This window comes from Ursus americanus, chromosome 12 (assembly GCF_024610735.1).
Source record: "Ursus americanus isolate L20-20 chromosome 12, mUrsAme1.1.p, whole genome shotgun sequence".
NCBI lineage: Eukaryota > Metazoa > Chordata > Mammalia > Carnivora > Ursidae > Ursus > Ursus americanus.
In genome coordinates, this window is record NC_142138.1 from 46072308 (window position 1) to 46305122 (window position 232815).

The window sequence follows — 232815 nt, forward strand, 5'->3', positions numbered from 1 at the left end:
GCGGACAATTGTTGGCAAGTAGCTTCCCAGTCAAGGACCACACTTCCCAGTCCCACCATCAGTTTCGATGCAGTCATGTGGCTAGTTCCCAGCAGGGGACAGTGAGTGGAAATGATGTGTGTCTCATATGGCCGAAGAGATTGAGAAGCAGATGTGCCTCTCTACTCTCACTTTCCTTTCTGCTGGCTAGACAGAGAGGGCTTGGAGGGTCTGGAGGATAGTGGCTTATAGGTGGAAGAAGCCTGGGTCCCTGAATCACCACAGGGTGAAAAACCAGCCCCTGACACGGGAGCCTGGCATTGGGCTGCTCCTTGAGAAAGGCATTAATTTTGTGTGCAGCCACTGAAATGGGCAGGATTATTTGTTATAGCAGTGTATGAGTTAGGGATCTCCAGGAAAAAACAGAATCAATAGGATATGCCTATCTATCTATCTATCATCTATCTATCTATCTATCTATCTATCTATCTATCTATCTATCTAACTAATCTATCTAATCTATCAAGAGATTTGTTTTAAGAAATTGACTCATGTGGGGGCGTCTGGGTGGCACAGCGGTTAAGCGTCTGCCTTCGGCTCAGGGCGTGATCCCGGCGTTATGGGATCGAGCCCCACATCAGGCTCTTCCACTATGAGCCTGCTTCTTCCTCTCCCACTCCCCCTGCTTGTGTTCCCTCTCTCGCTGGCTGTCTCTATCTCTGTCAAATAAATAAATAAATAAAATCTTAAAAAAAAAAAAAAAGAAATTGACTCATGTGATTATGGTAGATGGAAAGTACAAAATCTGTAGGGTGGGCCAGCAGACTAGAGACCCAGGAAGAGCTGAGGCTGCAGTTCAAGTTCAAAAGCCATCTGCTGGCAGAATTCCCTCTTGCTCAGAGAAGGTCAGATTTTTACTCTATTCAGGTCTTCAGCTGATTGGATGAGACCCGTCCACATTATGGATGGCCATGTGCTTTACATAAAATCAACCAATTTAAGTGTTAATCTCATCCAAAATACCATTGCAGAAACATCCAGAATACTGTTTAACCACACATCTGGGTACCACGGCCCAACCAGTTTGACCCATAAAATGAACCATCACAGGCAACTAGTATTTCCTAAGGTACACCAAGCTATGCTGAGAACAGCCACCAATGCTGGCAGAAATGGCATATTTCTCAGCGTCTGTTCCTGCTTTGGTAAAGGAAGACATGCTATTTTCAAAATACGCTGAACACATGAAACATTCTACAAAGACACAGTATTTGAAAAAGCACTGGAGAATACACTATAATCATTGCATCATGATTCATCATGTTCGCGTGAGAAAAGATCTGGTCACCTGAGTTTTAATAAACGATTGATCTCCCTGCCTAGAATCAGGCACAGGGAAGCTTGGCCTGTGTGTCCATCTTCAACAGAACCAAGCGATGGGTGTTTCTGGCCAAGAGAGGCTCTTAGAGTAAGATCCCCTGAACCCTGCTGTTTACCAGTAGGGCTTCTGTGTCTTGGTTCTTTTTAAGAAGTGTGCAAGCAGAGCAGAAAAACAGGACTGGAAACAGGACAGCTATACATCTGGTCCTCGGGAAACAACATATTTACCTTCAGCAGCAAAAAGATCCATCAAAACTTAAGTGGCCTCCCCTCCCTCCCACCATATTATATAAGATAGAAGCAGAAGGGACTTGGTATTGGTTTTTTAATATTGGTTGACTACTACAGGCTGTGTCATTCTGACGATAACACTGAAAAATTTACTATAACCCCCATTCTGGTCAATGTCCCAAAATGATCTAGGTAACTTACTCCCTCTCCATGAAGCTCACTCTCAACCACCCAGGGCTCAACAGGTATAGATTCATTTATTCAACACATATCAGTCAAGTATCTACTATGGATATAACACGGTATCGGGTAGTTGTAAAAAATTCAGCCAAGTACAAGTTGTAGTCTCATAAATCTCAGTAAACTCTCTACGTGTACTGTGTGTGCGTGTGTGTGCGTGTGCACACATGCTTCAAGGACAATGTTCTCCTACTGGAGCCCTGTGCTCCCTCTGTACTTTCCTTGTCTGAAGTATCTCAACACTCCATTGCCTTGGGACCAGGACAAGGGGGCCAGTTTTCTGGGTTTCTCCCCTGAAAGCCACTCTGTCTCTCTGACTTTGCATTGTAATGGCATTACACACTCACTCCAAGGACAAAAGGGACACGGAGATCTTCTAATATGTGGGGTCAAGATGGTCGTGCCCAGTAGCCTTATCTACTTCCCGAAGGTCTCACCCCAATTCTAGAAGATCATCACCAGTGTGGTATGAGGAGGAAGTCAGTTCACTTGTTGACCTGCCAAAGGTCTTAGCAAAGGGCAGAGTCATGCACCGCCAGGCCACAGGGAAGCTCACCCCACAGACATGGCTTGGTTGGCACCCATATAACCAGATCTGCCGGAGACCACTTCTGGAGCAAGAAACACACCTGTCCGTTGCCTCCTTCCCCCTTCCTCATTTTTTCTTCCCTTGTCCCTGGTTCTTGAAGCTCAGTGGGGGTTGGAACCATGAATCTGGAGCAAATCTCCCTGCTTGGCCATGTTGGGGGGATATCTAGGCTTTCAGCCCACAGGCCTGTCAGCCCCTCAGGCGCCTCTCTTGCCTCAGAGAGGAAGGGGGCGGTCAGGAGGAGACTTCCTACCTCACCATATGGTGCAGCTCTTGGTTTATTTATCAGACTGAAAAGTTTACACTGAAGTTTAGGTATTTTTGTTGAACTGAAGCTTTAATTATTCCTCTGGCTAGCCTACAATTCCAACATCCCAGTTTTCCAGCTCTTGCTCCCGAATTTCACTGCTGCTTTCTTTTTCCCTGGCTGAGCCTCAGAAGGGCAGCCTGGAGAGGCTGGAGGAGGGTGGGATTTCCCCTCCTCTTGTCACATAAACAAGGAAGTGAAGGAGGCCTCTGTACTCTCAGAACTCCAAGCATGAAATGCTGCGAGTCTAAGCATTTATGTCACTTGGCTGGGACTAGGCATGGAAAGCGTTCTTTTTTCATACCAATTAATCGTGAGCCCCTCTGATGCATTTTGGGACCTGCGGTTACTGTTGGGATTATACTTGGATTCCCGTACTGCATGTTCCCCAAAGCTTTAATAAACAACGACGACAGCAGGTACCATTATATCCACGCGCCAGGCACTATCCCAGGCACTTCAATGCCGAACCCTTAACATTTGCAATTTTCCTCATTTCACCGTGGAAAGGACACAGACCCAGAGAGGTAAAACAAACAAACGAAAGCCTGGACACACAATAGATCAGAGGTAGAAGTCGAATTCGAACCCAGGGCTGTTGTTTGACCAAAGTGCTTTTCGTCTACTCTACTATTTCAAAGGATAAATGAAGAACATCAAATTCTACTTTAAACCTACAGAGCTTTGCTATGTATCAGGATGCGGTGACTCCTTCCATCAAATAAATAATAAGTCTGTGGGTAAATCCAGCTGGATACAGGTATAGATATAGATTTCTATTTATGTATTTTGTGTGTGTCCCATATAACTTTGGGCACATTTAAGGTGACCTACAATGTTTGGTCTTCTTATTTGGGCAAGCAAAGATGTTTAAGAGAATATTATAGAGGCCTTTGTTCGTTCCTCTGCAGATATTTATCGAGCGTTCCTCTGTGGAAACACAAAGATGAGAAAAGCAGATGATCCCTGTCCTCCTAGAGTGTATGGTTTTTGGCTTCTTGGAATGTGCCACTCCTTACTAGTGGGCTGCTTAGAAATAGAATGTCCACTTTCTTTGTGGTAATAAGTCAATAGTTTATTTTTTTTTAAGATTTATCTATTTGAGAGAGAGAGAGAGAGAACAGGGGGAAGGGTAGAGGGAAAGAATCTCAAGCAGACTCCCCGCTGAGCATGGAGCCCAACACCGGGCTGGGTCCCATGATCCCGAGACTATGACTTGAGCCGAAAACAAAAGCTGGATGCTCAGTTGACTGAGCCACCCAGGCACCCCTAGTCAATAGTTTGAAAAACTTGCTTTTCTGGTTACCACAGGAATGTCTCTCATTGTAAAAAATTTCAAAAAGCAACATTATAAGAATATATAATATAAAAAGTTACTTTCCAGTATGGCCAGCCCCAAAGAAACAACCAAAATTAGAGAAGAAAATTTTAATATCTAAATCTCTTCCTCCAAAGGGGGAACAGAGTAGATGGAACGGCAAGTCCCTTCACCCGGCTCCAGCAGCCCCGACGGACTTGGGGAGACTTCTTTCCTCGGTGGCTCGTAAGCTCGGGGCAAGCAGAAACACAGCTGAACGTAAATATGAAGCAGAACTCTAGCCAGAAGTTCTGACGAAGCCTTTTCTCCCCCTGCCCTGCTAATTTATTTCCATGAGAAGAGGCCAAAGACATTTAAAATGAGGATTGTTCTGGAAAATCCAGGCTAGATGGACACCAGATGTATATAGGGAATCGGGGCACACCACAGTAAACACTCAGTAGTTGTCTGCTCAGTGAAGCAACGAACACTCTGTACTGACCTTTAGAAAATCAAACCAAAACAGTCCTGTACAACATGCCCGCCTTCACAGGTTTTCAATTTATCTTTTTTTTTTTTTTTTTAAATACACAGCAAAGGGAAAAGTCGCCAAGCGTTTCTTGGCTGAATTCTTCTATTTTGCTTTCAGTTTGTGCCATTGCAGTTCCTGTTATCATGGCTGGAGGTGCACTGAAGGGCAGCAAACCCCGGGGGTATCTGAGGCCGCGCTGAAAAACTCAGCCCAGGCAGCAGAAGATATTAATAATGGGATGTCAACACAGCGCACACGCAGGAAACTCCAGGAAAAGAGCACAAACATAACCCTGGAGCGAAGCACTTTTTGGAAAGGCTTTACTCTAAGAGGATGGCAAGGGTTTTACAAGGGCTGGGAAGAAACGTATTTAAGTTAACAAAGCTCTTTATTGAGTGTTTACTGTGTTTTACAACGTGCTTTACATCTATTAACTTGCTTCATCTTCAGAACAACCCTATAAAGAAGTCACAACTAGAATCCCCACCTTACCAATGAAACAACTGAGGCACAGAGAAGCTCGGTAAGTTGCCCGGACGGCAGAGACGGAAGTGAGGCCCGGGGCATGGGCTGCGCCGCCGAAGGGAATGGAGAGGGTACAGACTTGCAGGGACAAAAAGCGCGGCACAGGGAATCCACCAACAGTACTGCGATAACCTTGTGCGGTGACAACACTTAGTGTGATGAGCATTTTGTCGTGTGTCCATGTCAAATCACTGTGGGGTACACCTGAAACTCCTATAATACTATATGTCACTGTATTTCAATTGAAAAAAAAAAAGAGGCTAAACCCAGGCGGCCTGGGCCCAGAGCCCTGGCGTTCTGGCGTTAAACCCCTCCGCTCGGCTGCCTGTCAGAGAACAGGGAAACTTCATGAATGTCTGGGTTGCTGACTTTTAGGTTGTGTAGGTTGATCCCCGCCCCTGCCCCCCAGATAGGAGGTGAACAAAACATATCAGAAATGTTGACAATATGACAATAACATGTTAACAAGTCCTTACGCTTTCTTCTCACTAAAACATGAATCACTGATTCATTCGTTCGTTCTCAAAAGCACTGACCGAGTTCCTGCTCTGGCACAACAAGTGCCAACCCCTGTCGGCTCTTCAAAGTGCACAAAGCACCGTCCTACCCAACAGGGTGTCCCGTGACTTTGGGGATCACATGTCTTGAATCTCAGTCCCGCCACCTACCAGCTGCAGGACTTGAGGCAAATTTTTTCACCTCTTCGAGTTGTTTCCTTCCAGAGAAAAGAGGTATGGTGCTCACAGGAGAAGGAAAACACAATATCCACTTGAAATTATTTTTCTTTTGCTGCCTGCAAGCCCGATTAGCTTATTTGTGCCTCGACAAACCGCTGCTCCTATGGTTCTGTCTTTGGTTTCAACCCCAAAATGGTTTATTTTATCTCTCAAACTTATATTCAAATGATCACATTTGATTTATTTTGCATGTCAGTCTAACCACTAAGCATATGTCATCACATCACTTAATTTATAACAGAACATAAATTTGCTGTGTCGGCTCTGCTGGCGAAAATAGAGTCTATACAGCACAGTCATCCACCAAAGAATTTACAGTAACAATAATAATAATAGTCAAGAAACTCAGGAGAGAATTTAAAAAATTAAAAAATTCAAGGCAGGGTTCTGTAAAAAGAAAGAAAGAAAGAAAGAAAGAAAGAAAGAAAGAAAGAAAGAAAGAAAGAAAGAAAGAAAGAAAGAAAGAAAAAGAAAGAAAGAAAGATAGATTTCTACCACTATCTAAAAATTTTTTTCTATCTTTTTTCTTGCCTCCTGCTGTCCTAAGAGAAGGCTTTACAGATGCAACTCCCCCCCCCCCCGCCCCCCACACACATACCATTCGTTTGGGGAAGTGAGGGGTGACTGAACAGGCATAGAAGGAAAGGAGATAAGGTTGTTTGTTTTTTCATTAAATCTCAAGCCTCAGATTGAAAAAAATATATTGTAAAATAAACTTTAAGTGTACATTTTGTATCGTTTTTGGGGGGTGGGGAAAGGGTTGCAGAGATTCTAATGAAAGTTATGGACTATCTTTCCAGAAAAGGCATAGATAAATCCTTCAAATTTCAAACCTATCCATGACCCCAGTTCAAGAATCCTTGGCCTAGTCATTGGGGAGAAAATATTTAAAAATATTATATGTAAGATTTCCAGGTACTTTATGTAGGTAATAGTTGCAAGTCAGACCCTTAGTTTTCTAAACCATTTAATACATAATTTGTGTATGGTATAGATTAATTCCCATTTACACCCCAGTAAATTTATGAAAAGTGAACAGGTTTGGTTAAACAAATCTGAGTTTTAGACCGTTGTACCCCCTCTGGAACGGCAGAGGAAAAGTAAGGAAACCCTTCCATTGTGTAACTGATCATTTCCTTTCATAACTGGACTATGCCTTTTAACACACGCTGCCTTAAATGTATACATTCAGCACCTTTGTAAGCCAGGACTCACATGGTAGCCCTTGGACACCTTAATTATGTGGACATTCACCTCTAAAAAGCTTTTAGACAATAGAAGAAACAATAGAAGACAATAGAAGAATAAATCCATAAAATCCCTGACACTAAATCAGAACTGTCTTTATCGATATCAAGTTAGACGTGCCGGATCAGGGGCGCCTGGGTGGCTCAGTCGGTTAAGTGTCTGACTTCGGCTCAGGTCAGGAACTTGGGGTCCTGGGATCGAGCCCCCTGTTGGACTGTGCACTCAGCAAGGAGTCTGCTTGTCTCTCTCTTCCTCTTCCTGTGCCCCACCCCCCACTCATGTACTCTCTCCCAAATAAATAAATAAAATTAAAAAAAAAAAAAAAGGAATAAAGAAGCACCAGAGCACTCTAGCCAATGCTGGTATGAAGAATGTGCTGGCGGCTCACCAAAGACATATGGCCACTTACCCCGCTGTTTTTAGGATAGAAATAAAAACCTATCCTGGCTCTTTATGAATCCCTCAGGAGTTCTCCCTCATCTACAGAGAAAGGCAGTGTTCTAAGAAAACTGTTTTTAAAAAATTGTCACAAATGGCAGATTGTAGAAATAATTTGAAACATAGGTGTACATAAAGAGAAAGCCAGAAAGAAAGAGAAAAGAGATTCCACATGAGGGGTCTGGAGTGGCTTCATTAAGCCCATGACTTCAAAACACGTTGAGAGGAAGACAAGTCACTTCTCTAAACAGCATCATGAATGGAGCTTTTTCCGGCAAAAAAAAAGCCTTTGGGAGATGATGAGGTCATGACGGTGGAGCCGTCATGAATGGGGTTAGTGCTCTTATAAAAGAGACCCCAGAGAGCTTTCTTGCCCCTTCCTCCATGAGAGGCAATGGCAAAAATATGGCCATCTATGAACCAGAAAGTAGTTCACACCAGATACTGAATTGGCCAGTGCCTTGATGTTGGACTCTCCAGACTCCAGAAGTGTGAGAAAAGGATTTCTGTTGTTGATCAGCCACCCATTGGATGGTATTTCTGTCATAGTAACTTGGACAGACTAAGAAAGAAGATATGGCCCAAATAGAACAGGAACATAGATTCTAATACCATGTCAGTGGCCCCGGAGATAGCACACTTTGGGGAAGGGAAGACCAGGAGTGGGGCGATGGTGCGGTCAGCACAGAGGTGAAAAGCAGAGCATCTAGAGTCCGGCATGTCTGGGTCTGAATCCTGAAGCCACTGCCCAGCGGCTGTCTGACTTTAGGCAAGTCACCTCAGTATCTTCACTGAGGAAAGGAGTGGAATAACAGTACCTACAGTTCACTGGATTTTGGAAGTTTAATGTAAGGTAATTAGTGCTGAGGGGCACTGTGAGTCCCCAGAAAAGCCTTGCTATAATGATCAATGACTGTGAAGGAGACACTACTGATGAGATTCAGGGCAGGCCACCCCAGGGTGTGTCACTCTGGCATGTTGAGTATTTTGAGTTAAAATTACTTGGGAAACAGCAAGTGCAAGAGGGGCACTCTGACCCTCCCCTGTCCCCCTGAAAGCAAGAAATAATGTCCCTATGTGAAGGGTACCCTCCTAGCACCTGGAGGGTAGAGATGTCCATTGTCCTGTCAGTTCTTTATAAATGTATTTTTGTCTGAAAGGTATAAAAGCTGCCTGCTTTGGTCCCTACTTTGGGTGTCATAACTTTGGGGCCCATGTACATACTAAATTAAATTTGTTGGTTTTTTTTCCCATTAATCTTTGATTATGGGGTGTGTCTGAGCCAAGAACCTAGAAGGGTAGAGGGAAATTTATTTTTCCCCCTACAGTGTTGGCGAGCAAGCCAGGAGATTTCACTAGCTGGGCACGGCTTGCCCCAGGGCTGCTGCTGCTAAGAGATCTTGGGAATTCCGACAAGCACTGGCAGAAGCTAGCAGTTCTTACCATGTTAGTCTCCTGGACTTCGGCCTCTGGGATCTGTTGGAAGTGAGAGTGGTAAGAGTCCTTTTTAAAAATTTAGACTGGCAGGAGAAAATACCTGTGGAACTATTTCCTTGTGTGTAGTGACTCTGGTGAAGATTCGTTAGCAAGTTCTCTCGTTTTCTATCGATCCTCTTTCTCCCAGAGATGGTCATTGTTTTCTTTTGTCTCTGTCTTTTGTATTGTTTGTCATAAAGGGAAAAACTATGGGTGTGATGAGTTTTTCCTTTGTCTTCTTTTGGCTTTATGACCCCTGACAGTTTGGCTTTATGACCCCTAAGAATATTCCCTCTGGCCTGGGCCATCTGGAAAGTGTACATACTGGTGTGCACCTGGTGTCCAGTTGAATAGACTGGAATTCCGAGACACAAAGTCACAAGCAGCCTTCTCTTTGTAGACTGTGCCAGCTTTCAGGGGAGTGCTAAGCGGTCCCGATCCATAAGGGGCCTCTGTCACCTCAACCTTCATCATCTTGTTAGTTCTGGAAAAGTCCCATTCTAGCAGCACTTGCCCTGTATCACAGATTAGTTTTTCTGTGAGAGACCTGGAGACACTGTTTTCACAATACAATTCTTACTACCTGTGACAGCAAAGGTCTTTGCTTTCTTAGGCTTACCCTGGGAGTGACCTTTCTGGATCCTGTGTGGACTGCATCTTTGGCACTCTCCTTCGGGGATACCTCTTGCATCCTAGTGAAGCCAAAAACAGGTTTATTGGTTTTAGTGGCTATTGGGATGAATAGATCCTACTGGTCAATGGCCAGTCAGTGGACCTTTTGAATTTGAAGAACTTCTGTATTTGAAAAAAAATTTTATTTTATTTTATTTTTTTAAAGATTTTATTTATTTATTTGACAGAGATAGAGACAGCCAGCGAGAGAGGGAACAAAAGCAGGGGGAGTGGGAGAGGAAGAAGCAGGCTCATAGCGGAAGAGCCTGATGTGGGGCTCGATCCCATAACACCGGGATCACGCCCTGAGCCAAAGGCAGATGCTTAACCGCTGTGCCACCCAGGCGCCCCTGAAAAAAAATTTTAAAGAGCATTGATCCTAAACAATTGTTTCATTAGTACCCATGGAAAGACCAAATTAAAAAGTGGGTACTAAGCAGCAGAATGGCTAGCCCTGGGGACTCCTTTAACTAGATGAAAGAGCAGAAATTAAACTTACAACAAAATTAAAGTCCACCTTCCATGTAAATTCCCCTTCTTAAAATCTGGCTCTCTCTCTTCTCAGCAAGGAGGCTAACTGCCCAAACTCCTCCACCTTCCCCAGAAAATCCCTTAAACACCAAGCTGCTTATTTTAACTTCCCTTTCCCTACTACATATACAGAGAGCACTCAGCCTAATCTCTGCCCAGGGTCTACAGGTTACTCATGTAAATGCTGGAAGCCAGAAAATAAATTCAGTAGAAGTGCCTGGGCTGGACAATAAGGCTCATTTTGCTGGGTTCTATAATCAGGCTTTGCAAGCTTCAGGCCCTTCTATGCAATATCCTTTGTGGGTATATTCAAGGCCCCCACCCAAAGAATTCAAGTCCCCTAGACAGCAGAACATTGAAATCTTTTGATTTCTATCTTAGTTGGAAATTTTCTCCCTGGTATAAAAAGGCAAATTCAAAACAGTACGGTTGAGTGAGCAAATTAACCTCTAAGTGTTTTAATGAAAAACGTTATGCAATTCTTTGAACATAGTTTGCAGGAATGCACATTTAAAAAAGGTTTCAAAATCAATAATTCTTGGGGTACCTGACCGGCACAGTCAGTGGAGAGTGTGACGTTCGATCTCGGGGTCATGAGTTTGAGCCCCACAATGGGTGTAGAGATTACCGAAAAATAAAATTTTAAAAATTAAATTAAAAAAAAGAATTATTGATTTTTAATATGTATGTATGTAATCTCTACACCCAACATGGGGCTCAAACTCATGACCCCGAGATTGAGAGTCACATGCTCCACTGACTGAGCCAGCCAGGCGCCCCAAGAACTATTGATTTACAACTTAACTCTTTAGAAAAACAAAAGCATAACTCTGAAAGCAACTCATAAATCTATTTAGATCCTTTCCTATTAGCCTTCAGACATCTGTAGATACTACAAAAATCAGGACCTCTGAAGTACAGTTGTGCTACACTTAAGAAGAAAAAAATTTAGATAGCAATTACCCTAGAATTCGGATAATGGAGAAATATATCTAAATTCCTAGAAGAAAACTTGCATTCTTTCTCTGTGCCTTGAAGATGTAAATCTTACATGACTTTGAAATGTAAACACCCCAGGAGGTAACTAAAACTCACTGGAGACTGGGGGGGAGGGGAAAGAGACCTTTTAAAAATATAGATGGCTGGAAAGGCTCTCTTGCCCAAACTTTATAGACTATAGCCTTCTTGAGATTACTTCTCAAGGACGAATACAAATCTTAAGAGTCTTCTTCACAAAGAGTAAAAAGCTTCAGTCATCTGAATGGATAAACTTAACTTATTCCAACTGTTATTTATAAACTAGTGAGTTTTGTACTGTTATACCTGATTCATAGCTAAAATTTTAAAATGTAAGATAGCTGTGTTTGTATGTATGTCTATGTGTGTGCCTTCAAGATACGGTAACTTTTCTACCTCCAAATGGTATTGCCAAATTATTTTGTAAAAGAGCTCTGTTTAATAGGCTTAAAAATAAGCACTTTTGAATTAAGAATTCTAAATCTCAGAAATATAATAGAAACTAACCCAAATGTTTTTCAAGTTCACATTATCTAGGATAATTTTTAGTAAATAAAAAGTAGTTTAAGTTTGTTGGTTTAATTGATACAGACATGTATTGTACTTTTAGAGTTATCAGCATTAAGCAGAATAATTTAATTTTATCTAGGTTTTCTAAAAGTCAAAGAAGCTCATGTTATCTCCGTTACAAGAATTTGTCAGCAAGAAGAACAACTTAAGATGATGGCTAACTAATGTCTCAGGAAATCTTGAGGAGTAATCTAAGCATAATTGTTAAGAACAAATGAACTGAATACATGTAAATGAGTCTTTAGGTGCACGTTTTTGCAATGATTATTTTATGGTATGTTTGCTTAAACAGTTTTCCAGTCTCTTTGGTAACTTCCACCATCTTAGTTAAATTAGATGATGGGAATTCACTGAACGTCTGGAGCATTTCCAAAAACAATAAAATATGGAAACACTAATTGCTAAACAAGTCCACATTTACCTACTTTTGACCTCTTATTACAAAGGAACTAAGGATATTTGGGTTATTAGTAAACATGTCTTGTGCCACATTAAAAAACTCTGCTATAAGGAAATGTAGGTTTCTAGAAATTATGAAACATATTCATAAATTTGCCAATCTAAAGAATGCTGGCCTAACAGTTCACAATTGCTTACTTCTTAGTTTTCACTAGAAATTAAGGCTTTTTAGGGTTAAGAATTCTAATTAATATATGGAATTAAAGTTACTTGAAATACTAAGGGAAACAACTCTGAATGCAAGGAATGTAGGATATATGGTTTTTTGGTGAGAAAAGGTATGGGGAATGGAGATGCAATTTTTTGTTAAGGGAAAAGAAAGCAGTTGTCCTAAAGTAAAGCTTATTATTTCCGAGTGGGAGAGATGACAGGGGACAAATTAAAATGGACAAAGAAAGTTGTAGGAGGTTTGTGAAAAAAAAAAAAAAAAAAAAGGATCTTGGGAAAGGAATTTAATGTGTGATCAAAATGAATGAAACTGAATGGATTTGTTATAAGGGTTTTAAAAGAAAGCTTTACTATCAATAGTGTACTTATGTGACAGTAGAACTTAGTTTTCCTTCAGGTGTTAAAAGGACAAAATTTGCTTGGACTTTCAATTTGCCCCTGATAAGGGAGTGTAAAAGGTTTCTCCTTACCTTTTAAGTAATCTGCCTAGAAAGCAAATATTTTGTGTTTTAATGTTCCAGTCTCTGATTACTTACAACAACAACAACAACAACAACAACAACAACAACAACAACAACGGAGTCTTCTCTATTAAAAGAGCTCAGTTTTACTTAAAACTATTTAACTTTTGGTATTTGCCTGAGAAGTCTTTGTCACCATGGTGAAATGGATAACTAAGCATTGTTTCACAGTGACCTATGATCCTATCTGACCAAATGTTTTAAAACCTCTTTGATATTTTTAACAAAATTTCCCCCAGATTCTAGACGAAGTCTATTTGACCTCAAACAAACTTTGGGAATTTCCAGAAGGTTCCTGGGACAAGTCAAAGGATTTGTTCTCTCTCCTAATAAAGACAGAGATGTTACACTAATTAGCCTTATTTGTTATCTTAAATTACATGGGAAGCATTGCCAAATCAGTGGTGATAAACCTTCCTAGGTTATGTTATATGGGTGAATGTTTTAATATAAGTGTTCAGAAATTATATAAAATTCCTAAAATTCTGATATGTCCTAGTATAATATTATCAGTCATGAGTCTACTTATTATCTTAAAATGGTCCACGGCATAAACATAACCAAATTTCCTCATCAATTGCATTGTTATGAACTCTCATCAGATCTTTAACTAGGGACATTTTTAAGTCTTTTGTCATGTATAGATGGTTACTGTTTTACTCTGATACTTCTGCAAATATATTTCATCTTCAGAGAGGTTCATGGAAAAGACTCGGACAAGTACTCTAGAATCCAGGTTTCTGATGACTTTAAGGTCATCAAACTGAACTGGGTAAGAATTTCTAGAACTAACAGAAAAACTGGATTTAAGCTACAGGAATTAATTAAGTGGGACTGAATGAATTGAGGAGAATAATCATAATTTTTTATGACATTGTTTGAAACATTGCTGATTTTTAAAAATGTTTTGTCCTTCCAGATTTAAAGAAAACGTTTCCTCTTTTCTTGTAAGCTAACTATGCCTTGGAGCAGCAATTTGGTAAAATACACCTTTGTGAACAAATATGACACATGTATCTTTTTTCCCCCACTTCATCCCCCTAGAATTTGGAAACTCTCAGTGAGTATTCTTATATTTTCATGCAATACAGTTATTTATATGGGTTTGATAAGAATTTGTTCTCCTTGTAACAGGACACTGGAAGCATTGGTTATACTGCCAAAACATTGACTGGAATGTCATGTCTGAGAGAGACATGTATGACTCAGATATGATCAGACAGCTTTAAGGAACTAAGGTTGGCTCTATGGAGTCAATAAAGTCTCGGGAAAATTGGCCTGGTACCTTGCTTACAGTGTTCCCGGCAGTCTTACCAGGGGAGTAAGGAAGGTAAGATGAATTTACTTTCATGGAATCATAGAATCATTAAGAAAAAAATAGAGCCAGAAAGTTCTTTAAGAACAATAAGTACTCACCTCTTGTTTATATGTAACACTAAAAAAGAAGATTAGTAATTAAAATCCTCCCTACCCCCCCCCCCCCACCCCCCAGGCTGTCTTTGGCTAGATGCAAACAGAAGAAGCAGCTGAGACCAGGTGGGATTACTCTGTGCAGGAAAGGATGGAATGGAAAGTCCACTGCTGTATCCTCCAGCACCAGGAACAGTCCTGGGAGGCAGCAGGCATGTAATAAATATTTGTTAAATGAAAATAGACTTGGAATAGCGAGAAATCTTGAAGAGTGTGGCTCAGAAAAAGAAGGGGTGAAAAGATTTTTTGTTTTGTTTTTGTTTTAAGGGGAGAAAGAAACAGAAAAAGAGAATTGGGGCAGCTGGTAAGGGAAGAGGGAATTTGGGGGGAAAAGGAAGTGTTTAAAGGAAATGGTAAGAATGTTTTGCTGGCGATATGTGATGCAACCCTGCTCCCCCTCATGTTCAGTAGAAACGAACACTGCCATTCAAAGCTTTTGGAAGAGTATTAGGGGGTTTTGGCATGTGACAATGCAGGCAGCTGACCTCCAGGACAGGCGCTGAGCCTCAGAAGCTCAATTACATTTGTGTTGGATCGAGATGAACAGAGAGGTCAAAGGATTTGCCCATGGACCTAATTAATGGCAGATCCAAGACTAGAACTCGGATCTCCAGATTCCTATTTCACTGGCCTTCCCATAAATTGGCATGGGGCTTAGTCGGCTGCCATACTTATTCAATTTCATGTCAAATAAGTCAGAATGTGGTCAGGACAACACATTTCTGGCTGCCCACACACTGGGCCTGTGTTCACAGATGCACTAGGGCTGAATGTCCCCAGATTCTAGCCCTGCCTTGACTGTGTTACCATCTGTGCAGCCTTGGGAAAGCCACGGCCTCTCAGAGCTTTATTTTCATCATCTGAAAAATGGGAGCTAAGCCTCCTCTCTCTCAGGGCCTTTGCAGGATCAAGTGAAATATTATGAAAGCTGCATGTACAACAGGATGTCTGAGACACATGCTTAGTAAGTAGTTATTTCTATTATTATCTGTTACACTTGCCAGCATGGGATTTCTGTGGACATATCATGGTTTCCTTTTTGCTATTCCCTGAGCCAACGGTTCACAAGAATTCAGTAGTTTTTGGGGCGCCTGGGTAGCGCAGTCGTTAAGCGTCTGCCTTCGGCTCAGGGCGTGATCCCGGCATTCCGGGATCGAGTCCCACATCGGGCTCCTCCGCTGGGAGCCTGCTTCTTCCTCTCCCACTCCCCCTGCTTGTGTTCCCTCTCTCTCTGGCTGTCTCTCTGTCACATAAAAAAAAAAAAAAAAAAAAAAAAAAATCTTAAAAAAAAAAAAAAAGAATTCAGTAGTTTTTAAAAATCTTCTTTTCTTTCGTTATGTTATTCATAATCAAAATAGAACTTTTAAAACCATGCAATTAACTTTATACATAACTCCTTAACTCAGAGATATCCATTTTAAACCTTTTATATATTTGTAGCCCTTTTAAAACTTTGCATCTATTTACATAGAGTTTCAAACTGTGCTCATAATATACACTTGTTTGCATTATTTCAAAAAACTTAATATAACATTTTAAGCATTTTTCTATGCCATTAAATATTCCTCAACAATATGATTTTTTAGTGACTGCACACTAGACCACTGTCTGGACATATAATTTATTCATTTTAGATGGTGTCTGATTTTTTTTTCCCATTATACATGGTACTTTGATAAAGCCCTTTGCGTGTATACTCTTAGTTCTCTGTTCCTCGTCTGTAAAGAAGCCATACTCCAAACTACTTCACGTGGCTATCGTGAAGGTCAGGCGAGGGAGTCCACGTAGAAGATGAAGAATCATGCCTGGCACATAATAAGCACTCGACACTGTTAGCTACTACTATTACTATTGACAGGAGATATTTGTGGTTAGTACCCAAACAGAACTAAATCGAGTGCTTGGTATTAAGTACATCAAATTATGCACTCTAAAAATACTCTAAGAATATTTTTATAGCTTTGTTGAGAAATTTGCTTTTTCAAATTACCTAGAATTTGCTGGATGCTTCATTATGAATAGTAATTGAAAGGATGTTTGTTTAGATTTTATTTCTGTGCCTCAGGATGTCCTTGAAGGGAAGGTGGGGGTCTTCACGCATTAGAAGTGATTTCCTGGTTTTAGAATTGAAAGGAAGTCAACAAAGACCGACTTAGTTGATTGGCCACACGCTTGCTCGACAGGGTTAACATCTAGTTGGGTTACCTTCTTGATAGTCCGTGGCTGCCCCAGCAGCTGTGGGTCAGAAGTTCAGAACAAAAAGTGAAATCCTAGGATTAACTGTCATACTCTTGTATCAACTATTTTTCTGTTGACTCAACTTCCCATGGTAATTGTTTTGGGACGAGGCTTTGCCACCACTGCCGTCGGCTACACTCTCGGTTGGCGCTGGTTTGGTAGTAGGAAGCGGAAGAGCCACTCCACTGGTGGCCCGTGGCTTTTCAGGACCATCTCTGTGTCTCCCGAGAGCCCCGGGGCTGGCGGATTCTGCGGTTTTGCTGGGTGGCAGCATGAAAGGGAAGAGCGTGGAATCGCAAGGACAGCAACCGGAGCCCCGGCTTGGTCACTAACCAGCTGTGCAACTGTGGGCAAATTACTCAAGCTTCTATGCCTCGGTTTTAGTCTCGGTAAAATAGACATGATAATAACAGTAATATAATAATAATAATAATAATAATAATAATAATACATACCTCATCAGGCCCACCCCGAACATTTATAGGACCTCAGCCGAGTATAAACGAACACAGCCCACATCTCCCTTTCGACTTGGCCCCCACTCACACTGTGAGGAGCTTTGTGCAGGGTGTCCACACCCCAACCTGCAGGTCCTCAGCCCTCTGCATGCCCGCCCCCCACTGGCCAGTAAACCAGCCTTGGGAAGGTGTACCAGGGAAGAGGCCCAGGCAAGCCCCAGAAGGAGGCTTGGGCCACTGAGGCAGGTGAGGCTGCGGCCCCAGGCAGCCAGAGCTTGGTCTAGAAAGGGAGTGTGGGTCCGGGGGGTCGCATCATCCTGGCCCCACAAGGAGGGAAGTGGCAAGCGGAAGGGTGTCTGAGCATGGGGCCTCTGTTGCCTGGATCTGAGGACTAATTGGGTCGGTGCCTGTCCCGTGCTTAGCGCAGCACCTGGCATGCTGCTGGCGCTCAGTAAATGAAGCTACAATTGTGGTGGCAGGACTGTCACCAGAAGAGAACTCAAGCATGATCTCGTCCAAGTCCTTTACGTTATGTGGCGAGGAAACTCAGAAATATTAACATTAACCACTGTTGAGCACATATAGAACCTGGACCTGGGGCTCTTACCACCCAGCTGCCTTTCCTCTCTCTGCTCTGCAATGCATTCTCTTCAGCAACGTGCACATGTGGGGTCAGAACCACCTTTAATATTCAAGGTCCACAGAGGCGACTCGTGCTTTTCTGAAAAGGGGCAGGGAGTGTGTCCTTGGAGAAAGGGGCACCTTCGGTGGGAGTCAACGCTCCCAGGCCTCCTGTGTATGGCTCGCCGTGTTGGTGTTGGAACACCTCAAATATTTACTGAACAACGAGAAGCGTACGGATAAAGAAGAAGGTGACATTCTGTACTTGATAACAGTGTATTGAAAGGCCTCAGAGTGAATATTTTAAGTCAGAAAAACCTATTCTGATTCAGGAATCAGATTTACAGGCTGACTGAATTTCTTTTCATGAGTTAAATACCAAAGAAAAGTAATTTTGAAATTTCCTTTCTTGTTCTCATTGTAAAACCTAGTTTGTTCAATTTCATCCACAATAATATATTCTTTGACCTTTTAGCACTTGAAGATTTCTCACTCACTAAAAAAATGATTTCTATTTTGAAAACCTTTTTTTTAAGGTTTATTTATTTAAGTAATCTTGACACCCAACATTGGGCTCGAACACATAACCCTGAGATCAATGGTCTCAAGCTCTTCTGACTGAGCCAGCCAGGTGCCCCAAAACTTTTAATTATGGAAATGGTCAAACATATAGGAAAGTGAGGCAACGACAGGATGAGTCTGGTGTATGAGGCCCCCTGCACCCATGGGCCCCAGCTTCCGCTGGGTTATGTATGACCAGTCCTGTTTCATCCATAAGTTCCCCGGCCTTCCCCACTCTGGCAACGGGTTTGGAGTCAAACCTCACACCTTCTATCATTTCGTTCATAAAGAACTTGTTTTCTCTACGATTTTGGTGCACATTTAAAGCTCACTATCTGGCCACTTCAGATTCAGCTTGTCTGGCTGGGGGAGTCAATGGACCAAGGCTTGGGCCCTTTTAGATGCCTTGCATGGTTCCATGTCCAGAGAATTCAGGGCAAATCAGCTTGAAAATGCAGCCAGCCTCAGGCAGGAACTGAATCAGGGAACATTTTGGATACTTTTTATTCCTTGCCGAATTTCTGCCAACTCTGTATATGGTATTGCCATAAAGGTCTTCTTGTCTCCCCCCCCCCCTTTTTTAAGAATGAAACTTCTTTCCCATTCTGTGAGAGAGAAGACTGTCATTCCAGATGCCTTCATCCTCTCTGCGGCTGTTCAGCTTTCCTGCCATTTTGCTCCTGCGCGAGTCTCGGTTTGCATATTCTGGGCTTTGGCAATTCCCCGGGGAACCCAGGGATGGGGAGGGTGGCCCTGCTCAATGTCACTGAAAGATTATTGCACTTCAATCGGTGGAGTTCAACTGAGACCTTAAACAAGTTCTCTGAGTAGTCACTGAATTTTAAATCATGATCCTAAAAAGACTGAGAGTGAAAAAAAAAAAACAAAAAGAGAATTCCAGTTAGAAAAAAAAAGATTTCACATTTCCCTGCCAGAAATACTGTTCTGATTTTCGGTTGAATGGCTTGGCTATTAATTAAGTTTTTGTGCTCAGCAGCTATCTCGTTTTCTACATTCTTGCTGTTAATCGTCATATATGTGACACATGACTTCTGTTTAAATGCTAAAGTTTATTAGAGTGGAAAAAAAAAGTTATTCAGGAAAGGAAAAGAGATTAGGAACCAAGTCCAACCATTTGCTTATTCATCTGCATATGGTTAAGAGATTTAAAAGAATCCATTGGTTTCTGTTTCACTGCTACATGCAGGCCAAGGAGCAAGGAGAAAAAAAGCCTTTTCCTATCCATGGTGTAGAAATACGTTTTCTTCCTTTTGCCTTGGGGGCGAGAAATCGTTTCCTCTTCTAATATTAAGCCAAAGTAACCAAACTTTGGAGAGACTGGCTCCCTCTGAAAGGTTATTGTTCTGATTACTTTTGCTTTGTAACAAATTCCCCCAGAATTTAGTGGCAGAAAACAGCAGCCATTTCATCTTGTTCATGGACTCTGTGGGTCAGAAATGCACACGGCACAGCGTCTGAGCCTCAGCCGGGAGGACTAGAAAGGCAGGGAGTAAAGAGAATGGCAGGGCTGGAATCGTCTGGAGGCTTCTCTCCTCGTACATCTAGCACCCTGGATCGAGATGACTCAAAGTCTATACTCGGCTGCGACTGGGAACCAGAACACCCATACGTGGCCTCTGCGTGTGGCTTGGGCTTCTCGAAGCCTGGTGGCTGGGTACTGAGAGGCCATCCCAAGGCGGAGCGTCCAGAGGGCAAGCATTTCAAGAGACCACGTCGGACGTGGTCTTGCTGCATTCTAGCATCCGACGAGCCCCTCAGGCCGGTTCAGTTAGGTTCAAAGGGAGCCACCGGACTCTACCTCTCGACGAAGTCAAGGTCCTATGGCAGAAGGCACGTGGAGCGCCGACCGTGGACAATACAACTGCCCCGGTTGTCTTGGCTCTCGGCCGGCGTGAGGCGGTGTCATGAGGCGTCTCCAGTGAGGAGGTCGGGGAAGGAGGTGTTTCGTGCTGAGACCATCTTCTTCCCCCGGGCCCCCTCACGAGGCTATTGCATCCAGTTCTTCTCAGCTGCTCCCCAGAGCCATGCTTTGTCCCCGACACCATCCGTCTGTGTCCCGTCCCTGGCCGTGGCAGAGGTGGCGTCACGATAAACAAGCACGTCCCCTGTAGCAGCTTCCTGGCGGCTGCGCGTCGTTTTCTGTCTCGTCTTTCCCGGCTGCACACACCCACAAATACATATGGACAGATTCCTTTCCCGCCGGTGGTGGAGAAATCAGGGCTTTTTTTGAGAAATAATTCACATACCATAAAATCCGTCCATCTAAAGTGTACGTACAATTCAGTCGTTTCTGGTATACAGTTGTACAACCACAACCACTGTCTAATCCCAGAACATTTTCATCGCCCCGGAAGGGAAATCCCATCCCCGCTAGAAGTCGCCTCCATTGCCCCTTCCACAGCCTCTGGCAAGAGTCAACTCTCCCTTCTGCCTACGGATTTGTCTGTTCTGGACATTTCATATAAAGGGAGTCATACGATATGTGGTCTTTTGTGACTGGCTTCTTTCACTGAGCACGCTTCCAAGGCTCCTTTGTCCACGTTGTAGCATGTCATGTACCAGTAGTTCATTCCTTCTGTGACCAAGTCATGTTCCCGTGTAGGCATATAGCACATTTCGTTAATCCACTCATTGCTCAGCGGACCTTTGGGTTGTTTCTGCTTTTTGTCTATTACGTAATGCCAGTATGAACATCTGTGTACAAGTTTTTCTGTGCACGTGTGTTTTCAATTCTCTGGCCTATATATACCTAGGACCGGAATGGCTGGGCCACACAGAAACTTTATGTTTAACTTTTTAAAGAACTGCATGACTGTTGATCACAGCTGCTGAACCATCCTATGTCCCCACCAGCAAGGTATGAGGGTTTCAATTTCTCCACATCCTTGGCAACCCTTGTTATTTTCTGCTTTTAAGACAACTTTTTATGATAGCTACCCTATGGTTGCTGCACTTAGTTTAAGGACACCTTCCTTCAGGCCACTTACATACCATGGGAGTCACGTTGGTTACCTGGAGACACAGAGTTACTCAGCACTTATTATTTGCCAGGCTTTGTGCTAAAGGGACCATCTTAGTTTGGTGCACACAACTCTGTAAGGAGGGACCATCACTATGCCTAATCGACAGGTAAACAAAACAAGCACAGAAGAACTTGCTGGAAAAGTGAGGCAGTTTGGAAATCATGCATTACCTGTATTTAAAAAAATTACAAAACTTGGACACTAAGGTAGGAGTTTGTAGTCCAAGTGAAAGTTTTGGAAAACATTTTCCCCTCTCCCCCAAAACAAAACACCTCTGGCCGATCGTGGTTGGCAGAATTCTCGATGGCCACCAATATTCCACCCCATAGCATCCACACCTTTATAATCCCCAAGTATGGGTGCAGCCTGTGACTATCACCGGCTATCACTCCCCTGATTATGTTACATGAATACCACAAAGAGGACTCTGCAGATGTAATTATAGACACCAAGGGGACTTTGCAGATGTAAATATATAATTATATATATATATATGCAGTTGATTTTGAGTTATTTTTTTTTAAAGATTTTATTTATTTATTTGACAGAGAGAGAAACAGTGAGAGAGGGAACACAAGCAGGGGGAGTGGGAGAGGAAGAAGCAGGTTTCCCACTGAGCAAGGAGCCCGATGCGGGGCTCAATCCCAGGACCCTGGGATCATGACCCGAGCTGAAGGCAGACACTTAATGACTGAGCCACCCAGATGTCCCTGATTTTGAGCTAATCAAAAGGGAGATTATCCTACATGTTCCTGACCCAGTCACATGAATCCTTTAAAGAGACAAACAGCAGTAGAGACTCCCTGGCCTTTAAGGAACAGGTCACCACGAGTCCTACAACTGCAAGGAACTGAACTCTGCCGACGACGACCTGAACAAGCTTGGAAGAAGGTCCAGAGGTCCAGATCCGAACCCAGCCATGGCTGTCTCCCTGATTAAAGCCTTGTGAGACCCCGAGCAGAGAAGCAGTTATGCCCTACCTGGATTTCTAACCTATAGAGCAGTGAGAGACTCGTGTTGTCTGAAGCCACTGAATTTGTGGCCATTTGTTACACAGCAATGAAAACGAGTACATAGATCATGGACTGACTAAAGGCTGATCGAGAGGAAGTTACTGATGTGCCATTACGTAGAGCAGCAGCTCTCCAAATGGAGCCCAGGGAACCCTGGGGGTCCTCAAGGCCTTCCAGGGGTCCGTGAGGTCAAAGCTATTTCCATAATAATGCAAAGATGTCATTTTCCTTTCTCCTGCTCATTCTCTCATGAGCTTGCAGTTTTCTGGATGCTTCATGTGTGAGGATATCATTGCTCTGATAGCTAATGATATGTAGTCCTGTGTATTCTTGTGTTTAAAACGTTTCCCTAATTTCTAATGTGGTAAATAGTGACCAATATAGCCACCATAAACAAAAGTTTGTGGGGTCTTCGATAATTTTCAAGACCGTAATGAGGTCCTGAGACCAAGAAGTTTGAGAACGTTGGTCTAGATGAGCTGTAACTAAGTAGGCACAGACAAAATCCGAAGGTACTAGAATTCATATGTTTCGTCAATGCCTACATTTGGTCCAGAACTGTGGCAGGTGTGACCAACAGTGCAGCAAGGACACGAAGGTATGAGGTACAGTCCCTGATGTATGCTGAACATAAAGAATTATCAGAAGCATTCACTTCTTCCCTCTACAGGTGTTTCTAAGCACAAGGTACTGCAATATGACGGTCTGTAGCTCAGTGCTAACCTTAGGCATGGGTGGCTATGTCACCGAGGTGTTTAGAGAAGACGACGCTGAAACAAGGCCATGGGAGACGGGGAAGAGTTTGTGGGGGAGGTGAAATGTAAGGTGGGAGGGGAAGTAGAAGGGGGACAAATATTCCAGGCTTATCCTTCAGATTTCAGCTAAAACATCCTTCTTAGAGAGGCCTTTCCTGATATCCCTTTCTAGAGCACCCAGAATCCTCTTCTCCGTCTCAGTGCCCCATTCATCTCCTTCCTGGCACTTTTTTTTCTTTCTTTTTTTAAACCTAACCTAGCTGTTAAGGTAAGTCTGGCTGGAGCTAGAGTGCCTTGGTTCAAATCCCAGCTCTGCCACTTTCTAGTTATAAAATCTTGGGTAAGATACTTAATCTCTCTATGCCTCAGTTCCTCAACAAATGTGCTAATAAAACAAGGAATTTATGTTGAAGAGTTAGCTTAGGTTGTCACCATGGGACTGAAGAGGAAAGGGTGGGTGTGAACTAGTTCAAAGGCAGAATCAGTAGGTGAATTCAGATGACAAGGAGAGAAGAGGATGGAAAGACGAGGGAAAATTCTGGGGGTATTAAAAAAAGGGAGGAGAGAAATCAATTATATTTGGCTCAAGGAAAGTGAGTACAAAACAACAATTATTCCAAAGTTTGTTGCTTTAGACAATGACAGAGGCTAGCCAATGACAGAGGCTAGCATCAGTTAACTACTCTGGAAAGGTAAGGGGGAGCTTTGTCAAATCCATGTTTAAAGTGAGTCAACAGCAAGAACATGAGTGTCGACAATTTGTTTTTAGAGCACAAGAGTTGGGGGCTGAACAGAAGAAAGTTCAGGGCAGACAAGAAACTCTGGGTGTCTGCTCATTGCTGGACAGAGCTGAAATCATGGGGAAGAAACTCCACATGGCCCCACTGTATGGAGTGAGCTGTGTGGAGAAGGACAATCTTCTTTAACACTCACGATGATGTTCTTCCTGTGGATAAAAGAGGCTTAAGACATTGCTGTCAAGTTCCTTTTGGTGAGATGGGGCTTTTCTTCTGCAAAGACGAAATAAAGCACTGACTCAATCTAAGGAACTGCACGGTAAGGGGGTAGTACATTTCTCAGTTTGAATCTCACTTTGTAAGTCCAAATAAACACCTTTCAAGTTGTTTTTATATGGGAAAGCTAGGGTCATCTCCTTTCTAGCAAGGACTTCTTGCTATTCAGTCTAATGTACAACATTCCTCTGTTGACTCGGTTTCATAGCACTCTAAGTTTCTGGCTAAAGCTTCCTGTGATGACTTTTGGATGTCCTATTTGAAACAGTTAGACTTTCAGCCTGGCAAGCTGCTGAAACCCTTTAGGACAACTGAACTGTAGATAAAAATCTTCCAGGGAAGTAGGTGTGGGCAGGATGTGTGGTTTCCTTGTCTCTCATTTAAAGACTGATACAATTAATTTTTTGTGAACAGTCTCTTCCAGTAAGAGGTGCATTCCAGAGTGTTTCAAGAGCAATCAGAGAGGGCCAGCTTGCTACTGATCTTCAGTTTGAGTTGAGACTAGAGCGCGATGTTTTTCAAGCTGTGCCCCTTTGCTAATGTGACCTTGAGGACCTGAATTAGCCATAACACCACCACACAGCAGAGCAGGAGCTTGTTTGTCAAATAACCTGGAACCAAGCAAAGCTCGCTCTGAATGTGTGCACAGCAGTCGGAATCCAGGAAGATAGTCCTAATTTTTAGTGATAACGCACACACGAGATTTTTTTCTTTGGCATTCCAGGCTAACCACTGTCTACGTTAAGGCTCTGCAAAACATCTGGGACATACATTTCTGGAAAAAATTATGGCATCTTTTCTAACAGCTCTCCATGGCCTAAGCATTGCGTACTCTGGCCTGACAGGACCCCCTGCAGCAGCATTACCCGTGGGGGCCGGGGAAGCTGCGCGGACGCACAGACAGGCGTTAACTGAACTGAACGCAGTCCAATTTCATGCACCAACTATTTACTAGTGCCACTGAGGAACAAAGTGCAGAGCAGAGCAAAATTTAAAGGTGAAAAATGTATCTGCTATTACCCCTAAAAAAAAAATCACTTTCTCTCTAGAAAAGTAGAGGCTTATTTCATCTGACATTCCAGGCCTTTCCATCAGTGGAAGCAGGGGCAGGACCAGACGTTGGACGATTAAAGTCAAAGCACACGACGAACCACCTCCTGGCTACCGCATGGCTACCGAACCAGAGAGCAAAACAGTTTCCCTATTCGGACGGTCTTCTCAGCCAAACATCTAGGAAAACGTCCTGGTGACAGATGTGCCTACTTTATCCAGAGATTTGCCCAAAGAGCAAGACAAGCTAGATCAGCCTCAGCACTTTCATTGTACAGCCTCTCAGGTATTCATGCATTTTCACAGACACTCCATGTCTTCATTAATTTCCCACAGTTTCTTTATTAGATGTACATCATACTTATAAAACAGATTTAAGAGGAGAAAAGAAAAACCTCAAAACACTGCGAGAGGTCTTCTCACTGTTAGAAGAGAGGGCTTAGAGGAAGGGGACAGAATTCCTGTTTGTTGAGGACCGCCCGCCCGGCCCCGCACTCGGGGTTGTACTTCTGTTGGTAGTCGACAGGGCAGCTCACATTCTCAAGCAGCACCAACAAAATAATTTGTGGGGATCAGTGCAAAATAAACACAGGTCCCTTGTTCCACATCTATTAAGAAATCTGTGATAGCAGGGTACAGAAGCAAGTGCAGGGCCCTCCTGAGTGCGGGTCCCTGTGTGAGGCTCAGGCCACACGCCCGTGAAACAGGCTTCACTCTCCAGCCAGGCTGCCGGGGCTGGAATCTCGACTTTGCCATTTACTGGTCATGTGATCTTAGACAAGTCACCTATAAAAGGGGGACAGTAACAGTCCCTACCTCACCGAGTTGTTAGTAGGATTCTATGAGTTAGTATTTGAAAGGTGATTAGAATACCTGGCGTACAGCAAGACCTCACATAAACGTTCAGTAAAAATATGCCTTACGGAGCCTGAACATCTCAAAATGCCAGGGATGACGACAGCCACGACGTTGTGAATTTACTAAAACATTTTTAAAAAATGGTTTGAGAGTTTGGATTCCTGAAAAACAAACTCATGTTTTTAGTACCATGACAGTGGTCACCTTTTAACGATTTTAACGATTAAACAAGAGATTTCAAAAAATCTTCTAGGTTGAGGGCAACGATTCACAAAGCAAAACTGAAGAACAAAAAAAAGATACCGGTTTCTGCTCACGGTTCTGGAGGCCTGTGGAGTGCAACTTGTCATGAATCCCATGTAATATGACTGCTTCCTTTATGCTGAAAGGATTCACTAGGGACTTCACTGCGTCCATACAGGAAACAGAGCCTGCTATATCTGAACAAAACTAAGAAATATCCTTCTTTTCTTTTTACAATGCAGAATATTGTAAAAAAAAAAAAAAAGCTGCAGAACAGGAAATGTTACTAATCATACTAATTCTATATTTAGCTGTAGGAAAAATATTACTAAAACAAGTTAGAAGATAACTTGCAGGTAGTGATACAAAAGAAAAGAAATTTGGTGCACAGAGGCATAAACCACTTAATGGTTTATTAATGTTTGTTTTATTTTTATTTTTAATTCAATTTTTTAAAAAGATTTTCTTTATTTAAGGGAGAGAGCACACATGTGGGGGGAGGGACAGAGGGGGAGAAAGAGAGAATCTCAAGCCGACTGAGCGGGAGCCTGACACGGAGCCCGATCTCATGACCCTGAGATCATGACCTGAGTCTGACGCTTAACCAACTGAGCCACCCAGGTGCCCCTTAATGTTTGTTTTGTAAGAGCACCTTCTGTTTTCTTACTGGATTATTTACACATTTTTTACTCTTCACCACCAATAATTCTCAGGACCTTCAGAACCCTTTACAATAAACATGCAGCTTTTTCTACTCCAATTATAATAAATTCGATTGACTGCAAAATTCTAGAGAAATAAGTTGTCATTTGTCAAACAATTCGCCCGAGGTATACAGACTTGGGATATTTCTCCTTAAGAGCTGGCCACTGAACAATGAAGTAATCGGAGAGGTGAAACAGAATCTTTCCAGACAGGGATAGATGTTCTACTCGGCAGATGCTTTCAACATAGACAATGATCACTTTCTTTATCCCCAGTATCCCAAGGAGAAGGGCAGATATGCAGATAGGAACACATGTTCCTGGTCCATTACACAACACCTTAAAAAAAAAAAAACATGAAGGTCAAATTAATATAACACTAATCTAAATGAGGCATTTAAAATGAAAAACAGTCACATCTTAGAGGAGATTTTGTATTATTCTTTTTTTTTTTTTTGTATTATTCTAACCCTTGAATTATTCCTTCTCAGGATCTAGTATGCAGCAAACCCATGCACTCAGGAGCCAGGCAGGGCTGGGCTGCTGACTCTCCTGCTTATCAACTGTGTGGCAAACAGCTTAACTTCTCTGGGCCTGGGTAGCGTGCCTTGTGCTACCACAGGTGTCTAGCACAGTGCCTGGTACTCAGCCAGCGTCCACTGGACGCATGTGTACTGCTCTTCTCCAGATATTTTGTGGATCTTGAATGTCACACAAAAACACAGAAGACAGATAAAGTCAGCTGTGAGTCATTGTTTTCTCATGTATCAACTTGTTCTCGTTGATTTTTAAAAATAATCTTTATAACAGTGGGAGCACTGACATGTAAGATGTAGGAGAAAACGTCTTTAAATGACGATGTAGAGTATCCTTGTGGGCTACAGATTCATTTAGGAGTTCAGTTCAACATACGGGATATATGTGAGAAGCCTACTAAATGAATGAGATTTTTTTCTCCAGAAAATTTAATCTGCGCTTATGGTCCAGACAGTTTAACACTTTTGAATTTTCTGCTAATTTTTATAGAAAAATTAACTACAATTTTATAAAAAACTAAAAACAACTTAGTTGGCAAAAATAACGAGAGAAATAAAAATTCAACTCCTAGAGCAACTGCAAAGGATTTTTAGAAGTCTTTTAAGAAAATGAGAGGAAATCTATTTCACAGAATCGTTGGTAAGGTAATTTATTATTACTTTCAGAGAAAAAAGTATTTGCACAAACATCTTAATCATATGCTCAGATTGATCGACTTAATTAGTAAAACCTAACAAAGCATTTTTTTTTTAAGTAGTCTCCACGCCTAGTGTGGAACCAACCTGGGGCTTGAACTCACGACCCTGAGATCAAGACCTGAGCTGAGATCAAGAGTTGGACGCCTAACCAACTGCGCTACGCAGGTGTCCCTAATAAAGCATTTTTTTATTCCATATATGATAAAACAGGAGATTTGTGGTTGTCTATGTATGCCTGTTGGGTATTATCTACAATGTCACATGATCTTTCTAGCACAAAGTCCACAAAACTTATCAGACATCAGAGAATTTTAGAGTCGAAAGGGTCCCCGGATGATACACTGCCGACAATCCTGGCATTTCAGATTCTCCCCGATGGACAGACATCCTGTCAGGGCTGTAAGGCAGGGCCAGGACTCCAGGGGTTTGATAAAGGTTATCTGATCTAGGTTCCGCCCTTCCTGGAGGCATGACCACCTGGCACACCATTCACAGAACTTCGGGAAGAGAGAAGGTAGCTTGTTTCAGGTGGGAACCAATCTTTTTCGTGCCTTCTTTAAAGTGTCTACCTACAATTTAATGAGAGTCACCACCACTCTTTTTTTTTTTTTAAGATTTTATTTATTTATTTGACAGAGAGAGAGAGACAGCCAGCGCGAGAGGGAACACAAGCAGGGGTTGTGGGAGAGGAAGAAGCAGGCTCCCAGCAGAGGAGCCTAATGTGGGGCTCGATCCCAGAACGCTGGGATCACGCCCTGAGCTGAAGGCAGACGCTTAACGACTGCGCCACCCAGGTGCCCCTCACCACCACTCTTTATCAACAACTCACTGCGGCCAGGAACAGTATTATACATTTCACATGCATTATTTCAATTACTCCTCACAGCAATCATTTGAGGCAAGTTTTATTGTCCCTTTTTGCAGAATAGGAAACTGAGGCACAGAGAGATTTGGGCAAGTTGCCTTATCACATGTTCAGGAGTGGAGGAGTTCTTTTTTTTATTATTTTTTGAAGATTTATTTATCTGAGAGAGAGAGTGCACGCACACGCAGTGGGGACGGGCACAGGGGGAGGGAGAGAGAGAGAGAGAGGGAGAGAGAGAGAGAGAGAAGGAGAGAGAATCTGGAGCAGACTCCCTGCTGAGCATGGAGCCTGATGCGGTGCTGGATCTTATGACCCTAAGATCATGACCTGAGCAGAAATCATAAGTCGGATGCTTAACTGACTGAGCCACCCAGGCTCCCCAGGAATGGAGGAGTTCTATTGCTTCAGTCACTTTGTCTCCTGTGACTCAGTTACCATATACAAAGAAAGACTGGACTAAATGACTTTCCCTGTCAGCTCCACGATTCTTCTGATTGTACGGCTTTAATTTGCCTCTAGTGTTGTCTTCTGCCTAAATTACAAGATTGTTCTGAATCCTTTCAGGGTTTAGAATTCTAAAAATCTTATTAATGCAAGGTTTCTCAACAGTGGCATTACTGACATTTTGGACAGGATTATTTTTCATTGTGGTGGCCTGTCCTGCACATTGTAGGATGTCTAATAGCATCCCTGGCCTCTACCCACAAGATTCCAGTAGTCAAGACAATTAAGAATGTCTCTAGGCATTGCCAAATATCTCCAGTGGAGAACCACTGCATTAATGTATTTCCTAAATCCTGGGTTATATGTTGCTTTTCTCAACCTTTTTTTCCACTGTACAGAATAAAATAAAACCCACAGCTAAAAAATAACGTACAGATTACTTGTTGGGTCTTCAATGTTACAAAAATATTTTCATGTTTGTTGCCTTTAAAAACTGTACATATCCACATGTGTTCATCTCACTATCTGTATACACAAACTGTGACTACTCTGATAGAAATGTCTGTATACAGGCAGGGAAATGACTGGGCGTTGGTAGGAGATGTGTTAGCAACCTGCTATAGAGCAGAAGCAGAGACGGTTAAGATAAAAGTAAAAGTTAAAGGTATTCATTTGTTTATCTCTGTCATATCTCTATTTTAAAGCACCTTACTATAAAAGTCCTAGGTATGATAAAACCACAAAACCATAAATCGAGTACCTTAAAAAAGGGCAAATTAATCTCAAGAAAACTTAGGCTAAGGAAAGCTATTTTTAATTAAGCACAGGTTTTAACTCTGAGTTTTACAGAAGCCTAGGCAAAAAAAATTAAAAAACTGTGGATTATGGAGTTTCCGCTATTTAATGAAGCAGATCAAAAAGACTTATTCCAAGCATTGAACAAAACAGAAGTAAAAAAGATGTTAAACAATACAATGATTGATGTTGTCTTTTTAACTTTATAAAAAACCACAGAAATACTCTTCATATTTTTATTTCTTAAAATGGACATTCTCAATCAATGTGGGGGCCTTGCTTTTATCCTCTCTCCTCCTCACTACCTTGTAAGCTCCTTATGGGCAGGGTCAACGTCTAGGATAATCTCTATTCTGTACCTGCAACAAAAAAGGCAATCACTAAATTTTGCTCAAAGGAAGGAGTGAAGGGTAAAGGAGGAGGGAGTCCTTTGCCTATTGTATATGGAGTCAAATGCTCTATTTGCTACACTCAACTCTGTTTATAACTCTATCATATGCACTTATCATAAACACAATGGCTGTAACTGAGAGCTTTTAAAAAACCATTCCCCCCCAAAAGCCCTAAAACCAACAAAACCCTAACCATGCCACATCCACTTGCCTTTTCTCCAGAGGAACCACTCTCACTCTGTCTCTCTCCCTCAACTTAAGCGCTGGGGCAGATGCCATACTCAACTATAAGGAGAGGACCTATGACTCCAGTCTGACCAGTCAGGGCATCGAATTTCTCTAACAAAAGTCACTTGTTCAGGGAAGAGCACCTAATTCAGTGAGAAATCACAAGATATAGTGGGACATTTGTTGGGGCTGCTGAGAGAGCAGTGTCTTTTCTGCTATACTGGGACCTAGGAGGATGTAGGCCTGGCACCGTTAACATTTACTCGCTGCCATAAGAATGAAGCCATCACAAAGTAGAACAGAGCGGAGCTGAGAGATGAAGACAGGCCAGGTCCCCAAGGCAGCATTTACAATCCATGAATCCGGCTGTGCCTGAAGGAAACCAGATCTATCCCTAAACTTGCCAGGTATGTGAGGGAATACATTCCATTTTTGCTTAAGCAGTATGAATCGGGACTTCTGTCACTAGTAATAAAAAGTATACTAAGTGACATAGCCCTTAATTTTGTCTAACTCCCTGACCAGCCTCCATCTGCAGTGCCAACTGGTAGGTGTTCAGTACGTGCCTGCAAGATGAGTTAACAGATCAATAAATAAACTTCTCTGAGAGCAGAAAATCCAAGAGATGTGCTAGGAATAATACAACTTACAGGTCTAGAGAACAGAAAGAGGTCAGGGCTAATACAAATATGAATCATGAGGGTGGATGAGCCGGATCAAGGATCAATAGTTACAAGAGGATTGTTGTTCTGTAGATTTGGGTCGCCACAGGCCAAGTCCTGTTGGCTGAAACACAACATCACCGTGTAAGAAGAGATGTGGTTAACCTGGGTAGTCTGAACTCAACTCCCAGCCTAGTAGGAACCCCATACACAGACTATGGGCCAGGACCTTCCGGGTCCTGGATTGGTTTGAAGGCAAGAGACCACGAAGTTGAGAGTGAGCCAATAGGGAGTGTGTGAAGGAGAGACTGAAAGCCGGATGGAGAGTCCGACTAGGGCTGAAACTGCAGGGAATGGACAGAGAGGCAGAGTCCAACTCTTAAGGTAACGGCCTGAAAGCTAGACTTTCAAACAGCCTCTTGCTGGTGGAGGTAGAGGCTGGAGAGAGCTCATGAACCACAGAAAAAGAGCTGCAGGGAAGGTTCTGCGGAGCTTCTAGGGCCATGGATAAAGCTGGGGACCGGAGCCCACTGTCAAAGCTGAGCAGGCTCAGACAGGTAGTCTCCGTGGAGGTCACAGGTTTCAGAATCAACACTTCTGTTTATAGGATATTGGCTCCACTTTCTAGACAGGTGAATGGGGAGATGCGATGGGAGCAAACACTGAGGTGTAGAGCGTAAAGAAAAAGAGTAATCCTTCAATCACATCAATCTGTTAACATTCTCTTTCAAAGAATGTCTTTATATAAACATTTATATATTTTATTATAAAATAGGATCACATGTGCACACACATAATTGTTAGAGCTTGTATAGTAAAGTTCTGTTTAGCTATAGTTTTTTGTGTTATAAAAAGTTTTTTTGAAAATCCATGATTTTTAATGACCGCATATACTTAATTCTTTGGATATCTCATAATTCAATTAATTCTTCCCTTATTAGTGGTAGAAATTTAGACTGACTGCTTTTTTTTTCTCTTCTAAATCATGCTGTTTGAACATCTTTGTATATAAATCTGTGACCCCTGAGGTTTCAGTTTTGCACTGAACTATGTTCCAGAGTTCTTGCTGAGTGAGAGGTTAGAAGAAACAGCTTCAAGGACTTAAGGAAGTTGTAGAACGTTTAATAAAACAACTGTCATGAATTGGGAATGGGCCATGTGGTGTTTTAGTTCTGCTCCTGCCTAGAATCTGCTTGAGCGATTTCTCACTGAACTGTGGCCGCCGGCAGAACCCACCTCTCATAGCACAAGTGAGACTCCTTTCTAGGTCCACTTTGCAGCTGGTGGATGGGCCAATGACCCGGCCAGATGTTTCTACCTAGATCTGACCAGGGGCAAGCGGTATAGAAAAGCAACTCTGGAGGAGAAACTGTTGTGGCAAGGGTGCCATTGGAAGAGTCTCCCGTCCAATACTAGTAGTGACAGCTGCCGTGTTCACTGTCTAGCAGTGGCCGGCTCTATGGCCATGGAATTTTGGCCACAGTCCTAGCTGCTCAGCTCCTACCTTGTCCCTCCATGTTTTCTAAACCTACTGTATTAGCTTTCTCAAGAATCCTAAAAGCTCTTCTTTTAAGGTTCCCACACCCAATTCCAAAGTGTTTGTATGTGTGTGGAGGGGCGGGTTCCCTATACACAACATCAAGCAGTTCTCGGATACTAGCAATCTGAGAATTCAACTCAATCTTGACATTATCTATCCAGAGATAGTACCAGACTCCACAGGTTAAAGGTTCAGACCTACAAGACTGTCTTTCACCCCCCACTCCAGACACCAGTCACAAGTTGTGCTTCTGACTGACAGGCTACAGACCGGAAGTTAGAACGGCCTCCTCCTTACATTCCTTTAATTCGCCAGAGCAGCTTGCAGGACTCAGGGCAACAATTATACTCAGCAGTTTATTAAAGGATATGATAAAGGATATGAATAAACAGCCAGATGAAAAGATTCATAGGGTGAGGTATGGCACGCCACTCTCCCCAATCTCGAAAGTGTTCACCAACTCAGAAGTTCTCTAAACCCAGTCCTTTGGGTTTTGATGGAGGCTTCATTACATGGTCATGACTGACTAAATCACAGGCCACTGGCTGATTTAACCTCCAGTGCCCTCTTCCCTCCTCTGAGATTGGGGGAGGGACTTGAAAATTCCAACCCTCTAATCACAGGGTTGGTGCTCCTGGCAACCAGGACCCAAAAGTCACCTTCATTAATATAACAAAAGACTCATTCATTGCCCTATCACAGGAAATTCCATGGTTTTAGGAGCCTTGAGCCAGGAACCTTGGACTAAGACCAAATGCATATGAGAAATATATATTTGGTCATCCAGATGACCATATATATTTCTCATAGATCACAAAATTGTAGCTCTCAATAGCCTTTCACTAAATTCTTTTCCTGTTTCAATCAGCCAGAGTGGATTCTTACGGTTCGTTACCAAGAACCCAGACTAGTATGGGAAGAACAAAGGCTTTCAGAGTAGCAATGCAGAGTTCGAGGAGGAGTGGATCATGTCAGAACAGGCGTAGGATATGCTCAGGCAGGGCAGGGAGTGCTAAACCGTGAGCACAGGAAGCAGACACAGTGAAACGCGGACGAGGCCTCAAGAAGGGCCAGGTGAGCAAGCACTCCAGTACCCGAAGGATAGGTGCGAGGCCTCATTCAGAGAGGAGGAGGGCAAGATCAGTGAGAGAACAGCTCAGAAAAGTGGAGAGAGAAGCATCTGCGACTAATCAAGGGAGTGAGGAAGAAAATAGTTGGAGAGCAGGTGGTCCCTAACACACAGAGGTTGCCGTCAGAGCACCAGAAGGCTGGGGTGAAGCCTGAGGAAAGGCAGCGCCGAGGGTCCGCGAGCAGTGGAGGTGGACAGCAGGAAGGAAAAGGATGTGTAGCAGATGGGATGACGTATTCCTTGGCTCACAATACGGTACACTGTATTTCTTTTTATGTATATTTAATCATCTGAGTATTAACAGTTAAACAGAAACATCTAAATATCAAAAACGACGTGAAATAACCAAATAAAATCCTAAACACTAGAATCACCATCTATTTATGAACCTCAAGGTCTCTGACAATTCTATTGCTAACACAGACTTTTCAGAGTTGTCAGCATTGTGTATATAGCTTTTTGAGGTCACTTTTCCAATTCTGTCGCTACTTTCCTTCCATGTTCTACACAGGCTTTCGATGCTTCGCTGCATGAACATGCCACGATCCACCGGGATACTTGCCTGCTTCTCTGGAACCAGGTAGAGCTTTCAGCTTTTTGTAAACTGTATCAAAAAGGTAAGTAAATGATATATTGGTTTTCTGTAGGCTCGTGTGCTCATGTTATAAGGACACTGATTTTATTGCTGGCTCCTCAAATTATCAGTTACTTGCATTTTACTCAGTGACAACTCAAAAAAACTGTTTCTAATGTAAATTAGGTTCCTGGACCCAGTTCCAGTGTGTGTGTGTGTGTACTCTTCCCCACATCAGCAATGATCTAGACACCAGCTGGGTGTCCTACAATTTAACTCCATTCTGACACTACTCAGAGAGAGAATCAGATTCCACGGGTAAAAGGCTCAGTCCCACAAAACCACCCTCCACTTCAGATACCAGTCACAAGCCCAGGATGTGACTTCTGCTTCTGACTGACTGACAGGCTACAAACTGGAGGCTCCAACCACCTGCTTGAACTCAGGATACCAACTGTAACTCCATGTTGTTACCAGTACTTCTGACTGAATGGCTATAAATCAGAGGTTCCCATGATCCCCTCCTTGGGCTCAATTAATTTACTAGAATGGCTCATGGAACCCAGAAAAATCCATTTACTTGCTAGATTACTGATTCATTACAAAGGATGTTAAGGGATATGAATCAACAGCCAGATGAGGAGATCCACTGGGAAGGTATGGGGAAAGGGCATGCCGGGCTTCCAGGCCCTCTGAGAGCTTGCCATTCTCCTCAAATCTCCATGTGTTCACTAACCCAGAAGCTCTGTGAGCCCCATCTTCTTGGGTTTTTATGGAGGTTTCATTACACAGCTAAGATTGATTAAATCATTGGCCACTGGCGACTGGTCAAACCTCCAGGTCCTCCCTGGAGGTTGAGACTGAAAATGCAAACCCTTCAGTCATATGGTTGGCTACACTGGCAACCAGCCTGCGTCTTAGGGGCTTTCCAAACAACAACAACAAACAAACAAACAAACAAACAAAAAAACCTTCACTGTTCCCATCACTTAGGAAATTCCAAGGTTTACAGAGGAGCTTTGAGTCAGGAACTGTGGATAAAGACCAAATATAAATGAGAAGGTGACCAAAATCACCAAATACACACTTTTCTTCTACATCACAACATCACACAATATAATCAAAAAAAGAGCAGTGAACTTTGGTCCTGTAGGATCATGCCCAATTGATTAAGTTCCCCAAACTGAGACCTCAACACTGATTACTCCAGCTCAGCCAGAATATTCTTGCTCATACTGCATTCACATGATCCATCAAGAGGTTGGACAACATGATGCTTTTGGGTCAGGGATTTGCAATCACACAGACCTGGGCTGACTGTTTCACAGCACTGTGACCAACGACACACTGCTCATCCATTCCACAGCTCAGTGTCTTCATTTATGTACTACTTCATTCAAGAAATATTTATTGAGCAAAGATGATATGCCGGGCACCGTTCTGGGTATTAGAGATGTACAGTGAACAGAAGTCTGTGCCCTCACAAAACGTACATCCCAGTGGGCAGACAGAAAATAACAGATGCACGTATGAATATATAACACAAAGCAGGAGAAGGAAACAGGAGATATGGAGGTCAAGGAAGATGTGGGAGGGGGGGACTTGTGAGCAAATATCTGATGAAGTGGTATGGTCTTCCGAGTGAATCAGACATCAGTCAGAGCTAGAGGCAGGAAAGATGAGGCAGATTATGTGGACTGACTGTAAATTACTGAGGGCCAATGAAAAGGTTTGGGGGGTTGGGGAGGGGTGGGTGCTTGAGACAGATTATATTTTAACAGAGCTGTTAAACTCTGTCTTGGGGGTTTGACTTCTTGTGGTACCTATTGGAAACAAAGACATGCAGGGCCAGATGACCCTCATCCAATGTCCTTGTGGGGAGAAAATAATAAGCTCTAATGTATTCTCCTTCTTGGGAGTTTATGGTGGTGAGGCGGAGAATGTTAGGGGTGGGGAAGAGTAATTAACGAGGAAAACAGCATCTCTGTAATAGTATTACTGTGAAGATTAAATAAGACAATACACATAAAGCATCTAACATGGTGCTTGGCCCATGGTGAAAAATCCAGTAAATGACAGATTATTATAATCCATCCAAAGGTCAAGTAGTGTAATTGTGGCATTTTTCAAACTCTTAAGAGTGCTCATAAGGTTCTTCCCTCACTCCGTCAGGCACAGCACTGACCCGGCATGATTTATCCTACCCTTCAGAGGATACCTTGTAAGAGTAACCCAACCATCCATTTTGGTCTCTTTATCATCCAGTCATATTTTTTGCCCTGCCTGCTCCACTCCAAGTGACGCCTGGGTAAGAAAGTGATGGAAGGAGCCTGATGACCAGCAGTGGTATTTTCTGGATTTGCACAGATGGTAGATGACTGAAGGATTTTGGAGTATCCCTGCTCTGGGCCTGCAGAGCCCCAGTAGTGTACCTCTCAGCCTGTGGCCAAATGGCTGTGAAAGCTGATGGCTGCAACAAGGTCAACAAGCCTGATAACATGATGAATAAGCCTGCTCTCGTTCACTTCAAAACAGGAGCTGCTAGTTTCCCATTGTATGGGAAACTAGGCTTCCCAACCTTCTGCTGACCTTCCTGATTTGTTGGGTTTGGGTTCAGCAACAGGGATGCTAGCTAAACAGGTGGCAGAGACACACCGATATCAGGCTCCAGTGTCCCTTCCACAACTCAGGGACACTCAACTGTAGTTTCAGTGCATGTTAGTGAGGTCCTACAGACCAAGGCTCCACACAGTTTGGCACTCTGTACATGCTGACAGCCAACCCTCCCACTCCAAGTGCAGAGTAGGTGAAAGAACTCAGCGGTCGTCAGGGGACACACTGGGTTGGCATTTCATTGCCTTGTCCTGATCTTCTCTCATAAAAAACGTAAATACAGGGGCGCCTGGGTGGCTCAGTTGGTTAAGCGTCTGCCTTCAGTTCAGGTCATGATCCCAGGGTCCTGGGATTGAGCCCCGCGTCAGGCTTCCCTGCTCTGCGGGGAGTCTGCTTGTCCCTCTCCTGCTCCCCATGCTTGTGTACTCACTCTCTCTCTCTCAAATAAATAAATAAAATCTTGAAAGAAAAAAGTAAACACATACATAAAATTTAAACTTGAAAAAATTTTTCTGTTTTTGGTCTGGTTAAGCCATGCCTGCTTCACATCGTTATTAAAGATCATTGTCAGGCTAACCAAACATTGTTTTCCTAACCCTTCCTGGAAGCAGTTGAGGAAATTGAATCTTTTAGTTTTCCTGTTCTCAGGACCAAATGGTCAAAGTGACGTTTCCTGCCTTCTTGGTATTTTTTTTGTTTTGTTTTCATTGTATTTTTGACGGTCTGAAATAATTTCACAGAGATCTCTGAATCGTATGAATTCAGTACTTTTTCCTTTTGCTTTCCCCACGCCCTATACTGACCTGCTCTCCCAGAAGCACAGACTGCTAGCACTAGATGCAGCCTCCGGGAGCCATTTAGTTCAATCCTCTCCCTGTCACCTGAAGAAGAAGGGCAAGACCTTGACCTTTACAGGCACCTACTATTGCCAGGCACAGAGCCTGTGTGGCATTTTGCGTCATCACCTCACTTAAACCTTATAATCGCCCTCTGAGGTGGATGCTGTTATCCTCGTGTTTTGGACAAGAAAACTAAGGCACAGAGAAATCAAATAACTTCTATAGGATCACACAGCTGAGACTCAAACCCAACTTTTCAAAGACAAGCTTGGGGTCCTCCTGTCACCATCTTGGTCCGGCACTGTCCTGCACCTGTCAACCAGATCTGGCGTTAGCTGGAAGTGGGCTAAAGGCAAAGGCAGATATGACTCAGGGAGTTTAACTGAAGGTGAAATTCTGGCAATTGTTACTAATATTTTAAAGCTTTAATAGAGAAATTAGTGGCAGACTGTAACATGCCATTGGACTAGGATGGACTAGGAAAGCTTTTCAGCGGATTAAACAGGAAAAATGGTAAACATTTTTATATGAGAAGGGAGTATCCTTTCTAAACAGGAAGAACTGGCTTGATCAGAGCAATTATATAAAGGCCCCCTCTTAACTAGGTAAGTGCTATTTTTTTCATGATCCTTCTCTAATTTTTTTCCATGTAGCTATGTATAAAATTTCTATCTTGCTGAACTGAAAACTAGTCAGCAGTTTTCCTTAGATAATTTATGCCCAGATTATTTTGGCAGTACAGGCATATCTTGTTTTATTGCACTTTGCTTTATTGTGTTCTGCAGATACTGTGGTTTTTGTTATTGCTTTTGATTTCAACAAATTGAAGGTTTGTAGCAACCCTGCATGGAGCAAGTCTATCAATGCTGGTTTTCCAATGGTACTTGCTCACTTCATGTCTCTGTGTCACATTTTGGTAATTCTTGCAATGTTCTAAACTTTTTCATTATTATTGTTATATTTGTTATGGTGATCTGTGATCAACGATCTTGATGTTACTATTGTCATTGTTTTGGGGAGCCACGAACTGCACCCATATAAAATGGCAAACTTAATTGATAAATTTGTGTGTTCTGACTGTTCTACCAACCGGCCATTCCCCTTGTCTCTCTCCCTTTCCTCAGGCCTCCCTGTTCCCTGAGACACTCTGATATTGAAATTAAGCCAATTAATAACCCTACCAGAGCCTCTCAGTATTCAAGTGAAAGAAAGAGTGTCACATCTCTCACTTTAAATCAAAAGCTACAAATGATTAAGCTTAGTGAGGAAGGCATGTCGAAAGCCAAGACAGGCCAAAAGTTGCTGAACAGTTAGCCAAGTTGTGAATGCCAAGGAAAAGGTCTTGAAGAAAATTAAAGGTGCTACTCTAGTGAACACACAAACGATAAGAAAGCAAAACAGCCTTACTGCTGTTATGGGGAAAGTTGTAGTGGTCTGGATAGAAGATCCAACCAGCCCCAACATTCCCTTAAGCCGAAGCCTACACTAATGACTCCTTCCTATCATACACTCAAAAGACAGGAACACTGGTAGGAACTGAGAGAAACAATTCAATCCTAGCAGAAGTTGTTTCACGAGATTAAGGGAAGTCATTTCTATAACATAAAAGCACAAGGTGAAGCACCAAGGGCTGATATAGAAGCTGCAGCAAGTGATCCAGAAGATTCAGCGAAGGTCAGTCACGGAGGCGGCTACACTAAACACGATTTTCAATGTAGACAAAGCAGCCTTCTATTGGAAGAAGATGTCCTCTAGGATTTTCACTGCTAGAGAGACGTCAACGCCTGGCTCCAAGGCTTCAAAGGACAGGCTAACTTTCTTGTTAGGTGTTAAGGTAGCTGGTGACTTGAAGTACCATTCTGAAAATCCTAGGGCCCTAAGAATTATGCGAAACTTACTCTTCTGCGCTCTAGAACTGGAACAACAAAGCCGGGATGACAGCGCATCTGTTTACAACATGGTGCACTGAGTATTTTAAGCCCACTGTTGAGAGCTCCTGCTCAGAAAAAAGATTCTTTTCAAAATATGACTGCTCACTGACAATGCACCTGGTCACCCAAGAGCCCTGATGGAGATGTATAAGATGACTGTTGTTTTCATGCTAACAGAGCATTCATTCTATAGCCTATGGATCAAGGAGTAATTTCGACTTGAAGTCTTACTATGTAAGAAATACATTTCATAAGGGTATAGTTGCCATAGATAGTGGTTCCTCTGATGGATCTGGGGGCAAAGTCCATCGAAAACCTTCTGGGAAGGATTCACCATTCTAGATGCTATTAAGAACATTCGTGATTCATGGGAAGAGGTCCCAATATCAACATGAACAGGAGTTTGGAAGAAGTGGGTCCCAGCCCTCATGGATGACGTGGAGGGTTCCGGACTCCAGTGGAGGCAGTAACTGCAGATGTGGTAGGAACAGCGAGAGGACTAGAAGCAGCCGTGGAGCCCGAATATGGGACTGAACGGCTGTGATCTCAGGATTGAACTTTCACGGCTGAGGGGCTGCTTCTCATGGAAGAGCAAAGACAGTGGTTCCCTGAGCTGGAATCTACTGGTGGTGAAGATGCTGTGAAGATTGTTGAGATGACAACAGAGGATTTAGACCATGACATACACTCAGTTGATAAAGCAGCAGCAGGGCTTGAAAGGACCGACTACAAGGGTGAAAGAAGTTCTGCTGTGGGTAAAATGCTTCAAACAGCGTCACACGCTACAGAGAAATCATTCACGAAAGGACGCATCAACCAATGTGGGAAACTTTGTTGTCTTATTTTAAGAAACTGTCAAAGGGCACTTGGGTGGCTTAGTCGGTTAAGTGTCTGACTCTTGATTTCAGCACAGGTCATGATCTCAGGGTTGTCAGATCGTGCCCTGCATCGGGCTCCATGTTCAGCATGGAGTCTGCTTATCCCTCTCCCTCTGCTACTCCCCCTGCTCACGCATGCTCTCTCTCTCAAATAATTAAAAAAAAAAATTGTCACACTGACCCCAACCTCCAGCAGCCACTACCCTGATCAGTCAGCAGCCATCAATATCGAGGCAAAACCCTCCACCAAGAAAAAGATTACAACTCCTAAAAGCTCTGATGATGGTTAGCATCTTTGAGCAATAAAGTATATTTAAATGAAGGTATAGGCAGTTTTTTAGATACAATGCTATTGCACACTTAGTAGACAATAGTATAACTTTTATATGCCCTGGGAAACCAAGAGAATTCATTTGACTTGCTTTATTGTGATATTTGCTTTATTGCTGTGGCCTGGAACCAAATCCATATCTTTAAGTTATGCCTATATAAGGAAATGTTTATGAATTTTTGCCTGATTCCTTAATTCTAAGTCAAAAGGACATATAGAAGCACTTCTTTATGAGATTCTGGTTGTGTGTGTGTGTAAAAGAGAGACACTCAGACAATACAACAAAGGCAAAGGATACTATTCAACAAATTGAGATGCATTAAGTAGTTGTAGTACCCTGTGGTTAAACATGGTACTCTGCAGCCAAGCTTGGATTCCACACCGTGAGTAAGCTGTCAAGGTTCTCCAAAGAACATGTGCTTCACTCTGCGCATTCAGGCATTCATAAGTTATTTCCCTGCAGGGGTCCACCACACACTGATCAAAATTCTAGCAACAGTGCACCTGACTCCATCAGTAACATGCAGAAGCAGAATGACACTGTTTGTCAAAATCAGGGTGTTCTTTGAAGTTTTTATTGACTTCAACCTTTAGCTGAGTTAAGTACGTTTGATTGCACTAATGACTCCCTCCTATTAGAGACTCAGAAGACAGCTACCTTGGTAGGAACTGAGGGAAGCAATGAGTTTATCCCAGTTCCATTCAGAGAGGACCACTTTAAACCAGCAAGGAGAGAAGTGACTTTATGCTAGTATTTCTCAGCCTTCCACATCACATTCACCCAGAGGCACTTGCCCCAAATGTATTCTTTCCAAAGCAGAATCTCTGGGTCCAGAGTCCAGGACTATGCATTTTAAACAAGCTCCCACATTCTGGTGGAAACTACAGCTTGTAAACCCGTTTTATACTTCAGGAAGAGGGCTGGCACCCCATCTGCATTTATTTATTCCTGCAAAGGGGGTCTGTGTGTGCTAAGGAAGAAGGAGATGTGACTACTGGTGATCCATCAGAGGCCATACCCTCTCTCACCCTGCAAGACCACTTTGGGGGCAGGAACCCAGGTGAACTCATCTGGAGGAGCTTTTCGGTGAACCTGAGGTTCCTACTAGCAGAGAGAGCTGACAGAACTCTTTTGGCTAGACTCTTAGAAATCAAGTAGCTGGGGAGGAGACCTATCTTAAAGGACTAGAACTTAGCTCCTTAATTACTGGTTAATGCTTTAAAAAGGATTAGTTGATAGCATTCTGAGAATAAGGACAGGATACAGAGAAGGCACTTGAGGTGTGAGAGGACAGAAAGGGACATTAATTAATAGGGAGGTAGCAGGTGGCAAAGCAGCACATCCTGTGCCACTCAAAGTCATCGTAGCTACCAAGGTGCCCCATCTCACTCACGCCAAAGAAGCATCTCTGCAGACGTGGGGGAATGGTCTGCTGCATGCTTTTTGGCATGACAACCTGGGTCTTAGGGAAGGAGAGGGCTGGACAAGCAGGGCCTCAGTGGTGGGGCTCTGCCAGAGTCGTCTTAAGGGCAGGAGTAATAATAGATTTTAATGTAGCAGGTAATCTGAGAAACACACTATATGACCAAAAGCCAAATTTTGTTAAAGAAGAGATTCTTAACCACTCTGGAGAGAATACCAAACCTCCAGGTTTTCTAATTCAAATATGGAACCCCTGTTTTTTTGCAACAATAGCTTCTGTCTAATCGTGAACAAGATGGACTATTTGAGCAACTGACAGTTCAGGGAAAGGGCATGACTCCAGGTGAGAGCACGGACTCTAGAGCCAGACTGTCTGGGAGTGAATCCTGGCTCTGCCACTTCCTATCTGTTGAATTGTCCTAATTATTTCACCTCTCTGTGCCTCAATTGCACCATCTGTAAAACGGGAACTGAAGTAGTGCTTTCCACGTAAGGTTATGGTAAGGAATAAAGTAAGTTTTGCAAAGCACTTAGAATTCGGCAGGTCCCTTAAGCATATTTGCTATTATTTTTCTTAGTCTCTCTGCCTAGGGTTGCCTCACAACAAATACCAAAACATGAGTCTTGAGCCAAAAGAGAAAAGAATCCTCGTGTCATCTGTATGGCTGATGTTCTTTCAAGATCAACAGTGGCTCTTTTGACTTAAGTACAGTCTTTCCTCCTCCCCCAAGCCCTGCTGAGGGCACTGCTGGGCCCCAGTCCAGGCATCTTCTGCTGGGGCAGCAGGTTCTCAGGTCCTCTACTAAGAACCTTTTAAGGGAAAGGAGGTGGGCTGGCAGAAGAATAAACCCCTATTTTGTGCAGTCCAGCAAAGAGGGCAAGTAACGTACACCAAATTGTTTACTGGTAAAGCTTCCCAGGGCAAGACTGAAAATAAAATTCTGTTAGAGATCCACTCTAGGGTATAAAATGGAATTATCTTCGCCAGGATTAAATCACACTTCCTGAGCCTGACAGAGGGTTTCCAGGGAGAGTAAGCGCCGTGCAGCCTTTGTTCCTGACTCCTGCCCCCACTGATTGTCCAGCCCATTCGGCCTCCCTTGCCAGCTCACTGTGGCTTGAGTCTTTCAAACAGAGAGCTGGGTCCAAAAACAAAACCGGGGTAATTTCTGGTTGGGGAAGATGTTGGCAAGGGGAATTCTAGAAAACTGGAGCAAGGCACTCACGCACGAGACAGATGCTAACTTTAAATTCGATGTTAATTATAACCGAGTATGTCAAAATCCCTGTTGCAGATCTAATAGCTACCACTAGCCCTTCACTCTGGGCTCTCTCACCTGTACGTCTTTATTAGGAAATTTTTTTCACAAATTCAACAGTAATGTCCTGAGCAGAGCGGGTAGCACAGTATAATGATTACAGTGTGGATGCTGCAGTTTCAAACTATTTGGGTTTGAATCCTATCTCTGCCACTCAGTAGCCATCAAACTTTGGGCAAGTCAATTTTTTTCCTTATGCCCCAGTTTTCTTAGCCACAAAATGAGGCTAGAAAATGTCAGGTAACTAAATCATAGGGTTGTTGTAAGGATTAAGTGAGTTAACATGTATAAGGAATTATAATGACGGCTGGCATTTTTCTTGGCACGGGGTGGGGGGAGGCTGGGAAGATAAGCGAACCATCGGGGAGCCTACAATCTACAAACGCGGTACTGCATTCAGCTCCTTTCATGTACTTTGCATAAAATGGGTGCACAAAAAAAGTCTTAGGGGGAGCTGGCAGAGACTGCTGATTCACTATGGGTCTCCAGTGGTGGTGGGTCGTTGTTAACATCACAAAATGCCTCAAAACCCCCCCCCCCCAAACCAATGGCTTTGTACATTGCTTCTACAGAGAAAAACAAACATTTTTTATAACATATCATTAGTCAAAAACTATCCACTCCAATACTGAGAGCCTTTAAAAACTCTGAAATGAACAGAAAAGTTTTAGTCTTTAAACAGAGGAAATACTTTTTCATTGCCTTATGTAATTGCTTATAAACTTAGAAGTTTGTGTTCACCACTGATATGCCCAATAATGCTCTACTATGAGGGGCACGGAGTGCTATTATGTGCAATCAGTAAAAACCTTTAGACAATATACAGATTTAAAAGGCTGAGAGAAGAACATCATGGACTGTTCTAAAGCTAGAAAATCGTTCCCTTCTCCCTCCCCTTCCACTTTTCAAGAGTATTCACTGATCTTTTCTTACTCAGTTTTTAGATCTTTGTTTTAAAATCCAAAAGTTCTTGTAGCATCCGATAAAAACAGACTATAAGGAGAGAGCCTATTCCAGAGTCTGAATTCTTTCTAACCCAGGCAATTTAAGGCAAAAGAAGAAGCAATTTAAAAAACCCACAAAATAAAGATATAGTTCACAATACAAATAACATCTAGCTAAGTATCTGATTAAGTACTTTTGTTAGACCTGTTTTTTGAAAAAGTTGGTTATATATAATTGTGTATGAGGCAGGAGAGTCTATAACATCCGCACATTCTAGAAAGTATGTGGCCCCAAAATGTCCCTAACACAGTGACTTACTTCTTTTTCTGTCTTCCTTTTTCCTTTTCTTCCTCTCTGATGTCAGTGGATGGCAAATCCCTGTGTTATACCATACCCTGCAGCTTTGACTGCCAGGGGGTTTCCTCTGAAGCTCCCTCCTGGGGAAGTGGTCCACCCCCTCTTACTGGCCAACTCCATCTCTCTTTTGGCTCCAACCGTCTTCCCAGGCTGGACTTCCCATGTTAACTCTCTAATCCTGCTGGGGAAGGGCCTGTGGCAGCACTACCAATTGAAATCTTTTTATTTTAACTTTATATATATATGTAACATTTATATATATAAAAATATATATATATATTTTAAGATTTTATTTATTTGAAAAAGAAAAAGTGAGCATGAGCAGTGGGGAGGGGCAGAGGAAGAAGCAGACTCCCGGCTGAGCAGGACCCTGGGATCATGACCTGAGCCACAGGCAGACCATTAACAGACTGAGCCACCCAGGCGCTCCCTTTTTATTTTAACTTTAAAATATTTCTGATATATTTCTCTGTTCCCCTTCTCACCCAAACCCTGCCAATTCTATTTCTAAAGCCACTTCAGTCTGGCCCTGCCCTTGATCTCCACTACCTGGGGTGAGCCTCTCACCTGGCTCTCAGACCCCCTACCTGCTTTTCCAGGCTTGCCCCTCCTCTGCTCCACTCTCCACAGTGCTGCCACGAGACTTTTTCCTCAAATACAAACCTGATCACATTAGCACTTATCGTCAATGGCTTCCTGCTGCCCCCAACATAAAGTCCAAACACCCTGAAAGCTCTTTCCTAAAACTCCCTATCTGTGTTGTATTCCTTCCTCACTGTGGTTTTAAGGCTCACCTGGATTATTTTCTACAGTAACAGAGAAAGTGATGAGCATCGCTCAAGTTAATATAACAGCAATAAACAGAAGGAATCAAGGCACATTTTTCCCATGTAATAATACCTGTTTGTAGCCACACATTGTCCTTTAGTGACCCTTCAGGTACAGCCGGTTTTGTAGTTCTAAAGTAGACTTAATTGTTCCAAATGCGTTCTTTGTCCAAATTAATGAGTTTTTTTAAACACATAAGCCAGGATTAGAAAAGATTTGGCCAGTGTGCTTACTGGAAATTAAAAGCTTGAGGAACAGTATTCCCATTTACTTTTTTAAAACAGGAATGAGGAGGGGAAAAAATGACCAAATTAGGGCTCAGAAAGAGAACAGAGAGGGGGCAACAAAGACAAATCAGACCCTGAGTGACGAATTCTACTTCAGGCTGGTCCTGACCAAAGAATGACGGTTAACGGGTCCTCATATTCTTTGTAAATACTAACTTATTTCGTTTTAGTCTCCACAGCCACAATAAGAGATAGGTATGATTATCTGTATTTTATAGGTGAAAAAACAGACCAGCAAGATTTATTTTGCTTACTATGGTAATCACTGATGAAGTGTAATGCTCACAGCTAAGGGGGAAAACGCGCCCCTCCTGTTTCCCTGGAGGGAAGAGCAAAGTGTCTTCTTCTGTCTTCTCACCCAACCTTTCCCCCACAGAGGAGGAGTGGCTTGCCTGGGTGGTGAATTTAGAACAGACTCAGGATGCTTGGCCCTGGCAGGCCCATGGGCTTTTTTACTCATTCTTCTGGCCTGTCCATCTTCCATATCTATCCTTTACCCTGGCTTGTGTGCTGAGTAGAAAAGAGAGGCAAGCCCACAGTCTCATTCGGGGGAAAAGATTTAGTAAACCCATAGTGGCCACATATAAAAGTCACATCCCCCAATCTGGCTTTTATCACTGGATAAAGCTAGTATTTTCCTTCCTATGTCATATTTCTCAAATGGTTGTGAACATAAAAGGGGAAGACAGAGGGCTATTAACTGGCTCCCTAAAAGCTAAACACAAGGCACAAAATAGGCACTCAATAAATATTTGTGAAATAATGAATGAATTTGTCCAAGGCCACAAAGCTAATAAGCAAAAGAATAGAAACTTGAATCTATGTCTGATAGAAAAGCCCATGGTTTCCTAAAATTCCACTTGAGTGCTTCTTGTAGAATGTTCTATTTTCAGGTTTCAATTCATGCTTCCGTACGGCTGCCAGAAAACTGGAAGCACTGGCATCAACCACCGTAAAAACTCATGTATGCCTAAGAATTTAGCTGATAATCTATCTGTGTACAACAGTGGTTAGGGATGAGTTCAGCATGTCTGCTTGCTCCTGGCTATAAGCACAGGCTGCTACGGATTGAGCCCTGTAGGTACACAAAGAAGAGGGACCTGGAAGATACGGAGGAGAAGTGAAGGTGGCACTGGCAGGGCATGTAACAGATCGGGAGGGGAAAGGCGGGCAGCGGAGCAGGAAGCTGCAAGCGCAGAAAAGGGGCAGGGCAAGGCACTGGGGACGGAGAGAAGATGAAGGCCCAACAGGGATTTGGGGGGCTGGGGAGGAGGCAGGCGAAGGAAGAATGGCCACAGAGATCCCAGCAGAACAAAAGACTGCAGACACGGGAAATAAAAATATGTCCAAACGAAGAACATAAAGGGGAGACAGATAAAAGAACAGGAGTAAATCACTGGCTATGAAAATAGCCACAAACTGATTTTCCATTTCATGTCAAGATGATGAAAAGTGGGAGCTGATATGTGTGCCAGTAACCTTCAGGAACTAAGAAATAAAACACCCAGGTTGAAAATAGTTTGGGGAGCCAGAAGATGACAAGATTCCTCCTGCAGGCAAAAGGGAAATTAAAGTAATGACAACACCTCCTACCCTTTTCCCCCTGCCCTCCCATCCCCCTCCAGTCACAAAAGAGTGGGGAGCTGTCTGGCTGGCAACCGTGTATCAGCTCAGCGGGGACCCTGTTCAGACTGAGCTAATATAGTTGCTTTTTAAGAGTATCTGGTAGAAGTCAGGATTGTGTGTTCACAAACACCATATAAAAACAGGGTCGTCTTTGCCTTCCAAGCAGTTTTTTTCACTCTGTTTAAAGGCTGGGCAGTCTTTTTTTCCCCTTGCTAGAGTGGCACACAAAGAATTCTCTGACACACTGCCCCCACTGCAGATGAAAGGCTTAAGTGTGAGTGAAAGCAACAATGTTTAGTGACATTTACTAGCTGCAAACAGTGAAATCAGAGAGCTTCAGTTCACGCAGATTAAATGTCAGGCTTTAAACATTTAGCAGAGTATTAGCTATGGAAGTTTTTAAAATTTAGGATTTAGTTTTATATTGCAAGCAGCACTTGAGACATATAAAAGAAAGGCTTTTTAAAGCAAGGAAACAATTGAGCCACAAGCTGAATAAGACTATATATTTTTAACTGAAGGTGAGTTACTGAGCTCAGCTCACCAAACCAGTGGCGCTCCCTCTTCTTCGCCATCCCAGGTTAATAAGAGGAAGCCGACATTCCCTGCACTTCACATTTTGGAAGACAGAAGTCAAAATCCCAAACACAAGAGTATCTAGGCACATAGTTGACAAGTCCAGGAGTCTGTACATTACCGTTTCAGAATGAATACTTTTTTAAGCACCTAAAAAAGTTAGAGAGGAAAACAGATCACTTTCAAAAAAAATATTTTCCAAGGTTAAATTTATTCTTGACAAAATTGGCTATAACTGCCAAAGAGAACATCCGCTTTTGTGACTAAATAATAAAATCTAGAAATTGACAATAGCAATAGCTCTTCTTTTCTTCATTCAAAACAGCTGGTAAGCATCTTCTCTATTATGCTTACTTGGGGGTGCCGGACAGATACAAAGCCAATGATAATGGTTATTAGCATTTCAAGCTTTATCTTAAATACGTTATAAGCACTACATTATCCCCCTTTTACAGATAAGAAAACTGGGGCTTCAAGAGATCAAGGGTTTTGCTCAGGACCACTAACTGCTGAATCATGTGGCATTCAAACTCTAGCCATTGTCTCCAAAGCCTAAGCAATTAACTTAAGGAACTTACTAACTCAAGGAACTCAGTCTGGCAGAGACCATGGGCATGTGGACAAATAAAGTTTAATGCAAGAAATGCCACGACAAAGATATGAACAGAGACGCAGACTGAGTAATCCTGTCTCAGGTATCAGGAGGAGACATTTAAGCCAGGTCTTGATGCATAAGGTGGAGTTTTCTAGATGAAAAAGGTAACACTGCTCTAGGCATAGGAAGCCATATTACCAAAGCATGAAGGCTGGCATGTGTGTGGAGCGCCCAGAGTTCACTGTGTATCTGAAGGGGGGAGAGCTGGAGGGTGGGAAACAAGGCTATTACAATAGCCTGGGTAAAGACATAAAGGGAGGCTGGAGCAGGGGAGATAGAGGCCAGTTAGGAAATGCAGAGGCAAAATGATCTGGTGACTGGCTGGATGTGTGCCGTGAGGGAGGGGGGTCCATAGTTGCTGGTGTTTTGGGTTGTTGTAAAGACTGACAATGATGGAGCTAAGACAGACTGGGAGTGGGGGTGGAGAAGAGGAAGATGACACCTTAGTTCAGTTTTAGAAAAGCTGAGTTAGAGACACTTGAAGGATATCTGGGTATCCTCTCCACGGCATTCTCAACTTCAACAAACACTGAGTGCCTTTTGTAGCAGGTACTAAGGAGGTTGTAAGAGAACAAAACTGGTGCTTGCCTTCCTGGAGTTTATGCACTGTGTAGTCTGTTTCTTAATGGTGACAATGTATCGGGGAACTAACAGGATCATTCTGGTTGTGACAGTGACGGGGCGGGGGGGATGCTATTTCGCTTAGTGGACAAGCGCCATGGATAGACATTCTGTAATATTTGGGACTGTTTAATATAGCAAAGCACTATCCTGTGTCCCACTGGACATCCATATAGGTGATATTCCATTTATAATTACTTGAGTTTAGAACCTAATTCTCTTTCACATAGACAAAAAATATTTTTTTGCATGTTTCATATATACATTGAATGTTCCCAAATAGAACTACCATGGGAATTGAGCAAAGACTACACTCTGTTTTGTTTGGACCTGAACCAAGAGCTGGCTGTTCACTATTTAGGAAAATTACATCACGAATAGGGGGAGTTAAAAAAGTTCTGGAGATGGGGAGTGGTGACAGTTGTACAACAATGTGAATGCACTTAATGACACAGAATTGTCTACTTAAAAATGGTTAAAATGGTCAGTTTTATGTTTTATTTATATATATATTTAAAGATTTTATTTATTTGAGAGAGAGACAGAACACAAGCAGGGGGAGGGGCAGAGGGAGAGAGAGAGGGAGAAGCAGAGTCCCCACTGAGTGGGGAGCCTGACTCGGGGCTCAATCCCAGGACCCTGAGATCATGACCTGAGCTAAAGTCAGATGCTTAAACGACTGAGCCACCCAGGTTCCCGTTATAGATATTTTAAAATAAAAGTTATAAATTAAAAAAAAAAAAAAGAAAAAAGATAATTACATGAGAGGCAGCAAAGCCACTCATCATTTTTGAGTTACCAATACAATGCACCTGCATCAGTCTGCATTATATGGCTGTCCTAGTCATGGTGGCTCCACATTCTAATCTATCTACTTGACTGTGTCTCCTGGTGTGGTCAGGCCTGGAGATACTGTAAAACATGTAATGTGATTGCTAATTACTTTCTTTGTATTTCTCCTTTGTATTACAACTAGGGCATTATATTGCATCTTTGGAATTCTGTGATGCAGAGGAGGGTTATATTAACTATGAGTTTCAGTTCAGGAAAGGGAAGGGCATGTTGTAAAATATTCATAATATAAAGGATACATTATTTTGGAAGGGTTGAGAATCACTAGTGAAAGATAGACATATATAAATGGAACTAAAATACAAGGCAAATCATGGAAGCACCTCAGAGAGGTAAAACTACAAAGGGAGAACAAGGGAAAGAGATGTTATTGGCTGTGTGGGATCCGGAAAGACCCACGGAGGAAGTATAATGTGAGCAGGCACTGACTGACATCCTCTGTTAGAATAACTCCAGAGATGTGGGGCTTGGGATCTGCCTCCAGTGATGTCCATTCCTTTGGGCATGGCCCTTGGTTTTATCAAGTTCTTTTTGATGTTCTTCCTATATCTTCTCCACAGTGGCCCTTGTTCTGGGAGGCTCCAGTAGGTAGAGAATGATAAATCCCTAGCCTATGTAGTGTCTTTTCCAGAATCTAAAAACTGTGGTCTCTGTAATACTCTGGTTTAATCTTCTCTTCTTCAAGCTAAAATCTCCCTATTTCCTCCAACTGTTTCTCATGTAGCTTGGTTTCATATTCCCTCACCATCTGGGTTATTTTCCTCTGAACATGTTCCAATTTGTCAGTGACCTTTTACAAGTGTGGTGCCTAGAACTAAATGTGATTTCCAGAAACAATAACTATATCTCCTAATATCCCCAAAACAGAAAGTGTTATCACTCCACACAGTGAGATCAGGATGGAGAAGGGAGCAGGGGACGATCTGTCTTAATCATCACTGTACTGTCAATATTGAAATTTTTTGTTTGTTTAAGCAAGTTAAATATGTTTTAATACTTGCACTACAGTTCTGATCTCAGTGCCTTTTTCCCCCTAGTTTGTTTTTGTTGTGAGGATTAAAGGAAAATGTGGGTCTGGTTAATAGACACTAACAATTATTTTTGTTTGCTAATAGTGTGTGCTTACTGACATCCTACAGTCATTTCTTGTCTGAAGACATTTTTCTCTTAACAGACTGGGCCCTGCCCATGGCCCAAGTGAATCTAACCAAGAATGGCAGGTATACCACCCTTTCTAGGGGCCTGGCCCGTAAGCTGGAGTTAGTATTTCTGCCTTAAGCATGGATCTGATGTGTGTGTGGAAAGCCCCTGTATTCCTGTGTACCCAGTGAACCTCAGCTTGAGCCCCACCATATGGATAATTCCACCTAGGCTCCAGATTTTTCATCCCATTTTGGTCCAAGACTGAAACCCTGCAATAACTTGACTGGCTCTTGCCAACAGGCTGTGTCCTGGGGCTGAAACAGTGCCAGTTCATCTCCCCATTCTAGATGCTAGAGACTCTTGAACCACAGTGACACTGTCCACTGGTCTGAAACTTTGGAAGCCACAGCAGAACTCTACAAAGACATCACTAGGTCATAAATACTAGCTTGCTATCCACCATCAATGCAATGGCCTCAAGTGACTGACCAAGAAAGACAGGACAGATTAGCTTCAAAGGTCTAAGCACTTTATGTCACTTCTACTGGCTGTTCAACTTTCAACATGATTTTGCAGCTGGCCAGACCACCTTGAAGGTAAACTACGAGAGCAGGGACATCTGTCTGTTATTTGATGTATCCTAAACCCTTAGAACAGTGCTCAGCACGTAACAGATGCTCAACAAATATTTGTTTAATGAATTAATGAACTGACCTAATATGGTAGACATCTATCTTTGTTTTGCCCAGCATTCCCTTCTTTTGAAAATTACTTCTTCCCTCTTCCATGTTATTCTTTTTTTTTTTTTTTTTAAGATTTTATTTATTTATTTGACAGAGAGAGAGACAGCCAGCGAGAGAGGGAACACAAGCAGGGGGAGTGGGAGAGGAAGAAGTAGGCTCCCAGCGGAGGAGCCTGATGTGGGGCTCGATCCCAGAATGCCAGGATCATGCCCTGAGCCGAAGGCAGATGCTTAACGAGTGAGCCACCCCGGCGCCCCTCTTCCATGTTATTCTGATGGGGCTCCCAATCATGACATTCAACAAGCTAGCAAACTGTGTGACAAATCTGAAGCTCATTAATCTGCATGTCCCTAGTCCCTGCAGTTAAGCACATATCTGCAGTCTTTACTTCTGGCGAATCTGAGGCATATGTCATGAGGTTGATGAACAGAGATGGTACATTCTGCAGGTAGATCATTCAGAAGCTAAACTTTATATGAATGTTCATCATGAAACCCAAGCCAATAAGTAAACTGAACTTCTGGTCAGAATAAGCTTATGTTTCTAATATTATTGATCTTCATCTAATTAATCACCAGTACCAGAATTTATCTTACTCACATTCAAATAAATCAGAGATAAAACTTTTTCAAATTTCTAATGATAGATGAAATACAATTTTATGTCAGCTTTACTATATTAATGATATTTAAGGTTGCTCAGAAAAAAATCTAATCTGTGAAATATGAAAAAATATATATTGGATTAAAATACTCCAACAAATGGGGGGCAGGAAAGTTATGGTTATTTAAGGCTTTTTAAAAATTGTTGTAAAATATATATAACATAAAATTTACTCTTTTAACCATTTTTAAGTGTACAATTCAGTGGCATTAAGTACATTTACCGTGTTGTGCAACCATCACTACTAACCATTTCCAGAATTTTTTTTATCATACCAAAACAAACAAACAAAGAAACAAACAAAAAAACCACCAAAAACCCTCTGTACTCATGAAACAATAACTCCCCTTTCTCCCTCCTCCAGCCCCAGGTAGGCGCTATTCTACTTTCTGTCTCTATGAATTTGCCTATTAGAACTACATAACTGAATTATATTGGAATTATAACTGTAATTATACAATATTTTCCTTTTGTCTGGCTTATGTCATTTAGCACAACGTTTTCAAGGTTTATAGATATTGTAGTATATATTAGAAATTCATTCCCCTTTATGGCTGAATAATAGTCTATTAATGTACCTACCACATTTTGTTATCCATTTACTTGTTGACAGACACTTGGGTTGTTTTCAGCTTTTGGCTACTGTGCTATGAACACTGGTGTACAAGTATCTGCTTGAGTCCGTGCTTTAAATTATTTTGGGTATACCAGGAGTGAAATTGGGTGGATCATATAGTAATTCTATGTCTGACATTTTGAGGAACCTGTATAAGGCTTTCAAAATGACCTATAAAGTAAAAATGTATTAACTTAGGAACTATATAGACAATAAATTATTCCTCACCTAATCCTTCACGTATCATTACTGGAGACAGAGAGACTGCTGTAGTAAATAGGACAGAAGATACATCATTTCCTTGTAGTAAAGGAGGGAACAGGAATTTCCAAATAACTACAGATTCCTGTGAAAGTAAGACATCACAATAATTGCAGCTGTATGTAAATATCAGGATCTTCACAAACATGAAATAGTCTTTAGAAAACCTAAAATTTTCAATCCTAAATAGTGTAAGAATGAATCCCAGAATGTGATCATACAACTGTAGCCTTTTTTGTGCACAAAACTGATTAGTACCTTTCTAAAGAGTAAAGGTTATGAAAGACAAGGAAAGACTGAAGAAATGTCACAAAGTAGAGGACTAAGGAGCTCTGATAACTAACTGCAATGTAGGATCCTGGGTTGGATCTGGAACAGAAAAAGGACAATGGTGAAAAAAGTGGTAAAATCCAAATAAAGACTGTAATTTAGTTAATAGTAGTGTATTGGTGTTAAAGCTTGGTTGTGATAACTGTACTATGGTTACATAAGGTGCTAACACTAGTGGAAGCTGGATGAATGATATATAGGAATCTTTACTATTTTTGCAACTTTTGTGTAAATTTTAAATGATTCCAAAATAAAAAGCTATAAACATAGTTTCTGGACTTTAATGGGCATCTGAAATTATTAAGCCAGATAATCAGAAATAGTAATAATAAACTTGAAGTTGTAAGTCTTAACTTCGAATGAGCCTTCAATGTTCATGAAGAAGAAAAAAGACAGTAATTTTGTAGTTGGGGCCTCTAATAACCAATTCTCTCTTGCACCTTCACTGCCATCCTGGCTTTACATTTCTTCCTCCTAGATCCAACCTCCCAATGCTTTTTAACTCTATCTTCTGGAACAGACTTTACATAGGAAGGCTGCTCCAACATTTATATCTTCTTAGATAACCATTCCCTTCAACTGTTGCCAAATTAATGTTTTAATCCAGATTGTTCTCTGAGTTTTAACAGCATGGCCACTGGCATGCTGGATGTCCCCACTTCCAAAAGCAGCTGAAATTCAGCATGTATCTAAAGCTAAACCTTCGTTTCACTCATTTACCCAAGTCAGAAACATAGGACTCAGCCTAGACTTGTCCTCAATCATCCCCATTCCTGCTCCTAAGCAGTGTCTTGGTCTCTGTTGTAGTACATATCTTCCATTCACTAAAGTATGAAGTTGAAATCCAGCCATCTTTATCATTGATACACACAGTGAAGTTGTATCCAAAAAAGCCAAAAGAGATTGTGGAAAGTAGTACTGGGAAATTCAGAGCATTTTCAATGTTGAAAATGTGTTTTTTTTCCTTAAAAGAGAAAGTGCTCGCTTTAACAGCACCTATGCCAGAACTGGAATGATACAGAGATTAGTATAGCCCCTGTGCAAGGATGACATGGAAATTCATGAAGTATACCATATTTTTAAGAAATTATACCAATTCTCTGCAATCTTTCAGAGGACAGAAGTAGAAGGACTACTTCCTTTTTTTTTTTTTAAAGATTTTATTTATTTATTTGACAGAGATAGAGACAGCCAGCGAAAGAGGGAACACAAGCAGGGGGAGTGGGAGAGGAAGAAGCAGGCTCATAGCAGAGGAGCTTGATGTGGGGCTCGATCCCATAATGCCGGGATCACGCCCGGAGCCGAAGGCAGACGCTTAACCGCTGTGCCACCCAGGCGCCCCAGAAGGACTACTTCCTAACTCATTCTATGATACCAGAATTACCCTAATACTAAAACCAAAGACATAACAAGAAAAGAAAACTACAGACCAATATCTCTCATGAAGATAGATGCAAAAGTCCTCAATGAAATATTAGCAAATCAAATCTAACAACGTTGAAAAATGACAATACACCATAATTGAGTGGGATATATCCCATGCATGCAAAGCTGTCTAACATTCGAAAACCAAATGATGTAATGTATCATATTAACAGGCTAAAGAAGAAATATCACATGATCATATCAATAGATGGAGAAAAAGCATTTGACAAAATCCAACACCCATTCGTGATAAAAGCTCTTGGTAAAGTAGGGATAAGAACTTCCTCAATTTGGTAAAAAATATCTACAGAAAACCTACAGTTAGCATACTTAATGGTGAGAAACTAGAAGTCTTCCCACTAAAATCAGGAACAAGGCAAGGTTGTCCCCTTTCATTACTCCATTTCAGCACTGTACTAGAAGTCCTAGCCAATGTAATAAGATAAGGAAGTAAAAGGTGTACTGATTAAGAGAGAAGAAATAAAACTGTCTTTGCAGATGGCATGATCATCTATGTATAATATCTGAAAAGAACTGACCAAAAAAATTCCTAGAATAAGTGATCATAGCAAGGTTACAGAATATAAGGTAAATATACAAAAGTCAATCACTTTCCTATTGAACTGACATTTGAAATTAAAAACACATTACCATTTATATCAGCACCCAAACAATGAAATTCTTAGGTATAAATCTAACAAAATATGTACAGAACTGTCTATATGAAGAAAACTACAAAACTCTGATGAACAAAGTCAAAGGAGAACTAAATAAATGGAGAGATATTCCATGTTCATGGATAGGAAAACTTGATATGGTCAAGATGTCAATTCTTCCCAATCTGATCTACAGATTCAAAGAAATCCCAGTCAAAATCCCAGAAAATTATTTTATGGATATCAACAAATCAATTTTAAAGTTTAAATATAGAAGCAAAAGATACAGAATAGCCATCACAATCTTGAAGAAGAACAAAGCTGGAAGCCTAACACTACCCAACTTCAAGATTTACTATAAAACTATAGTAATCAAGACAGTGTGGTATTGGTGAAAGAAGAGACACATAGATTAAAAGAACAGATCAGAGAGCCAGAAATATAGCCACATAAATAGGGTCAACTGATATCTGACAAAAGAGCAAAGGCAACACAATGGAGCAAAGACAGTCTTTTCAACAACTGGATATCCACATACAAAAAAAAAGAATCTTGATACAGATCTTACACCCTTCATAATAACTAACTCAAAATGTATTATAGACCTAAATGTAAAATGCAAAACTATGAAATTCCTAGAAGATAACATAGGAGAAAATCTAGGTGACCTTGGGTTTGTTGGTGACTTTTTAGAGAGAACAACAAAGGTATGATCTATGAAAGAAAAAACTGATAAGCAGGACTTCAATAAAATAAAAAATTTCTGTTCTTCAAAAGACATTGTCAAGAGAATGAAAAGAGAAGCCAGAGACTGGGAAAAAATATTTACAAAAAACGTATCTGGTAAAAAACTGGGGGCCAAAAATATACAAAAAACTTTTAAAACTCAACAATACGAAAATGAACAAACCAATGAAGAAATGGACCAGTGGTGCCTGAGTGGTGCAGTTGGTTAAGCATCTGACTCTTGGTTTCAGCTCAGGTCATGATCTCGGGGTCCTGGGATCAAGCCCCACTTCAGGCTCCATGCTCAGTAGAGTCTGCTTGAGATTCTCTCTCCCTCTTTCTCTGCCCCTCCTGCTAGTGCTGTCCACCTTCCCATAAATAAATATTTTTTTTTAAAGAAGAAATGGACCAAAGATCTTAACAGACACTTCATCAAAGAAGACAGATAGATGGCAAATAAGCATATGAAAAGATGCTCCACATCATATGTCATTTGGGAAATGCAAATAAGACAACCCATAAAAATGGGTACATACGGACTAAGTATAAATAAGCAGAGCACAGCATATGTTTAAGGCAGTGAAACTATCCTGTATGACATTAAAATGCTGGATACGTGTCATTATACATTTGTCAAAACCTACAGAATGTACAACACCACGAGTGAAAGATAATGTAAACTCTGGACTGTGGGTGATAATGATGTATCAGTGTAGGTTCATCAGTTGTAACAAACGTACCATTCTGGTGGGGGACACTGATAATGAGAGAAGCTATGCCTGTGCGGGGGCAGAGGGTACAAAGGAAATTTCTGGGGCTTCCTGCTGAATTTTGCTATAAACCTAAAACTGCTCTAAAAAATGAAGTCTATTAAAAACATGAGAGAAAGAAACAAGCTAGTATACTGGTATTTCTATTAGCTATCTATTAGCTAAGGTAGCCACTAGCCACTCATTTGTATATTATGGATTTGGAAAATAAAACGAGGATGAGTTAGTTCTCTTTGCTATTCTAAGTTCTACAAAGAAAAGGAAGTTCTTGCTGACTGGAAGCAAAAAAAATATCAGAATATCATTCCATATTTAGTGAAAAGTTGTACAAATTTGGAAGATAGAACTCAAATTCCAACAGGGCCTAGCAGAAATAAAAACAAAGTTCTTCATTAAATAAACAAAGTAACTGAATAAAGTCAGAGGAATTGTTTTGATCATATATTTAGAATACTGTGTGCTGATCTGGCCACACTATGATCAGAAAACCCACTCAGAAAAGAATGAGGGATGGTGCGGGCATCTAAATTAGCCTAGAAACTTACAGATCCCAATTACTTCCATATAAAACAGGATTAAGATTCTCTATCATTCCTTATCATTGAAATTCAAAAACTAAATCTGATTGTTTCAGTCTTCACTTTCAAAGAATAAAAGTGATAAAAAGTAAAAATAATGAAAACATTTAACCCAACTTATTTTAATTATTGTTTCATCATATGAACTTTCATGTAAACATGATTTGGATCTTTTGGTGAATGTCACAGTAATCCCAAATCTCTAGTTTAGGGAAATACCATCAAACTCAATCAGAAGTGGAGTTGGAACTAAACTTTTATGAACTATTTTATAGTCATTTTCTCTTATTAGAGTAAGCTACCATGTTAGTGTAGGAGAGAGCTCAGTAAGATTTTGTTGCTCATTAAGTAATAATTAGTTCTCCATATTTGTTACTAAGACATACAAATGCCAGATTTGGTGGTCCCCGAGGGTGTGTTGGCAGTGTTAGGGGAAGTTCTGCGGTATCTCTAGTCAGGCAATATTCTATAAGTTAGTCACATACTGTATCATCATATACTGGGTTCCCCTCCTGAGAACATCTATGTTCCAGGGCCAACTAGGCCTGTTCCAAGCTGCGCTGCTTTGATGGAATTTCCTAGTACATCACTTTAGAACCAAGAATCAAAGACTCTTGGGACACCTGGGTGGCTCAGTTGGTTAAGCGTCTGCCTTTGGCTCAGATCATGATCCCAGGGTTCTGGGATCGAGCCCCGCATCAGGATCTCTGCTTAGCGGGGAGCCTGTTTCTCCCTCTCCCGCTCCCCTTGCTTGTGCTCACTCTCTCTCTTTCTCTCCGTCAAATAAATACATAAAACCTTAAAAAAAAAAAAAAAGAAAGAAAAAGAATCAAAGACTCCTAAAGCTGGAAGGAAACTTAAAGATCAAAAATGATATCACAGGGGGGCGCCTGGGTGGCACAGCGGTTAAGCGTCTGCCTTCGGCTCAGGGCGTGATCCCGGCGTTACGGGATCGAGCCCCACATCAGGCTCCTCCGCTAGGAGCCTGCTTCTTCCTCTCCCCCTCCCCCTGCTTGTGTTCCCTCTCTCGCTGGCTGTCTCTCTCTGTCTAATAAATAAATAAAATCTTTAAAAAAAAAAAAATGATATCACAGGAAAAGTATCATCTGGTAAGATATTGTTCAACCCTTTCTTGTGTCTGCACTGTTGATTAAACAACAAAACAAATTTAAGCAAACAATCCAGAAGAATCTTTCCCTTTCATTACAAGTATTAGGGTTGCTATACGTGTACTATAGAATTGTCTCACTTTTCCAGTGTAGGATAAATAGCAGGCCGTATTTGAACTTGACCCCAACTCTTGTTTACTTACAATTTATTCTAACCCTTCATTTCTTTTGATGAAAGTAATTTTCCTGTGCTTTATAATAAAAACACAGAAACCAGAACCTGGATGTTTACAGTGTTTTGCCAACAAATAAAGCAAACAATCCCCCAAATCTGAACTGGCTATGCAGACAAAAGAAATCAAATAATGACTTCAGAGTTCCAAAACTAATTTAGTGCTCTAATGAGGGCTAGACTCCAACTTGGATACTTAACTTTTTTCAGATCCCTAGTGAGATAAATGTTTTACCATATATTTTTAGCCAGGAGTTATTTTTATTTTAATAGCATTGCTTTTAAATAACTTTTCCTTAAAAAAACAAAACAAAACAAAAAAACAAAAATACCCTCCAGCACTTTTAACTTTATGAATCTCTGAATTATGTGATTCAATTATGAACCCATGGTTAGTTTACTTTACCCAACTTTTATCATTTTGTGTTTAGAATCATTCTCAGAAATCCAAATTAGCTAATTACTGAACAAGTTCTAATTACTCCCCAGAGACTGTGGGAGCCTGGACTTTGCGGATTGTTCACTGTTTGGCTGCGAAACAGGCTTCCACTTGTGGTGCCCGATCCGCTATTGATTTAAAAACTGACCTAAAGGGCTATTTGTTCTGGGTTTTTGAAGCACATTTGCTGCTCCTGCCTCTGAAATCATTCTGACAGACATCCTGAACCTCATGCCATAGTCTTCACTATGTAGTCTGTGCAGCTGGGAATAATGGAATAACGGCTCATTAACCTGCTCTCACCTCCAAAAGATGGCCTGGGATTTAAAACACCTCTAAATAATCACACTGGTGTTTCTGGCTTGAACCTTGAGGCAAATCAGTTCAGTTCCCAGTCCACATGATTCCTCCTTCGTAGCCTTGGACTTGGGGCCATGCCTGTCTCCTAAATTCTTTTTTCTTTTTTTTTAAAGATTTATTTATTTGTTTATTTGAGAGAGAGAGCACGCGCAAGCGAGCAGGGAGAGGGCAGAGGGAGAGGGAGATGTGGGAAGCAGACACCCCACTGAGTAGGGAGCCCAAAGCGGAGCTCAATCCCACGACCCATGAGATCATGATCTGAGCAGAATCCAAGAGTTGGATGTTTAACCAACTTAGCCACCCAGGTGCCCCCATCTCCTAGATTCTATACTCCTCTTTACATAAATGCCATCCATGTTTCATAGTCATCTCCACCATCCACGGTGCCCAGCTCACAGCAGTTATTCAATGAAACATAGTAACAAATTTGTGAATAATTTATTTACAAATAATTATAACCATCTGTAAATAATAACAACTTTATAAAATAAGTAACGAATTCAGAAATAAATGATTTCAAAGGATAGACATTCAGATTATAATCAGTAGAATCCTGGATATCTAGGTCTTGTCATCTAAGGAAATGGCAACAGAAAGCAATTCGACGTTGATGGCTGCAGATTCTCTTAAAGAATAAAAAATGATTCAGTGAATAACATTTTCCTTAGGAATCAAGTGGGCATTTTGGCAGAATGGCAGTGAAGGAAGACCTGAGTTCCTAAGGCTTGGTTATGTTTCCTAATCCTTTTCAATCTGAAGGGAGCTGAGCACAGTTTTAAACTTGCCATGGCACTCTTAGAGGAGGGGAGGTCCAAGTTCCTGTGCTCTCTGACAAGGAGGAGGACATGGCACACCTGGCTAGTAGGGAAGGAGGGAGTCCCAGTAATAAAGATGAACCAGGAAGCAGTTCAAGGGGTCCCTGAACTCCATTCACCTACAGTGGGATCAAGAGGGACAAGAGGGTGGTAGTTAAGGAGGAGATACTTAGCTGACCAAGGAGGAAGATAATGCAGTGTTCTGGTGGGAGCTGGGATCAGGAGCTGCCAATTTCCGTCATGGTGTGTTCCAGTTCCCTACAAGGCAGTTACTAATCAGAAACCTCGCTAAGCTCCTGACACATTGCTAAACTCCGTACTGGATAACGGTAAAGCCAGAAGACTTAGTTTTTCGACCTTAAAGTGCTCATAATCTCATCTGGGGAAGGAGAAAAGTAATGGAGCTAAGATGACTAGAGAAAAATTAAACGTTAACTTAGAAGCTGAAGAGGAGTTCACAGAAGGGAAAGATCTAGATGGAGTGATAGTGCAAAGCAAAGCTCAGAAGAAGCTTCTAGAAAATGAGGAAATGAGTTACGTAACTGAGAATCAGGCCCATGCCGATGAGCTCTTCCTTGAGGGGGGCAGATTCAGAGGGATGCCCTTGAACAGTGACCGCAGGAGAAAGCTGAGATTCATTGGTAAATCCTGACAGGCTGCTTTTGGAAGGGCTGGAGACTGTGATGAAAATACAACAAGAGAGCCAAAAAAGAAAGAACAGAGGAGCAAATAATCCTTGGTTGTTTTCATGCCTGAAGGGGCTCACCGTGGCATGAAAATCAACATGAAAACAGTTAGGCATACCACATCATCCAAGCTGGGCACTGTGCAGACATTCCTTGGCTTAAATTTAAAAACATTAACTCTTTGTTAGCTTCTCAATTTTGGGAAGAGAATACTTAACCTAGTGACAAAGGGGACAGAGGAAGACCTAGGAACCTACCACGGAGGCCCCTTGTGGGCATCCTTAGTTTTGTTCACATAGACCATCAAGTAGATACTATGGTCCCTGTTCTACGGATGAAGAAAAGCAAGTTTATGGAGATTAAACAGCTCACTTAAGTTTGCCCAAATATCAGAATGGCAGACCTAGATTCTGAACCCCAGTATGTGTGTTGCCCAAGCCCATTTCCTCTGTTCTAGGTTAAGAGTATATACTTGGTTACCCTTAGAGGGAAGAGAAATCTGTTTCATTTGTAGTGTGACACAGAGCTGAGCCTGGAGCTGGGAGTCAGAACTGGTTTTTTTGTTCATGCTTTGCTATTAGTCCTAGGACTCTGGATAATGCATCCCCCCTCTTGACTCTATTATCTAAGTTTTCTTTTTCTTTTTTTTTTAATAAGATTTTATTTATTTATTCGACAGAGATAGAGACAGCCAGCGAGAGAGGGAACACAAGCAGGGGGAGTGGGAGAGGAAGAAGCAGGCTCACAGTGGAGGAGCCTGATGTGGGGCTCGATCCCATAACGCCGGGATCACGCCCTGAGCCGAAGGCAGACGCTTAACCGCTGTGCCACCCAGGCGCCCCCTATTATCTAAGTTTTAAAAAGAAGTGGGGGGGGCACCTGGGTGGCGGGGGGCACCTGGGTGGCTCAGCTGGTTGAGCGTCCAACTGTTGATTTTGGCTCAGGTCATGATCTCGGGGTCAGAAGATCAAGTCCCGTATCAGGCTCCCTGCTGAGTGTGGAGCCTGCTTGGGGTTCTCTCTCTCCCTCTTGCTCCACCCTCCTGCCCCCATTCTCTCTCTCTCTAAAAAATATTTAAAAATTAAAAACAAAGTGTGTGAGATTAAATTATTGCTAAGGTATTATCTGTTTATGGTTCAAAGTGTACAAGTGGATTCCCCACCAGGGGATGACTTACTGGACTGAGGAAGGAGAATATGAGGATCTACATTCATCTTTGTATCTAGAGATCCACAGAGATAATAATAAGTAATCTAGTAAATATTAACCATCCTGCCACATCAGCAGTGGCGGCTCTAGGACTTGAAACAGGAAGGGCTCAGGGATAGCAGGTCTGCCCTGCTACTGTGCACAATAAGCCTACTGTCTTCACTTACATGGACCGCATCTAGTCCTCCATGATGCGTATGAGACCGACAAGGCCCCCCTTCCCACTGCTACCACCCATTAAGGTCCTCAGGAAAAAGTGCGAAGGCTGGACACAAACGTGGTCCCCTCATGGAACCCACCTCAGTGAATCGGAGGTAAGACCAGAGAGAGCATGTATCCTGGATGGGGACGTCACTACTCAGCTCTGGCTAATATCCTCCCCTCCAATTTTTCCAAAAGAGCCAGAAATGTGGTTTTTTTGTGAAATACACTGATCAACTAAGTGGTTCAAATACTGACCAACTAACTATATGAATAAGACGACACATGTTTGTATCCACATGTGGCCCAAGGAACATCAGTCTGCTTCAGAATTAGCTGATTAAAAAAGAAAAGTTAGGAGGCTTAAGGAGTGCTTGTCTTAGAAATAAAAAAAAGAGCTCACTGAAATAGACAAAGAAAAGGCACCAGAAAGAACTTATCCAATTTATATTTGAATGAAGTCCACCAATAATCCATAAACTCTTACACATCTAACTCCCATAATGCTTATAAATTAAAAAAAAAATTTTTTAAAGTAACCTCTACCTCCAACATGGGCCTTGAACTCATGAACCCGAGACTGAGAGTCATATGCTCTACCGCCTGAGCCAGCCAGGCGCCGCCCCCCTCAATAATGCTTATATTTTTTGTCAACACCTATCTGCTTCCTATAGCCAACAGCAAGAAAGCCCTTACAACAAAGGTGAGTGTGCTGGGTCCAGGGACAGAAAAAATGGAGAGAATTGTCAAAAATTAAAACTGAGTTCTATTTCTCAAGAGACCCGAGGGAAAAGAATAGTTCCTGCAGTAGAAGCTGATCAAAGCAGCTGCCCAAGAGTAGAGGTTAAGAGGCCAAACCCCAGGGTCTTCGTAAAGAAAGCGAAGTGGGAGAGGATATCAAGGGGAAGATGAGAACTGTGGCTTCACCGTGATCCCAACGGGAGGTCGGGAGTGTGAATGAGGGAAAGGAAGAAAGACAGAACGGTCAAAGTATGAAAAGAGACAGAAAAGAGAAGGCTATTTGGTAGGGCAGGAGGGAGGCGCGCAACCGAGCTTTTGGACGCATGTATGTGCTAAGAGGTGTTCCTTAAGTGAACCACAAGGAACCCCAGACAAACCCTAAGAGCTAAGTCACCACCCTAATTTTAAGGGCTTCCACTCCATCTATGACCCTCTGAGGTGCCAGTGGTGCAAGGAACGTTAAGTCATTCTGGCAGGAGGCGAGCAGGAGTTAGTGGTTTTGAATGGTAGGGAAATCACCTTCCTGGCAGAGAGAGGGGCCTGTTTAAAAGCAAGCAGACCTGACATCTGTGCTCCTTCTACTGTTCTTTTTATCATTCCCATCTGATAGGGAGGAGAAGCTAGGCTCAGAGGACTAACTGATTAGCTTCAAGTCACACACCTAATTATTCACAAAGCTGAGAGTAAACCAAACCTCCCGATTCCCAGTACAGTGCTTTTTTCTCCCATACCACAACTAAGGTATGACAAATGGATGCAGACCAGAGAAAACAATAATATGGAAATTTAAAGAAAAAATGTAACACAAATAGGGGGAGTTCTTGATGAAACCTATTTAAAAAAAAATGGGGAACTCTTCTTGTGTGACCTGAAGATTGGCAGCTGGCCACATAGAGGCCCTGCCCAGTTCCCATAGAGGGGAGGGAACGCCACACCTCCACGGACTCTCAGTGCCCATCCCACCCCAATTCCGCCAATTCCGTCTTCCTTCGACAGGGAGCAGTGAGGACTTTTTTCTTTCCATGTGACTTCACAGAGGTGAATCATGGCTTCTTGAAAAGCTGAAACAGGGAAGTTGGCTTAGGAATAGTAAAACAGCACCAGATCCAGTCCCCTGAGCTCTGGGCGCTGCCTCCACTAACAAGACTTATCTACAAAATCCCATATTGTGTAAGCAAATCTTTTGAAAAAGAGCATCTGGAGCTTTGAAGATGTGGACACAATTAACCTGAGCATGTGACACCTGTCTTCTCAGAAACAAAATTATTTGGTCCATAAAAGCAAACCTGTTTTCACCGTCAGCTATAAACATTTTTTAAAAATTGCATTGTCAAAGATTTGTATAAATGGCTTAAACGTGAAATCAGGAAGACCAAGAACGCAAAATGGTATTCCGCTAACAAACGGAATTTGCTGCAAACAATTCTACAGCTGATCCCGCTGCAGACTTCATTCTTTATGACAGAATATGGAAATCTTGACATCATAAACATATGAAACTTATAAATCTGGTATTCCCATTTCTTAAAAGGAATGATCAGTCACAACATGTTCTTTCTGTAATTCGAAGGTCTCATCAGCAGGGAACTTCTTGCTATTTTTAAGCGTGTGTGATATCAGTGCAAGCTCTCTAACCTGTTTGGAAGCCAACCCTTTTTCCACCCCTCTAAACAATAACGCTAAAATATCTTTTTCTGTAAGCCACAACAATGTTTGAAATTTGTAAGGTGTTTACTCATTCCCCTCAGTAAACCTAGGATAATCATAGTTTCCTCAACCCTGATTAGAAGGTCCTTTTGAAGACTATTTTTATAATTATTTGCCACCATGCCTTAGAGAAAACCAGAGTTTGTTCTGACCCTGTGAGAAAGGCTCCACGGAAAGCGAGAAACACGTGGCTTACATCTCCTATAAAATGCTGTCCTGGTGTAAGCAGAATCTTAAATCTCATGCTCTATATAGAGAAGTAATCAGTTTCCTACAGCTGATTTAACTTCATACATGTCTAACACTAGAAAAGAAATCCAGGGGCACCTGGGTGTCTCAGTTAGTTAAGCATTCAACCCTTGATTCTGGCTCTGGCCATGATCTCAGGGTTGTGGGATGGAGCCCAGAGTCAGGCTCTGCACTCAGCAGGATGTCTGCTTGAGATTCTCTCTCTCCCTCTCCCTCTGCCCCTCCCTGACCACCCCCACAACCATGCTCGCTCACTCTCTCTCAAATAAATGAATCTTAAAAAAAAAAAAAAAAAAAAGGAAAAGAAATCCATGACCAGGTGGCCTCACTGTATTCATGCTACAAAAAATAAGGATTATACCAGGAGGTCAGGAGAAAAAGAAATCGCCAAAGAGCAACTGCCAAAGAGGAAATGCTAGCCTGAAAAGGTAGTTTTACCCACTGATTTGTGGGGAGGGAAATGAGAAATCCAAAAGACAGACTATGAAGAGGATGGCATTTAGTGTCCAGAGGCTGTTACAAAACATTGCCTAGGTATGTATACATGTATGTGTGTGTGTGTGTCTCTCTCTGTCTCTTGCTTATAAAGAAAAAAGCCTTAAGTGGTTCCAAGACACTCGGGCAATAAAGTAAAGCAACTGTTTGTGAAAATGTTTTGGAACCTAATACAGGCGATGGCTGCACAACACTGTGAATGTACTCAGTGCCACTGACTTGTACACTTGAAAATGGTTAATTTTATGTTGTGTGAATTTCACCTCAATAAAAAAAATAGAGTAACAGTAAACTTACTGTTTTTAAAGTAACAGTATTCTGCTTAAGATGAATGAGAAACTGGCCATTTCCTTTTGCTTTCTTTGACAAAGGCAACATTTAACACTTCAGAAGCACACTATCAAAAAATCCTTAGATGAATTCCAGGGATTAATTCAGTGGGTACAGAAGTTAACCAAGGAGCAGTTCTGCAATGCTTTTTTTTTTTCCATTTTATTTTTTCTATCCTACTTAAGTAAGCTCTAAGCAGTCATCACTAAGTTTTAATAGTTTCTCTGCCTCTTTCCTTCCTACATCCCTCCTCCCCAACTTCTCTTTACTAGGTGCTGGGATTGCCAAGATGAGTAACACACCTTACTCTTCCTCAAGGAGTTCATGGTCTGTGTTCATTTCCAAAAGTTCTCCAAGCTGTTTCCACACCGGCTCTGGTTCTAGTCATCTCCAAATCTGTAACGCACGCACTTGACTTGCCACAGCCTTCCTAACTAAGCACTCCCATCCCCTACTCAGTTATTTGTGTTCTCTGTGTTTCCTTCTTTTCCTTTTCCCTCAGACCAAAGGGAGATTTTTAAAATGCTAACCAAAAACGGCACTTTATTGATTTTCAGATGCTATAAAAATAGAGCTATCCGGATTCATTTGAAACTTTAAAGTAGGCCCTTGAGAGGCTGTGAAACTGGGACTGGCTCTAGGAATCACATATTTAATTGAAAATCATTTCAAAGATTTCCTTTCTCTTTATCCCACCCCTCTGTTCTCACTTGGCCCCCAGCGCCTCCCACCACCCTCTCCCACAAGGCCGGGGCTCTCCAAGTTCACTGCCTCTGACCACACATGAGTCCTTTCTTTGGAAACAGCTTTGTTTTCATCACGCTTCCTTTTCTCATCCTCTCACAACTGAATTCCTTTTCCTTCAACGTTCATTTTTGTTTTCACTGTAGTCACATTGTTATCCTTAGGAAAACATGCTAGCCTTCACCCTGAAAGGAAGAGGCCCCACCAGGCCCGGAGCTCCCATGTGCCTGTGATGGGCTGGAACAGGGACAACTCAGACAGTGACGCAGGCAAAGTGAAACAAGAGAGAAGACCAGTAGGCAAAGCCACGCTGGCTTCTGCAGACAGGAAAAACGTAACGTTTGCCAAGTGGAAAAAGGATCAATTTAGAAAGGAAAGAAAAATCATTTTCAAGCTTTGGAGAGTCCCCCAAAGTGGAGAAAAATAAAAACAACTCAAAGTAATCTCTGATTATATACAGCCTAACTCTGACCCAGATTTTGTTCTGAGGTCACTCAAAATGTGAAACAGAAGTCTTAACATTTAAATTAAATACCTCATTTGTGGATGGAAGCAGCTACGGGTTGTCACCCGGCCAATGTGTCAGTGGCACAGCTGGTAATTTCACCATGCAGCTGGGAAAGGCAGCCTGTCAGTCATAAGAAACCAGATATGTGGGAGGATTTTCACATGGAACCACTTCTCACAGTGGACTCTGGCCATCATCAGACTTGCTAAATGCACGTACGATATACAGTTGGTTCTTCTCTGTCTTTATGAATGCTGCTAAGTTTACAATGCATGTACCGAGAAGAAATATAAGCTGGGTAAAAGGAACACTGACATTATTTTAATGTGTTACAGAGGACTGGTTAACAGAGGTACAGGACCTGGACAAATTTAAACAAATGTCTCCCAAGTATGATTTCATTAATCTTGGAAAACATGAAGCAGTAGACAATTGTGGTCTAATCATTTCTTATTTGATTTGGCTGGAAAAACCTTATTCTCACTTAACTCCATTTATAGATAGGCATCTTGAGTCAGCTGACTTTCTCTTTGTACAGCTAGGTTTCCTTTGAACATGTTAGAAAGGTTTTTGATCACCAAAAAATATAATACCAGATGAAGGTCGTTATATAAAGAGAACCAAACAGCAATTCAGGGGAAAAAGAAAGTTCCTGTAAGAATTCTGGCATATCAACAAGAAGTTAATTGACTCTTCTTAATGATCCAAACACATGTCAATCAATAGGCCAATAAAAATTTTATATACTATGCAAACAGTGGTAATCCCAGTGCCACCCAGTTTGTGGCTCACCACAGAAAATATCTAATGAAAAAAAATCACAGTATCCCATTTATGGACAATAACCCACTCTCTATGTCATCAATTTGCTACTGAACTTAGACTATTTCACAGCTCAAACTGGGTATGGAACATGGGAAAAAATGACTAAGTAAAATAATGGCCTTCTTTCATACAAAGCATGAGTATACATGTAATAAATACATCTGAATTTGTCATGGTGAATTAAACGAGCTTCAGCTTCAGGCAAAAAGGCAGAGTATCAGGCTGAAATGGTCCATTTCTTTCCAATTTGTTATATATGTAGAATCTGAAATTTGTTTTTTACTTGATTAAAAATTAAATTAGGTTTCATTTTCGTATGCAGAGCTCTTTCCTTGAGTATTTAACAACAGTCAGGTTGGCATGAAGCCAGTAATCAAACACTGCGGACTCGGGAAACCCTTCTGGTTTTTCAGACTCTCAATAAAGCCTGAGAAGAGTACCAGTTTAGGGAGTGGGTGTCTTTGTTTTTGTGATGACTCACATCATCCAGTATTCATTCATTTATTTTTAAGTCATTCCACAAATATGTGGAAGGCACTCTTCTAGGAAGGGACCATGGGAAACACAAAAATACACAGCCCTCGAGAACTGTACAGATCTTTTTCCCCCAAAATAAGCAGTCCTCTTACTGTAGCTTAATGATTAGCAATCTCTCAAATTCAACTTTCTCTTCTTCTCCTTAAAACAAACTAATTTCTTATCAGGAGTACATTTTCAAGAGAGCACGAGATCAGTCTACTCACTCAAAGACTGACTCAAAGACTCCTACCTTTAGAAGAAACTATAGAAGACACAACAGTGAAGAAATCTTTGGATTTCAAGATGCGAACAGTGAACTACAAAGAGTTCATATTCCTGAGAGATCAACATGTCTATCACAGTAGGGGGAAAAGGGCATAAAACAGATTATGAAGGGCCAAGATCAACAGGACTACTTAGCCATAGTTTTAGAAGGGCCAACAAAGTGTTCCATGTCTCCAGTGGCTATCAGTAGATGTATTAAACAGAAAATCAACAAAGATATAGAAGAACTCAATCACACTGCCCACCAACAGCATGTAACAAACAATTCTAAACACTCCACACAACAACAGAATACACATACTATTCAAGTGCCCATGGAATGCTCACCAAGATAGATTGCATCCTGGATCATGAAACAAACCTCGATATATTTAAAAACAGAGCATGTTTCCTGACCACAATGGGATCCAACTAGAAATCAATAACAGAAAGATAATAGGGGAAAAAATCTCCAATACTTAGAAATTAAGCAAAGCACTCTAAATCTGTGGGTCAAAGAAGTCTCAAAGGATGTAAAAAAAAATACTTGGAATCAAATAAAATGAAAATGCAACATATCCACATTTGTAAGATGAAGGTAAAACAGTGCTGAAAGAGAAATTAGTAGCACTATACGCTTATATTAGAAAAGAGGAAAGGTCTTAAATCAATAGTCTAAGCCCCTACCTTAAGAAACCAAAAGAAGAACAAAATGAACTCAAAGCAACCAGAAGAAAGGAAATAATAAAGAGCAGAGAAAATAAATGTAAAAAGAGCTGATTCTTTCTTTCTTTCTTTTTTTAAAGATTTTATTTATTTATTTGAGAGAGAGAGTGAGCGAGAGAGAGCATGAGTGGGCAGGGGGAAAGGGTAAGGGAGAAGCAGGCTCCTCACTGAGCAGGGAGCCTAATGAGGGGCTCGATCCCAGGACCCTGGGATCATGACCTGAGCTAAAGGCAGAAGCTAACCAACTGAGCCACCAAGGTGCCCCAGAGCTGTTTCTTTAAAAAGATCAACAAAATTGATAAATCTTTAGCAAGAATGACAAATGTAAAAAGAGAAAGAAGACAGACTGTGCCAATATCAAGAAAGAAACAGAGGCTATAACTATAGATCCTAAAGCTGTTAAAGAAAAAAGAAAAGACAATAAGGGACGACAATAAGGGAATACCACAAACAATTCTATGTACATAATAATTTAGATGAAATGGAACAATTCCTTGAAAATCACAAACTACCAAAATTCACCTAATATGAGACAGATAGTCTGAATAATCTTATGACTATTAAAGAAATATAATTCACAACTAAAAAGCTCCTGAAAAAGAAATCTTCAGGACCAGGTGGCTTAATGGGGAATTTTACATCATGGGGGATTAACAATGGGGAATTAACATCAATTCTAAACAATCTTCTGAAAACAAAGAGGGTGAAGCACTTCTCAATCATTTTATAAGCCTAGTATTATCTCAAGACCAAAATGGGACAAAGAGAGTCCGATATAGAAAACTAAAGACGAATACCCCTCATGACTATCATTATAAAAATTCTCAACAAATTACTAGCAAGTCAAATCCAGGTATATAGTAAAAGAATTATACATCATGATCAGGTGAGATTTATTCCAGGAATTCAAGTGTGTTTCAATATTTGAAAATCAATCAATATAATGCACAATATTAATAGGCTAAAGAAAAATCACACGATATCATGTATTAATTGATGCAAAAAGACCTGACAAAATTCATTCTGTCATTAATGACATTAATTTTTTCATTTTTGGCAAATTAGGAACAGAGGTTGATGGTTAATACTACGTGTCAAGTTGACTGGGCAATGAGGGGTCCAGACGTTTGGTCAAACATCATTCTGGGTATGTCTGTGTGAGTATTTTGGGGTGAAATTAATATCTGAATGGGCAGACTAAGTAAAGCAGATTGCTCTCCCTACCAATGTGGATGGTCCTCATTCAATCAATTGAAGACCTGAACAGAACAAAAAGGCTGAGTAAAATCCTGTACCATTGGCTCTGGTTCAGTTTTTCTGGAGATCCCGGACTAATACAGAAGGGAAGCTTTCTCAACCTGACAAAGAACATCTACAAAAAACCCACAGTTGACGTCTTCCTTAGTGGTAAAAGAGTGAATGCATTTCTCCTAAAACCTGGAACAAGACAAAGATGCCTGTTCTCACCACTCTTATTCAATATGATACTAGAAATCCTAGCCAGTGCAATAAGGCAAGAAAAGGAAACAAATGATATACTGGTTGGAAAGAAAAAACTTTCCCTATTTGCAGAATACATGATTGTCTAGAAAGTCCCAGGAAATCTATTTTTAAAATTCCTAGAATTTAATAAGCAAGATCACAGGATATGAGATAAAAAACAAAGATCAGTTGTATTTCTATATTAGCAACAAACATGTAGAAACGAAAATTAAAAACATAATACCATTTATAATTTACAATCATTTCAAAAGAGTGAAATACCAAGGTATCAATTAAAAAAATATGCATGTGTTTATATACGGAAAATCACACGATGATGGTGAAAGAAATAAAAGAAGACCTAAATTAAATGGAGAGACATACCATGGCTATGGACTGGTGATTCAATATAGTAGAGATGCCAATTTCCCCAAAACTAATTCATACATATGATGTAATTCCTGTCAAAATCCCAGCAAAATTTTGTTGTACATATAGACAAGTTTATTCCAAGATTTACATAAAAAGGCAAAGGAACTAGAATAGCTAAAGCAATTTTTAAAAAGAAGAATAAAATGGGAAAAATCATTTGACTTGAAGTTAAGATGTACTACATACAGCTTTTTCATTCATAACAATGTGGTACTGGCAGAGGGACAGACACAGAGATCAATGAAACAGAGATTCCAGGAACAGATAAACATAAACACACCAAACTGTTTTTTTTTTTTTTAATTCCCAACTGATTTTTGACTAAGAGGCAAAAGCAATTCCATGGAGGAAGGAATTTTTTTTTTTTTTAAACAGACCATGCTGGACATCTATTGGAAAATGAGCCTTCATCTAGACCTTATATTTTATACAAAAATTGATTCAAAATGATCTATGGTATTCAAAAGTAAAACATAAAACTATAAAACTTTTGGGAAAAAAATGAGGAAATCTTTGGAATCTAAGGCTAGGTGGAATCTAGAACTCTTCACCTGAGTTCTTAGACGTGACGACCAAAATAAAAAATTGATAAATGAGACTTCATCAAAATAAAAACTTCTGCTCTGTGAAACTCCCTGTTAGGAAGATGAAAAGAGAAGCTATGACCTGGAAGAAAATATTTGTAAACCACAATATTGCACAAAAGCCTTATATCTAGAATATAGACAAGAACTCTCGAAACTCAAAAGTAAAACAATTCAGTTAGAAAATGGGCAAAAAGACATGAACAGACCTCTCGGTGAAGAAGGAATATTAATGACAAGCACATGAAAAGATATTCGACATTCTGGCAACTAGGAAAATACAAATTAAAACCACAATGGCATATCACTACACACTTATGAAATAGTGATAATATCAAAACCTGGAGAGAATGCAGAGAAACTGGATTTCTCATACACTGCTAGTAAGACGCAAAATGGTAATAGCCACTACAGAAAACAGTTCGGCAGTTTCTTACAAAATTTAACTTGAACCTTCTATCAGACCCAGCAATCTCATTTGTGGGCATTTGCCTACAGAAATGAGAACTTAATACTTACACAAAAACCTGCACATAAATGTTCATAGGAACTTTATTTATAGCAGGAGAAAACTGAAAACAATTCAAATGTCCTTCAATGCATGAATGGCTAAGCATACTGTGGTACATCTGTACAATGGAATTCTATTCAGCAATAGAAAGGAATTACCGATACATGCAAAAAAATGAATAAATCTCAAGACCACTACGCTTAGCAAAAAAGGTCAATTTCAAAAAGTTTCACAGTATTTGATTTTATTTCTAGAACATTTTTGAAATGACAAACTGTACAGATGGAAAACAGATCAGTGGCTGCCAGGAGACAGGGATGGGGTAAGCACCGGGGAGTTCTTTTGCAGTGACAACAGTTTTGAATCTTGATTTTGGTGGTGATTACACAAATAACTACACGAATAAAGTAGCAGAGAACTATACATACACACTCATACAACCACACATGAATGTATACAAAAAAACAGTGAAAAGAGAGTAAGGTCTGTAGTCTGGTTAACAGTATTGTACTAATATATACTTTCTGGCTTTGACACTGTACTGCAGTTATATATGATGTCACCACCAGGGGAAGCTGGGTAAAGAGTACATGAACCTCCATGTATTATTTCCGCAACTCCCTGGGATCTGTAATTATTTCAAAATGTTAAAAAAAGCTAAAAAAAAAAAGATGTGTTCAAATGTTTTTTTAAAAGAATCTCCAGTAGCAGAACAAGCTGCAGCTGCACAGATGAAAGAACAATTTCTGATCTAAATAGTTTTTTCCCAGGAGAATTACTCTCTAGTTCATGTCTACCTGTTGTTTCTTTATTTTTCTTGAAGCTAACCAAGGTCATTGGCTATATTGCATTAATCCCCTTCAGTGCCTACTGCGATACAGATGTTAAAAAAAAAAAGACCAGTTAAGTTCTGAATTGAGCAAGTTAGCTACTTCTGGCAGATACCAATACATTTCTAAAGAGAACCGGAGTTAAGCTGCACTGACTAGTTCTGTGACCTTGGTTACTTAGACCTCTCTGGACTTTGGGCTCCTCATCTATGGAATGAATATAAAGAGTACTGTGTCAGAAGACTGTTAGGAAAATTAAATGAGTTAACGTATGTAAAGTACTTAGGAGAGTGCCAGACATATTGGAATAGCTCAATAATTTTTTTTTTCAATGTGGGGCTTGAACTCACGACCTTGTGATTGAGACCTGAGCTGAGATCAAGAGTCAGATGCTTAACTGACTGAGCCACCCAGGCACCCCTCAATAAATGTTATTTTTCTAAAAGATTTTAAAAATATGACTCTTAGGTGGATTCATTCTCATGAATCAATGTCAGAATCAATAAAATGGTTAAGTGGTTATTTCCATTAACCACTGGGATTTCAACGAGAAAAGTCCGTTTGTGGCGATTATAAAGAAAAAAGCCCAATATGCCATCTTTTTTTTTTTTTTTTTTAAAGATTTTATTTATTTATTCGACAGAGATAGAGACAGCCAGTGAGAGAGGGAACACAAGCAGGGGGAGTGGGAGAGGAAGAAGCAGGCTCATAGCAGAAGAGCCTGATGTGGGGCTCGATCCCAGATCACTGGGATCACGCCCTGAGCCGAAGGCAGACGCTTAACTGCTGTGCCACCCAGGCGCCCCCCAATATGCCATCTTAACAGTACCTATGATATCTAGTTTTGTAAAAATGACTACTTATTATTTCCACTGAATTCTTCCCAGGTCCTATTAATTTCTAATAACAATAAAATATTAGATGTAAAATGCCAATTAATAAAGGTGTAGTCTAAAGACTTCAACTTTATGCTGAAATCTTGTGATTCATCTTACATCATGTGATTCTCTCAGCTGACTTATTGATCTTTCACTCTTCTTAAAATGACTTTTTTTAATTTTCTCTTATCCACCTTTGTTTAAATGTCATCTCTACTCTGAAGCCTTACCCCACTCCCCAGAGAGGATTGATCACACTATAACCATCCAGCTATAGGCAAGACTGCTGTCTACTGTGCTTACTTTTATACCTCTCACACACAGTATAAATCCTGGCACAGAGTAGACCCTCAACAAATATTTGGGAATGAACCCCTGACATCCCCTCTTCTGGTACTCCTATGGCAATTTTCACTTGCTATCACTAAGGAACTTGGCATATTGAATTACAATTACTTTCCCATTTGTTTCCTCCACCAGAGTATAAGCTCTCTGAGGACCCGGCCCATGTCTCACTTATGTTTGCACCCTGAGTAACTAGCACTGTGACTGGACCGTTTATTCAGGAGATGTGCTGAGAGGTCACCATGGGCCGGGCACCAGCTTCCCAAAAGTGAACAAGGCAGGCACGGTTTCTTATGGAATAAGAAGACAACAAATACATTAAAAAGAGAACTTTTATTGGGATTAGTACTATGAAGAAAATAAAGCAGGACAATGTGACAGAGGGATGAGGACATTAGCTGGAGAAGTGCTACAAAGGCTCAGGCCTTTGTAAGGAGATAACATTTGAACTCAAAGAACAAAAAGGATCTGGTTATGTTTAGATCAGGAGTAAAGAGTCCCAAGCACAGAATAACAAGGACAAAGGCTCTGAGATATGAATCAGCTGGCTTTTTTTGTTTGTTTGTTTTTGGTTTTTAAAAGGCAGCAGGTGTGGCTGGCACATGTAAACTAAGGGAAGAGAGGAGGAGAAGAGGTCAAAGAAGCAGGTCAGGGCTGGAGCACACAGGCTACACTGTTTGGACTCTACCAGCATAGAAAACCACTGGAGGATTTTTAAGTGTGAAGTAACAGAATTTAAATCACATTAAAAAATTTACACTGATTGTTAAGTGGTAAAGAAGTTGCAGGTGGTCATGAACTTCCTTCCACATTCAGACAGGTTAGGAGAGCATGCCATGTGGGGGCTGGACGGCACAGCGGGAGTGAAGATGGACAGAAATAAACAGACAGGTGATAAATTTCAAAGACATGGCTGGCAGGACTTGCTATTGAACACAGGAAGTAAGGTGTGGGAAAGAGGAATCAAAGATGTCTCCTGGGGATTTCACTCCAGCAAATTTGCTAAAATGGGGAAAGAGTAGGAAATATCTCCTATTTTGGACTACGAAAGTTTCAGATGTCTATTAGATATCCAACTGGAAAAGTAGCACAGCAGGCACTTGCTGTATCCTCTTAAGAGCACTTGATGTATCCTTTTAAAAACTACCACTTTGAGGATAGACTCGTCTACAAATCAAACATAATACGGCATTTCAAATTTGACTAACTGTACTTGCTGCTTCCAAGGTAACAGAGAAAAACGGAAGTTCATTTGATGAAATGTCATTTTTGCTACTGATGCTCCTTGACCCATATTTTTAATACAAAGGTGCTGCATTTTAGGTCAGAAATTTTAGACAAATGCTGTCAACTCAATTCAAGTATTTGCTCCACTTCTCTAGGCCTTATAAACACTGGGGTGATTAGTGTCAAGAGCGGTAAGCAATGACTCACCAAATCGCTTTCACTCAAAGATAGTGAAATGCCATATATAAGACTACTGGAAGCCAAAGGTGCCGCTTTTGGCGATGATAGACATTTTAATCCATAGTAAAACTTATCCTTTTTAGCGTACGGGTCTGAGTTTTGACAAACACATACAATCAACTAACTACAATCAAGATACAGGGCAGTTTTTCACCCAGAAAAAGTTCCTTTAAGTCCTTTCGTAGTCAGTCCCTGCGCCACCCCCAGATGCTGGCAACTACTGATCTGTTTTCGGTTCCATTATCTTTTCAAACTCAACAGTAGTCTTATGAATTTATGGCATTTATTCAAAGATGCCTATTTCTTAAAAAATATGATGTGTGAAATATTAGAACCACCTAAAAAGCATTTGATGATGTTGTAAAAGAAGAAACTATCCTTTCCAATTATTGACAGAGGTTAGACTGAGGGCTCCAAACAGAATTGATAAACTTCTCTCTAAGACAAGCTCCTCATTTAATAATTGGCTTGGATGAAACAAGCATGAATTTTAATATACACTCAATAAACAGACTCATATACTTTTTCCTTTAAATAACCTAAGGTTTTAGATTACTGTTCTCATCCAAAAGGTCAATTAAGACATGAAACAGTCCATATCCTCACAATGGTTTTATCTATACATATTTCTGTAACAGGAAACTGGTAAATATGAATTTGTTTTATTTTCCAAGTCAATCTAATTTGTAGAATTTTGTAATTATACTTCTTTAATAGTATTATTTCCTATTTTTATTATCCGTTTTGTTTAAAAAATATTTTGACAGATATACATGACATTTAATTTTGAAATATATGCTGTTATTACTCAATTGCAACAGTGTTAAATCTGCTATGAAAGCAGGTACTTAAGTGGAGTTGCTGGGATTTATTTTCATTTTATACTAGTATTTAGGGGGAGTGATATTTCATGTAATTTATTTGAAAAAGTAATGTATCAACTGATTCTTAATTGGTCTGAATGAATGAACACAGCGTCCATGGTGTGAACCAGAAATGGTGGCATGTGGTTCAGGGGTTAACACTTCGGGCTTTGGAATCAGTAAGGCCTGGCTTCTAGTCCTAGCTCCACTATTTTTCGGTTGTGCGAACTCTGGGCAAGTAACCTCCTGCGTCAGCGCCTCAGTTTCCTCATCCACTAAATGTGAACAACAGCACTACCAACTCATACGGCAGGGATGCGAGCACCCGGTACCACATCTGGCACATGTAGTGCTCAATAAACAGTACCTGTTATATACCAGATGGAATTTCCATTTGGAAAACATGAAAATGTTCTATTATTCAGCACTCATTCTAGAACAATAAGTACCTGTGTTTATATCTTACGGTGGCAAAGTGAGGTACAGAGATAGCTGAGTGGTGCAGACGACTCAGGTGCACACATTTTAAAGCCGAGCAGAAAGGCACCTGGCCGTTCAGATAACTCTAGTGATTTAAGGTCTGATGCTGCCATCCCTTCTAAGAGTGGGTTTTTCTTTCACTTTTCTTTTTATTTATTTTATTTTTTATTAATTTTTTAATAATAACTTTTTATTATGTTATGTTAGTCACCATACAGTACATTCCAAATTTTTGATGTAAAGTTCCATGATTCATTACTTGTGTGCCAAATTGTGGAAGGAGCCGAGATGCCCTTCAACAGATGACTGGATTGAGAAGATGTGATCCATATATACAATGGACTATTACTCAGCCATCAAAAAGAACGATTTCACAACATTTGCAGCAACATGGACGGGACTGGAGGAGATAATGCTAAGTGAAATAAGTCAAGCAGAGAAAGACAGTTATCATATGGTTTCACTCATTTATGAACATAAGAAGCAGGAAGATCGGTAGGACAAGAAAGGGGGAATGAACCATGAGAGATTATTTATTTTATTTTTTTAAAAAAAGAAGTAAAGAAGGAATAGTGCTTTGTGATGGAAGTCATAAGAAAGCCAAAGGTGACTACAGGAGAGATGTACATGCTGTAATAAAAAAGGCCTCTTAACCATTAACTTTTCTCTGTAAAGCGAAGGGGATTTCATTAAGTGCAAATTCATTTTGTGAGGCCAACTGTATCAGAACAGCTAATCAGATAACGCTCAGGTTTGAAATAATTTTTTTTTTAACTCAGTTCAAAATGGAAATAAGTATTTCACACCCCTTGCCCCTTTTCACTCTTATTCCTTTAGAAACATCATAATAATTTTTTTCCTTCCACTTTTTACAAGGAAATTTATAGCACTCATAAAATCTTAGACTAAGTCAGAAGGAAACTGAGAGGGTATCTAGTACAATCCTTTCATTTTAAGGTAAAGAATGAGGCCCAGAAGGGAACTGACTAAAATGAAATAAAAGCCAAAGTGGGCCTGGGACCAAGTGTCCTAATGCCCCACCAGTTACTCTTTCCGCTACAAGGGTATCAAATACTCAGGCTAGGCAGTCACCTGAGCTCCTCTGTCTGTGACACACATCATCCACCATGTCACTACTTCCTTCTGAGCCTTAACCCTTTAGAGTCCTAAACCACACTCAAGCTAGCTGTTGCCAGTGATGGTGGCCATGCCTCTAGTGATGTAGTAAATATAAATCCCAAATTTCCTGCTTAAAATGTCAAGACCTTTTTTCTCCTTTCCATTCTGTCTTTTGAATTTTAGAAATAAATAAACTTTTCTGGGCAATAATGATCTTTTAGGGCAATATCTAAATTCTACACATTAAACATGTGGTGGGAGATTGTGAGATAAACTCATTTTGTCAAAAATTTAAAAATAAATATAAGCAACATTAACCTATGGTGATAGAAATCAGAAAGTGGCTTCTCAGCCCCAGGGGTTGACTGGGAAAAAGCAGGAGAAAACCTTCTGGGGTGACAGAATTGTTCTGGATCTTAAATAGGGATACGGGCAAACTATACCCTTAAGATCTGCACATCTCTTGGGACGCCTAGCTGGCTCAGTTGGGAGAGTATGTGACTCTTGATCTCCGGGTGATGAGTTCAAGCCTCACGTTGGGTATAGAGATTTAAATAAAATTTAGAAAAAAAGATCTGTGCATCTCACTGTTTGTAAATTAAATCATTTAAAAACAATCTAAACTACTCATGTAGCATCATTCAGATTTTAAAATTCTCATCCAAAGAAGAGACTTGAACCATAATCCAGCTGATGAAAGGCAATGACCAAACTCCCAGACATCTTTCAAAATCAAGCTAAACACACTTCTGCTCAGCTACTCATGAGAACAACATCCACTGTGCCAGAACTCGTGTATGTGGAGAGCAACTAAAGAGCTTCCTGTCAGGCTATGCCAATTAATGGATTCTGCCTTAAAATATGAATGAAAGTATTATTTAAGCACTGTATACACTACCATAATAACATATCTATTGCTCTCCATTGTCTGCTAATATGCATTTAGAATTTAATAACAGAACTTCATCCTAAAAACCATACAGAACTTAAGATGATAAGGAAGGTAAGGTTAAATACAGTGTAGTAATTAAGTTTTTATATTTCTATTTTCTGTATTACTTTACTATAAAACCTTGGGTGTGTATAACATTCATCCCACTCTATACCATATCTGGCAAGAGAGTCTCGACAAAAACAAAAAGCACTGAAAAGGAATAGAAAACTGGCTCTCTTCTGGCTGATAAGCACATGATGTCGGCTCAGGAACCACAGGTGAATAGGAAGACAAACTGGTTAAAGATACAGTTCTGTTTGGGCTTATCACCAAAAAGAGAAGGGAGAGAAGACGGCAAATTTCAAGTTCAAATTATAGCTAGAAAGATAAGACAAATATCTCACCTCTTTCAACAAAGTGCATTCAAGTGATAAATTTTAACCTACGTTAGTAAAAGGTCTAGTCTAAAATCTGACACACTGAGAAATGGTAGCTGGTGAAGAAAATACTATGGTCCTATTACTAATAAAGGGTCTACGGGAGTGTGACTTCCCCTCCCCTTAGGGATGGTTATACATACCAAATCTGGCTTCACTCTGTGAGTCAGCGGAAAGGAGAGCCACATGGAGTACAGGGTGGTGAGCACCGTGGAGAGCCAGGACTGCTGAACCTCCCGGCTTCTGGGAATGCGGTGAATGTAGTATTCAGGGAGCTAGAAGGAAATAGTAAAAATCCGAATCAACTGGGCCACTGACACCCCAGGTAAACATAGTAACAGTTAACACTGCTGAAGTCTGGGGAAGCAACCAAACATAGTAATATTTCTGTAGCAAAACATGAATATTCACACTAAGTACAATAAATAAAGACTATAAGACTTGGGCCAATTCAAATTCAGGTTTTGCTGTCAAACTTGTGACAAACTTTGAGTTTTTTTCCCCCAGTTTTCAGAACTTTTTGGGAATTCAGGAAAGGGACTGTGGAATCTGTACTGCAAAGTACATTTGAATCCAATAAGATGTCACTGTTATTATTATGGTAAAAATAACCTAGTAGGGTCTTATTATAAAAGTTTTTTGGATGTTACTTTCCAATTTTGATGCCTGATCTCAGTATCTATAAAACATTCTTCAAAAAACCATGGGTTTTATCATGTCCCTTGAATTTTTAAGCTGTTAGCATATAACTTTGTAAAGAAGCAATGCACCATGTTTCTGGATATTTTTAGTGTCCAGGGGCTGGAAGGGCAATCAGTTCAACTCTGGCTCTAGAAGTCCAACTCCTTAGATTTCATCTTTGCTCTGGAGCGGCAAACACACAGGCCCGGTCGGCGTTTTGCAAGGGTGTCTGGGCCTGAAGACAGCAATCTCAGACCTGGACACAGAAGAACAGTCTACATCTCATCCCAGGCAGCAGCTTGAAGCAGCAGAGAAAATAGGTTTAGGAAGTCTCTGTCCATTCTCAGAAAAGGAACAAAAACTAGGCAAAGGGCGTACCTCCCCCTGGTATGGGGAGACTGAGGGACCTCCAAGATGGAAACTAGAAAAATACGCCCGAGAGTAAAAAACAATACTAGTGACCAAAGAGTGATGACCTCTGTTTTGACTTCTGGACACACATGCAAGGAGCCCGACCTCAGCCTCCAGATGAGAGGCTAGCAGTGGGCAGTCTCAGTTCACTTGTGGCTGGAACTAACTGGACAATGACCACATATCTACGGTGACCAATCACCCAGTCTGCAGAGGATTGTCCCAGTCTATACCTGTAGGCCCAGCATAATTATTAACAGTGCCCCTTCTGTTCTCAGAAGCGTCCCAGTGAAATGATAAACTACATAGTAACCCATAGGGCAGGACAATGAATAGGTTCTTCCGAGTCACAGGGAAAGCAATTTATTCAGAACAGCCCAGGGCAAGGTGATGGGAGGATCTGCATTACCGTCAAGGATGAGAATGTAAGTGGTAGCTGGGAAGAAAGCCAAGAGGAAAGTTCTACCAGAGAGATAAACAGGAAAACAGTCAGGTGATGACGAGCTTGGGGAAGGGCAGTGATGAGGAGCTAGTCGAGGGATCAGAACCATGACCCCAACTGGAAGGGGACAGGAGAGTCTGTACGGTGCAGCTGTCCAGCCTACAGCTCTGTACTGGAGAGGCCCTCCATCTCCAAATTCCAAACAAATCTTCCACCTGTTATTATTTTTTAAAAGATTTTATTCATTTATTGAGAGAGAGAGAGAATGAGAGAAAAAGCAGGACAGTGCATGCATGAGGTGGGGAGGAGGGCAGAGGGAGAGGGAGAAGCAGGCTCCCCGCTGAGCAGGGAGCCCAATGCGGGGCTCAATCCCAGGACCAAGAGATCATGACCTGAGCTGAAGTCAGGCGCTTAGCCGACTAAAACACCCAGGCGCTCCTCCATTATTATTTTTTGATGAGAAGTTCAGTAATTGGAAATCCTACCAAAAAGATTTCTCTCTAAATCCAAGTCTACCCACCCATTGCCCCCACTATAGCAGGTCTGTTCTCCTCAGAGGTACCTTTCCCAACGAACCTAAGATACCCCCCGCCCCCACATGTACACATACTCTTCCCTCCCCCATTAGCAGGGCTGCTTTATGTTTTAAAATTACTCCACTCACTCTACTGGCATATTATATACTTATTTATTTACTATCTGTCTCCCCCATTAGAATATAACTTATCTGAGGGGGCCAGGAAATTTAATCACTGCCATTTCAGTGCTTGTTAAGAGTACCTGGTTTACAGTTGATGCTCAATAAATGTTTATTGAGCGAGTAATTCAATAAGTTGTTTATTGCACATTAGTATAAATTAATCAAATCCTGTTACCTAGCTGAGACGTGTTTAGACGGAGAATATAAAGGGGCACAAAGAAGGTGATTTTCAGAGTGTACATTTAGGGCCTTATTTGTAGAGGCCACTCAATAAATGGGTTGAACTAAATGGAATTCCTGGGATTAGAGAGAAAAAACCTAAGCAAACCAGGGGACTGGGAGCTTATAAACAGTTAAAGCCAGGAGGGACCAAGTTCTAAGGGCTTGGGGAAACAGGAGGGAGGATGAAAAGGAATCAAAGTCCAATGCCTTCTCACTCCAACAAATGTGTCCTAGGTAGACAGCCTAGACTTCTCAGCCCTGTGGGTCCTCTCCCCAGAAAACAGATCCACGAGAGAGGAGTGTCCCTGAGGCTTTGAGTTCTGAGCATAAAAAGGAAGGGAGCCTGCTAGGTTAGAGCAAGCAGAGCATCCCATTCTGCACCCAGAACTGCTTGAAAAACTCTGTGCCCACAGTTCCTGTTACACAGGCGTGTAGTCAAGTGGAGGGAACCTGGGGCCATCTTGATAAGAACAGGGCTCTCGGACTGGCTATGCTTAACACATAGAAACTGGTGCTGGGGTATGCGATGTCCTCTATTGTCTGAAGAAAACACTGAGGGCTAGGCCATGGCAAAATCTTGAGAGTTTTTAAATTACTTTATATATTTAATAATCAAATACATAAAGAAGTCAACAAGGAAAAATTATCAATAGAAGGCTTGTATTTTGGTTTTAACAAAAGTTCCTTTGAAGACAAAAGAATGGGATAGAGTTTTAGAGAGCTACAGTTTAGGCCTGGCTATGACCTTTGGCCAGACACTCCTAGCGGCTGTAGCATCTGAGAAATCCAAATGAAGGCATCTTCATAGACACAGTGTTTTTGTTAGTCTATACCTCTGCCTTGAGGGAAATGTCCCTGACCCTCTTTCATGTCCTACTAATGGGATGCAGGACATAAAGGAAGCCTCAGCCATCACTTTACCACCCCCACTCCTCACCCCCAGACCCAATATTTGGTTCAGGAGTGGCCACACAACCCAAGCAGAGTCAGTCTTTCCTGGATTCTTGACCCAGGAAAAGTTCTTTCTTTGAAAGACACTGTGGGCTGTTAAACTGGCTCTGAATCCGTTCCACTGGGGCCAAGAAATGCATACTTGTTTCAGTGTTCCTCTATTCACTAGGCTTTTCTGTAACAACTCAAAAGTGAACTATCATTTTTGCTACCAAACATGCTATTCTGCATTCCCAAGCCAGAAATCGACAAATGAACAGTAGAATCTAGCATAAATAGATTTCCTGCTTATATACGAAGGTCATGAAATCTATGTTGGATTGGCAGGGATGGAGGGTAGCGGAATCTGCTCCGGTGTTTCCTTCTTTCAAAACCTCTACACACATTCCGCAACTATCTACTTATTCCCTCCGTCCCTGCTTCTCCTGGTCCGACTGTCACCATCTCTCACCATGACTACAAGAGCCTCCTAACTCATCTCTGCTTCTCACACTTTATTCTCTACAGAATTGCCAGAGATTATAACGTATAGCAGATCTTCCCTTTCATTCTCCTGCTTGAAACTCTCCAAAGGCTTGTGATAAAATCCAAATTTCTAATCATTCCTTGTTCACTCACCAGCCATACCAGCCTTCTTTCTGCTGCATGAATGCATCGAGCTCATTCCTCTCTGAGGGTCTTTGCGGTTCATTCTGAGCGGTCTACTGTGCCCCCCAGACTGGCTCAGCTCAGGTCTTGCGTGAACATTACCTCCTCAGAGAGGAGTCAGGCTTCCCACTGGCCCCTCCCCCAATATGCGGTCACCCTCCACTGCACTTATTTTACCATCTTCACAGCAATTACTCATACTTCCAATTAACTTGCTCATTTGTGTCTTTGATTGTTGTCTGCCTCTCTGTTCAGAACCAAGCTCCCTGAAAGGAAAGGATTTCATCTTGTTCCCTGCTGGAATCCCAGTGTGCAGAACGGTGTTTCGCACATCACGGGTGCTCAGTCAGTACTCGCTGAACAGATAAATGGCTGTCACTGTAGTTTCGAGATGTCCAGACTGTGGTCTGTGATGGAGAAGATGCTGACTCTTTACCTTATAACATCTCAGGACTGCAAGAGACCAACTAATCCAACCTCCCCACTTCACAGATGAGAAATCTGAATTTCCCCGAGGTGACACAGGCAGCAAGTGGTAGAACAGGTCTTTCATGTGTCCTGAAACATGCTGCTGACTCACCCTTCTAAAGGCCCTTCTTCTATCTCCGTACCCACTTCTGAGGAGCCTGCCTTCCCCAATACATAATGAGCTCCACCAGTTTCCTATGGAGTTGTGCTCCCTGCCTTCTGTTGCTTCTATATATAGCCAACTACCCAACCTGACCCATTTTCTTTTCCCTCTCTATTCTTCAACTCACCTACCCCGTATATATCCATAGCCTCCCACCCACAGAGCTTGTCCCTCTCCCTGGCTCTGCGGGAACAGAGCTCCCCGCCTCCTCCCATCGCTTTCTCCTTTGTGCCCTGTTCTGCACTGCAGGTTTGGCACACCAACCCCACCTGCCACTGATACCAATGTCTCCCTCTCCTGCCTCCAAGCTTTTTTGATTAAAAAAAAACAAAAACAAAAACAAAAAAATATAGAGCCTTAGAAATCTTCAGAGCTTTCTGTTGAATCTTACCAAGTTCTGTTGTTTTGCTATTGCTCCTGCCTGAGAGCCAACTGGGTTACACGCTCCTAGAAGGTATGTTTTAGCAGAGTCCTTTCTTTCTGTGCAGTTCAACGTGTATATGCTGTAGTATGTGCAGTTCTTACAATATGATCCAGTCTCTATCACACAACTGGCAGTAAGATAAAAGACAAAAAAGTGAGATTCTGTCTTTCCCTTATTCTCCACCATATCTTAGAAAAAGATGTATATTAGTTGGTGAGACATCCTTTCCATCCATCTAAGTGTCCTAATTAAGAAGGGGCAGAGGCCATGTGCTATATAGTACTGTGTATACCCACAGAGCCTCCCAGTGTTTCCCCCACATGCTTGACTGACGCACAACGAAATGTACAGTGGCAAGACAGACAAGAAAGGGAGAATGCTTACGAAAAAAATAATAGAGAAACGGATTATTTTTCAGGCTTCTAGTTTGTCTGAAATTATGTGAAACACTGAGTTAAATGGTAATAGTATATGACAACTTGTAACTTTCAAAGTATCTTCCAGAATTACATCACTGCTAAAACCCACAAACATATCTGGCTTTAGATCTGCGACAACCTAAATAGAAGTTTATAGTGATTTAGATGGAAATAATTCCACCAAGAATTCAGATGGCATCATAAACCACAACAGAGCAGATTAAGTGGTCTATGAAGTCATTCTTTCCTGTTACCACACACTGAAATGTACAATATGTTTATTATTTAATGAATGCCACACTATTGCAGAATCTTGGAAACAAGGCAAAACTAAAATGGTCAAACTTTATTCAACCAAAAATGGTTTCAGCTTTCTTTCATAACTATTTTTTTAATAATGCAAAGAATAATACATATTAAAAAAATATGTTGGATGGTTCCATCATTCTGAAATCGACATGACCATAATTGACTGCCTGCACAAGAAGGTTTTTATGGGCATGTCCTTTAAGTACTTGGTAGTTGCTCACTTCATGATACCTAATGAAGAAGGGCCATGAAGGAATGAAGGAGCCAAGAGTTCTAGACTGGGTCTTGCCGAGAACCAGCTCTGATCCTTTGGATCAGTCAATCTCTCTGGACCTTAGTCTCTCACAAGGGGGCCTGGCAAGACCATGGATCCTCAACCAGCCACCATGCTTCTACAACTGGCTCTGAAGTGTGACTTGTCAAAGACAAGCAAGGCTGCTGCTCCCGGCTTGTGCACGGCTTTCAGCCACTCCTCACTTCACTTTGAGAAGCCCTTCCCTACTTGGAGGTCCGGGCTTCAGGGAAATAAAAAAAGTCATTTGTTCTTAAAACAATTATGGGAGTCTGGCCCCCCAAATTTCTAATGTTCTTTATAATGACTATTAGTTGTCCTCTTCCTCAGCTTATATTGCCCCCTCCTTTTGCCAATAATAACCAGCTTTCTTTGGGTAAGAAAGGCAGGCAGTTTGGGTGGGATTTCAGTGCCTGTCTCCTTCAGCGCCAAATCTCTAGTTCCAAGAATAGGCCTGAGATGGCTTAGGCAACATGGAAATAATCCTCATCCCTGGCCACAGGGATTGGCTGAAAGATGGGACTATAATCCAATTGAAGACCATGAGACTGGAGACATTCGCTCTCTTGGTCTCCTACATGTTATAAGAGACCTTGTTCCCTACACAAGCTGGTGCAAAGACAGGAAGCCAGGAGGTACTACCGGTTTTCGCCACCCTGAACGGGAAAGCATTGGAGCCGATGGAGGCAGCACTGTGGGGAGGGAGGCCAATGGAGCTAACCCTGCGGGGGACAGAGCAGAGAGACACTATCGCTAGTGAAAACCTTGGGCAGCTGGAGCCTGTCTTGCCCAGAAATAAGACTGAATTTTTCCCATTTTGTAAGTCAACCAATTCCTTTTATTGTTCAAGCCAGTTTGGGGTTTAGTTTTTCACTTGCAACTGAAACACCCTTCATTTCAGCTTTAAAATGCTCCGAATTTGGGGCACCTGGGTGGCTCAGTCAGTTAAGCATCTGACTCTTGATCTCAGCTCAGGTCTTGATCTCAGGGTCATGAGTTCAAGCCCCACATTGGGCTCCATGCTAGGAATGGAGCCTACTTAAAGAAAAAAAAAATACAAAAATGATATGAATTTAAGACTGTTTCCCTTTTTTAAAAAAGAAAACATTCAGTATCATAGATGAACACTGAACTTCAGAGCCATATTTTTCATCACGAGCACAGATTCATTCACTCATTAAATACTCTAGTGCAATGTACCAGGTGACAGGAACTAAGCTAGAAACACAAGGGTGGGTAAGACATTCATAAGGAATTTCTCTGTGACAGAGAAAAACTAGTTATTGCAATCAAAGAGATTAATACAACAAGGGACATAATTATTACATATAAAGTTAGCACCAAGTAAGAAACGATGGACTATACTTTGAGAAAACTAAGTCAGGCTTTATGGAAGAGATACTTGATCTGACTTGGAAGGATATGAAACTTACCAAGCATAACAGAGAGAGGGGAAAAGGGTCTTCCAGACATGCTGAGAGCAGTGACACATGAAATAGCATGGGATATTTGGGGAACTATGTTTTGGTATACAAGGAGCACAGCAGAGAGCAGCAGCAAATGGAGTTGGAGAGGCAGGGCCTTCAAAGCCATGTCGAGGAGTATGTACTCGAAACTAAAGGCAATGAGAAGCCACTGAAGGATGACAAAAAGGGAGAATGATGTGACCGGATCTGCATTCGGGAACTACCACTCTGGCAGTTATGACGAGAATGAACAGAAGGGATAAGGCTCACCCAGACAAGGGGAATCATTTGGCAGATCCCTGATATATATCAGGAGAATGATGTCCAAGGCCTAAAGGACACTTGCAGCACTAAGGTGAAGGAATAGAGAGGGCAAATGGTGGGAAAGAGGGACTTAAAGAGGCTGGAGGGTTTGGAGTGATTCTTAGGTTTTTAGGTGGAGTGAAAGGGGAAACAGGCCGAGAGCACAAATTAGTTATGGTCTGGTTTTGAGCATAATTTTATGAGTCAGTAAAACACTAAATACAAAATATATCAATGTTAAGAGATGTTACAGGCAATTTTTCGGCTGAAATGGGGCCGGCAGGGGCTTGTACCTCACACTGAGGCAATAGGTTGACCTGGCAGGTGGGCAGACAGAGCAAGACAGCTGAGGAACCTAGGAAAAGGCAGCGTTCAGAAATGGAGATTCTAGGCAGGCACCTGGGGTCGTAGAGTGGCACAGCCTGGTGCAAAGCTTCATTTGTCTCTGATAAGTCAGACTTGAGAGTCAGTTGTGGTGATCAGAGTGGCTTTCTGAGGATCCCCTGGTCTCAGCCAGGTGTCTGCTTCACAGTGAAGGAATGAGGTCCAGAGAGGCTAACTCGCCCAAGGGGGCAGAGCTGGTTATCAGCAGGGCCCAGTCTGGAACCTATGGCTTCTTCACCCACAGGTCACTTCATGGCACTTCCTCAACAGCTGCCATGAATTGAGCATCTGTCATGTTCTAGGACAAGGGAACATCCCTCTGCACTCATCACTTTCACTTCCTTCCTATGCTCAGCTCTTTGGTCAATCCTGAAACTGCAAGTACAAAAGTCAGCCTCACCACTTGTATTGCCTGGAATGATGTTGTGCCTGGCATGATTCTAACTACCAGCTCCACAATTACTTCCTGGAACCTAATGGCTAAAAGGGACTAAAAAACCTCCATCTGGGAAAAAGGAAGGACAAAGGGAAACAGGCCACATCCTGAATTTATGACAACAACAACAAATTATTGTATGGTAGGTCCCATAATACAAGTATATACTTAAAAAATTATGCTATTTATGTAAATGTTTACATTCAAACACTGGCTATTAGAATGTCTTTATTTTGCTTCAAAATGGAGAAACAGAAGCACCATATTCTTTTTTTTTTTTTTTTAAGATTTTATTTATTTATTCGACAGAGATAGAGACAGCCAGCGAGAGAGGGAACACAAGCAGGGGGAGTGGGAGAGGAAGAAGCAGGCTCATAGCGGAGGAGCCTGATGTGGGGCTCGATCCCATAACGCCGGGATCACGCCCTGAGCCGAAGGCAGACGCTTAACCGCTGTGCCACCCAGGCGCCCCAGAAGCACCATATTCTAAACTGTTACTGGCTCCGTGTGTTGTAAGAATCCCACACAAATTTAACTGGCATAGGGAAACCGGACAGATTTGCAGAAGGTTGAAACAACTGCAGTATGTTCTGCATACTTTCCTTAATTCCATCAATTCAGAATCTGACTCAGACAAAGTTTAACCTGACTCGCCTTTGTTGTAGAAAGGGAGAACGGGATAACTAAAATTTAGGAAGGAATTTAAGAGATGAAGCTATTTAAAATACATCAGAACCATGTGTACATCTACCTGATACAGGGTTTTAAAAATAATCTTTTATTCACTGAGATAGCCACATCAGGACCTCTATTTGCAATAACTACAAACATTTCCTTATTCAGGTATTTCACTTATTTAGAATGGTCTTCACCAAATTAGAGGTAGTCTTTATCTATGCCTATAATTGCATATAGTCAAGGTCCACCGTAAAGAGGAAAAGTGCTTATATACGTTAGTCACACTCTAAAAATGTAAATCATGAGTCTGACCTAATTTACAAACTGAAACGAAACCCCACAACTGCAGCTATATAATTTCCAAACATATTTCTGTTAGAATTGCTTGGGAATTATGGAAAAGAGTTAGCAAATGCATTAGAGTTAGAAGTTTCCGTAAGTTATAGCAGTCTCAGTCCACTGTGTGAGGTTAGCACCCCACCTTGTGGAAACTAGTAGGTGCTGTTGAACGCAAGCACGCCATTTCAGAGGTCATGCTTGATAAACCCTGCAACCACCAAACTGCCACTGATTTATACACGTGTATGGAATAAGGAATACAAGCCGAAAGATCTCTATTTATTAAAGTAACTAATGTGCTTCCAAAAAGGTAAAGATACCTCTCCCAAAAGAATGGTGCTTATGAAATGTATTTGGGTTATTTAAGAAATAAATATTTCAATCAATAGGTTATTATTTCCACTTTCATTGTTTTCTAATTGTAACCTTGAAAATACAGAAAAATGTTCAAGGCAAAAATCAACCATTATACACAACTCAAGAGATGATCCCTCTACCCTCTATACCACCTTAAAAAAATATCGGATCACCTAAACCCTTTCTGTAACTGAAAGCATTCTAAGATGATCTCAGGTTTCTAAAATTGAAATAACTTCTTACCTTGTAATTTAACCAACTTCTTTCCCAATCTGTCATGGTTCAAAAACACAGCCTCCATTTGTCTGAATGTGCCCTGCACTTTCCAACTTCCTCTCTTCTCCCCACGCTATCCTCCCCTCTTCACATTCTCCTACCTTTTAGAGAAGCCACCTCCCCTCTCACCCCAATACTCTAGCCCTGAGATCTCTCCTTCCCCTGCATTCAAAGCACTTGTTGTCTTTTTTTCTTAATTAAAGCTATATATTTTTTACACACACACACACACACACACACACACAGAGTTCTGAAGTTCCCTATGAGACCCTCAGTTTGGTCAAACACCTGAGGTAATTCATCAGCACCATTGCTTGTCTGGCACCACCCCTTCTGGCGTTCTCCGTCCCCCTGCTCCACCTCCCAACCGGTTTCTCTCTAGGCCTGCCGCATGTGCTGGTCTCCACATGGGAACTCCCTTCACTGCCATCCTGATAACTCCCTTCGCTTCTCTTCCGGGCTGACACCTAGATTCTAGGACTCCAGTCTTCCTCCTTCTTGGGTCCCCCTTGTTTCTGTGGAGCACATACTCTGTGAAAAGGTACATGGGAATCAGTTTGAGGACTGCTCTAATCATCATCCTGAATGCCACCCAGACCCCAGGGTGACTCCTTTTGTTTTCCTTTTTAGAAATTTTTGGTTATCTTCTCTTTATCACTAGTTCTGAAGTCGCATGATGATATATCTTCAGTGATTACAGTTTAACTGGGCTGGGGACAGTTGTTTAGTTTGAAGGCCATGTCCTTTCAGTTACGGGAATTTTTCTTGGGTGATTTTTTTTTTCTTGGTAATTAAAGTTTGGCCTGTGTTCTTGTTCTTTCTGGACAGTAGTCTTCCAAAATCCAGTTTGATTATCTAATTTGCTTATCTTTTCTCTATTGGTTTTAACTTTTTGTCCTGCTTTATACCAGAATTCTTCAATATGATCTTTGAATATTTTGATTTTTTTATTCCTACAATCAAAATTTTAATAGCCAAGTGTCCTTCTAGTTCTAGGAGGTTTTTTAAAAAATAAATATCATTCTTTAAAGATACATTGTCCTGGGGAGCTCAGATGGCTCAGTTGGTTAAGCATCTGACTTTGCTCAGGTCATGATCCCAGGGTGCTGGGATGGAGCCCTGCGTTTGGTTGCCTGCTCAGCGAGGAGTCTGCTTCTCCTTCTCCCTCTCCCTCCTCCTTCTTCCTTCCCCCTTCCCCCTGCTTGTGTGCTCATGCCCTCTCTCTCTCCCAAGTAAATAAAATCTTTAAAAAAAAATCAATGTCCTTTCATTTCCCTGAAAATACTGTTTTCCCTTAAGTCCTCCCCCCTCTCCCCTCCTCGATTTGTCCTTTCCTCTGATTCCTTTGTCAAAGTTCCTTCCCCAGTTAGTTTTGCTTTTCCTTATGTTTGAGGCTTCCTTCCAATGTCTGAATCTGCGGATGCCAGTTCAAGCCAGTGATTCTCAAGAACGGGGTGGGCTTCTCCCCCAGGCACATTCGGCAAGGTCTGGAGATAGTTTTGGTTGCCAGGACTGTGGGGTAAAGGGTGGGGAAAGGAGGAGTGCTACTGGCATCTAGTGGTAGAGGCCAGGGATGCTGCTTGACACCCCATAATGCAGAGGACAGCCTCCCCACATAATTTACCTGACCCCTAATGTCAGTAGCGTTGATGCTGAGAAACCCTGGTTCGAGTTAAGGAATGAGGCATTAGAAGGCAGACTGGAAGCTTGGTCCTGGGTGGGGCTTGTTAAGAGGAGGATAAAAGTAGTCAGGATGCTACCATTTCATTGGGGGAAATCCCAAATGTCAGAATCTATAGTTCTATACTCCTGAGCAAATCAGTTTCCCCAAAACTAATCTTCAGTTTCCTGCCTGGGTGAAATAAATGCAGCATTCTGGGAACTGATCCGAAAGGAGACTAAGTGATGCATACTGGGGGGCAAGGAGTAATTATACATTCTCCTTGAGCCCTCTGTTCACAGGGCACTTTCTTACCCCATCCACAACTTGGCTTGATGTTCCCAAAGCCAAAACCTTTTTAGTTCAACCTCTCCAGTGGAAAATGTTGGGTGTTCTGCCAGGATAGGGTAGAGGGTCTGGAAGTCTGACTGGTCTATAGGCAGCTTCAACCAAGAGGACTCTTTTTAGCCCCAATTTGTACTCTAGTCTCCAGAGGTAGCACTGCCAGTGATGCTTTTATCAATTAACTAGCATACCCAGTGACACTTTTATTAATTCCTAAGGTTTCCAGTATTTGTGCTTATGCCTCTCCAACTGCACCAAAAATTTCTGGAGGCAAAAGGGCACTTTCTTTCCTTATTTGTGGTCCTTATAACACTTGTTCCAAATTTTGCACACAGAAACTAATCAATCAGTATCTACTTTTGATTTTCAAGAAGGACTTCACATTGGGGAAGGCACAGCTTCCAGGAGCTGTTCTACCTATCTCAAACAAAGAAGAGCCCATGAAACAGATGCCAGTACTGCAACCTCAGCAAGGTACTTGGTGAATCAAACCTTTACATAAAAACACTCTCCAGGTGGAAAGTCTGCTCTAAATCCATAGAATGCCTTTTCAACTCAAGAAAGGAAAATCATCCTTAGCAAGGATATATGATGTTTCCAAAAAAGAAATGATACAACCTCTCCTTACCTTCCTCATACCAGATTAGTCTGTAGTATATTCTAGAAATCACTCCAGCCGCCATTCTGAAGCTCAGCCCTCTGGCGCCTCCCCGCAGAGGTACTGCAGGGCGCTATGGCACTATGCTCGGCAGTGCACTGCCACCTGGTGGAAGCACGAAGGGATGACAGCGACAGGGGCTGAGGAGGCAGCGAAGTTCAGTAACAGAAGTCCTCTTGACACCTGGAAGGAGTCTCCAGGACCATTTCTAAAATTTGAAGGACCTTTTTGTTTGGGAGAGGGAGAGAGGAAAAAGAAAAAAAGGGAGAGAGAGAGTTCAAGGGCACGGGACTTAGGAAATGGCTTTGAATCAGGGCAGGCAGGGCCTGTGTAGTCCCTCTGACTCCCAGGTTGCATCTAGGTCCCTCAAGCCAAGGCAGAGGCTGCTGAATCATTGGGGTGGTATGACATGTTATTTATAAAGACACTTAGGGACAGGGATGCTCCACCTAGACTTCCAAGATCAGTGACGGCAACTCCATTCTTAAAATTGGTCAGACCAAAAGCTTTGTAGTTCTGCTGGATTTCTCTCTTTTCTTCACATCCCTTATCCAATATGTCAGGAAATTCTATTAACTCTACTTTCAAAATACATCCAGAGAACAACCATTTGCCCCTATTCCTATCCCTATTGGTGCAAGCCACACTACTTCCTGTTTGGACTGCTCTGACGCCCCCTAACTGGTCTCCTTGGTTTTACCCTCTACCCTAGTCTATTTGTAGCACAGCAACCAGAGTGATCTGTTTAAAACAGCTCTCCACTTCCCTCAAAGAAAGACAGGCAGTCCTTATAATGGCTGACAAGGCCCTATATACTCTGCCCCCTGCCCCACCCTCCCATCTTCTCTTCCTTGTCTCCCTCCTCTGACTCGGTTCTAGCCACCAGGACTCTCTATTCCCCCAGCATCCAGGAATGCTCCCACTCGATGGCTTTCCCAGAGACTATTCCTTCTGCCCGGAACACTTTTTTCCCAGGCATCCTCATCTTCTTTAAGGACCTAGGAGCAAATGCAATTTTCTTCCTCCCTGTCAGAATTCGCAATCCCATCCATCCCTGTGTAATCTTCCCATAGCATTGACCACCTTCTAACAAGCTTTATGATTTTTTTATTCACTATGTCCAGTATTACTGTCCTTCTGATCCAGCTCAAGTTCAGTGAGCTCCATGATGGCAGAATTTTTTTTTGGTATGTTTTGTTCATGGGTGTATCCCAACTGCCTATAACAAGCCCTGGCCAATGGAAAGCAAACATCTATTGTTAAATAAGCAAAGTTTAAAAAAGGAAGGAAAACTGGGGCACCTGGGTGGCTCAGTCAATTGAGCGTCTTCCCAGGGTCCTGGGATCGAGCCTGGCATTGGCATCGGGCTCCTTGCTCAGTGGAGAGCCTGCTTCTCCCTTCCCCTCTGCCTGCTGCTCCCCGTTCTTATTCTCTCTCTTTCAAATAAATACATAAAATCTTAAAAAAAAAAAAAGAAACATGTGACTTCCTTACTTGCTAGGCACAAAGCTGCTTTATTTAAAAAAAAAAAAGAAGGAAACATTAGAATTCTGACTACTATTGCTTTATAAATTTGGGAAAACCGAAAATCTTTTTTAAAAAGATTTTATTTTTAAGTAATCTCTGTACCCAACATGGGGCTCAAGCCCACAACTCTGAAATCAAGAGTCACATGCTCTACTGACTAAGCCAGTCAGGCACCCTGGGAAAGTGAAAATCTAAGTTTTTAAGCATTAGAAACATGTTTCTGTAGTTATTTCTGTCACATTTATGTCTATGGCTATGAATAGTGGGCATAGAAAGTTTTATTTAGTGATCAGAACAACAACTGTTTAGGATAGCTATTGTATTTGTCTCTACCCCCCATGACATTTATACTCTTTACTATGTTTACTGCATTTATTTTAAATCAAGAATTCAATCAACAACCTAGCAGAACGCTAAGTGGGAAAGGGCTGACATGCCCTTTAATGTCAGCAAGCTACTTAATCTGGGCTTTTTTGTTTTTTAACTGTTTTTCTAATTAAGGTAAAACACACATAAGAATACTTGTGTACGTATATAAGTACAAACATGTTTACTGCAGTATTCAGTGAAAACCTGAAAACCACAAGAGGGAAATGGTGCATCATCAATACTATAAACTACTAGGCAATCATTAAAAAAGTGCAAAGTAGACCAATATTTGCCAAAATGGAAAACTATCAAGCCATGGAGTTACATGCAAAAATGCTGAAAACAATACAGTGTTTGATTTATAAACTAGCCGTCCCCTGCCCCCATCCCGTTTATGTGTATATATGAACATGTAATTTATAATATTTTTTTAAAGATTATTTATTTATTTATTTAACAGAGAGAGACAGCCAGCGAGAGAGGAAACACAAGCAGGGGGAGTGGGAGAGGAAGAAGCAGGCTCCCAGCGGAGGAGCCCGATGCGGGACTGGATTCCGGAACACCGGGATCACGCCCTGAGCCGAAGGCAGACGCTTAAGGACTGCGCTACCTAGGCGCCCCCTGTAATATTTTTTAATAATACATGTACAAAGGAGGGAAAAGGTCATACCAGCAGGTATAACTCAAGCTGGTACAATGTTCACTTCTAGAGAGTGGGACTAGGATAGGAACAGGGAACCTCCACTTTTTATTTTATATGAAGTGAAGAAGTTCTTTACTGTCTGCTGTTTTTAAATTAATAAATAAAAAATAGGAAATAAAATTTGGGAAGAAAAGAGTAAAGGAACAGAAAAATAATCACTTACAATCCTGCCACAGTTGATGGTGGGGGCACACTTAATAAAGATTTGCTGAAATATACATGTATAGAAGTATAGTGTCTTTTACAGAATTGGCACTCATTTAATATTTTTTGAATAAATGAACAAATAAATAACTTTCTTGGTAAAACTGTATAAGCTTACTTACAGAGTAGTGGGAAATCTAGTTATAGGACCCCAAAGTGAAGTGGGCTCTAATTTTTAACCCTTCAAATCAGTTTTCAGCAACTTTGGTTATTTTTTGTAAGAAAAAAGCCTACTCTGTAATTTTTACATGTAGTTTTGAAAATGTTTTATTCAAGTGTCACTGAGCTTTTTCCCTTAGTGATAGGATCTAAAAGGGCTAACTCAGGCTCTAACAGAAGTTGCACAGAGTAACGGTTGTCAAGGAAGGCAGTTAACAGATAAGGCTCAGACTGGAAAGCAAATAGAAGGATGAACCAAGATCCACAGTGCAGTGCCCTGAGCCTCCATGTCTCCCAGGGGTCGGTGCCCCTGGTGAAACACAGGCCAGTGTGGAGACTGCTGCTCTCCAGGAAGAAAGCTCTGGTGTGATTTTTCACTTACCTTCATAAAACACAGCTCTGGTAATTGGTTCTATTTGGAGAAGTTACTATCCAATCTTTCTGAAAGATATTACTTTAGCTACTTTTTACTTTAGAACTAATCCCAGTGGAAATTACATTTTTTTAGGAGGCTTTTCAAGATATTTTTTCATATAAGTAATTTCACAGCTAAACATTTGTTTCCTCGTTTTTGTTTTGCTTGTTTGTGTGTGTGTTTTTGCTTAGCTTTCACTCTTCATCTTTCTAACTTCAGTTGCTTTATTCCAGCGGGGTTGAGATGCTTTTCCCAAGGAAAGCCTGTTTCTCTTTAAACGCTAAACTATGCAGAGAAACACAGGCTAATAGTAGAGTTAAAAAGTACACCACGAATAATTATTTCTCTTTACTCCTGTGTAATAAATAGGATAAATAACATACCTTAAGATTTTAAATACCATTTTAAAAATTATACTGAATCAAAGGAATCGGGAAATTTGAATGAAGTTTCTGCAACAAAAATAGGTCATCTCTACCACTTAATTAGCAAAATTATATTAATTTAAAAGGTAGCGTAAACATCTGCTATATATTTATATCTAGCATAAATAGACAAATATGAGCATTTAAATATTTTCCCTATAAACCAGCAAAAACATTTAGAAATTTACTGAGTAATTCCATATTAGTGTTAGTTATAAACCAAACAACAGAAAATTTCTATGATACTTGGATAAATCTAAGTGATTAACAACTGGTAATTTGTATCTCCTGATTTCTGGGAAAGTCTTTTACGTTTTTGGAAGAGTAGGCTTGTGTTGCAAATGTGGCTTCTGGCTTCTCACCAGAACCAAGTGTGAATCGATGCACTTTTACTCCTAAAGTGCCCTGAGTGATGTGGATGAGACACCTTGCCCAGGCACAGAGTGCAATTACTGTTAATGCTTCCAAATACTTGAGACTTTCTGCTTCATTTAAAAAGTCTGAAAATCAAACTACAGAGTGAGAGTCAAGGCCTTTAACCATAAGAGTATTATGTATTGCTAGGAAATTGCAGATGATACAGTTCTATCACAAAAGAAAAGAAAAGAAAAGAAAAGAAAAGAAAAGAAAAGAAAAGAGAAAGAAAAGAAAGAAAAGAAAAGGAAAAGAAAAGAAAAGAAAAGAAAAGAGAAGAAAGAAAATTGGTGAGTGGGGGAGTTGCTACTTATACAAACAGTCCAGAATAGACTTTCATACAGAGAATAAATTAAAACTCTGACTTTAATTAGAAAATTAATTTGACTTTGGTTCTGGCACAATGGCAATATAAACTAACCTGAAAACTCTCCTGTAAACAGATTAAAATGCTATAAGAATGGTAACAATATTTTTTTATCTGATGTAGAAAGAAGGGAAATCCCGACTTGCCAGAAATAAGAAAAAAATGAAAGAGGAGAGACAGCTTGTGACACAGAGGTCCAGGAGGGAGACTAATCACAACAGTAACCCAGGGTGGGGGTTTGAGGCCTCCCCCACCGCCCCGCCGTGGGTTCTGGAGAACAGGCCACAGACGAACGACATACTGACAGCCGATATTTCCATGACAGTAACAGTTCCCTATATTTGAAAATTAGAGTGCTCTGGGGCTCAGTTCTTAGTCCTCTTCTAATTTCTAACTATACTTAGTCCCTGGGTGGGACAAGAAGTCCAGCTTCTTGTTTTAAGTACCATCAGGTAAACACAGAAAACTCCAAAATTCATATTCCAGACCAGAGCTCCCTCCTGAACTTCAGACTTACAGATCCAACTGTAGAGTCAGCATCTTTACATGTATGTTTACAGACATCCCACACTTAGTCCTCCTCCTCCCTCATGTAATCTTCTTTGCCTAAATTAATGGCAATTCCATTCTTCTGGTAGCTCAGGCCAAAATCTGGATGTCATCCTCTACTCCTCATCTCTTTCCCACACCCACACACAGATAAAATTTAGCTCTACCCTCAAAATATATCCAGAATCTGATGGCTCAGATCATGATCTCGGGGTCCTGGGATTGAGCTCTGCATCAGACTCCTTGCTCAGCAGGAAGTCTGCTTGGGATTCTCTCCTTTTCTCTCTGCCTCTCTCCCCGCTCACTCACTCTCTCTCAAATAAATAAACAAATATTTAAAAAAAATACTAAACGCCATATATGAAAACCCACAGCTAACATCACACTCGATGATGAAAAACTGAGAGTTTTTCCTCTAAGATCAGGAATAAGGCAAGGATATCCACTCTTACCACTTCTTGCAACATAGTACTAGAAGTCGTAGTCACAGCAATAAGACAAGAAAAAAGAAATAAAAGGCATCCAAATTGGTAAGAAAGAAGTTAAAGTGTCACTATTTGCAGATGGCATAATACTATATACATAGAAAACTTTATAGACTCCACCAAAAAACTATTAGAATAAATGAATTCAGTAAAGTTGCAGGGTATAAAACTAATACACAGAAATCAGTTACATTTCTATACACTTAACAAAGGAGCAGAAAGAGAAATTAAGAAAACAATTTCATTTGCAACCGTACCAAAAGTAATAAAATGCCTAGGAATATACTTAACCAAGAAGGTGAAAGATCTGATCTCTGAAAACTATAAAACACTGATGAAAGAAACTGAAGACAACACAAACAAATGGAAAGACATATCATGATCATGGACAGGAATCATATTGTGAAAATGTTCATACTACCCAAAGCAATCTAAAGATTCAATGCAACACCTATCAAAATACCAACAGCACTGCTGACAGAACTAGAACAAATGATCCCAAAATTTGTATGAAACCATGAAGCATCTCAAATAGACAAAACAATCTTGAGAAAGAAGAACAAAGCTGGAGGTATCACAATTCCAGATTTGAAGATATACTACAAAGCTGTAGCATAAAAAAGTATGGCACTGGCACAAAAACAGACTCATAGATCAATGTAACAGAATAGAGGGCCCGGAAATAAACCCATGCTTATATGGTCAGTTAATCTATGACAAAAGAGGCGAGAATATACAATGGGGAAAAGATAGTCTTTTCAATAAATGGTGCTGGAAAAATTGAACAATTATATAGAAAACAATGAAACTGGACCACTTTCTAGCACCACACATAAAAATAAACTCAAAATGAATTAAAGACCTAAATGTGAGACATGAAACTATAACACTCTTAGAATAAAACACAGACAGTAATTTCTTGGATACTGGCTGTAGAAACATTTTTCTAGATATGCTTCCTAAGGGAAACAAAAGCAAAAATAAACTATTTGGATCACATCAAAATAATAAGTTCTTGCACAGCAAAGGAAACCATCAACAAAACAAAATGGGAGAAGATACCTGCAAATGGTATATTCAGTGAAGTGTTAATATGCCCCAAATATAAGGAACTTATACAACTCAACACCAAAACCCCAAATAAAATGATTAAAAATGGACAGAGGACCTGAATAGACATTTTTCTAAAGAAGACATGCGGATAGCCAACAGGCACATGAAACGATGCTCAACACCAAGGAAATGCGAATCAAACCCACAACGAGATACCTCCTTACCCCTGTCAGAACGGCTTGAATAAAAAAGATAAGAAATAACAAAGAGTTGGTAAAGATGTGGAGAAAAAGGAGCTCTTGTACACTGTTGGTGGGAATGCAAGCTGCAGCCACTGTGGAAAACTGTACACTGATTACTCAAAATACTAAAAATAGAAATACCATATGATCCAATAATTCCACTACTGGGTATTTACCCAAAGAAAACAAAAACACTAATTAGAAAAGATATATGCACCCCACATTTACTGCAGCATTATTTACAATAGCCAAGATGTAGAAGGAACCCAGTGTCCACTGACAGATGAATGGATAAAGGTGATGTGGTGTATATATATATATATATATATATATATGCACAAGGGAAATAAATCCAAATAAGCACTGACTGTATAAAACAATAATAGTAATAAGTAATTTGGGTGGTATAAAAACAAGGTAGAACCAAAACACTGTATACACACACACACACACACACACACACACACACACACAACGGAATATCAGCCATAAAAAAGAATGAAATCTTACCATTTGTGATAAGATGGATGGACCTAGAGAGTATTATGTTAAGTGAAATAAGTCAGACAGAGAAAGACAAATACCATACGATTTCACTTATATGTGGAATCTAAAAAACAAATGAACAAAGAAAAAGCAGAAACAGACCCATAAACACAAAGAACAAACTAATGGTTGCCAAAGGGAAAGCAGCCAGGAGAATGGGCAAAATGGGTGGTGGTGGTGGGGGTGTACAGGCTTTCAGTTATGGAATGAAAAGGTCACAGGAATAAAAGACACAACATAGGGAATATAGCCAAAAGTATTGTAATTGTGTTTTATGGTGACAGATGGTAGCTACACTTCAGGTGAGCATAACATAATGTATAAACTCATCAAATTGCTATGTTGTATACCTGAAACTAATGTAACATTGTATGTCAACTGTACTTCAATTAAAGAAAAAATAAAAATAAATAAATAAAAGTCAGGTCATATCACTTCTCTACCTAAAACCTCCCAATGGCTCCCTATTTCACACATGGGGGGAAAAATCTAAGACTAAAAATGGATCACAAGGTCTTAAAAAAATTTGATCTCAGGATGCCTGGGTGGCTCAGGTGGTTAAGTGCCTGCCTTCAGCTCAGGTCATGATCCCAAGGTCCTGGGATTGAGTCCTGGATAGGGCTCCTTGCTCAGTGAGGAGCCTGCTTCTCCCTCTGCCTGCGACTCCCCCTGCTTGTGCTCTCTCTCTCTCTGACAAATAAATAAATAAAATCTTTAAAAAAAAAAAACCCTGATCTCAACATCCTCACCCTAACTTACATGGGCTCATAATGGACTCAGCTCTTCCTCCCTTACTTTGCTTTGGTCAATTTGATCTCTTTGTTATTTCAAAAACCTGCCAGGCACAGTCCCACCTCAGGGTCTTCTCTGCAGTTATTGTTTCCTCTCTAAGAACTCCTTCCTCAGATGGCTTTATACCTTCACTTCCCCCTCAGGTCTTTGTTCAAATGCCACTGTCCTGGCCACTTTGTCTAAAATGCAACCTCCTTTTAACACCCCCCACCCCCGCCAATATTCTGTATTCCCTTCCCCTGCTTTAGTTTTCTCCTTAGCATTTAACACTAACACATTATACACTTTACTTATTTATCTTGTTTACTGTCTCCCCATTGCAATGTAAACACCATCAGGGCAGAGATTCTTGTATGTTTTATTCACTACTGCATCACTAACATTCAGAAAGTATTCAGTAAGTATTTGTTAAATAAATGAATGAATGCTAAATATATATTTATGAAGGAAAAAAATTCAACCTAGAATTCTAAATGCAGAATGCAATCAAAGGAAGGTCAAAACCAAAACATATTCTCAGGCAAACAAAAAACATGGAAAGAATAAATCACTTTTAGACCTTCCATGGAAGAATAAAAGATATGCTCTGGAAGAAAGACACTGGATCCAAAAGGAAGGAGTGGGAAGAATATGCAAGGAAAATAAATATAAATAAGCACTGACTGTATATAACAATAATAGTAATAAGTAATTTGGGTGGTATAAAAACAAGGTAGAAACAAAATACTAAACAATAATATGTAAGATGGGAAGAGGTGTTTACAGTTAAAACATTCTAAAGCTTTGTTTTTCAGGAGGAAGATGGAGATATTAAGTTTTTTACTTTAAGTTTGGTATCCATGTAGACAATTTAAGAATAACGCCTTGAAGAACAGAAGAATTTTCATTCCAGGAGAAGGGAAAAGGGAGGATAAAGAAAGCTCAACTAATCCAAAAAGAAGACAGAAAAAGGAGGATAAAAAGATTCAAAGAAAAGTACGGTAAGTAGAAAGAACCAAATAAAATAGTAGAAACAAATCTAAAACATTAATAATCACAATAAATGTGCATGTAACAAACATGCTAGTCAAAAACAATGATTCTTGGTTTTGAATTTTAAAAATTGTGTTATATGTCATTTAAAAAAGACACACCTAAAACACAACAACGACCAAGAGGTAAAAATAAAGAGATGGGCAAAGATATGCCATGTGAACACTACTGCACAGATTACAAAAGTGGCAAGAGAATATTATGAAAATATTTATGACTACACATTTGTAAACTCACAACAAATAGATATGTTCCTAGAAAAATATCTTAGCAAAACTGACTTAAGAACAAACAGAAAGCCTCAAGAGTCTATAACCATGACAAATAGAACACATCAGGGCCAGGTATTTTTATAGACAAGTTCTATAAAATTTTAAAAGTAACTCTCCATACTTATATAAATTCCCTCCCAAAATAAGAAATTGTATACTCACATAATCAGATTAGTGTTATCTGATATCTGATAGTGTAATCTGATTAGTGTAATTTGGTTTCACTACCAAAACTAAAGACAACACAAGAAAGGAAAAGTACAGGACAATCTCACTCATGAACATTAATGAAATAATTCCTAAACAATACCCTTGCCAACAAAATCCAGCAATGTGTTAAAATGTAACTCACTATGAACAAACTGGGTTTATTCCAAGAATTCAACAATAGTTCATACCTTGTAATTGCCCACAAAAACAGATAAAATGGGAAAAACAATATGATCATCTGAGATAAGAAAGGACATTTGATAAAAATCAACAACCAAATATGATTTAAAATTAAACCGTTGGCAAATTTTTAAAATCATAAAAACTATAAAGATGACCACTATACTGCTTCTATTAGTTACTGTTCTGGAAGTTCCAAAAACAAAATGAGAAAAAGAAATAAAAGGTGTAACGATTAGAAAGAATCATAATTGTTACCATCTGCAGATGATATTATCTTTGTAGATAACATAAAAGTGTATAAATTACTGGAATTAATTAGAGTGTGACAAGGTGGTTCTTATAGGATCACTATACTCAAATCAATTATATTTCTATGTACTGCAAGACAGGAAATACCATTAAGAGGTGTTATCACTTAAAATAATAAGACAATACAAGGTGCACGGAATAAAAACAACAAAAAATAGGTAAGTCTCTCGTGAAGAAAATTAGAAATGTTACTGAAAAGCATTAAAGGAAACCTAATAATGCAGAGACACATGATGTCCCTGGATAGGAAGATATCATCATATTGATTTGAGTTCTCCTCAAACTGATGCATTGATTCAACCCAATTCAAACAAAAATTTTAACATGTTTATTTGTGAACTTGCCAAAGCTAACTCAAAAACTCATGTGAAAAAAGAAAGAACTCCTAAGACACTTCTGAAGAGAAGACTACAGGAGCTTGATATTAGGAAAAGACCAACAAACCAGTTAACAAAGAAGAAAGCTCACAGACAGATCTTCACATACATAGAAACTTGATGTAACAGCGGTAGCACTGCAGATAAGTGAAAAAAGTAGTATTCAATAAATAGTGCTGAGCCAGTGCTGGTAGCTACCGTACGAGACAGTGCAGATCTGATTGTTCAATATTCTTGGCTAATAAGGGCTCTGCCAGCAAATGTACTGATCACTACTGATTTCTTCAACAAGACTCCTCCCCAGTCTTGTGAGCTTCATAAGTAGAACGGAGAGCTGTCTAGGGGGCTGCAAGTACAACTCTCCTAAGCTGTAGTTAAAAAAGAGAAGAGTAAGTGGATTCCTCCCTTGAGCAAAGCTTGGTGGGAAGGTGTCTCTCCACCTGGCCTCTCCCCCAAGCGAGGCATATAGTGTAGCCATCAGAAAGGACAACAGGCACGTTCATACCACCACCCTCAATGGCTCTCTCTGCATCTCTGCAGAAACTCTTCCCAGCTTTAGATTCATGAGTAGAAACCCTTTTAGGAATGAGATAGTATTTTTTCTCTAAAAAGGGTGGCATTGCCCCAGCAGTAAATTAATTGATGGAAGAAAGCAGTCTAACAGAGATGCTCAGTCCTACACTGGTGGTACCACTTTGATAGTAAAACAAAATAACGGCACTTTAAAAATTCAAGATCTTTGGCTTTTGTATTAAAGTGAATCAAACCTTGTATGGACCTAGAGGGCATTATGTTACGTAAAATATGTCAGACAGAGAAAGACAAAGACCATATGATTTCACTCATAATGGAATCTAAAAAGCAAAAGAAAGAAACAAAGCAGAAACAGACCTATAAATACAGAGAACAAACTGGTAGCTGCCAGAAAATGGATGAAGGGGAGTGGGAGGTACAGGCTTCCAGTTATGGAATATGTAGGTCACAGGAATAAAAAGTTACAGCATAGGGAATATAGTCGATGATGTTATAATAGTGTTGTATGGTGACAGATGGGAGCTACACTTGTGGTGAGCACAGCATAATGCATAGAATTGTCACATGACTGTATACCTGAAACTAATGTAATATTTTGTGTCAGCTAGACTTCAATTAAAAAATAAATAAATAAAGTGAATGACGCCCAACTTACACGGTTCTAAAGTGTCTATAACAATCTTCCTGTAGGGGGCCCTAGGTGGCTCAGCTGGTTAAGTGTTCAACTCTTGATTTTGGCTCAGGTCATGATCTCAGGGTCCTGAGATGGAGTCCACGCTGAGCATGGTGCCTGCTTAAGATTCTCTCTTTCCCTCTCCCTCTGCCTCTCCCTCCACTCTCAAAAAAAAAAAAAAAAAAAAAAAAAAAAACCCACCCACAATCTTCCTATATATAACAATCTTCCAAATGTTCCATTAAACCACAAAATTCAGCAAATAAACAATACATATGCTGATGGACCCGGAGGGAAATATTCAATATGTATGCTAAATTAAAACTGGAGCCTCTAATTGGATGCACCTTCAGAAAGAAGAATATATATACACTAATAATTGGGTAAAAAGATACCCATTCCTTATGTTGAAAACAATAACAGTTTGTAATTACTCGACTTTTATATTTTTTAAGTAGTCTTTACCACTGCTAAATTATAGTACTATATTCCACTTGTGTAAAAAAAATCACCATTGTATTCTCCAAATTCTCCACCCTCTAAGATAAGAGATTCAATGACATTTTTAGTCTCTGATGCCTTGAATAATCCCCAAAGCATTCTTTTCTCACTTAGTTTTTTGGATTGGAAAAGAATGCACAAAAGAGGCAGAGTGGCCTATGCAGAATAAGTTTTGGAGAAGACACGCTTAGGTAAGTGCCACATATTAGGCGGACCTTATTTATACTTCTGGGTCTCCATTTTCTCATTTGTAAAATAAGGATGGTATTATCTGTCTTGCACATTATTAAAAGGATCAATTACAACACAGGGATGAATAGTGTCTCCCCCAAATTCCTGTCTATCTGGAATCTGTCAATGTGACCTTATTTGGAAAAAGGTCTTATACATGGAATCATGTTAAGATGAGGTCATACTGAATGAGTCTGGGCCCTATACCCAATGACTGTGTCTTTATGAGAAGGGAATGTGAAGACAGAGACACAGGAATGGCCCTATGACAGTGGAGACAGAGATTGAAACGAGGCTGCTACAAGCCAAGGAGTACCAAGGAGTGTTGGCAGCCATCAGAAGCTGGGAAGAGGCAAGGAAGAATTCTCCCCTGGGGCCTTCAGAGAAAACACGGCCCAGTCGAATCCTTGATTTCAGATATCTAGCCTCTGGAACTGTGAGAGAATACATTTCTGCCCTTAGCACCCAGTCTGTGGTACTTTACTGCAGAGGCCATACGATTCCTAAAACAAATGAAGCAGTTGGCTTATCCCTCACAAAGAAAAAAACACACCATAGCATTTTGTTATGGCTGAATAACAGCAGGCAGATTCTGATCTTGTTTGACATGGAATCTCCAAGAATACATTTTAACAGTGTTTTAGTTAGGGATCATGTTTACAAGTGACCAAAACTCAACCGAAACAGGCTTTAAAAAAAGGCCTGGAGGTGGGGTGAGGTGAGGAGGTGAGAGAGGAAATGAGGGGGGAGTCAGAGAGGGGCGATATAGTGGATCCTGAATTTCCCACACAGATGCAGCTGGACCTCTGGAGTTACTGAAGGCAGGTCTCACCGCCTGGTTTCTCATTTTACTCTTCCTGTGTATTAACGTCATTCTTTTCTCCAGCTATAGTCGAGCTTTACCCACCAGGTGAAAACATGACAGTCAGCAGCTCCCAAATTTTATCTTTTACGGACTTTGTCCCCAAAGAAAGACTGCCTCCGTTTTCTGGGTCCTCAAGTCCAAAAAGCCCAGAGAAACACTGAGGAGCTTGAGCTGGGTCAGCTTCCACTCCTGAACTACCTGTTGCCGCTCCGTGGCTGCGCGGGTACCAGAGGCAGGGAGGGATGGAGACAACCTCCTCGAGGAACAGCTTGATAAAGAAGTAGTTTCGCTTTTGTTCTTTTACCCCAAATTCTGGCTAAGATGCTAAACTGAAGTGAGCAACCAGAGATAGAGAAGTAACTTTAAAGGCAGATACAAATACAATTTGAAGAATAAGAAGTAGTCATAGATACATCATCCAGAAATGCAATACATTGATAAAGAACTTTAGTGAAGAGCCAATAAGCACATGAACCAGATGCTTTATGTGTAAGTTTAAATTTTCCTAGCTGGAATTAACTGAAACACGATTTCCCTTATTTAAAAGAATAAGAGAGAATATAAGAAATTAAGCTACCACTTGAAGATGTAGTTTAAAGAAATTCTTACCTTTTGGTAGTAGAGGAAATATATTTCATCAGCAATAAACATTTGACTGCCCTGTGTGGGCAGGGAGCTGGGGTGCCACGAGATTGTTTCCAGAGATAATTCAACTACATACTCTACTTTTAACTTTCTTAGAAATAGAAATGATTACTTACCATGGTACTGGGGTCTCTATCAGCTCGATTTAGTTCAAAAGAATTTATTTTATGGGCACTCATTTCGTCAGTATCAGCAATGATATAATGTCTAGGAGAGTAAGCATTGGACAGGTTCTCAAGCAGCCTCAGGATCTCAGTGGTGTGCCCACCTGGAAAAAATATTGGGAGGCCTAAATTAAGAAACCCACAGTGTGGTTACCAGAGGGGAGGTGGGCGGGGTGATGAGTTAAATGGGTGATGGGGATTAAGGAGGGCACTTGTTGTGATGAGCACCCGTGCTGTATGGAAGTGTTCAATCGCTACATTGTACACCTGAAACTAATATTACACTGTGTTAACTAACTGGAATTTAAATAAAAACTTAAAAAAAAGAAACCCCCAATGGACGTATCTATTTGACTATGTTATACTAATGTTATATTTCACGTATTTCTCAATAGGTGAAAGGAACATTTGGAAACAATAATCTATGCCCTTGTATAAATACTACTTTTATATGGGGGAAGAGGATAATAACTGTATAAAAATAAAATTGGCACTAGCAGTAGGTGCTAAGGAAGGCACAAAGAAGTATAAGACACAACCCCTGTCATCAAGAAGTCTGGTAGGAGAGGGGAAAGACACACAGACATTTGAAGAGTAATGCAAGACAGCATGCAAAATTTAAATGGGGGCAGAGGTGAGGCAAGCAAATGGTTATGAAAGACCAACCTTGTAAGAGGAGGGGAGACCCCTGGTAAAGGCTGAGAGGCCTTGAGAGGTGAAGCTAATGGATAGGAGCAGGGAGGCCACTGGCCAGGAGATGGATTATTAGGACATGAGACGGCAAGAGCAGAGATGTGTGTTCAGGAATGGTGGGAATACTGCGAAGAAGGACGAGGGTGAAATCAGATCAGGAAAGAAACCTGGAAAATGGAAAGACGGTCACCGGGTCACTGAAGGTTTCTGTGCTGAGAAGGAATATCAAGGAGGCATGAGCACTGACCAGCAGGGCTTGGGGCTTCCTAAGGAAGACTCCCGTTCAGCACTGTAACCCCAGCTCCTAAGAGAGGTCTCAGCACACTACAGGTAGTCAAATACTTACCAGCTTCACCAAACAACTACTCAATTTTTGAAACTGTACGATCTCCAAAATTTTAATACTTTAATTTTAAAACCATGAATTTAAAAATCGACTGTGTACACTGAGGTTTCCTTCATGAGGGAAAAAACCCGAAAAGAACATCAACCTCTCCTGTTAACTGTACAGCATTTAAGCAAAGCAATCAAAGTCCTCAATGACCCCTATCATACCATTTCGTTTTACTTCACAATCTCTCAGCCTCAACCAGGATATGTGCTTAACATTCTTCTTAACATTCTTAACATTATTCAGCTTACTTGTTATCTCCTCCTTACCTCTGGTCACAGGGGCCCTCCCATCTACTAAACTCTCCCCCACCGTTACTACTATAAGAAAGCGCTTTCAGTAGTGACACAGTGAACATATAGAATGATAATCAAACAAATTAAACATGTGGTTTCTCCCAATGCACGTTATTTTCTTATAGTAGAAAGGGAAGGATTACTCTCTAGGTTCTGGAAGGAATTAGATATAGAAATAAAATTGGCATAGATTACGTGTGAGGAGGAATCAGAATCATACTTTGTAACTTGTCACCCATCTTCTTGTCTGGGGCATGTAATTTACACATCTGATTTATACTCATTTTAGTATTTTTGTTTTTAGCCTTGAGAAAATGTGGTTTACAAAGTAGGTACTTGTTTTCACAGCTGGACCAATTAAGGATAAAAAGGATAATATCCACATTTTCCACTACAATTAAAACTTCATTATACCTGCTTTAACAGTCTTTTCTTTTTTTAAAACAAAACATTTACTGAATACATTCTTTGAAGATTTAACCTTGCCACTGAATAAAGTCATTAAAATGATGGGCTTTGTCTTCTATCTTACTCTTTTATTAAGATATATTCTTTGCGGGGGGGGGGGGGCGTCTGGGTGGCTCAGCAGTTAAGCGTCTGCCTTCGGCTCAGGGCGTGATCCTAGCGTTATGGGATCGAGGCCCACATCAGGCTACTCCGCTATGAGCCTGCTTCTTCCTCTCCCACTCCCCCTGCTTGTGTTCCCTCTCCTGCTGGCTGTCTCTATCTCTGTCAAATAAATAAATAAAATCTTTTTTTTAAAAAAAAGATATATTCTTTGGGAACAAAATCTTCTCCGTTTTAGCTTAAAATATATCCGGAATCCAATCTCTTCCCCTGCCATCTTCTTTGCTACCACCCTGCTCCAAGGCACATCACCCTCACATCAACTATGACCACGTCTTCCTGGTCTGCTCCCCCAGCTCTGCTTGTCTATTCCAGGGTCTACAACGGTCTATTCTCAACACAGCATCCAGTGTGATTCGGTTAGAGAGAGTTGATCAATTTACCTCTGCTCAAAACCCTCCAGTGGCTTCCCTTCTCACATGCAATAAAAGGCACCTTGTAATCTGACCCCTTACTTTGTTACCTCATGGACCTCATCTGCTTCTACCTGGCTTGAGTTTACTCCAGCCCCTCTGGCGTCCTTGTGGTTGGGTAGCTGTCATCTCCCCTGGGAAGCTTTCGCTTAACAATTCTGTCTAAAATGCAACCTCCTTTCCGTACCTCATAATATTTATCACCATATAATTTAATATGCAGTCTGTTTCTTTAGCTTTTCTCTCCCCCTAACCCTGGCTCCGCTAGAAGGTAAGCACGATGATGGCAGGCACTTCTGCTCATTTTGCTACTGCCGATCTTCAGTGCCTTGAAAATAGCAGGCACTCCTATTATTGCATGAATGGGTAGATGAGCATTTGGTATTAAATCTAAAATTTGCCTAAGGAAATCATATATTTCAGAGAAGAGTAGTAATTTTGATTGATATTCTTTGAAAATATGTGGTTAATTAATAACATATTATGGAATCTAAAGATTAGACATTTTTTGGTATTCAGGGTAAACACCAAAAATGCCTTCCCCCCCTCCTCCAAAATTCTGGGCACTAACTATTAAATTATTTGTCTGATTACAAGTCTTTCTTTGACTTGGATGATTCTTTGAGGTCCTGCACCTCTTCTTACCCTGAATGGTTTGAATGACAAAGGCACCACTTGCCAGACTAATTCTCAATCTTAATTTTGTTTCCCAGTCCACCAAATCTAATACTGTCAAGTGAATGGCTCTAACATCTATTCATCCATTTGTTCAGGACAGAAACCTGGACATCATTCCTGAGCCTTTCCTTCCCTCACCTCCCACTTTCAAACCACAAGTTCCTTCTTGTCTCCCTACCTCAGTCTTTGTCAAAACATTCTCTTGACAATGCAGAGTGAATGATCTTTGATTTAATTGGGTCACTCTCCACTCCAAAGTATTTTAAAAGATCCTTTGCTACCAGGACTAACAACAGTCACCATTTAAATGCTTATTATATGCCAAGCACTTTGCTAGACGCTTTTAATACTACATTTAATCTCTCTTCACCTCTTCTCTTCCCATATTTTTCAAGGTGGAAACAGAAAGTTCAGTGAGGTTAACTAATTTGCCCAAGATCACCAAGTTAGTAAGCGGCAGAGATGTGATTCAACTCCAGGATTATGCCAATCTAGAGCCTGTGGTCCTAACCCCTACATGGTATGAAGCAGTGGAGTAGTGCCAATAGCTTTATAGAGCATGGGTTACAATGCCCTTTGGGATCTGGACTGGGCTTACCGCTCCACATGGAACTCAAAGCAACAGTTCCCTCCCACCTCTGGCCATTCCAAGTGCTCTTGACTTCTTTTCACACCCTCCCAGTCCTCAAATTCTCTTTGGTTGATTCCTGGTCATCTTTCAAGTCTCAGTTTAGAAATCACTTCTTCCAGGAATTTTCCTGTCTCAAATTCAGATAAAATGGTGCCCTTCCTGAAGACTGCTATAGGAGTCTATACTTTCCAGATTACAGCAAGTACTCATTTTGTTTTGTTTTTTGTTTTCTATTAGTTTTTCTATAATCTCCTTTTCACTCACTGCCTGTATCCTTGTACCTTTCACACTGTTCCACTACCAAGTCACCACTCCATGGCAAGTAGTAGTAGTCGCTTTTGTTATTTCCAGAGCTTAGCATAGTGCCTGGCCTTTCCGATGGCTCAACATAAAGTAATGAATTATACCGGAACATAAGTTTAGAATATTTGCTCATACTGTAAATATTATTCTAACTGGATACAATCTCCAATTAGCATTTCTAAATGTACGTAATATATCTATCTCTGTCAGAACTTATCCATTTAAAATTGTGAGAGCCTTCAGAGCTGGTAGACTCTGTTAAATTGTATTACATGATAGTGCAGCTTGTTGTTCATAAGCGGACACAATACTCTCAAATGTGTATTGTTCTCTGGTCAGTAGATAACTGTCCCTATCCTCATGGATTTGTATATTTATAAATATGACAATTCACTTTGCCTCATCTATCATGTAGTATTCGTGATTCCCAAACTAAATACAAAATGCCTAGATTAATAACGCAAAACAGCAATTTTTACTCAGGAAAATTGTAAGCATCATAAGGCTTCTGCGTCCTCTCCGCTCAATAATAATTTGTTAGAATAATATACGCTAGGTGGAAGCTTAATTACAGACAAATGTAAGTTACTCATTTGTCCTTAAAAGATGCCTGGGCCGCGTCAACAAACCAGAATTTTGCCCTGACTGGGCGACCGGTTCCGGTTAACATAGGGAAACTACAAATCTCAGTGTGCAATGCTCCAAAAAGTGCTAAGGAGACTAGAGGAGAGCGTCGCGGTGTACTCTGGGGCTTGTAGTCACCGACCCAGGCTCGACAGTCACCGCCCCAATACTTACCGGACCCAGCCACCACCAAGAGACTGAGAGACTGACGGGGCACCAGGACCCGAGGATGGAGCACTACCCAGAGCCGCAGTGCCAGCAGCGCGGCCACCGCAGCTCCCGCCGCCGCTAGGATAAGGACGCTAGCCATGCAAGGAAACGACGCATGCGTACTATCTCCGCCGCCGCTCAGAAGCGGTCAAAGTTCAAGAGGTACGGGCGCTGCGGAGACGCAAACGGGGCGTGTCGAGCCTCTTGATGGGCGGGGCTTTTCTGCTCTAGGAGGAGTTGGGGCGAGAGGCGGAAGTGCTGGCTCTGGGGACTTTGGTGACTTCCGTACGGGATTCCGCGCGGCTACCTCCCAAGCATAAACTGAAATTCGGCAAGTTAAGCGCAGGAGAAGTGTGATTTCCACCCGTGACGAGGTCAGGCCACCTGTGCACCCTAAAGGCTCCGGAGCTCCCAAGTTAGGAGGTGTTTCCGCGCCACTAACTTTGTGAATTCCACCTGAGGCCAATAGCATACGTCGCCTTTTTTCTTCCTTCCTCTCTTTCTTCCTTTCTTCCTTGTTTCCTTCCTTCCGTACTTTCTCTCTGTCTTTTTTAGTTTCTTTCTTTTTAAATGCCAAGGGAAAAGTTTCTGTTGCAACATGCAGACATTTCTGTGCTTGCCAGTAAAAGTTACCTTAGTACAAAAAATTGAATTTAGGGCCCTCATCATAATCTCTTTCCCGACATTCGTATCTTTAACTTTTCTAGGCATTTTCACAGATCTCTCTGATCAGAATGGCCGAGGGTGATCACCTCCAATTATGCCATGATCCTGGGAGGAGTGGAAGCTTCAGTGACTGAAGGTAGCAGGATAGAGAAGGCAGCGTCCTACAATTAATATTCAGTTAATTTTACCACAAAGCCAACACTTCCCCCAATCCCAGTTTTGCTTATTTTTTGTTGCCTATTTAATCCACATTGCAGCAATATAAAAATACTGAGATTACAGAAGTCCCCTCACCCCAAGTGTAATTGCCATCAGTCTGGTAGAGACTGTAGGTGAGATAGGGCAAGTAAGTATACAGATGAGTAAACAGGTCCTGAAAGATGAAACATTTTGCTCAAGTGAAATAGTGGCAGACCTAGATTTAGAAACCAGAAATCCTAACTCTTGCATAGGAGTATTATATTGTGTATTCCTTTGCTAAGTTCAGACTTGTTGATTATCACACTTGCCTAGAGCCTAGAATGTGTCTTTTAAAATGCAGTCTCTCAGGAGAGGTGTAGGATCAGGTTATGTAACCAATGTGTCGATTTCTATCAGCAGTCAAGTTTGGGAAACATTTGGGGACTTGGTAGCATCATTTTCTGGCTAATGGATCTCATAGCGCTTCCCGTATTCTGTCTTCCAATCAAATCCCCCTTACCCTACATCCTCACAATAAGGCCAAAAGGTGACTATTATTTCCCTCTTTAAGGATAAAGACATAGATTCTATAAAAGTAAAATAGTTTGCCTAAGATTTCTTAGCTAGGAAGTGTGGGCTTAGAAGTCAGTGCCTCAAATTTTGATGAAATCAGAATCCCCTGGGCTTAATAAATACATAGTTCAAAGTCCAGAGGTAGGGCCTCTGGCACAGTATAAAAAAACAACTAAAGTATATTACAAAGGATGTAGTTTTCTTTCATCTGCCCACTCTGCCATTCCCAGCAATGGCTTCAACCTAAGACTCTCCCCTCATACTTCAAAGAAGATGTTAGCATCTCAGAAATTACATCCAGATGCGGAAATTTCCAGAGCCAAAAAACAACATTATCTTGTCATTGGGTCTTTCTTTTTAAGGCTGAGGAAACTTTTTCCTGAACCCCTCATGGACTTTCTTCCACGCTGTCTGGCCATACTTATTCATGATAGGAATGAGACCTCAAAGCTGGCTGGGGTAGGGTGGGGCATGGCATACAGCTACCTGTTGTATCTGGTTATTTGGTGGAGGGTGGATACTGAACACAATGGTCACTTGGAGAGAAGGAAGTTGGAGGAGGATAGAGGAGAGATGATTGTCGGTTAGGCAAATAGCATTTGGATTGCTGTGAAAATGTGTCCCAGATGGCTTTGTAACCTGACGCAGGCAATGCAGATGTCAAGCATATTAATAATTACTGGACTGCAGCTCTCAGAAGACACTCTTGCATTCTCCTTTACCCCCATCGCCTCACTTCTGTAATTACCTGTATCTGTAGGAAATAATCAGCTTCACCACATTGGCATGCAGCTGGAATGAATGGGGATGATCAAGCACTTAGGGCTGCCAGTAAACACAGCAAATCAAAGAGGGAGGAGTAGCAGGCATTGTTTAGAATTATTGGTTATTTTGAACTAAGGCTAAGGTCAAAGTATTTCGTGTTTCTGACGAGGAAGTTGAGTGCAGAGGGGAGCTAGGTGGCAGGCAGGGACAGGAACAAAGTTGGGAACTCCTGAACAAAATTAATGTCTGCTGGTCTGTGACAGGCACAAAATATGTAGATAATCAAGAGGTCAAGAAGCTGGGCTGGATTAATCAGGAAAGGCAAGGCTGAGTGACAAGAAGCAGCAACTAAAATTTCTCTTGGGGAGTAAATTGTACTGACAACACAGATTACAGATGCACGGAAGTAAATTATAGTGCTGTGAAAGCATGGAAAATGTATTAATAATTGACAAAATGAGTAATCATATTGAGCCATAGCCAATCGTAAGTAAAGTGTGTCTGGGAAGTGATTTTTATTATCTTCTTGAATCTATTTTCTGAAGCTTCTAAGGCAAATATCTATTATTCATGAATATTAAAAAAGTTAAGATTATTTTGCGCTATTCAGTAGGATTGTGCTTGTTAATTTATTCAACATATTTAATGAGCACCTGCTATGTGCTGGATTTGGGTACAGGGGATCTCGTATGAATAGGACAATAGGCCAGACAAGAAACTTAGACTAGAAAGATGATAGTGGAGGCAGAAGAGGGTTTGAGAAGAAGATTTGAGATATATTTTATGGATAGAGTCATTAAAACTCCTTGGTGGATTAGATGTTGGGGATCAAGATGGCTCCTAGAGTTTTGGCTTCAAAACTGGTTGGATGGTGTCATTTGCTAAGAATAGATGGACGGGAAGAGAAACAAGCTTTATGGGTAGACACAGGGGAGGAGAGGATGAAAATGAAGTGTTCCGTTTTGGATGTTAATTTGAATAGCTTGTTAGACACCCAAGTGATTATGTCAAGTAGGTAGTTTCATGTACAGATCTGAAGCTTGGGTCAGAGCTGGAGGCATAAATTGAGAAGTCAGCATATACATGATACTGAAAGCCACGAGACTGGGTGAGATCACCGAGGGAGGGAGTCTAGGTCAGTCCTGTGCAATAGAACTTTCTTCAACGATGGAAAGGTTCTGTGTCCATGTTGCTCACTATTTACATGTGCCTATTGAGCACTTGAAAAGTGGCTAGGGCGACTGAGGAATCTTAACTTTACTTCATTTAAATTATTTTAAATTTAAATAGACACATGCGGCTATTGTCTACTGTATTGGACAGCTCAGGATTGAGAAGAATATGGAGTCATTAACATTTAGAGGTCTCATAAAGGAGATTTAGCCAGTAAGGAAGATAGAGAAGGGAAAGCCAGGAAGATAGAAGGAAAATCAGGAAAGAGTGGTGTCCACAAAAACCAAGAGAGGAAAATGATTCAAGAGTGGGAGTGCATCAGCTATGTCACATGCTGATCATAGTTGGGATCAGATGACTTGAAAACAAATTCGTCACTGAAGATCTAATAACGAACAGCATTTTCATGGAATGATGGCTGTAGAAAGCAGTTGGAAATGGGCAGAAGAGAGAATGGGAGATGAAGAAAAACAGTGTCTATAGACAATTATTTCAAGTTTTTCTTTGAAGGGGAATGGAGAAATTGGATGAGAAATGAAGGAGAATTTGGAATTGAGGAAACTTATTTTTTAAGATGGGAGTTATTGGACATATTCATTTGAATTTTACAATGATCCAATGGAGGAAAATTGATGCAGGAGAGAAAGGGAACAAGAGTAGGAACAAAGTTCTTCAAAAGATGAAGAGGGTTGGAATGTACAGCACAAGCGGAGGGGTTAGGCTTTGATAGGAGGGGGACGGCCCTTATCCCATGATAATAGGGTGTAAGGCAGGGATATAATGCAGGTACTGAGACGTTTATAGAATTGGTGGTGAATAGATGAGGGTGTGGAGATATGGGGTATAGAGTGTGAGAGGCTCTGGGAGAAAGAAGTTAGGAAATAATCATCTTGAAAAGTAGTTGGCATATTCATCAGGATTTCTGGGCAGATTGCAATGTCCATTTGAAGCTTGTGATAACAAATTCAGAGAGAAACCAGTCAACATAATTTTATGTCTTTTTCCCCACTGGAAAAGACAGATAGTTGGCTTTAACCAAAGTTAAATTTTTGACAGGTGAATACATTAGCGAGGTAAGATTCCTCTCAAGGGAGGGAGGTCTGTGGAACATTCTCTGGACATAGTGGGAAGTGAAGACAGGAGGGTAAAGGTAGGAGAGTGGATGAATAGTGGCCAAGTGTAAGGTCGGGGGTTGGAGGCCTAAAGAAGGTTGAAAAATTGCAATGAAAGAACTAGAGCCAATTAACTGTAGAGATAAGAGGTGGTGATCAGAGGGTGGGATGTTTTAAGTCAAATTCTGTTATTACTGATAGTGTTTAGGGCGTTAACTCTAAGAATGGATGAAAAAGATACAGGGGCCACCCACATGGATGCCAAAGTCACTAAGGGGTAGAGAGGAAGATGAGCTCAAGTTTTCAAAAAGTAAGAGTTCGGAAGATGATAGCAACCAAAAAAAACTTTGGGTGTAAGCAGGATCTTCCATTTGTCCCTCAAGATTCATGCTTCTCCACCCCAGTCAGAGCCATGAGAGCTGAAGCCTGTGGAGTCAATCAACCGGTTTTTTGCTGTCTGGTTCTGGTTGGGTTTGGCCAAAGGAGAGCCTCAGCAGATCTGATGCAGGGAGGCTGTGTCCCTGAATGGGAGGTCTCTGCTCTTCAGCATAGCTTCTATACCTCTCTCTCCTGGGCCCCAGAACTCCCTTCCCTTATTCGTTCAGGCCATGGGGTGGTGATGATTCCACTGTTACTAGCCCTCAGTGACTGCACTATCCCTTGTGCCTTCCTTCCCTGATTCACACGTCTGTAAATCATCCCTTTATTAAATCATCCTCAACTAAATACAAGTGTGCCATCTATATCCTGTTGGGGTGGTACAACTGCATGACAAGAAGTTCAAAGGAGCTAGAGTTTTTGAAAGACGGAGAAATGGTTTGGAAGCAGTGATGCAGACCAAGAGTTTCCCCACCTCCTGTGGGTGTGTGAGAAACAAATGGCCTCCATTTGAGAGACATACTGAGGAGCAAGTCTTCAGGTTCTGCAGGGAAGTGGAGAAGTCATTCAAAAAGAAGTTAAGATATAGGGGAGATTTGCAGGTGACAGATTAGGAGGTCCAAAGTATGCCATGAAAGGGTTTGAAGGGTGGTGAGGAATGGGAGTTGAGTCATATTGGGAAAATTTAAAAGTAATCATGGAGATAAGAATCAGGATGATAATGGCCCATGTGGGAGGCTTCTGGGGCTTGGAGCAAATAAGGACGAGGGCAGGCTCTCCATTCATTTCAGTTCAGTTCTACAAGTACCTAATATGTGCAGCTCACTGGGCTAGGTACTGGGGAACAGTGGTAAGACAGTAACAGTTAATACCCAAGCAGTGACTCAATAATGAGCCTGGCTATGTGAATTGCATACCTCTTAACAGGGCCTCCTAGAGAAAAGCCACCCAACCTGTGCTTTCATGGGCTGCCTTGGAGTATGGGCCACTAGGGACCCTGGCATGTAGGCCCCTTCCCAACAGAGTTCAACAATCTTCAGTCCTAATGAAGGTAGTAAAGTACAGATAAAGACTGAAGCTCTTCTGCAAGAGCCAGGAGCACCACTTTGGTCAGCATTATGTGTGCCCGTGACAAGGTAACGCTAGAAGGGAGTTCTTAGTCTGAGCCATAGACAGAACTTTGGCCACCAGGACTGATGGTTGTATGCTTTACCATTGAAGATCTTCCAGAAGGTGTGGTAGGATAGGTGACAGAAATTGTCCCAGTACAACCCAAATCTATACACTAGACCTTTTTTTTTCTGTATCAAAATATATTAATATATGTTTAAGTTGCAACCTTTTCCTGGATGAAGCCACTTGCTAGGATTCCTTGAATACTAACCCTTGAAGGCTAAGGCCATTGTTAATATTTAATTGGCATTTACTGTGTGCTTAGAACTTGAATTAACTAATTCTCACAATAACCCTAACGAGGTAGGCATTATAATGATCCCATTTTACAAATGAAGGTATTAAGGTACAGAGAGATCATTTGCTCTGGGTCACAAGGCCAGGAATTGGCAGTCAGGATGCCAAAAAAGCTCATACTCTTCTCTTCTACAGTATCATTAAAAGAATTTATCATATATTTATACCAGCTGTTATACTATATATTTAAAAAAGGAAGATAGAAAGATACTTTACTATGATTGACTTTTCCTTTATAAAATTAGAGCTAGGGGTGCCTGGGTGGCACAGCGGTTAAGCGCCTGCCTTCGGCTCAGGGCGTGATCCCGGCAATTATGGGATCGAGCCCCACATCAGGCTCCTCCACTGTGAGCCTGCTTCTTCCTCTCCCACTCCCCCTGCTTGTGTTCCCTCTCTCGCTGGCTATCTCTGTTAAATAAATAAATAAAATCTTTAAAAAAAAAATAAAATAAAATTAGAGCTAAATAGGAGGCAAAGGATTTTTAAAAAGTGACCTTTTCAGGGGCACTTGCTTGGTTCAGTTGGTAGAGCATGTGAGTCTTGATCTAGGGATCGTGAGTTCAAGCTCCATGTTGGATGTAGAGCCTACCAAAAAAAAAATTTTTTTAAGTGGATTTTTCATAGTCCAGTTAAGAATTGCTTTTCTGTTTTCTAGCTTTGTCTCCAAGTGCATTCCAAAAGGAAACTAGATTAAACAGACATGTCTGTCTATCTCTCTCGAGTCATACCTTGTTTAAGATAAATTTGCAGTGAAACTACTAGACACGCTAATTTTTTTCTCTTACTTTATGTTCATTTATCTCAGGTATATCTTTCCAGATATGTTTATAAATTCAGCTCCAGCCCTGTACACACAAAATGCCTTATCAGTTCCAAATTTAGCAAGACATTAAAATCTTATTTAAAAATAATATTCCCAGACTATCATGGTAAGTATCACACCAAGTCATACTGTTTATTAATGACAACCACAACAATAATGGCTCCTTTAATTTTCAATTACCATATTTTCAGTTTTAGACCTATAAATAAAGTCAGAAACAATTCTATTTTTGCACTGAATACTGCTTGTCTTTGAGATCTTGCGAATTAATTTTCTCCTCATCCCAACCCTCCCTCCCTGCAAAACCTTTGCCTGGGATGCCTATGAAGTCTGTCTTTTCTTCATTGTATACCTGCCCTTTCTACCCTGTCTTTCCCAGATCCTTTTTTGCTGCACAGAGCTCTTTGTCCTTATTAGAAACACACAGATTGTACCTTCTCTCTTATCTGACTTTGTTCCTGTGAAATTCACATGCATGATAAAACATGCAGACTACCATTCAGTAGGCATTTATATACTTTCTCAACCACCTCTCACAGCCTCTTATGAACTTAAGTACTATTATTATCCCCATTTTGTAGGTGAGGAAGTTGAGGCTTTGCCACGCTAACTCATCACTGCGGCTGCTTTGATTTGACTTCCTGTGGATGTACTTTGGCCATCTAGTGGCCTCAGGAATATGGTGATGTTACTTAGGGAAGGTACTTACTGCAGAAAACATCTTACATTAAGAAGAAGGGGATAAGAAGAATGAAATATACAGATGTGCTACTTAAAGGTTAGTGTTATTTTCTCTTGCAAGTGTTGTGTAAATAGTATATGAATACATTGCTCCATAGCAGGTAAGGAACTCTTGCTGTGCCCTTTAACCTGGTTTCTCATCAGCGTCTCCAAGCTTTATTTAATGTCCTGTTCATCTTTCATCAACATTAGGTGCCCTATTTATTGTGAATCCCTTCTCAATTTGTTACAAACAGGCTTGTTAATTTACCAACAACAGTTTTTGATAGAAATCTCAGATAACTTTGCTATTTCCCAAATTTAAGCTTCCCTTCTCCACACCAGTACTCCAATGGGATCTTTGCTGGTTGTATTTGTTTGGGAGTAACTTAAAAGACAACTTAAATGAACCTGAGAAAGTCTTACCACTTTGTAATACTTGATGAACATTTACCGAGGGAACTGTGATCTGAACCTAGAAATTTAAAAGAATCTCTAAATTTCCCTTTCTGAACAGATGCTATCAACTAAACGAAACCTCTTATGGTCAGTGTCCTCCATCAATTACGCCCTCTCTTTCCTGAATCTCTAACCACTGACTCTCACCGTGTCTTTATCCTTAACCTATAATGCTCAAGTCTCCCCCATTAAAAAATAAAAGCAAAATCAATAAAACCCTCCATCAATCAGCCTGGCTCAGCATAACTCCTTTAAACTACCAGCCAGGCACAGCACAACCACATGAAAATGGCCCTCCAGTCTTTAACCACACCTTTATGCTTTTGCCAGAGTGTTTTTCCATTCCCAAACTATTTTTATTCAATTGGGCTGTTTCATGAAGCCTTCTGGTGAGCACAGAGCAAAGTTCTATTTCAAGTGTTGAGAGGTGGCCATCTGAGCAGGTAGCCAGACAGCCGATCTTGGTGGACTCCTAACATATGGAGGTTCCTCTCAGCATATAGAGGTAGCATGGCCCTCGCAACACTACAGAAAGAGGTATTGACTGACACAGGCCTTGCCCTAGAATGACCCTGTCCTATGCATAAAAGATATCTCTGTAATATACTGACCCAAAGAGTGTCTGAGTATTTAAGAGCTTGGTTGAATTTGTGCTGTCCTGACTTGCTCCCAGAAAAGGAAACAGAGCCTTCCTGTGATAAAACTTGCAAATAAATGGGATACATTAGGTTTGCTCTATCTTAGCCCATCTTCCCTGTCAGCCAGCACCATATGGCTCTACAATAACGTTCTGAAAAGACCTAACAAACCGCCCAAGAAAGGAACTTTCAGATGCCTTCTCCCCATTTTCTTGGATCTCTTCTTAGTCTCTCAGTCCGGTGGCCCCTCTCATCCTTCAGAAATATTCAGCCACTTCCCACCAAAGGATGTTTTATCCCTTGGTTTCTTTTTCTGTATCCCAATGCCTCAGACTTCATCTGAATGAGCATTCTTTTTTTTCCCCCCTCAGTCATCTGGGACTCCAGAGGATAATGGGCTTAAGTGTCATGACTGAGGGTGATGGTAAATCTCCCAATCGTTGTTTCTCCCCACCACAGTGATCTCTCTGCCATCTAAAATATAAGCACACATTGCAACAGCAATTATTTTCCTCAAAGACAATCCAATCCAGTCCTTTCTCCATGAAATATTCGTTTTCTTAAAAAAAATTTGGCTTTATAAAAGTATCAGAATAGAGATTGCTACTTTCTCTACCACTTTAAAGAAACAGCACCAACTTTTATTAGAATTTGTTAATTCTGGGTCTTTTTTTATGGGGGTTTGGGATGGCAGGGAGTCGTGTTTTCCATTTAATCTGCCCAATAAAAGTGCCCAGAGTGTATGTTTTACTATTGCTGATTCATATCTCTTTTGTCCATTCATATTTATTGATTTATTGCCCCCCTTCCATTGGTATTCTAAAGAGGGGGGTTTTGCCCTTGGCACACCAGCTGTGCCAAGGTGTTTTGGGTCCTTCATTTCCACACCAGCTTGGATCCCTGGTTCTCCAGTGAGCAAGCTGTCTGTCTCACACAGAAGTGGCAATTACTGACTATGGGAGTGAAGTAGGTGGAGGCGCTGTCTCTGGAGGCCCCAAGACCCTACGACTATAAGATGCAACCACCATATCCAAGAGTAGTTCTGCACTGTGGCAGAACTTTACCCGCCTACCATGCAGAGCACTCTGCCAGTTCAGCTGTTCAGGTTACACAATCTGTATATGCTGGGCAGCTAGAACTGTAGGCCACCCTTGTCTCTGGAACCTGATACCCCAACGTGGTCCCTGGGGGCTGGTTCTCATCTCAGTCCACTTGCAAGTGGAGCTAGTCGTACTAGTCACCATCTTCTCTTTTTTCCTAAAAACTCAGTGTTCTTGTCCATGTTTGCTGTCTCATTTTTCTTGGTTCATTTTCACTCCTTAATTTGCTGAAATCTAACTTCTGCCGTAATTATTCACCAGTAACCTCTAGATTTTCAAGTCCAAAGAGCATTTCCTTTTCTAGCCTCTCGTGTTCTCTCAGGCAATTGAAATTTTTTCTCCCATTGACTTTGATTACTCTGTTTTCTTCTGATTCTCTTCACATCACTATTGCTCTATCTTGATATTCTTCTTTAGTTTTTCTTTCTCTTTCTGCTTCCCTTAAGATAAAAAAAAACCCAAAAAGCTTAAAAAACATATTTAGAAAATGCTAGAAATAATAAAATGGAAACTTAGGTAGCCACCAGCTAGATTTGCCCTTTCATGTATTCTTTTTTTATACTGCCATTCTCTTTCCCTCTAAGAAACAAAATCCTTATTTACCTGATGTTGGTCTTTGTGTCTCTGAGGGTTCTTAACCTTGGGACTCTTTTCTTCTTACTTCTCGTGGCAGATGAATGGCTGCCACCATAACATTCATTTTCTTCCCTCTGGTGCATGTTCTCTCAGCCGGATACTCCTTGTCCTCCTTTACAGCTAGGTATGATTTTGTTGGGGACTTCTTGCCGGTGGACTGTAACTAGAAGTGGTGAGTACAACTTTAACCCTACCTTTGTAAAAGAAGACAGCTTGCCTTGCGCTGTTTGCCATCTCCTTTGTGGACATGTCTATGATCATCTGCAACCATGGAGATGAGGAAGACATCCTATGAGAGAGTGGGATAGCAAGATAGGAGGAATCTGGGTCCTGAATGACCTCATAGAACAGAATGACCTGTCAGTCTAGGCCCAACTGTTATGTAAGAGGGAAAGACACTTTTGTCTTCTTTATTTTCATTTTTCATTTCTTTACTTTCATTTCCAGTGCTTTCTGGGGTCTCTATTACAGCAAGTTAGCCTTTACTCTAGTACAAAAATTGATACCTGGAAATGGGGGACTTCTAACAATGTCTTAAAACATATAGCATTACCTAAGTGGTCAGACCATTGGCAGCGAGGAAACAGCTCTTGCAGGCTGGAAAACTGGTGATTCTTGTAGTGCCATTGTAAGATATTTGGTAAAAATCTCACCTACTTAATTTGGAAGACTGACCATGTTTCTTGTATCACTGAATTTTAGAGGAAGCATTTGGAAAGAACCAGAATATGAGTGTAATTGTTGCTCCTTGGCTAGTTTAGGAAGGTTTTCCAAGAAAGAAATGAGCTCACATAAGAAATGATGAGTTTGCAAGGAAAGATGGAAGAAAATAGAGTGTATAGAAAATAGAGGCCTCACAGGGTTGGAAAATCCAATTATTTCTGTGGTCCAAACGGGAGAAGACTGTTTTTCAGATACTTAAAGCCCACCCATTAAGATTCCTCAGCCAAAGAGATCTAGCCTTGCAGCAAAGGTCAGATTAGCGGTGTTTGACCCTCACTTAGTTTTTAAAGATTACCTCAAAGTAGCCACAATTAAAACAATGAGAAGAGGAAGGAGTAAAGCATAGAAACTAAAGAATAAGAAAGCTTAAGAGCTCAGTCCAGAAAAGAACTTTGGGTATAGTTTCTGTCACATGTAACAGACTGGAGATGAATAGCATAGAAGCCTACAAAGATTTTGAGGAAATTGTATTGCTAAAGAAACCGGAAATCTGACCTGCAAAAGCCAATCATTGTGTCCTCAAGCCATTTCCAGGAAAGCATACTCTCCAGTTTTCACTTAAATTTTGAACCTGGAGGATAATGGACAAAGAACCTCCCAGAGTGTGTGAATGCAGGGGCACTGTGGGTATAACCAAACACATCCAGATGGGTTGGTTAATCAGGGAATTTCTTCCATGGCCGGGGCAGGATCTGGAAAGAAAACTATGAAGGACTTCTGGTTGTTGCATGTTTCCTATTCTGTCCTTTTAGAAATGGAAGTTTTTATTGTGGTTAATTGTATTCCTGCTCCACCATTGCATATTGGGTTGAGTGTGGGCATCAAATAACTTCTTTTTAGTTTATAATTATTGGACTCTGTGTAGCTACATCTAGACGGAATAGAGAAGGCTGTACTTTCCCCAGAGACACTGGGCTTTGAGCTGGCTACAGAAACTAGGTAGGCCTAGGGATGGTCTCTCTTAGAGAGAGAGGTTGAGATACATGGGAAGAAGAGAGTGCTTAAATGGTTGGGTAGTCTGAAGGATTGAGCGAACCTCTTTATCTTTGCCTTAATTCATGCAGTCTCCCTGGAGGTTCTGATTTATTTATTCAGAAACCTATCATCTGCATGTTGACAGCTCTCAAATTTGTATGTCCAACCAGGGTTCTCTTTTATGTTCTAGACCTATATTATCCAAATACAGTTAACCCTTGAACAATATGTATGGGTCCACTTACATGCAGTTTTTGTACAGTACAAATACTGTAAATATATTTTCTCTTCCTTACAATTTTCTTAACATTTTCTTTTCTCTGGCTAACTTTATTATAAGAATAAAGTATATAGTACATATAACATACAAAATATGTGTTAATCGACTGTTTATGTTATTGGTAAGGCTTCCAGTCAACAGTAGGCTATTAGTAGTTCAATTTTGGGGGAATCAAAATTTATATGCAGAATTTTGACTGCATGGGGGTTGGTGCCCCAACCCCATGCTGTTCAAGGGTCAACTATATTGGATACCTTTGCGTGGATTGACCATAGGAGAAATCCTAATCATAACATGTCTGAGACTGAAGTTATTTTTGTACTTACTCTGTGAGAGATTGCAATTAATAGTCACAAACTCAGCCCACCCCCACCATACATGCCCTCTTGCACTGTGACTTTTCTGTTCTTCCCATCAAGGAGTGGACTCTGGATCTCCACCTCCTAGTATCTGAGCTTGCACTGTGACTTGCTTTGATCAATAAAATGCAGCAGAAGTGATGATGTGGGAATTGTGAGCCCAGAGCTGAAGAAACCTTGTAGGCTTTGCTATCACTGTCTTGGAAAGCTGCTGTCATCATGTAAAGAAACATGGGCTGGCCTCTTTGAGGATGAGAGGCTATGTGGAGAAAGATGCCCAGCTGGCACCCAGCATCAACCACCAGCATGACTGGCAATGTAATTTACAAGGCCCAGTAGCTCCCCATTCCATAATTATTCAGAATCTCAGGAGATTCTTGAGGAGACAGGAATAGCAGAACAGTAAACGCGGCACAAGTTGCATGCCCATGAAGCCGGCCTTGACCCTAGAGAAACCATCTTGGACCATCAAGCTCCTGCTAAGCTGCCACTGCTGACTGTCACCACGTGAGTGAGCCCAGGCAAAACCAGCAGAATTTCTCAGCCAAGTCCAGCCCAATTTGTGGACCCACAGAATTGTCAGCTAATAAATGATTATTGTTTTAAGCCATGAAATTTTGTGATAGTTTGTTTTAAGCAGCAATGACTAAGACATCCTTAGTTAATGATCTCCTATCCATGCTGATTAAAGCCCGAATTATTCAACCTCACCCATATTTTTCATGTCATCCTCTGAAGCCTGAGGAGCTCTCTTTTACCTCCCTGTGTTTTCTCTTCTTGCCTAGGAGTGCAGGTGGTGGAGGCAGTGTCTAGGTGTGAATTAGTTTCTCCCATTGCTAATTATGTGACCTTGGACACATTATTTTGCCTCTTTGTGCCTCTGCTTCCATCTCCATAAAACAGAGCTAACTTTATCTTTCATATTAGGGTCTGTGCAGGTTAAATGAGGTCATACATAAATAGGGCTGAGCATAGTGGCCGTGCTCTAGAAGTGTCAGTGATTACGACAGCCTTGAATCCAGCCACACTGTCCGTGAGGTTCAGGATGAAACATGCAGGAGTGCTGCAGAAGACTTCGGGGCTTGGGCAGGAATAGCACTCACAGAGGGAAGTGATGTGGTCCCAAAGGAAATATAAAGTAGTATGAGCTCAGAAACTCAAGCTTGGCAGCCAGACTTTCCTCCCTTCCATCCCAGCTCTGCCATTTTCTTTCACAAGTTATTTACTCCCTCTAGGTCTTCCTTTTGTCAACTGTAGAGTGGAAATAATAAAAGGAAATCTCTGAGAACATCATTGCGAGGCTAACCTGAGGACTGAGTGATTAAGTCCTGTAGGCCTGGCTTATCGAGGAAGCCCTGTGAGCCTGGGCATATAGAATATGCCCCCTACATGGTATCTGAAATGTGAGTATTGGTCAGAAAGGCAACCCAAGATCTCTCTGCAAGGGTAATTATCAGATATAAGTACGCTATATACAAGACTGTAAACGACGTGAGGTAAGAGATCAGGTGCCAAGGAGAGGGTGAACAGATTAATTTTGGAAACCAAGGCAGAAGTGAAACCCTTCAGGACTTTGGTTCCTGCATCAGAAAGTGTGATGATGTAATGTGTATTTCCTAAACCTCTCTGCAAGCTACAACAGCAAAGGAGAAAATGCTTTAGGAGCAGATTTTGGGTTAGAGGGAACAATTCAAACAAATCTCAGCTTATGCACCACCAAATAGCCTTTGCGGGCCCCCTTCATTTTTAGGTTGGTTCTTGTCTTTTTTTTTCTCATCAGTCAAGAATCCAGTTATTTATTGAGTACCTTGGAATACAGTGATGAGTGGCAGACCAGTTTCCTGTCCTCACAGGGCTTCAAACTAACAGGAGATTCAGACAATTAAACCAGCAACCTCAACACTTTGTGAGAATTTAGGGATCAGGAAAATCTTCCTGGAGGAAGTTAGACTTGATGTGAAACTTGAAATTTAGATGAGTAGGAATGAACTAATCAGGGGAGTCCGGAAAGAGAGGAAGATTCCAGGCCAAAGAACAGCGTATGTAAATGCATGGAAGGAAGAGAGAACCAGGAACCTGGGGAATTTAAAGCAGTTCAGTAGTGCTGAAAATTGAGTTTGAAGCCAGAAATGGCTAGAGAGGAGATAATAGTTTGAAATGTATTTACATTGTTAAGGAATTTGGACTTTATCCTGAGGTTAATGGGAAGACAAGTGTTTTTACAGAGGAGTGGCATTTTGAAAGAGTATCTATAATGTAGAGAATGGAAGGGGCAGGACAGAACGTCAGCACCTGATTTTGTAAAAAAGTTTTATTGGAATACAACAAAACTCATTCATTTACATATTGTCTGTAGCTGCTTCCAGGCCTTCTGTGCAGAGTGGAGTAACTGCTTATCTGGCCCTTTAAGAAAATGTCTGCTGGGGTTCCTGAGTGGCGCAGTCAGTTAAGGGTCTCACTCTTGATTTTGGCTCAGGTCATGATCTTGGGGTACTGGGCTCAAGCCCCGAGTCAGGCTCTGCGCTGAGCATGGAACCTGCTTGACATTCTCTCTCTCTTTCCCCACTCCCCCACCCTGCTTGTTCTCTTATCTAAATAAATAAATTAATTAAATTGAAAAAAGGGAGAAAGAAAATGTTTGCTGATCTCAAGGAGACTGTTGCAGTAACTGGGTAAGACAACGGTGGCCACCTCTGAGGAAGGCAGTAGGTATGTTGGAAAGGCAGGTGGTACGAAATCATCAATGACACTGAAGAAATCATGACCCAGGTATCAGCTGAGATAATCTGTTTTGCTTTTTTTTTTTTTTTAAAGATTGTATTTATTTATTCGACAGAGATAGAGACAGCCAGTGAGAGAGGGAACACAAGCAGGGGGAGTGGGAGAGGAAGACGCAGGCTCATAGCGGAAGAGCCTGATGTGGGGCTCGATCCCATAACGCCAGGATCACGCCCTGAGCTGAAGGCAGGCGCTTAACCGCTGTGCCAACCAGGCGCCCCATCTGTTTTGCTTTTTAACTAGTTAAGATTGTTTCAAGCCCCTATAACACAACCTTTTTTTTTTTTTTTTTTTTTTTAGATTTTATTTATGTGACAGAGAGACAGCCAGTGAGAGAGGGAACACAAGCAGGGGGGAGTGGGAGAGGAAGAAGCAGGCTCCCAGTGGAGGAGCCCGATGTAGGACTTGATCCTGGAACGCCAGGATCACGCCCTGAGCCGAAGGCAGCCGCCTAACGACTGTGCTATGCAGGCGCCCTATTACACAACCTTTAAATAAAGCACTGTACCTGCTGATATGTTCTGCCAATTTCCCAGATGAACCCCTATGGATGGGTTCAGATTTATGGGCTGTGTCACTGTTCTGGGTGTGCAGTCTCCATTCGGCTCCTTTTGTCTTCTTGCAGTGGCACTTGGCTCCATGATTTCTTCACTTACCCCTCCCCCCCCAACCTGCTCACATAGCGTATGTGTTTGTGGGGAGGTGTGGGGGCTTAGGGATTATGGAAGGCTTACTAAAGATTTGGAAGACATGAGGGGAGTAAAAGAAATGCAAATAAGATAAAGCATTATACATTTTTAAAAGTATTTGAGTATACTGTGAAGTTCCTCTGTCTTCCATCTCTTTTCTTTCTCTTCTCTTTTCTAAGCATTTCCTCCATACCCCCAGGTGAATTTCTGAAGTAGAATATTTTGTCTTTCATGATCCTGTCTCTTGCTAACCTCATTCCTCAGTCATACCGTCTACTCACAATGACTCATCAAGGCATTTTCCTCTGAAAAGAATTCTGGCACCAGCTGTTGAGAAAATTAGTTTAACTTCACCATCGGAGCAAGGTGTCTTCAAACCAGGGTACTGAGAATAGGTTTCGATCAAACAGCTGTAATCTGACATGTCCAGCTGGAGTAGCCAGGAAAGGAAGGAGTCCAAGATAAGGGAGGAAGGCAGGTAATCAAGTAGGGAAACCAAGACCATTTCTATAAGAGTAGTGTAAATATCAGACCTTAGGGGAGGGTGAGGTTGTAATTAAGAGAGGAGGCCAGGCATCTAGGATAAGGAAATCAACCAAGATAATTAAATCGTAGAGTGATGATTCCTTGTGAAAAGAGACTGTGTCTTAACTACTTTTAGATATGTACCACTTAATATAGTGTTAGACACACACGGTAGGGACACAAGAAATGTTTGATAAACTGAACCCTTAACCTCATGCCATTCCTGAAATCTGGTTCTTTTTGTGCTCCTGGGACTTTGTTGTCTAAATCAGTCTACCATGTCTGAACAGATCAAACTATTATGTCTGAACAGATCAAACTATTATGTCTGAACAAATCAAACAGCCTAGGTAAAAGAGTACTTATTTAATGTGTTCTTCCTTCAGAAAGACCTAAACTAGGCCTCAGTGTATTTGCATCACAACAAAAGTAGCAATAAACAACTGTTAATACTACCACCATCGTTTATTGAATGCCTTTTAGATCTGGAGTACATTAGCAGGTGCTTACCTACCTTCTTTCAGTTAAGCCTCGTGGTGACCCTATTATTATTTTCATTTTACAGATGAGGAGACTCTGGCTCAAAGAGGTTCTCTTTCCAGAGGTTATGATAAGTGGCAGGTTGTTGGAGTTCAAAACTCTTGATCTCAATAATACTAGTCTTTGCTGTCTCATAACTGTTTGCCTTGCCTCCAGTTTCTAAACCTTTGATCTCATTCTCTAGCTTAAAATCTGTCATAGTTTTCATATACTCCTGAGCAATAGTTAGTGTGGTGTAATTTCTTTCTCACAGTCCCTGCCTACTTTAGTGGCTTTATCTTTTTTTAAAATTTATTTAGATTTTATGAAGATTTTATTTATTTACTTGAGGGAGAGCATGAGCAAGAGAGCACAAGCAGGGGGAACATCAGAGGAGGAGGGAGAAGGAGACTCCCCACTGAGCAGGGAGCCCAATATGGGGCTCAGTCCCAGGACCCTGAGATCATGACCTGAGCCGAAGGCAGCCACTTAAATGACTGAACCACCCAGGTGCCCCCAGTGACTTTATCTTTGATTGCCATTTCCATAAGTGCTTATTGAGTTCCAAACATCTCTGGTTCCTGGAGCCATGCTAAGCTTATCCATGCTTCCAGGGTTTTGTATGTTCTCCCTCTTTCTTGAGTATTCTTCCTTCTCATCTGCCTGGCCTTTAAAACCAGGGACAAAATTTCTAATCAGTTTCTCTGGGAGATCTCATCATCTCTCTAGCTTTTCATTCTTCTATTAGTAAATTGAGGTTATATTTCCTACACTTTGGAAAGAGGTTATCTGGCAATAATTATGGCTTTACCACTCACTGGCTATATCATCTTAGGAAAGTTACTTGATTTCTCTAAGCCTTAGGATTTTTCTTCTTCATAGAGTAAGATAATGATGATTATTTAAAATAGCACCTGACACATAGTAAGTACTCAGTTAGAGTGAGCTATTATTGTATGGCTCTAATGTGGGTTAAATAAGGTTAACATACATAATGATCTAGCACGATATTTGTTAGCACACACTTGGTGATTTCCTGCTCATCCTTCAAGATTCAGCTTACGTTCCCCTTGATAACGCTTTTCTGTAAGCGTTCTGTATGTTTCACACATGGTTAGCCATGTTGTCAACTGTGCTCACATACTTTTATTTTCACTTATTGTATCCCATGTACTTATTGACTTAGGTTCTCATCTCCTTGGCCACCCTGGACTCCTTGATAACAGGGACTATTTTATTATCCACCCAAACCTAGCACGGATAGGTATTTTATGCAAATTGGTTGATTAATTGAATGAATACATTCATTAGGAAACAAGAAAGGGTCTCAAGAAACTTCTAGTTAGTGGTAACACTACACTGGTACTGGTACTACTATGTCATGTTTATCGAGTATGATGTACTCAGCATTGTCCTGAGTGCTTGGTGCTCCTTAACTCACTTAATTCTCATAAGAGCAGTATTGAGTAAGCATTATCCCCACTAAGATTTTTTTTTTATTATGAAATCTTATTTTACAGAAAAAAGTAACTGAGGCTCAGGGAAGTTAAGTAACATACTCAAAGTCACACGGCTAGTAAGAGGTACAGAAAAAATCTTATGTCTCTGTAGAAAACTCTGCATTGCCTAAAGGACATCTAGGTCACCTGACTCTTGTCACTGTCTTTGAGTTATTGCACATCCTTCTGGATTATCTTAACGGTAGCCTTTTGTCGTGTCTGAGCCATTTTGCAACTCTGTATGAATGCGTTTCTTTCAGATTCTCTTCTGAACAGTTTACAACATCTGCCTGGTTACCTCATTAAATGAGTTCAGTAAACTCTATTTTTTTTCTTTTCTATCTGTACCAAAGTCATAATTTTATTAGCTTTTTCTTACAATTATCCTTTAACAGAGACATAACTGGAATGCAACTTCCAGTCTGACCAGCTTCAAGGCCCACTTCTGCAACTCCGAAGTCTCCAGCTTCATTGCGCACTCTCCTGGGGCGCTTGCTTTCGGATTGCAGGGTTCTTAGTTCTCCCTCCCGAAACTCTGATTTAGGAGCGTTTTTGTTATATTTTGTTTTAGCAAGACTCCAGTTATTCTATTTCAGGTGGTCTGAAAAACACTGCTTTGAACAACTTTTTTAGTAGAAGAAATAAAATACTTGTACAAAGCAAATTGTAAACTAAGTTTGAAAGAAGGAGAGAAGAGGGAGAGAGAAATTCTGTCTGGAGGAATCTGTAAATTTTAGGAAGAAAGTAGGTGTTAAAACTAGGAATACTTTTGACAGGGAAAGAGGGGAAGGAAAGACATTCTATGTGTTGGAAGCATGGGCAAAAGCAAGGAGTCAGGAAAATGCACTGCATTTTTTGGGAATGGCTAGTGGCTGAGTTTAGCTAGACCACGTAAAGAATGTGATAGGGAGAATATGAACCATGAGACTGGAAAGGTAGGTTTGAGCTAGAATGGAAGACTTCCATGCCATTCATTTATTAGATAGGCAATAAAGAGTAATAGAAAGTTTTGGCCCAAAGTGAAGGAATAAGAAGATAATCAATGGCAATTTAGAAGAATCCTGAAGAAGCCTGAGGTCGGAGAGACAGAGGCAATCTCTGAAGGCCAAGGAAAGGAAAGGTGTGAGATCACAAGGATTTAAAATCTCTTCCGTAACTAATAAATATTTACTGAGGGTCTGTTGTGTGTGAAACATGTGGTACTAAGTACTGGGAGAACATGGGAAAATAAGTTATTATCCTGGTATAAAAAGGCTCAAAGACGGAAGATGCCAGAGAGACATCAGCGATTGGGAAGGTATATAGGCCTAAACTTGGGGAGTGAAAGAGGAAGGGTAGAGGAGGTAAATATATGGAAGATCTTTAGCAAGTAGAATTGACAGAATTGGTGTCTACATGGATGCAGAGGGCTAAGCGAATGGGGAGAATCTAGGAAAATTGAGGTTTCTTGGGTTTGGTGGAGGCATGGTGACTCCATAAGCTGAGAAAAGTGAGAAAAAAGAGTATGGGGAGGAGGGGGGATGATGAGTTCTATTTTATTGCATTTGATGAACCTGGAACACATGATAGAATATTGGTAATAAAAATCTAGAGCTTAAGAAAGAGAGTGTTAGATACTGTGTAAGTTGAGTTGATGGTAGATGCTTGTCAGTGTTTGGGAGCATAGAGAGGACAGAGATAAGTCAAAGCTGAGATAGGGTCCAAATTGGATGAGGCCATTGCCTGGAGTGGGTGGAAATGAACTGAGCAAAGTTAATTGCAGACGTTAGAGCTCAGAACTAAAGCAGAAAAGCCCATGTGTTATTGAGTGCAAGGAATCATCAAAACTTGGAGGTGAGAGGTCAAGGGCTAAGAGAATACTGAGAAATGAGAGCAAAGGAGGGGGACCAGCTTGAAGAATGTGCTTCCCAGGACTTATTTTAGGGATAGGGCTGCATTTGTTTGGAAGAGCCACTTTAGGCAAGCAGTGAAACGCAAAGGAGTTTAAGCAACAGAAGATACTCCTTTGATTCCCATGTAGGGAAGAAGAAAGAGAAGAACACAGAGCTGGTGGGAAGCCAATCTACTCCCCAGAAACTCCTTAATTTTAGGTAAACTTGGGGGGAAAATCATGAACTTCTCAGAGATAATTTTCTATGGAAACTAGTGGAAGGGCTGAGTTCTGGGTTCAGGATGATGAGGTGATAACTGGGATGTCAGTGAGTTAACACTTTGTATTTTTATATTGATTTCCAAATTCAAAGAATGATTAGTTTTTCTTGTTGTAATGTTAATTAAACTGAAGAAGGGCAGATCTACCAAATAAAGACAAAACAAAACAAAACAAAACAACCCAAACCAAACCAGAAAACACAAACAACAACAACAAAACCCACATCTACATTGTTTAGGAGACAAGTGGTTTTGAACTTTAGCTCTATTTGTTTGTCCCTCCGCCTTCCAAATCAACATAACAAATGTTGAATGTGAACAGTCGGTGTTTTTAACTGTTGGTTGTAGTTACTTATTTCTCAAGAATTTCTTGTATAACTAGCAATCAGGATTTACTCAATTGTTTTAAAAGTCTCCCGTGATGCTCTTACAATGTTCATTCTTTGTTGAAAGAAATGATAAATTGGGTTAAGACTGAGTGAATTGATACTGAATTCCTCTTACCTTTACATTGATACATCGGCCAAGGGGGGGCGGGGCACTACTTTCCCTTTCTGTACGAGTAGAATACTGTGTGCATAAAACTGTTAAAAGCCAAATCTTGATAGTTTTTATAATGTCATCTGGTACAGGACTTCCTTTGCAAACCAGAGGTCAGTTCCTCTGTAGGAGCTCTAAAAGGAAAGGCAAAGTAGTCCTTTAAATCACTTGATTGCCTTTTATTACCTTTGGATAATTGTTCAGGATAAAAAATGAGGGGAAGTATGTCATTCTTTTGCTCTTTCCCTCTGTAGATACAGATTATCAGTTACGCCTCTCCCTGAACTGTAGAACTTTGAATTCCGAAAGGAATTCCTTGGCAAGCTGAGGAAAGGGGGGAACATACATGAGGGGAGAATACATGCAGAGCGCGTCACCTTTGCAGGGTGGGTGTCCAGTGCAGAGATGCACAAGACAGACACTCTGTCTCCAGGCCACTGAAAATCTGGGATCTTTAGCGATTGAACTCCCGGAACACAGTTGTGCTCTGGGCTCTGATGGACCATAATGTTGCCTTTCCTTTGGTGCTGGGCTTTGATAATGAGGCACTTAACCAAAACCCTGCTGGACTTTGGATGAATATATGGTCTTATTTATTTCTAAATTCAGAAAATATTTATTAATTTCTTACTGATGATAGTAACAGAGGTAGATTAGAAGTTGTAGGAACAACGCTGGAGCAGAGGAGGCTAGATGGTGATGGTTGCTCCAGAGCAGACGGTGAATGCTTCTGTGGGGCAGGAAGGCAGTCCGAGGGGACTCGGTTGTTGGTGGGTGAAAGTTTGAGAACCACTGCAGGTAGTGTTCCATCTGCAAACTGGTTATTGCCAAAGGTCCAAATTCTGAAGACTTCACCTTATATCTAAATATTTAGGGGGGAAAGCGAGTTTCCTATTGACAGCAAAAGAAATAATTTTTGTGCTAAAAAAAATTGGGACGTTTCATTTCAATTTGGTGTATATAGTATTTCTGTGAAATGCTTGATTTATATTTTAGGGGGAGAAGTCAGGGATTAAGTTAAATATCCTGATAGCCTTTTCATTATTAATATTATAGTTTCTAATATGTTATGTATAATTAGTACTAATAATTAACTTTTTCCTTACTCTGCAATCCATTTCTTCTTACTTTTTGGTTATTAAACATTATGTTAGCATTTGGGGAAACTCCACATGTTGTTGTGAAACACATTTGACAAAGTTTGAAGACATTTAATCAAAAGTCTTTCAAACATTACTTTTTACCTTGTATTTTCTACCAATGAGAACTTTAAAATCTGCGACTAGAACTGTACCTTTCCTTGTGGAAAATACATTTCCACGAGATGATTTATTTTTAATTAAAACTAGATTGCCTTCTTTTTAAAATAAAAAAAATTAGTATATTGCAAAGTAAAATAAAAGTATCTTGAAAAGAGATGGTAATTTTTAAAAACTTCCTTGCTGGAAGGCAAAAATGTGTTGTTTTTACCAAAAGGCAAAGAATACAGACCTCAAGATTAAGTGGAAGATCTGAATGCAGCATATGCATTTTCCTGATGCTTTTAATTTTGTATACAGAGTGTCTAAAAACAGGAACTGAAGTTAGTAATGAACATGACTTAGATGTATGGGAGTGGATTGATTATAGTAATACTATATTGTATGAACAATCATCATAATGACATTAAGAGATCGATTTGGTTGGGACATGTAAGGGAGATAATATGTATATTAAAAAATACTTTCATGAAAATTTCTCGTTTTTCTCTTTTTAGTTATTTTTAGGATAGGTCATATGAATAGTGCATGTGAACTTATATGACCAAGAAAGTAGTAGATTTACATCACTACAGAAATTTGATTTGGAGTTGAATACGTTTGTCAGAGGATCGGTGGGGCAGGAGATGTTTATACTAAGGTATATTTCTAAATTCTAAAATTGTATTTCACTACAAAGCCTATGAAAATGACTTTGAATAATTCAGCTATTGACTCTATTTTTTAAAAAACATATTTGTTCCTAGGAATAGGATAGGGAATGTATTCTGATTTTTATCATGATACATGGGTTTTTCGTGCTTCAAAATATCAAGCATAAATTTTAATATTTTGATAAGCAATAATACGCTGTTACCCAGTTAAGGTTATCTGCCTTGTTAATGAGGTGTTTGGGATCTAAAACTTAAAAAAAAAAAAAAGGACACAGTTTCATAAATTTCCCACTTTTTCCCAAAACTGTGATGGATAGTGCGAGTCTGAAGAGAATGAAGTAAGAAGTAAATGCTCCAAAGTCAGAGTAGGGGGAAAATAGAATAACAATCTGTTCCTGGGATGAGGGTGGTTAATTTTAATTTGCATATCTTATATGAATGAAGACCATTTATAATATGTGCAGATCATTTTTATATTTCTTTTTCTGTCACTTGTCTGTTAATGCCCTTTATTTTTCTCTTGAGCAACTGGCTTTTTCTCCTCGATTTCTAGAAGCTTGTTATTTATTAAGGAGATTAGCCCTTTACCTGTGATTTGAGCACCAGATCGTTTTTTCCCAGTTTGTAATTTGTATTTCAACTTTGTGTATGTTATTATTGTTATTTTTTTTAACCTCATAGTGGTTTTTTTATTCTTAGTTAGATTTATTAATATTTTATGGCTTCTAGATTTTGAATCATAGTGAGAAAGACCTTCCCATTCCAAAGTAAGAAGGGAATTCACCCATATTTTCTTATAGTACATTTGAGTGTTCATACTTTAAATATTTGACCCATTTGGAATTTATCTCATACAATATGAGATATAGATTTAACTTTGTTTTTTCCAGATGATACACATTTATTAAAAAGTCTATCTTATCTCACTGATTTGAGATGCCACTTATTTGGATCTATTTCTGGGTTTTCTATTCAATTCCATTAGTCTAGTCCCTATGGCAATCCCAAAATGTTTCATTATTGAGGTTCTGTAATTTTTGTTTAAATATATAGAAAGCTGTTCTTCCTTTTCAAAGGAGTTTTTCTTGTTTGTTTACTTTTTCATATGAGCTTTAGAATCAGCTTGTCGTATTCCAGAAAAAAGCCTCTTGGTATTTTCATTGAGATTGCAATAAATTTAAAAATTAAAATTTAGAGAAAATTGACATACATTGACTTTTCCTACCTAAAAACGTGGTCCGTCTTTTCATTTATTCAAATCTACTTTCATATCCTGCAGGAGCATTTTAAAGTTTTCCTCATATAAGCTTTATATATTTCTTGTTAAATTTATTCCTAGGCACTTCACATTTTTTGCTGCAACTGTAAGTGGAGTCTTTTCTTTCTTTTATTTTGTAAGGGGATATTGTATGTGTACAAATAAACACATGTGCATATATGTATATGTATTTATATGTATACACACATATATATACATATACATATGTGTCACAGATTTTCATAAATTAATTTTGTGTCCTGCTTCCATACTTAATTTTCTGTTGTTTATATATTTTCTTGGTTGATTTTCTTGGGTTTCCTAGTTATGTAATCATATAATCCATAAAAAATGACAACTGTATAATCTTTTTCCCCAACAGTTATGTTTTTACTTTCTCTCTTTCACTAGTTGCCTTGACTGATACTGCAGGTATCACTGTATTAGCAGTGGGAGAGTGGGTATCCCCTCGTTCTCCTCTTGACCTGAGCAGGAGCCGTCCAGTGTTACCCCATTCAATCAAAACTAGCTTTGAATCTTAGAACTAATTTCTAGTCAGACATTACTACTTTGCTCTATCTGGAAAACTGTCAATTTGGTCCAACAGTAAGGTCCATAAATATTTAACAATAATGGATTGGTAAAATACAGTATGGTGCATCCATTGAATGGAATAGTCTGAGCAATTACAAAATAATGTGTATGTTTTAGTCCTTTTTGTTATTGTTTTAAAAAAATCAAAGTATATACAAGTATGCATGGAAAAGTATCTGAGAGGATATTCAACAAACTGGTCTAAAAGATGTAAATGTATTACTGCAGCATTATTTACAATAGTCAAAATATGGAAGCAACCTAAGTGTCCATTGATAAATGAATGGATAAAGAAGATGTGGAATATTACTTAGTTATAAAAAAGAATGAGATTTTTGCCATTTGTGACAACATGGATGAACCTAGAGGGTATTATGCTTAGTGAAATAAGTCAGATAGAGAAAGATAAATACCATATGATTTCACTTATATGTGAAATCTAGAAAACCAACCAGCCAACCAAAGCAGAACCAGATCCAAAAATCTGCAGATTTTTTCCCAGCCTAAACCACTGCACACTGCCATCCTGTGCCAAAAATATGTTTGAAATAGAAACTTCAGTAGAAGGTTGGAAGATAAAGATAAATAATTCTCCTGGTCCACAATTTCCAAATCTTGGCATGACTGACATTTTTGATTGGAAATTCTTTACCTTGGGAGGCTGTACATTGTAAGGTGGTTAGCAGCCTTCCTGGCCTCTACTCACTAGGTGCCCACGCATGCCCCCTTTCCCTGTGATGACAACCAAAAGCATCACCAGACATTACCAAATGGCTGGGGTGGGGAGAATCAACACCTCCCACCTCTGCCCCAGTTGAGAACCTTTGTCTTAGACAATAGATGATAGAAAAGATGGGGCACCTAGGTGGTTCAGTTAGTTTAGCATCTGACTCTTGATATCAGCTAAGGTCTTAATCTCAGGGTCGTGAGTTCGGCCTCGTTGGGCTCCATGCTGGGTGTGGAGCCTACTTAAAAAAAAAAAAAAAAGAAAGAAAAGAAAGCTGTAGAGATAATCAGTGGGATAAAAGGACAATCAATCTGGAGAATAATAAAGTCCCAACATCCTGCTGACAAGAGTTCACAAAGAAAGAACATAGAAAATGAGAAGGAGGAAATTAGCAAAAAACTAATGAAAGAAAGCTTTACAGGTAAGATTGAAAACACCCCTTAGGGTCTAGCACAATCAAAGAGAAAAGGCCCATTCTAAGGCACCAGGCACATCATTGTGAAATTTCAGACTATAAAGGTAGTGGGAAGATTCTAGAATGAAGAATAGACCAGATACAGAGGAAGGAGAACCAGAAAGGCATTAGGCATTTATTTCAGTGGCAATACTGGAAGTAAAACACAGTGGAACAGTGCTTTTAAAATGCCGAGGGAAAATGATCTTCAATTTATCCAAATTATCAGTTGAGGATGAGAATAGAATACAGACATTTTCAGACATGCAAGCATGCTAAAAAATTTACCTTCTATGCACACGCTCTGAGTAAACTACTGAAATCTGAGCTTCAACGAAATAAGAGAGTGAATTTCTAATGTTTGGGCATTGATAGATACCAATGGGCATTTGACAGATATGTTGAAGCAGCTGAATAAAATTCTGGTTAGATACATTAAAAAAAAAAAGTGAAAAAGGAAGGCAATTATTAACTCCAGGGACAACAGGAGATTTTCAAAAGAAGCACTATCATGGCACCTTACTTGCAATGCACTGTATTTACATTGACAGGATGATAAAAACACAAATTATTGATTTGAACAGAAGTTGTGATGTAGCTGTGTGAGAAGGAAGGGTAAGGGCAAAGTGGTGCTGGTGGTATGTGTGAAAGGGCTAAATCCTCAAATACCATGACAAGAAGTCAATAAATAATGTCTAAAAATATAAGTCAGGAAACATTGGTATAAGCATATTGTTTAGGAAATGAACACTTAGTAGGGTTATGTGGAACATGGGGTGAAGTGGGGGGGACATTGGTCAAGGGGCTGATGGGACTCAGATGTTTTTGTTATAAGCCTTTATGAACTATTAAACTATTGGAATTTTCGCTTATATGTATTACTTTCATTAAAAATAAAAAATCCACACAAAAGCAATGCATACATATTACAGGAAAAAGCCACATAAAATAACATAAGCAAAAAGAACACAAAAAAGGGATCTCACCTACCCAGAGCTAACCATTGGTAATAACCAGAAATAGTTTTTTCGTGAAAAATTCTGAAAAACAAAGGAAAGGACTTTATTTTTAAATATTTTATTTATTTATATATTTATTTATTTATTTATTTATTTATTTATTTATTTATTTATTTATTTATTTGACAGAGAGAGAGCATAAGCAGGGGGAATGGCAGGCAGAGGGAGAGGGAGAAGCAGGCTCCCTGCTGAGGAGAGAGCCTGATGGGTGGGGGGGACCTTGTGACCTGAGCCAAAGGCAACCGCTTAACTGACTGAGCCACCCAGCACCCCAAAAGGACTTTTAAATACTAAAAAACAAACAAACAAACAAAAACCCAAAACCCCTCACAAATTCTTGATACATTAAAACTATCAATAATAATTTAAACAGTAGTGCCTGGGGTTATTAATTTTTAACTAAATCAATCTTTCTGATCAAAATGCTTGGTGTTATTTTGGTTATATCTTCACTAACAGAGCAGAGTGGAGAATTGAGGCAATCTTCCAAAATACTTCTGCCTTAATTATCTTGTTATTTTAGAAAGAAGCAGCTTTTGGTCTCAGCTTTCTAAACAGTTGTCTCTATTTAGTAGTTTAGGAATTTTTGGAAACAAATTTATCAGGAAAATTTGTCTTCAACAAATGGTATTGGGAAAACTGCACAGCTACATGCAAAAGAATGAAACTGGACCACTTTCTTACACCATACACAAAAATAAGCTCAAAATGGATTAAAGACTTAAATGTGAGACCTGAAACCATAAAAAATTCCTAGAAGATAACACAGGCAGTAATTTCGCTGACATTGGCTATAGCAACATTTTTGTAGATATGTCTTCTAAGGCAAGGGAAACAAAAGCAAAAATAAGCTACTGAGACTACATCAGGGGCGCCTGGGTGGCTCAGTCGTTAAGCGTCTGCCTTTGGCTCAGGGCGTGATCCCGGCATTCTGGGATCAAGCCCCGCATCAGGCTCCTCTGCTATGACCCTGCTTCTTCCTCTGCCACTCCCCCTGCTCGTGCTCCCTCTCTTGCTGGCTGTCTCTCTCTGTCAAATAAATAAATAAAATCTTTGAAAAAACAAAACAAAACAAAAAACTACTGGGACTACATCAAAATAAAAAGCTTCTGCACAGCAAAGGAAACAGAGAACAAAACTAAAAGGCAACCCACTGAATGGGAGAAAATATTTGCAAATGACATATCCAATAAAGGGTTAGTATCCAAAATACGTAAAGAACGTATACATCTCAACACCAAAAAACCAAATAATCCATTAAAAAATGGGCAGAAGACATGAACAGACATTTCTCCAAAGAAGACATACAAATGGCCAACAGACACATGAAAAGATGCTCAACAGCACTCATCATGGGAAATGCAAATCAAAACCACAATGAGATTTCATCTCACACCTGTCAGAATAGCTAAAATAAAAAACACAAGAAACAAGTGTTGACAAGGATGTGGAGAAAAAGGAACCTTTGTGCACTGTTGGTTAGAATGCAAACTGGTGCAGCCACTGTGGAAAATAGTATGGAGTTGCCTCAAAAAATTAAAAATAGAATTACCATATGATCCAGTAATTCCACTACTGGATATTTACCCAAAGAGTATGAAGACACTAATTTGAAAAGATATATGTACCCTTATGTTTATTGCAACATTATTTACAACAGCCAAATTATGGAAGCAACCCAGGTGTTTGATAGACGAATGGATAAAGGAGATATGGTGTGTGTATATATATGTGTGTGAGGATGGGTGAGATAGGTGAGGGGGATTAAGAGAACACCTATTATGAGCACTGAGTAATGTATATAATTGTTGAGGCACTATATTGCTCACCTGAAATTAATATAACACTGTACGTTAATCATACTGGAATTAAAAAAACTTGAAACACACACACACAAGAGATACATAGAGAGGAACATATATAATAAACCATATTTCTTGTCTAGAGTGCATGCAAAAAAATTTTTTTATCAGGAAAATTTGCCTCAAAAGAATTTTTGTATTTTTTTCTCTTTTTAAGGAAAGATAATTTCATTTCTCTGAACTGTTTCAATGAACAAAAGTATAAGAAGTGCAGTTCAGCTTTGATACCTCACAGTTAACAAGCAAAAAAATTTAAGATAGCAAATAACAGAATTTGGGGGAATTGTCCTTGGAAAGAGAGGATTGGTAAAACAAAGTTAAGAATAATTAGAGACTTAAATGTGAATAATGAAATGAATATTTTTAAAGAAATTAAGCTGCATTACAATTTTGATGAAAAAAATATGCAGTTGATAATGGTTTTCTACCTCCTAAGGTCATTGAGTTTTGATTAGTTTAAAAGTTTCAAAATTCAACTAGTATTTACTGAATTCCTTTCCTTATCTCAGGCCTTGTCCTTGATGTGTTCACTTCCACGCTCTGTATACTCTCGCAACAGTCCTCCAGATTTGATGGCGCATTTGCAGAGGCCTAATACTTAGGAATATAGTGGGACATAGAGTATAGAGTGGATTTTTGTGGGTTTACTTGGCTTTGGCTGCTGCTGTGGGCGTAAGACAATATGCACATTAAACATAATGACGATGCATCTATCAGGAAAAAACAGAGCAACTGTCAGCCACTGGAGACAAACACAGGGGAGGGTCTGGAGGTGGTACCTTGAGGCAGAGCCCGGGGGGAGATGACATGTGCAGTCCGTAAGTGTAGAGCTTACCCCACAGATGTGCACACACAACCATCCTGCCTCCACAGAGTTATGATCTAGCCACATGAATTCAAGGCAGGTGTGGGGCCAACCAAAGTTGTCGAGGACTGTGTGAAGCAAATATGATGGGACAGGTTGTGCAGTGTCAAAGGGCACTCCTGAGAGTTTTTTTGGGGGGGAAAGAGATACGTCCTGGGGGCCTGCAGGATCTTCTACCCTGCTTGACTGCAGGCAGGCTGCTGTCCCTGTAGGGCAAAATAGGTTTTGTCTTTCTAGGTCTGTCTGAGGTACATTTGCCAAGACTGGGGTCTCCAGCGGTAACTATGAATTATTATCCCCATTTTATAGATGAAGAAATTGAGCCTCAGTGAGGTTCAGTTAGCTAATGTGTATTTGTGTGCATGTAAATATTAGGTAAAACATTAGCTCCACTGATAGGCATTTCTTACAAATAACTGCCCTACATTATTAAGATGGTGCTTAATAATTAACATTAGAACCCACCTCATCAAGATTTTGTGATTACTTTTCGCAAATATAACAGCCTAAATATACCTCTTCATTATTTTATTTTATTCAAAACAATTCCATGCTGTTGATCCAGAACATTTGAAGGTTTTGGGGACTGTACTTAGCAGGTCAGAAGAGCTACTACTGAATGGCAAACTTTATGCATTGGGCAACGTGGAATTCTCCGCCAGCACCAAAAATTCAAATCCTACTTCCCCACCCTGACAGCAGAGGGGCTCCGAGTGTTGGGTGTAGGTGGAGTGCTAGTGCACTCTAGGGTGTTTTTCAGGGATTCCAGAGGAGGCTGCTCCAAGAGAACGGGCCTCTTTCACACACGCCCCCTACCCAGTTTGGAATGCACCTGCAGCCCCCAGCAAGAACAGGGCGGATTTGGCTTCGGCCAAGTCAGACGTGGCATGAAAATATGCAATTGCCTTTTGCACCTCCTGTCTGTTAATAGTATAAATTCATAATCTGAAAAGAATTTCGGTTACGTGGCGAGCCCAGGTACTGACCGCGGCGAAAGCGGGCTCAGACCGTTCTCCTCACTTGGTAGTTTTGCTCCCTGCTTTGGGAAGAGGAGGAACCGCACTCCCTGTCCCTGGCGAGGCGTGTTCTTCCAGGATCCCACCGCAGCCCGCCTTGGGTGTTCCCGTTTCTGAGCCCTTTCCGGGACCCAAGTCCCAGTACTCGGTCGGCCCTACAGCCGGCCTCGGGGCCCCGCCCACTTTGGCCGCAGGTCGCAGCCGCCACGAGCCGGAGCGGGAGCCGGAGCCGGAGCCCGAGCGGCCGCGGCCCCTTTAAGGAGCCGCTCTGCGGTAACCCGAGCCCGCAGTCCGGGCGGGCGCGGTGGCCGCGGCTGTAGCTGTAGTCTCTGTGACTGCTCCTCCAAGCGGCCCGGGGCCCCGCGGCTCCCCTGGCTCCCGCCGAGCATCTCGCGGGGTGACTCTGGCCGGCGCCAGCCCTCGGGCCGGGCTGGATGACCGGGCTTCTGTAACCACCCGCCGCCCTCCCCGGCCCGGTGCAGCCGCCGCCCGCTCGCTAGTCGCCCCGGGACCCGGCACAGGTGACGCTGTCTGGAGGGGGTTCGGGGAAAAGGGCGGGCTCGCTTTTACCCCGCGGTTCCCCCGCGCCGCCGAGCACAGCCCGCGGGTAGGGGCGCCGAGGCTTCCCGCCCCCGGCCTAGCGCGGCCACGGGCTCCGGCGCCCGCTGCTGGGTGGGCGTCCCGAGCGCGGGAGGCGGCCAGGGGCGCCCGGGCGGGCTGCAGCAGGTGTGTGCGGCCGCGCAGCATCCTCCCGGGCCCGCGGGCTCCTGCGCCGCTGGCGGCGCTGACGGTGTCCCGGGGCCCGCGGCCCCGCGGCGCCCGTACGCCCGGCGCTCCACTCGCGCCCCCGGGTGCGCGATTCGTGCTGCTGGGTCTGCCGGGGGAGCCTCCCGGGTCTCAGCACAAAGGGGTGGGTGCGTGGGGCAGCCAGGGAAAGCTTTCTTGTTAGAGGCCGGTACACAATCAGGTGCATCAAGTGGGTAAGTCTCCCCCTCTCCTGCCTCCCCCCCCAACTAAATAAAACAAGACGCTTTTATTCACCCTTGTAGTTCTCAAGTGCGCCCCATTTTTAGCCACCTCATGCTGAGGAGTCTAGTGGAAAAGGGACTGGGCTCTATTTACAGCTCTACCATTGTAACCCCAGCAAGTTTATTAAACCGACAGCCTCGCTTTACCCAGCCATGAAATGGGATCCGTAATGCTAGCATTTTCCTACAGCCCCAAGAGGGTGGGGAAACCTCTGTGAAAGTACTTTGAGTTGTCCAGGTTCATTAAAGGGTCACCGTTGCTGGCCAGTATTTTTTTTTCGTCAGTTGTACACATCTGCGGGTTAATGTAGCACACATTTTTATGTGAAATTATAAAATTGTTCCTAAAGAGTGATCTCTGACAATGTTTAAATGAATCTGATACCAGTTTGGGGACAAGATGGGAGAGTTCGTGTGGATATTAGGGGTTGATGTGTGAAGCAGGAAACAAGCTGTCATTTTAGTAAAATCTTCACTCAGTCATAAATGGAGTTAAGAAAAATCTATCTTGGACTGTGTGTTTGTTAAAGAGATACTGCGGTGTGAGCACATGGTATAGGTTGGAATGCAGCTTCATCTTTATGTAGCCAGTTAAGGTAATATGACAGAGTCTCAGTTCCCTTCTAAGTGTGAAATACAGAATTTGTCCCCCCTGTGTTAATCTTTTCCTTAACTTGTAGGGATGGAACTAAATTAAAAAAAGTGGACTCCTGCCATGCTAGAAAATTGGAAAGAATGGCCCCAGGAACGGTGGACTTCAGTTGACTTGCCACCAACCCCCTCTTGTGCCATCAGATGATCCAGGAAATGTATTTACAGAGTGCTTCTTTTCTTCCTACCGCTGCACCTCCTTTTGCCACAATACCTCCCTCCAGCGCTGGAATCCTTACTGTGTGATCTTGTAGAAATTTTACCCGTCCAGAACCGGGCACTTGGCATCCAGCGGCTCAGCCAGTCATAATTGTTTACACTATGAGCTTTCTGTTCCTACTCCTTTAACTCTAAGCCTCTTGACTTTGTTGGAAAGAATAATGGCTCTTCACAACTAAAGCTATGTACTTGGAGGTTCCTAGGAATGGCAGGGGTCAAGGGCCAAAGCTAACCCAAAGAAGCTGGGTCTTTTCAGTAGACCCTGGAGCATGGATGCAGGAGTTGGCCTAGCTGTTTCTTCCTTCTCTGAAATCTCCATTGGAGAGAGATTCATTTGATCACCAAGGTAGGCAGAGGCCTTGGGAGCAGGAACTATCAGAGACCTAACTCAGTGCTGGATGGATGAAGAGCTTTCCCAGCAGAGGAGTAGGGAGGAGGATATGGTGACTTGGGAAGGATGGAGGGCCTGCCTAATAATCGGGCAACTAGAGAGGTAGTGAAGGAGCCTTGTATTTCTGACTAGGAAGTGGGAAAGGGGTTGGGTTGCAGAAGGGACTAGTAGTGGAGCTTCCCGGCCAATTCTGGAATGTGCCGTAGGTGTGACCCCCCCCCCCATTCTCTCTCATTCCATCTGAGTGTGTTTCTTGCCCTTCTGCCTCTAGTGAAGCTCTCTCCTCTCCTGGTGCTGTAACAAAGGCCCACCCTACGCTTATGTTCCACCCTCAAAGCTGGCATCCCAAGTATGAGAGGAAACCAAGCAGATTTCATAAGAAACCTTCAGACTCAGTGTCTCCCTGCCCGCTTCTTCTCAAATTAGTGTCCCATATCCTACAGATGAAGGCTCCATTTAGCTTTGATATCTCTTGGAAGGTTAAAAAGTAGGATAGTCCTTTTGGCTGAAAAAACTAAACTGAACAGGCTACAGGAAGGTACAGAAGATGAGTTTTTCTGTGGAGGAAAAGAATGAATGAATTGTCTGGGTGAGAATTGTGGGCGGTTGGACAAGGGAGGGTGGAAGTGGGGGATGGTGAAATTGTGCTGGACAGCTTGTGCCCTCGTCCTTGAGAGAGGAAAGGATGCCACCACGCGTGTACAGCCACCTTGCTGTGCTTTCCGTCCTTCCCTGTGCCTTGCAAGAGGAAGAGGACGGCAGTATGGAGGTGGAGTAACCATCTGTTCTGGAGGATAGGAACCAGACTTAAACTCACCACTTGGGCTGAGCTGTATTCACCTGGCATTGGTATCAGGCACCGAATGTATGACACCAGAGAATGCATTACATCAGGAAAGCGAGGTTAATTTTATAAGAAACCCTAAGGCATTGTGCGATGACTTTGGTGGTGTTTTCTTGTTGGAGATGAAAGGTAGCGCACAAAGACATGGAGGCCTACTGCTCTGAGGTTTGTTATTCTCAGTGAGACGGTTGGATGTTCTGCAAGCAGCTCCCAGACCTGAAAAGAAGGCAGGAATAGCAAAGGATTTTTTTTCCCCTCAGAACATCGGTCTGTTCAAGGAGAAGGCAATCCTTTGGATACATGAGAAGGAGCTTGTGAATCATTGTAAAAGGCCAAGGTTTGTGAAAACAGCGGGTGAAGAAGACAGCTGGAAGTCTGTTCAGAGCTTGAGCCAGCATGAGGAAGCGAGTTGCTGAGCAGTGGGATGGAGAGCAAGGGGGTAGTCTGACTAGAGGGACAAAGGCTTGTCTAAAGCAGGGTTTCAAACGTTTTTGGATTATAACACAGTACAAAATGGGTTTTTGCACTGAGACCCAGGATACAAGTAAGTATAGGTGCGTCTGAAACCGGTTTCATGAAACAATGTGTACCCTTACTGTGTATAGCATTTCTGTTTTCTGTTTCTATTTCTATGCTTTCTGTTCCTATGCAGTGTTCTGAAAAACTCATCATCTGGTAGTGGATCAGAGTTGACTGTTGGGAAATCATTTGCCTAATGGGTAGATAAACAGGTTGCATTCATGTCGGAGATGCTGGAGGGGAACCTAGAATTGATTGGGAAATCTGGACCCTTGGTGGTGGGGACAGGAGGGAATGTGGGAACTCATCTGGCGTCACATGGGTGCAGGACTCACATTAGTGAAGGCAGTGGGATAGAAGGGTGCAAAGGGGAACTTCCTACTGGTTCTGTCTACTTCAAAGCAAAATAGTTGGTTTTGAGGAAAAAAGGAAGTGTGGAAGGAGTCAACGTGGATTTGAAAACAGTGTCTTTAGAGCAGATTTTTCTCCGTAGGTTAAGAGGACCAGTGGATCCCGTACAAACTGGCTGGTGGATTTAGGCCATGTCCACTTTCATCAGCTGGATAGGAAACTGAGGGGCTCATAGTGCAGTGTGTGGGCTTATAACTCCCCTCACAGCTTTGAGAAGTTCTTACAGAAGTGGATGGGATGTGTTGTTGCAAAACCCCATTGCTGATGAAACTCATTAGGAAATTAGCTGCCTTACAGAGAATTGGAAACGTTTTCTCATTACCTTGTTTGTGTAAAAGGGTTAGATTATCAAGGCCTCCTGAGATGTCTGTTTCACGATCAAACTGGAATCCTTATTCATAGTCTTTGGGATGGCCAAAAAAGCTGCTTGAGGGGATAGGTGAGGCAGCATCCAGCATCCTTGAGCTAATTTCCCATAACCCGCGCCCTGGAACTCCAGGGCAGAGTTTATCTGCATGCCTTTGACTGCCTTTTCATAACAATCAACACCTGACTCATACACTTGGCAGCCTCACCAGTGGGCAAGTACAGCGAAGTGTGGAGGCCACGTGCACAGGTGTCAGAGTTCCCTGGGGTTGCTTGTTTACTTGCTTGTGTTTATCATCCACATTCTGACTAGTGGGATCCTCCGTTTGACCCGTCCTCGCTGTGTTTGATTTTCTTACCTTAGGTGATGTGTTTCTCCTCGGCTGTCTGGTATGTATATAGTGCTTTCTCTGGTGTTATCTCCGAGCTCTGGACTTCAGCAGTGTCCACCTGACTGTTCCGTAGAATCCTGTGTTGGGATCCTGGCCTGTGCTGTGCTGGTGTCCACCAGATCCTGCCACAGCCTCCCTAGAAATAACCATTCATTGATGGGTTTACACATTGGTTTTGATTTAATTTTTACATTTTGGAGACATGGAGACTCTGTGTTGGTCAAGTTAATTTAATTCGCTTTCTCCAGATAGGCTTCAAAAAACCTTTCAAAAGTACATTCTGAAGGTCTAGAAGACTTCTCCCTATTTGCTGTGTATTTATTGTGTGGAATGGGGGAAGAAGGAATTTTCATTTGGTGAAAACTTTGGAACGATTAAACCCTCCCCCTTTACAAAGTATTAACATTTTAGGGACATAATTTCCCAACCTAGTCTTGCTCAGTTAACGTGTTTTGCTCTAATACAAGTAAAAAACAAAACAAAACAAAACATTGAGACAGTTAAGAATTTAAATGTTTTATAATTTGTTATATGCTGTTTTGAGGACTTGTAAAGACTACAGCTGTGTTCTGACTGAGAAAGATCCTTTGCCTTTTCATATTTAAAAAACCTGTATGTATGTCACTAAACATCAGTTTGTTCCCTACTTTATGGAGGATTCCGTGACAGGATAAAGGCTCTAAGGGAGGGAGCCGAGTCGCCCGTAGGGAAGGCCGAGCCACGGAGCAAAGGCCGCTTGTTTGGAGGATCCCAGCTTAGTATCTCCCAGCCAAACCCTTGAGACATTAGACATTTTGAGGATTCGAGAATGCTTTATAACCTGAAGCCGCTACATGTTTTCTTCAGTGTTTTTTATTTTTTAATTACAAAAGTGAAACTTTCTCGTTATAAATAACATAAAGAAAAACCATGAAAACAACCAACACTCAGGAGAATGACAGTTCACTTCTTCCCCTTTCTCCAGCTCCCATTTCCCCTGATTTCACTCCCAAGTACAGCCAGTTAGCAGTTTGGGGGTATAGCCCTTCTTCTCTACAAATGCCAAAAAAGCCAGTTAGGTAGTTATGAAAAATGTATTATTTCACTGCCTGGTCTTTTTTTTTTTTCACCCCGTAGTATGTGATGGGTGAATGCCCTTCTGTATCATCCCGCTTATTTAAATGTCGGTACAGCCTGTGATAGTGTGGCTGCACCAGCATATTTAATCATTTCCCTATCCGTGGCCCTGAGAGTTGCTTCTCGTGCTGTAGTAAACACCCTTGTACCTGCCTCCTTTGGCACGTTGGTGTTTGGAGGATAAAAGATAAAATCATTAGTATTTTATACTTATTTTATAGTTCAGTTAACATAGTGGTATCAAAATTTACTTATACCATTTAATTCCCCAGATAGTCATTCAGCAGTAAAAGGATAGCACTAGACACTCGAAGGATTTCGCAGGACAGCCCTGCTGACAAGAGCTCACCGTCTGGAGTAGGGGAACTAGGTATACACGCTGATGATCATATCTTTGGGTTTTATAGTTTTATTTATATCCTGTCTGATTCCAGAAGTGATTTGGGATGGCTTACAAAGATGCATACAATAGGACAAGATACAGTAAATTAAGGATGAGAAAGAAAAATAAGCCAAAGGAAAATAAGGTGGAGTCATGAGTGAGGTTGGTTCGTGTACCTTGGAGTGCTGGCTGCAAGCACTCCAGCAGCCTAGGAGAAGACATAGGCAGTCCGCAGTAAGCTTCAGGGTGTCCCGAGGAGAAACCAAATTGGAGAAATCCATCTATTCCTGATTCTGGGAGCTGAGAGAAATTCCTCCTTTGGATTTTCAGCCAGAAAACACTGCATTTGCATTGGCCAGTGTTCTCAGCAATGTCCCCAGTGTTGTACAGCAAAACCTAATGACCTTGCCTTATGATGCCATTTCATACCATGTTCCTCAGTGCTACTCATGGGTATCATGCCTTGGCAGGCCTCAGTGAAAGGTCATTAGGGTGAGGGGGAAGGTCATGGGTTTAATCCAGAGAGAGCTTTAAGAGGACAGATGAAAACAGCAATCTGGTATTGTTCTTAGACAATTTCTTTCTGTAAGGTAGTACAGAATATATCATGTTAGTAGAATTTCTGTGAGTAGAACCCACTTTCCTGGGATTTCTAGGCTTGCAGCTTACAAAGCAAGAAGTCAGGATGTTTATTTATTTATTTGTAAAGTATTTATTTAAATTCCAGTTAGCATACAGTGCCGTGTTAGTTTCGGGTGTACAGTATAGTGATTCAGCACTTCCATACGTCACCTGGCACTCGTCACAACCGGTGCACTCAGTTCCCGCATCACCTATTTCACCCATCCCCTCAGCCACCGCCAAGAACTGAGAATGTTTACATGGCATTAATGTATCAGAACTACAACAACGAAGGAAATATTTTCCCCCTAAAAACACACCTGCACAGGTCTGTAGTTGGTCCGTGCAGGAAGGATGGTATGTGTTCACGCCGATGAGCTCCACGAGTGAGAAGAGCTCAGAGCCACCATCCCAAGAAATCTTGAGAGCATCTCCGAGCTCTCCATTATCACTGGGTTGTAGCGTATCAGAGTGTCAGCAGGACTCCGAGAGCTACAGGTTGGGGCAGCATGACCTTGTTTTGTGAAGCTGGGAAAGTTCAAGTCCCATGAGCCACCTGGGTCTGTGTTTCCATGGCCACATTCACTCCAGTTTTACCTCAGAACATTGTCCCAGAACAGTTCTTTATTACTAGGTCTATGGGTCAAGCTGAGGTACTTTTACAAGACTTACCCTGAATTTAAACTTGAGGTTTATAGTAAATGTTAACCTTGAAGTCACCTGAAGCTTCATGTAATTGCTTTGCACATCACCTCATAGCCTGAGAAGTGGTTCAGGGAAACGTGTCAGATTTTTTTTAGCTGCCTGACAAGTGTCAAACAGATATCATCAGGCGGTAAATATCATGTTTATTGGGAAACAGTGTAGTTGGCAAAGGCAGTCTTATGGGAAGACATCAGAAGAGAAGAGAAACCATTCTCAATGTACCGCAGTAGGGTTTTAAGTGGCCCTAAGGGAATAGCATGAAAGGGCACCTAGAGAATTTAGAAACTCCTTGGCTTCTTCTCATTTAAGCCACCCTATCTCCCAATCAGATCGGAGGTGTAGACAAGCTTCAGGGCCCCTAGGCCATAGGTTAAAAGGAGGCAGAAATGATCACATTGCTTCGAATACCGACTATCCTATCCCTCTGTGACTTGGTACCATTCGAGAGATGGGTGTAACATTTCTTGATTAGGAAAAGGTGGTGATAACAAGTGCTATCCTTTATTGAGTGGTGTTTTGATATACTGGTGAATAACCACCCCCAAACCTAGTGGCTTCAGACAATGATTTATTATTTCTCATGATTTTGTGGGTGGCTGGGCCGTTACCCTGCTGGTTATAGGCTTGTTCATATGGCTGCATTCAGCTGGTGGGTGCACTGAGCTGGAAGATGGGAGTGGACTTGCCAGCATGGCTGGTGGCTTGTGTCAAGTGCTGTCAGCTGGGAGTCTCAGTTCTTCAGGTGCTCTCGCATGCTCCAGTACAGTAGACCGATTTCTTTATGTGGCAGGTTTAGAGCAACAGTCAAGCGAGCAAAAGGCAGATGCTGCCATGTTTTCTGAGGCCTACTGAGGCTCTGCAACCCTCACAGCCTCTCTTCTACTCATTGTTTGTCAGCAGATGGCAAGGCCAGCCCAGATTCATGAGGGCAGACACATAGACTCCACCTCTGGGCGACAGGAGTGACAACGTCACACTAGCAAGGAATTATCACAAGTGGCTACATGTGCCAAGCCCTGTGTTCAGTGTATTTAATTCATCTCACTCAAGCCAGACAACCGTCTTGCAATGTAGGCATTCTTATCCCCTCTTATAGGACTTGCAAGTCAGAAAGGTCATATTCTTCTTGCCCATGGCCACTTACTAAATCCTGGGAGTGGGTATGATTCTAGGTTTCTCTCCAGTTGAATAGAATGCATTTTAAGACTCAACAGGTGAGAGAGATTTGCTAAATTGTTCTTCAGCTCCTTTAACCTGTTCAGTACTGTTTCTGGTTCCTGTGGGGAGCAGGCAAATAGAGAGAGAGGCAGAAGGCAGGCAGGCTTTGTCCTGTCTCAGCCACTTCCCTGCATCCCAAGGACTCTCTCAGAGGTAATAGGATCGACAATTTGAAGGTCAAAAGGACCTCCCTGTCTCCTTAGGTTTTGATTTCCCAGCTTGCTCGGCAGTGATTCCTTTAGAAAAAGAACAAAACATATTTGGAAAAATCTTGCACTGTCCAGCTTTTCCTTGATGAAAGCTGGAAAGCCAAAAGATGTCCCAAGCCAAGAGGCTCCCTTCCAGGAAGGGAATTGCAGGGAAATAAGGACAACAGAGGTTGGGTAGAGGTTGGCTGCAGAACCTTGTTCCTCTTCCTGAGTCCCCCAGGTGACACAGTGCCATCTGGTCTCTGCTTCAGCTGTAAGGCTCCTCACTAACCTCTTCTAAGGCTTGGGGAGTGTGTTGTATTTGAAATGTTGATCTCCTTAAAGATAGGCCCTCAAATTGTACACGCTTCCAACCCCTTATTATTTGTGTCAAGTACTATATTTATATGATCTTCCAATTACTGTTGTCTCCTAGCTTAAGGCATTCTGGTTTATCCAAAATCCAGTGGCTGTCATTGGAGCTCTTAGGTTTGCAAAGCAAAAACTTCTTTATATGGGGCACCTGGGTGGCTCAGTTGTTAAGCGTCTGCCTTCGGCTCAGGGCGTGATCCCAGAGTCTTGGGATCGAGCCCCGCATCGGGCTCCCTGCTCCGCTGGGAGCCTGCTTCTTCCTCTCCCACTCCCCCTGCTTGTGTTCCCTCTCTCGCTGGCTCTCTTTTTGTCAAATAAATAAAATCTTTAAAAAACAAAAACAAAAAACGTCTTTATAAAAGTTTTAAGTGGGGTGAGATGCTAGGAAACATTTACCAAGTAAATAAAATGTGCTATCTGTACTCTGAGCCTTCAGGTCTTAGAAAATGGACTGAATTTCTAAGGGGCGAATTCTCAGTGCATTGGGGGTCAGGAACCAGCAGCGCAGTAAGGACTGCTGGGGAAGGTGGCCTTTTCCCACTGTCATTCCCTTATAGCCACACTTCTTGTTAGACATTATAAAAACAAATCCCATATCAGAGAGTCAGTGGAAAATGAAATAAAAAATGTAAATAAGACAAAAACCTTAAAAAGTTGACACAACATAGATTAACTGTATTAGATTTGATTTTATTTATTTTTGAGTTAGTAGCCAAAACATGTAAAAAGTGTAAATAAATGTAAGCTAGGAAAATAAGAATAATCGTTTTATTAAAGTCCTAATTAAAAATACCTGTAATAGAAGAGAGACCTGATCAAGTGCTGTGGGAAACCAAGGAGATAAATTATTTCTTGAAAGAGCAGGAATTCTCAGGCAGAGGTTAAGGAGCTGGGATAACCCTCACTTACCCCTCCCCCACTTGCTGTTCCAGAATGTCTTGGTGGGGTCTCTCGGCTATGTGAAAAAATATCAATACCTTCCACTACCACCGCCACACACAAACAACCAAACTGTAAAAGGGAAGACTACAGAATCTTCTTGACTGGTTGGAATAAGAATATATATGGAGAAAGTATTGTGTACATGTGAGAGGGGCAGGGAGAAGCTCTGGGATATGAAAATTCGAAAAACACTGGATGAGGGGACAGAGAAAGATCTAGAAGGCATTTAGCTTAGGATGTAAGGAGACAGATAAAATGGAAATCTTGGACTAATGAGATCCGTAGCAATATGAATTAGCTGTTACAACAGTTCTCAAGATAGGGCCACCCCACAGTCGTTGAGTGGGTTTCCCGAGCAGCGCCAGTTTGGGGAACAGAATTTCAGCCTCCTTTCTGTTCATACATGTCATGATTATAATTATTACATAGGATGGTGGGGAAAATAAAGGCCAGTTAGAAATGTATGAATATTTAACCCTAAATATTTTATTTTTTGTTATCATTAAAACAATTCGTAATCCAAAAAAATTGTTTCGGGGGGTGTCCATTGCATTGTCAGGGTGTGTAACAGGACTGATTAGAATCAGTGTCTTTTCAATTTGAATTCTGTTATATGCTCTTGGAAGAAAAAGGATTGAAGGAATGGGAAAAATATAAAGGATACCCTTAATCGAAGTTTAGTATCTTAAGTGACAGGGAGGAACCGTAGAGAAATCTTTGCTATCCTCACGAGTAGTCCCTTGTTAAACCTTAAGTAACATCATATCTGTGAGAAAGGGAGTGTGATTTAATCATATTAATTTAGGGTTCCTTAGCCTCTCCTGATTTAGTCTCCATTATTCTTCCCATTGCTTCTGTTTAAAAAGCAGTACCATGAATATTGGAGGATTTCTGGAAGTTAGGTTGACTTTTATGTAGCTGGCTTCCCATAGACTTTCACACTAGTGCTAATGGTTCTTGAACTTGATGCTCAGAAAAGGCTAAGAGCTGGAATGTTTTCTGCGCATAATTTTCCTAACTTTTTCATATAGCTCTTGATGTAGAATTCAAATAATAGTAATGACCATGAAAACCAAAAACTATAACTGTAGTTAGTTGAGAGCTTTGTATGTTTGATTAGATGTTTAATTGTTTTTACATGAATAAAAAGACTGGAGCGGGTAGTGTGGTAGTCATTCTTTACTGAGGGGGGTTTTATTGTTTCTGGTTAATTATTGACCTTTCACGAGCATTTAGACAGGTAATTGCAGTGTACCACCCATATGAAAATGCAAACAAAACCCAGAATGATTGGGTGAGGTGCAGCTATGACTTTTTCGGTAGGGTTTTTGTTTGTTTGGTTTGGTAAATATCTTCTGCAGTCATGTGTTCATTTATAAGTATCTTCCAGTTTGCAAACAGAGACTTTTAAAACACTTTAACATGTTAGGCCTACTGATATAGCTAAATCAATAAATAAGTACTTCTGTAGTTGATAAGAATATGAAAATACAGAGCAGATTGTAATTGCTATGAAACCTTTGAACACATACCATTTGTTATAAGGAGTTTGGGATGGAGAAACCATATATGCTGCTGCTATGATCTAAATGTTTGTGTTCCCCCCCAACCGCAAGTTCATCTGTTGAAATCCTAACCCCCAGAGGTGATGGTAGTAGCAGGTAGGGCCTTTGGGAAGTGATTAGGTCATGAGGCTGGAGCCCTCATGAATGGGGTTAGTGCTCTTGTAAGAGACCCCACTGAGCTATCTTGCCCCTTCTGCAGTGTGAAGTCTGTGACCTGGAAGAGGGGCCTCACCAAATCATGCCGGTACCCTGATCTCAGACTTCAGAACTGTGGGCAGCAGTAAATTTCTGATGTTTATAAGCCTCCCAGTCTGTGGTACTTTGGTAGAGCAATGCAAATGGACTAAAACACATACTCAGTGTGAGTTCACTTTATAATATTGGTCAGTACTCTCTGCTCTTGGGTGTTTGAAGTGAGGGCCCTTTTGAAGTAAATATGTTTTCATGCTATAATACAAGAGTTGTCAATTTAGAATATTCTTTTTTCCAGTATTCTGACTATACTGCAAAATGAGGGACCTGTTGCTGATGAGATACTAGCAGAGTGGAAAGCCCATGTAAAAATATGAATGTCTGTTATTATCATTCTATTTAATAAACATGTATTGAGCACATGCTATGTGGCAGGCCTGTGTTAGGTATGGGGATGCAGTGGCGAGGGGAAAAATGTCCATGTTTCCCACTTTCATGGGGCTCACATTTCATTGGGGGAAGGAGACATTCATTTAAATTGCAGCTTTAACTGACAAAGACACAGACCATATGATCTCACTCATGTGGAATCTAAAAAAACCAGATTAATAAAAAAGCAAACAAAAAGCAGAACCAGGCCTATAAATACAGAGAACAAACTGAGGGTTACCAGAGGCGTGGGGGGTGCACAGGTTGGAGAGGCTGTCCTGAGATGGAAGGGCAGATGGGTGAAGATGCAGGTAGTTTGTGCGGTTGATAGTGGGATCGCGTTTTCATATGTCGGCTTCTATTCTTTTGTGAGGTCGGATGGGGCTATCTTTTGAGAATGGGGTGGATGGTTAGAGGTTTGAAAAGTAGGGATGATTTGGAAAATGAACGGTGCCGCGTGAGAGGATCGGTCAGCTGGGGCAGTGCAGTGGGAGTACAGCGCGGCGTTGAGGGCCCTCTGACCCCTCTGCCATTTCTCACTCACCAGCCCCATTCCTTCTGGTGTGTGGTACTTCGCAACAGTGCTCTGACTGTGTAGGGCTCATCGCTGAGTACATGGTTGAGCAGTTCTGGGGTGGAGTTTTGCCAGCTCTTGGCAGCGGAAAGGGAATGTAGGGTGTTAGTAAGAGTATTACTGAAATGACGGGCTGTGGGATGTAAGCTGATTAAAGAGGGAGGTAAACAGAGGAAAGGGCGAGAGGGTCGGGAGTGAGCCAAGAAGTCAGTGGGCTTGAGAATGTTGTAGCACTGAGCGCACTTGAAGGAAAGGTCAACAGGGGAATATTTGAGATGTTATTGTGGAGGCAGAAAAACATTGAGTAAGGGACAATAAAGGTCCATGAGTGGTTGAGGTGGCATGGAAGAGGTGCCATTTCCGATGAAGAAAGGACTGAGTTGTTAAGGGACCCTGCACTTTCGATGGAGTAAGAAGTCACTCAGGATGATATCAGGGCTTGAGGACATCAGCGAACCAAGACCAAAGTCTGACTGGGAGGAAATGTCCAGGAGGTTGGAATACAAGACAGTGAGGAGAGGGAGAGGTTGTATAACTGAATAGTAGGACCAAAGCACACTGGGTGTTTACAGGGGGCAGGGGACTGGAGGAGCAGGGCCTGAAGGACATGCGAGGAGCAAAGAGGACATCGGGCCACCTCCTGACTCCCAAGTGTGGGAGACCAGGCAGCCACGACCTGGGAGGGCTGCAGGCGAGGGGGGTTGTCTTCAGAGCACACAGAGGAGAGGCAAAGGATAGAGATCTATTTCCTGGGTGCAGAGCAGCCCCAGGGGGCCTAGTGGAAGGGTTTGAGATGTGGACAGAGTGAGGGGCTGGGGCAGGTGGCTACTGGGAAGGAACTTAGGAGCATGGTACAGGATAGATTTCTGGGGTCTGCCTGCATGTGTGAGTGTTGACTAATATAAACAGGGATGAGTTAGGGGCCTTAGTGGCTAGACAGTGGTCTTGTCCTTGGCTGGAGTGGTGACAGACCCAGAAGCTGCATGCCCTCTTGCTGCTGGGGACGGATGATGGTGGAAGCAGAAACTTAATGTGCACCATATGCCAAGTATTGTTCTCAGTGTCCAACAGACATGTGGTTTATGCCCCATGACAGCCATGCCAAGTTAGTACTGTTATCTCCCTTTCACAGGGAACGGAGCTTCAGGTAAGGCAAATTTAGTAATCTGTCCCAGGTCACACAGCAAGCGGTGGAATGAGGTTCAGTCTCAAGACTGCAACTGAGTCTGTGTACATCCCACTGAGTGATATGGACTTAATATTTTTCTACATATGTAATTTTGATTTTTTAAAAACCTAAATGATAAACTTTTGAGAAGCTTATATAGTGTTTAATGCAAAATTGTCTTTTTAGATACCAAAGTTCAGTTCAGTCCTAGAATCCCAGAATCTTTCTTTGAGAGTGCTCTCAAAGACTCAAGTCCAGCCCCCTTGAAGTCCTTTTACCACTTCCGTGATGGATGCTTGGGCACTTCTAAATTGTTAGAAGGTTCTTCCTTAAATTAAGCTGAACTCTTCCCTCCCTGTAATTTTTGCCCATTTGTGCCATTTTGAGTAACGCAGAATAAGTTCCCTCTTTCACTTTTCCACACAACAGTGAAGATGTTTGAAGAATACTCGAGTCCTTTCTAAGTAACCTTGCTCCCAATGGTATGTGATTAATTCAGAAAAAAGTGGGGCTGATAAGTATCTTGATCCAAAGGTATATTTTTACGCTGACTATAAATGAGCCTGAAGTTTGTTTTTTTGTTATTCGTATCTTCATTACCTTATTATCTCTCACTGGTTTGTGTAACTTAAAATGCTAAGGTTTCTACTCTGTGTGTGTGTGTGTGTGTGTGTGTGTGTGTGTGTGTGTGTGTTACATAGCTATTATACTAACTCCTATACTTAGGTATTGCCTTTAAAATTTATTTATTTATTCCTATTATGCTTTTTCTTTCTGATTGGGACTTACTACTTCAGCTTATGAAGATAATTTAGAAACTGATTCTGTTAACCCATTATATTAGCTATTTTTCCCAGCTCTGTGTTACATGCAGATTGAGGACCATGTAAATGTTTGTAAACGATGTTACTAATACAGACTACAAAGGGAATCTTACGGGATAGCAGGAGATATTTCTCAGGTCTGTTTCAGATCATTGCTCTGCATGCTGCTTCTAGTTTTTCAACTGGCTCTGGATTTACCTAATTTTGTTTTCCAGCCACATTTGTTTATATTATTCATAAGGTTGTCCTGAGGAACGTTCAGAACTTTCCCGGAATCAAGTTATCCTTCATTTGCTATTTTTCAGTCTGCCAGTCAATTAATTGTGGGAATAAGGGATAGGAAGGGGACCAGAGTAACTGAACTATTCTGGACTGGAAGATGGGGGAAATGTGGTGGATGATAGTACCATTCTCTGAGATATAGAGCCCTGGGAAAGGACTGGTTTGGGATTGAGTTTGGCTCAGGTCATGTAGAGCCAATGGGGCCTCCAGGATGTCCATATGGAGCTATCCGGAGGGAAGGGGACCCTCTAGGACTGGTATGCTGGGGGACATTTGGTTGCGCACAACTTAAGCCATGTTGAAGGTGTGGGGCATACACCTAGGCAGAGCCTATAGTGGGCAAAGAAGAGGTTCTATTTTGGAGCAGGGGAGGTAGTAGACATTGTGACAGGGAGTTCATGCTCGGCGGCCTCCATTTTTTGGTGAGATACGAAGAAACCGTATCTTTTATAAGAGAGAGATTTGAGACCAGTGAGTGTTTGGAATCATTGGGTGAAACGGGAAAGGAAGCTCACAAAAGATGGGAAAAGGAATGCTAAGCGCAAGGAGGAGTTCTTCGAGCTTCCCCCTTCTTTGCTGCCCTTAAAGACAACCCCACAAGATGTTTTCCTCTCCACGTTAATGTTATTACTGCTAACCACTATGCAGTGGTTCATGTTGTGTCAGAATGGAAAAGAGTGCAGCTGTGTATGTGTCCGGAGATGGCATTGGTAATTCTGATACACACCCTAGGGAAGCCCTTGTATTACAAGGGAATAATGAACATGGGAAATGAGAGTAATCTTCGTGTTCCCAAGTCAGTAGTTCTAGACTCAGCTGGTGGAACTAAATCTTACACTCCAGCATTAAAGGGTTTTGGGATTTTAATAGAAGAGGTGTCCTGTTTGTCTACATTGAATACCTTCCGATATCTCCTCACTGTTTATATGTCCTCTCTGCTGGGTATTTATTTCTCTGAAAGCAGGGAATACCCCCTTAGCACCGTGAGCTTGGCACTCAGTGTGGTGGTGATTGGTTTCTTTGCCTCCCTACTGGCCTATAAGCATGTTCCGCATTTTGTATTCTGAGTGTCTGGTGGACATGCGGCAGATGTCGGATGAACTGTTGGCTGAAGTGAGGGCTGAGTCAGCCTGGCTGTGCTGTTTCCGGTGGCCCTGCCTCTGGGAGTCCTGCTGAAGGAGGGCTATTATAAGCTAATGGTTGGAGAGGTGTACTTCAAACCTTTTCATGCTTTTCTTCTAAGAAACCTGCTTGAATTAAAGTTTATGGAAACTGTCTTAGAAGAAAACATTCTGATGCGGTAGTCAGGAGGCCTCTGGAAGAGTTTCTTTGGTGTGAATCAAGATGGACTAATTGCATTGTTAAATTCTTGTCTAGACACTCCCCTTGTAAATTGCCACAGAAATATTTCCCACTTCCCTTCTGGCTGTTCCTTCCTAGAGTAGTATCCCAGCCACATGTAGAGGTGAATGAACCAGGTCAAATACTTTTCTGTTTTTAGAAAAAATAGAATTCTTCTACTTAATAGTTACCTAACTCTCCAAGGTTCTTAAACTATGTCAGTAGTGAGCATTGCTTGGTTTTATCCATTTCCCCCCTTTCTTGCCGGATTCAGTGAATGAAGAGGGACACTTGCTTTCTACCAGAAACCTTGGTTTTCTGGGGAAATACATTAAAAAAAAATCACTGGATTTGTCCTTGATTTGGCATGACTGATGAAGCAAGCAGCTGCTTAATAAGAAGCAAAGCTGGGAGTAGAACAATTTAATTAGCTTCTGTCTGTTGAGCCTTTCATAGAAGCCACAACTAGACTACATGGAGCTCTTTAGTTTTAAATGAAACATTTTTGCAAAGGGAGACTCAACATGTATCCCAAAGACCCCAGTTAAGTGAAAGTATATCTGTTAAAAATATAAAATAGCCAGTATAACAAAGACTTAACAAAAACTAGCTTTTTTAGGAATGAGGAATTTCTTTTTTTTCTTCCAAATTGTTATTTAAATTCTAGTTAGTTAACATATAGTGGGATATTGGTTTCAGGAGTAGAATTTAGTGTTTCATCCCTTACATATAACACCCAGTGCTCATCTCAAGTGCTCTCCTTAATTCCCAGCACCCATTTAGTCATTGCCCACCCATCTCCCTCCATCAACCCAGAGTTTGCTCTCTATCATTAAGAGTCTCTTAGGGCGGGGCGCCTGGCTGGCTCAGTGGGTTGAGCATCTGCCTTCAGCTCAGGTCATGATCTCAGGGTCCTGGGATTGAGCCCCACATGGAGCTCCACATCACCCTCTCCCTGTGCCCCCCCCCCCCCACTGCTTGTGCACGTGCTCGCGCTCTCTCTCCCTCTCTCTCTCAAATATAAAATCTTTTTTTGAAAAGAAGTTTCTTATGGTTTGCTTCCCTCTTTTTCTGCCTTCCATGTGTTCATCTGTTTTGTTTCCTAAATTCCATATCTGAGTGAAATCATATGGTATTTGTCTTTCTCTGACTTCTTTTGCTCGGCATAATACACTCTAGCTCCAACCACATCGTTGCACATGACAAGATTTCATTCTTTTGATGCCTAATATTCCATTGTATGTGTGTGTCTATGTCGGTCAATGATGGTTAGGACTCTTCCCATAGTTTGGCTATTGTTGATAATGCTGCTATAAACATCGGGGTGCATCTGCCCCTTCAAATCAGTGTCCATTGTATTGTTTGGGTAAAAATTCAGTAGTGTAATTGCTGGGTCATAGGGTAATTCTATTTTTAACTTTTTGAGGAACCTCCATACTATTTTCCAGAGTGGCTACACCAGTCTGCATTCCCACCAACAGTGTGAGAGGGTTTCCGTTTCTCTGCATCCTCACCAACATCTGTTGTTTCCTGTGTTGTTAATTTTAGCCATTCTGACAGGTGTGAGGTGATACCTCATCATGGTTTTGATTTGTATTTCCCTGATGATGAGTGATGTTGAACACCTTTTTGTGTATCTGTTAGCCGTCTGTATCTTCTTTGGAAAAATGTCTATTCATGTCTTCTGCCTATTTCTTAACTAGATTATTTGTTTTTTGGGTGTTGAGTTTGATAAGTTCTTTATAGATTTTGGATACTAGCCCTTTATCTGATATGTTATTTACAAGTATCTTCTCCCATTCCATAGGCTGCTTTTCAGTTTTGTTGATTGTTTCTTTCACTGTGCAGGAGCTTTTTATCTTGATGAAGTCCCCGTAGTTCATTACTGCTTTCGTTTCCCTTGCCTCTGGCCATGTGTCTAGTAAGAAGTTGCTGCTGACAAATCAAAAAGGTTGCTGCCTGTGTTCTCCTCTTGGATTTTGATGGTTTCCTGTCTCACATTTAGGTCTTTTGTCCATTTTGAATTTACTTTTGTGTATCGTGTAAGAAAGTGGTCCAGTTCTCCCAACACCATTTGTTGAAGAGACTATCTTTTTTCCATTGGATATTTTTTCCTGCTTCATTGATGATTAGTTGACCAAATAGTTGTGTGTACATTTCTGGGTTTTCTGTTCTGTTCCATTGATGTATGTGTCTGTTTTTGTGCCAGTATCATATTGTCTTAATGATTACAGCTTTGTAGTATAACTTGAAGTCCAGAATCGTGATGTCTTCAGCTTTGCTCTTTTTTTCAGGATTGTTTTGGCTATTCGGGGTCTTTTGTGGTTCCATACAAATTTTAGGGTTGTTTGCTCTGTGAAAAATGCTGGTGGTACTTTGATAGGGATTGCATTAAATGGATAGATTGCTTTGGGTAGTGTAGACATTTTAATAATGTCTGTTCTTCCAGTAGGAATGAGGAATTTCTTAATGGTGAGCTGTTTGAGTGCTTTTTTGTTAATGTACTGGTTAACCGTTCATAAAATGGATAATGTTGTATGATACCTCCTATGTTTTATAATATAACTTTAGCAAACATTAATGAAACACATGCTCATTATATAGTTGAATTTTAAAAATGTAAATAAGTAGCTCATGTCCAGCCACCCTCCAGGACTAGCAAGGAACATACACACTTCAGGGCAAACCATCCTTACATTGAAGATTAAACTCTCCACTCTCTTCTGGTTACTGGTTTCATTTTCTTCATTTATCTGCCCACCTGGCCTCCAGATCCCCATTTGCTTTAATCTTAGAAAACCATTTTCCCTTTTATATCTCACTTAGTGAATTATAATGATGTTTAATTTATGTACAAAACTTGTATGTATTATTTGGTTAATATTAAACCTAGGCTAAAAGATCACAAATTAAAATTTTAATACCCTAAAACACATGTTGAATTTAAAAAAAGTAAATGAGCAATAAAGTTAATGGAATCTCATGGAGAAGAATTGTAATATCAATATTTTTACTGAGCACACACACCAGAAAGAAAGAATGGGGAAAGAACTCATTACAAACACGCGAGTTCTGTCAGAAGAGGCCCTGTGGGAGCCTGATTCTTATTACGAGGTCCTGGATGGAAGGGAATGAAGTGGGGTTATTGCTAGTGCAGTCAATGACTTGGTTTTTCTCTAGTGAATTGGCTTCAGTAGGTGACTTTATTTCTTCACATTAGGCAGCTGGAAATATGTATTGATTCATTTCCTTTTCATTTGAGGGTCAGCTCTATCAAAGATGGAGCCATTTCTAGAAATACTGTATTTGCTGGATATGAGCAGATGCTTTAGTGTCTTTCTTTTGGTCTGAATGTTCCTGAGATTTTTAGGATCCAAATAAAGTTCAGTTCAGTGAGAAAGAAGACGTACTTTGAATGTGTATATATGCATATTACTATTCTTTCTGCTAACAACTCTACCCTTAAAACCTGAAGCTCTTTTATAAAAATCTTGTATTTTAGAGGTAAAAAGCCATGGAGGATTTTTGGTCCAAGGAAAAGTTAAATACTAATTTAAGCAGGAACAGTGGTGTAGTTCTTTTCTAAGATGATATTATTTTTTGTAAGATTTTAATTTTGTTTTAAATGTCATTTGCCTCACTGTACAATTAGTTTTTATAATGTAGTTATTTTTTGTTTTGTTATGACTTTTGGCCTGATTGTTTCTTAGAAATTATCTAATGGACTCATTTTATAGATGAGGAAGTTGAGGCGTAGAGAAATCAGATGATTTTTCCTATTTAATTAAAAATATTACTAAAAGAATACCTTCAGTTATAGTACTTGAAATGCCCTCTTAATGTTAAACTCTAAGACTTAGATAATTTTGAAAATCATGCTGTTAAATTTGCCTTCTAAAATTGATAACAGATATCTAGGATAATTTTTCCTTTTTTATTTTAAATACAAATACAAGATGCATGACAAATAGCTGGTAAAGACTTAAAAGTCTTTTAGTTTCTTTGTATTCTTATATTTGTACTAAATTAAGATAAATTATTAAAAATATAAGCACATATTCTTAAAAAAATTAATTTAGATTTCTTATGAGCAATTTAAAGAAATTGATAGCCATTTTTTTTTTCTAAACAGGTTGAAGAAATATGGACACCAACATCAAACTGGTCTTCAGCACTGTTTTTACCAGCTTTTTCACTTTTCAGCTTCTTTTCTACTTTATAAGTTCCTGGTTTTCAGCAAAAGTTTCTCCAGGTTTTAATAGTCTCAGCTTTGAGAAGAAGATTGAATGGCACTCAAGGTAAAGCATACAAAAATGTAACTGATTTTAAAAAGTTAGTTTTATGAAATAAAATCATTTAAAATATTTCCGAAAAATCTTTCATCGAAGATCTTACAAACTTTAAGGTCAGATTTTTTATTTGACCTTAGGAATAAAAGGAAAGTAAGTAGATAGATCTCATACAAGAAAATTATAAAAATTCTTCTATTGAAAGATGTTAGGAAAAATTGAACTTTCTGGGGAAGCGTGGGAAGGTTAAGGAGACTCCAGCTGACTGCAGAAGAGTCCTGTTTTACATTCTCCTCTGAAACGTTTATGATAACGAACATGTGCTCTCTGGAAGTGATCACAGAAGTGAATGTTAGCTGGGGCTGAGTAGCCTATATATAGTGTTGGCTTGCTTAGCCAGACTGAGGGCAGTTAAACGCTGTATATCAGAGGGTGCTGTATGGTTGGCACATCGGTATCTCTCTTTTAATGAACCTTCATTATAATTCAGAGCCCATCAGAACCTCTTCTTTTTGTTAAAGTAAAAAATGCTTTTTAGATTTAAAAAAAAAAAAAAAAGGAAAATGAGTAGTAACTGAGGGTATAGAAATCTGCGGGAGTTTTAATTAGTTGGCTTACAGATTTTTTGTGTGTGCAACTCATTAACCTTTCACAACATTTCAAACACAAATGACTCTGATGACCACTTCACGTGCTTGAGAGCATTTTGCCCACACGTCACCATGCATTTGCAAACTGCGGTGAATTGGAGCAGCTATGGGTATATTTTTTGTTGTTACTTACTTGGAGTTAATGATAACTATAAAATGAATTCAGCAGGTCTCTAAAATTGCTATAATTATTTTTCATTGCAGTTTCCTTTTAGAATTAACTTCTGCCAAAGTCTAAGTATTTATTTGAGAATGGTCACATCGGACTGAAAATCCCTTATCTTTGAGCTAGATTGGTTTGTAGGCATCCACTTTTATAACTCAGGCTGTGAATAAGACTTCAGTTGTTTCCTTTTGCACCTTACATTGATTTGTCCGATTCATACAAGCTGTAGCTCTTTGTACCCAAAAAGTGAGAATTATTTTTCCATGTAGTTTTGAAAAATAAGAAGTATGATTTTTTTTTTGTCTTAAGAATAGTACAACGATGTTGTTGACAAGTGGGATACAAAAGATACTAACCATTATTTTTAAAAATCCTTTCTAACATGAAGATAGGTAGAATGGGGAAAGAGAAGGAAGGGGCGAGGACTGGGATGGCAGACAGATTTTCTGAGAGTAAATTTTGACCTATTTTCATTTCCCTTTCACCATGGTTAGGGTAGGTAAGGGCATTTGAATCTTGGAGAGCAGCAAGCCAAAGAAATAGGGACGATACAGAGAGATAGAGGCAAAGATGAAAATGAAATGAAATTGAAAAATACTTTGCATTATTCAGTCTTATCACTGCCATTCTGTGGTGCACAGAATCACCATTTGGGAAACCGAGTTCCTATTTGAAAAAGGAGTCTGAGATTATAGAAGATTCATTACCCTATTCAGATGGCCTTCTCTCTTTTTCTTTCTCAAATTTACTTCTGTTCTCACTCCAGCTTGGTTTACATGAGACTGAAGTTGTGAGGTGGAGTGTAAAGAAAGAAAAAAGATTGGCTGCTTTTTAAGTAAAGTACATGGATATGTCTTGAAATCCAGCTTCCACATAATTTTTACTAATAATCAGGAAAGAGTCTCTGAACAATGCGTGGTCTGAGCCCCACAGTAGAAAAAGGACAGGAGGAAAAACAACTCACGAAAAAATTCACACCTGAGAGATGACAGTTTAATTAAGTATAAGTGATAAATTGCTATACTTAATTGTTGCTTTTTCAGAAAAAAAATACGTACACGTATTATTTATATCTTACAATTAAAAAACATTTTCTTATATCCACTTGTTTTCCTGTGGTATAGAAAGTCCTATTGTGTTGAAATACTCCTGATTTTAAAATCCACTTCTCTAATTTTTAACTCTTGCCTGTTTGAGCTATATGATTTCTATTGGTAATACCCCTATTCCTTGCAAATGATTAAATCCGTAACTTTAAATTACTATTTACAATGGTCATTATTTCCATTATCTCCCTGTCTGTTTATTAGCATAAACATTTCTTTTTAACCGTCTTTGAAAAAAAAAATACTTTCTTTTGGGTGGCATCTTGGTGTTTCATTTTAGACAATAAGGAATCTACATTTTGCTTTGCCAAGAGTCTGATTTTAAAGAATAGACTGTGAAATGTTTACTAAACAGAAGTTTCTGAACGTATAAACTTTTAATGCAAAAGAGTATGTAAGCATAGGGTATTTGCTTTTCCTGATCCAAATAAGATTTAACTTTTCTCTCATGAATTATATGCCATTTCCATCAGCCAAGGGCTTGTAATTCTTCCCATTTACCACGTAGCAGCATCTCAACACAAAAGGAAATTTGAGGGCTGACTATCAGGAACAAAAAGTCCTCATTTTTCCAAGGGGAAGCGTTTTGATGTAAGTTTATTAAACACTAAAACAAGTTAGTGAGAGGTTGTGCTTTCTGCTTTCATAGACTTTTTGAATGGCCATAGAAAGCTGGTTGTATGATTATTAATGTGGAATGTCTTACTTGATGTAAATGAACTGACATCCTTAAATGACTGTGTTTGGAATATAGGTACCTTTGGCATGAAAATTCCAGACTTGTAAACCAGATGAATTGGGTTAATTATTCACACTTCAAAATGATCCCTTGGTATTTCAAAGTATTTTTTGTCAGTGCCTTTAAATTAGTGAGGATCTTTGAGCATTTAAATATGATTTGATTTAACATGATGTATCTATTTAGGCCCACATCATCTATTAGATCAAGCATATTGATTTTTCAAGTTAAAATAAGATTTTCCAGTATCAAGTTTCATATTGGTTGATATAAGTCACCGTTAAAGATTTGGGGTCATATTTTAGAAATTTATTACATCTCATTAATTTCTAAAGAGGAAATTTTGCTGTTTCTTTTATCCTTTTTTCTAGTGAAGAGAAAAGAAACTTCATGACTTGTCAACTTTTTTATTGTATGAATAAATATGTTGTATCCTGTGTACACTTTAAGTAGCATATCATAGAGCTTGGGTGTTGGTTGAATCATTAAATTATTAGCAAGATATGTTAATAGAAACTGACGTTTTTCATCTAAACCTTATTCCTTCTGTAAAAGAAAATTCAGCCTGGATCTCGTGAACATTTTGCTTTCACTTGAGCATTTCTTTTAAAAATAGATTTTCTGTATAAATTCATGGTCCTCAATTTTTCTATTTAGAAGTGGTTTCATAATAATGATAAAAAGAGGCTAATAATAGCCGCTCTAGCTTTCTCATGGATTGGTTACAGAAATCAAGTGCAGCATGCATGTGAATGTGCATTTAACACTGAAATCTCCAAGGCAATACATTTTCATTTCACAATCCATTTGAATTCTGATTCAAAGATACAGAATTGGTTAAGGTCAGTAGTAGATTTGGAAGTTATTCCTAATTGATTAGAACAGACAACTAATGCTGCCGTGATACTGTTAAGGATGGAGCTGGGAGCAGGGTGCTAGGTAGTAGACTTGCCAGTTGCCATCTGTCTGTACAGAATTCTGTCAGCTGCATCATCAGATATGCTTCTGCTTTGAACTTTTTTTTTTTTAAGGACTCTCCACACCCAGTGTGGAGCCCAACATGGGGCTTGAACTCACGACCCTGAGATCAAGACCTGAGCTGAGATGGAGTCGGATGCCCAATTGCCTGAGCCACCTAGGCTCCCCTGCTTTGGAATTTTTAACCAATAGGTGATTCCACAATTTTCTATCAGGAAATTGTAGACCTGGGCATCTTTTTTGCTATTAGTTCCAAAGCAAAGTCATAGCCCTTGGATTTCTAAATGGCAATTTTGTATTATACTCTTAGATGTACTCCATTCCTATATTTAAATGCTTCCAGATTTAACTTCTTCAAAATGTTAAATGTCTTGCCAGAATTACAGTTTATTGCAAAGAATCTAAAATCTTTGTATGTATTTTGTTTCATTTCAGGATAGGATCTACATGCCATTCTTTGGTTGTTGGGCTTTTTGGCCTGTACATTTTGTTTTTTGATGAGGTTGCAAAGGCTGATCCACTTTGGTAAGCTGTTTCTTTCCAATATAGTCAATTTGATTTATGTTTTGGTATTAATTATTAATAAGAAGGACTCTTACTTTAAAATGGAAAACATATTGATGGTGCATGGTTTATTAAAATGCTTGTGTTCAGACTTATTTCAGCAAGGTACAATGAAAGGATTTATTTTAGAGTTGAATACAAATAATGAGGGCCACTTTGTACTAGTATCACAATTGTAACCCAAGAGAGGGAGAATATGATGATGATGTAAACATTTATACTGAGTTAGTGAGTAGAACCAAGTAATTGTAACCACTGTTCTGAGCAAAAATGAGTTAACTGTTGAGATGGGATAGTCAACTTGGGTAATAATCTACTGAAGACTCAGTCTTGTGTTTAATCTATCATTTGATATCAAAGGTATAAAAATGAGGATTATAGATGTCCATGTAAGAGGAAGTTAGTACCACAAAGATTTGAAATACTAATAATAACTATGTTCAGCAATAATAGGATAATTTCTAAGATGACTCTTTTTGAAAATTTTAAATGTCATTCCAATGGCAGAGAATTGCAGACTGTTATTTCCTAGTATTATACGAGAAGGCTTAGTTCAGCTTACTTTGAGAGATGAGGTATGTTTTGAGAAAGGACTGCATAAGGATGTAGTAGATACAGGCTCTGGGGCATGTGGGACAATTTAATTTTTGGCTATTTCTTTGCAGCGATGTCATTTTAATAAATACCGAGTTATGCCCATCAGAATTCTACCAGTATTGATAAATTTTCTTTGGGAAGGTATTTTTCAGAGTGAATCAGTTTAGTGAATTTAATTCCATGATGAGGTTTTTATGTAATCTACCTAAACTGTTTCTAAGTTTTTCCTCCTAATTTTATTGTAGTAATGATTGTCAACAGAACCAGTTCTTTTGGGTAATAAATTTTATGGCAAAGATTTAATTCACTGATCGATTTTTGTCCTTATCAGACTTTTATGTAGTATAATTTTTTATCTTTTTACATTTTCTTTGATCCTGCAGTTTATTCCAGGTTCAATTTTCCTGGATCATATTTGCAGATCAAATTTTGTAAAGAAGACAGGACTCTGCTAAACCTTTCCATTTGCAGTTTAGCTGTTACCAGTTTAATTTTGTGGTCATTTCACCAGCAATTTACATTATAGACCAGGTAAAAGACTGATAGTTCATATCTGTTTCTTGGAGTAAAGACAATTATTAGGGCGAATTGTAGGATCTTGATATGTATAGGTGTCGAAACAGCAGGATCACACTGTCCTGTTCCAGCCATTTCGCAGTTGTGTGACAATAGGCAGATCTCTCCAGTCATCAGTAAAGTGATACTGCTCGTAGTATATTGCCTCAAGATCAGGGGCAGGCTAGATGATTTCTTGAGTATTTGAATCTCTGATTTAGAATAAGGAATAAAAAAAAAAAAAAAACCAACCAGCATCTGGAAATCCATTTGAATCCTTTCAAAAACAAATCATATGAGAACACATTTATAAAAAGTTATCTTTTAGTAAAATTATTTGTGTAAAACTTTTAGCTAATTTAAGAAATGATGATTATTTATGCAGTTAGAAGTATATCAAGGTAACACAGGGCCTGGTACAAATGACAGTTTACTATTCAAGAATCTATAGAAAGCATTTTAATTATATTTCTCAATAGAAAAAAAATGTAGCTGTCATCTATAACCCATGTGCTAAAAAAAGGGAATCTTTTTTTTTTTTTAAAATATTTATAGGGGTGATTCATCGCTTGTGAAAGTGAATATCTCTATTGCTTCAGGCTACCTCATTTCTGGTATGTGATATGTTGGCCACTGTCTGTTTCTTTTTAAACTACTCATGGGATTTTACAAAGAATACATAGGCTATGCTTTTGCTTTATGTATTTGAGAAGTCGCTTGTAGGACCCATACAGAGGAAAAAAATATCTGCTGTGATGGTAGAACATGAAACGTTTTTCCTGTTGGCTCTCTGGTTCTCTGGTAGAGCTGCAGAGTGGGGCCTCAGTTAGGCCTGGATATTTTTTTACTAGCAATGGTCCATTTTTTGGCCTGGGAAGCTAATAAAGTTTAAACATCAAGGTCTCTCTCACTTGTAAGGGCCCTTGAAATGTGTTCCTGTGCTTGCAGTTTTGCATTGTTTGTATTGAAAATTCACAAAGGGAAATTGTTTTAGCCATAATCAGTTAAGATCATGGACTCTTTCTACTCCATGTTTCCCTCTGTCGTATTTCTCCTCATGTGGGATGGGGTTGGAATAGCCTTTTATACTGTGAGACAAAGGGGAAATTAAGTGAGAGTATACTATTTAAACTTTTGGAGAAGGCATTCTAGACCGTCTCTGTAAGAAAAGAGAAAATGAACAGACCCCTGATTTGGACATTTTATATAAGGTACTCTATTTTATAATTTTCAGATTTAATAAATAGCTGAAAAATCCAAATAAAAATAATGGGATATGAAACCGAAGTGATAAAGATGAGTGATGGACTCAATAGAAAGTTTTCTGCCATTGTAACAAAAAGATTAAATTATACCAAAACACAGTAATTCATTAGGAAGAAGAGATAAATTTCAAATTAAAATAATGAATAGGTTGTTGGATTACTTTTATGATTAAAGAAGGGTGAATTTACAATTACAATTAAAAGAAGGGTGAATCTTGTGAATACGTTGGAAGAAGATTTGCTTGTTTGGCTCAAACTGCTGTCATTGAGAAGGATGACACAAAATTTATAGTGACACCTCATGCACCGTTTCATGAGTGTTGTGTTCAGAGAGTGGTCACCACCCAGAAAGTCTTGTATGAAAGAAACTTGGTAAAGGTTCCCCAAACAGATAATAATCTGAACCACTGAAAAATAAGAATTATGAACTGAAACCGATTTTTTCTAAACCATGCTGAATGAACAGTGAATTCTTTTTATTCTCTCTGTGGAAGATATCACAAGGTCATTATCATAGAAATTGGTGACCCAAGAGGGTACAGCCAAAATACGTCAGGAAAATGTATCTAGAAAGGTCTATCATGCAGTCAGTTACTGATAGTGTTATATGTTCTTGATTTCCACATTTGTACTGTTTGTTTTCTCTTTAAAATTTGTAATGTGATTACTTTTTTTAAAATAAATATTCACATCTAGTTTTGTATCACTGATTTTCATTTTTTTTTTTTAATAAAAGAAGGTACCCATATTATATAAGCTCCAACCCCATAAAACCCGAATCCTCCCCTGGTTTCCATCCATGATAGCTATTTGTCTCCATGTCTAACTTTCACATTTAGCCATTTGGTAAAGAACATAGTTGTGTTAACATTTGGAGAAGTTTCTGTTTTGTTAGACATCCTGTTTTGTTAAGGGAAACTATCTTCTGAATCATGATGTTTAGTTTCAGGATCTCTTAAGGAGAAATTGAGGCCTTGACCTCTTTCTTTGCATATCTTTTTAATAGTTCTTGTTTTTGTTGCTATTTTGAATTAATATTTAATCACATCCTTTGTTAATTTTTAAATGTTGTTTGTTGAATTTCTGGTATAAATGAGTTGGTCATTTTGTACCTTTTCTGCAACCATCTTTGTGAATTGTAGTCACAAACATCAGTAATTTAAGCTTATTTAAAAATTATTTTTATTCAATAACATTTCCATTTTATTTAACCCTGGAAACAAGTTATTAATTTGTACTTTCAACCAATATATTACCTGTGCGGTGGGCACTGTGCAGGATTACCACACTTGGTCCTCATCCTGGGGAGGTCACAGTAGAGTGGGGGTGAGCAGTCGTGTGGAAGCAGACACCTTAGGTGGGTAACTGGACTAGTGAAGTATGAACAAAGTGCAGTGGGCTCAGTATGGACTGTGACAAGTCGTTAAGGAGGAAAGTTAAATACATTTGAAAAACAGTACAGCCTTCTTCCTGTGTAATATCTCACTTATTTTTCCTTCTTTCAGATTTGTTGATTCTCATTTTGTATTGGAAAGTGATTGGTGACAAATATTTTATAATTCACCATTGTGCAGCGCTGTATGCATACTACTTTGTACTGGTGAGTGCCAGGATTTACAGTAGCCTGACAAGTAGACAAGATTGGGAATGATGACTTAAGGGTGAACAGAAATTGAAATGTACAATTCTCAATTTATAAAGACCAACTCCAGATGCATTCAGGGATCACTGTTGTGATGTGTTATCTTGTTTATTAACAAAAATAATGACTTGTTTGTTTGTATTAGTGTGTCTATTTGGATTCATAAAATTTAAGGGACATGACCCCAATTTCTTGAATTTTGACTCAAAACCTTTAGGATCACGTCGCTATTGATATTTACCTGTCTTTCTAGGTGCATTTATGACTTAACAGCCAGAGCTAGGAATAGATTCTTGTATAACCAGCTACAATATTTCTTTTCTGTTTAATTCTTGTACAATTACATGTACATACGTAGTTACATTTAAGTACGCTGGAGCAGTGGGGGGAGTCTTGCTCAGAGACTTCATCAGAATTCCAAGACTGAGCTAATAGAGAGTACTCATAGCAAATCCCAGGCAGTAATGCATATTAAGTTTTAGATCTAAAATTATTTTTCTACATTATACATTTGTAAATTAGCAATTTTATATTCTTTGTATGTTTGTTAGGTTTTTCCACAATGGTTTTTCAACCTAGATATGCCAACAAGCCCCAAATAGATATTTAGAAATAATAGATGTATATAAACTAGGATAATATATATATATATATATATATATATATATTTTTTTTTTTTTTTTTTTTTTAGAGAGAGAGAGAGCAGGGGGGAGGAGCGGAGAGGGAGGGAGAGAGAGAATCTTAAGCAGACTCCACTCAGCGCAGAGCCAACACAGGGCTCAGTCTCACCACCCTGAGATCATGACCTGAGCTGAAATCAGGAGTTGGACACTTAACTGACTGAGCCACCTAGGTGTCCCTAGACTGTTATAAATTTTATGTAATAGTTATGATAGACCATTCCATGTTTTCTCCTTTTTAAAACTTAAATACAATGACTAACTTTTTTTTTTCTTATTTGGTATTACTAAAATCCGTATATTATTGGACATCTGTGACTATTTGGAGGGTTTTAAAAAATTAATATAAATGTGTATTAATAATATTCTTCCACTTTTCTTTATATTGGCCCACACACAGATAGCTGGTGAATAAGATGTCAATTTGGTGTTATTTCTGCAAGAATCAGATATATCAGAATATCTCTTTATCACCCATTGAAGTCATAAATTAATATAAATGTTTAAAAAAACTGTGCTTGTTTTAATGCTATAAATAAGTGCTCATGTATACCCAAAAGGTATCTTTAATCACTTTATTTTTCTGAACCAATAAGTTATTTTTACTGGCATTTCCTACTGTTTGTCTTCTTTTTAGATTTTAATAGATTATAGGTAGTTATAAAATATAGACTTTTACCTTTTACAGGTCTTAAATTTTTGGTGTACAAGCACTTGTTTCCTAAACACTTGCTTAAAAAACATGAAAGCTGACTAACAAAGTACTGATTAAATCTGGGAAGAATATGTGGGTGCCCATGTGAGTTTAATATCATGCTGCAGTGGAGAAGTATGTTCTCTGAACATGCGTCACAAAAAACCATTGTGCTATGAAAGGAATGTAAGCTGATGCAAGATAACAGGTCACTTACGTGCGTTTGGAAATGCGAATATGATGAGCTGCTGTTCTTACTCGGCCCCTGAATCATAAGCTTGGCAAAGGGCTGGCTATGTGTGGATTGGTAGGTTGAGTATTTAATTGTGTGGGATGAATACTGTTTTCTCTTTGGACTTTTATGCCTTTAAGAAAAAAAAATCAAAGTGCAAAGAAATTAACTCTTGCCTTATTGTTAAGAAAATCAGCTGCAGTTGTTTTCTAGGGACGATTGCTTTGTTGGTGTCTTCCTGTGTTCTGTTGTGTGAAATAAATGAATGGTATAAGGTAAATTGATCTGATTAAAGTGAATCTATTCAGAGGGAAACAGAAAAAAATTAGAAAATAATAAATGCTTATAGATGTAGTGATCCTTTGTCATTTACGGATTTTACATTTCCTGTTTATGGAAAAATTTTTGTTCCATGCAGTGAATTTCCGGGTCACTTTGTGCAGTTTCAGTAAAGCTAGCAAAATAACAACAACTACTACTACTATTCCTATTATTTTGTGTAAACTTTTATGAATCTCTTCACTTACGTGATGAGAACTTGTATTTGGAAAGCATTTTGACTTGATAAGTATGCAACTATTTAAACTATTTGTAGTAACTTCTTTTCTTAAAAGGTTTTCTTTTTTTTTTTTTAAGTTTATTTAAATTATTGCTCCACCCAATGTGGGGCTTGAACTCACAACCCCGAGATCAAGAGTCACATGCTCTTCTGACTGAGACAGCCAGACACCCCAAAAGATTGTCTAATTGTAACTAAAACTTGAAATGAAAAATAGAAACAAGTTATCTGTAGGTTTTAAATGTATGCTTTACTGAATAGTTGAAAAGTAAGATCCTTTTAAATTTAGGTTATTAAATAGGTTATATAATGTCTTGATCATTATTTTTGTACCTCTCTCTAGTATGTTGGAGTTTTAAAATTCTCTGGTGGAGTAATTTAGAGCTTAAGGAATCTTCTCTTCTGTCTATTTAGAAAGGTAAAAATCCTACAGATTTTTCCTAGTATTCGCCTTTCCCCCCTCGGTTAGGATACTAATTATCAGGGGGAATGTGACAGAGTAATTTCTTATCATTAGGGACGTGAATACAATTATGCTTTAACGTCCTATTTTTAAGGATAAACCACTGTCTTTTGTACTCCTGTTCTGATCTCTTTGGTAGCCTTCGTTTTTTTCTGTGTTTCTTGTGGCTCACCCCATTCCCCGTTCAAACCACACCTTTAAATAAAAGAGTACAGTTGGAAAAGTTTTAAATTTGTAAAGAAGAGCACTGCTATACATACTTTCACCAACTCTTCTGCATTATTAAACTACCCTGGAATCTAATCCTTAAACCATGCAGCTGCAATTTAGGAAGAAAATTTGGTTTCCAAGGCTTTCCGTGCATTTATTTAAGGGAATTAGCTGCAGTGTGATACCTTGAGGGTGAGAATTTGTTTCTTGTTTTAATGTTATACCCCAGTGCTTACATTTTAAAAACATTTTGCAAGCAACTATGTATGAAGTGGTATCGAAAAATGAAAGACTTGTTATGTCAGACACGGTAAAGTTGTAATGTACATCAGGAGACAAGAATTAGAAAAATATTGGTCTTAGCTTTAGTCTAAAGAAGAATTTCCACAACAGTGCCATGAAACAAATGCCATGACTCACTAACAGTTTATCATTAACAGTGTTAAACTGTTAAACTGTTTTAAGATGACTTGAATAGTGTTGCCTATTCCCAGTTACACATAAATAATGTATTTCCTCCTTTTCTCCCGTTAGGAGAGTCTTAAAGAAAAATTTAGGTAACTATCATAGCTGTTAGAACAACGTTTCAAAAGATGATAAAATTTCAAAAATTAACACTTTCGTTGATTAGGTAAGGATTAAAATAGTCACCTAATATAGCTTACTAAAGCAAGATTCAGTAGGAAGGTCTGTGTGATTTCTGTTTCCCACTAAATTTACGTATGATAAAACATGTTAAATATTTAAATCAAAGAAAATATTTTAAAAACTGCAATAGCATGTTAACCTTTTTTCTACTGAAATAAAAGATCATCAACTTTTCTTATACTGTCATGAGCAATAGATGGGCAGAAGTAAGTCTTAGAAATTATTTTATTAGTATTTGTATAGCTGACTTATTCAAATCTGTATGCAACCACAGTTATACAATTAGCTTATAACTCTTACTACTAATTGTGGGATTAGTTGTGGTAAAAATGTTAAGTGGCCATTTACAAAACATATGTTATATATGTGTGTACGTATATGTAAAGACCTACATACACACACATATATAATACATTGTGTTTGGATTTGGGGAATTTGTTTTAATACTTACTTTTTATTATAGAATATCTGATGTGACCATTCCCCCTATTTCATGATCATAAAGCTCTTAAGACCTTCCTCTGTTTTGGTTTAGGAGGAGTCCAAGGCTAGCTCTTCCCTCCTTGCCCTGTGGTTGCTGCTTCATCGTCTTTGGTGGGCACAGAGCATCCCCTCACATTTGCACAGTTGGATTACCTTAGAACTGTCTCCCTTTCTCTCTCTAACCTGGCTTGGTTTTTGAAGCCTATTTCCTTTCGATACCGGGAAAGGAAACCGTTCATATGTTGGGCTTGTGTGTGACAAAATAGATGTCAGCTGAGAGGATTGCCATGTCTACCCTAGTCAATATCTTGTTCTTAATTTTTTAAAAAGCAGTCTTATCATATGATCCTCTTTATCCTCCTTATTTGACTAGAATAGTCAAATCCATGGATACAGAAAAGAACAGTTACCAGGGTCTGGGTGCAGGAGGTAAAGTTACTGTTGAATGGGTGAGAGTTTCAGTTTGGGGATACGAAAAGTTTTGGAGAAAACACTTAAAAGTAAGTAGTTAAAAGGGTAAATTTTATGTTATGTGTATTTTACCACAATTTAAAAAGTTTGTTTTGTTTTTGTTTTGTTTTTTAACAAGCCTATCAAATAACTGAAACAGGGCTAGGAAGGAGAGCTAATAATATGCTGGAGGATATATTACATTTTTAAAAAGCTTCAGGCTGGAGCAATAGACTGAAACAAATAAGTAGAACCTAACAGTGATAAATGTTAGGTTTTGCATTTAGGTGTGACAATGTATAAGAAGAGGTGAATGACCCAGAGGTGATAAATGACCAAAACTTTAGTTGTACCAATAGCATGTCACATCTGCTTAAAAAGAAAGCTGGTTTCAAAATTTAAACTCTATTAGGGGAGGCAAATAAAAATTACAGTTTTCATGTTTAGACCACACCCAAGCTCATTATCTGGTGTCCCTGACCTTGCATATGCCTGGGGTGGGGAGGGGCTGCCAACTAACAGAGTGGAGATTAGATTAGGAAGCTGTTGTCCTGTAACAAATGAAGGACCCAGAGAGGTCAGCCTACAAAAGATAAATTGTAGGACATGATGGTTTGGAAATGCCCTTGGGAATGTGAGAGGCCTAGTAAGTGGAGGAAGAGTAGACTTCTCTGGATTAATTCAGGTGTTGGAAATGGGACCTCTGGGGACAGTAAAAGACAGGTAGGTCAGACTTCTGTTTTACAGAGGATACATCCCCAGTAAATAGATGATTATAACAATGGCCTTTTAAAATAGTTCCACCATAAGATATCTTCAGTCAGATAGATATGAAAATATAGTAAGTAGAAACTTTGGGTTTAAGAGTTTACACTAAAGTATCTTTGAAGTTTTATTCTAATTCTGAGATTCTGCGGTTCAGCTGTTTTGTTAAAATGATTTTATTTGGTTCTAACACTGGGGAGCTAGGCAATGGGCAAGTAAGACTAAGCTAAGTTACGTCACTAAGCTCTTAAGTAACTCTGGAAGGAAGGGGTGAAAGCAGCTGGCCTGCAAATCCGTTTGCTTCTTGGAAGAAACGGAGGGGTAGAAAGGAGGGCAGGTGACTCAGGTCTAATCTTGTCAGCAGGACCTTTGAGTAAACAGAATACTGATGTATGTTAGGAGCAAGAGACCTTAACTCTGAAATGCCTTAATGATGTCCCAGACTAAAATTATATGGTAATATGGGGCCCCTGGGTAGCTCTGTTGGTTAAGTGTCTGCCTTCGGCTCAGGTCGTGATCCCAGGGTCCTGGGATATTGAGCCCCACATCAGGCTCTCTGGTCTGCGGGGAGTCTGTTTTTCCTTCTCCCTCTAGGTCCCCCCCCCCAGTCAAACAAACAAACAAACAAACAAATAAATAAATAAATAAATAAAAATCTTAAAAAGAAAAGATTATATGTTAATGTGAACCTAGGAGCTGTGAGGCCTGCCTCCTTGGAGAATGTCATGTTGGCTGTACAGCTTTCTAGGGGTAGAGGACAGAAATGTTTTACAAGTTAAACTCTCACTGCTGTGTGGGGAACTTTGTGAACCTTCATTTCTTCTGGGTCAGAGCTGCCTATTCAACACAGGGACGACCTGGCTTGCCAGCTGCCTTTGATGTCTCCCACCTCTCTCTGTGTCCTCTGAATTATTTGATGGCTCCTATCCTTGGAATATTCAGTAAAGCTTAATACTAGATAAGATCACAGTTTCACCTGAGTCTGATTTGGCAATCCAATCCTGTGTGTTAGAGCTTTGATTGTCTTGTAAATAAATAATCAAAAGCCTTGAATGATTAAAGTTCAGCAAGTAGTTATTGAATATAGGATGGATTTTGTTCCCAAATCTCACTTTTAGATTGATGGTACTCTGACAAGGGTTTCCATGGAAATGTGTTAAGGCTCCAGGGTAGTGTAATAACCTACGAGAAAGCACTTCATTATTGCTACTGCCGAACACAGTCACATTTTTACACAAGTGTCCAGTTTGGGATGCGTGGAACTTCTCTCCAGCCCTAGTGGTGGATAGGGTGCCCATCCCATGCCAAGGCCATCGAGGGCAGCACAGTATTTAAAACTATGCTAACAGTAATAGGTGCATGATAATTTTCGTTATCCTTCTCCCTTACCTTCTAAAGCCCTGACCCTAGCCACTCTCAGCTGAAGAAAATTAAATTTCTCGTGTTAAGAAAATCCAGATTTTCATAATCACTGGCTAAAAGGAGAATTTTCTTTTAAGCTCTGGAAGGGATCAGACAAATCCTGTTTTGTTTTCCCTCACAGAGTTGTATAGAGGCCAAGGCAAGTATGAATTTTACTGTAGGCAAAGCTCCTCAAAGGGAAATGGTAGAGGTGGAAACCCCATATTGGCCAGAAATGAGCTGTGAGTTTTGTCATGATTCACTAACAGTAAAGTGTCAAAATTTGTAATTCATTTATCTAAAAATATTAGAGTAGACTTCAACCTCTCATCTCTCCCTTTAATAACATCTGTCTCATTTGTATTTCAGTAGGTTTTCTTGAGTAGGAGAGCAGGGAATAAGGTAATGAGGAGTTACACAGAACCTAAAGCTTATCTAATGGTTACCTATACCCCTGGAAGTACATGCCACACTTAATGCTGTCACTGGTGCACTGGGTTAAACAGGTGGCCAGTCATGATATCCAGGAGCAGAAAATATAGACGCAAGATGACTGAAGCATAGTTCTAACCGCCCCCCCCACCCCGTGTGGTTTTGAACTAAGGAGCTCTGGGGTGTAGGGGATGAGGATATGATAGAACCGGTGGGATTCCGTTAGGTAGCTAAGAGTTAAGCGTAGGAAACTGTCAGAAAATTCAGACAATACATCACCCACTGATAAATCAGTAATGCTGTAGCAATTTAGGGAATGGAAAGATGAGTGTGTTCATTTCCATTAATTTTTTTGTCTGCATGGATATTTGTAAACAAAATTCTGAGTTTGTTGAAATGTAATGCTTAGTAAGTATAATGTTTTCTAGGTCTGATTCTTCAGAGATAACTACTGACAATACTTGATGTATATTCTTGTAGTGAGTATAAGTTGTGCATAAATTTTCCTATATATATTTACGCTTTTTTGAAATTTCCAAGAAAGCTTTTGCGATAGATGGGACTTAAACTCAATCTCAAAAAAAAAAAATTATGTTTAGATCGGTAGCAAAAAGTGGGGGAGAGCTTCCTAGGTCAGAAGACATGAGGAAAATCACTGAGAAGAAGAGGGCAGACCTTCAGGGGTGGTAGTAAGGACTCAGGTTGTCAGGGTGTGGCGTCTGTGTGGGCCTGGTAGGGGCTGTACATTTGGATGAGTAAGATGGGGTCACCTGACGGAGTAAATAGTCCAACTCACCAGCCTTGCATTTTTTTCACAGAATTGTCGTAGGATCTTTAGCCAAAAAATAACTTGATGCAATTGGCGTATTAGGAAGGTAAAGCTGATGATGATATATAGAAAAAATACTGCATGGGGCAGGATATGTTGTAGGAGGTTATCAGAGTAATATAGGTGATAGATTATGAAGAATTTAATTTTGGTGGTTATGGTGGTGGTCATAGTAATGAAGAAGAAAAATCTAAAAGCTATTTTGTAATCAGTAGAGCATGGTGATGAATTTGGATTTCAGGGAATGAAGATGGCAAAATGACCCAGAGCAATAGAGGAGTGCGATACTATGGAAGGAAATGGTAGACACTGGCAGAAAGATAACTTTTAGATCCTGTGAGGTTTGTGGCAATAGCATGGCTGTTCCAGGGGAAAGGGGCCCATATGCCATTAGAAATAAGGTTTGTCTTGCAGAAGCAGTGTGGTCAAGGTCAGGGCCGGGGACCAGAAGAAGGATGATCCTGTACAAGGGGCGAAGGAGAACTTCAGAAGGGTAGAAAGAGAACCACAGAAGTATACATTTAGAAAACAGTGGTTAAGGCCCCTTATAGCAAATTGGTAATTTAAAAAGCTATGAAAAATAATATATAAGCAGATGACATTTGAAAAAAAACTAATTAGACAGGTCATTCATTTTTATTGGGGGATTAGAAAACATTGACAAGCAAAAAGAAAAAATGCCCCAGTCCCACAACCCAGAGATAACTATTTATGTTTACTTAATTACAATTTACATTTAGGAGTGTATTTCTACTTTTTTCCTATGTGTGTATGCATAAGTTAAAAATAGCATTCTGTGTATGACCATATATTACAAAAATGGGATCAAAACTAAAATTTAAAGTTTGTTTTGCATATTGAAGTATTGCATACAACAGAATAACTTGGGTAATCTGTGTCAGAAAGCAAGGAACCTATCAAAGACTAATGGGGTTGTGTCAAAAGGACACAGTAACCAACATGAAGGCTGCCCTGTTGGCTAAAAATGTGACCTTTGATCACCAATTAGAATAACTACTGTGGCCACTGAAACCCATTGATTCAATGAGTTCTTGCATGGGGTCTCTCATGTGGGTGCTATTAGGTAGCAGTTGGGATTGCTGTCCTCTGAATCAACAGGGCTGAACGGGGCTCATTCTAGTAGCTGGCAGTTGATGCTGGCTCTCTGCTAAGACCTCAGCAGGCCTGCAGCACCCATATGTGGCCCCTCCGTGTGCCTTGGGCTTCTCAGGAAGAAGCTGCAAGGCTTCTCATGACCTCGCTTCAGAAGGACCCAGAATGTTACTTCCTCTGTGTTCTGGTGATCAAGTGAGCTTCCTAGGGCAGCCTGGATTCAAGGGGAGGAAAATAAAAGCCCACCTCTTGATATGAGGAGCACTGTGCACGTATAGGGAGGGAAGGAATTGGTGGTGGCCATCTTGAGAGACTGTCACCCACATCTTATTTGTCAATGTTAGAGAACATTTATTATCTTCTTGCTATGACACGTAAGAATTTAACGCTCACACCTCTATTTCTTTTCCCTTCTTCCTTTCAGTGTTGTTAAAGGAGTTTTAGTTTCTGTCTCACTTCCTCAGAAAACTTTTATTTCTGGTTCTGTAGCACCTCTTGATACTTTTTAAGGAGAAGGTATTAGTGCTCCTATTCTTCCTTTTGTGTCTCTACCCCCTACTTTATTTCTCAACTTCTGTCATTTGTCCTTGGACTTTAGTGTTGCCACGATTTTAAACGGTTTACCTTTTATTCCGTAGCCACATTAAGTTTTCCTTTATATCTAGTTGATCCTACACAGAGAAAATGAATAACATGTTTATGGCGATTATATTAAAACAGTTCACTGCACAAGCAAGATTACATTTCCTGTCTAATTTTTGCTTAGAGTTTCTGATGCCGCCCTTCTTTCTTGCAACATTTGCCTTTATCATTTAACATTTGAGTTGTTCCATATTCTGGAGGATAGCATGGCATGTCTGCGATCGTCTTTTCCCAGCCCTTGGAGCCCTCCATTCTCCACTCCAGTCTGAACAGATTGCTCTCTAGGTCTGCTGCCCAGTGTCCTGGGCTTCCTGCCATGACTTTCCTGGTTTGGGGCCACTGTTTCCTGGATCCCATGTCTGCCTGTCTTGGTTCACTCACTCATTGTGCTACAGCATAACCTCAGATGATTTCCTAAGGAAGGGTGTGAAGGAGGTAAATTCTCTAAGCCTTTTGTAAGTTCTGAAAATGTTTGCATTCTCAGGCCATCTGGTTGGATCATTATCTCTTCTGGTGGCATGTGGATATATAATCATATTTAACCAATTCCCTATTGTTATGTGTTTGTTCTGAGTTTTACCATTATGTATAAATCGAGTGAACAGCCTTATATCTTTTCATATTTGTGCCATACACAATTATTTGCAAAGAATAATTCTGTAGAGTGGAAATTCTGGGCAAGTGGTATGTACATTTTTAAGTATATTGACGTGTTCTGCTAAAATTCTTTGGAAGGTTACCCTGTGCCTTCAAAAGATGTATGTGTGTGTGTGATTTAACTGGTTACTGTGTAGAGATTATTATGTGTCAGTGGTTCTTTTCACCAAGAGATTGCTTGGTTTTTGTTGTTTGTTCTCTTTATTTTTGTTTTTTGAAGGCTGGCAGTTAATATGGCTCAGGAACTCTGAAGAGGGTAGACCAGAATTTTCTGAGCAAATTGGAGATGGTACCTGGAAAGAGGATAGACATGAACTGTCTTTAAATATTTGAAGGGTTATCATGTGAAGAAGAGATTTTGGACTGCCAGGAGCAGAAGTGGGACTGGCAGGTAGAAGTCAGAGAGGGTGCAGTGTAGCTCTGGAACTTTTGAATAGCAATCCCAAGGTGGAGTAAGCAGCTTTAGGAGATGCTGCACTTCTCACCATGGAGTTGTCCAGGGAGAAGGGCAAACTGGAAGAGCTTTGGTAGATGGGATTAAGAAATCTGTGGGTAATAGAAGTAGGCCATCTTCAGAAGCCATTTCAACACTACTGCATAGGGATGGTAATGAACATAAAGTTGTCATGAACAGAGCGAAGTTTGGGTTAGGTGAAGTATGGTTGTGAGGCAGAAAGTTGGCATAAACCTATTCTGTAAATAGAACAGTACACCCTTAGAAGTATTTATTTTCCTTTTGAAATTAAATTTTTTTCCTGCAATGATTAGAAAGTAACAGCAACCACTTTTTGGGGAATGATGTGTTGAGATAACATATGTTTTATAGTGAAAATGGCAATAGTGAGCCCACATTCAGTCCTAATTGTGATGGTGATGTGTCATTCTTCCTACCTCTTCCTCATCATTTCTGGCTGGGCCCTTCATCCTGTGAAGTCACCCAAGTATCAGTGAGCTGAGGACTAATAGGAAGGAATAGGCCCTTTTAGGACTTGTGCAAAGGCTTAATTAATCTTTCTAATCATGGTATGAAAAATTACTAGGTTCAATTTTAACTAAAAATTTTTTTTCACTTTTTGAGTGCCTTTTCTGTTTTCATATTTTTCATGTTTGCCGTTAGTACATAGCTCATCTTATTCTCGCACCAGTTCTGTCATAAAGATGGTATTATGCCCATTTGACAAATGGAAAAACTGAAACTTAGATCAGCTTCGCCCGAGGTCACCCAGAAGAGCTAGGGTTCAAGTCCTGGCCTCCATGCTATAGGCTTGTGATCATTTACTGACTATCTCTGCCTTCCCAGACTTAATTGCTTAATTATCATAATGAATTTCCCAAATAGAATAAGGTTTTGAAAGATTCTAACAGCCAGCCGGCCAAGAAATATTTATGGAAATTCTGCCATCAGCATCGGGATGTAGTGGTAATAATCAGAGGGCATTCTTAGACACTTCCATCTATCAGTTAATTCTAACCCTGTCATTCCACTGTTCCACAAAACAGGAAAGATGAGAATTGTGGCAGCAGCAGCCACACACTCCTAATAGCAGCTCTGTTAAAAAGTATTCACCGTATTTATAGAGATCTGGAAATGGGGTTAGAGAAATTCAGAAACAGCGACAAGGTCGTGCAGTTAATAAAGGGCTCCTTGGTTTGCTGGCATGTTCTTTGATAACCTGCTTCTAGTTGTTTTCCTTCTGATCCATAGCTGGATCAAATTTTCCTGCCTCTATTGTTTTTTTAATTGAAGTACAGTTGACATACAGTATCCTATTAGTTTCTGGCTTACATCATGGTGATTTTATATTTTTAAACATTACCAAATGATCTCCTGTTAAGTCTAGTACCGTCCATCACCATATAAAGTTATTACAATATAATTGACTCTATTCCCCTTGCTGTACATTACATCTTTATGACTTAATTTATTTTATAACCGAAAGTTTGTACCTCTTAACTCCCTTCACCCATTTTGCCACCCGCCCCCTCCCTCACCAATACCCTTTTCCTCTGGCAACCATCAGTTTAGTTTGTTCTTTGTATCTGTGGGTCTGTTTCTGTTCTGCTTTGCTTGTTCATTTGTTTTGTTTTTTTAGATTCCACATATAAGTGAAATCATATGGCATTCGTCTTTCTCTGACTTATTTAACTTAGCATAAAACTCCCTAGGTCCAGTCTATCCGTGTTCGCACATATGGCAAGATTTCATTCTTTTTTATGGCTGAGTCATATTCCATTGTGTATATATACACCACATCTTCTTTAGCCATTCATCTGTGGATGAGCACTTAGGTTGCTTCCGTTTCTTGGCTGTTGTAATAATGCTACAATGAACATAGGGGTGCATGATTCTCTCTGAATTGGTGTTCTCGTTTTTTTGTTTTTTTTGTATTTTTTTTTCAGGTAAATACCAAGAGGTGGAATTGTGGGATAATATGGTAGTTCTATTTTTAATTTTTTTGAGGAACATCCATACTGTTTTCCACAGTGGCTGCATCAGTTTGCATTCCCACCAAGAGTGCATGAGGGTTGCCTTTTCACCATACCCTTGCAAACACTTCCTTTTTTTGTCTTTGATACTAGCCAGTCTGATGGGTGTGAGGTGATAATCCCCATCTCTTTTACTTGCCTACCCACTTTTTTTCTGTCTTGCTTCACTAATCTAAATGTATCAAGTTTTGGAAATTAAATATCAGACTTTTTTTTTTATCATAACACATTTATGATGACCTCTAATTCTTTTCTAATGATGTCTTTACAAAATTAAAATCTGGGTATTTTTCTCCTTTTCTTTTAGAATGGAATACTAATATTCTCATCAGAGTGCTCACCCACTCAGAAATAGGTTTGTAGGACTCTTAGGATTTTGGTTTTGGAGGTGATTCTGCTTGCTTCACACTGAGGAGCAGGTGAGGTTCAACTCAGGAAATATGGGCCAGGCACTGCACTAGGCTGTATGGATAGAACAGTAAATGAGATGCAAGGAATATAGATATTTGCAGGGGTAAGCATCCTGACAAACAGAGAGATCTGTTGAGACACTTGACCCCACTGGGGATTAAGGAATCAGGAAAATATTTCTAGAGGGATGTAGTTGGTCTACCTTCGTAATGCTGTGGGATCTGTTGGGGTCTTTGTAAATCTTCACTAATTACAGTTTCAGAGAAGTAAGGAGGTAGTTTCCCCAAGGGCTTAGAGATTCCTGGGTCATTTGTAAGTTAGGACAGTGGTTCTCTAACTTTAGTGAATATTGGAATCACCCAGAGGGCCTGTTAAAACTAGATTGCTCATCTGACCCCCAGGGGTTCTGATTCAGTAGGTCTGTGATGGGGCCTGAGAATATGCATATCTGGCAAATTTCCAGGCGGTGCTGATGCTGCTAGTCTGGGGACCACACTTTGAGAACCCCTGGGTTAGAAATGAGAGAACTAACCATTTTCTTTGGGAAGAGGTGAAGGAAATTAGAAGAAAAGCCGGGATGCTGTGCCCAACTTTTTATAAACTCAAGAGAGACTCTTTTCAAAGTGTGGAGATACTGCATTTTGGCTAAATTTAGATGAAAGCAACATACCAATTTTATAATTTTTACTAGTAACTTTTAATGTTTAAAGACTATTATAAAGTCAGGTTTTATCTGATACTTATTTGATACGTTGGTTAATAGTCACTTTTAATTTTATACCAATTTGAAAGGAGTTAGAAGAAACAATTTTCTAAACTCTCAAAAAGCCTTAGTATATTTCTTTTTTTTATTTTTAAAGTTCACTAGAGAGAAATATTTAAATTATTTCTTAAAGTTTGAGAGTAAAACTGTTGCTATGATATTTCAATATTTTGCTTGATTTTGGTGTGTCTGCTTGAAAATATTTTAGAAATCACAAAAATTTTTTAAAATTTCAGTATTGGATCTCATCTTTGGAAAAATGATTTATTTGAAAGGTACAGTAAATAATTTAGCAGTGGCTTTGGCTGACCTTAGGAACTTATTAACTCATACTTTATAGCAGTTTGGTCTGTCATACCCTCTAAACATTGGATATAGTTACCTAGAATGCCGTAGATTTAAAACAACTAAACGAAAGAGGAAGATTATTAGAAAAAATAAGAGTGGAAGAAGAGATGCCTTTAACTGAGGGGAGAAAGGCAGTGTTATAAATGAGAGAATTTATCTTTAAAAATAAAGTAAATGTTTATTACATACATGAATTCATTATAATAGAGGATTGTCCTAATAAAAAAATATTTCTAAGATTTTTGTATGTCTGATTCAAGTAAGAATCTCACTAAAGTAACTATTTTCCTTGCACTTTTTGCCTCTCCAAGAGTCATGTTCTATCTGTGCACGATTTTCAAAGCACTATTTTCAGTGCTCTACTCACTGCAGAATTTAACTAGGGAGAAAAGCAGGACATTGCAGCTTTTTAATTTTCCTGGGATGGTCTCCAACTAAACACAATTACTTATCTTTCTGACCTTTTCTTAACTGAAGTATTCCAACCACTTCCTTTGGAAACACCTAAACTTCAAACAAATCACCAAAACTAAAGAATAAGTCCATGAAACATCCAGGAACTTGGAATATGAAAGGCAGTTTGTTACCTATTATCTTGAAAGTGCTTCTTTGTGCTAGATGAGTTAGGGAGGTCCGACATTTACGCTTTTTTCATTCCTCTTTCTCATCGCTGGGAATGTGATTTTGATTATGTATTAAAATGAAAAAGTTCACCTGCCATTTGGGATTCATTATAGTAAAATTCATAATGAAACAAAGATGGGAGTGGCCTGCCCAAGTCCATCCTGGTTTTACCATTTTACCACTGAAAATCTCACATCCTGTGAAATCTTTTCCTGTGATGCAAAAAAATCATGGCAACCGTGATTGGCAGTTCACAATAATGGATCATCATTGTCACGTTATGCTGAATGATGCAACTGAAGTGTGTTGTAATCATGAGCATTAACAGTCATCTTTGTGCATTGGAAGTTCAGATAATGAGAATAGTTACAATACCAACACCAGAATGCTGCAAGCGTCACCAGTGAAGAAGGTTATAGTTACTATATATGGACATATGTATAATATATATTATTGCATCTATTAGTATATAATAATACGTTATTATAGATGGATGGAAAGACACTTGCATTAGGGAATTAGATAACTGAAACAGACTATACTGCACAATATGCAGAAAAGAATTTGGGATTGGACATTGTTACGGATTAAATTATATATATCCCGTCCCCAAATTCATTTGTTGAGGTTCTAAGTCCTACTACCTCTGAATGTGACTTTATTTGGAAATAGGATCAATATAGATGTAATTAGTTAAGTGAAAATGAGGTCGTAGTTGAGTAGGATGGGTCCCTAATCCAATATGACTGGTATCCTTATGAAAAGGGGGAAATTTGGACACAGATATGCACACAAGGAAAATGCCATGTGAAGACTGGAGTTGGGCTACCAGAAGCTAAGGAACTGCAAGAAGCTAGGAGAGAGGTCTGGAGCAGGTCCTTCGCTACAACCTTCAGAAGGAGCAGGGCCTGCCAACCCCTTGATCTCGGACTCCTAGCCTCCAGAACTGTGAGACAATAACTGTCTGTTGTTTAAGCCGCCCAGCCTGTGGTACTTAGCTATGGCAGCTCTAGCAAACTAATTTGGGCCTGACAGAGGTGGGGATGTGAAAGGACCGGCAGAGACTGAGTCTCCCAAGTCTGGACTGAGACAGGCAAGTGCATCTAAATCCATCTGGATTTTTTTCATCTTCCAAAAAGACATTGATGCTCAGTTGAAAATAGTAGGCACCAAATTAACGTGGACCTATCACATGGATATACACATTTTATTTTTTCCCTTGATTGTTCTATGAAACTGACTACATTTCCTGATTCAGAGGTTGCAACTAAAACATCCTGTCAGTGAAAAAAAAAAAAAAAGGGTAAATTTTGATAACAGATGTGTTGCCTTCTTAGAACATAGATGCAGGTTGTGACAAACACTCATACAATGAAATAATGGCTCATTTTGGGGAAATAAGACTGCTTCTGAACTCAAAAATGTTACCAGAAAAGAGTAGCCACATTGAACAGGATCTTCTTTACTAGAACTGTTAACTTATTTGGAATCCATCCAGTATGCTTTGGAGTGCTGGAAAAGGATGGATATTTTACACATGGATAGTCTATACAATGAATTTATACATGCAGAGGACCTTGGAGACAAATAGCTGGCTAGCAAGACAAGCCTGTAGGTTCAAAGTGGGTGGACCTTTTCAAGAGAGCTGGGAACTGCATTCTGCAACTCTAAAAAGCCTCCTGTTGCTAGTAAGTAAAATCTCAAGTATTTTACGCTCACACCTTTCTTAAGAAAATACTTAGATTGAGGTCATCCCGTTGGATTGATACCAGTAATGTGGACTTCTAAGAGCAGAGCTACAAGTCAAAGTGAATTTTATGTTGGACTGTAGTTCATTCCTGGAAAATAAAAAAAAAAGGGCAAAAAACATACATATACCTCACCTAAAGGCTACAAGCAATTCAGAGAAGTAGTATTGGAAAAGGAAACAAAGAGTAAAAATATCCTACTGTATCATGGATAAGAAGATGTCACCATTATTTTTTATTAAATATAGACAACAACTGTTTAGTCCTGTTGTATTTACATTCCCCTTTTACAAAGTTTCAGCTGTATGTTTCTCAAAATATACAATAATATAGCATACAATAATATAGCCTACTAAATTTAAATATTCAGAAAAAGAGTTAAATAAAAGGGCAGAAAGGAACATAAAAATATTGGGGTGCCTGGGTGGATCAGTTGGTTAAGCATCTGACTCTTGATCTCGGCTCAGGTCATGATCTCAGCGTGGAAACACTGATTCGCATGGCTCTGCTTTGGGTGTGGAGCCTGCTTAAGAGTCTCTCTTTCCCTCTCCCTCTGCTCTTCCCCTCCCACCTATCCCTTTCTCTCCCCCTCTCTAAAAAAAAACAACAAAAAAAACCACACAACAACAAACACACACACACACACACACCATAAAAATACTACGTTTTCACATTTTATTTGTTAAATTGTCCTCTTCTTAATTACTACTAATTAACACTATTAACTAATCTTACTGTTTGTTTAAATAAAATCTCTTATTGTAACAGAAAAGTAAATAGTACAGAACAATATACAATTACAGATAAACACCAATTCTTCATAGTTCTCTGTTAAAGTAATAACACATGTGAGTTATGTTGTCATGTGTTTTTCAAGTGGTGTGGCTGTGTCTTGGCTGACTTAAGATAAAGTCGATCACCCCCTATGCACAATACGCACCTTGCCATTGTCTTTGTCCCCTTGTCCCTCTTCCTTCCATTCCTCCTCATCACACATTTCAGTTTCACTAATGCCAGTGAGTTTCAGATTATAAAAAGTTCTAGATTAGTCTTGGAAAAGCTAATTTGTGTAACCAGCTCTGAATTTTTAATCCCTAAAATAATTTCCATGGAGAAGAACTGAAAATCTTCAAATAAAAAGTTCATTTTTTTATATTGCTTTATATTGTTCCCACTTGGAAGGCAGCATGGCATATAGCTTGTAGGAATAGGGTTTCTTAAGTTCCATGTATATCTAATGTTTTGGGGGCAGGTAGGACTATTTCTTTTTGTGTGTGATCATAATTCTGATTGAATTGGAAGTGCTGGAATGACAATTTACCTAGTAACAGTTTTTAAATTACATGATATTTTTGGAATGTATACATTTTTTCTTCTTTCTAGTATATACTTCTTTGTTCTTCAGAGTTTATTAACTCTGTTCTACTTTTCCTAGTATTAAATTCATACAATGTCCTAGGCATTGTGTTTCTAAACTCAGAGAGGTCCTGAGAGTGTGTGTTTTAGCTGTAGGATCTTCTGATTGACAAGTATGTTTTTTAGGTCAAATGTGATACATAAGTTTTAGCATGTGTTGTTGCATTTGGCAAATATGCATCTGCTCACAGGCTTACATATTGTTATTTAGGATTTTAAGTACACTTTTGAGATTTTTAAGGTGGTTTATTAATGGATATAAAAATTAGTTTCTATTAGGTATTTAATTGCTATAAAATCCCTCAACTTCTGCAATTCACACTGCTTTGATCTTTACTTCTACAGTAACTTGAGAATGCTGTTACCAGTGGTTGTAGAATTCATTCGTTCGACATGGGACAACTGCTTAAAATCTGTTCTTATAGGTGAACATAAGCGTCAATATGCTGTCTTTTAAAAATATTGTAGAATTCCAGTGATATTTCTAAATTCTCATAAAGAAGAAGATCAGCTAGGAGACTTGGTCTGTTTTGATATCAATTGTTATTTTATGCTGAGAAGTTATTGAATGTTCCTTTAATACTTGGAAATGTTGATAAGCATGTCCTCTCTGACATTGTGTTTTATGTGTATCATCCAGAGACATGGAGTCCTGTCATACGTTGGGAATTTTCGCCTGCTTGCAGAACTTTCCAGCCCTTTTGTGAATCAGCGGTAGGTAACTAATTATTTTAAACTTGTGCTGTTTCCTTTTAGCTTGGGGAAATTTTTCCCAGGATCCTAAAGCTGCTAAATAAAAATGAGATTATGTGATGTGAATTATTATCATCATTGTGCAAATGAGGAAACTAAGCCTTGAAAAGGTGAGAGAAACTTATCCAAGATCCCCTAGGTAGAAAGTGGTGGTTCTGGCTTTTGAACAGAGTTCTCTTTGAAGGATGGCCATGCTTTGTTATACTTGGGTTCATCGTGGGTCCAGTTCACGTTCTTGACAACAGCTTATTTCTGTTCCCAAATTCTGATACCAACATTACCTTCATCCCTCATTAAAAACAAAAAAAAAAAAACAAAAAAAACAGGCTTCTAATTTTAGATTTACAGAAGTTGCCAAGATAGCATAGGAACACCCATATCCTCCTTACCTGGTTTTCCCTGTTGCTGATAATGTTACATTACCATGGAACATTTGTCAAAACCTAAGAAACCAGCATTGATACATCACTGTAAAGTGAACTCCAGACTTCGCGGGATTGCGTTAGTTTTTCCATTAGCGTTTTCCTTTTGTTCTAGGATTCGGTCCAGACTGCCACATTGCATTTAGTTTCATGTCTTCCCAGTCTCCTGTGGTCTGTAACAGTTTCTGAGTCTTTCCCTGTTTTTCCTGACTTTGACAGTGTTAAGAAGTACTGTCCCGTTGTTCTGTAAACTGTCCCCCAGTCTGGATTTGTCTGTTTTTCTTATGACTAGGTGGAGGTGATGGGGTTTTGGAAGGATTCCCATGGAGGCAAAGTGCCCTTCTCATCATATCATGTTAGGAGGTACATGACGTCCACATGACATCACTGGGCATGGGAACTCGCATCACACCGTTAAAGTGGTGTTTGCAAGATTTCTCCACTGTGAAGTTTTTTCTTTTCCTTACTCTATCCTTTAAAAGCAGCATATGAAGGATAGCCCACTCTCAAGGGGCTGAGGGGGAAAGGAGGGAGGTGGATGCTCATATTTGCCAGTGGATTTATTATGTTGCTCTATGACCCTTATCCTGTCATTTAACGAGGTCTGCAACATGTCTTTCCTGTGTCTTTCCATATCTATCGTCCTAGGTGAGGGCCTTCAGGATCTCCACAGTTCGGTTATTGCCATAGCCTTCCGACTGACTTCCCTCCTTCCAGATTCACCCTCTCTTCAGTCCTTTCTTCACAGTACTGCTGATGTATCCAGCCAGTGATCCACTTTCTGGACCTTATTTTCTTCTAAAAGCTGTATCCTGTTTAGACTCTTCTCTGACTTTGAGGTTCACTGTAATGTGCTCCGTATGTTTCCAGCCTTATTTCTTACTGTACATTAGAGTCAGTTCTGAACACTTACTGCCTCATGCACCTGTGGGTGGTTCTCGAGTTTCTTCCCTTATTCACATCCTCCATTTACCTTCCATCTTTGAAAAATTTACCTGTCTTTAAAATCTTCGGTCAAAGTCCCAAAGCCAGGGGAGGCTCCATGATTGCGTGTAGCCCTTTTGTGACTTAGTACAGAGATAACCCAGAGAATTGGGACTGTCAATCAGACTCACGTGGGTTAGAGAGCGTACCCTGTATTAAGCCAAGGATCCAGGTAATCATGAGGCACTGGCAAAGCTCCCTGGGTCCTTTTTGCATCGGGCAGACTCTGGAATAAGGTTACCTATGAGGGCCGTAAGCAGTACGCATAGTTCCTGTTGCCGACTGGAAGGAGCTCTCTTGATTGTGAAACATCTCCATTTAATACTCAAATAGTTACATAGCTTATGTAACATTCCCCAGGGGGTCAGACCCCTTAAATCCATACATTCTAGGTTCGTTTGCCATAAGCAGTCCTAGACTAGGTATATCCTAAAAGCATTCCACGGATGTGACTCTCCTGCAACAAATACCATTAGTCTGTTTATCGGGACATTTGTTATTAGTATGTTCACTAAGTGTTTAGCCTGATCTTTAAAAAAAAAAAAAGATTTTATGTATTTATTTGAGAGAATGAGAGTGAAAGAAAGAGAGCATGAAGTGGGGGGACGGTCAAAGGGAGAAGCAGACTTCCTGCTGAGCAGGGAGCCCAGCTAGGGCTCAATCCCAGGATCCCAGGATCATGGCCTGAGCTGAAGGCAGACGCTTAACCGACTGAGCCACCCAGGTGCCCCTAGCCTGATCTATTTTTTTTTTTTTTTTTGCCAAAGGTGGTGGGGGCAGGGGAGGAGTGGTCTTTGCACCCCCAAAACAGGAGAGACTAGATTACAGATCTGCTGCTGAACCTTTTCTTTCCCAAGTTTTGCTTATACACGGTCTTATTTTATTTGCCCATATTTCAGATGGTGTAATCTTACTTCTTCAAGAAGACAATCAGTTTCTTGGGCTTGGCCATTTAAATTTTTGAAATAATAACTCCGCAATCGTCAAAGACTCTGATAATGTGAAAGTGTAGAGCAAAGAGCATGTACTTTGAAGTCAAACGACCTGCATTCAAATCCAGGCTCTCCTACTTAGCACTGTGTATGAGTGGAAGATATTTAATCTCTCTGAGCCTGGTTTCTTACCTATAAAACAGGGCTGATGATGACGATGCCTACAGACCTCACAGTTTGTTGTGAAGATTCAATGAGATTATGTATATAAAGCACCTGGCACGGTGCTAGCCACTCAGTATATGTTCTGGAAGTGCTAAATGTCTTACATATTCAGCACGCTAAAACCCAGCGAACGCTGGAAGTGCATAGTTTATATGTGCTTTCTCTACTTTGCGGTATCTCTTTGCTCTTTCACTCACTAAAATTGGGCTTCCTCTCCTGTCGCTGGAACTCTCATTAGAGGCACCAATGACCTCCAGTTGCAGAATCCAGCGAACTCCCTTTGGTGCCCGTCTCACTGCGTCTCTCTGTGGACCTGATGCTGTTGTCACCTCCTTCTACGGCACAACTCCCTTTTCTTTCCTGACACCGCACTCATCTAGTCCTTGTATGTCTCTGACCATACTCCCTCAGCCTCCTTGGTAAGACACAGTCCGTAAATGCTAGTGTTCCCTGAGGCTGTCTTCTGGGCCCACTGATCGTCTCCGTGCTTCTCCCTGGGGTGAGTTCTCCTTTCAGGGTGTCAGCTATTACCCATTTGCTCATTTTTGTGTGATGGACTATGCATGAATTTAAACCAGATAAACTCAAGTTGTAATTCAACCTTGCCACCAACTTGCCCTGACCTGGGCTAAGTTATTTAACATCCCTGTACTATATTTCTTTCTCTTTAAAAAGAGCATATTTAATATTACCTATTTCTTTGTTTGATAGTCAGTTGTTTTCTCCTCCCAGGTGGCAATCAAATTCAACATGTCTAAAATAAAATGCAACATATTTCCCTCTGTAGTCTCTTATATTCTCTTGTTCAGCATGTGGTCCAGTCATTCTCTCGGTCACTCCTGCTCGACATGTGGGAATCATCTTTGACTGTTTCTCCTTGACCTACATTTGGTCCATCATTAGGTCCTACCAGATAACCTCCTAAATATTTCTTGCCTTGGCCATTGACTCTCCATCTGTACTATCAGTGCCCATCAGCTCTCGTCTAGGCTACTGTACCAGCTTCTAACCCTATACTGCCCAATAGGGTAACCACAAACTACATGTAACTATTTACATTTAATTTAAATGATACTAAATTAAATTAAAAATTCAGTTCCTCAGTCTAACTTGTAACATTTCAAGTGCTTGACAGCCCCATGTGGCTGGTGTCTACTGAACTGGGTAGCACATCTATAGAGCATTTTCATTATTACAGCAAGTTTTTTTGGACAGTGCCGTTCTAGACAAGGAGTTGGCAAACTAAGGCTTAAGGGCCAAACCCACTGCTATTTTTTTTTTTTAAGATTTTATTTATTTATTTGACAGAGAGAGCACAAGCGGGGGGAACAGCAGGCAGAGGGAGAGGGAGAAGCAGACTCCCTACTGAGCAGGGAGCCCGACATGGGACTCCATCCCAGGACCCTGGGATCATGTCCTGAGCCGAAGGCAGACGCTTAACTGACTGAGCCACCCAGGCGCCCTCACTGCTGTTTTTTTGTAAATGAAGTCTTATTGGGGCACAGCTGTGCTCATTTGTTTACATGACTACTGTTACACTACAATAGAGGAGTCCACTTGTTGTGACAGAGACTGTACAGTTTCCAAAGCCTATTACTTTATGTCCACTCTCTGGCTCTTTGTGGAAGAAGTTTGCTGATTCCTGCTCTAGACAGACTACCTGTCTTCAGTCCTCTTCCCCTTTCATCTCACTTCTATGTTGTTCTCTTCCATGATGATCTCTCTAAAAAACAAAAATGAACATGCAGCTCTCCTGGTTGAATCCCCCCAGTGACTCCTGCTGCTTACAGGATAAAACATGGGCTCTTTAATGGGACACAGAACGATTTCCAAGTAGAGCTGTTATTCTTTCTGCCACATTTTCCCCTCAAAAAATCCCCTCTCATTCCAACTTGTTCATGTGCTGGAAAGGTCTCCTGGCTCCTTACTCATCCTTCAAGACTCAGCCTGAGGATTATTTCCATCCCTAAACCCCATCTCTCTCAGGTTGGGTTGGGTGTCCCTCACTTGTGCTTTCATAATAGTGACATACAGTTACACTATTATGATTAGTGTATTTTATGATAATGTTCTCTCTCTCTCTTTTTTCTGTTTCTTTTTCATTTCTGTGTTTCATTAGATCAAGGGCAAAATTTTGTTAAACTTTGCATGGTCCAGCACTCATTGTCTGGCACACAGTAGCCATTTAATTGGTTTTTGAAAAAAATGGTCCCCAAGAGGTGCTCAGTTAAGCTCTAGCAATGTCCATCTCTTGAATATGAGTCAGAATATGAGATTTTGAAGTGGGAGAAAATTAACTCTGATGCTTAAAGGAACTTCAGTTTGTTTTTGTTTGAAACTCTTTGAGAACTCATAAAATTATAAATAGTTTAATTCTGTCCCTTTATTTAAAAGCCTTGAGTCTTTAGTAAATTAAGAAAAGGAGAAGGGTGGTTGGAATGTGAACAAGAAATGGTATAATGCAACAACAAGGAGATCATAACAAAATTGAGTGCAGCTACTTAAATTCTGTTAGGGTTTTCTATTGGTTAATTGTTTTCTTTATAGTTTGTGATATTTTTATGTTTTCTCTATTTTAAAGCTTTGTATAATTTAAGAAGGCACATGGGATGCATGTGGTAGGTTATAGAGGAAAAGAAGACCGAAATAAAGCTTAGACACCTGGGCTTCAGTTACATTTCTGCTGCTAAGTTATACCCATGCATCAGGTTTCTTTTTATAAAAAGTAATTCAATGGCTATAACTTCTTTCTTGCCTAAATGCTTTTAATTGCTATGAGGACATATTTATGCATTGCTATTAAAATTAAATAGCTTTTAAGAACTTTGTACATAGGCTCCTTAATATGTTAATTCAGTATTTCCTAAATACCTCCTCAATACCTTAATATCCCAGTCCCTGCATTCCAGGACCTTCAAGTATGGTGTCTGGTATCACGTCTATGTTTGAAAAAGCAGGACTTAAAAATATAAAATAATGAGCTAGTAAAACAAGATGTTATGTGAAAAGGGGCAAGAAAAAAAGTGCTGGTGTTAATGGTATAAAACAGCTGTTCTCAAACTTGTTGATCTCATAAATTATTGAGGACTCGAATGAACTTTTATTTCCTGTGGGCTTATATCTATCTATATTTGCCAGATTGGAAATTAAAACTGCAACATTAAAAATATTTATTAATTCATTTAATAGTAACAATATTTTATGTTAACGTAATGTGCTTTTTTGGAAAAATAACTACATTGCCAAAATGAAAAAAATTGTAGTGGAACAGTGTCATGGATGTACATTTTTGCAAATCTTCCTAATGTCTAGCATGGTGGCATTCAGCTGGATTCTCAAGGCTGCCTCTGTTTCCAGTCTGTTGTGAAATGTTGTTTTGGTTGAAGCATATGAAAAAAAAACCCAGCCTCTCAGAGTTAATAATATAGTCCCGGCCTCTCAGAGTTAATAATATAGTAGGAAAAGGTAGAAGTATTTCAGTAGCCTTTTCAAGAATTCAAGGATATTTTGCTTTAACATTACACCAAAATATACCAAGAGGCAGTTTCTTAAAGGTTAGTTAAATGCAGAATCTGAAACTATATCAACGAACTTTCCATACATAGTTATATTCAAATTCACTGGTCTCTCTTTGCTTTGAATCTTTTGCCCATGCATAATTACATAACATCATGCCTTGGTCATTTGGTTATTTGGTCCACTGAGTTATGTAGGCCCTCCAAATATTGGTACATTTATTAGTAATATTAAAAAACCTCACATTAGTTAATGTCACACTGATCTCATTTAAAATGTCTAAGTATTGAGAGGCTATCAAAGTCTTTTTTCCAGATAAAATTTTTCCAAAATTCTGATTTTCATTTGAAAGTTCAAATTTTGTTATTGGCAACAAATACTGACAAGCTTCTTTTTTCAATGTGACAAACTCACTTTTCATTTTTGAGAAAATGCCTGCCAAATACCCAAGTCCAAATAACATAGTTTTTCAGTTGTTATTTCAAGTAAAAATGGTGTTCCATGGAAAAGGCATGTAGTTTAGCTCATAATTCAAATCATCATTCAAGGGGTTTTTTTCCTTCAGACATTATGTAGTTTAGCTCATAATCCAAATCATCATTCAAGGATTTTTTCCTTTCCTGCAAGGGTTGTACTTTGCAGTAGAAGTGTGTTATGTATACTTCCCATTTTATCACACAGAATATTAAGAAGATGTACTCAGAGGTCATGATGCAATGAAATTATTATTCTACATCAGGGACATTCTTAAGTGAAACCAGTTTTTCCCCCTTCTCTAAGTTTCTTTTTTTTACTTCCTTGTTTTATTTTTAATTGCCAAGTGTATGGTGGTAGAGAATACAATGCCCACTAGTACCATTTTGTGCCATTGCTGTGATTTGTGCTAAATTGCCAGTAATTTTATTTACCAGTGCTTTGCACCATCATTGTAGAAGTCAGCACAAGGAGCAAGGTGGATAGTATTTTAATATTATTATAAAAATAGTTTTCCCTTGTACACCCTCCAGAAAGTCTCAGGAGTGCATGGACCACATTTTAAGACCTATTATTGATTGGTATTTGTCATGCAGTCCTTCACAGAGAAGGCAGGACATATTCTTAAAATGTCTTAGGGTGTTTTTAGAAATGTATGGGGAGGGGAGGCCCTCCATTCAAGGAGGAAGGATTAATGTAAGTTTTTAAAAAGTGGAATAAACATGCTGTATAAAAGAGAAACTCGAACTTGTAGGATCAAAGTATGTCTAAGGAGGAGGGTGGATAGACATAGAGGGTGTTGAGTGTCAGACAGAACTGACTGAACTTGACCTGGTGGGCAATGAGAATGTAGTCTAGTGGAGGAAGACATTCTAAAAACAGCACTGGGTAATTGTAGTTTTTGGTATTTGTAGGATAGATGGGAAGACTGAAGGCAAAAGATTGGGTTAGAAGGTTAGTAGACAGCTCTTAGTTTTGTGAATGAATGGTGCAATTTTATTAGTCCAGAAAATAAATAGGAGTCCAAATTAGGCTGTGGGGATAGAGAATAGATGACAAAATAGAGATTTTCAGGGAAGGAAAAAGTGAAATTGGCAATGGGTGAGAAATTAGAGATAGAGAAAAGGGATGAGTGTAGGATAACTTCTCTGCTGTACCTTTGAGAAATGGCCCATGAAAAGAGATGAGTAGGCAAGAGGAAGACTGGGGGGAAGGTGGCAGGTTTGGTTTGGAGATGTTAGGTAAAAGAACAGACAGAGCATCTGAGTGGAAATGTAGTGAAAGGAACAGAGAGGAATTTTGGAATGATCAGATAGAGGTGACATTTGAAGCCATGAGAAAAGATGGCATTTAAATTATAAAGTTGGGTGTCTAGAATGGCAGTATAAGATAAGGAAGAGTAAATAATGAAAAGAATAGTTTAGAAGAAGAAGGGAAGCCAGAGTAGTATTCAGGTAGAAGTCAGCTTTTCTAAAATTATATTTCTGAACCCCTAAAATTTCAGAGTTAATATTTGTTAAATACCAGTGTTTACATACCTGAAAGAATGACATTTGCAACCAAGATATAACTAGGGTCAACTCACTGCCCAGTCCCTGTGTAGAGTCCCAGAAACAGTACAGCCATCCAAAACCTTATTGGAGTTTTTCCAAGGTTGTCAACAAAGATCCAGTTTGTTACTCACAGCAACACTTCTTAAAATTCTCTTCGCTCCTCTTGAACTCACAATATCTCCCGGACCCTGCAGCTTTCCCAAGGCTCATTCAAACTTCTGACTCTCAACTCCAAACTCCAAAAACTTACTGAACCAGTCCTGTGTAGGGATTGATTTTTTGCTTCCATCCTCTTTTCTCACTTTTTTTCTCTTTCTCAATCTGCAAGGAGCCCCTTCTGCTTTTTCCAGATGTGAATTATACCAGATAATACCCTGTTTTTACATATTTGTAGTTAGTACCATACTCTGCACAGTTTAATTCCCAGGACATAATTGAAAACAAATTGAGTTGTTTAGAAGGGCAGTGGGAGAAAGAAGTGCTAAATGACCAAAGACAGATTTTTCCCTGTGGGGTTAGCTGAGGATTATAAACACACACAATTTGCTATATTTTCTTGTATACCTTGTCTTAGTAATAACTGTAGATGGTGGGTAAAAGAGAGTTTTCCCCCTGTCCTTTCTTCCCACATGCATGTATTCCTTCTTCCTCTGACGCCTTTCCCTCTCAGCTTCAATACATATATTCACAAACTATTAGCCTTTATTTGTTGGGACGAAAGAGTGTTCGAATTAGGTAAGAAGTAGATTCCAACAAAATAAGTGGCCCTTCTGATATGAGAGAGGAAGATAAGAGCACTTATATAAATATAATTTCACCTTGAATTAATACATGGTCTCTTTCTTTTAAAGTTTGGGGTTTGGGGCTCCTGAGTGGCTCAGTTGGTTAAGCGTCCAGCTCTTGATTTCAGCCCAGGTCATGCTCCTGGGGTCATGAGATCGAGCCCCGAGTGGGGCTCCATGCTGGGCATGTAGCCTGTTTGAGATTCTCTCTCTCCCTCTTTCTGCCCCTCCCCTGTTTGCTCACATGTGTGCATGCATGCTCTTTCTAAAAAATTATAAAAATAGGTAGAGAGAGGCTGGCTTAAAGACCAGGCATTGTTCACATGAAAAAGTTGGCAGAAGATAAATATGGTGATTGCGTAGGAAAACCAAAGGACAAGTTCTTTAAGTCTGGATTTGTAGATAATCACCTTTCCACACAACCAAAAATTTGGAAAGTGAATGAAGTGCTTGGAGAATAGAAAGTATAAGTATTCTGGACTAAATACAATACAAGACTTGTAAGAAGAGAAAAGTCTAAAAAGGTTGAGTCAAGGGAAACCAGTTGGGTGATCGTAGTCATAGACGTAAGAGATACTGAGGACAAAAAAATTAATAACGGCAGCAGTGGGAATGGGATGAATCAGGGGATAAAGGAGAATTTTAGGAAATGAAATGGATAGGGCTTGGTTATAGACTCTAGGAATAGTCTAGGATGACTGCAAGTTTCTGATTTGGATAACTAAGTCATTGGTAATGCCATTGATGAAGATTGGGAGGATTGGTAGATATAAACTTCCAGTTATAAAATGAGTGGGGATATAAGTTACAGCATGGGGAATGCAATCAATAATGTTCTATCAACTTTGTATGATGACAGACATTAACTAGACTTATTGTGGTGATTGGTTCCCAGTGTGTACAAACATAGATCCACTATGTTGTACACTTGAAACTAGTATACCATGGTATGTCAATTATACTTCAGTTTTAAAAATAAATAAATAAAATCTACAGACCACACACACACAGTTTTCCACAGAAAGACCTGAATTTGAATAAAGAAAAAATAAACATTGGGATGCTCATGACACACTAACATACAAACTGTATTGAAAAGATGGCCTTTGGGCTCTTTCCAGTTTTATCCAGCTAACTGAAATATGACCATTTAATTACACAAACCAATTTTCTATAGCTTAGTGTTACTGTGAAAATTTGCTTGTGCAAATTCCTTAATGTTTATACTAAAATGGAGTTTATTCGTGAAAATAAAAATGTTTCCATCTATCAGAAAACCAAGTGATTGGGAGAATCAGAAGAGAAACAGGCAGTTTTCTGTGGTAGTGGTAGTGGGGGATGGAGTGATATTGGTTTTAGGCAATGTTGAGTTTGGGTCATATTTGAGAATTTGTGATTTGTGAAATGCTCACCAATAAACGAGGTGAAAATGCTCAACAATAAATTAAAAATCTGGAACTAGAAGTAGACCTTGAGAGAGGACTTGAAATCAGATATTTGTTTTAGGGTGTTGAGCCCTTCAGAGTGGCTGAAATGGCCTTGGTAGCACATATAGAAGGGAATGGTGCTTAAGAGGCACAAATATTTAAGGGACAGGTAGAGGAAGTGGAGACTGAGAAAGTGTAGTTAAGGAACCAAGAGGAAAATAGTATCATGGAGGTCCGAAGAGATGGAAGTATGGTGGTTGGCAATATCGTATGCTATAGAAAGGCCACTTACGACGAAGGCTAAGATGAACCCACTGTCTTGGGTATGGGAAAGCCACTGGTGACCAATTTCTTTTGTAGGGGAATGTAATCATATTGTACTGGGTTGTGAAGTATAGCAGGAATGTCTGTGAATATACTGTTGACTTCTCTTTCAAAAAGTGTGATAAGGAAGACAAGCAGAGGAGAGATTTTTGGATTAGGAAGAATTGAGCATGTTGGCGAGAGAGAAGAAAGAAACCATCTAGATGGAACAAGGGGAAGGGGATAACTGATGGACTAAAGTCCTAGAAGGTGGAGTGGGGTCCTGAGCATGGGCAGGGAAGCAATTAGCCTTGGAGAGAGTAAGGGAAACCTCTTTATCTGACTATAAAGGTAAAGGTGCCTGAAAAGACGTTTTGAGACTTTGAGATCAGAGTTTGAGGAATTCATGACTGATGGACTCTACTATCTCAGTAGTCAGAAGAGGCCAGTTCCTCCGAAGGGACTGAAAAGTAGAAAAGAATGAGGAAGAGAAGTAACTTGAATGGTGAGACAGATGTTGGAAGCAATTTTATGGAGTGTGGAGTTAAATAAAAAGACCGTGAAGGAAATTTGAGAATTCAGCTGAAGTTCAGCTCTCTGTAAATTATAGTTGTGCCTGCCATTTATCTTAATCTCAGTATTGACGACTAGTAATTATTTATTGAATTTTTAGTGGGGGGTTCTTAGTATGTTTCATAACAGCTTCATAGCAGAAGGGAGGTCCTATCTTTGTCTCCAGTTTTATAGAGATAAAACTGAGATGTAGAAGTTGATAACAGAGAGAGAAAAGACCACACAGGTGCTTAGTGGCAGAGGCAGGCTCTGAACCTAAGCATCCTGGTTGCAGAGCACAGCACCTACCTGCAGTATATACTACATGCTGGGAAAGCTGGTGTGATGAGAGGCTGGAGGCAGGCAGGGTGGGTGGGATGGCTGAAGTGGCAAGAGATCTGAGGGTGCTGGAGTGTGTTCTGAAGTTAATTGAGTTCAGGGAGGTGGGAAAGGAAGTAATCAGTCTAGAGGCTGATAGGGATTTGAGAGTTGGGAGGTTGAAGAATGGGTTTAGGTGGAACTGGGTAAAATGAAATATAGGGTGCTAAGAGTTGTGATGAGAAAGGCATTGGTCATTTGAGGGATAGCATTTCTTATAATCCCAAGGTCATGATATAGTCTAAGAAATGAATGGCTGAGGTTTACAAGGGAAGTCTTTGGAGTAGAGAAGATTAGAGGATAGGAGATCTGGATTAGAACAAAGGATTTTGATTTTACTGCTTCAGTGACACTTCTCCTGCTTGTGATATTTTATTAATTTGACCATTGCTACCTAAAAAGTTTCTCTTTTAACTGACTTGAATAATTGAGCTGTTCTCTTTTCACGCTACATATACTTATAAATTGTAATACACCTCTTATCCTACCAATTACTCCTACTTGACCTTTTGATCTCTCTTAGTAAAATATTTTAAGGTTTTCCTGTTAAGCTTTAGTTACTGAGGTTAAGCTGTTTCTAGCTTAGTCATAACTAATTCAGTCAAATTAAATATTAAGATACATGGATGTATTTTACTACATTTACAATTTAATCTCTAAACAATGAGGTAAAATTCAACAAGATGTTTTTAAGGAGCAAAAAGAACAGAGAAAATACTAAATTAAAAAAATTTTTATTTGAAAATAATTTTAGACTTACAGAGAAGTCTCAAGGATGAATCAGAAGGTTCCCCTACACCCCACACATCTTACATTAGTAGAGTACATTTGTCACAATTCATGAACAAATATTGATACATTAACTATAGTCCGTACTATAATTCAAATTTCCTTAGTTTTTACCTAATGTCCTTTTTCTGTCCCCATCCAGGATAGCACCACATTACATTTAGTTGTATTTCTGTAGACTCTTCTTTGGTGTGACAGTTTCATTGTTTTTGAGTACTGGTCAGGTATTTTGTGGACTATTGCTCACTTTGGGTTTGTCTGATGTTTTTCTCATGATTAGACTCAGGTTATGGGGTTTTGGGAGGAAGACTACAGAAGTAAAGTACCATTCTCATGACAGCATATCAGGTCTCCCTGCTATAAACACGACTTATCACTGTTGATGTTTTCCTTGTTATCTGGCTGAAGTAGGGTTTGTCTAATATCTCACTTTTAAAGTTACTCTTTCTATCCCATTTGCCTTCTATCCTGAACTCCAGAAGGAAGTCACTGCTCCCCTCTTGAGGAGTAGGGAATTATGCCTTATCTCGTTGAGAGTGCAGTATCTACAGAAATTATTTGTAATTATTCTGCATAGGTTATTTATCTTTTCTCCTCCACTCATTCCTTCATTCATTTATATTACTATGGATTCATGGATACTTATTTTATACTTCAGGTGTTTTTAATCCAGTACCACATTATTTATTATTTATTCAAAATGTTACAGCTTTTGCCATTGAGCTTTTTCAGTTGGTTTCTATGTCCCTTTGATATAAACTCATCCTTTTGTTTTTTGAGAACTTCCTTAGTTTCTGGCAGTAAAAAAATATGCTAGATTCTTATTGTATATTCTCTGTTCCAGCCCTGGAATGAGCCATGTCTTAAGGAGCCCTGGTATCTTTTATTGGAGAATGGTATTAGAAATTAAGATCTAGGCCCTGGGTGTGCACATTACTACTGGGGCATCATTGTTTCTATGCCCTCCCAGGGGACAACTTGGAAGTATACTAACCTGTGTATACATAGCTAACTATAATTATTTCTACTACATCCATATTTATATCTATATTAAGCTAAATGAGTTCATACTGATGTTTTCAACTCTAATCCAGTATCATATGGCTCAATCTAGCCTCTTCCACTCACTTGTCTGTAACTTTCCACTCCCAACAGTGAGACACCTGGTCCCCACTTCACCATCAAACAGGTGTACTTATTTGTTAAGTCCCAATATATACGTATAATGGTTTCAGAATTGTTAACCGGTTCTTCCATGACATACAACTTTACCAACTGGAATACAGTGCCTGTGTACAGTTTCTTTTGTCTCTAGTCTTACAGCTACCATACATTTTCAAGGTTACTTAGATCACCTGTTTTTACCCCACTTCCTACAGTGAGGTTATGTATGTATTTGTAAAGCAGTTAGATTCTTTTGTCACAGTCTAGATTCCATCCTGGCACCCCCAACCTCCTAACTGACATTTTAAAATTTGTACACACTCTTCATGCTGTTCTTGTGGATTTTGACAAATGTATAACATCATATACTCACCACTACAATATTAAACAGAATTGTTTTACCAACCTAAAATATCTCCCATGCTTCATTACTCTACTGTCTTCCTCTCTCCCTGAACTTCTGGCAACTACTGACCTGTTTTCTGTCTTCATATTTTTGCTTTTTCTGGAATGCTATATAAATGGAATCATACTGTGGGTAGAGTTTTCAGACTGTTTTTTTTCATTTAAGATTCAATATGCATTTAAGATTCATCCATGTGGTTATGTAAATTGATAGTTTATCCTTTTTATTGCTGAATGGCATTCCATTGTGTGGATGTATCACAATTTGCTTATCCATTCACCTATTTTTTTTTTAAGATTTTGTTTATTTGAGAGAGACAGAGGGAGAATGAGAGGGAGAAGTAGACTCCCAGCTGAGCAGAGAGCCCAACCAACATGGGGTTCGAAGCCAGGACCCTGAGATCATGACCTGAGCCGAAGGCAGATGCCTAACCACTGAGCCACCCAGGCGCCCCCTCCATTTACCTATTGTATAACATCTTGGTTGCTTGCTTGCTTTCAGTTTTTTGCAGTTATAAATAAACCTGGTATAAATATTTGCATGCAATTTTTTGCGTGGACGTAAATTTTCAAATCAGTTGGAAAAATATCTAGGAGAGTGAATGCTGGGTTGTGTGCTATGAATATGTTTAGTGTCATATTGTTTGCCAAAGTGGCTTTACCATTTTATTCTCACCAGCAAGGCTATAAGAGTTCCTGTTGCTCCATATCCTTGCCAGCGATTGGTATTGCCAGAATTTTGGATTTTAATAATTTTTTATAGATCTATAGTAGTATCTCATTGTTTTAATTTATAGTTTTCTAATGACAGATGATGTTGAACATCTTATCATATTCTTATTTTCCTCTTGTATATATTCTCTGATGAGGTGTTTAAGGTATTTTGCCTATGTTTTAAATTGGTTGATGCCTTATTATTGAGTTTTAAGACTTCTTTTTATATATTTGGATACAAGTACTTTATCCTATATGTATTTTGTAAATATTTTCTCCCAGTGCATGGATGTCTTTTTATTCTGTTTTAACAGTGCATTTCACAGCGCAAGTTTTTAATTTTAGTAAAGTCCAGCTTAACAATATTTTTTTCTATGTTTGTGCTTTTGGTGTTATATCTAAAGTACGATCACCAAGCCCAAGATCATGCAGATTTTTTCCTATGTTTTCTTCCAGAAGTTAAGTAGTTTTTCATTTTATGTTTAAGGCTGTGGCTCATTTTGAGTTAATTTTTGTGTAAAATGTGAGGTCTCTGCCTAGGTTCATTTTTATGCATATGAATATCTGATTGTTCCAGCTGTTTGTTGGAAAAACTTCCTTCTCCATTGAATTACCTTTACAAAAATAAAAAATCAAAGATCAGTTGAGTATATTTGTGTGGATCTATTTCTAGGCTAACACTGTTGATCTATTTGTTCTTTCACCAAGTGCTATGCTATCTTGACTACTGTAGCTTTATATAGTAAGTCAGTCTTGAAAGTGGGTAGTATGAGTCTGCCAGCTTTCTTCCTTTCCAGTATTGTGTTGGCTATTTTAGGCCCTTTGCCTCTCTATATAAATCTTAGGACGATGTTCACTGAATTTTAAAAACTAAAAACTAAAAATTAAAGTGGTTAATCTTTGGAGATGCAGAGTAAATGTGATGCTTTGAAAAATTTTTTCCAGGTGGTTCTTTGAAGCTCTGAAGTATCCTAAGTTTTCCAAGGCTAACGTCATCAATGGAATACTCATGACAGTGGTGTTCTTCATCGTACGGATTGTCCCAATACCTCCTTTTTATAGTTACATTTATTCTGTGTTAGGAACAGAAGCCTACATAAGGCTTGGATTTTTAATCCAATGTTCCTGGATCTCTACTTGTATTGTTCTGGATGTGATGAATGTCATGTGGATGATCAAAATTACAAAGGGTTGCCTCAAAGTCATCTCTCTCATCAGACAAGAGAAAGCCAAAAGTAGTCTTCAGAATGGAAAACTTGACTAAAGGTGGGCTACTGATAAGCATACTTCATTACTACCCACGTTATATCTACTGATAGGGTGAATTCTTGGCATGTTCTTGTACTTCTTATTAATTATATTTGTTATCAAGGGTTTCAGTCCTTTTTTTTTTTTTTTTTTAACCTTTAGAAAAGAGAAGCTAAAACTTAGTTTTTATTCCAGGATTTCTTTTCTGATTTTCTTCTGCATTATAAGCATGGATAAAATCTTAAAAGGTTTAAATAAAAAATTATAAATATAGTGGTGAATCTTTTCAGAAATCTGTTAACCTGCATTGGTATTTTTCTCTGTGAAAAGATGACTACGCTAATTGGGTGCACTTGGTTTTATGTCACCAATTTTGCTGAAAGAATGAGAACTGCTTTTAAATTTGTAAATAGCTCTCAACATTTTGTTGTACTGCACTCATTTCTTACTATGGCTGTCAATACCCGTTTAGGGTTTAATTTCTGAATCGTTGAAATGTTCTTTTCTTAGGCTATTATAAATGATGTATTTTTTGTTTAGATACGCCATCATTTATGAATGATGAAGTATTTTGCTTACTTTGGGAATATTTAATTAGTTCAGTCATGGAAAATACTTCTTTAATTTTTAGATTTTTCAGACATCACTTTATTATTTCTATTTTTAACATTTTATCAAAGTACTGCTTTTTTATTTGTAGTAAGGCTTAAGACAGATCTTACAGAGCTCCTTAAGAGATGCATTCCTCTTTCTAAAAATGCATGTTATAGATGACTATTTAGGCTAATAGGAGGAATCATTAAGAAAAAAACTTTAACACTGCTGTCTCTGTTTCCCTTGCACTTTTTTCTGTGAAAAATATATTATTTCTATTTGCAAAACCTCCCCTAAGTTCAGAACCCAACATCATCAGTACCAAAGTGTTATGTAGTATATATTTGTCATGCTCCTGATGTAGGCAAGTCAGTATTCACATTTTACTCACAGTTTACACCCATGCTTGCTTAACCAACATTTTGAGTGCTTTGAATTTCTGTCTTTCCTGAAGGACAGGAAAAAAAATAGATAATTTAATCCAAGTATTCTGATTATTAATATCCTTGTCTTGTGATGATAAATGGCTGGTGACTCTGGTTTTTTGATTTTGGGTTTTTTTGTGTGTGTGTATGTGTAAGTATATGTTTGCTTTTTCTTTGATTCTTAAAACCCAAATACAGAATTATATAGTTAGTTATTATTGCCTTTATTTATTTTTCTCAAGTACTTGATTTTAATGATTGTTCTTACCTAAGAAAGAAAGAAATTTAATCAGTGATGGCTGCTTGAGTTTAATTGAATCCAAACCAAAAGATCTAATCCACTCAGTTTCTCAGCTGGCAGCAGAATGATTCACTTTCATTGTCCATGTTATGATGGTGAAGGGGGGCTGGCTGGATAGATCAGACTTTGATTTCATTTGATTTGATTTGATTTGGCTGTCTAATGCAGAGAGAGCCTGATAAGTTTTAGAACCTTTAAAGAAGGTAATTGAAATTTCAGTCAATAACTCAATGAGAAAATCAAATTGATTGGCTTACAGTAGGTACACTTATTTTTGAAGACTTAATTAAAGTATTGTAAAGTATAGGTATTTGTTTTTAAAGCTACTAATATTACATTGATAATTTGTTACCAAATTTAGTGCCTTTGACATCATAGGCACTTAAGTGTGTATTGGTTGTTTAGAGGGGGGTGGGAGAGCACATGGTTTTATCTTGTTGTTTTCTTGGTCTTTTGCAAGAAAACTGGATTTTTAAAAGGAAAACATTTATATTAGAAAACTATTTTGGAAATTCCTTTAAAAAGAAACAAAACTTGAAATAAATATTTTTGACTCTTGGGATATTTCTATAGTTTCTGAACACAGATTTTAAACCCACCATCAAAATGAAGACAATATAAAACAATATATTGCAATGTATTGTAATATAAAACTCACTAATCAGTGAGTTTCCATATAGCAGTTTCAGTTTTTATAGTTGCTATTTCATGCTTAAAACTTTATTTTTACTTTCATTGACAGCACTTTTCAGTAGTATAGCTGTTCAGAAAACAAGTGTTTAAAATATCAGTGTTTTGAACTAAAGTTCATTATTCCCTTAGTCAGCAATTCTTATTTTAAGCTGACTGCATGACAGCTAATTCAACATCCACATTCAATATCCAAAAGTACAAGCTACATATTTCCTCGTACAACACGCATGAAATGGAAAAGACACTACAAACTGCCATATTACTTTAAGTCAGATCTTTATAGGAGCTATACTTCACTGTTCTGTGATTGTATCCACCTACCTAAGATACAAGGAGTTAAAGACAGAACATATCATTTATTAAACGATGAATTTTTCATTTATTAAATGACAAACTTTTGCTAGACATTTTACATATTAAGTATTTTGACTACATGGATTAATTTAAATGATTCTATTAGGCATTCTGAATTTAACAACTATTAAAATATTTGTAGAAAACTAAAAGCAAATTGGTATAAATTTTTAAGTAACTCTATTTTTATAGAAAAAGATTAGTGATAACCTGTAACTATAAAGCTGTTCTTTGAATGCATAGTAGTCTAAAAAATAAAAATTCTTAACGAAATTTTGAAAGTGAATGAAAATCAACTAAATAGCATGCAAGATCATAGATTCTGCATCTGATGTTTTATTTGGGAGAATTTAAAAATTATGAGCTTGAATTTGTAGAATTTGCATTCTTGTGTCTGGAATATTTCTAGTGAGTATTGTTTGCATTTATTTAAAACTCAAAATAGAGTTATATATGAGTGCAAAGAAATTAACTCCTGCATAAGTTGTGTCTTAATACCTTATAGTAAGTTAAGATGCAATTTTTATTCCAGCTGTTTAGTTTTGTTCTTTCATGGGCTAGTGCTATAATGTTTAGAGAAATAATAATGTATTTACCATTCCTAACGGTGACTGATACACCATGGATCCCCCAGTACTATTGTTAAAGTTCTAGTTTTAACAACTGCCTCATTTATAGGTGTTTGAATCAAATTCTTTTCTAAATTTTAATCTATTTGACTCAGCTTTTTGCTAAAGTGTCAGTTTTTAAATTGTACACTTTCTGTGAGGTGCGTTGGGTGTTTAGAGAACGGTTCTTCACTTATGTGAAGGGCCAGCTTTGTGGTTGGTTACATTTGTCATCATGCACTAGAAACAGTCTTGTCGTGGAGCTATCTGGGGGAAAGTGTTGTAATATCTGTGTTCTGTTTCGTTTTTAAGGGAAATAAACATGTTCCAGAAGACACTATTAAAATAAATGTTTGAATAAATTTGAGTTTCTGGGTTACTCTTAACTCCAATATGGGAATATGCATACAAATTGGCTTTCAGTGGTTTAGTCTGTTGCTGAAATTGAAAAGTCCATGTAATTGTTGACATCATCAGTTATACTTTATGGAAGACTATGTATTTGTGTGTCTTGGGTTCCAGAAGAAGCAAACTCATATAATTTATCAGAAATGTGGCACAGTGTTTCTCCGCAGGTACGAACCAGCACAGCAGTGAGACCCCTCCTGTGTCTAGAGACCCTGGGCACACACACAAACCGCCCAGCCTTAACCACAGCTTGGTTGACGACAGGCACATTAAAGCAGCTACAAGGGATTTTTCACATGAAGCACATGGGGTATGTGTGAGAACAATGAGAAGCCAGCAGAATCTGGAGTTGGAGACACAGTTGATTTTCCCTTAAAAGGCATGATGCCCGTCCCTCATCTAGAAGTTTTTCTCTGAATCCTTCCAGCCCTTCCAACTCGTCCTCCTAATGCCCTTAAGACTGTACCAGCACCTCCATCCCTTACGCCAGCACCTTTCAACATCAACTTTTGAGGCTTCCCCATACCCATAAGCTTTCTGGTCTATTGTGGAAAACTTGAAAGTTTTCAAGTATGTTCTTCCATTGAAAAAAAGCATTGGAGTAAGTTTAAGTAGCAGCAAACCATAATTGTTAAGAGACTATCAGAAGCCATTTAATATTTAATAATACTTGTTATAAGATGAAACAAGGCTAATAAGGTTTATGGTTTTATTGAGAAACATCTGTAGTCTCTTTCTTAAACTGGCTTAGCAGTAAAAGCTTTATATATGTTTTAGCTAGGGATTCATTGTAGGCCTGTAAATTATCTAAATGTTCTTCCTTAGACCCCATGGCAGCAGGAGGAACTGAGGTAGCTCTGTTATGAGGCTGTTAGGAGGAAGGGCTGCTGGTCTGTGGCAGCATTCCTGAATCCTGCTCTTTAATTGAGCAAACTTAGTTATGGTCATGTTTCTTTTAAAAACAAGCTTACCAGCAAGTGGATTGCTCAGCACGTTTTACGAATGCAAGTCAAGGACTTGAGCCCTATCCCTTTCTAGCCCGGACCTCAAACTGCCTCTATTAGCCTTGGTAGTAAATTGTACCTTTATTTGAAGATATTTTGGATAGCAATGAAGAAGTGAAGGCTAGCTGCTAAAGATTGGTTTGTTTGCATTGAAAATGTTTACACTGATTCCCTTGTTACACCATAAACCATTTGTTTGCACTTAAAATGTCTACAGCAAACTGTAGATAGTTTCGGTATCAGGCCCTATATTTAAGACCAAAAACAATGAGAAATATTTCTAAATCTTAAAGATATAAATACAATACCTCTGGCTGAAAACTCGTTAATTATCATCTGTATATTTTTTCTTTATATCTTTACATAATTCTTTCTGTAATTAAGTGTGCATTAGGTATTTGCTACTTCTTGGTTAATGAAGCCTAAAAATATAACTGTAAATAAAATATGCTATATATTTTTTTGTTTCTTGCTTGGTTTGCTTCTAGTATAATTATGTCTACTTTTTACTTAAGGAATTTTTGCATAGATAATATTCTCTTACTAACTTGTAACTAGGATGGGTTATGAGGTTTTTTTGGTAATTATTAGAGTTCGTAATAATAACTTTTAGACATAGATTTCATTTGAAAAAGCTACTTGAGGGGCACCTGGGTGGCACAGCAGTTAAGCGTCTGCCTTCGGCTCAGGGCGTGATCCCAGCGTTATGGGATCAAGCCCCACATCAGGCTCCTCCGCTATGAGCCTGCTTCTTCCTCTCCCACTCCCCCTGCTTGTGTTCCCTCTCTCACTGGCTGTCTCTATCTGTGTTAAATAAATAAATAAATAAATAAATAAATAAATAAATAAAATCTTTAAAAAAAAAAAAAAGAAAAAGCTACTTGAAAATTGCAGCAAATGTGACAGCTCTAGTGATATACACATTTTTTTCTGGGAATATACAACCTTACTGTTTAACTGTTATAAAGATTTTGGAAGTCTTTCGAAATACATTTAACATTTTGAAAACACGTCTCCTAATTTATTTCCATAAGGCTGAATGAAGAACTTTGTCTTATTTACAAAATGTCAGACTTGGTAATTTATAAATCAGTGTCACTCAGATTTATCAGCAATTAAAATAGCAATTTAGTATTCTTTGGTCTCTTGGTTGTACTTAATTTGAATGGGATTAATTAATATCTCTAGGTAGTTCCCTTAAAATTTTTAAATGTTTGTATTCTTTATTTGTATGTGTGTCAGTTTATAGGATATGCAAGTTCTAAGCAATAATCTGCATGTTCTACAAGGTTGGCATTCCTTTGTCATGACAAATTTTATTTAATATTAATTTTAAGAATGTGTGTAAAATCAATATCCTACATATATAAATCATCCCTCCTCCCAATGAAAACCTTGAAATTTTCCTGTGTTAGAACACTAATGTGGTGCAAAGCTTTGTATTTTGTGAAAAAAAATTAATAAAATCACAATTACTTAGTGCAAAAGTTTGAGTCTGCAAAGTGTACGCTTTAACAGAAATTAGTAGATGATAAAAATTACTTTCCTCAAATCAAATCATCTGTCCTAGCTCTTGAATCCTAAAGCTAATATTTATTCTTCAAGATGTTTATAGAGCTTGTTTACCCTCTTCCCTCCCTTTCCTCCCTGAGGTCCCTGCCTTATAACAAACCAGGAGGCGTAGCAAACATTGTAGTCATGTTTGTTGATGGAAGGAATGGTGCTATCTAATCAATGGGCTCTTTTAGATTAAGTAAAACTTTGGCAGTTATGTTTTTAATCTCCTTCCTCATGTCCTTTAGGCTTCTCATGTGGCCTTGAGTGTTTTTTTGCCTAATGTCTTGGCTGGAATTCCTCCCTTCTCAAATTCCCCATGGTCTTAATCTTGCATCTTGGTCCCAGAATATCCAGTAGATCAGGAAGCAGAAAGCTAATTGAATAGAATACTGAAGTGGTTTGGCCTTTGGAGAGCGTATCATGAGTCATGCTTCAGAACATGCCTAAAATGTTGTGTCAAGACTGGCAAAGGAACAGCTGAATTTCAAAATTAAAATAGCAGCCACAGCTGTTAGTGGAGATAGGCCACAGGTAAAATTACAAGGATTCAGAACCCCTCTAAGCAAGTATAAATGGGTGCTCTCTCTCACACCTCAGGCTGCCTCAAAGATGAGCCACCCTTTATTTCCTAGTCTTTATCAAAGTTAACTTACTGCATTCCCTCCCTGTCAATGGTCCTTAAACATGCACAAAAAAGCAAGTTGGCAAATTTGCAATTTTCCCCCATTCTAGTAACCGATAATCTGTTCCTAGATGCTTCTCACAAACTGCACTCTTCAAATAAGGCCTGTATACCGCATCTGCTCGAATAGCCCATTGTTGCTTATGGCACAGTGCTCCTAGGCTTGGAGTCTGACTCCCCCGATGGCTAAATAGCCCCTTCCTCATTTCATCTACCTCCAGCTAAATTCTGCCACATCTAGTCTTGTCATCTTACCAAATCATTGATTATACCATTCCAGAAATTACCTGAGCAGCACTTTCAAAGAAGGGGACTTGTAGGGAGAAATGAAAGGTAATATGGATGATGGGCTGCATTTCTATGGAGGATAAAGTTCAAGGATAGCTGGAAATTTGGGAAGAATGACAAAAGAAAAGATAAAAGACTTCAGAGAATAGGAAAAACAAAGTAGAAAATGCTACGTAGGTAAACATTGCTTTTTGGGTGACATGAACTTATCAAAAATGAATATAATGAATTCCTGTACACATTACAAGAATTTATTAAAATGTGATATAAACATTCATTATATATGCTTTTTTTCTTCAATTTTTTGTTTAAATTCAAGTTAGTTAACATGCAGTACAATATTGGTTTCTGGTATAGAATTTAGTGATTCATCACTTATATACAGCACCCAGTGCTCATCACAAGTGCCCTCCTTAATCCCTACCACCCATTTAACCCATCCCCCCCCATAACCAGTTGTTTTATTTGTTAAATTCCACATATGAGTGAAATCATATGGTATTTGTCTTTATATGTGTATATATGCAGGTATGGTGTGTGACTCTATTTACCATCTGTCTATTTGGGCAGTGTGTCACCCACTGCTGACAGATGCCTCCATGCAGAGGCAGGAATGAGGGGGCACCCCCATGGAGCAGTGATTCTGGTGGGCTGCCTGAGTCTGTGGAAGACCGCAAGTCTTGGTCTGTTGGAGTTACCAAAAACCCAGCTATGCCCAACAGTTATGCTTTGTGGAATAATTTTTGTCGTCAGGCTTATCACGAGAGGTTTTAGAAGATGAAATGAGCAGTTTTAAAAGTATACTGTGGGGGCACCTGGGTGCCTTGGTTGGGTGTCTGCCTTCCACTGAGGTGGTGATCTCAGGGTCCTGGGATCGAGCCCTGTGTCAGGCTCCCTGCTCGGCGGCAAGTCTGCTTCTCTCTCTCCCTTTGCCCCTGCCTCCCGCTCTTGTGTGCTCTCTCTCACTCTCAAATAAATAAAAAAATCTTTAGAAAAAATTAAAAAAAAAGTATACTGTGGGGACGCCTGGGTGGCTCAGTCGGTTAAATGTCTGCCTTGGTTCGGGTCATGATCCCAGGGTCCTGGGATCAAGTCCCTCATTGGGCTCCTTGCACAGGGGGGAGGCTCCTTCTCCCTCTGCCTGCTGTTCTCCCTGCTTATGGTCTCTCTCTTTCTCTGTCAAATAAATAAATAAAATCTTAAAAAAAATAAAAATAAACTGTGCTGTGGACAGAAAGGATGTATGAATGGGTACGGTACAAGAGGGCAGGATTTTGTTTGAATTGTAAATTAGAAAAGAGCAGCTTGCAAAGAGTGAGGTGCCCAAGAGCGGAATGTACCTGTGAAGAAGTATCTTAATCTCTGTGAGTCTTAGTTCTGTTATCTGTAAAATTATGTTTGAAGTGTCTCTGACGTTCCTTCCAACTCTCCCATCCTATGAGTAAGAGCTTTAACTTGAAACAGAGCAACTAGAACAGAGCAAGTGTAGCTTTAACGCTTAGTAATGTGATTGGAATGGCATCTGAGGGAGATCCTCAGTGTCAGATGAATGGGAGTACAGAAATAGACTAGTAATGGAGAAATAGGCTAAGCAACTGCAAAGTAGTTAAGCCTGATGCGTGGCCTTGGACAAGGAAGATAAACAAAAGGGCCAGATCTGCTAAATATTGCAAAGGGAAAAGCAGAAGGAATTAGAAAAACTGAATATAACTCATGAGTAAGGCTGTGGAACTGAGAGGTGACAGATGCCACTGGATGTGATGTCAGAACACGGGGAGCCGAGGACTCAGCAGGAAGTTGGAGAATGGTGGCAGCTCTTAAGGGGATGCTGTGGACGAGAGGAAAGAGGGAAGTAAGAGTCTCAGGCATTTTTCTATAAATGAGAAAAGGTAAGGTACAGTAGTTGGAGGGAGACTGTGGTAGACTTCTAACATAACTGCCATGTGAAGAATTCATTCTGGGGAAGGAAAAAGTTTCTCTCAAAGTGCCTCACTGTTGTGGCTTCCACTGCTTCTCTCATTTCTAAACTGGTCTTGCCTTGACCCCTCGTATCTGTGTATTCCAGGTTCCTGACTGTAACTGACCCATAGTTTCCCCACAGACCATTCAGGTCTGCTCTCTGTCCTCATGACTCAGTGCTGCCCATGGTGTCAGCCCAGCCTTCTCTAGTCAAAGAGTTTCGGTAAGGTCTAGAGATGATGCCCTGAAAATAACACACTTCCAGGGAATCTGGCTGCAGGTCTGGGAGTGGAGGCTGCTGCAAGAGGCTGCTGCAGATGGAGAGGGCTTCAGCCTTGTGGGGGTATGACTGCCTAGGTGAGGTGGTCATTGAATAATGGGGTTGGGGGGGGCAAAGTTCAAAGCAGAGAGCAGAAGCCTGTGTAACCTGCAGCACATGCAGGGAGGCTGCCATGAATGTGTTAGGTCTTCAGTTTCTGTGTCTGAATTGCTAGGAAGGTGACATGGAAAAGCACTCTAAAACGTTCCCTCTTGGACTGCCATACAGTCTCTTAATTGGTCTCTCCCGCTACATACTCTCTCCCTGCCCATCTGTCACACATGCTACTGACTGACTCATTTTCAAACACGTCCTCAATGTGTCACAGCCCTGCTCAGAATTTCTGAATATTCTGAGTAGAATACTCTACTCCCAAGTCTAAACTCCACCAACCAAATTTAAAGGTTTCAGTGATTTTACCCCATCCTATCCAGCCAATTTTCAGCAGGTGGATGCTACTATCTGCTCCTGTTCATCCAAGCTGCATGCCCTTAGACTTGCTACACCTCAAGCCTGGAAGCCCTTGCCTCTCACAGATCTGTCACCTACTTTATTCTCAAGACATATTAAGAGAATTGATTTTTTTTTTTTTTTGTCCACTAAAAACAAAGCAAACATGTACAGGTACAGTTGAGAAGAATATATTCATTAAATTATGTTACTATATATATATATTTCTAAAGATTTTATTTATTTATTTATTTATTTATTTATTTATTTATTTGAGAGAGAGAGCAGAGGGAGGAGCAGAGGCAGAGGGACAAGCAGACTCCAGGCTGAGTGTGGAACCCAACACAGGGCTCGATCTCATAACCCCGAGATCATGACCTGAGCCAAAATCAAGAGTCGGACACTTAACCAACTGAGCCACCTGGGCACCCCAAATCATGTTAATATTTATTAAGCACTGGCTAGATTGCCAAGTGAGTTCCTGGAGCAACCATGGTAAATAAATTCATTCTTGACTGAGCCTGGACCTTAGAACTTTCTGTCCTGAAGAAGCCTCTATGGCCATAGCCAAGCTGTTATGTTTTCACTCAAAGAAATTAGTTCAGCCATCCCCCCTGGCTGGGGCAAGTAGTGGGAGCTCAGCACTCCTCAGGCTTCTGCACAGACTTTGTTATTTTGAGTAACACGGTAGAAAGACTTCATCTGGGAGTCTGAAAACCTGGTGTCCAGTTCTGGCTCACTACTTACTAGTGATCAGTTTAGGCAAGTGTTTTCACCTTCTTGGCATGTTTTCTCATCTGTAAGGTGAGGAGTTCAACTGGGTGAATTGAAGGCCCCTTTCCTTTCAAGTTCCATTATTCTATGATAAGAGTAATTAGAATCAATGTTGGGGTATAGCCCGGGTTATGGCAAGTTATGAGCATAATCCCTGTCAGCCAGCAATTCTAGAATATTGGTTTCAGTTAAGTTTTTGGAGGTGGCTTAACTTTGATTGTGACTATGTGCCCTTGAGTAAGTCCCCTTGTTTATGACTCCATCTTCCTCACTTTGCAAGAGGAGATGGTATCACTTGCAATCGATGAACGTAGCCAAAAGAGTCTGAGTGTAATATTTGCTGAGTGCTTCAAGATTCTTCGGGGAAAGAGATAAAGTTTTAATGATGTACTTTCTCACTATACTTGAAGCCAAGTTGATTTTTTTAATACTCTTCCTAGTGTTAACCTTTGAAAGATATAAACATCTTGATCATGGTATCCAAAAATGGAACCGATTTTCTTTATTTCCCACAAGAAAATACAGTCAGAAAGGAAAGGGGATGACTAATGAAAATGTAAATAGTAAGTTATTTATTCCTTTCTCACCAAAACAAAAACTCTGAATCCTCTAATTATCTTGAGAAGCCAGTCTACCACTAATGGGTCAATTACTTTGGTTGACTCAGTACTGGGTAATCAGACTTTCCATTAAGATTTCTGTATTCTTAGTGACTCTAAACGTGGCCTGCTAGGGTTATCTGGTGGGCTCTGTACAAAATCAAGGCCAGGATGAACTGGGATGGGGAAGCTATTCTGCCGTTTGTTGTCTGTGACTTGAGTGGTACACTTAGTTGTTTCCTATAACTTTATTGGTCTTTGGCTGACTGATAATGGAATTATCTATAGTAAAGATCCACTCCGGGTTTTCACAGTCAGTAGATGGACTCTCTAAGACACCATGTCATGAAGAAAAGTAATGAACTAAGTAAATCTGCACTGCTCTAGGGGAAAATGTGAATGATTCCTTAGCATTCTGAGTAAAAATAAATGCTAATTGGGATTTATGTTCTAAAGAATGGAGTGAGAAAATGGATGTGCCAGTATATTAATTTTGTTCTTTAAAATGACTGAACTAAAAACTTTTATAACTTTGGACTATTCTCTTTAGAAAGGCATTTAAGCTGTGTATTAAAAATGTGAAGCCAAAAAGAAGTCTACTATCCACGGTCCATCCCTTTCATGGCATTAGCTTCAACTCTTAAATATCCTTATTCCAGATCTAACCAAATGCCTACATTTTGTACGTTTAACTCAGGCTCCAGAAACCTGCTGGAAAATCATTCAACCTCTGTGTAATTGGAGCCACCACAAATTCATGGAATCAGTCATTCACTTTAAAAACATTGACGCTTTAGGTACCAGGTACCATGCAAGCACAGGGTATAAATGGTGGACAAAACTGTCAAGTCCTTCTCCACAGGGAGCTGGAAGGGAGAGGTAAGGAGCAGGAAAGCATATATATGTCAAGTGACTCTGTGCATGTGTCTTTTCTCCTTGATCCCAGATCTAGCATAGCGTTTCACATATAGTAAATCACGCAATCAAAAAACATCTAGTCAGCACTTACTTTGTGCCAGGCTCTATTTTAGCCTCTGGAGGACATCAGTGAACAAGGTAGACAAGGAAGGCTCTGCTCTCTAGAACTGACATTCTAGCCACTGGAGAACAACAGTAAACAAGCCTGGAAAAAAGAAAGAAAGAAATATAAAAGGTAATTTCCGGTAATAATAAGTGAGGAGAAAGAAAAAGACCTGTGGGGATTGGGAGGCATTTTAGAAAGGCCACTTTGTGAAGATGACCCTTGCACTTAGACTAGGTGGAACCTGCAAGCATTGTAATGAGCGTGGTAGGCAGGGGAACTAGCACATGCAAAGTCCCCAAGGTAGAGATACTTTGGTGTGTTTCACATAAAGGAAGCCCCTGTGACTGGAGTATGGTTAGTGAGGGGAGGAGAGAGAGACAATGTGGTCCGAGAGGTAAGAAGGCACAGATCACATTGGGTTGTTAGGCCCTTGTAAGGTTTTGGCTTCTCATCATGCTTAGAATAAGCATTCCAGGTTTTAAGCAGTCCAGGGGGAAAATAATGTGGGCTTACATGCAGGCTTTCAAACGTTTTTTAGCACAATACCCAAGAAGACACATATTTTATGTGGTGACTCAGTACATAAACACATATGCATAAACAAAAATTTTAAGACAATCCCCTTAACCATGAGTGATGCACTCAGAGATCTGCTATTCGATTTCACCATAAAAGAAATACTGATTATCACCCACTAAGCTGATTTCATAACTCATCAATGGGGTGCAACTCACAGTTTTTGTAAAATGCTGGTTCAGACTAGAGTGATAACAGTAGAGATGGAGAGAAATGAATAGTTTCAGGGTATATTTTAGAAGTAGAGTTGACAGTGGTTATTGATGGATTCATGAGAAGGTAAAGAAAAAAGCCTGATAAATGATGATTTTCTATGATTTTGGCTTGAATAAATGGAAGGATGGTCTTATATCCTGAGATGGGGAAGACCAAAGAAGGAATATGTCTTAAGGGGGGGTGAAGGGGAAATCAAGAAGTCTTTAAACACTTTGGATAATTCCAATTACACGTGTTCATAAGCATATAGAATATTTGTAGTATTAATTGCTTAAAGTACAAGCCAACAAAAAATCTTTTTATGTAGACTCTTAAAAATACTTTAAAAATGTTAATTTTATTTTCATCATAGAAGCAAAACCTGCTTACTAAAATAAAAGAGAAAGAAATGGGATCCATGGTCTAGCCTCATAAAAATGACCATGATTAATTTTTTTTAATGTTTCCTTAGTGTAACTTTTTCTATGCATTTTTTCCCCATCATCACCTAAGCTTTTATACAGATAATTGTTTGGAGTTAGAATTATGTAAGCAGTTTAGAGCTAATCGGTGGATTTGGAGACAATGATGTTCATGGTAATTGATGTTTAATGAGTAGCTTTATTTCTGTAATAAGATGGTGATTTTAATGGGAAACCCAGTGATTTAGTCCACTGTTTCTCAAACTTTAAATATCCACACACATGATTATATCATATTTTTCAATCAGTTTTGTATATGTGCCCACATTGGGATGTGTATACTCCATATACACTCCAACATCCATCTCCATACCTACTGAGAATCCTGGATACAGGATTAAAAATTTTTTTCAAATATAAAATAACTAAACATGCTTGTCCAAATTACACGTATCGTTTCTGGGCTTCTTCACTCTTCATTCTGATGCATCCCTTTAAAAGCTATAAACTTTGAAACTTACTTCCTGACCCCATTCCTTTGTGACCAGTGATTTCATCAAGCCTAGTAGGCTTTTACATACAACAAAGCTTACTTCATGGTTCTAATGACTATTAGATACTGTGTCTATAGTAATCTTAAATCCACAAAAATACTTTCTCTTATACTTCAAAACTTATTAGTTGCTCTATCGAAGCACTGTCTTAGGCTTTATGTAAACAAACATGAGGCAGAACATGGTCCTTGCCCTCAAGGAGTTTATAATCCAATCTCATCATCAAATAACTTTTAAAAAATAAACTTTTAACAGTTTAAATTTATTGAAATATTGTGAAGATAGTGCTGTGCCCATATACTCCAAACCCAGTTTCCCCTTTTATTATCATTTATGTTAGTATGGTACATAGTTCTACAGTCAATTTAAATCATACCATTTACAGAAATTTGAATTCTCCCCTTTTTACTTTACAATATATCGTCAGTATTGTTTCCACTTAAAATGAATACTAGTGGTGGCCAGGTACTTTAGATATTACCTGTGCCAGCCACCTCATTTATCAGATGAGGAAATGGAGGTTAAGACCAGCATACGGAGTAAAACCACAGCTGCAGGAACCCATCCCCAGGTCCGCGAGTGTAACATGGCTCCTTCTCACCTACCCGGGAAATGTAAGAATGTAGGGAATAGTCCTTCATGAATTCATTCAACCAACCAATAGTCACTGAATACCCACTAAGCATCAGAGATTATTGGGTTGGTGCAGAAACACAATACAACTGGTCACTCTACTCTCCAGGAATTTACATTACAAATGGTTTTGAGCTGAGATCATGGAGTAAAAGACATTGAATTTCTGCTTTCCTTCAGTGAGGTGGGAAGAGCAAAATGTACTGGGGAATGGGGAGCTGAACGTAATTTCAGATGGTTGTTGTGATAGGCTGATAATGGCCCTCCAAAGGTGTCTATGTCCTAATCCCTGCAATCTGTGAATGTTACTTTACATAGCAAAAGGAACTTTGCAGATGTGATTAAGTTAAGGATCTTGATTATACAGGATTATGCAGATGCATCCAGTATAATCAAAAGAGTTTTCATATTACAGATGGTCCCTGACTCACAGTGGTTCAACTTACAATTTTTCAGCCTTACAATGGTGTGAAAGCAATATACATTCAGTATAAACTGTGCTTCGAATTCTGAATTTTGATCTTTTCCCAGGCTAGCAACAAGCAGTATGATACTCTCTTGTGATGCTGGGCAGTGGCAGCCCAGCTCCCAGTCAGCCACGTGATCACAAGGGTAAACAACTGATAGACTTATAACCATTTTGTACCCATTCAGCCATTCTGTTTCTCACTTTCAGTATAGTATTCAATAAATTACATGAGAAATTCACCACTTTATTATAAAATAGGCTTTGTATGAGATGATTTTACTCAGCTGTAGACTACTGTTGGTGTTCTGAGCACATTCAGGGTAGGCTAGACTGAGATACGATGTGCCATAGGTTAGGTGTATTAAATGCATTTTTGACTTATGTTATTTTCTTTTTTTTAATAATAATTTTTATTATGTTAGTCACCATACAGTATATCCTTAGTTTTTGATGTAATGTTCCATGTATAATTATTTGTGTATAACACCCAGTGCACCATGCAATATGTGCCCTCCTTAAACTTATGTTATTTTCAATTTATGATGGGGGTTGGGGCTTATCAGGACTTAACCTCATCATACATCGAGGAGGATCTATCTAGGAAAAGAGGCACGAGATGTGACCAGAGGCACAGATGGTAGGGATGGGATTACTGGTTGGAGGCTGTGAGATGAAGAACATGGGCAGCCTCTAGAGGCTGGAAAAGGCAAGGAACAGTCTCTCCTAGAACTTCCAGAAGGAATGCAGCCTCGCCAATGCTTTGATTTTAGCTCCTGAAGACCATTCCGGACTTCTGACCTCCAGAACTATAACAGAATAAATTCGTGTTGCTTTAAGTCACCAAATTTGTGGTAATTTCTTACAGCAGCAATAGAAACTAATGCAGTTGATAAAGTGACTCCTTTTTATGAAAAGAAGAAAGTATTAGTAAGATATTGTAGGATTATAGAATGTTAGTCTCTAAGTTTCAACTCTGCTCTAATCCAATAGCTTCATTTTTTAAGAGTAAAATAACGATGAAAAGGAAAGTATCTGACAAACTTTTCCTTAGTTGAACTGATTATATTGCTTTGGCTTTGAAACCATATACATGGCAGCATGATTCATAATAGCCCCAAACTGGAAACAACCCAAATGTCATCAGTACTAGAATGGAAAACCCATTCCCTCTCTAGTCCCACAATGGAATACTACACAGCAATGAGAATGTATGAACTACAGTTACAAGGAATGCTATGGATGAATCACATGAACTCATGTTATTGTTGAGTGAAAGACGACAGATACAAAGAGTTAATACCTTACAATTCCATTTACATAAATTTCAAAAACAGGCAAAACTAATCTATGATGTTAACAGTTACCTTGGAGAGGGACAGGGTCTGGGTAATGATGGGGAGGGGGCAGAATGAAAGCTTCTGGGATTCTGGCAATGTTCTGTCTCTTGATCTCAGTGCTGGTTACATGGGTGAGTTCATTTGGTAAAATTCATGTGATTTGTACAAACTTCTGGATGCTATACATCAGTAAAAAGTTTACTAAAGATAAAACCATATGAATGTGTGCTCCCAATGGTTGTTTTAACAGTAGCTTAATATAAAGAATATGAGCTTTTAACAGGAAAATAATGAGCAAAATCCTCTGCTGGACCCTTTTTGGATTCATTGCCCAAAAAGGAACAAACACCCCTCCCTGGCTTTAGAACATTGGATTTAAAACTTTGTTCTGAAACATTGGAAACACTTACTTTATGCTGTACTTTTTAACCTCTCTCTCCCTCTCCCTCCAGGAACACATTATTTTCAAACTTGTGTTTAAAAATATTATTTAATTGTAGGGAAGGAAAGTCTTTAAAAGTTAATGATAAATAACAATTGCCTAATTATGGTTCTGTGGAAGAACGAGGCTTTCTGGTGCGCTTGGAATTGTATCTATTCGGGGCCCCCTTTATTTTGAGCAGCCTGCTGGTGGAAAACTAAGGCTGGAGTCTGACTAATGAGATTCTTCGCACGAAATATTGAGGCAGGGTAATCTGTACACGTCTGGTGGGTTCATTTATAGAATGCTGAACAATTTAAATTTAAATACTAAACAGTCGGGGCGCCTGGGTGGCACAGCAGTTGGGCGTCTGCCTTCGGCTCAGGGTGTGATCCCGGTGATCTGGGATCGAGCCCCACATCAGGCTCTTCCACTATGAGCCTGCTTCTTCCTCTCCCACTCCCCCTGCTTGTGTTCCCTCTCTCGCTGGCTGCCTCTATCTCTGTCGAATAAATAAATAAAATCTTAAAAAAAAAACTAAACAGTCTATCAGTTTAATGATTTAAATAACAAACATTTAAATAATAAATATCCTATAGATTCAGTGAAAAAAATATAATTTCCCTATAATAAATATTATTTCTAAGATGTGTGGTCCTCACATAATCTTTGATTTTCTGGAAATAAACAAAAACATTGTAGTTAATAGTTGAATATCTTGGGGAACTTCTTGCTCTCCAGCAAACATTGAGAAGAAGTGCAATTAAATTTAAGTAAATCTTTACCCCAGCAGGCTAGTGCTCTCTGTTTATTGTGTTCTCGAGGTCGCTGGAGTGTGAGCACTTCCAACATTCCCTTATCTTTGGTAAGGAGGATGAGAGCCAGCACAGCACTTAGAATTCTCAGAGTACTTATATCAACAGGATTAGTTCGGCACAAGATTCATTATCAAATGTCATTGTGACCTCTAGCATTTCTCAAATTTTACCAAAGACTGAAAACAATTTTGAAGGGTACTTATAATTTTACTTCGCAATGTTAAGGGAGCCAAAATTATAAAGTGAATATTGACTTAATACAGTTTATTTTTGACAACTTACTTCCTACCAAAACAAAATGAATGAAAGTTGGTGCCCAACTCCGGTGGAGAATATTAACAACAACACCTTAAAAACATAAATAAATCAAAGGGCAATAGTATGTAAAAACTGCAGTGCTGATCTCAGTAGCTAAGAAAGAGAGAATATTGATGCCCTTATTTTTTTTTAGGTCAAAGTTGGCAGCATTTTTAATGTCAAATTAAGTAAGTAATAGAAAAAGATCCATAATAGCACTTATGTTAAAAAAAATTAGTTGGGAGAAATTTTGTGACAATAATATGAGCTATTGGAGAACAAATGAAACAAACAAAAAGAGTGTATCATGGACTATGTAACACTTACGAATTTTAATTTAAAATATTTTCCTTATTATCTCCTCATGTTTAAAGATCTCAAATAGTCATTTATTGATAACCTAGCATAAGAGCTTTCAAAATAAGATTGCCTGCCTTCCTTCTTTCTGTCCTTTCTCTCCTTCAAGTATGAGTGAGGTATATATAGTACCAGACTCAGTTCTTCTCATTGTGCTTACAAACAATGAAGAGCTTTATTCAAATGCAGATTCTCATTCAGTAGGTCTAGGGTTTGTGCAGGGTTGATTCTGGGGTTGACTGGAATTGTGTTTCTAATCAGCTTCTAAGTGATGCCAATGCTGCTGTACCTTGAACCCCACTTTGAGTAGCAAGGATTGGAAAGAACAGTCCACCCTCAAAAAGTCCATAGTGTAACCCCGGAAACAAATACTACATTATATGTTAATTAATTGAATTTAAATTTTTAAAAAAAGTTCATAGTGTAGTTACAGCCACTTCCATCCTCCACTATAGTTCGCAAAGTCTCAACTTATTTTTCAAATTATGTGTACAACCCAGATGTCAACAGAAAGCTTCTCTTTCCTCTCAAGATCTAGATAAAATTTGATCAAAATACATGGCTAATTCTGTAGCCTCTGAAAACCCAAAGACTCTCCCACAATTTATGGAATGAACTCAGGCAGTGAAACTTGTCCCTTCTCCAATTTCCACAAAAAATCCACCTGAACAAAGATGTTGTCTCTAGACTTTACCTAGCTGGGAGAAAACAGAGAAGGAGTTGACATAACACAAGCACAAATCCTCTAAAAGGAACTGTGGGCTCCTGCCTCTGCAGGATGAGTCCAGCATCCGAGTCTTCTAACTGTATAAGGTGCTGTGTCCATCCTATACTACATGCTATAAATGTCACCCATGAGCTCATGCTTCCTAAGTAAGGCAGGGAGCTGATATATGAGCTACACACCTATTTAGAACTCTCCTTTAAAACAAGCAAACCAAAACTTCCTTCTGTCTGGATAGATCCAGGAGAATCCATTGGTGAGCATAAATATTTAATATATAATAAATTAAATAATATTTTAAAATGCAGTGAAATGATAAAAAGTAGTGCTTAATTAGTTGGTAAATGCTGGGTATATATCAATGTACATCAGGTGTTCATGTGACTTCCTATCATTCTTAAAGTCACATAATCACATAAGTAATAGTACATATGTATTTAGTAATTTACTTAGCTATAGGAGAAAATACTGCCAATGCTGTCCAGCCAAAGACCACCAGAAACATACTTGTGAGTGAACAAACTGGGCTTAGTACTCATGGCAGAAAGGAAGAATGCATACCATGGGCAACTGTGGGGTGTCTCCCTATTATAGGATTTGGGTTTGTGTTAAGTGATTTGGGGAGTGTTTGAGGAAGTGGGGCTGTGCTTAGGATTGGATGTTGTCAGGAGACAGGTCATTTTATGATTGGGTATCTTAATACATCTTACCTAAAAGGAGAGAAGACTAGGTGGAGGATAGGCTATAATTGGCAAAGAAGCATCAGTCACTCTTACCAGGCAGGTTAGAAGGATGTTAGTTAATTTCTGTGGCTTGCACAATGTTTATGTTATGTTTGTGTGCAGATATGACGATGGAGTGGCCTTTTTTTTATTGTCCTGACCCATCATGGTCACAAAGCAGCCTTGTCTGATGCTGGTTCTATGAAATTGTTGATGTTCAACAGGAGAGCCCCAAGGTCCAGCTGATGGTACCAGGCCAATTCCTGGAGGTGAAGAGGTGCTTTTCTTTTTCTCAATACAAAATATACTTTTTTTTTTCAGAGTAGTATAACGTGGAGATAATAAAGTGACAGATTGGATGGACTTAATCTAGGTGAAGCACAAAATCTTCAAAAATTGCAATATTTATGTGTTAGGCAGAAAGAGCAAAATTTGTGTGACTGGTGTGACCTTCACAAATTTACAAATATGATCACGTTTTGTTTAATAAATTGAGTCTATGTTAGTAAGCAGTTGCCATACTTTTCTTCTTCAGTAATTTCCAATAATGGCAGGTACAGATTCAACCCAAGAGTGGGGAGCTTTGTGGGTCTGTCCTCTTTCAGGCATCAAGTGGAGAGAGCACTGGAATCGGGTGAGTCTATTGCCTTTGTTTGAGTCCACAGGGTATCACCATTGAAGACTGGTCCTGCAGTTTGAGGGATGATGTTGGGATGCCCTTGCTGGTCTGACAGAGGACAGTAGTACCACAGATTGGGTATTAGGGTTATAGCTACTTTTTCTGCTTTTGCTTTTCAACTTATCTGTGTCTTTCTGCAGGGTTGCAGTTCCCAGAGGTGGGTCAGACAGCCAGAGTTGCCAGCAAGCCAGAGAGATGCCTACCTGCAGAGTTAATAGCTGAGACCCAAGACCCAAAAAGAGAATTCAGTGCCCGGGGTAGTGTCGGGAGACACCAGTGCTTTTTTCTTTTTTCTCTTTTTCTGAGGGAAGAAACGTGGGCTTTTGCATCTAGTAGCTTTACTTTAATTTCCAGTATAGTAACATATGAGCTGTGTATCCTTAGACAACTTACTTAGTCTATCTGAGCCTTTTCTCATCTTCTAAAAGTAGGAGTAATAATGCCCTTGTGCTTTCTGCTTCCTTTCTACATGGCATCATCTACCACATGGCAAGCCTCACCTGTTTCTCTCCTTTCCACTTAGTGGGAATCCTACCCATCCTTGAAGACCAAGTTCCAGTCACCATTCCCTCAGTAGTTCTCACTGTGATCTCTGCTCCTTTTGAACTATTTATACCAAATAGATACTCAAAGTACTGCTCAATTAGCACTTATCAGTCACTTCCTTTGTAGAACATTATTCTCAAGGAGAAAGAAAAGAGTCCAGGAGGTAGGCTGAGAATAAATTCTTTCGTTTATTTTTTCACCAATTTTCTGGTTCAGGCCTCCTCCTTTTGCATTCTTGATCTTCCAGCAGTAAAACAGATTGCCCTGGTATGTCTTAGATATTTCATTGTGGGTTCTCTATTTATCTGGTTGTAGTTTCAAAGAAAAAAAAAAGAGAGAGAGAAAGACAAACATGCTATTGGACATTGCTTCTCCACCATGGGTGTCAGCCTTCTAACTTTCCTGGCATTTCCCAAACCTCCCACCAGATCAGGAGAGTTATGAGTTTTCCCCCTAATGATTGAGATCAGCTCCACCATTGCTGCCAAATGACAAAACATGAGACAAATTTCTCACCAGCGGTTGGAACCATCTGGCTAACACAGGACCCCAGCTAAACTTAAATCTTTTTACCCCTGCTTGTCTCCAGCAAAAACTTTCTCCAAAGCATTCCTGACACTGCAACCAATGCTGTTTTCTTGCTCCCAACTCTTTGACCAGGCTCTGCAGTGATTTAAAATGGTCATTTGGAAGCTCGACCTCCATATCAAAGCCCATCACCAGACTACACACTGCTTGATTCACTCTGGCTCTGCATCTGCCCTCCTCCACTTCTGTCTGGGATTGTGTTGTACCATTAGCTTGGAATAGTATTCTGTTATTATTAAAAATTTTTTTTCTACCTCTTGACCCCAGTCACCCCTTTTTCTGACCTCATGCCCTCCTACCTCTGGCAACCACCAATCTGTTCTCTATATCTCTGTGCTTGTTTGGGGTGTTGTTGTTGTTGTTGTTGTTGTTGTTGTTGTGTAGATACCACATATAAGAAGGATCATATGGTATTTTTCTTTCTCTGCTTGACTTAACCTTACTTAGCATGATACACTTGAGGTCCCTCCATACTGTCACAAATGGCAAGATTTCATTCTTTTTTATGGCAGAATAATATTTCATTGTGTATGAATATATACCACAATTTCTCCATCCATTCCTTCATCAGTAGACCCTTACGTTGTTTCCATAACTTGGCTATTGTAAATACTGCTACAGATTACATGGGGGTGCGTATATCTTTTAAAGTTGGTGCTTTTCTTCAGATAAATACCCAGAAGTGGAATTACTGGATTGTATGATAGATAGTTCTATTTTTAACTTTTTGAGACACCTCCATACTGTTTTTCATAGCGGCTGCACCCATTTTCAGTCCCACCAATAGCACACAAGGATTCCCTTTTCTCCACATCTTTGCCAACACTTGTTATTTCTTGTCTTTCTGGTAATAGCTATTCTAACAATTGTGAAGCGATATCTCACTGTGGTTTTGATTTGCATTTTCTTGATGATTAGTGATGTTGAGCATCTTTTCATCTACTTGCTGGTCATCCATGTCTTCTCTGGAAAAATGTATTCAGATATTCTGCCGATTTTTTAATTGGATTGAAATTTTTTGCTATTATTTGTGAGTTCTTTATGTATTTTGGATATTAGCCTCTTATCAGATAATAGAATTTATAAACATTTTCTCCATTCAATAGGTTGTGTTTTCATTTTGTTGATGGTTTCCTTTGCTGTACAGAAGCTTTTTAATTTGATGTAGTTCCACTTGTTTATTTTTGCTTTTGTTGCTTTTGCTTTTGGAGTCAGTTTTAAATAAAATCATCATCAAGATCTATGTCAAGGAGTTTACTGCCTATGTTTTCTTCTAGGAGTTTTATGGTTTCAGGTCTTAAGTTCAAGTCTTTAATCCATTTTCAGTTGATGTTTTTGTGTGTGGTGTAAGATAGTGGTCCAGTTTCCTGCTGTTGAATGTGGCCTGTCCACTTCTCCCAACACCATTTATTGAAGAGACTGTCCTCTCCCCATTGTATATTCTTGACTTCTTTGTAATAAATTAATTGACCATATATGTGTGGGTTTATTTCTAAGCTCCTTATTCTGTTCTGTTGATCTGTGTGTCTGTTTTTTATGTCAGTACCATACTGTTTTAATTGCTATAGCTTTGTAATATAGTTTGAGATCAGGGAGCATGAGGCCTCCAACTTTGTGCTTTCCCAAGATTGTTTTGGCTATTCAGGGCCCTTTCTTTCTTTCTTTCTTTCTTTCTTTCTTTCTTTCTTTCTCTCTCTCTTTTTTTTTTTTTTTAGTAGAGGGAGAGAGAGGGAGTAGCAAGGGGCAGAGGGAGAGGGAGAGAGAGATTTTTTTTTTTAAGATTTTATTTATTTATTTGAGAGAGAAAGAGAACAAGCAGTAGGGAGGGGCAGAAGGGGAGAGAGAGAAAGAAGCAGACTCCCCACTGAGTAGGAAGCCTGATTCCGGGCCTGATCCCAGGACCCAGAGATCATGACCTGAGCTGAAGGCAGACGCTTAACTGACTGAGCCACCCAGGCCCCCCAAGAGAATGTTAAACTGGCTCCATGCCCAGTGCAGAGCCTGACTCAGGGCTTGAACTCACAACCCTGAGTTTATGACCTGAGCTGAAATCCAGAGTCAAACAATTAACTGACTGAGATACCCAGGTGCCCCTATTCAGGGTCTTTTGTGGTTCCTATACAAATTTCAAGATTATTTGTTCTATTTCTGTGAAGAACACCACTGGAATTTTGATAGGGATTGCACTGAATATGTAGATTGCTTTGATTAGTAGGGACATTTTAACAATACTGATTCTTCCAATCCATGAGCACAGAATATTTTTCCATTCTTTGTGCCTTCTTCAATTTCTTTCATTATTGTCTTGTGGTTTCCAATATACAGGTCTTTCACCTCCTTAGTTACATTTATTCCTGGTATTTTATTCTTTTTGATGCAATTGCAGATGGGATTGTTTTCTTAATTTCTCTTTTTAATAGCTTATTATTTGTGTATAGAAATGCAACAGATTTTTGTGTATTGATTTTGTATCGTACAACTTTAGAGTTTACTTATTAGTTTTATCAGTGTTTTGATGGAATCTTTGGTGTTTTCTATATATAATATCATATCATCTGCAATTAATG

The 232815-nt window shown here is 40.0% G+C and overlaps 2 protein-coding genes and 1 non-coding gene across 12 annotated transcripts; 2 read left to right on the forward strand and 1 right to left on the reverse strand.

Annotated features, from left to right (window-relative positions):
• Nucleotides 1-756: 756 nt before the first annotated feature.
• On the reverse strand, nucleotides 757-113566 carry ALG14 (ALG14 UDP-N-acetylglucosaminyltransferase subunit). Of its 5 annotated transcripts, XM_087866115.1 has the most exons (6): nucleotides 113431-113566; nucleotides 108553-108704; nucleotides 81466-81597; nucleotides 9599-9671; nucleotides 8947-8979; nucleotides 4226-4274 (listed from the first exon to the last, which is right to left on the reverse strand). In XM_087866115.1, the coding sequence occupies exons 1-5, from the start codon at nucleotides 113564-113566 to the stop codon at nucleotides 8951-8953; spliced, it is 522 nt and encodes a 173-aa protein (XP_087722241.1). In that variant the 3' UTR covers nucleotides 4226-4274; nucleotides 8947-8950. The 5 variants fall into 5 exon arrangements, with proteins under 5 accessions (XP_045657689.1, XP_087722241.1, XP_045657688.1 ...); XM_045801733.2 differs by lacking the exon at nucleotides 8947-8979 and having other exon boundaries at nucleotides 757-4274; XM_087866114.1 differs by lacking the exons at nucleotides 4226-4274; nucleotides 8947-8979; nucleotides 9599-9671 and adding exons at nucleotides 48175-48912; nucleotides 54284-54401.
• Nucleotides 55624-55727, forward strand: LOC123795449 (U6 spliceosomal RNA). Its single transcript, XR_006780498.1, has one exon. It is a non-coding gene; the product is annotated as a U6 spliceosomal RNA (small nuclear RNA).
• Nucleotides 113493-214751, forward strand: TLCD4 (TLC domain containing 4). 6 transcript variants are annotated; one of them, XM_045801727.2, is made up of 8 exons: nucleotides 113493-113628; nucleotides 121188-121384; nucleotides 165777-165942; nucleotides 170008-170097; nucleotides 171844-171902; nucleotides 174059-174153; nucleotides 192891-192964; nucleotides 208569-214751. In XM_045801727.2, exons 3-8 carry the CDS (start codon nucleotides 165788-165790, stop codon nucleotides 208885-208887), a joined length of 792 nt encoding a protein of 263 aa, XP_045657683.1. In that variant the 5' UTR covers nucleotides 113493-113628; nucleotides 121188-121384; nucleotides 165777-165787; the 3' UTR covers nucleotides 208888-214751. The 6 variants fall into 6 exon arrangements, with proteins under 6 accessions (XP_045657683.1, XP_045657681.1, XP_045657685.1 ...); XM_045801725.2 differs by lacking the exon at nucleotides 113493-113628 and adding an exon at nucleotides 113685-113840; XM_045801729.2 differs by lacking the exons at nucleotides 113493-113628; nucleotides 121188-121384 and adding an exon at nucleotides 113695-113840.
• Nucleotides 214752-232815: the final 18064 nt, after the last annotated feature.

Bases quoted from the DNA above. Each gene is read 5' to 3' on its own strand.
- ALG14 (XM_045801732.2), bottom strand. From the start codon at position 113,566: ATGGCTAGCGTCCTTATCCTAGCGGCGGCGGGAGCTGCGGTGGCCGCG. The intron at 81,598-108,552 runs GTAAGTAATCAT...ATTTCCTTCTAG, and splicing joins ATAGAGACCCCAGTACCATG to CTCCCTGAATACTACATTCA. The intron at 27,285-81,465 runs GTATGTATAACC...TTTTTTTTTAAG, and splicing joins ACAGAGTGAAGCCAGATTTG to GTGTTGTGTAATGGACCAGG.
- TLCD4 (XM_045801727.2), top strand. From the start codon at position 165,788: ATGGACACCAACATCAAACTGGTCTTCAGCACTGTTTTTACCAGCTTT. The intron at 165,943-170,007 runs GTAAAGCATACA...GTTTCATTTCAG, and splicing joins AAGATTGAATGGCACTCAAG to GATAGGATCTACATGCCATT. The intron at 174,154-192,890 runs GTGAGTGCCAGG...TGTATCATCCAG, and splicing joins ATGCATACTACTTTGTACTG to AGACATGGAGTCCTGTCATA.